Source organism: Tachyglossus aculeatus, chromosome 15 (genome assembly GCF_015852505.1).
Source record: "Tachyglossus aculeatus isolate mTacAcu1 chromosome 15, mTacAcu1.pri, whole genome shotgun sequence".
NCBI lineage: Eukaryota > Metazoa > Chordata > Mammalia > Monotremata > Tachyglossidae > Tachyglossus > Tachyglossus aculeatus.
Window position 1 is genome coordinate 17,984,896 of NC_052080.1, and position 243,793 is coordinate 18,228,688.

Genomic DNA, 243,793 nt, shown 5'->3' on the forward strand with positions numbered 1-243,793 from the left:
AATTGTTTACCCAAAGTCCGTTCCCAGCTCCAGCAAGGGCAGGGGACTCCTTCTTCCCTGCATCCTGCCTGTCACCTCTTGCGCTGAAGGACGGGGCCACCTCTGCTGCTCCCGTGGCCTGCTTTCCGTGGGCTTTGCTTTGGGCACCTGAGGGGTGGCACGTATCCCAGGCTGACTTCCCTCACTGCTCCCCATGGGTACTAATCCCAGTTCTGCCACTGGCTTGCTGTGTGACCTTGGGCAGGGCACTCATCTGTGCCTCAGTTTCCCCTCCTATAAAATGGGGATAAAACACTCTCCCTTCTTCTTAGAGTTTGAGTCCCCTATGGGGCACGTTCTCTGATCTGGTTATCTGATATCTATGCAGGCACATAATAATAATCATGGTATTTGTTAAGTGCTTAGTATGTGCCAGGCACTGTACTAAACGCTGGGGTGGATGGAAGCAAATTGGATTGGACACAGTCCTTTGTCCCACGTGGGGCTAACAGCCTCAATCCCCATTTTACAAATGAGGTAACTGAGACCCAGAGAAGTTAAGTGACTTGCCCAAGGTCACACAGCAGACAAGTGGCAGAGCCAGAATTAGAATCCATGACCTTCTGACTCCTAGACCCATGCTCTGTCCACTAGGCCACACTGCTTCTCCCAATTGCTTCTCCCAATCGTAATAATAATAATAATAACAATTATTATTATTATAGTTTGGGCAGGTGCAGAGAAGAGTTTTCATGAAGTAGAGATGGAGGGAAAGGCCTTCTGAATCAAAAGATCCTTTGAAAGGTTGGGAAGGGTGCAGAAGGTATTATTGGTATTTGTGAGCACTTACTATGTACCAAGCGCTGTACTAAGTGCTGGATGACAGACAAGATAATTGAATCGATCACAGCCCCTGTCCCACCTGAGGCTCACAGTCTCGGTAGGAGGGAGAACAAGTTTTGAATCCCCATTTCACAGTTGAGGAAATTGAGGCCTAGTGAAGTGACTTGCCCAAAATCACCCAGCAGACCAGTGGTGGAGTCCGGATTAGAACTCCAGGCCCAGGCTCTTTCCACTAACCCACACTGCTTCCTCATCCAGGCCCCTCTCTTCTGCCTCGATTTCTGAACATGGTGTGACCTTGCTCTGTGCCTTGGCTTCCTTTTCTGTAAATCGGGGAGAATTACCTAGATTCACCCCAGAGGACAACTAGCAGAAGGATCGCCCAACAAGATAAAGTAACACGTAATCTACAGCTGTATTAAACATATGAAGGGAAAGATCTATATCTCTCTACCTGTTGTTACTTCGGAGCTGTTCTTTATCCTGACTGCAGCCGCCGCTAATGCACAACCCTTTATTTGATGAACTGCGGTATAAGTGCTCAGTAATATTCACACTGTGCAACACCTCAGTGCCTTGGCTGGGGGATGGGGGCTCTAGATAAAGCACTGGCAGATATAGATGAGCGGGCAGAGGGGAAAGACCCCAGAGGCCCCGGAAACCTGTTTCCTTGCTGCTACTTGGGTCTAATGGATGGGTGCAATAAGACCACTTCGTTACCGCAAGGGGATTGAGGCTACACAATTGATTAAGGCAGGCTCAGTAGCTCGAAGGCAGTGGATGCGTTGGGTGGTGGTGATGAGGGGTCCGGTGGGAAGGGGAAGCTAAGCTGGGTGGGGGGCTCTCTAGAGCGGAAGGAGGTCACTGAGATTGGTGGGGGGTAACTGCCCAAGCTGGCCCTGAGAGGCTAGGAGTCCAGTAGATGTTGGGGAGAAGCTGGAAATTCAGTAGCTGGGGAAAAGGGCTAGGACTTCAGTAGGTGAGGGAAAGAGGCTTGGAGTTCGGTGGCTCATGGGAAAGGAGGCTAGGGGTCCAGTAGCTTGGGGAGAGAGGCTAGGAGCCTAGTTGCTGGTGGGGAAAGGCTAGGAATCCAATAATTGGTGGGGAGAGAGAGGCTAGGAATTCAGTAGATGGGACAGAGAAGGACTAGGAGTCCAGTATTCATTCATTCATTCAATTTTATTTATTGAGCACTTAACTGTGTGCAGAGCACTGTACTAAGCGTTTGGGAAGTACAAGCTGGCAACATATAGAGACGGTCCCTACCCAACAACGGGCTCACAGTCTAGAAGGGGGAGACAGACAACAAAACATGTGGACAGGTGTCAAGTTGTCAGAATAAATAGAATTAAAGCTAGATGCACATCATTAAAATAAATAGAATGGCAAATATGTAGAATTAAAATAGAGTAATAAATCTGTACAAATATATATACAAGTGCTGTGGGGAGGGGAAGGAGGTAGGGCTGGGGGGTGGGGAGGAGGAGAGGAAAAGGGGGCTCAGTCTGGGAGCTTGGGGAGAGAGGCTAGGAGCCCAGTAGATTGGAGAGTGAGGCTAGGGAGTCCATTAGCTGGTGGGGAGAAGCTGAAAGTTCAGTAACTGGGGGAGAGGGGTTAGGATCCAGAAACTGGAAGAGAGTCTAGGAGTCTGGAATCTGGAAGAGGGAGGCTAGCTGTCCAGTAGCCGGTTGGGAGAGGCTAGGAATACAGAAACTGATGGGGAGAGAGTATAGGATTCCAGTAGCTACTGGGAAGGTGCTGGAAGTTTGGTAGCTGGGGAGAGAGGCTAAGAGTCCAGTAGCTGATGGGGAGAGAGGTTAGGAGTCCAGTAGCTGTGGGGGAGGCTAAGAGACCAGCCTATGTTCTAGCCTCCAGGGCTGAAAAGCCACTGGGATAAAGACCCCACCCTCCACCCCTTCCAAGATCAGGTGTCTCTGCCTGGGTATGTCGACCCCCGCCCAAGGCTCCCTGGAACCAAGGGGGATGGATACCCCAGCCCAAATCTCTGACTTCCTGCCCCATCACCCCGGAGAACGTCCTATATTGCTCTATTGTCCTCTCCCAAGCTCAGTGGTCTGCACCTAGTAAGTGCTCTATCGATATGACTGATCGAATGACCTGCTGAAGATGGGGGGCACAGACAATCCGCAGCCCGGCCTCCCGCCTGTTTGTTATTCCTGGAAGGAAAAAACCCAACTCGATTCTCTTTTCTGCAGCAGCTGCCTGGATTGACGCTTTGACAGAATGATGGATGGGGCCGGGGTGTGTTTTCCGTCGCCTCCCCTTGCACTGCCGCCTCCTTTATCTGGAGCAGGCCCGCCAGAAGGCAGCAAATAAGGCCTCCCGTCCCCCGGATCCCAGCCCCAAATTCCATCACGGGCCCCGGAGACGGGGTCGATCGGATTGAATCTCGTGGAGAAGTGAGGGGCAGGCTGGGAAGGCAGGCGGGCCACTGGGGAAATTTTCCATAGCTCGGCCCCAGTGGCGGGAATACCACATAAGTCACCACGTATAATGGGGCAGGCCAAAACCGTTCCGACACACGATTGTCTTTTCCGGCGGAGGAGTTCTTCGACGTGACAGCAATGATAATAGTCGTGCTGTTTGTTAAGGGTTGCTATGCCCTCCAAGCACTGTACTAAGCTCGGGGTAGAGACAGGATAATCAGGACCCACATGGGGCTCACATTCTATGTAAGGGGGAGCACGGATATTGAATCCTCATTTTAATAATAATGATCATAATAATAATGATGGTATTTGTTAAGCACTTACTATATGCCAATCACTGTACTAAGCGCTGGGGTGGATGCAGGCAAATCGAGTGGGACACAGTCCCTGCCCCACGTGGGGCTCACTGTCTCAATACCCATTTTGCACATGAGGGAATGGAGGCACAGAGAAGTGAAGTGACTTGCCCAAGGTCACACAGCAAGTAGTGGTGGACTGGGGACTAGAAACCAGGTCCTCCAACTCCCAGGCCTGTGCTCTACCCATTAGGCCATGCTGCCTCCCTAAGGGGATGAAGGGGCTTGGAGTCCAAGAGTGGTGATGGCCAGCAGGGAGATGTCGGGGCTGGCATAGCCTAGTGGCTAGAGCACGGGCCTGGGAGATGGAGGGACCTGGATTCTAATCCCTCCTCCACCACTTGTCTGCTGCGTGGCCTTGGGCGAGTCACTTCACTTCCCTGGGCCTCAGTTCCCTCATCTGTAAAATGGGGATTGAGCCTGTGAGCCCCATGTGGGACACAGGGGACTGCATCCAACCCGATTAGCTTGTATTCACCCCAGCGATTAGAACGGTGCCTGGCACATAGTAAGCACTCTGCAACTACCCCAGTTATTATTATTATTATTATTATTATTACCATTATGCTGTATTTTGAGGCAGGATCTTGACCCCGCTTGAGATCACCAGAGGTGGTACTAATTGGACAGTTTGATTTATCATAGCAACTGAGTCAGATGCATCAAAAAACATCCTATAATCCTCTAGACTGGAATTTCGTCCTCTGTACTGGAAGCTCGTTGTGAGCAGGTATTATCTCCACCAACCCTGTTGCATTGTCGCCTTCCGAGTATTTAATACAATAATAATAATAATAATAATAATGATGGTATTTGTTAAGCGCTTACTATCTGCAAAGCACTGTTCTAAGTGCTGGGGAGGTTACAAGGTGATCGGGATGTCCCACATGGGGCTCACAGTTTTAATCCCCATTTTCCAGATGAGGGAACTGAGGCACAGAGAAGTTAACTGACATGCCCAAAGTCACACAGCTGACAGTTGGTGGAGTCGGGATTTGAACCCATGACCTCTGATTCCAAAGCCCGGGCTCTTTCCACGGAGCCACACTGTAATACAATGTTCTGTACATGGTAAGCACTCAATAAATATCACTGATTGTCATTCATTTAATCATATTTATTGAGCGCTTACTGTGTGCAGAGCACTGTACTAGGCGCTTGGGAAGTACAAGTCATTGATTGATATAATTGTAAATCTGGAATTCAGTCCATCGGGAGCATTTACTGAGTGCCTACTGTGGATGGAACATTGTACTAAGCGCTTGGGGGAGCAGAGTAGAAGAATCAGTCAGTCAGTGCATTGTGTAGTAGACACAGCACGGGCCTGGGAGTTGGAAGGTCATGGGTTCTAATTCTGACTCTGCCACTTGTCTGCTGTGTGACCTTGGGCAAGCCTTCTCTGTGCCTCAGTTCCCTCCCCTGTGAAATGAGGATTGAGACTGTGAGCCCCACGTGGGATAGGAACTTGGTCCAACCCAAATTGCTCGTATCTACCCCAGCGCTTAGTACAGTGCCTGGCACATAGAAAGTGCTTAACAAATACGATGATTATTATTATTATTTGCCGAGGATTTATTGGATGGAGAGCACCGCACAAAGTGTTCGGGAGAGCACAGAAGAGGAATAAATCAATCTCAATCAATCAGTGGTATTTTCTGCGTGCATGCCATGTGCAGAGCACTGTACTGAGCACTTGGGAGAGCTGAGTAGAGTAATCAATCAACCAGTGGTATTTATTGAGTACTTACTGTGTACAGAGCACAGTCCTTAGCACTTGGGAGAGTCCAATCCAACAGAAGTGGTAGACATAATCCCTGCCCACAAGGAGTTTATAATCTAGGGGGGAAGACAGACAGAAAATAAAATACAGGTAGTGGGAAACAGCAGAATATAAGAGTGTTTGCCAAGGTTCTTTTAATCCTCGTCTGTCTCTGGGTGATTTAATCCAGCGCAGAGAATCCATTTTTGCGATAGGGAGGAAGGGGAAGAGGAAGTTGCCAGCTTCATTGTTTACTTTGGATAACTGGAGAGCCCTTTGATGGGAAGGGATTGCGGTCAGGTCTGATTTTCTGCTTTTCCCCTTAAATGTTGTTTTAATTTTTCACCCGGGATCAGTCACAGGGAGGGCCATGGTGAAGATCCAGAGTGGCTCAGCCAGACAGCAGCAGCCAGAACAATAATGTCTGTCTCCCCCTTCTAGGCTGTGAGCCCATTGTTGGGTAGGGACTGTCTCTATATGTTGCCAACTTGTACTTCCCAAGCGCTTAGTACAGTGCTCTGCACACAGTAAGCGCTCAATAAATACGATTGATGATGATGACTGTCTCTATATGTTCCCAACTTGTACTTCCCAAGCACTTAAAACAGTGCTCTGCACACAGTAAGCGGTCAATAAATATGATTGAATGAATGAATAACCAGTCATTGATGGTATTTACTGAGCGCTTACTTACTGTGTACAAGAGCACTGTTCTAAGCACTTGGGAGAATCCAATGGACACCCTCACTGCCCTTGAGGAGTTTACAGTCCAGCGAGGGAGATGGTCAGTAAAATCAGTGAGAAGTTGGGGAAGCAACTGAGCATAAGCAACTGAGAAGCAGCATGTCCCAGTGGATAGAGCATGGGCCTGGGAGCCAGAAGGACCTGGGTTCTAATCCTGGCTCTGCCATCTGTCTGCTGTGTGACCCTGGGCAAGTCACTTCACTTCTCTAGGCCTCAGTTATCTCATCTGTAAAATAGGGATTAAGACTATAATTCCTATGTGTGACCAGGACTGTGTCCAACCGATTTGTTTGTCTCCTCCCCAGTGCTTAGTATAGGGCTTGGCACATAGTAAGTGCTTAACAAGTACCGTAGTTATTATTGTTATTATTATTATTATATCTCTTCCAAGAGGCCTCCTCTGATGAAGCTCTCTTTTCCTCCAGCTCCCTCACCCTTCCGCATCACTTATGCCCTTGGATCTGTGACCTTTGGACATTTGATATTTGCCCCACCCGCAGCCTTACAGCATTTAGGTACATATCTTTAAATGATACACTATGAATTATTTATTTATATTAATGTATGTCTCTCCCTCTAAATTGTAAGCTCCTTGAAAGCAGGGAACGTGTCTTCTAGACTGTGAGCCCACTGTTGGGTAGGGACCGTCTCTATATGTTGCCAACTTGTACTTCCCAAGTGCTTAGTACAGTGCTCTGCACACAGTAAGCGCTCAATAAATACGATTGAATGAATGAATGCTAATTCTGTTTTATTGTCCCCTCCCAAACATTTAGTACAGTGTAGTAAGAGCTCAGTAGTAGACCAGGGAGAATAATAAATGCATTGACTGAGCAATCAGTCATGCGTACATAAATAAATGCTGAGGGAGGGAATCAGTGGGAGGACAAGATGAAAGAAAATAAGCAAACATGAAGCTAGAGATGGCTTACCTTGTTTGTAGCATGATCCAGTGAACCCCCATAAGCTGGTTAGGGTCAGAGAACATGTCTGCTAATTCTGTTGTGTTGTCGTTACCCAAGCGCTTAGTACAGTATACTAGGTGCTCAATAAATACCATTGATTGACTGAATGATTGACTGGAAGTTTCCAACCAGGCTTCCCTCAGGTCTGGAGAGGATGGAGCTGGCAGGCCCAGCTTCCATGGCAGCAGAGGAGAGTTTAGTTGGGCTTGGAAGAGAACATGTTGACAGGCAAGGTGACAAAATACTAGACTGGGCTACTTAGGGATCTCAGGGCTAGAGCCAGGGCCAGGAGTTCAGTAGCCTCAGGCCAGTCATCATTCTGCGGTGGAAGGGGAGGGTGGAGAAGGAACCTGGACCTGGTGAGCTAGTTCCATCCTTCAAACCTCCCCAGATGGGGCCCAGGCACACTCGGTCCCCCACTGCTCCAAGCTCAAGCTGAGAAGGGTCACTTTACTCAGCAGAACTAAGGCACAGACCCTGCTTATCCTCCACCCCTCTCCCTCTGCCCCTCATCCCTCCAACAGACACACATTCTCTCTCTCTCTCTCTCTCTCTCTCTCTCTCTCTCTCTCTCTCTCTCTCTCTCTCTCTCTCTCTCTCCCTCTCCCTCTCCCTCTCCCTCTCCCTCTCTCTCTCTCCTGTTTGCCCAAGGCCACTGAAGGCTTACTGATAATATAATAATACTAATGGTATGTGTTAAGGGCTTACTATGTTCCAGGCACTGTTCTAAGCACTGGGGTAGATACAAGCTAATTGGGTTGGACACAGTCCCTGTCCCACATGGGGCTCACAATCTTATTCCCCATTTTGTGGATGAAGGAAATGAGGCACAGAGAAGTGAAGTGACTTGACCAAGGTTTGTTATTTTTTGTTTTTATGGTGTTTGCTAAGCACTTGCTATGAGACAGGCACTGTACTAAGCTCTGGGATAGATACAAGCTAATTAGGCTGGACACAGTCCCTGTTCCATATGGGGCTCACTGTCTAAATCCCTATTCTATGGATGAGGGAATTGAGGCACAGAGAATTTAAGTGACTTGCACAAAGTCACACAGCAGACAAGTGGCAGAGGTAGGATTAGAACCCAAGTCCTTCTGAGTCTCACTACTAAGCCATGCTGTTTCCCCCCACAGAATTGGAGAGGGAAGCAAAGGAGAGCCTCTTTGAGTCTTGGCCACTTGTGGGAAAGGGTCGGGCCTGGAGCCAGCAGAGGAGGCCTGCCTGCTTCTCAATCAATCAATCAATTGTATTTACTGAGCACTTACTGTGTACAAAGCACTGTACTAAGCATTCAGGAAAGTAGAATATAATACATTCCCTGCCCACAACATTCTCCTACTCCAAAACCTGCCTTCAGTTGGTGTAGTTTCTGTCTCCCTTGAGCCCCATGTGGGACAGTTACAGAGCCCTATTGAATCAGATTGTATCTATCCCAGCACCTAACACAGTGCTTGGCATACAATAAGCACTGATCAAACACCATAATGAGGAGTTGTGGTATTATCAGAGGAGGTGAAACTCTATCCGAATGGCATGTGTAATGTCTCTGAAAATTAAGCTAGGCGATGCAGATTTTATAGAACAGTGAGGAGCTAGTTTGCAGACACATTTTAAACTATTCATTCAAAGGTATTTCAATCGTATTTATTGAGAACTACTACCCATGCTGGGCAGCAGCGGTATGGGAAAGAGTTGAGGGAGGAGATTGGAGTTTACTGCGCGGAAGACGGCAATGGTAAACCAATTCCAGATTTTTACCAAGAAAACTCTCTGGATACACTACCAGAATGATTGCAGATGGAGGTGGGGCGTTCTGGGAGAGTTGTGTCTGTGATGTCGCTATGGGTCGGAAATGACTCGACGGCATAAGACAAGACTATGTGCAGAGCACTGTACTAAGCGTGTCAAGGCAGTTTATGCTCCATGCTCTCTGACTGGGGCTCCAGGAGTCCCTGTCCACGGCTGCTGGTGGAACCTGACAGTCCTTTAAGCGAACGCCTCACGATTGCAAAGGATGGCCTTGGCTTTCGAGTGCCTGGAGGGAGGTATCTGATCCAGATTAAAAGCATGACCCAGGGACTACTACCACCTATCTGGAAGCCGCGGTCTACTCTGATCTGCTGTCCGAAGTTCATTTCTCACCTTTGAAGGGAAATACCTCACTTCAGCAGTGGAGATGGCAGGTGGGAGTTATTGGTGTATTGAAAACCTGCTCCAAAGAGAGCAAGACCATTTTCTCTGGGCCAGATCGGGGGGTGAAATGGAAAGGAAAAATGACCTACTGCCTCTGTGACCTGGAATTGGATGTAATAATAATCATGGTATTTGTTAAGCGCTTACTGTATGCCAGACCCTGTACTAAGTGCTAGGGTGGATAATCATGATCATTGTGGTATTGATGAAGTGCTTATTCTGTGCCAAGCACTGGGATAGATACAGGATAATCCGATGAATCACAGTTCCTGTTGCCTATGGGGCTCATGGTCTAAGGAGGAGGGAGATTGGGTAACTCACCCCCCTTTTACAGATGAGGAAACTGAGTCCCAGAGAAGGGCAGTGACTTGCCTAGGGTGTCACAGCTAGCAAGTGGTGGAGGCAGGTTGAGCGCTGAGCTCTAGTGTCATGATGTGAATCTCAGGGTCATCAGTGAAGAAGAGGTGGCCAAGGCCCCAAGCGGGTTGGAGAACTCAGGACGTGTTGATTCTGCAGGATGCACAAGGTGGGGATGGAAAGCACAGGGAGGGAGTCGAGGAGGGAGGGAGAGGAGGTGGGGAGCCGTGGGGGACATGGGCTGGACTTGGGCCCATCCTGAAGTGAGGGATAGGGGAGGGGAAGGGGAGGTGGAGTGCAGGGAGGGGTGATTTAGTGTGAGTGAGGCCCAGGTGGGCCTGAAAGCCTAAACTAGGTGGAACCAGATGCAGTAAAAAATGATAGATGAGGAGGGATAGGAAGGGTGAAAGAAGGATAAACAGATCGAATGCAGAGGACCCAGGGAGAAGGAAGGAGGAGGCAGTCCTGGATAGAAAGACGGGGAAAAGAAGGAGAGAGTCAGGGGCAGGATTGTAGGGACAAATGGAGACATCGGGAGTTAATCTATCATATTGAGCGCTTACTGTGTGCAGAGCACTGCACTAAGTACTTGGAAAGGTACAGTAGACCAATATAACAGACACATTCCCTGTCTGCAATGAACTTACAGTCTAGAGCAGAGAGGGAGGGAAGGAAGGAAAGGAGGGAGGGGGAAAGGGAAGGAAGGAAGAGTCTGTGTGAATCAAGGTCGTTGGAATTACTCTTCTCTTTAAGGGAGGTGGTTACTTTATGGGTAATAAGAGAAGCAGTGGACAGGGAGTCCAGAGGTGGGTGCTAGGTATTTATTCCCTTGCCCAGAGGCAGGGGCTGGCCCCGATGACTTCTTCAGGGACCCTCTCAGCTCTGTGCTGCCATGAAACCAATGAAAGGAGAGGGAGGAGATGGAGGAGTGAGATTTTCTCAAGAAGAGAAAGTCAGGAAGGTCTGAACCACTGGCAGAGCTGGGGGTAGATGGGGTTGGGGGAGATAGGGGGGTGAAATGGCTCCCATCTCCTCCAGACACCCACCACTTAAGCCCCTTTCTGTCTCCATGCCCCCTGGAAGAGTCTCTTGGCTCTTTATCACCAGCAATACTTTGGTAATAAGCTTTCTGAAGCAGCAAGGGGACGAATCCATCTTTCTTTTGCACACACACAACTTCTTTCTCCAAACAGTAGCTCTCCCAAAGCTGTTTCCCAATCTCTCATCTGGCTCGGGTTAATATTTATAGCTCTGTGGGTGGAACGGAATAGACGGGCCACTGGAGCTTTCTTCCAAAGACCTTTTATTTAAAAATCACCCCTTGCCTTATTTCTCTTCCCACTAACCCTGGGGGGAGGTGGGAAGGGGCAGAGGTCTTTCCCTCCATTTTACAGAGGCCCAGAGAGGCTAAGTGACTTCCCTAAGGTCACCCAGCAAATTGGCAATGGTGCTGGGCCCAAGGTTTACAGCAAGGAACCCAGGGGTAGCAGGCGCAAAGAATAAGCATCCATCTGGGCCTGGGATTCATAGGACCTGGGTTCTAATCTCCACTCTGCCCCTTTCCTTCTGTGGGACCTTGGACAAGTCACTTTGCTTCTCTATGCCTAGAGAAGCAGAGAAGCTCCTAGAGAAGCAGCATAGCTCAGTGGAAAGAGCCTGGGCTTTGGAGTCAGAGGTCACGAGTTCAAATCCCAGCTCTGCCAATTGTCAGCTGTGTGACTTTGGGCAAGTCACTTCACTTCTCTGGTCCTCAGTTCCCTCATCTGTAAAATGGGGATTAGGACTGTGAGCCCCCCATGGGACAACCTGAACACCTTGTAACCTCCCCAGTGCTTAGAACAGTGCTTTGCACATAGTAAGCACTTAAATGCCACCATTATTATTATTATGCCTCAGTTTCCTCAACTGTAAAATGGGGATTCAGTGCCTGTTCTCCCCGCTCTTAGAATCTGAGCACCAGGTGGGACAGAGACTATGTCCCACCGGATTACTTTCTAATTACCCCAGAGCTTTGAACAGACATATTAACATAAATGAATGAATTACAGATATGTACACAAATACTGTGGGGCTGGAAGGGGTGATAAGTAAAGGGAGCATATAATACATATGAACATTTTACATTTATCTGTGCTTTTAATACATTTATGTGGGCATGCAGTGTGTACATATAATATGAAAATGTCTATACATATGTTTGCAGATTTATGTAATATGCCTGTGTGTCTGTCAGCATGCATATGGGTGTTTGTTCCCTGGGAATTTTATCCTAAGATGCAAACAGAACTGAGAGGTCTTACATGCTCTCCCTAACCCCTCTGTGCTGGGCCTATTGAAAGACTGTCATCTGTTGCATTTCCTCTTTGCTGCCCCTGGCCCAGTTCTAGATTCTTTCTCTCTGCATCCCAGTGTTTCCAAAGCTTCTGCAGAAAGAAAGCCGCCGTCTTGGGCTTGTCACATCCCAGACAGGTGCACCTGTCTCTGCTACTCCAGCTGTTCACTGTCTTGTCACAAGGTTTGGGGCTCAGTCTCACTTTCTCTCTCTCACTCCCTCTCCCTGACTCTCCTCTATCTCTCACCTCCTCTCTCTCCCCCCTTTCTCTCTCTCTCTAAGATATACAAACACACAAACACTCCTCCCAACGCAGCCCGACTCTAACCTTCCAGGTGTCCTCCGAGAGCCCTCCTGATTATTTCTCTTCCTTCCCCCACTTCCTTGCCCCCCTTCCTTGCCTCCTCCCACATCTCCGTGGCTCAGTGGATAGAGCCGGTGCCTGGGAGTTCTAATCCCAGCTCCACCACTTGTCTCCTGTGTGACCTTGGACAAGTCACTTAACTTCTCTGTGCTTCAGTTACTTCATCGGTAAACTAGGGATTAAGACTCTGAGCATCATGTGGGACAGGGACTGTGTCCAACCTGATTATCTTGTATCTACCCCAGTGCTTAGAACAATGTCTGGCACATAGTAAGTGCTTAACAAATACCATAAAAGAATCTCATCCGGGGAAGGTCCAGAGGGCCACATTGCTGCAGCAGTGCCCAATCCGCCTTGACCCAGATCAATGCAGGCAGCAAGCACGGGTGAAGTGTGTGCCAACAGGAGCAGCCAACCTGACCTCTTCCTACTGTTCATTGGGTTGGAATCCACTTCCCACCTACATACCAGAAAGTGGATTTTGCACATCAGTGGAGAAGTCAACTGATGACATTTACTGGGCACTTACTGTGTGCAGAACACTGTACTAAGTGCTTGGGAGAGTACAGTATAGTAGAATTGGTGGACACGATCTCTGCCCACAAGGAGCTGAATTCAGTCTAGAGAGGGAGACAGGAGTTGGGTCGGGACCACCCTTATATATTGCCGACTTGTACTTCCCAAGGGCTTAGTACAGTGCTCTGCATACAGTAAGCGCTCAATAAATATGATTGAATGAATGAATGAAGTTCTGTGGAGCTGAGGGAGGGGCAAACGAAGGGCACAAATTCAAGTGCTAGGGTGACACAGAAGGGAGAGGGAGTAGGGGAAATGAGGGCTTAGTCAGGGAAAGTGTCTTGGAGATGTGATTATAGTAAGGCTTTGAAGGTGGGGAGAGTGATAGTCTGTCGGATATTAAGAAGGCCAGAGGGAGGATGTGGGCGAGAGATCGGCCATGAGATAGATGAGATCGAGGTCCAGTAAAACTTTTCCTATACTCTTCGTGTTAACACACTTCATCTCCCTGTTTTCCTCTCTTTTTCCTCCTGGGTGTTGGCACCCATCCCTTGCAGAAAACTGTAATCAGTCGACTGTAATTATTGAGTGTTTACTATGTGCAGAGAACTGTACGAAGTGTTTGGGAGAGTACCATGTAACAGAACTAGCAGTCGCATTCCCTGCCCATAATAAGCTTCCAATCTTGGGGCAAGGGGGCGACAGACTAATATGAATAAATAAATAATTTATAAGATTTAAAGATATGGACGTAAGTTCTCTGGGGTTGGTGGGGGGGGGTGGCGGTGAATAGCAAATTTCCCAAAGGTCAGAGATCCAAGTGCATAAAAGACATAGAGGGAGATGGAGCCGAGAAAAAGAGAAACAGTGTGATGTAGTGGATAGAGCATGGGCTTGGAAGACAGAGGTCATGGGTTCAAATCCCAGCTCCGCCAATTGTCAGCTGTGTGACTATGAGCAGGTCACTTAACTTCTCTGGGCCTCAGTTACCTCATCTGTAAAATGGGGATTAAGACTGTGAGCCCCACGTGGGACAACCTGATCATCCTGTAAACTCCCCAGTGCTTAGAACAGTGCTTTGCACATAGTAAGCGCTTAATAAATGCTGTTATTATTATTATTATTACATTATTATCATTATTCTAATCCCGGCTCTGCCAGTTGTCTGCTGTGGGACCTTGGGGAAGTCATCTCACTTCTCTGGGCCTCATTTACTTCATTTGTAAAATGGGGATCGAGACTGTGAGCCCCATGTGGGAAAGGGACTGTGTCCAACCTAGCTTACTTGTATCTACCCTAGTGCTTAGTAGAGTGTCTGGCACATAGTAAGTGCTTAACAAAGACCAAAAAATAAATAAAATCAAAAAGCTCATGTTGTTGAGAAGCAGCATGGCTTAGTGGAAAGAGCACGGGCCTGGGAGTCTGAGGACATGTGTTCTAATTCCAGCTCCATCCCGTGCCTGCTGGGTGACCTTGGGCAAGTAACTTTGCTTCTCTGGGCCTCAGTTCCCTCATCTGTAAAATGAGGATTCAATAATTCCTGTCCTCCCGCCTTCTTAGACTATAAGCCCTATGTGGATCAGGGTCTGTGTCTGATCATCCTGTATGTTTCCCAGTGCTTAGAACAGTGTTGACATGTAGTAAGCACTTAAAAATTCCACTATTATTATAGTTATTAATAATATTAATAACTCAGCCTTCCCAGAGCCCCAGGGTGAGTTTTCCATCACTCGGACCGTTCAAGCCCCACTTGTGCTCTTTGGCGGGCTGTGATCTCCAGGCTTCCCAGTGCAGTTCCTGACACCGTCCCCCTTCTTCTGGCTTCTGAGACTCCTTGGCTTGGCCCTCCCCTGGCACCGTGGGCTCCAGCAGTGCCAGCCTCAGGCATGGCACAGGGCCAGCGGACAAGGCCAGGATCCACACGCCCTGCCAACTCCACCTTGGCAGAGGCAGAACGGGGAAGGGGCCTGAGGAGTCGGGAGAGTCCAGAGGACTTAGGAGGAGCCAATAGGATGTTGAAGGAGGCAGAGGGAAAGGGTTGGGGGAGCAGAAATAGGTGGAGGTGGGTTGGAGGGGCTGATGGAGGTCGGGGCAGGGGTTGAACTGTGGCCATGAAAAGAGATTTTTTCAGTCATTGCTTGGGCTGGCCCCACACTCCAGCCCCTTCAGCTGCCAGGTCTGGGCTGTGCCTAGAAATTCTGGGGGGTCCAGAGGGGGTGGAGGAGGTGTTTGGGGTACCTCAGATACGATAGGCAGGGGATGAGTTCTCCACTCCCCTCCCCAATCATATTCTCTCTCTCTCTCTCTCTCTCTCTCTCTCTCCCTCTCCCTCTCCCTCTCCCTCTCCCTCTCCCTCTCCCTCTCCCTCTCTCCCTCCCTCCTCCCATTACGAAGCAAGAGGGTCACTTCCAGGGGGCAGTAATAAGAGCAAAGGGCCCAGGAGGTTGCCCCTTACCCACCCACCTCTGCCCGGTGGTGTGGGCAGTCAGAGCAGTCAATGAACTGCTCCGGCCTGAGGGAGACTGGTCACAACCCAGTGGGTCAACTCTATCTATGTGGATACTTGCCTGAGGACCAGAGGTGAGGGAAGTGACAGAGAGAGAGAGAGAGAGAGAGAGAGAGAGAGAAAGAGAGGGAGAGAGAGAGGGAAGAAAATGCACAGCTATAGTAGACATTTATCCTGAGTTCTTTAGGAGAGAGAGTGTGTGTGTGAGTGAGGGGTGTGTGAGTGTGTAGTAGTATGCAGGAATGCAGTCCGGGGAGGGGACAGGAGAGCAACACACGCACGCACGCACACACACACACACACACACACACACACACACACACACACACACACACACACTCTTTAATACCTCCACAACCAGGCATACAACACCTAGACTCAGCTTACTGCCTCCAAGCACAGATACCTGAGGAAGGGCCAGAGCAGTTTGGGAAGGAGAGAGTACGTGGGAGGCTGTCCTGATGGACGATTCAGGGTTCTGGAAGAGCCTTTTAATCAATCAATCAATCAGTCAGTCAATCGATGGTGCAGTGCTCTGCATGCAGAGCACTGTAGTAAGCGCTTGGGAGAGTACAATATAACAATGAATGGATACTTTCCCTGCCACATAATGTGAGTTGGTAGACACGTTCCCTTCCCACAACGAGCCTACAGTCTAGACAGAAGCAATCTAGAAGGCAGTATAGACCAGAACACCCCGGTTCGGTTTTCTAGACTCCCTCCCATCCTCCAGGCCCGTGCGGGCCCGCAGACTCATGGGGGATAAGGCCTCAGAGTTGGCTCTGACCACTCGGCGCTAACCCAGATTAATTCCTCTGCCAAGTGCCCCTGAGCACAGTAGAAATAATTGTGTCATGGTTTAAGCGCTCTTTCCATGCCAGGAACTATTACTATGTGCTGGGGTAGATACAAAATAATACAGTGGGACGCAGTCTCTGTCTCACATGGGGTTCACAGTCTAAGTAGGGGGAAAACAGGGACTGAACCTCCATTTGACAGATGAGGTAACTGAGGCCCAGAGAAGTGAAGTGACTTGCTCAAGGTCCCACAGGAGACAAGTGGTGGAGTCAGGATTAGAACCCACATTCTCTGACTCCCAAGCTGGGGCTCTTTCCACTAGGTCACCCTAGAACTTTGTTGGATAATAATAATGTTGGTATTCGTTAAGCCTTACTATGTGCCAAGCACTGTTTTAAGCACTGGGGTAGATATGAGGTAATCAGGTTGTCTCCCTGGGGGCTCACAGTCTTCATCCCCATTTTACAGATGAGGTAGCTGAGGCATAGAGAAGTGAAGTGATTTGCCCAAGGTCACACAGCTGATGAGTGGCAGAGCCGGGATTAGAACCCACGTCCTCTGACTCCCAAGCCCAGGCTCTTTCCACTAAGCCACGCTGCGTCCCCGATGAATGATAACATCATCTCCTCTCACTCCCAGAATGTCCAGCTGCCTGGCTTCTGGAAAGAAGGAGGGATCAGAACAGCAGAACAGGTTTGCCCTCGGAATTGTGGGACTCTTCCATCTCAGAAGCAGCATGGCCTACTGGAGAGAGCACGGGCCTGGGTGTCAGAAGGACCTGAGTTCTAATCCTGACTCTGCCAATTGTCTACTGTGTGACCTTAGTCAAGTCACTTAACTTCTCAGTTTTTTCAACTGTAAAATGAGGATACCTGTTCTCCCTCCTGTGAGCCCCAGGTGGGACAGAGACTGTGTCCGACCTAATCAGCTTGTACTTACCCCGGTGCTTCACAGCATTTGATGCACAGTAAGCACTTAACAAATGCCATTAAAAAAATGTCACTCTGGAGGGTTGGGGGACAGTGTGGGGCTGGGATTTGTCTTCCAGCTCCTTGACCCCCAAGGCAGATGCTTTGCTGTGGGATGGGGCCCCCGGAGAGAGAGGGATCTCTGGGTCTGTGAGGGTCTTTCCCTGCTCTCTGAAGCAGCAGATGTTTCTGACACATTGTCCTGAAGACTTCCAGATGTGCTCCTTCCCCGGACTGAAATCCCATCCTGGATTAAAGATGAGAGGCCCCCAGATGTACCAACCTCTGTTCCCCAGTGGTCCCCCTCCCCCATTTCTTCCCCTCAAGGGATTCTGTCTCCTACTCTCCTCCCCAGACTGGCAGATGTCACCATTTCTGGATACTGAGGAAAAGCCCTGGAGGTGGGATGGCCTTAACTTGGAGATGCCCCAGGTGGAAGCAGGGTGGGCTAATGGAAAGATTCTGGACCTGGGAGTCTGAAGTCCTGGGTTCTAGTCCTGCCTCTTCTCCCTTGTCTGCTGTGTGACTGTGGGGAAATCGCTTCACTTTTCTGGGCCTCGATTTCCTCATCTGTAAAATAGGGATAGAATAAATGAGCCCAAAGCCCCAGCCTGAGGAGTTACCACTTGTTGTGTCATCTGCCAAAGTCAGGATTGGAGCTTTCAGGGCCTCTCAGCTCATCTGGCTGGATGTGGTGGTGGTATTTGTTAAGTGCTTATGGTGTGCCAGGCACTGTACTAAGCTCTGGGTTGGAAACAAGCAAATTGGGTTGGACACAGTCCCGGTCCCACATGGGGCTCACAGTCTTTATCCCCATTTTACAGATGAGGGAACTGAGGCCCAGAGAAGTGAAGTGACTTCTATCCACTAGGTCAGGTTGCTTCTCCCACCTGCTTTTGTCTAGTCCCTAACCCCCATTTAACTCAAACCCCAACCTGAACCCTCACCCAAATTAACCCCAGCTCCAACCCTAGCCCAAACCCTAATCTTAATCTCAATTTGACCCCAATTGGACCCCTAACCTCAACCTGAAACCTAGCCTCGCCTCTGCATGGAGTGTTTCTCTTCTCACTTCCTCATGTATGGTAGAGACTCCCTCTACCTCCAGCCCCCCACCTCCCTGAATTGAATAATACTTGTAACAGTTGTTAACATTTCCTAGGGGCCAAGCTAAGTGCTGGGGTAGATATAAAACAATCTCCTCTAGCATGTAAACTCGTTGTGGGCAGGGAATCTGTCTGTTTATTGTTCTATTGTACGCTCCCAACTGCTCAGTACAGTGCTCTGCAAGCAGGAAGTGCTCAATAAATATAATTGAATGAATTATTGGTTGACTGATGGATTGATATTCCAGCTTGATTCTCTCAACACCAGTAGGGGTGAGGCGGATCTTCTTGAGGGGGGCCAAATACTACATTTGGCCGGAATCTGTTCAGACCGTCTCAGGCCTTGATAAGCTCCTTGAGGGCAGGGATCACGTGTAACAATGATAATAACAATAATAATGTAATTAAGTGCTTACTCTGTGCCAAGCACTGTGCTAAGTGCTGGGGTAGAGCCAAGATAATCAGGTCCCACATGGGGCTCACCCCTCTCAGGATGGCACCTGGAGATTTTCCAGTCCTCTACCAGTCTTGGCTACGGGAGGGAGAGTCAAGCGGAGGCCTACCCACTCTATTCTTAGCTTGGGCAGTGGCTAGCGAGTGGCAGGCAATCTGCTACAAGTCAAAACTCACCTGTGCTGGGCAGCAGCAGCATGGGAGATAGTTGAGAGTGGAGACTCAAGTGGACTGTGTGGAAGAAGGCAATTGTAAATCACTTCTGTATTTTTACCAAGAAAACTCTATGGATAAACTACTAGAATGATTGCAGGTGGAGGTGGGGATGTTCTGGGAGAGATGTGTCCATGGAGTCACTTTGGGTTGGAGGCCACTCAACAACTTACGACAAGACATGAGGCTCACAGGATGGAGGGAGAACAGGCATTGAATCCCCATTTTGCAGATGAGGGAACTGAGGCCCAGAGAAGCTAAGTGACTTGCCCAAGATGACCCACAGACAAGCTGGAGCTGGGATTAGAACCTCTGACCTTCTGGCTCCCAGGCCTGTGCTCTATCCACTAAGCCACACTACAGTACAACCAAGTTGGACATGTTTCCTACCCACAACGATCTTGCAGGCTAGAGTCCAAAACAACCAGCCCTGTTCCTCCCCTGCCTTCTGCATCCCCCTTCCCCGACTCCTATACTAGGTCTACAGGGCTGACTTTCAACCCACTTCTGCCATCTCAATATACACTCACTCCCTTGGTGACCTCATTCGCTCCCACGGCTTCAACTATCATCTCTACGCTGATGACACCCAGATCTACATCTCTGCCCCTGCTCTCTCCCCCTCCCTCCAGGCTCGCATCTCCTCCTGCCTTCAGGACATCTCCATCTGGATGTCCGCCCGCCACCTAAAGCTCAACATGTCGAAGACTGAGCTCCTTGTCTTCCCTCCCAAACCTTGTCCTCTCCCTGACTTTCCCATCTCTGTTGACGGCATTACCATCCTTCCCGTCTCACAAGCCCGCAACCTTGGTGTCATCCTCGACTCCGCTCTCTCATTCACCCCTCACATCCAAGCCGTCACCAAAACCTGCCGGTCTCAGCTCCGCAACATTGCCAAGATCCGCCCTTTCCTCTCCATCCAAACCACTACCCTGCTCATTCAAGCTCTCATCCTATCCCGTCTGGACTACTGCACTAGCCTTCTCTCTGATCTCCCATCCTCGTGTCTCTCTCCACTTCAATCCATACTTCATGCTGCTGCCCGGATTATCTTTGTCCAGAAACGCTCTGGACATATTACTCCCCTCCTCAAAAAACTTCAATGGCTACCGATCAATCTGCGCATCAAGCAGAAACTCCTCACCCTGGGCTTCAAGGCTGTCCATCACCTCGCCCCCTCCTACCTCACCTCCCTTCTCTCCTTCTACTGCCCAGCCCGCACCCTCCGCTCCTCCACCACTAATCTCCTCACTGTACCTCGCTCTCGCCTGTCCCGCCATCGACCCCCGGCCCACGTCATCCCCCGGGCCTGGAATGCCCTCCCTCTGCCCATCCGCCAAGCTAGCTCTCTTCCTCCCTTCAAGGCCCTGCTGAGAGCTCACCTCCTCCAGGAGGCCTTCCCAGACTGAGCCCCTTCTTTCCTCTCCCCCTCGTCCCCCTCTCCATCCCCCGTCTTACCTCCTTCCCTTCCCCACAGCACCTGTATATATGTATATATGGTTGTACATATTTATTACTCTATTTATTTATTTATTTATTTTACTTGTACATTTCTATCCTACTTATTTTATTTTGTTGGTATATTTGGTTCTGTTCTCTGTCTCCCCCTTTTAGACTGTGAGCCCACTGTTGGGTAGGGACTGTCTCTATGTGATGCCAATTTGTACTTCCCAAGCGCTTAGTACAGTGCTCTGCACATAGTAAGCGCTCAATAAATACAATTGATTGATTGATTGATCTGGCCTCCCAGGCATTTCTAGGTCTAGTCAGTCAGTCAGTGGTATTTATTGAGCTCTTACTGTGTGCAGAGTGCTGTATTAAGCACTGGGGAGAGTATAATATCATCATCATCATCATCAATCGTATTTATTGAGCGCTTACTGTGTGCAGAGCACTGTACTTAGCGCTTGGGAAGTACAAGTTGGCAACATATAGAGACAGTCCCTACCCGACAGTGGGCTCACAGTCTAAAAGGGGGAGACAGAGAACAAAACCAAACATACTAACAAAATAAAATAACTAGAATAGATATGTACAAGTAAAATAAATAAATAAATAGAGATTTATTTATCTCAATAATCAGATTGAGTACAGTCCCTGTCCCGCAAGGGGCTCACAATATCAGTATAACAGACATATTCCCTGTCCACAATGAGCTTACAGTTTAGAGGGGAAAGAGCAGTGTGGGAAAAAACATAGCCTAGTGGATAGAACACTGACTTGGGAGTCAGGAGGACCTGGGTTCGAAACCCGGCTAAGCCTCTTCTCTATGTGACCTTGAGCAAGTGACTTCTCTTCAGTGCCTCAGTTATCTCATCTGTAAAATGATAATTAAAACTGTGGAGCCCCATGTAGGACGGGGGCTGAGTCCAACCCAACCACCATATATCTACCCCAGGGCATAGTACAATGCCTGGCACAGAATAAGTGCTGAACTAATACCACAATTAGGACTCTGCCACTTGCCTACTGTGCGACCTTGGGCAAGTCATTTCAGTTTGTGCCTCAGTCTCTTCACCTGTAAAAATGGGGATGATACCTACTCTTTCTAATACTATGTGGGGCATGTGGGCAGGAACTATGTCTAACCTGATTATTTTGTACCTAATCCAGCCCTCTGTACAGTGATTGGCATGAAGTTCGTACTTAATGATCATTGCAATAATCATTATTATTCTTAGCGCTTCTTGAATGCCTATTGTGTGCTGAGCATGAACATCACAGGAATAAGAACATGAATGTCAGAAATAAACATTCTGTGTTGAGAATGTTCTTCAAAGCCCTACTGAGAGTTCACCTCCTCCAGGAGGCCTTCCCAGACTGAGCCCCCTCCTTCCCCTCTGCATCCCCTCCGCCCTACCTCCTTTCCCTCCCCACAGCACCTGTATATATGTTTGTACGTATTTATTACTCTATTTTACTTGTACATATATACTATTCTATTTATTTTATTTATACGTTTTGTTTTGTTGTCTGTCTCCCCCTTCAAGACTGTGAGCCCGCCGTTGGGTAGGGACCGTCTCTATATGTCACCAACTTGTACTTCCCAAGTGCTTAGTACAGTGCTCTGCACACAGTAAGCACTCAATAAATATGATTGAATGAATGAATGTTGAGATAACTATAAAGTCTGGAGGCTGCTGGAGTGATTTGACATAGGGCTATTGCAGGTTTTTTTCTTTTTTTAATGGTATTTGTTAAGTACTTACTATGTGCCAGGCACTGTACTAAACACAGGAGTAGATACAAGCTAATCAGGTTGGACTCAGTCCATGTCCCACATGGGGCTCACAGCTTGAATCCCCATTATACAGGTGAGACAACTGAGGCACAGAGAAGTTAAGTGATTCTCCCAAGGTCTCATGGCAGAAAAGTGGCGGAGCTAGGATTAGAACTCCGATCCTTCTGACTTTCAGGCCTGTGCTCTATCCACTGGGCCACACTGTCTCTCAAGAGGTGATGCTCATGAAAGCTTTGTGGAGTCGAAGAGCTTTTGAAAAGCTCTGTAAGGGGGAAAGGGTGTGGGCTTGTTGCAGGAGAAGGGGGAGGCTATTCCAGAGAACCGGAATAATGCATCCATGGAGACCAGACAGTCGAATGGAACTGTGGGCAGATGAACTCAGCGGATGTGGGAAGAGTGAGCTGGGCATTGCTGGTGGATAGGAACAGGTGGTAATAATAATAGTAATAATTATAATTGTGGTATGTATTAAGCGTTTGCTATTTGCCAAGCATAATAAGGGAAGCATCATGTCCTAATGGAAAGAACGTGGTCCTGAGAGACCTAGCTCCTAATTTGGACTCTGCCATTTGTCTGCTGTTTGACCTTGGGCAGGTCCCTTAACTTCTCTGCGTCTCATCTGTAAAATGGGAATTAAGGCTGTGAGCCCCGTCGGGGACACAGACCGTGTAACCTGGTTAGCTTGGGTCTACGTTAGCGCCTAGTACAGTGCCTGACACATAGTAAGCACTTAGCAAATACCACAATTATTATTAAGGGTGTCGGGCCACCCCTCTCAGGGCCTGGTTCCTACAAAAAAGGTCGCCCAGCCCCGGGAGATGGTTCTGAGAGTGACGGAAGGCGACAGGCTCCACCACACATTCATATGACTCATAAAGATGTATTTTTACCCCTTTCAAATGGCGATGTTCCTGTAATAAAGGATTTAATAACCCGCTGTGCCCGCGCGGAGAGAAAACTCATTTGTTTAATAGGCAGCAGTTTGGCTTTGTCATGTTCATTTAGTTTTTAATGACACACAGTTGTGCCAATATTGATTTTAGCTTATAGAGACTCAAAAAATTTACTACCCAGAATGATCTGAAATGCAACCATTTCAGCTGCTGTCCAGAAAAGTCTGGCCCCCAAGAGGCTCTGCTGAGGGGCCTGGGAGCAGAGCCTGTGAATGAATGGCTCAGGCCACCAGGGCCTCTCCCACCTCCATCTTCCTCACCCATCTCCCCACACCCCTCCTCGCCCTTGCCCTTCTCCCCTCCTCTCCCTCACCCCTTTTCCCCTTGCCCTTCTCACTTCCTCTCTGTCACCCTTCTCCCTTGTCATCCTCTCCACCTCCCTTGCTCTTCTCCCTTCCTCTCCCTCACCCTTCCCCATTTTGGCCTTCTCCCCTCCTCTTCCTCACCCTTCTCCCCCTTTTCCCTTACCATTCTTTTCTCTCCCTCATCCTCTTCCCCTCTTCCTTTCCCTTCTCCCCTCCTCTCCTTCACCCTTCTCCCTTCCTCTCCCCTACTTGGCCTTCTCCCCTCCTTTCCCTCACTTCTCTCCCCTCCTCTCCCTCACTTCTCTCCCCTCCTCTCCCTCACTTCTCTCCCCTCCTCTCCCTCACTTCTCTCCCCTCTTCTCCCTCACCCTTCTTCCCTCCCCTCCTCCCCCTCACCTCCTCTTCCCTCCCCTCCTCTCCTTCACCCCCTCCCCTTCTCTCCCTTGCCCCTCTTCCTTCATCTCCCTTACCCTTCTTCTTTCCTCTCCCTCACCCTTCTCCCCCTTTCTCCCTCTCCTTTCTCCCCACCCTCATCCCTGTTCTCTCTTGTCCTCCCCTCCTCTCCTTTGCCCTTCTCCTTTCCTCTCCCTCCCTCTCTCCCTCACCTCTCTTCCCTCCTCTCCCCCCCTCCTCTGTTTTGCCCTTCTCCCCTTCCTCCTTTCCTTCCCACCCTGCTCATGTCAGAGAGGCCGCCGCCCAGGGCAGTCGGGGTGCTGTTCATCTTGCAAACCGGAATGGGATTCTGTCAAGGAAAAGGAAGTCAATTTTCTGAGCTCTCTTCGCGGCAGTGATTATTATAAATTTTGTGTGCGTGTACGTGTGTGTATGTGTGTTCCCGTGCCTGTGTGTGTGTGTGTTTGTGTTTCCATATTGAAGCACCCGCAGCACTGATCCAGAAAATAACTGAAACCCTGACTGTGTAAATCATCTCTCTCTTTATACCTGAAAGCTGTGGAATCTGAGGAAATTTACAAGAGGGTTGACGCCCCTCTGGGAGGGCTTAAACGTGACCCCTGCCTAGAGGCAGGGAGATGCATGAAGTGACCTCCTCTAGTCCTGTCCAGCCTAGGAATCCTTAGGAGAGCAGAAGTAGAAATAAGAATGTCCCTGGGAAGAAAGGTCTTCTAAGGATCTCATCCTATTCAGCTAGAGACAAACCTTCAGTGAGCACAGGGCAGTGAATTCTGTGTCTCACATGCAATCGCCACAGGTTGCAGTCACTTCAGCATCTCCTTGCTAGGAAGATCAGACTTACCCTATGAATCCTTGCCTTTTCCCATTTGCCTCAGTCCTCAGAAAGGAGGAGGCAGGAGAGGAATGGACAGTCCAGATTTCCGAGCCATCCTTGAAGCAGTTTTTTTTAATGGTATTTATAAAGCGCTTACTGTATGCCAGGCACTGTTCTAAGTACTGAGGGAACTACAAAATAATCGGGTTGAACATAGTCCCTGTACCACATGGGGCTCACAGTCTTAATCCCCATTTTACAGATGAGAGAACTGAGGCACAGAGAAGTGAAGTAATAGTGCTGGAGCTGGGATTAGGACCCAGGCCTTTCTGATTCCCAGGCCCGTTCTCTATCCACTATGCTACCTTACTTCATTTCAGCCACCACCACCATCATCATTGTGGGCAGGAAATGTGTCTGTTTAGTGTCCCCCAAGGGCTTAGTACAGTGTTCTGTACACAGTAGGTGCTCAATAAATATGATTGAATGAATGAATCATCATCATCATCATCAGTAAACATTTATTAAACTTCCTTCTGACAAGGTGCTGTTAAGTGAGGGCATAAAGAGAATGTTAAACAGCCATGACACCTGACCCCTGCAATTCCCAGTTTAAAACAATCCTGATACAGACAACACACATATAAGGGATATAAGGTATATTCGGGCAACTGGTAGTAACAACAACAGCAGTTGTAGTAGTAAATGAGAGTAGTAGTAGATGAGAGTGAGATCAAGTCTCTGACCCTCCACGGGTTCAGAGTCTGAGGATCAATTGGGAAGGAGTTCGATGACAGACATGACAAGCCCCATGTGGGACAGGACTGTATCCAAGCTGATATGCGCGTATCCAACCCAGTACTTAGTATAGCACAGTAAATGCTTAACAAATACAATTATTATTATTATTATTATTATAATTTTCTGGACCTCTGTTACCTCATCTGTAAAATGAGGATTAAGACTGTGAGCCCCATCTGGGAAGTGGACTGTGTCCAACTTGATTAGCTTGTCTCCACCCCAGCACTTAGTACAGGGCTTGGCACTTAACAAACACCATTAGAAAAAAAGACACCTGGCTCCATGGTGGACCCTAGGAGGGATTGGGTACCATCCATCTTCTGTCTGGCCTTATTACAGGGATGATCATCATTATTTATTGTTATTTGCTCAGCGTTGACGGGACTTCTGGCTCAGTACAAGTCATAAAAAAGATGAAGTCCGTCCCCTCAGGGTTTGCCACCTAATGCAGATGACAGCTCCAAAACCAACTGTTTTCTTTTTGTTCTTGTTTTTTTTTTTTCATGGTATTTGTTAAGTGCTTACTGTGTGCCAGGTACTGTACCTAAGCGCTGGGGTAAATACAAGCTAATCAGGTTGGACACAGTCCATGTCCCACAATGGGGCTCACAATCTTAATCCCCATTTTGCAGATGAGGTAATTGAGGCACAGAGAAGTGAAGTGACTTGTCCAAGTGTACAGAGCAGGCAACTGCTAAAGCCGGGATTAGGACCCAGGCCCGGGTTCTTTCCACTAGGTCAAGTTGCTTCTCTGTAAAATGGGGATTAAATGTCCATTCTCCCTCCTGCCTAGACTGTGAGCCCCAGGAGGGACCGGAACTTTGTCTGGACTGTTTGTATGTTATCTATACCAGGGCTTAGTACATTTTCAGTGCTTAACAAAATCCACGATTACTATTACTTTTTAGGAAATGGAGTTAAATTGAAACAGGAGAAATTCCTGAGGCAGTTCACCAGGGAACAGTCCCTCGTGGGAGTTGATAAACAGGGGAGGCTGTAGGTTCTCATTTCCTAGCGATCTTTTGGCAATCAATCAATCAAACAATCAGTGTCATCTATTGGGCACTTACCATGTGCAGAGCACTGAGCTAAATAGTTGGGGGAGTAGAGCCAATCAATAAAGTTGGTAGACACAATCCCTGCCCTTAAAGAGTTTATAGTCTAGCTGTGAGACACTGTTGGGAATTACAGATATGGAGAGCATGAATATATGAGGTAAGGACCGAAGGGTGGAGGGAGTAGAGATGGGGAAATATCACAGTGCTTAGAGAAGTGCTTAGTAACAGAGTGATGTGAGAAGCAGTGTGGCTTAGTGGATAAAGCACGGGCATGGCAGTCAGAAGGACCTGGGTTCTAATGCTGGCTTCACCACTTGCCTGCTGTTTGACGTTGGGAAAGTCGCTTATCTTCCTTGTGCCTCAGTTCCCTCATCTGTAAAATGGGGATTAAGAGTGTGAGCCCCATGTGGGACAGTGACTGCCTCCAATCTGATTAACTTGTATCTACCCCAGTGCTTAGAACAGTGCTTGGCATATAGTAAGTGCTGAATAAGTATCATCATTATTATTAGAAGTTACAGACCCAAATGTATAGATGATGCCAGAGAGAGGGAGAATAGGATGGGGAGATGAGAGGTTAGTCTGGGAAGGCTTCCTGGAGGAGATGCAATTTTAATAGGGCTTTGAAGTTGGGGGAGAGCGGTGGTCTTTCAGATGGAAGAGGGAGGGCATTTCATGCAGGATGGAGAGCCTGAGCCAAGGGTCACTGGCGAGAGGGCTGAGACTGAGGCTCAGGCAGTAGGTTGGACTTAAGAGGAGTGAAGTATGTGGGCTGGGTTGTAGTAAGAAAAGAGGGAAGATAGTTAACTGGGGAGAGATTGAGATCCTTAATGCTGATGGTGATGAGTTTCCTCCTGTTGTGGGGATGGGTGGGCAATCATTGGAGGTTTCTGAGACATGAGGAGTCTTGGGCAGATCATTGTTTTTAGAAAAATGATCCAGGCAGCAGAGAAAAGCTGAAGAGGGGAGAGGCTGGAGGCAGGGAGGTCAGCCAGGAGACTGATGCAGTTAGTTAAGGCAGGATATGACAAGTGCTTGAATCGGCCTGACCTCTTGAAGAAGTAGCATAGCCTAGTGGCTACCACATAAGGCCTGGGATTCAGAAGGTCCTGGCTTGGAATCCTGGTTCGGCCACTTGTCTCCTCTGTGTCTTTGGGCAAGGCACTTAGCTTCCCTGTGCCTCAGTTACCTCCTCTGGAAAATGGGGTTTAAGACTGTGAGCTCTATGCGGGACAGGGACTGTGTCCAACCTGATTATCTTGTATCAATTCAGCACTCAGTACAGTGTCTGCAACATAGGAAGTGCTTAACAAATACCATTTTTTAAAAAAGTGTTCTTTAAACAGTCCTCATACCACTAACACCCCCCAAACAGCCTATAAGAGCATCCTAATTCCCACCTTTTGAACCAATATTATTATAATAAGAATAATGATAGCATTTATTAAGTGCTTACTATGTGCAAAGCACTGTTCTAAGCGCTGGCGAGGTTAACAGGGTGATCAGGTTGTCCCACGGGGGGCTCACAGTCCTCATCCCCATTTGACAGATGAGGTAACTGAGGCCCAGAGAAGTTAAGTGACTTGCCCAAAGTCACACAGCTAAGTGGTAGAGCCAGGATTTGAACCCATGACCTCTGACTCCAAAGCCTGGGCTCTTTCCACTGAGCCACGCTGCTTCTCTTATTATTGAGGACTCAAGTCCACCCACCCCCAATCCCAAATTCCCCAACAAAACAAGGATCCAGAAAATGAAGCTCCCAAAACTTTTTAATAGAAAACAAGCACTGAAGGAAAAGGGAGTTATGTGTGTGTTTTCATGTTTATGTGTGTGTGGACATTACAGTGTAGTGGTAGTACTAATAGTAGTATTTACTGAGCAGCCCCTTATGCAATGCACTGTACTAAGTGCTTGGGAAATGCTGAATCACGAATTAACCTGTTCCCTACCCACAAGAAGCTCCCACTTGAATGGGGTAGTCAAAGGGGAAAATACTTACATCTCCAGCGGCCAAAATAAATACTTGAAGCTACATCTTTTCCAAAGAGCTGGGGAGGCTGTACATGAGTTCATAAATGCTAGAGTAGCTGAAGGAATGATACAGCTCAGGGGGCTGGGAGATGAAGTGGGGAAAGTTGGTTGGAGGATTTACTCATATTAATGTCTGTCTCCCCCTCTAGACTGAAAGCTTGTCATGGGGAAGGAACGCATCTGCTAATTTTGTTGTATTGTACTCTCCCAAGAGCTTGGTAGAGTGTGCTGCACTTGGTAAGCGCTCAATAAATACCACTGACTGATTGAGGAGGTGGGATTTTAGAGGGGGCTTTGAAGATGGGGAGAGCTGTGGCCTGTCTGAGATGGGGAGAGACTTGCAAGCCAGGGGAACAGCGGGTGTGTGTGTAATACAGATTTTTCCTGCTGGGCAAACCTATATAATACTGTGGGTGAGACTAAAACTGAGCAAACGAGGCTGTTAATCCCCAGCCTATGCACTGAGGGCATTTTCAAGCTGCAATTTTGTACTGAACAGAAGAGAAGAGAGAAAGCCGCATTGTGTTCACAGCCTTCCTTTTGTAACCCCCTGTTTCTCCAAAGTACAAAAATAGGACGTGAGATCGAGACGGCTCAGATTCCCGGCTCAGACAATCGCAGACTGGGAGAGAGTGGGGAATAAAAGAGAAAAGGGGACAAAACAAAGCAAAACAAAACAAAACAAAAAAATTCAGCTACTTAAGGTCAAAACAGGGAGAATAACAAAAATGCTGCCAGCTGAGTGAGAGAAAGACTTCAACGAGGTTGGAAATGTGACAGTATTGCTATTACTGCATTCATTTTAATGGCTCCAGCCTGGGGTCTTTCCTGATATGCAGAATAATGGGCTTGGGTGGGGAATGGGAGGAGACTAGGGTATGGCAGGTGAAAACTCACTATGTGCAGGGAATGTGTCTTCCACCTCTGTTGAATTGTACTCACCCAAGCACTCAGTAAGTGCTCAGTAAATACCATTGATAAATTGCTTGAAAGGTCCTTAATCTATCAGTTGTATTTATTGAGTGCTTACTGTGTGCAGAGCACTGTACTAAGTGCTTGGGAGAGTAGAGAAGCAGCGTGGCTTATTAGTAAGAGCCCAGGCTTGGGAGTCAGAGGTCATGAGTTCTAATCCCAGCTCCCTCACATGTCAGCTGTGTGACTTTGGGCAAGTCACTTAATTTCTCTGTGCCTCAGTCCCTTCATCTGTAAAATGGAGATTAATACTGTGAGCCCCACGTGGGGCAACTTGATTACCTTGTATTTACCCTAGTGCTTAGAACAGTGCTTGGCACATAGCGCTTAACAAATACCAACATTATTATTATTATTACAATATAACAGAGTTGATAGACACCTTCCCTGCCCAGGAGGCACCTGTAGTCTAGAGGGGGAGATAGACCTTAATATAAGTAAATAAATTTAAGATAAGGACAAAGGTGCTGTGGGGTTGGGAGGGGTGATGAATAAAGGGAGTAAATTAGGGCAATGAAGAAGGGAGTGGGAGAAGAAGAAAGGAGGGCTTGGTCAGGGAAAGCCTCTTGGAGATGTGTCTTCAATAAGGCTTTGAAGGTGGAGAGAATAATTGTCTGTCCAGTATGAAGAGGGAGGGAGTTCCAGGCCAGAGGCACAACTTGGGCGAGAGTTTGGCGGTGAGATAGTCAAGATCGAGGTACAGTGATTACATTAGAGGAGTGAAGTTTATGGGCTGGGTTGCAGTAGGAGAGTAGTGAGTCGAGGTAGGAGGGGGCAAGGGGATTGGGTGTTTAAAGCTGATGCTGAGGAGTTTCAGTTTGATGTGGAGACGGATGGGCTGCCACTGGAGGTTCTTGAAGTGTGGGGAAACAATGACTGACTATTTCTGTAGAAAAATGATCCAGGCAGCAAAGTGAAGTATGGACTGGGGTGGGGAGAGACAGGAGGCAGGGAGGTCAACGAGGAGGCTGATGTAGTAATCAAGGTGAGATAGGTTAAATGCTTGGATCATTCATTCATTCAATCATATTTATTGAGCACTTACTGTGTGCAGAGCACTGTACTAAGTGCTTGGGAAGTACAAGTTGGCAACATATAGAGACGGTCCCTACCTAACAGTGGGCTCACAGTCTAGATCAAAGTGGTAGCAGGTTGGATGGTGACGAAAGGGTGGATTTTAGCGATGCTGTGAAGGTTGAACCAATAGGATTTAGTGATAGATTCTGATGGTATTGACACCTATCTACTTGTTTTGTTGTCTGTTTCCCCCTTGTAGACTGTGAGCCCGTTGTTGGGTAGGGACCGTCTCTATATGTTGCAAATTTGTATTTCCCAAGCGCTTAGTACTGTGCTCTGCACACAGTAAGCACTCAGTAAATACGATTGAATGAATGGATTGAATATGTGACTGAACGGGACAGAGGAGTTGAGATTAATGCCATAGTTATGGGTTTGCAAGACAGAAAGGATGGTGATGCCATTAACAGTGACAGGAAAATCCCGGGGAGGACAGGGTTTGGGTGGGAAGATGAGGAGTTTTGTTTTGAACATGTTAAGTTTGAGGTGACAGCAGGGCATCCGAATAAAATGTCTTGAAGGCAGGATTTATGACTGTGGAGGGCTTGGGTGAAAATTAAACAGGTCCCAGGAAAAGTATATAAAGACCATGTTGTTGGCCCTTGTGAGGACAGATGACTTAGGTTTCATTTTTCATCTCAAACGGTTGATTTTTACACCATTTGTTATGTGCTTATAACAGGCCAGGCACTATACTAAGCACTGAGGTAGATCCAACTAATCAGATCGGACACAGTCTGCTTCCGATATGGGACTCACAGTCTCAATCCCCATTTTACAGATGAAGTAACTGAGGAGCAGAAAAGTGAAGTGACTTCCCAAGGTCACAGAGCAGAGAAGTGATGGAGCCAGGATTAGAACCCTGGTCCTCTGATTCCCAGGCTCGGGCTCTTTCCCCCAGGCCACGAACGATCTCCCTGAAGTCCTTGAAGGGCCAAGTCTGGTGTCTGAATTAAATAAACTCTCACTCATCCACATCAAGAAGTAGCGTGGCATGTTCCCTGCTGACAAGGACCTTACAGTCTTGAGCGGGAGGTAATTTGAATGAGGGAGAAAGGGAAGACCCGAAAATTAATCAATTACATCCATCAATAGTATTTAATGAATGCCTTCTGTGAGTCAAGCAGTGTACTAAACGTTTTGGAAAATTCAATAGAATTAGTAATCTAGAACTCTAACCTCAAGGAGTTTACAATCTAGTCAGGAAGGCAGGGACTAAACAAATTTAAATATAGGAGGAAAAAGAAAAGAGGGTTCTGCTCTTGAGTTATTGCAAGGAAGGGGAAGGAGGAAGAGAGAGAAATGATTTTTGAGAGCAAATCAATTAATCAATAGCATTTCTTGAGTGCTTAGTGTGTGCAGAGCACTGTAATAAGTGCTTGGGAGTGTACAATACAACCGAGTTGGTAGACACATTCCCTGCCCAAAATGAGTTTTCAGCATAGAAGGGAGACAGACATTAAAATCAACAATGAATATGGACAGGGAGAGTGAGGGGAGAAAGAGATTAGATGAGCGTGGCTGAAAGTCTTCACTGTAAACTTGTATGGGTAAGGAACGTGTCTACCAACTTTGTTGTATTGTACACTCCCAAGTGCTTAGGACAGTGCTCTGCACAGGGTAACTGCTCAATAAATACCAAATACAATTGACTGATTGAAAGGAAAGTTGAGAGAAGAGTGGCTGAGAATAATAATAATAATAATAACGATGGCATTTGTAAAGTGCTTACTATGTGCCAAGCACTTTCTAAGCGCTGGAGCAGTGTGACCTCGCGGAGAGAGGACGAGGGTTCTAATCCCAGCTCTGCCACATGTCAGCTATGTGACCTTGGGTAAGTCACTTAACTTCTCTATGTCTCAGTTCCCTTATCCATAAAAAGGGGATTAAGACTGTGAGCCCCATGTGGAACATGGACCGTGTCCAACTTGATTAACTTGGACCTACCCCAGCGCTTAGTACAGTGTCTGGCGCATAGTAAGCGCTTAACAAATACCATAAAAAAAGACAAGGTAGAGAGGCAAAGGAGTGAGGAGAAGAGACTGGAGAGTAATTAGAAAATAACCAAATCTCTTCAGTGCCTCGAATTTCTCAAAGGCTGTTTATCACCTCCCTTATTTGAGAGTAAATTGTAAACTCCTTGAGAGCAAGGATTACCTTCCTTTAGAACACCCAAGCCACAAAGGAGTATCAAGAGACACCTTCTCCCATCCCGATAGCCCCCTTCCCTAGCAACAGCACATTTCCAGAAGTTGTATCTTTTTGAAGACTTGGTCCTCTCTTCCTCTTCTCCCTCCACCTCCACTCCTTCAACCGCAGCCCCCACGCCCACCCCAACCCCTCTAATTACAGGATAAAGCCTTAGAACAGAAAGCCATTTTGGTAAGATTTATTAGGTCTCTCTCTCTGCAGTAGTGCTTCATTTGTTTCTCCGGGTATTTGCCCGCTATCCTGGCAAGGCTGATAATGGCCTGTTTTAGAGGCTGCATTTCTACCAGGCTCTCTGTGAGGCCAGCGGGGGTAGCTTGGTTTTTGAATTTGTGAGTTTAGTACCCTTTTAATTACACTGTGTGAATGGATCTAGAGCTCCTGGTGAGGCGAGAATGGTGGATAAATATTTATCAGTATTGTTAGTATTTTTATTAATAATAATCCTTGTAAATGAGGAGCAGTAATCCTGCAGATTTGTTGGGCTAATTGAAAAAAGAACATCAGGCTTATAGAGGATGAACAGCAATGGAGCAGGAGAGAAGGGGAGAATTGAAGGCAGAAGGTGCTTATAACAGGGTCCCCTCTGCTTCTTGGGCTCCCCCAAAGATCAATTAATCATTTTTGTTATTAATATTAATAATAATAATAATAATAATAATAATGGTATTTGTTAAACACTTATGTGCCAAGCTCTGGGGTAGATACAAGGTAATCAGGCTGTCCCACATGGGGCTCACAGCCTTAATCCCCATTTTACAGATGAGGTAACTGAGGCACAGAGAAGTGAAGTGTCTTTCCCCAGGTCACACAGCAGACAAGTGGCAGAGCCAGGATTAGAACTCAAGACCTTCTGTCTCCCAGGCCCATGCTCTATCCACCAGACCATGCTGTTTCTCTAATCCCCAGGAATGCCCAAGCCGCAGCTCCGAGTTGGCAGGCTCCCTTTCCAGGTTGGCATAGCAACAGTTAATATTCACGTTCGTAGGTGACACATTTAAATTAACAAAGAGAAAAGGAGAAAGCAGGAGGCATAGAGAGATGAAGAAACAGAAGGACAGGCAGGGGGAGACTCAGAGAGAAGTAAAGAGAGAGAGGTGAAAGGGCAGGAGTAATAATAATAATAATAGTGGTATTTGTTAAGCACTTATTATGTGTGAGACACTTTACTAAGCATTGGGGAAGATACAAGCTAATCAGGTTGGACACAGTCCCTGTCCTACATGGGGCTCGCAGTCTTAATCCCGATTTTACTGAGAGCTCACCTCCTCCAGGAGGCCTTCCCAGACTGAGCCCCCTCTTTCCTCTCCCCCTCCCCATCCCTCCCGTCCTACCTCCTTCCCCTCCCCACAGCACCTGTATATACGTTTGTACAGATTTATTACTCTATTTATTTTACTTGTACATATTTACCATTCTATTTATTTTGTTAATGATGTGCATCTAGCTTTACTTCTATTTATTCGGATGACTTGACACCTGTCCACATGTTTTGTTTTGTTGTCTGTCTCCCCCTTCTAGACTGTGAGCCCATTGTTGGGTAGGGACCGTCTCTATATGTTGCCAACTTGTACTTCCCAAGCGCTTAGTACAGTGCTCTGTACACAGTAAGTGCTCAATAAATATGATTGAATGAATGAATGAATTTTACAGATGAGGGAACTGAGGCAAAGAGAAGTGAAGGAATTTGTCCAAGTTTACACAGCAGACAAGTGGCAGATCCGGGATTAGAACCCAGGTTCTTCTGACTTCAAGACCTGGGCTCTAACCACTAGACGACACTGCACTAATCTCTGTTAAAGGGTGTTTCTGTCCAGAGCCCTTCTGAAGTGACTTTTATCTGGCTGAGGGCCTGGTAGATATAAGATGTCTATCCACAGATGTCTATCCACTGTTGACTTGCTCCCCTGGCCTCCATGCCATTGGCTTCTGAGCTACTTCATCGCTCTGAATAAAATTGGGAATCAGTCTGAAGGGAAATTCAGTGGTATTTGTTGAGCACCTACTGAGGGCAGAGCGCTGAACTGAACTCTCGAGAGAGTAAAATAGTGTTAGTAGACAGGATCCCTGCCCTCAAGGAAATTACAGTGTGGGGCAGGAGACAGACACTAAAATAAATTCCAGATAGTAGGAAATAAGAAAGTATGAAGATACCTGTTAAGAAGTGGAAGTATGGAAGTGGCACTATTTTTTGTTTGGTTTTTATTTTTATGGTATTTATTAAGCACTTACTATACGTCAGGCACTATACTAAGCACTGGGGTAGATACAAGCTAAGCAGGTTGGACACAGTCTATATCCCATATAGGGCTCAGGTCTCAATCCCCATTTAACGGAGGAGGTAACTGAAGCACAGAGAAGTCAAGTGACTTGCTCGAAGTCACACAACAGACAAGTGGCAGAGCAGGGTTTAGAACTCAGGTCCCTCCTCCCAGGCCTATGCTTTTTCCAATAGGCCACACGGGAGCTTGAGAAATTAATTGGGAAGGTCTCCTGGAAGAGAGGTGATTCCGGAAGGCTTTTGGAAAAAGGGAGAGTGGTGGTGGGGCCGGGGGAGTTCCAGGGTGTCAGTAAGAAATCAGTGATGGGAGAGGTGAGGGAAAGCCACAGGAAGTAGGTGGACTTGAGAGGAACAATTGGGCAGGAAAATCTCCAAGAGGCAGGAATCAAGACTGTCATTGTGCAGTCTTCCCCAGGTGGGAAGAAGACACCTCCAGCATCAGCAGGGGGATTTGGCACAGTGCAAAGAATGAAGGGCTAGGAGTCAGGAGACCCAGGTTCTAATGCTGGTTCCAACCTCTGCCTGCCGTGTGGCCTTGGACAACGCACTCCAGTTCTCCATGCCTCCATCACCACATCTGCAAAATGGGAATTCACTATCGACTGGTAGATATAAGAGTATCAGGTTGGACACAGTCCCTGTCCTACTTGGAGCTCACAGCCTAAGGGGGAAGAACAGGCACCCTATCCCCATTTTAGAAGTGAGGGAATTGAGGCAGAGAAGGTAAGTGCTGTACCCAAAGTCACAGAACAGGGAGGTGGTGGAGCAGGTATTAGAACCCAGGTCCTCTGATTCCCAAGACCGGGACTCTTTCTACTCTTGGGCATTTCCTTTTCTGTTCTTGTTCTGGAGCCTCTGTCCTCCATCTATCTTCCATCTTATTCTGTGTTTTGCTTTTTCTATTCTCTCTCCTCTTCCTTCCCACCTTTGTGCCTTTTCTCTTTCCTGCTCCAACTTTCATTTCTCTCTCTTCCCTTCTTCTCATTCCTCCCCCAAACCTTTTCCCTCCCTTTTTGTATCTCCTTTCTCTTTTCCCTCTCATCTGCCCTATGTTTCTCATCCAGGTGGTGTGGAGTAAAGTATGGAGTCGAGCAGGGAAGGGATGGAAAGAGTAGAACAAGGAGGGAATGGAGGACAGAATCAATCTATCAGTCAGTCACTAAACCCTGTCAGTTCAACATCACAACAGCCAAAATCCTCCCTTTCCTCTCCATCCAGACCGCTACCCCGTTAATCCAAGCACTTATCCTATCCCACCTTGATGACTGTATCAGCCTCCTTGCTAACCTCTCTTCTTCCTGTCTCTCCCCACTCCATTCCATACTTCACTCTGCTGCCCAGATCATTTTTCTACAAAAAACGTTTGGTCCAATCTCCCCTTTCCTCTAGAACCTCCAGTGGTTGCCCATCCACCTCCGCATCAACTGGCTTAAAAGTACTCCATTACCCTGCCCCCTCCTACCCCATCTTACTACTCTTCTACTACAACCCAGCCCACAGACTTCGCTCCTCTAATGCTAACCTACTCTCTGATCCTCCATCTCCTCTATCTCACCACCGACCTCTTGCCTACATCCTGCCTCTGGCCTGGAACGCCCTCCCTCTTCATATCTGACAGACAATTGCTCTCTCCCACACAAAGCCTTACTGAAGGTACATCTCCTCCAAGAGGAATTCCCTGACTAGCTCTCTATTCTTTTTCTTCAGCTCCTTTTTGCGTCACCTTGATTTGCTTTCTGTATTCATCCCCCTTCCCAGCCCCAAAGCACTTATGTACCTATCCATAATTTATTTATATAGATGTATGTCTTCCTCTCTTTGTTGTCTTTTATATCATTACAGTGAACATTCCCAAGTGTTCAGTACAGTGCTCTGTAGATAGTATGTGCTCAATAAACACAGTTGATTAATTGAGAAGGGAAAAGAGCCTGTCAGGGCTGGTGCCACCCTTGACTCTCCCTGACCCCTTCCTCCACCCCTTATGGTAGCTAGGCAGGTCACTGTGCCACCCTAAAACCCGGGACCCAAAGCTCCAAGAACGTTGAACACTAACACACTGGTCACTGAAGTTTAGCAACACTGAACCCTGAAACACTTTGAGCACTGGAGCTTGGAAACCCTGAACCCTGGAGTTTAGAAACACTGGATCTTAGAAACCCTGAGCACTGGAATTTAAAAATACTGAACCCCATAAAACTGAGCACTAGAGCTTAGGAACACTGAAATACTGAATTATGGAGTTTAGAAAAACTGAACGCTGATACACTCGAGCTTAAAAACCTTGGGCACTGGAGTTTGGAAACCCTGAACACTGAAACCCTGAGCACTAGAGCTTAGCTTCCTCTCCTGTGAATCAATGCCTTATTGTGGCAGGAGAGTTTGTGTATACTGACGAAGCTTAGAACTATGCCATATAGGGCTACCCAGAATGGAAAGGTCTAAGCTGAAGCGGCAAAGTCGATTCACCTGTGCTGGGTGGCAGCAGCATGGGAAAGAATCCAAGGTGGATGATCGAGAGATCAAAACATGGATCAAAACCAACAGCAGAGTCTCAAGTTTTTACTGTGCGGAAGAAAGCAGTGGTAAATCGCTTCTGTATCTCTCCCAAGAAAACTCCATGGATGCACATACCAGAATGGCTTTATGACAGAAGATGAGATGTTCCGAAGAGGGTGTATCCACGGAGTCCCTGTGGGACGGAAACGACTCCACAGAATTTGAAGAAGAAGAGAGCTTAGGAACATTGAAATATTGAGCCTTGCAGTTTAGAAACGCTGAGCCCTGAAACACTGGAGCTTAGAAACCCTGAGCCCTGGGAGTTTAGAAACTCTGAATGTTAAAACACTGAGCACTGGAGCTTAGGAAGACTGAAATACTGAATTCTGGAGTTTAGAAACACTGGACCTCAGAAATCCTGAGCACTGGGGCTTAGAAACACTGAACACTGGAGCTTAGAGACACCTAACTCTGGAATTTAGAAATACGGAACCCTGTAACGTTAGTCATGGAGTTTAGAACCCCTGAGCATTGAGCACTGGAGCCCTGAAACACCCCTGAGCACTGGGCCCACTTCGACAGGGGATGTGGCTTTGTACCAGGAATCCTGCAGTACTCTAAAAGACCTTGGGCAGCGGCACCCCCTGCTCCCTGTTTCCAGTGATCAAGGCGAGGGGTGAGGGGGTGACTATTCAGTCACAGACCCCAACCAACAATCCCTGGCACCCAAGCTGTTCGGTCTCAGTGGATGCTGGGCGATTTGCACTGGAACAATCAGATATGGGGAGAAAATAAAGATTTCAGCGTACGTGAATTCTGTAATAAACAAGCTTTTAAGATCCCAAAATATGTTCCTTTTGCAGAGGGTTCAGAATCACTTTGTACAAACAAGACATTTATATAAAGTGTTATTGTGGGTTTCACTGTAAATGATACACCAGTGAGCATGTGCAGAGAGAGACTCAGGCATTAGATCTAAAGGTCTTGGAGGGCCGTTTCGCTTTTCTGTTCTCTCTGGGTTAAGCTTTGAGAGGATTTTGCCTGAATTAACCAGATAATTGATTTGATTCACAGTTTCGTCTTGACCATGGGCCTGAGGCACACCAATGTTTGAATCTTGCCCAGGGCTGATGTCTGACTTGAATTTAGTCTGGTTCAACCTCCGAGTCATGATGGGGAACCCGGGAGTCCTGACCCTTTCCCCTTCCCCAGCTCAACACTCTTCCCCCATGACCAGAGGAGGAAGGTGGTGGGGCCCAGTGCAATGAGCAGGAACCTGGGCATCAGAGGATCTGGGTTTTAATCCAAGCCCAACAGGTGCCAGCTGTGTGACCTTGGGCAAGTCACTTGATTTCTCTGGGCCTCAGTTTCCTTATCTGTAATATGGGAATAAAATATCTATTTTCCCTTCTAGACTGTGAGCCCTGTATGAGACAGAAACTGTGTCTGACCTGATCATCTTTTATCTACCCCATGTTAAGTGCTGAAAAATACCTCTACTGTTATTATTATTGGTACTATTCCCCCTGATGGTCTAAGGTATCGTATTTCCTCACTAATTAACCTTTTCTTTTTTATTAATAGTATTTGTTAAGTACTTACAAAGTGCCAGGCACCCTAGTGAGTCTAGGCATAGATACAAGTTCATCAGGTTGGACACAGTCCCCGTTCCACATGGGGTTCAGAGTCAATCTCCATTTTACAGATGAGATCACTGAAGCACCGAGAAGTGAAGTGATTTGTCCAAGTTCACACAGCAGACAAATGGCAGAGTGGGGATTAGAACCCAGGTTCTCCGACTCCCAGGCTCCCTCAATCCAAAAACAGGAGAGGAGCTATTACGATATTACTAGGGGGATTAAGTCTAACACTAAGAGGAACAGAAGAAGAAATTAGAGGGGAAAAGAGAGAGGAAGCAGCCCAGTGTAGCCTGTAGAGTCAGAAGGTCATGTGTTCAAGTCCCCGCTCCACCACCTGTAGCCTGTGTGACCTTGGGCAAGTCACTTCACTTCCCTGGGCCTCAGTTACCTCGTCTGTAAAATGGGGATAGGGACTGCCCCCAGCGTTTAGGACAGTGCCTGGCACATTGTATGTGCTTAAAAAATACCACAGTTATTATTATTATGACTTGAGACTGCCTCTCTTCCTTTGTATGCAGTCTCCCAAGTACTGTGCGTACTTTAGTGAATTAAGCCCCCTATCCACTTTTTCCCTTGTCTGCTAGTCATTGCAGCCTTAGTGAGTTGATCACCTCCACCTGCTTTGTTGGGTTCTGACTCATCTCCTCGGGCAGTCTTAATGAAATCACTACTCCAAGCTGCTTTGTCCTGAGCTCATCCTCCTCTGGCCCGTGGCAATCTTAATGAATTAACTACCCCCACCTGCATTGTAAGCTCTTCCCCTTCTCTTCTGCCCCTCCACCCCCATCTTAATAAATTAACTACCCCCTTCTGCTCCTCCTCTCCCCTCCCCACTAGATAATCTTAATGAATTAACTACCCCCCATTGCTTTGTCCCACTATCACCCTTCGCCTCCCGGCACCACTGTGACTGCTTATAATTATGTGGTACAAAATAAAAATTATATTTTATTTCTACCTCAAAAATCAGGTAGAGGTAATTATGTAAAGTAAACAGAGCTCCCATTAATTGGAAACTTCAGACTTTGTTCCAAAGTTCCAGCACAGCCACCCCTGGCCTCCACCCTGACATCAGTTTAAAAGGGTTGCTTAGTCCTGAGCACATGTGCTGTGGATTGAGAGCAATTCTGGGCCAACTGTCTGTCCCGCCTCCTCCTACTCATCCTCCCTTCTTCCTCTTCCCTCCCTGTTCCTACCTCTTAGAGGACCAGAAACAAGTTTGAATTTGCTTTCTGGATGGGCAGCTACCTTCAGTGAGGCAATTCACCTTGTCTGATACCCAGGGGCAAGAAAGAAAGATGACAGAACTTCAGAATCCAGAAGTGCTCAGCTTCCATTTCCCATCGCTGAAGTTCTGGTGAGTTATCAATTTTGTCATCTTCCTAGTGTATGTGTCGAGGGAGGGTGGGGTGAAAGGGAGTAGGGGGTGTCTGCCTTGTTGTATTTGTTCTCTTTGGAAGGGAAACTGAAGCTCCATGGTCTGGGATGGTTTCACAATTGGATGGTTTGGGCTGGAGCCAGGGGGATGGAGCAGATCATCTCCAGGCCCCTTCCTCTCCAATCGGTTGACAGATGGGCATTGCTAGCAGGCTTTGGAGGGTATCGCGAACCAGCTGAATTTGTAATCTGAGGGCCAGGTTTGGCTTTTTCCTGCTACCTTAGTCACCAATGGATCAATCATTGAGAAGCAGCGTGGCTCAGTGGAAAGAGCATTGGCTTTGGAGTCACAGGTCATGGGTTCAAACCCCGGCTCTGCCAGTTGTCAGCTGTGTGACTTTGGGCAAGTCACTTCACTTCGCTGTGCCTCAGTTACCTCATCTGTAAAATGGGGATTAAGACTGTGAGCCCCCCAAGGGACAACCTGATCACCTTGTAACCTCCCCAGTGCTTAGAACAGTGATTTGCACACAGTAAGCACTTAATAAATGCCATTATTATTATTTGGGAGTGTCTGGACCCTGCTCAGAATGACCTCCTTGGGTGGTGCTGGGGCTGTCCACCCCAGGATGGGAAGTGAGGGGCGGGGGCCGAAGAATCTGTGAAAAAGTGCTCAAGCTAACCTTGGGATGGTGATGCCTTGTTGAACAGCCGACAGCTCCCTGTTCTGTCTTCTCAGAATCTGAACTCCCATTTTCTGGGTCTGTCAGACTCGGGATTCCTAACACCCTGTGGTTCATTGTGCACCATGCTGCTTCTCTATGACAGTGCTTTTCCCCCAGTAAGCACTCAATACATGACTTAGTGGATAGAGCATGGGCTTGGGAGACTAGAAGACCTAACTCCGTCTCTGCCACATGTCTGCTGTGTGACCCTGGGCAAGCAACTTCATTTCTCCGTGCCTCAGTCTCCTCATCTGCAAAATGGGGATTGAGTGTGAGTCCCATGTGGGATATGGACTCTGTACAACATAATTAACTTGTGTTAACTGATTAACTTCTACCCCAGTGCTTAAAACAGTGCATTGCATAAATACAGTAGCGTGAATGAATGAATGTTTATTGAGCGCTGACTGAGCCCCCTTTTTCCTCTCCTCCTCCCCACAGCAGTGCTTTACACGTAGTACAGACTTCATTTTGTACAAATCTATTTATTTATTTTACTTGTACATATTTACTATTCTGTTTATTTTGTTAATATTCATTGTTTTGTTGTCCATCTCCCCCTTCTAGACTGTGAGCCCACTGTTGGATAGGGACTGTCTCTAAATGTTACCGACTTGTACTTCCCAAGTGCTTAGTACAGTGCTCTGCACACAGTATGTGCTTAATAAATACGATCAAATGAATGAATATAAGTGCTTAACAAATATGATAATTATTATTACCTCCCCAAATTGCTCAAGACCCTCTATCCCTCCCGTCACACCCCATTTCCCCCTGAATCCAGGGGCAGCTTCTGACCTGTAAAAAGTGGATGGTAGGAACTAGGCAGAGTCTGGGGCCTCAAAATAGAAAGAAAGGCATCAGTCTCCGTACTCGACAGTGGCCAGACCCGCAGCAAGCTGGGCTGACTGGTTTGAAATGAGGTCACTAAAGTGGGAAGAGTCATCCTGGAGAGGTCATCCTCTCTGGTCACTGGCATATGTCTCCACAGAACAGCAGGCACTTAATTTTTTTTTAAAGAGCTGATTCTCGGACATTATCGGTGGGTATCCCATTGTAAGCAGGAAACAATGAGGTCTGTAGGTGACCCTTCTCCTAGCAATTGCTGCAGCTGGGCTGTTGGAGAAAGGAATGTAAGGTCAGAGGTCATGTGGGGAGGTCAGGGTTCATGTTTTCTGATGGGCGGTCTCCCTTGGTGAGGGGTTGGAACTTGGGGTGATTATCTGGCCAACAGGGCTTCCCCCATATGGGATGGGCTCTGTTGGTGAAGCGCTTTTTTAGTGGGTGGCTGGAATTGTAAAGGAACCATTTATTGTGAAAAGCGGCTTTCTGTTTCCCATTCCAATGGGATTCATATTGCAACACTGGAACATTGAATAATTGATGCCTTTAATGGGTTGCTATCCGAGAGACATGCAGGTCCTCCAGCGCGAGATAGCGGGCTGTGTTTAATTATGATTCATCCTCATTTTCCTGCCTGAGGTGGCCCGAGTGAGCCATCTTGGAAGGGCTCAGCCCATCTTTCCGTTGAGTTTATTTTTTTTAATTGCATTTAAGCGCTCACTATGTGCCAGGCACCGTTCTCAGCACTGGGTTAGTTACAAGGTCATCAGGTTGGACACAGTCCCTGCCCCATGTGGGGGCTCATGGTCTTAATCCTCATTTTACAGATGAGGGAGCTGAGGCCCAGATAAGTGAAGTGAGTTGCCCAAGGTCACACGGCAGACAAGTGGCGGAGCTGGGACTAGAACCCATGCTGTTCTTATGCTGCTTCTGACAGGATCTGATTTTCTTGGGGCGCTCCCAAGCTTGGTCAGAGAAGTACACCTTTGGGTTTGGCCAGTATGTGTGCAGGTGGGCTAGGAGCCTAGGGCAAGAGGAGAAATTAATGGGGAACAAAAATAGGGCAAAAACTCATCACTTTTGCATCATCAATCAAGGTGATGGCTATAGCTGCCATCTTGGATCCTGGCTTTGGTCCCTTCTATGAGGTATTTACCTGTCATCTCCTCCTGCCCTCCAACTGTTATTTCAGCTCTTCTACATCACCTAAGATATTCACCCCTCACCAGCACTTAATTTGCTTCTTCCTTCTTGTAATTTATTTTAGTGGCCATCTCCCCCTTCCCTAGATTCTAAATTCCTTGAGGGCAGGACCTAGATCTATTAATTCTATTGTGCTCACCCAAGCACTTAATACAGTGCACTGACAGAGTAAGCATTCAATAAATATTATTTATGTGTGAGCTCAAGTCAGTTGCTTGTCTTTTGGGGGCCTCAGTTTCCCCATCTGTCAAATAGGGATTCAATAATCAATCTCATTGAGTGCTATGTGCTGAGTCTGTACTAAGCATTTGGTAGAGCTCAGTATAACAGAATTAACAGACACGTTTGCTGTCCACAATGAATTTCCCCTTAGACTATGATTCCCTGTGTGTCAGAGGGACTATGTCTAATAGCATTGTATCTGCCTCAGCACTTGGCACAGTGCAAGGCAATTAACAAATGCTATGGTTATCATTGTTGTAGTTATCATTTTTATCATTATTGTAGTCATGTGACCTGAGAAACCTGAAAAAAACTCTGGTGCAGATTATATTTTCTTTACAGCATGGCTGACTTTTAAATCTACTTCCATCACTATTCAGAAGTCACTGAGTTTCCCTCCCAAAGAAGCTTCTCAGAGATGGGGTGGGAAGTGAAATATACTTAGCACAGGGTTTGGTAGAGATTAAGTGCTTAATAAATACCACAATCATCATCAGGGTGTAATAGGGCATTTCCTCTTTGTCTCCCCCATCTTTTAGAGAAGCAGTTTGGCCTGGTAGAAAGAGCCTGGGACTTGGGTTCTAATTCCGGTTCTTCTCTTAGCTGACCACAGGCAAGTCACTTCAATTCTCTGTGCCTGTTTCCTCATTTGTAAAATGGCGATTCAATACCTGTTCTCCCTCTAATTGTGAACTTCATGTAGGACAGGGACTGTGGCCTGTTTAACTTGTATCTACCCCAGAGCTTACAACAGTCCTTGGCTCTTAGTAAGTACTGAATAAAAAGCATAATGTTGCCAACTTGTACTTACCAAGCGCTTAGTACAGTGCTCTGCACACAGTAAGCGCTCAATAAATATGATTGATTGATAATGATAATAAAAAGTCTAGACTGTAAACTCATTCTGGGCAGGGAATATGTCTTGCAGTATTGTACTCTCCCAAGCACTCAGTACAGTTCTCTGTACACAGTAAGAGCTCAATAAATATGATTGAATGAATGGAGAGATACTGTGGGGACACCTTCTAGGCTGGGTCCTTGTGACTATTTGGGTTGGGAGTAGCTTGAAGCTTGCTAAACTTGCGAATCAGCAGCTCCAGGGCCTGGAGGTTGGTTTTTAAAGGACAGGCTTGCTCAGCACTGCCTCATGCTTCTGTTTATTGACGCTGAAATATCTGAACAATAAATAGATATCGAAGGCTCCCGAGGTCAATATCAAGATTCATTGAGACAGGCAGCGAATCTGGAGGAAGGCAAATCCAAGGTCACTGTTTACCTAGAGAGACAAAAAAATAAATCTTGATAAGAACCAAAAATAGAAATCAATATGCACATTGTTGTATGTGTTCCATTACCTCTCACAAGCAGAAAGCTATTTAAAGGGCTGGACAGGCTTGTCTGTCTTTGAGGTACAGGTGGAGGGGGGAGGGGAGGGACGCCAGAAGGGCTTAGAGTTAATTTTAAGCTCACCTGTTATCACCCGCTTCTTGAGCCCACCTGGCCCAGCAGACCAGTGACCTGTCCTTGAGGTCGGAGGAGGATGGGAGGGCTTTGTTTCTCTGTCTGGTTTCCTTCCCTTGGAGGTCCCAGAGCAGAGATGTTCAGATGCTTTTAGAGTATCGGTTCTGGCCCTTCAGCGGGAGTGGGAACTGCTGAGAAAAATGCTCCACGATGGAGAACTGAAACAACACAAATAAAGCCCCAGTAAATTGCGGCAGCACATGACCCCATTCTCTTACAGAGGAAGCAGTTAACTTAAGCAGGCACCTTAATCTTCATTCTCTCTTGGTGAAGCCAATATTTCTGAAGTTTATCCTGAATCATCGCGGCAGGGGCAGGGTGACTTAGTGGAAAGAGCGTAGGCTTGGGAGTCAGGAGCCATGGTTTCTAATCCCGGCTCCACCATGAGCGTGCCGTGTGACCTTGTGCAAGTCACTTTATTTCTCTGTGCCTCAGTTTCCTCACTGGTAAAATGGGGATTCACTTCCTGTTCTCCCTCCTATTAAGACTGTGAGCCCCAAATGGGGCAGAAGCAGCATGGCTTGGTGGAAAGAGTACGGGCTTGGGAATCAGAGGACATAGGTTCTAATCCTGGCCCTGCCACTTATCTGCTTTGCAACCTTGGGCAAGCCACTTAACTTCTCTGTGCCTCAGTTACCTCATCTGTAAAATGGGGACTAAGAATGTGAACCCCATGTGGGACAACCTGATCACCTTGTATCTACACCAGAGCTTATAAGAGAGGTTTTGGGTTCTCATCCCGACTCCGCTACATGTCAGCTGTGTAACTTTGGGCAAGTCACTTAAACTCTCTGTGCTTGTTACCTCATCTGTAAAATGGGGATTAAGACTGAGAGCCCCATGTGGGACAACCTGATTACCTTGTATCTACCCCAGAGCTTAGAACAGTGCTTTGCACATAGTAAACGCTTAATAAATGCCATTATTATTATTATGGGTCTTACACTTCCTGCGGCAGCTAGGGCCCTCTTTCTTGCCATCCTTAGCCCATCCAGCTATTGTTTAGACCGAGGTGAATGAGACTGGAATCCGACCTTTCCCCGGCACGTTTCCCTGCGAAGGTTGTGTTAGTTTGCTAAGTGAACCTCCCTCCCCCAACTTCTCCGGGAGCCTTCCTACTTTTAGTTTCTTTGATTGTTAAACCAAAACGTCTCAGGCAGCCTCTTTAACCCCAAACCACTGCAGCGCAGGCATGATGAGGGACCAGAAGATGTTATCATCTCCGCTCCCAGACCCGTGCTTTCTGCCTGATTGTGTCCCTTCTTCCTCCCTCCCCTGGCAGCTCAGACCCACCCTAGCAAGTTCAATGCCTTGCAAATCCGACTCGTTTTGGGGTTGAAAGTCATTCTTAATTGGGAACCAAGCTTGGGGCTGGTGTGCCGGAGGCCAAGTGGAAATTTGACTTTCCAAAACAGTCTTTCTTTCTTTCTTTTTTTTTTTTTTAAAAAAAGCATCAATTATTCAACCTGAAACTGGGTTTGAAGACCATCTACTGCAGGTTATAGTGGAGATGGATTTTGGAGGCTTGCTGCCCAGGGGCATCAGGCTTTGGCAAGCAGGTGTCCAGGCTGCTTGTACACTGATGAAGTCTACTGACCAGTCCAAAGAAAGAGAGAGGAGAGAGAGTGAGAGTGTGTGTGTGTGTGTGTGTGTTTGTGGTGGGGGAGAATGTGTGTGTGTATTTTAATTCTGTAAACATATACTTAAAAAGGCCACTTCAGCTCTAGCTCATCAATCCTGTCAGCTGTTTGTCATTGTTTATGCTTTCTCTCCCTTTCATTTTCACTCTGGATTTAGTTTCATCCAAAACACTGCTTTTGCCTTCCTCCTCCTCCTCCTCCTCTCCCCAACCCTTATTGTTGGCCCACTGGGGCTTAATTACACCTCTCTCCAAGACGGAGAGCCGGATGGTGGGTGAGGAGCAGAGGCCAGAAGTTAAATGTTTGTATCTTGGGGTAATGTTACCCTCTAAAACCCCTCTTGGTTGTCGCTGCCACAAATCCTTGGCTGGTAGCAGATGTGGTCTGTCCATTTTAGCTGAACTAGAGGTTGCAGCTTCTGTTCCATATGCAGAAAGTTAAAAAAAGAATAATGATAAGTGCTGAATTTCATATTTTTCAACTTAACACATCTCCATCATCCCCTTCCCTGCTGCCCCCCGAATCCCAAATCGCTGGTGAGTTTCATCCCGTAGTGCTGTCGTTCTCCTGGGTTGGGATCCTTGGACCATTTTGAGGGGCCTCTTATGTTATCCAGGGTCCCAAGTGACTTGGTCCAGGGAAGGAGACGAGGGGGCCATGCTGTCAGATTATGGGAAATATCCCGGTGGCTTTTCCAATAGGGGCATTCTTCTATGCTCACCTGGCCAGACACGGTGTCAGCCCTAGAGCTGTTGGCAGTTGGGTCCAGCTCACCCCCTCTGTGAGGACCAGTGGGATGGAGAGGAGGAATAAAAGTAGCTTGTGGAGGCAGGGAGGGGAGGAGGAAGGGCATGAGAAGCATCATGACCTAGTGAATAGGGCATGGGAGTCAGAAGCACCTGGGTTCTAATCCTGACTCCACCACATATCTTCTGGGTGACCTTGGACAAGTCACTTCACTTCTTTGGGCCTCAGTTTCCTCATCTGTAAAATGAGGGTTAAGACTTTGAGCCCCATGTGGAACATGGACAGTGTCCAACCTGATTAGTGTGTGTCTACCCCAGTACTTAGTACAGTGCCTGGCACATACTGAGTGTTTAACAAATATCATTGCAAAAAGAAAAACCCACTGATTCATGATTAGGCTGGAGTGGCAGCCAGGATTGAAGGGGCTTGATGGAATGGTCACCTTCTTGACATTAGCTACTCCCCAGTGGTCCCTCAGTGACTCCTGACCAGGATGTCCGGCCCCTGCTGACTGATCCGGGCCCCTGACCAGAATGCCCACCTCCTGCTGGCCAGTTCAGGCTCTAATTTAGCCTGTAAGAGCAGCCACTGTGGGCACTGGTAGCCATCTCTCTTGTCAAGGGGCCTGTGATATCTTGTTAGAGCAGGACATAGCACCATGTGACAGTGCTGACCGTGCAGTTTTGTGGGCATTCAGAATATTTCTTAGGGAAACCCCTGATCTCTTCCTCCCTCCCCCTGGCTCTAGAACCGTTAGGTGCCCTTCTCACATGTGGGCATCGCTTCTGAGCCTCGGAACTTGGTGGCAGGAACCAAGGCAAGATGAGCTGGGCAGTTGAAAATAAAAATACAAGATGCCATAAGTCCAGACTTGTACCCATCAGCTGGATACCAGGCTGTTCAATTAAGAGCCAACCTGGAGATGGGGGGATAGATGGTATGGGGAATGGCGACCATTGGACCAAGGGGCCAGGACCCTGCCCAGGGAATTCCTCCTGGACAAGCTGGGAAGGGGAAACAGGGAGGGGGCTAGAGGATCTGGTGAGTTAATTCATTTATTGAGCGTTTACTGTGTGCAGAGCAATGTATTAAGCACCTGGGAGAGTACAATGCAACAAAAAAGTGACATTCCCTGCCCACAGTGAGCTTACAGCCTGGAGAGGGGAGACATACATCAACACGAATAAAATGACAGATATGCACGTAAGTTGTGTGGGGCTGGGAGGGGGAAGAGAAAGGAAGCGAGTCAGGGTGATGCAGAAGATGAGGAAAAGTGAGGCTTAGTTTAGGAAGGCTTCTTGGAGGAGATGTGCTTTCAATAAGGCTTTGAAGGGGAGAGGGGTAATTGTCGAATTTGAGGAGGGAGAGTGTTCCAGGCCCGAGGCAGGATATGGGCCAGGGGTCAGCAGCGAGACAGGCAAGATTGAGGCACAGTGAGAAGTTTAACACTAGAGTAGTGAAGTGAGTGAAGTGAGTGAAGGAGTGAGCAGGTGGGGTTGTAGAAGGAGAGAAGTGAGGTGAGGTAGGAGGGGGCAAGGTGGTGGGCTGCTTTAAAGCCAATGGTGAGGAGTTTTTGTTGGATGTGAGTTCGGGGCTCACCCCACAGTCAAACTGTCACCTCAGGGTGAAGTTCCCAAAGGATTGTGGGGCCCTGGCTCAGAACCCAGCCAATATTCCTTCCAAGCCCAGACCCCTCATGGGGAATAATACTAATGATATTTATTAAGCACTTACTATGTGCAAAGCACTGTTCTAAGCGCTGGGGAGGTTACAAGGTGATTAGGTTGTCCCACAGGGGACTCACAGTCTTCATCCCCATTTTACAGATGAGGTAACTGAGGCAGAGATAAGTGACTTGCCCAAAGTCACACAGCTGACAATTGGTGGAGCTGGGATTTGAACCCATGACCTCTGACTCCCAAGCCCCTGCTCTTTCCACTGAGCCATGCTGCTTCCCAGTGGAGTCTGGGGAAGGGGGAATCTGGTTCCTTTTAGTGGCAGGAAGCCTTGGGGTTGGGTGGTTGCGGGCTAAAATCCAATGGGGACCCTGAGCCCCCCTGAGAGAGAGAGTGTGTGTGTATCTGTGAATTGGAACCTAGGCATCCTACAGCTTCCACCCTCTGGTAATGGACTGAACCCCTGGGGTCAGGGCGGAGCTGAGGAGGGGAGGCAATCACGGCAGGATTCATAAAGTCTTATTTATTGAGCCATACTCTGTGCAAAGCACTGTGCTAAGTGCTTGGGAGAGCACATTATAACAGTAAGCAGACACATTCCCTGCCAACTGGGAGCTACCCGCCTGTCAGAGAGTCCCCCACCTCCCCTTATTCATTCATTCATTCAATCTTATTTATTGAGCCCATACTGTGTGCAGAGCACTCAACTAAGCGCTTGGGAAGTACAAGTCGGGAACATATAGAGATGGTCCCTACCCAACAACGGGCTCACAGTCTAGAAGGGGGAGACAGACAACAAAACAAAACATGTGGACAGGTGTCAAGTCGTCAGGACAAATAGAAATAAAGCTAGATGCACATCATTAACAAAATAAATAGAATAGTAAATATGTACAAGTAAAATAGAGGCCTTCCCAGACTGAGCCCCTTCTTTCCTCTCCTCCTCGTCCCCCTCTCCATTCCCCCGTCTTACTTCCTTCCCTTCCCCACAGCACCTGTATATATGTATATATGGTTGTACATATTTATTACTCTATTTATTCATTTATTTATTTTACTTGTACATTTCTATCCTACTTATTTTATTTTGTTGGTGTGTTTGGTTCTGTTCTCTGTCTCCCCCTTTTAGACTGTGAGCCCACTGTTGGGTAGGGACTGTCTCTATGTGATGCCAATTTGTACTTCCCAAGCACTTAGTACAGTGCTCTGCACATAGTAAGCGCTCAATAAATACGATTGATTGATTGATTGATTAATAAATCTGTACAAACATACAGGTTCTGAGGGGTGGGGAATAAGGTAGGGCGGGGGGATGGGAAGGAGGAGAGGAAAAAGGGGTCTCAGTCTGGGAAGGCCTCTTGGAGGAGGTGAGTTCTCAGTAGGGCTTTGAAGGGAGGAAGAGAGCTAGCTTGGCAGATGTGTGGAGGGAGGGCATTCGGGCCAGGAGGATGACGTGGGCCGGGGGTCGACGGTGGGACAGGTGAGAACGAGGTACAGGGAGGAGGTTAGCAGCAGAGGAGTGGAGGGTGCAGGCTGGGCTGTAGAAGGAGAGAAGGGAGGTGAGGTAGGAGGGGGCGAGGTGATGGAGAGCCTTTGAAGCCGAGAGTGAGGAGTTTTTTAAGTGCTTACTATGGGCACAGCACTGTTCTAAGCACTGGGGAGGTTACAAGGTGATCTGGTTGTCCCACAGGGGCCTCACAGTTTTAATCCCCATTTTACAGATGAGGTAACTGAGGCACAGAGAAGTTAAATAACTTGCCCAAAGTCACAAGGTGACATTTGGTGGAGTCGGAATTTGAACCCATAACCTCCGACACCAAAGCCCTGGCTCTTTCCACTGAGCCATTTAATGAGGCCGAGGCCAAGCCAGGCGCGTTTCCAGTCTCTTTAGGAAAATGCAGGCAGTTCTGAGAAGGGTGGGGGAAGACTACGAAAGTAATAAAATGTTCTGGATGGAGATGAACTTGCCTTTTGTTTGCAATCAGAAGGAAAGCCTCTGGTCAGGGATGGGGGAGGGAGAAAGGGGGAGCAATTAACCTTTCCAGTGCCGTGCCTGGACCGCCCGCACGGTGCAAAGGCTTGGGAGGGTCCCAGGCATTTCGGGTCCCCCAACATTGCCTCGGGGTCACTAGGGAAGCAGCGTGGCTCAGTGGAACGAGCCCGGGCTTGCGAGTCAGAGGTCGTGGGTTCTAATCCCGCCTCCGCCACTTGTCAGCTGGGTGACTTTGGGCAAGTCACTTCATTTCTCTGTGCCCCAGTTCCCTCATCTGTAAAATGGGGGTTAAGACTGTGCTTAGAACACAGCGCTTAGAACGGTGTTTGGCACATAGTAAGCGCTTAACAAATGCCAACATTATTATTAGGGAAGTCAGATGGCCGCCTCTGCAGGTCTACCCTCCCCCCTTCCCAGCGGGAGGGGTGCCTCTCATACCCGCCCCCCCACCAACCCAGGCATCCCACCCAGCCTGCCCAGTCCGTTTACCGACTGGGAAAGGGCAGTGCCCCCCGGTTTGGGCTGTCGCAGATGAGGAGCGGGAACACCAGGCAGGGGGCGAAACGCCCCTGTCCTTGGGCTTGACGCGTCTGCTGACGGTCTGGATCCAGCCCCCTGAAGACGGGAGAGGGCCAGGGGTGGGCTTCCTTCCGCGCAGCCATCCTCCCCTCCCCGTGCGCCCTGGACTCCGGGCCTCTTCCCTAATGTGGGCTCAGAGCTGCTGTCTCCCACCTTCTCTCCCATCCCCAGGTGCCTAGAGGACTCTCCTCCCCTCTCTTATCTTCTCCCATCTCCCCTCTCCCCTCCACGTGCGCCCTGGGATCCGGTCCTGTCCCCAAATGTGGGCTCAGGGTTGCTGTCCCTCACCTCCCTTTCCCTCCCCACGTGCCTAGCGTGTTCTCCTTCCCTCGCCCCTCTTCTCTCCCCCTTCTCTCCCCTCTTCTCTCCCCTCTCCCCCTTCCAACCTCTCCCTCTTCTCTCCCCTCTCCCTCTTCCAACCTCTCCCTCCTCGAGCGCCCTGTGGCCCGGTCCTCTTCCCAAATGTGGGCACAGGGCTGCTGTCTCCCACCTCCCTTCCCCTGATGCCTAGAAGACTCTCCTCCCTTCTTCTCTCCCCTTTTCCCTCTTCTTTCCCTCTCCCACCCTCTCCTTGCGCCCTGGGATCCGGTCTTATCTCCAAATGTGGGCGCAGGGCTGCTGACCGCCACCTCTCCTCTCCTCCCCAGGTGCCTAGGGGGCTCTCCTCCTCTCTCAGCTCGCCCCTCTCCTCTCCCCTCTCCTCTCCCCTCTTCCCGCTCTTCTCTCTCCTACCTTCTTCCCTTCTCCCCTCCCCGTGCGCCCTGAGATCCTGTCCTGTTCCCAAATGTAGGCTCAGGACTGCTGACCCCCACCTCTCCTCTCCCCTCGCCCCCTTCGCTTCCCTTCTCTCTCTTTTCTCCCTTCTTCCCTCCCCGTGCGCCCTAGGATACGGTCCTGTCCCCAAATGTGGGCACAGGGCTGCTGTCCCTCACCTCCCCAGGTGCCTAGCGGACTCTCCTCCCCTCTCCCCTCTCCCCTCTCCCCTCTCCCCTCTCCCCTCTCCCCTCTCCCCTCCCCTCTCTTACCTTCTCCCCTCCCCGTGCGCCCTGGGATCCGTTTCTGTCCCCAGTTGTGGGCGCTAGGGTGCTGTCCCTCCTGTTCCCTCCCCAGGTGCCTAGCGGACTCTCTTCCCCTCTCCGCTTCTCCTCTCCCCTTCACCTCCCCTTTCTTACCTTCTCCTATCTCCCCTCCCTCTCCCCTCCCCGTGCGCCCTGGGATCCGTTTCTGTCCCTAATTGTGGGCTCAGGCAGGGCTGCTGTCCCTCCCCTCCCCAGGTGCCTAGCGGACTCTCCTCCCCTCGCCCCCTCCCCTTTCCCGTCTCTTACCTTCTCCCCTCCCCGTGCGCCCTGGAATTCGGTCCTCTCCCCAATTGTGGGCACAAGGCTGCTGTCCCTCCCCAGGTGCCTAACGGACTTCCCTCCCCCTCCTCTCCCCTCGCCCCTCCTCTCTTCCCTTGCCCCCTCCTCTCCTATCTCCCCTCTCTTACCTTCTCCCCTCTCCCCTCCCCGTGCGCCCTGGGATCCGGTCCTCTTCCCAATTGTGGGCACAAGGCTGCAGTCCCTCCCCTGTCCTCCCCTCCCTTCCCCTCCCCTCCCTCCCCAGGTGCCTAGCGGACTCTCCTCCCCTCTCCCCTCCCCTGCCCTCGCCCCTTCCCTTCTCCCCTCTCCGTGCATCCTGGGATCCGGTCCTCTCCCCAAATGTGGGAGCAGGGCTGCCGACCCCCACCTCTCCTCTCCGCCCCAGGTGTCTAGAGGACTCTCCTTCCCTCTCCCCTCCCCGTGCGCCCTGGGAGCCGGTCCTGTCCCCATTCGTGGGCACAAGGTTGCCGTCCCTCCCCTCCCCCCCCCCCACAGGTGCCTAGCGGACTCTCCTCCCCTCTCCCCTCCCCTGCCCTGGCCCCCTCCCCTGTCTTACCTTCTCCCCTCTCCCCTGTGCCGCCCCCGTGAGCGCCGGGCTCCTCTCCAAGCGTGGCCACAGGGTAGCGCTCGGGTCCTCTCCGGTTTTCCCGGTCTGTCCGGCTGCCCCTTTCCCGGCCTTCCCGGCTGCTCATCCCTGCGCGGCTGGATCCGTCGGCGAAGGAGAAGGGGGGAAGAGTCCGAGCAGCCCCCCTTGACCTCCCTCCCTCCCGGCCGGAGGGGCGCCCCAGGCCGGGGGACCCTGGCGCCCGCCCTCCCAGCCCCGGGCCGGAGCTTGGGACGAGGTCCAGGACCGACTCCCCGAGGCCACCAAAGTTTGCAGCTGGAGGGGAGCTGGGGGAGCGCCCCGGGATCAGGCCTGACAGCGAGGGGCGACTTTTCGGGGGGGAAAGGACGGGTTTCTCTCGGAAACAGCGCGAGGCTGTGGAAGGGGAGGGGGCGGAGAGGGGGGTGGTCTCCTCTGCCAAGTTGCAGAAGAAAACTTGGGCTCCGGGCCCCCCCGGGTGGCCGTGCCCACTGACCCACCGCCCCCCTCCCCGCGACCACCGGACCTCTCCGCCGCCCCTCGAGAGCCCGGGAACCGGGGAGGGGCGGAGGCGTGGCGAGCTGGGGAGGGGGGCGGGGGCCGGGCAACGTGGCCGGAGAGGGAAGTTTCCCGGAGTGTCCCGGTTTTCCCGGAGTCCAGCCCGGGCCCGGAAAGGAGCGTCCTGGGGGGCGCGGCAGGGTTGAACGTGGGCAGGGGGCGAGCCTCGCCAACCAACCCCTTGTTGCGCTTCGCCCGGTCGGAGGGGCATCGCTCCTGCCCGCCTGGAGCTGCCGGGCAAGGCGGAGACCCCCGGCCCGGAGGAGGAGGAGGAGGAGGTGGGGGGCTCCGGACCCTCCCAGGATTATAAAGCCCAAAGCCTCTGCCAGCCGCCGGACAGCATGCGGACCCTCGCCCTCTGGTCCTTTTTGGTCCTGCAGAGGATCTCCGGAGCCCAAGGTAATGAGGTGGGGGATGGGGGCGACGGCATCCTCTGGGGGGGCCGGGAGGGCCGTCTGCCCCCGCCGCCAGCTGAGCCCCCGGACCCTAGAGATGGGTAGGTGGGGGGCAGAAGGGGCTCTCCCCAGTCCACCCGGTCACCCCTCTCTCCTCGCTTCTTTCCGCTCGGGGAGAAGCCCCCAGACCCTAGAGACGCGAGAGTGGGGAGGGAGCTCTCCCCTATCCTCCTGGAGGGGAGTAGGGAGGGGGCTCTCCCCTGTCCTCCTGGTAAGGGGTGTGGAGGGGGCTCTCCTCAGTCCTCCCGGTCACCCCTCTCTCCTGGTTTCTTTCCCCTCGGGTCTTCTGCCCCAGACCACGGCTCGGGTTCCCGATCTTCTGTTTCCCCCCAGACCCCTCACCCCCCAACTGGACCCGCGCCCAGGGCTATATCGGGGCTCCCCTGGTTTGTCCCCCGACCCTGAGACGCTAAGAGCAGGGCCGTGGGTGGGGCAGCCTCGACCTCGGTGGGAGAGGTGGACTCTGGATGTGGACGTCCTGGGCAAAGTAGGGGGTCAGCGCCCTCTCCCTTCCCCCTACTTCCCCCCTTGGCTCCATCTCGGACCCTGGAAGCCCCTTCCCCTCCAAGGGGAGGAGCGGGGGGAGCTAGACTCCTTCCCAGCCCTCCGCCCTCGGTATTCCCCGAGACACGCTCTTGGGGTCCCCCATCCCCCCGAGACTTTTCAGACTTCTCTCCCCTTCCCCCTCTGGCTCCGCATTGGACCCTTTCTCCCCAACAACCCCCAGTTGGAGAAGACCCTTAGTACAGTCCCTGCCACTTATTAAGAATGTGAGCCCCAAATGGAACAGCGACTTGATTAGCTCGTATCTACCCCAGCGCTTAGAACAATGCTTGGCACATAGTAAGCGCCTAACAAATGCCGTCATCATTATTATAGTCAGCACTTACCAAATGCCATGGTCATTAAGACCTGAGTGGCTAGGCGAGTAGGGGAGATGGAGATGCCCCCGTCCCTTCGGAATGAATGGACAGGCAACGTGAGGGTTAAACGGGAAAGGGGGGGCGCGATTCTTCCCCTCCCCTTCGCCACGTTAGACCGGCCTCGAGTTGGGTGCCCACGTGCCAGGGGAGGCGGGAAAGAGGGAGAGTCAGGGCGCCTCCCGCCGGGAAGGTGCGGAACTCTGAGCGTGGCCCGTGGCCTCACTGTGGGTCTGGGGGTGACCAGGGAAGCGATGATCATCCGACTGCTGGTTTCCAGGGCCCTCCTACCACCAGGGGTGGACCCCCCGGGCAGCCGGGGCAGCCCCACTCCTTAAACAACTGCTGCCACCATCCATCATCAAAACCCCAGCTGTGCCCGGCGGTGGGCATGGTTTGAGCCTCAGGGTTAAGTTCCGCAGCTGCCATCACCGCCTCAAGACCCTTGGCAGGGTTAAAAGGGGATCGCGGAGGACCAGGACCTGGGGACCTCTCCCTCAGCACACCCACCCCCGCCCGCCAGTACTGTGCTGTACCCCAGGGGTACAGGAGGCCGAGGCGAGCGTTATTGTAAGGAGACCAGTTTGGGGCCCCAGTTCCAGGGCAGCCACTTTCAGGAGTCGGGATACTTTTGGGGGGTGCACTGGGCCGGGTTGGGGGGTGGGGGTGTGTGTGTGTGTGCATATCTGTGTCTCTCCCAACCCATCCAGGAGGCTGGGAATTTTGTGCTTAATGAGAGGCTTTTCTCACCAGCAGGGAAAGATCAGAGACCTCCCCCCCACACATAAATGTTACAAATAGCATCGGGGTGAGAATTGCTACACCAGGGTGGATAGCAGGACATCCCATCCAGAATTTAAAGTCCTTCCCAGCTCAAGGTCTGATTTCGGTTTAGAGTCACCCTACTTTTTCCAGACTCTGAGCTGTCAATATTCTGCTTGAGTTATTAGTATGGCTAGGGCTGGGGCTACTTCTTTCTGCCACCTAGCTTGAGAGGACCACATCCAGGGAGAAGCCGAGTCAGGAGGACCTGGGTTCTAATCCCAGCTCTGGGGCTTGCCTGCTGTGGGACCTTGGGCGAGTCACTTAACTTCTCTGTGCCTCCTCTGTAGACTGGGGATTAATAATAATAATAATGGCATTTATTAAGCGCTTACTATGTGCAAAGCACTGTTCTAAGTGCTGGGGAGGGTACAAGGTGATCAGGTTGTTCTGTGGGGGATTCACAGTCTTTATCCCCATTTTACAGATGAGGTAACTGAGGCACAGAGAAGTGAAGTGACTTGCCCAAAGTCACACAGCTGACAATTGGCTGAGCCAGGATTTGAACCCATGAACTCTGACTCCAAAGCCCGTGCTCTTTCCACTGAGCCACACTGCTAGCCCCATGCGGGACATGGACTGTATCCAACCTGATTACCTGTATCTACCCCAGCACTTAGTACAGTGCCTGGCATATAGTAAGCACTTAACAAATACTACAGGAAAAAAATTCTCCCTCTGAGCCTGGTGGCTCAGGGATTGGGTCCAACTTTCACCCTTGTACTTTTTTTCCGGCGCTTAGTACAGTGCTCTTCAAGCAACGAGCACCTGATGAATACCGTTGCTACTGCTACCATTAGTCCCTCGACTAGGGGGCCTCAACCTCCCACACCGTCCAGCAGAGGCTCGGCCCCAAGGAGAGGAGCCAGTTGGGGAGGTGGAGAGAGAGGGAGGAAGTGTTCAGGTCTCATTGATTGAGCCAGTGAGGGACTCGGATCAATATGGAGGTAGAGCAAGGTAGGAAAGGGATTAAAAACCCAGAAGAGGAAAAAAGAGGGTGTGCGAGGGTGGCTGGCATGAGCAGGCCTGCAGGGGGTTGATTCTTGGTGGGAGGTGGGCAAAATGATACACGAATGAGGGGGTGAAAGTTACAAATTACATGGTGTGCCTAAGATGCAATTCTTAATTACCGACGGCAAAAAATAACATCGATTAGGGCGTCTCGCTAATTACCAAATGGGCTGCCTTCGTCGGACTCCGCAGCTGATAGTTAATAGACCCCCACACACACACCCCTAGCCGGGGCTGGGGACCCCTCAGATGGAGGCATCATCCCTCCGGCCTCCCCAATGTGGGGAGGGACGGGCAAACCGACCTTGGCCCATGGCCTTGAGATTGGGCTGGTAACGGGAGTCAGCCCAGAGTGGGAGAGAGACCTCTCCAGAGATGAGGCCGGGTGGAAGGAGCTGGCTGGGATCCTGGGCCGGGGAGGAGTGGGGATGAATCGTGCTAGTGTTACACAGGTCAACTACCAAGGAGCGCCCAAGCCGTTGATTCAAAACGGACAGGGCCGGGTTTGTGTCTCTGCTTGCCGTGTGCATGTTTTTTCCATTCCAGGTTGAAGGCGCCGTAGGGTGGGATGGAGGAGGGAGGGACCGGAGGTGCCCTGGCCAGGAGGGGTGGGGGGCCCTGGGGACGGACCTCCCCCACCCCACATGCATGGCTGGATCGTCAGTCCCTCCATCACCCTCGCCAGAGGCCCAGAGGATGGGACTGGGATCCAGCAGGGGCGAGGGGAGAGAGGGGCATTCTAACTGAACGGCCCAGGAATGGCCTGGAGTGGTAGGAATTAGTCATCGTAATTTGGGGGCTTGGGATGCCAACAGCAACAAATACACCAACTGCCCGCATCGCCCGGTAATGGAAACAGAACTCCACCCAGGCCCTGACACATCGTGGTGTGGATCGCCCCGCTGCAACCCACCTCCGGCAGGCCTGGCCCCCCAAGAGTGGCGGATGATGGGAGAGGGGTGCCCCATCTCAAGAAGGCAGATCTCACCACAGCCCACTCATCCCAGTGTGGAACCCCACCTGCCCCCCTGAGACCATGCCCCCCAAGAAGCAGCGTGGCCTAGAGGATAGAGTCCGGGCCTGAGAGTAAGAAGGACCCGAGTTCTAATCCTGACTCTGCCCCTTGTCTGCTGAATGACCTTGGTCAAGTCATATCACTTCTCTGGGCCTCAGTTCCCTCATCTGTAAAAGGGGGATGAAGACTGTGAACCCCGTGTGGGACAGGGACTGTGTCCATTCTGATTAGCTTGTATCTGCTCCAGTGCGTAGCATGGTGCCTGGCACATAGTAAGCGTCTAACAAATACTGGGGGGAGGGAAGGAGGGCGGCTTTTCAGAGAAGGTCTGGAGTCCATTGCTTGATGGAAAGTGGTTGAAAGACTTTCCCAGCCCCATGCGTGATGGGTAGGGTTAGGGTCCTATTTATTGAGTGCTTACTGGGTGCAAAACACTGTATTAAACACTTGGGAGAGTACGGTGTAACAATATAACAGACCTGCTACCCACCCACAGCTAGCTTACAGTGTAGAGGGGAGACAGACTTTAAGTAACTAAAAAAAATTACCCCTGTGGACATAAGTGCTTTGGGGCTGAGAGGGGTTCCTGCTTTCCCCTGCATGTTGCTGAGAAATTAGGATTTTAGTTCGGGTCGGCTGGTTGCGTTAGCGACTGGGCTACCACAGACCTGGCAGTGAGAGCTGCTTTTAAGATCACTAGGGGCAGGGAGGGACGGAGGGAAATTAAAATTTGATGCTGCCTAAGAAGCCATCAGTGCCCTGGCCAGGGGATGAAATGCTGATGATGTCCTAATCACAGGGGGAAGGAAATAATGCCCACCATCACCCATCCTGTTAAGGAAGCTCAGACCCCATGAGGGAGCACAGGTGGGTGAGGGGGTGCCCTCCTCCAAGAAAGTCTGTTGCGAGGGGTGGTCTTAATAACAATAATAATAATAATAATAATAATGGTATTTGTTGAGTGTTTACTATGTGCCAGGCAATGGACTAAACCCTGGAATGGATACAAGCAAATCAAGTTGGATACAGTCCCTGTCCCACATGGGGCTCACAGTCTCAATCCCCATTTTGCAGATGAGGTGACTGAGGCCTAATGAAGTGACTTGCCAAGGTCTACATCAGACAAGTGCCCTTACTATGTTCCAGGCAGTCTGTACTAAGTGCTGGGGTGGATACCAGCAAAACAGGTTGGACAGGGATTAGAACCCATGACCATCTGACTCTCAAGTCGGTGCGCTATCCACTACGCCACACTATTTCTCCTTTTTGTTGTTTGGGGATGTAGGCCCCTGGCTTTGAGTAGCTAAGACTCTGACTTGGGGGTGGAGTCAGGATACTCTAGTTCTACTTTTTCTTTTTTTTTCCTGTGTTAAGTGCTTACTATGTGCTGGACACTGTACTAAGCACTGGGGTAGGTACAAGTTCACCAGGTTGGGCACAGTCCATGTCCCACATGGGGCTCAAAGTTTCAATCCGCATCATACACATGAGGTAACCGAGGCCCAGAGAAGTGAAGTGACTCTCCCAAGGTCACACAACAGACAAATGGTGGAGACGGGATTAGAACCCAGGTCTTTCAGACTCCCAGGCCCAAGCTCTATCCACTAGGCCCCACTGCTTCTCTGTTCTGCATTTATCACTGCCTGGCTGGGTGAGATTGGGCTTCGGTGATTCGATCTGTAGGATGGAATAGCGAAGATCGCAGAGATGATTGGTGTGACAGTGTGGGACTTAGAGGGTCTCCTGTTTTGCCTCACTTCTTTCATGGCAGTGACCCTGGTAGCTTCTCTGGAGGGCTTTCCTAGAGACCATACCCTCCGCACCCCTTTGGGAAAGTAGCCTGGTGGATAAAGCTTGGGCCTGCTAGTCAGAAGGAACTGGTTTCTAATCCCGGCTCCACCACTTTTCTGCTGTGTGACCTTGAGCAAGTCACCTCACTTCTGTACCTCAGTTCCCTCCTATGTAAAATGGGGTTTAAGACTGTGAACTCCATGCGGGACAGGGACTGTGTCCTACCTGATTAGCTTGTATCTCCCCCAGTACTTAGTACAGTGTCTGGCCCACAGTAAGCTGTTAACGAATACAATTTTCAAACAAAAAAAAAAGGGGGTATGATTGGCCCGGGGAAGCCACTAAATAGAACCACGTATTTGGCACAGATCATCAGCCCTGAAGTTGCAGGTCTAAGATTTCGGTCATTGATGTCAAGGGGACTTGTCTCCCCATCTAGACTGTAAGCTTGTTGAGTTCGGGGAGCGTGTCTACCAACTCTGTTGTAATTGTACTCTCTCAAGTGCTTAGTACAGTGGTCTGCACATAGTAAGTGCTCAACAATTATGATTGATGGACTGACAGGCTAACTAGCGTCCTTGTGGATTTGTGTAACTTTGGGCTTGGACCTCCTCTCTCCCGATGGGTAGCTTACTCACCCCCCTCAAAGCTCTGGGCACCAGGGGGAGGGGAGAGGGCAGGGAGCCTCTGGAGGGGACTCAACGGAGCTCCTCATTAGCTCTCCTCCAAGCTCATTATCGAGCTGCGCATCGCCAGGTGACAAATGGAGGGCGTCAGGATGGTAATAAATATGCCGCTGTCAACATTGATGTGATCGCGCTAATGAAGAGAAATCCAGCCCGGCAAGGAGAGCCGCTTTAGGGGAGCTGGTGCCCCCTCCCCCCTCCCCTCCTGCATCAGTGTTTTCTAATCCTTTGGCCCCTTGGCTGCTGAGGGAAGGAGAGTGGCGGCCATGGGGAGGGATGGTGGGAGAAGGGACTGCCTCTGTTGCTGAATTGTACTTTCCAAATGCTTAGTACAGTGCTCTGCACACAGTAAGTGCTCCATAAATACGATTGAATTGAATTGAGTCAGTCCGTCATATTTATGGAGTGTTTACTATGTGCAGAGCACTGTACTAAGTCCTTGGGAGAGTACACTCTAACAGTAAACAGACGCATTCCCAGCCCACAGCGAGCTTGCAGTTTAGAGGGGGAGCTAGACAATATAAATAAATAAGACAGATATTGGCGTAAGTGGTGTGGGGCTGGGAGGGGGTTGAAGAAAGGGAGCAAGTCAGGGCGACGCAGAAGGGAGTGGGAGAAGAGGAAAGGAGGGCTTAGTCGAGGAAGGCCTCTAGGAGGAGATGGGAAGCAGAATGGCCTAGTGGATAGAGCATGGGCCTGGGCAGCAGAAGGTCATAGGCTGTAATCCCAGTTCTGTCACTTGCCTGCTGTGGGAACTTGGGCAAGTCCGTTTAGTTCTCTGTGCCTGTTAATTCATTTATAAAATAGGGCTGTGAGCATCATGTGGGACAGGTATTGTGTCCAACCCCATTTGTTTGTATCCACCCCAGCGCTTAGTACAGTGCCTGGTACACAGTAAGCACTTAACAAATACCACATTTATTATTATTAGGAGACATGCCTTCAATAAGACTTGGAAGGGTGAGGGGGGATGCCTGGGGAGAGGGCCAGGGGCAACGTTTCAGCCGTGCTGCCACCTCTCCAGAAGTGTTTCTCCAAGCCAAGCGTGAGGACCCCACGTGGGAGCGGACACAGGCCCCATTCTCCGCTCCCACGGCCTGCGATGTTAGAGCTCATTGTACTGCGGGGACCAGGAATGTCCGGCCGGCCGGGCCCAGCCCCCTCCTCAGGCCAGGATCCGGGGAACAGACCCGGAGGCAAGAAGGTGGGGGGGCTCCTCGGGATGTCGGGACCATCCCCAGATTCTGCTAGCTTGGACACCTCGTACCAGGGATGCGGGAATGCAAGTGATCCTGGAAGGGGGTGCAGTGAAGTAACCAGGGTGGAGAATGGAGACATCTCTCCTTCCGATCTGGGGGGCATGGGACCGCCACAGGAGAGTGGCAAGTTCCTTGAGGACAGGGTCATGTCCTGTAGACTCTAAGCAGCGTGGCTCAATGGAAAGAGCTTTGGAGTCAGAGGTCATGGGTTCAAATCCCAGCTCCGCCAACTGTCAGCTGTGTGACTTTGGGCAAGTCACTTAACTTCTCTGTGCCTCAGTTACCTCATCTGTAAAATGGGGATTAAAGCTGTGAGCCCCGCCATGGGACAACCTGATCACCTTGTAAACTCCCCAGTGCTTAGAACAGTACTTTGCACATAGTAAGTGCTTAACAAATACCATCATTATTATTCATTCATTCATTCAATCGTATTTATTGAGTGCTTACTGTGTGCAGAGCACTGTACTAAGCGCTTGGGAAGTACAAGTTGGCAACATATAGAGACGGTCCCTACCCAACAGTGGGCTCACAGTCTAGAAGGGGGAGACAGAAAACAAAACAAACCATATTAACAGAATAAAATAAATAGAATAAATATGTACAAGTAAAATAAATAAATAAATAGAGTAATAATAATAATTATTATTATTAAGTTCCTTAGGGACAGGAGTTGCACTCTGTTAGGGTCTTGTACTTTCCCAAGTGTTTAGTATGGTGCTCTGTAGTACAGTGTTTAGAGTTGTACTCTCCAAAGCATTTACTACAGTGCTCTGCACCCTGTAGATTGTAACCTCCTTGAGGAAAGGGATGGGGACTACTAACTCTATTGTACTCTTCCAAATGCTCATTCCAGTCCTCCACATAAAGGACTTGATTGGAGTGGGGCCACCAGGAAGGGTAAGGCCAGGTCCTCTCTCCATCCATTCTCCTGATGCTCTCCAATAATAATAACAGTAATTATGGCATTTATTAAGCCCTTATTATGTGCTGAGCACTGTATTAAGTGCTGGGGTAGGTAGATAGTACGCACTGCCTCTGGGGCTCACAGTCTGAGGAAGGAAGAAAAGTTATTTCATTTGATAGTATTTATTGAGCACAACAGCTGTTTCATTTGATCGTATTAAGTGCTTATTGTACTAAGCACTTGGGAGAGTACAAAATAACACTAAACAGACATGTTCAGTGCCCACGATGAGTTTACAGCTATTTAATCCCCCATTTTACAGATGAGGAAACAGGCCCAGAGAAATAAAGTGACATGTCAGAGGTCTCCCGGCAAACAAGTGGCAGAGTTAGGATTAGAACCCAGGTCTTCTGACTCCTAGGCCCATGCTCTACCCACTAGGCCTTACAGCTATCACCCCTCACCTTCCTGCTGTTCTGGGGGATGCCGAGATCAATCAATCGTATTTATTGAGCACTTACTGTGTGCAGAGCACTGTACTAGGAGGAGGAAATGAGAAATGGAGGCAGGTCTTTTCTGCTTCCAGCCTCATTTCTGTCTGGGAGTGAGTTCTGGGACTTTCTTCTCTCTCCCTTTCAAATTTTCCAGCTGGTTTCTGTGTTGGTAATTAAGCTGGGAGCCCCCTTGCCATTCGCTCTACCCCCACTGCTGAATCAGCGGTGACCCAAAGGCCCCACAGAAGTCTGAGCCAAAAGAGGGGTAAAGGACTAGTCCCTGGCATAGTCCCACTAGGTTCAGAGGGGTTCTTATTATTTTTTATTTTTGTATTTAAATGCATACTGTGTGTTAAACGTTCATTCATTCATTCATTCAGTCGTATTTATTGAGCGCTCACTGTGTGCAGAGCACTGTACTAAGCGCTTGGGAAGTACAAGTTGGCAACACATAGAGACGGTCCCTACCCAACAGTGGGCGCTCACACTGTTCTAAACACTGGAGTAGATACAAGTTAATTAGGTCTGACACAGTCCCTGTCCTGGGTGGGGCTCACAGACTAAATAGGAAGGAGAACAGGTATTGAACCCCCATTTTAGAGTTGAGGAAACTGAGGCACTAAGACGTGAGAGTGACTTGCCCAAATCCCACAGCAGACAAGTGGTAGAGCCAAGAATAATCCCAGGTCCTCTGAGGCCACTGTTGGGTAGGGACTGTCTCTATGTATTGCCAACTTGTACTTCCCAAGCACTTAGTACAGTGCTCTGCACACAGTAAGTGCTCAATAAATACAATTGATTGATTGATTGATTGACTCCAAGGCCCGTGCTCTTTCCAGTAGGCCACACTGTGTCATGCTTGTGGCCTTGACCTCTCTGCCTGCCTTGTGGGCCCCGTCCTGCCCTGGTGTTCCCAGGGGAAGGAGAGACGACCCCCAGAGACAACACACGGCCCCCCTGGGAACTGGGGGCATCGTTAGTCCAGTGGTCAGGGCCCAGTCCCTGCTGACCTCTCCCTTCCAAACTGGCTCCTTGGAAGGAGCCCAGTCTTGGAGAGAACATGTGCAGGAGATGTGCCTTCAGTGAGACTTTGAACCGAAGGAGAGTTATTGTCTTTTGGATTTGAGGAGGGAGGGCATTTCAGGACAGAGGGAGGATGTGGGCCAGGGGTCAAGGGCCAGATAGGTGAGATGGAGGCACAGTGAAAAGGTTAGCAGTAAAGGAGTGAAGCCTGCCTGTTGGATTGGAAGAGTAGTGAGGCGAGGTAGGAAGGGGCAAGGCGGTGGACTACTTAACAGTGAGGAGTTTCTGTTTGATGCAGAGGTAGATGGGCAACCACTGGAGTTTTGTGAGGAGTGGAATGACACATTTTGAACATTGTGGTAGAAAAGTGATCTGGGCAGCAGAGAGAAGTATGGGTTGGAGAGGGGAGAGACGGGAGGCTGGGAGGTCAGCAAGGAGGCTGATAAAGTAATCAAGGAGGGAGAAGATAAATGATTAGCAGCCGGCCTCCGGGTCCGCAGGGCATCGGTCCACAGAAAGGAATTGCTTCCCTGCCTGCCTAGGCTCCCTCCTCTTAGAGACCCTTATGGGTAGGGGGCCTGGGAAAGAGGAATGTCTGGCTGGGGTTGCTTGGGAACCAAGAAATTTGATCCCCAGGGTTGAGAGGGGGAGGGGGCATCTGTGGGAGGGAGGGAAGGTCTCTGGCCCCATCTTCCTCCTCCCCCGGGCCCCACTCCCATCCATCTCTCGGAGCAGAGCATGGTGAAGTCTCTGGCTGCCACAGCTGACGATCCGAAGGACGACGGGCTGGAATGGATTGTGGAGCTGGTGGTTTGGGCAGTGCGACCCCTTCTCTCTCTTTTCCATCCTGTTCCCATGTGTCAGGAGCACTGGAGCATCCTGGGAGAGAGAGAGAAAATGAGAATATAAATGGTGGACAGCTTCCCCTTCTTCTTCTGGAGGCTTTATATCCAATCAATCAATCATTTGTATTTAATGAGCACTTACTATATGTGCAGAGCACATTTCCACCCTGGACTGATGCTGAAAGTTAAATGACCAGGCTGGGCAGCTAAGGAGGGGAAATTTAGCGGTTGCCATGGACCAACTTGCTCTTGGCATTGGAGGCCTGTCTCCCTGCCCATCTCCTGCCCGTTTCCATGCTCGTCTCCCTGCCACTTCCCACTTCTAGCCTTGCTCTAGTGCTGCTGGGTCCTTCCCTCTCAACACCTGGACCCCAGTGTGGATCAGGAGATAGTCATAAATGTGGAATTCATTAAGTGCTAACTATATGCTAAGCACAGTCAGGTCAAACAGTGTCCCTGTCACACATGAGGCTCAAGGTCTAAGTAGAAGTATCGAATCCCTATTTGACCAGTGAAGAAACCGAGGCCCAAAGAAGGTCATTGAGTTGCCCAAGGTCACAGAGCAAGCAAGTGACTGAACTAGGATTAGAACCCAGATTTCCTGACTCTTAGCTCTGTGCTATTTTCACTAGGCCACAGTGCAACTCCCAGACCAACTCCATAGTGGCCCCTGTCCATGGTCATCTTGTCCAGTCCCCTGTCTCTGGACAGGCCTCACACCATCCCAGATGGGTTTTTAATCAATCCGATCAATTATCAATCAGTCATATTTACTGAGTGCTTACTGTGTGCGGAGCACTGTACTAAGCACTTGGGAGAGTACAATAGAACAATATAGAGCAGTTGGGAGACACATTCCCTGCCCACAGTGAGCATTTGGTTACTTAGCCTTTCTCTTATTCACCAAGTTCTTCCTCTCATGGTCAGACCTAAATCCCTCTTTCTCCTCTTCTGTCCAAGCGCTTAATACAGTGTTCTGCACACACTGAGTGATTGATTGTCTACGACCCCACTGATGTCTGCTGCTTCTGTGCCTCAATTACCTCACTTGTAAAATGGGGATTAAGACTGTGAGCCCCACATGGGACAACCTGATTACCTTGTATCTACCCCAGTGCTTAGAACAGTGTTTGGCATATAGTAAGTTCTTAACAAATGCCATTATTATTATCGGCCACCTTTAAAGCCCTGTAAGCTCATTTTGGGCAGGGATTGCTATGGTTACATTGTTGTAGCGTACTCTCCCAAGTGCTCTGCACAAGGTAGGGGCTCAGTAATTACATTTGACTGACTGAATCACTCAATCATCCAAAGCCTTCTCTAAGGGCAGGATTTGGGCATCCCCCTGGAACCAGGCCACTGCCCCAGGAGAATACCACTGATTGATTGAGTCCCTTAGCCTGTGCCCAGGCCCTGGTAGGGAGAGGAAGGCGAGAGGATTGGAAAAGTTAAGGTGGGAGTGGGAGGGGGAGGTTTGGAGAGGGATGGGAAAGGTATTTCTAAATCTTCCTTTGTTCTGCGAGATCAGAGAGGTTGCCAAAGGCAAGGAAAGCTGAGGAGCTTGAGGGAGGATTAGTGGCCATAAATCCAGGCCTCTGGTCCTGCTTGCAGAGGCCTGTCTGGGACTGTCTGCCCTCTCCCTCCTCCCCCTCCCCAGATGGAAGCAGTCCCCTGTTGTGTGGAAATTCAGACTCCCATCCAGGAGCTCTAACTTCCCTGTGGTTGGAATCAGGGGTACCATTCAGGGGGCACTACCCACTAGGGTCCTCACTCTCCCAAGAAAGGCTCAGGAAACCGGCTTCAAGAGCAAGCCCCCATAGAGAGCCTGCAGGGCTGGGGCTGGGAGCGAGGCACACCAATCAATCAATCAATCAATCGTATTTATTGAGCGCTTACTGTGTGCAGAGCACTGTACTAAGCACTTGGGAAGTACAAGTTGGCAACATAACACACCACCGAGCCACCCTGAGCTGTCTTGATCATCATCATCATCAATCGTATTTATTAAGCGCTTACTATGTGCAGAGCACTGTACTAAGCGCTTGGGAAGTACAAATTGGCAACATATAGAGACAGTCCCTACCCAGCAGTGGGCTCACAGTCTGCCACAGAGCTGGTGTCTGGTGGGTAGAGCCATGTCTGCTGGGTGACCTTGGGCAAGTCGCTTTACTTCCCTGGACCTCAGTTACCTCTTCTGGAAAATGGGGGCTGAGACTGCGAAACCCATGTGGGACAGAGACTGTCCAACCCGACTTGTTTCTGCAGGAGAGGAGAAGATGTGGACTCCCTCTGCCCTCTCATGTTTGGGGGTGACCCTTCACTGAGCCAGGTGGCCGTCGGGGGAGGCGGGGGGCACTCAGCCTTGTAGTAGCCGCTTGGGTTTCAGGTAAACTTCACCTGGAAAGGCAAAAGTCTGGGACATGAAGGAACTTGTGGAGAAATGAGGGAGTCAAGACCGACAGACAGACATACCAGCATCATATAGGGAATGCGCTTTTTTGTTCTCCAAGCAGGAGGAGGAGAAAGAAGGGAAGGAGAGCCTGGGCCAGAGGAGTGGGAGAGCAAGCAGAATAATAACGATAAAAATAATGGTACATGCTAAGCACTTACTACGTGTTAAGCATTTTTCTAAGCGCTGGGAAAGATACAAGTAGTCAGTAAACCTGTCCCACATGGGCTCGCAGTTCAAGTTTGAGGGGGCCAAGATTTAATCCCCATTTTACAGATGAGGAAGCTGAGGCCCAGAGAAGTGAAGTGATTTGCCCAAGGTCACGCAGTATGTATGTGATAGAGTCAGGATTAGAACCCAGGTCTTCTGGCTCCCAGGCCCGTGTTCTTTCCACTGGGGCACTCTGCTTCTCCAAGGGACTTCTCCAAGCATCTTAAGGGAGTTGGGGTGGAGGGGCAGTTCTCAAGAAATAAGGAGCTGGAGGTAGGACTCTGAACTGAGGACTCCTTTCAAGAATATGTGGGACAGGGACTTTGTGTTATCCGATTGGATTGACTTTAGCACAGCACTCAGCACATAATACATGTGCAATGAATCCCACTACTGTCGCTGTAATTATTAAGACAGTGTGAAGCACCGTGACCTAGTGGATAGAGCGTGGGTTCTAATCCCGGCTCCCTCACTTGTCTGCCGTGTGACCTTGGGCAAGTCACTTCACCTCTCAGGGCCTCGGTTCCCTCATCTGGAAAATGAGGGTGAACCCTGTGAGCTCCCTGTGGGATGTGGACTGTATCCAACCTGATTAGCTTGTATTCATTCATTCATTCAATTGTATTTATTGAGCACTTACTGTGTGCAGAGCACTGTACTAAGCGCTTGGGAAGTACAAGTTGGCAACATATCGAGATGGTCCCTACCCAACAGTGGGCTCACAGTCTAGAAGGGGGAGACAGAAAATATGTTTTGTTTTAAAACATATTAACAAAATAAAATAATTAGAATAAATATGTACAAATAAAATAATTCATTTGTGTTTATTGAGTGCTTACCTTGTGCAGAGCACTGTACTAAGCTCTTGGGAAGTAGAAATAGGCAACATATAGAGTCGGTCCCTACCCAACAACGGGCTCACAGTCTAGAAGACTTAGTACAGTGCCTGGCACGTAGTAAGCGCTTAACAAATATCACAATTATTATTAAGATGGGCGAGGCTTCCTCCAGGTGGGGTGGGGTGGGGTGGGACCCCTCTAGGTGAGTGGAGAGGGAGGGAAGACATGAGCCGCTATTGGGGAGGAGAGGTCATTCATTCGGTCGTATTTATTGAGCTCTTAATGTATGCAAAACACTGTTCTAAGCATTTGGGAGAGTACAATAGAATAGTGAACAGATACATCCCCTGACCACAATGAATCTCCTCCTCCCATCTTCTGTTCTGCCCTATGGCAGTGTTCCCACAGTGCTTCTGATTCTGGTCCAGGCAAATCCCTCATCCTGACTGCCACAGTCCTGCTCTGTGAGGCTGGGCTGGTCTTTCTGGGGGAAGTGTGGCGGAGGCCGGCCAGCTGGACCTCTCCTCAGGGCCGGCTTGGCCCCAGCTGGCCTGGGGGCTGATCTCCAAGAATCCCAGGGGAAAAAGGAAGTCACCCAGGCCGTGGCTCTCTGCCCTCTGGCCAACAGCCCAGAGGGGTTCAGGGGGAAAGGAGCATCCTGTGGGGGGTAGGAGGAGCTGGACGGTAGCCAGGTGGACCCGAGGAGGTGTCCACTGGCTACTGAGAGGGGAGTTGGGGGCTCAGAGGGGTTCCCAGGGTGGGTGAGGCTGAACTCCCGCAACCCATTTCCTCCTGGGCTCTGTCTTTTCGGGCCAACTCTGGCGCTCTGCCCTCGCGGGCACCCTGCCCAAAGAGCTCGCCAACCCCGCCGGCCGCCGACAGCTGAGATCCCGCTGCCAGGGTGTCCAGCTTTGAGACCCAGCTGTCTCATGGGGCCGGGGGCCACGGCAGCTGGGAGCCACGGCCTTGGGATTGGCACGTTGAGACCGAGGTGGCTGCGAAGGGGGTCACAGGACCCCGGGAGGAGGGGTGCCTCTCTCCCTCCATCTCCCCAGCCCTCTGGCCAAGATGGCAGGGAAAACAGCAGGCTGCTGGGGATTGACTTGGCAGGCTGGTGAACTCCCGGCCGGGAATTTCTTCCTGGCGCGGGCTCAACCCTGGAGGGCTCAATCATTCTCCTCCTGCCAACCACCGACATAGGGAATGGGAGGATGGAGATGAGTTGTGGGGAATCCCGTTGCCGAGAACCCGAGGGGAGGCCTGTCAGAGCCCTTTGGGGAGACCAGCCCCAGTGGCCTGTGGGGAAGCCAGCCCCTTGGGGAGGTCAGTCCGGCCCTGTGCCCATGAGGTACCCAGAGACGTTCAGCGACAAGGCTGACAAAACTGCTGTTAATTCCCTTTCCCAGGCCCAGTGGGTGGTGGGGAATCCCACCTCCCAGGCCCCTAATGAAGCTACAGGACTATTTTTAGACTCCTAATTTACTGCACATGTGTGTGTGCATGCCCACACACACATTGAAGCCATTCCTGGTTCCTAAGGAACATGCTTCCAAGGGGCACTTCCCAGGAAGGGGAATGGGGGTGGAGGAGGATTGGAGGTGTGACTAGCCAGAGACAGGAGCCATTTTGGCAACAGGCTGGAGCCCTGACTTTCAGTATTGCAGTACGCAATTGGAAAGCTAATTAAGAGGGACACGTGCTATGTGTTGGGGCTGTCTCTCCTCACAAATAAAAGGGTTTCATCTAGTCAAGTCCCATTCCCTGTTCCACAAGTGAGCAGGCCTGTTTATCAGTTCTGGAACCCTTCCATTTGCTTCTGATTTAAATGAATCACCTCTCTTCACCTCTCTCTTCATCCTGCACCCTGGCCTCTCGCCTCCTCATCTGGGGTACTGATTTGCTTGTATCCACCCCAACGCTTAATACAGTGTACACTTTAGTGCACATAGTCGGTGCTTAACAAATACCACAATTAATAGTATTATTTGTAGTTTTCCGGCTCTGTAAAAATGGGGAGGGAAAGTGCTTAGTCCTCTAACCTGTAAGCTACTTATGGGCAGGAAACATGACTGCCATGAAGTCAATCAGTCATTGTTTTTTATTGAATGCTTACTGTGCGCGGCGCATGGCTCAGCGGAAAGAGAACGGGCTTTGGAGTCAGAGGTCATGGTTCGAATCCCAGCTCTGCCAATTGTCAGCTGTGTGACTCTGGGCAAGTCATTTCACTTCTCTGTGCCTCAGTTCCCTCATCTGTAAAATGGGGATGAAGACTGTGAGCCCCCCGGGGGACAACCTAATCACCTTGTAACCTCCCCAGCGCTTAGAACAGTGCTTTGCACATAGTAAGTGCTTAATAAATGCCATTATTATTATTATTATTACTAAGCCCTTGGGAGAGTCTTGTCTTTTGCTTTTGAGTTGTCTCCAACCCATAGTGAGTCCATGGACCCATCTCTCCCAGGACACCCTACCCCCATCTGCAATCATTCTGATAGTGTGTCCGTCGAGTTTTCTCGGTCAAAATCCGGAAGTGGTTTACCATTGCCTTCTCCGATGCAGTCTACTTGAGTCTCCACCCTCGACTCTCTCCCGTGCCATTGATGCCCAACACAGGTGAGTTTTGACTTGTAGCAGATTGCCTGCCACTGCCCAAGCCAGGAATGGAATGGGTATTTCCTCTGCCCGACTCTCCCTCCAGTAGCTGAGACTGGTAGAGTACTGGAAACTCTCCAAGTGCAATCCTGAGAAGGGCTTAGGATAGTTCGATATAATAATAAAGACACATTCCCTGCCCACAACAAGCATACTATACTGCTCTCTCCCAAGTGCTTAGTACAGTGCTCTGCACACAGTAAGCACTCAGTAAATACCATTGATTGATTGATTGATTGGTACAGTATTCTGCTTAGAGTATGCACTCCGGAACTAATACCGATTGATTGGAACCCCATGAATAATGGCAAGCAGGTGAAGGCTCTGCCACTTGTTTGCTGTGTGACCTTGGGCAAGTCACTTCACTTCTCCGGGCCTCAGTTACCTCATCTGTAAATGGGGACTGAGACTGTGAGCCCCACGTGGGACAAGGACTGCATCTAACCTGATCTGTTAGCGTCCACCCCAGTGCTTAGTACAGTGCCTGGCACATAGTTAAGCACTTAACAAATACCATGATTATTATTATTATTATTTGGGCTGGATCTCCCTGGGATCCTCCAGGTCTTAGATAAGCAGTAAGGCCTAGTGTATAGAGCACAGGCCTGCAAGTCAGAGGATCTGGGTTCTAATGTCGTCTCTGCCGCTTACCTGTGGTGTCAGTTCCCTTTGCTTCTCTTTACCTCAGTTTTCTTATCTTTATAATGGGGATTCAGTCCCCCTTCTCCCTCCTACTTCAACTGTGAGCCCCATGTGGGTCCTGATTATTTTGCATCTAGACCAGCACTTAGTATAGTGCTTGGCCATAAGTGCTTAACTAACACCACAATTATGGATGATGTGTTGTATTCCAGGGTAGAGGCTCAGTGTGAATGCCTTAGTTAATGGGCACCAAGTGCTTTGAAAACACTAAATGTTAAGTGGTGTTGGGGCCCCCGGGGGTCACTAATTATTCATGATTTCCCAAGTTAATTCTCCGGGAACAGGGAGCTTTGCCCGTGGTTGAAATTAATGATTTAGGTGAATGTAAACGCAAAGCCCTGTTCCTTCCACTCACTGCAGTGTGGCCTAGTGGAAAAAGCCTGGGCTGGAAGTCGGAGGACCTGGGTTCTAATCCCAGCTCCGCAACTTGCCGCCTATGTGACCTCAGGCAAGTCCCAAGCCCCACAGCAGTTATTATACATACCCATAGTTTATATTAATGTCTATCTCCCCCTTCTAGACTGTAAGGTTGTTGTGAGCAGGGAATGTGTCTGTTTATTTTTGCATTGTACTCTCCCAAGTGTTTAGTACAGTGCTTTGAACACAGTAAGGGCTAAATAAATATGAATGAATGAATGAACTTAATTTCTCAGTGCCTGTTACCTGATCGGTAAAATGGGGATTAAGACTGTGAGTCCTACGTGGGACATGGAATGGGTCCAATGTGATTAGTTTGTATCTACTCCAGTGCTTAGAACAGTGCCTGGCACATAGTAAGTGCTTAACAAATGTCATAAAAAAAAATAATGGTCCCTTAGAGTTGTGCTGTGTGATCTGGTCAAGAAGACCAGCCTCTCTGATCATGCCCTGGGCACATGACTTTTCCGCATTTCCTGGCGCCGCACATCAGGGGCCATTCCCTCCCTTCCCTCCCAAGAGGGCGGATTCCAAATCCCTCAAGTGGAAGGAAGGCTTGAGAGGTCATCTTGCCCATTCCTCTGCCTCCAAGAAAGACCTCATCGGATCCAACTCTTAACCATCGGAGAAGGAGAAGCAGTGTGGCTCAGTGGAAAGAGCCCGGGCTTTGGAGTCGGAGGTCATGGGTTCAAATCCCGGCTCTGCTACTCGTCAGCTGTGAGACTTTGGGCAAGTCACTTCACTTCTCTGGGCCTCAGTTACCTCATCTGTAAAATGGGGATTAAGACTGTGAGCCCCCCGTGGGACAACCTCATCACATTGTAACCTCCCCTGAGCTTAGAACAGTGCTTTACACATAGTAAGCACTTAATAAACGCCATTATTATTATTATTATTATTATTAAGGAGGCCTTCAATCGCAAGTATCTGCTGGCTTGTCTCCGATGCAGGGATTAGAGAGGGGAGGCTGAGTTTTTTGCGGGGTGGGGAGCAGGGGAGAGGCCAGGAGGCGTTGGCTGACCACCTGGCTGGCTATTTTGGTCACAGGCAGTCTTTCCTCTGAAACAGGTCCTCCTTCCCTGAAGCCTCCACAGCTGTGTCCCAACTCCCCAAGGCCCCCCACTTGATTAAAACCCAGATTCCAGCCCAAGTCCCCCAGGCCTCTTGCCTCTCCCTGCCCACTCCTTCATTCTCAGCTGCTCCCGAATCCCCCCACCCCTCTCCCAGCCACGAGGCAGACCTCTGAAGAAGGTGTTCAATTTCACATCTAAGTGAACGTTTCCTTTCCCTTTGATTCTGAATCAGTCACTCTCTCTCTCTCTCTCTCTTTCCCCAGGCCAGGAATGCTTATCATCCCTCCCCCGCCCAGACCTAGGTGTTGATTTCTAATCAGTTTCCATTGTCCTCTTCCTTTCTTCCTTTCTGTCTTCTTCTGAGGGCTTGTGGTTCTGTGGAACTGTTCTGTCAGATAAGGCACCATAACAGAGTCATGGAAATAACTGGCCTCGTCCCCTGGGCTGAAAATAAACCAGCGGATTATTGGAAGGCAGAGAGGGTTTTCTTGGAAAAAAGCAGCGTGGTCTAGTGGATAGATCATGGTCCTGGGAGTCAGGAGATTATTATTATTATTAAGTGCCGTCGAATTGTTTCCGATTCATAATGACTCCATGGATATATTTTCTCCAGAACGTCCTGTCCTCTGCCATAATCTGCAATCTTTCCAACAGTTCTTCCTTTATCATTGTTATGGTCTCTATCTATCTAATGGCTGGTCTGCCTCTTCCGTATTTTCCCTGGGCTTTTCCTAACATTAGTGTTGAGTCTGAAGAACCTGGGTTCTAATCCGTGGTCCTCCATGTGACCTGGGGGCAAGTCACTTCACTTCTTGGGGCCTCGGTTACCTCATCTGTCAAATGGTGATTAAGACTGTGGAATCAATCAATCAATCGTATTTATTGAGCGCTTACTGTGTGCAGAGCACTGTACTAAGCGCTTGGGAAGTACAAGTTGGCAACACATAGAGACAGTCCCTACCCAACAGCGGGCTCACAGTCTTGAAGGGGGAGACAGAGAACAAAACCAAACATACTAACAAAATAAAATAAATAGAATAGATATGTACAAGTAAGATAAATAGAGTAATAAATATGTACAAACATATATACTTATATACAGATGCTGTGGGGAAGGGAAGGAGGTAAGATGGGGGGATGGAGAGGGGGACGAGGGGGAGAGGGGGAGAAGGGAGAGTGGAACATGGACTGTGTCCAACCCAATTAGCCTGTAAGCACCCCAGTGCTTAGTACAATGACTGGCAAATAGTAAGCACTTAACAAATACCATTAAAAAAAAATTCGGCCCCTCTAAACTTGAGCCACTGTTCATTCTTAAGGATTATCCCTCTAGACTGTAAGATCCTTATTTCATTCATTCATTCAATCGCATTTATTGAGCGCTTACTGTGTGCAGAGCACTGTACTAAGCACGTGGGAAGTACAAGTTGGCAACATATAGAGACGGTCCCTACCCAACAGTGGACTCACAGTCTAGAAGGGGGAGACAGAGAACAAAACAAAACATATTAGCAAAATAAGATAAATAAATAGAATAGACAGGGAACGTATCTACCAACTCGGTTGTATTGTACTCTCCCAAGAGCTTAGTACAGTGCCTCGGACACAGTAAGCGGCCAATAAATATGATTGAATGATTGAAAAGGCTTCTCAGGCTCCTGTGTTTCTGTTGGGAGTGGTTCTGGGGGTCGGAACCAGTACCCTGACTAGAGGGAAAAGAGTAGGGTGTTGATACCTGCCCCACACAGAACAGGAAGGGATCCAGAAAGGGTGTTGGGTATGATCTTGTCTTGTCTTATGCCATCGAGTCGCTTCTGACCCAAAACGGCACCATGGACACGTCTCTCCCAGAACGCCCCGCTCTCCATCTGCAATCGTTCTGGTAAGGTATACATAGAGTTTTCTTGGTAAAAATATGGAAGTGGATTATCATTGCCTCCTTCTGCGCAGTAAACTCTAGTCTCCGCCCTCAACTCTGCTGCCCAGCACAAGTGAGTGTTGACTTGTAGCAGATTGCCTTGCACTCGCTAGCCACTGGCCAAGCTAGGAATAATAATAATAATAATAATAATAATGATAATAATAATAATAATAATAATGGCATTTGTTAAGCGCTTACTATGTGCAAAGCACCGCAGGCCTCTGCTTGACTCTCCCTCCTGTAGCCGAGACTGGTAGAGCACTGGAAGCTCTCCAGGTGCCACCCTGAGAGGGAACGGGTGTGATCCAAGTAATATTAATTGTGGTATTTGTGGAGCACTTACTGGATGTCAAGTCCTGTGGTAAGTGCTGGGATATGTCTAGAAGCAAACTGGGCACAGTCCCTGGTCTATATGGGCTTCACAGTCAAAGGGGAAGGGGGAGCAGCTGTTGAATCCCCATTCTTTTTGATGGGGTAACCGAGGCACAGAACAGTTAAGTGACTTGCCCAAGGTCACCCAGAAGGAAAATGGTGGAGCGGAGATATTAAAACCTGTGTCCAGACCCTTTCTACATATCCACGGTTGTCACTCATGGTTCACGTCAGCTCCATCTGTCAGGCTGGGGTTCTAACCGCTAATCTTCCCTGTCTTTTCTCATTCACTCATTCATTCATTCAGTTGTATTTATTAAACACTTACTGTGAGCAGAGCACTGTACTAAGCGCTTGAGAGAGTACAATACAATCATAAGCAGATTCATTCCCTTCCCACAACGAGTCTCCATGGGCATGCCCACCAGTGAGCTCCTTCCAGGACAGGGAGAAGTGTGAGAGCGTCTTGGGGTAAGACAGGGTTAAAACAGGTGAGTCCCCCATGAACCACTGTGTGCCCACTGTGTGCAGAGCATTGTGTTAAGTGCATGGGAGAGTACAGTAGAGTCAGTAGACAATATCCCCACTTTCCAATGCTTCCCTCTCTGGACTCTCTGAATCATGGCTCTTGTATCTACCAAGCATGCTTAGCAGCAAGCCTTCTGATGCCTGCCAGGAGGCTGCCAGGCACTCCTAGGTAGAGCCAACGCTTGGTTTTGGGGGGTTTTTTAGGGGTATTTGTTAAGTACTTACTGTGTACCAGACACTGTAGCACTGGGGTAGATGCAAGCTAATCAGGTTGGACACAATCCCTGTCCCACATAAGGCTTTTAGTCTTAATCCCCGCTTTACAGATGAGGGAACTGAGGTACGGAGAAGTTAAGTAACTGGCCCAAGGTTACACAGCAGACATGTGGCAAAACCGGGATTGGAACACAGGTCTTTCCAGAGAAGCAACATGGCTCAGTGGAAAGAGCATGGGCTTGGGAGTCAGAGGTCATGGGTTCTAATCCTAGCTCCACCACATGTCTGCTGTGTGACCTTGGGCAAGTCACTTAACTTCTCTGAGCCTCAGTTACCTCATCTGTAAAACGGGGATTAAGACGGAGCCCCATGTGGGACAACCTGATCACCTTGTATCCCCCCCAGAGCTTAGAACAGTGCTTTGCACATAGTAAGTGCTTAACAAATGCCATCATTATTTATTTATTTTTGACTCCCAAGCCTGTACTCTATCCGCCAGGCTTCACTGCATTTCCCAGACTCCCCTGGTGCCACTCAGCGGGACCCAGTTGGAGAGGGAGGGAATGCATCTACCAACTCTGTCATATTATACTTTCCCAAGTGCATAACACAGTGCTGTACACACAGTAAGAGTTCAATACACGCCACTGATCGATTGAGAAGTGAGCCCAGGGGAAGGGCCAGGGTTTGCCACCTTGGCTGACATCTGAGATGTTCGTCTCTCTCTCATTTGGGCCTTTCAAGCAATCATTTGACCCACGGTATTTATAAAGCACTTTGTGCAGCGCTTGGGAAAGATTAATACAGTAGAGTTGGTAGACACGATCTCTGCCTTCAAGTAACAGACAATCTAGTGGAAGAGTGGCAGGATTGTGTGGCTCTGTTCTGGGGTGGTCATGGGTGGCAGGGTGGGTTTGGGGCTCCTTTTGGTCAGGGGCAGCTGAATCGGGATACATTTGTTTCCCAGATGATCCGAGACCTCTCCCTCCCCCAGCCAAGGATTCCAAAGCTGCTTTTGGCCTCCGGCCGGAAACAGAAAGACCAGGTGGGGGGTGGAGGCGGGGTTGGCTGGCAGGCAAAAGGGGTGGAATTGCAAAGAGTCAAGGCTGGTGTGATGGATGGGTGACCCAAGTTTGGCCAGAGAGGAGGAGGTGGCGGGTTGGGGGAGGGAACCTACACAATAGCTCAAATTTCAGAAATTCCCAATTCCAACGACTGGAAACAGCTGAGGGCTTTGAAAGAGGGATAAAATAGGATTAGGGCCTGCTTTCTAAAAAGAGACGGCACAATGCAGTCAGTGTGCCATTGGCTGCCTTCCTGGTTAATTCACCACCAGGGAACTGAGGCCTGGGGTAGGGCAGGATTGGGGGGCGCTGGGGAAGTGGTAGAGGAAAAGCAGGGCCCCGGAGGGAGAAGCTGAGGAACTATTTAAAACTGGGGAAACACCCCCGCTCAACGGAATCTCCCCGTAGGCCGAGCTATGATGACGGCATTTAGTAAGCGCTTACTATGTGCAAAGCACTGTTCTAGGGTCATGAGATCCAGCCCCCTGTTTCCTAATCCAGCCAAGCAGATGGATCCCTATCATGCTTTAAAATCTTTCCCTGAAAGGAGATTCCACCGCCTCCCCTATAACCCATCCCTCTGTCACATAATTCTCTCTGGCAGGAAGGCCTGCCGTCCCTCTGTCCCATAAGCCTCTCCGGCAGAAAGGTCTTCCTTCTGGAGAAGGAGGGCGACTTAGTGGATGGAGTATGGGCCTGGGAATCAGAAGGACCTGGGTTTTAAAGCTGTCTCTGCCACTTGTCTGCTATATGACTTTGGACAAGTCACTTCACTTCTATGGGCCTCAGTTCCCTCATCTGTAAAAAGGGGATTGACACTGTGAACCCCACATGGGACAGGGACCGTGTCCAACCTGATTAGCGTGTATCTATCCCAGCGCTTGGGACAGTGTCTAGCACAGAGTAAGTGCTTAACAAATACCAATAAAAAAGAAAAGCTTCACTTCTTGGTGCCTCAGTTTCCTCATCTGTAAAAAGGGGATTCAGCACCTGTCCTCCCGTCCTCTTAGAGTGTGAACTCCATGAGGGACAGGAACTGGAACTGACCTGATTAGCTGGTATCTACATCAGCGCTTAGCACAGTGCTTGGCCTATAGTTTGCACTTAATAAATGCAACCATTGTTCAGCCTTTCCAATTTATCCACTAAGGTAGGATAGGTATAGATGTACATTACTGTAATTTATATTAATGTCTGTCTCTTCCTCTAGACTGTAAGCTCGTCATGGGCAGGGAATGTGTCTTTCTATGGTTATTTTGTACTCTCCCAAGAGCTTAGTACAAGTGCTTTGCTCACAGTAAGGACTCAATAAATGTGATTGAATGAATGAAGGAAGGAAGGAGCATACTTTGCTCCTCTAGTGCTGACTTTCTCAGTGTGCCTTGATCTCGCCTGTCTCGCCCCCGACCCCTCGCCCACTTCCTGCCTCTGGCCTGGAATGCCGTCCCTCCTCAAATCCGACCGACAATTCCTCTCCCCCCTTTTCAAAGCCTTACTGAAGGCCCATCTCCTTCAAGAGGGCTTCCCAGACTAAGCCCCATTTTTCCTCATGTCCCACTCCCTTCTGCATCACCCTGATTTGCTCCCTTTGCTCTGCATCATCAATCGTATTTATTGAGCGCTTACTGTGTGCAGAGCACTGTACTAAGCGCTTAAATACGATTAAAAAAGAAAAGCTTCACTTCTTGGTGCCTCAGTTTCCTCATCTGTAAAAAGGGGATTCAGCACCTGTCCTCCTGTCCTCTTAGAGTGTGAACTCCATAAGGGACAGGGACTGGAACTGATCTGATTAGCTGGTATCTACATCAGCGCCTCCCAGCCTTCCTCGGCCTCCCAGTCCCACGGCACTTAAATATGTATCTGTAATTTTATTTATTTGTTATTGATGTCTGTCTCCCCTCCTGACTGTGACTCGTTGAGGGCAGGGAATGTCACTGTTTATTGTTGTATTGTACTCCCCCAAGCACTTAGTACAGTGCTCTGCACACAGAAGGGGCTTAGTTAATATGATTGAACGAATGAAAGGAGCCAGTAAGCAGCTGTGCAGACCCCTTCCACACCAGGTCTTTGTGGGAGGGTCCAAAGGGTCAGCTTTGTTCATCTGCTCTGAAAATGCTGTGGGCATGGATATGTTGACTTTTCTTTTTTTTTTCCTTTTTTCTGGCTTGCTTTTCTGAAGTGTCTCTGCTGCAGCAGTGAAAGGAATTGATGTTTATTTTGATAACGAGTTCTCAATGCGTTTGCAAACTAATAAAATCAACTCATTAGGCTCCATGTTTAATTCACAACTGTACTGTTGGGAGACTCCCCTGGTGGTTGATGGGTAATATTAGTTCCCTCCTGAGACAGGGGAGAGGGAGAGAGGGAAAGAGGGAGAGAGATATTAGTGTGAGGTGTGCTTAGGCACAGAATTCCCTTCAACCTGAGTTTCCTTTCGTGACCCCTTCATGCCCCAAATTCACAATCCATCATATTTATTGAGTGCTTACTGGATGTAGAGCACTGTACTAAGCACTTGGGAGAGTAGAGAAGCAGCGTTGCCTAGTGGATAGAGCAAGGACCTTGGTTCTAATCCCTGGTCTGCCAGTTGTCTGCTCTGTGACCTTGGGCAAGTTTCACTTCATTTCTCCGTGCCTCAGTTATCTCATCTGGAAAATGGGGATTAAGACGGTGACCTTCAGGTGGGACAGGGACCATGTCCACCCTGATTATCTTGAATCTACCCGAGAGCTTAGAACAGGGCGTGACACATAATAAGCACTTAACAAATGTCATTGTCAAGCCAGTTGGCATGGTGGGCTTTGAGGCATTACTGCGGAGTCTGGGTGACATGGGAAGGGGTCCCACAGACAATTACTCTCCCCTCTTTCAAAGTCTTACTGAAGGCACATCTCCTCCAAGAGACATTCCCATACTAAGCCTCTCCTTTCTTCTCCCACTCCCTTCTGAATTCCCCTGACTTGCTCGCTTTGTTCACCCCCCCCCACCCTTTTCAGTGAACCCACTGTTGGGTAAGGACTGTCTCTATATGTTGCCAACTTGTACTTTCCAAGCACTTAGTACAGTGCTCTGCACACAGTAAGCGCTCAATAAATACGATTGAATGAATGAATGAACAGCACTTATGTCCATATCTATAATTTACTGTTTGTATTGATGCCTGTCTCCCCACTCTAGACTGTGAGCTTGTTGTGGGCGAGGAATGTGTCTGCTTATTATTGTATTGTACTCTCCCGAGTGCTTAGTCTGCACAAGGTAAGCGTTCAATAAATATAACGGAAGAATGACTGAGTGGGAGTGAGCCGGGGAAACACAGAGGGTGTGCTGGGGAAAGTTGGACTGGGCGGGGGGGGTCGGGGGGTCCCTGTTGGGGTGTTTCTGTATCAGTGCAGACTGGGATCTGGGTGCAAGGAGTTGTCAGGCAGTGTTGCGTGTGACTCTGCTCATCTCACCTCTTCTTAGCGAGACCCTCCACGAGGTGGGTGTAAGGGGGCAGAGGGACCACCCTGAGTCTGGCTTCCAGTGAGACCCAGAGCAGGATGCTGCTGAGCAGTGGCCTTCCAAGATGGTCAGGGAGGCTTAGGGGACAGGTGGTCTTTAGCCCAAACCCTGAATCACCGGGCCCTGAAATCACAATCCAGTCCTCTTTGGGGCCAGAACCCATCCAGTACAGTGTTCCTCACATAGTAAGAATTCAACAAATGGGGAAGCAGTGTGGCTCAGTGTAAAGAGCACGGGTTTGGGAGTCAGAGGTCATGGGTTCTAATCCTGGCTCTGCCACTTGTCAGGTGTGGGGCTTTGGACAAGTCACTTAACTTCTCTGTGCCTCAGTTACCTCATCTGTAAAATGGGGATTAAGACTATGAGCTCCATGTGGGACAACCTGATAACCTTGTACCCGCCCCCCAGTGCTTAGAACAGTGCTTGACACATTGTAAGTGTTTAACAAATGCTGTTATTATTATTGTTATTAAATACCACAGATTGATCTTCTGGACTCTGTCTGAATCCCCCACCTGGGACCACCAAATCCCCCCTCCCCTCACCCTCCTGGAGCATCCCTGACCGTGATAGTTTAGAAGGTTGGGACAGCTCAAGAAGATGAATTGGTCAACCAAACATGACTCGCTCTATTTTCAGATTATAATGAACACACAAATTGGTGCTCTAGTACCAATTTTAAATGTTTTTCCTTTCTTTTTAAACTATCTTAGCAGACTAAGTTGGGTAGAGACTCCACCTCAGAATAGCCATTCTTTGACTGCCCTTACGGAGAAAGTAAAATCGCAAATTTGGGCACTGAAGAAGGGAATGTGAAATAAACCTAGAGTTCATTTTTAATGAAAATTTTATTCCATTACAAAGTAGCAGGGAATGGTCCGGATAAGCCTGTGTTTAGAAAAGCATGCAAACACCCTAGTTCGGGAAAGATAGCTCATTAAGGTCAGGGAATGTGTCTGCAAATTCTGTTGTTCTATTTTACTCTCCCAAGCCCTGAGTGCAATGCTCTGCACCTAGTAAGCGTGCAATAACCGTGATTGTTCGATCGGTTGTATGGGACTTTCCCAGTGCTTAGTCCAGTGCTCTGCACTTAGTAAGCACTCAATAGATACGATTAAAGGAGTGAATGGTTTGAATTGCAGTTGAGGTGGGGGGTTCCCCCAGCGAGGCCCCCCGGAATTCCCCCTCGGCCTAGTCTCCCAATACTCCTCTCCCTCCAGCCCAGATCTCCCGGCCTGAGGTGAGAGGAGAGACTGGAGTAAGGGGGACCACTTTTGGGGCGGGGCTCTCACTATGGCAACCTCTGTTCTCAGGGGGGCAAGGGGAGGCCCTCCCCCATCCTTCTTGTGGCCGGATTAGAGAGGGCCATGGGGCGGGGGCGGGCCCGGCTGGGGCAGACGGCTTCCGGCCTCTGCTTGGCCGCTTATGTCAAACGAGCCTGCCGGCTGAATGGGGCTCTGTTCTGGGCGAGGGCGGAGGCCCCGGCCACGAGGGATGGAGCTGGCCAAGTAGGAGGAGGATGAAGGGGCCAACTTTCCAGAACCTGTCTGGAGAGTGCTTTGCCCACCTCATTTGGGAAAGAGCTTTCTCCTGGCCGGGAGAGGAGGGCGGGACGGACCCTGCCCGCGTGCCACAGGGCACTCACACTGGCACCTAATAATGAGCCCCTTGTTGGGTAGGGATTGTCTCTATCTGTTGCTGAATTGTACTTTCCAAGCGCTTAGTACAGTGCTCTGCACACGGCAAGTGCTCAATAAATATGATTGAAGGAATGGTATTAAGCACTTACTACGTGCCAGGCACTGTACTAAGCACTAGAATAATAATTATGGCACTTGTTAAACGTGTTCTAAGCACTGGGGTAGATGCAACTTAATCAGGTTGGGCACAGTCCCTGTCCCACATGGGACTTACAGTCCTAATCCCCATTTGGGCTTCGGAGTCAGAGGTTCTAGGTTCTAATCCCGGCTCCGCCACTTACCAGCTGTGTGACTTTGGGCAAGTCACTTAACTTCTCTGTGCCTCAGTTCCCTCATCTGTAAAGTGGGGATTAAGACTGTAAACCCCACGTGGGACAACCTGATTACCTTGTATTTACCCCAGTGCTTAGAACAGTGCTTGGCACCTAGTAAGTGCTTAACAGATACCAACACTATGATTTTACAGATGAGGGAACTGACGCCCGGAGAAGTTTGGTGAAGTTAGGTATTTAGTGAGCACTCATTGGTGCAGAGGGCTGAGCTAAGTAGACAGGATCACTGAACCTCAACCAATCAGTGGTATTTATTGAGCATTTAGTGTACTGTACTGTGCACCTAGGGCCTAAAATCGAGTAAGTAGACATGATCTCTGCCTTCTGTCAATCATTGGTATTCATTGAGAGCATACTGTGTGCAGAGCACTGTACTGTGCCTACAATAGAGTAAGTAGACATAATCCCTGCCTTCGATCAGTGGTATTTGTTGAGTGCTTACTGAGCGCAGAGCACTGTACTAAGCACTTGAGAGGGTACAGTTCAGCTGGAATTATAACGGAACAAGTCTGGGCCTGGAGTCAGAAGATCTGGGGTTCTAATCCTCCCTCCACCATGTGCCTGTTGTGTGATGTGCATATAGCTATAATTCTATTTATTCTGATGGTTTTGACACATGTCTATTTGTTTTGTTCTGTTATATGTCTCCCCCTTCTTGACCGTGAGCCTGTTGTTGGGTAGGGACCATCTCTGTATGTTGCCGACTTGTACTTCCCAAGAGCTTAGTACAGTGCTCTGCACACAGTAAGCGCTCAATAAATACGACTGAATGATCTTGGGCAAGTCACTTTACATCTGTAAAATGGGGATTTAGACTGTGAGCCCCACGTGGGTCAGAGACTACAGCCAACCTGACGATCTTGTATCTACCCCAGGTTTAGTTCAGAGCCTGGCACAGAGTAAGCGCTACACAGACACCATTAAAACCAACCAAAATCCATCTCCAAGAACGGGGGCAACCCGGGAGTGCTGGGGTCAATCAATCAATCAATCAATCAATCGTATTTATTGAGCACTTACTGTGTGCAGAGCACTGTACTAAGCGCTTGGGAAGTACAAGTTGGCAACATATAGAGACAGTCCCTACCCAACAGTGGGCTCTGAAGCAGGGGGACAGGGGGTCCGGGCCTGCCTGGTGGCGGGAGGGGAGAGGGCACAGTTTCTCCCACTCCAAGCCCCTCCCCAATCCCCTCTGCTCACTCCAGCTTGGTCACTTTACAGGAGGGCCGAGTTGGCAGAGGGTCCAGATGAGCCGGTGGTTTTCATCCAAAGCAGAGCGGGGTCCTGGAGCGGGGACCAGAGACTTCTGCCGGGGGAGCTGGGCAATGAGGTTGTCGCGGGGTGGGAGCCGTCTGTGTTGGGGATTTGATCCTGCAATAAAGAGGACAGCAGCAGCTTGAGCCCAAGGCCACAGCCAGCTGGCCGGCAGAGCCGGCCCAGCCTAAGCATCAACCGGCATTGTGCTGTCCACCGCCCCTCCCTCCCTCTCCCCCACACAGTCCGGTGGCCCCCCATGGACAGAAGGCAAACTTGGGGTAGGCAGGACGGGTGGGCAGCGGAAAACTCCGGCTCAAATGGTGTTGGGATCACCCTGCATGTGCCTGCTGCCAAGCTGTCCTGAAGAGCAGAAGTGCCCGCCTCTGGTTGGGTCAGGGGCCGTGGGCCTCCACTGGGGCCAGAGGGCTAGTTGGGCATCCTTTCCTTTGCTCCCTCTCCCTTCTGTCTCACCCTGACTTGCTTCTTTTATTCATCTCCCCTCCCAGTCCCACTTGCTTCCTTTATTCATCTCCCCTCCCAGCCCCACAGCACTTACGTCCGTATCCGTCATTTATTTATATTAATGTGCTGTGAGCTTGTTGTGGGCAGGGAATGTGTCTGTTCTATTGTACTCTCCCAGGCGCTTAGTACAGTGCTCTGCACACAGTAAGCACTCAATAAGTACTATTGAATGAATGAATGAATGGGGTGATTGGTAGGCAGGGAACCCTAACTGAGCCATCTTGAGTCTGGAGTATATTAATATTGTATTATCATGAGAAGCAGTATGGCCTAGTGGATAGAGCCCACCAGGCCTGGGAGTCAGAAAGACCTGGGTTCTAAGTCTGACTCCACCACTTGATCTACTGTGGGACCTTGGGTGAGACACTTCAGGGAAGCAGAGTGGCTTAGTGGAAAGAGCCTGGGCTTGGGAGTCAGAGGTTGTGAGTTCTAATCTGGACTCCGCCATTTGTCAGCTGTATGACTTTGGGCAAGTCACTTCACTTCTCTGTGCCTCAGTTACCTCATCTATAAAATGGGAATGAAGATTGTAAGCCCCATGTGGGACAACCTGATTACCTTGTATCTCCCCCAGAGTTTAGAACAGTGCTTGGCACAAAGTAAACACTTAACAAATGCTATCATTACTATTATTATTATTATTACTTCACTTCGCTGAGCCTGTTACCTCATCTGTTAAATCGGGATTAAGACTGTGAGCCCCATGTGGGACAGGGACTGTGTTGAGCCTGATTACCTTCTATCTGCCTCAGTGCTCACAACAGTGCTTAGCGCATAGGGTTCCCTGTCTCCATTCAAGGGGGGATGTTGCGGAGAGAAGCAGGTTGGGAATGGGGTGGGAGTGGGGGAACCCTGCCTGGGTTCTTGGTATTCAGGAGTGGGCAGAAACAGGAAAAGAGGAGGGCTTCATCTCTGAGTTCCAATGAAGCAGCAAGACATAATAGATAGAGCACAGGTCCAGGATTCAGAAGGTCATGGGTTCTAATTCTGCCTCCACCATTTGTCTGCTGTTTGGGACGGAGACTGTATCCAACCTGATCAACTTGTATCTACCCCAGTGCTTAGAACAGTGCTTGGCACATAGTAAACACTTAACAAGTATCATAATTATTAGTAGTAGTAATCAAAAACGCACAGATAAGGGGTAGCGGGACAGTGTGGGTGTGTTGTACAAGCCTGGCCGAATTGTTCAGAGAACGGAGATTCTGTCCCTAAATTAGGGGGCTAAAGGTGGGGTGATTCCCCTCCGTAACCTGAGCCACTTGGCGAAGCCTACTCAAGCGTCGGAAATTAAATTTCACGGCCCGGCGCTCAGAGATTCCGCCGTGCATGTTTGGCTTGAGGAAGAGATAAGATTTGATTAAGGAGACCGCTATTAATTTATGGCAAGTGCACTCACACTCACAGAGAGGCCGCTTTTAATTAATCGCCAGAAGGAATTTAAGCTCTCAGTCCCAGGGGGAGCCTTGTGGAGGGGGAAAGTGTTGGAAAAGGAGCCGGAAGATGGACAGTCTGTTTTCGTGGCTCAGAAAGAGGCGAGGGAAGGCAGAGGGAAGGGAATGGGTTTTCAGTTGCTTTGGGGAGGCGCTGCAGGATGGAAAGGGAGGAAGAACAGTGTGGCCTAATGTAAAGATCACTGGCCTGAGAGTCAGAAGACCTGGGTTCTAATCTTGGCTCTGCTGCCTTTCTGCCATGTGACCTTGGTCAAGTCCTTTAACTCCTCTGGGCCTCAGTTTCCTCATCTGTCAAATGGGGATTCTATACCTGTTCTCTCTCCCTTTAGACTGTGAACCCCAGGTTGGGAAGGAACTGTGTCCAACCTGATTATCTTGCATCTACCCTGGTGCTTAGTTCCCTGCTTGACACATAGTAAGCACTTAAGCGCTTAGTACAGTGCTCTGCACATAGCACTCAGTAAATACCATTGATTGAGTACCATATAAACAAGGGAGAGGGAAGGGCATGAGGAGAGCTTTGAGCTTTCCTCAGGGGAGGCAGTGACAGAGTAATGATATGGTACTTGTTAAGCGCTTACTATGGGGCAAGCACTGTTCTAAACACTGGATACATCTCTTACCTTCAGGGATGGGCATACCAAGCTGTGGCCTGGACAGATGTGGTACCCGGAATTGGATGATGCCCAGGGAGAGGAGAGAGGGAGGTAGGGAAACTGTGGAGGTCAGAGGAAAACAAGGAACCTGACCTCATCTGGTTGGTGACCCCAGAGAGGAAGCAGACCCCTGCCCCTCCCTCCCAGCCACCCAGCCCACTGAGATCTAGGAGCCAGAAGGGTTCTCCCACCTGGGCAATGCCCAAAACAGTGGGTTTTCCAGGCTGAGTCAGTTCACTAAGAGGGCACATCAATCAATCAGTAGTGTTTATTGAGCGCTTACTCTGTGCGGAGCACTCTACTAAGAGCTTGGGAGAGTACAGTACAACAGAATTAGAAGACAGGTTGGTAAACCTATGTCCAACCCGATTTGTTTGTATCCACCCCAGCTCTTAGTACAGTGCCTGGAATATAGTAAGCACTCAACAAATACCATAATTGTTAAACAAATTAAGAGGAAATAGAGCAGAAGCAGGAGAAATTTCTGGACCTTTCGGTCCCAAGCACATAAAGTCATCATCTAGACTGTAAGCTCATCGTGGGCAGGGAATGTATGTGTTATACTGTTGTTTGTACTCTCTCAAGCACTTAATACAGTGCCTTGCACACAGTAAGCTCTCAGTAAATAAGATCGATCGCCGTACTTCCATTGCAGTCTCCTGTTTGCCCTGCTTCCTTGAAACAGAAGTGTCTCTTTGCCCACCCCCCTTTTCCCCTTCCCCTCGGCTAAATAACCAGTCCTTTTGCGCCTCACTCCAGAAAGGTCTTCCCTGATTAAAACAAAGAATCTGTATTTAAATAAGGAAGCTCCCGGCAGCAAGATGCTGGATAGTTGAGAACTCATCTTCCTTTCCCCAGTCCCACTCCATCCCGACATTCCTGCCTTTAAGGCACAGGATCCCTATGCAGGTCGGAGTCTTTTCCTCAGTCCTCCTGGGCCTAACTGGGCCTCTGCCAGGCCAAATCGAAGCTTCCAGACCCATCGTCACAGCCCAGGTTTGGCATTCAGCAACTGGAAATGCCCATTCACTCTGGTGACCCCAGAAACCCCTTGTGGACTTTGGACAATAGTCTGTGGATTCCCCCAATATAACCAGCTTGCAGTTGCCTCCAAAAGACTCTCCTTGGAGTCTCTTTTAAGAGGAAATGGGGAGGGGCAGCTCTGAGGGGATGCTGGTTACTTACCTCCAATTTCCCCCTCATCACCAACCTCAGACATGCCAAGGGAGCTGGGCACTGCCTTGGCCACTCTGGGGTTTAAAGGGAGCAAGGAAAAGGCTGCCCCTACCCTCAAAGAGTTGTACCCTCTCATAGCGGGAAGCAGCATTGCCTATCATCATCATCATCATCAATCGTATTTATTGAGCGCTTACTGTGTGCAGAGCACTGTACTAAGCGCTTGGGAAGTCCAAGTTGGCAGCAGAGAGACAAAGTCCCTACCCAACAGTGGGCTCACAGTCTAAAAGGGGGAGACAGAGAACAAAACCAAACATACTAACAAAATAAAATAAAATTGCCTAGTGGCTACAGCCTGGACCTGGGCACCAGTAGGACCTGGGTTCTAATCCTGGCTCCACCACTTGTCTGCTGTGTGACCCTGGGCAAGTCACTTCCCTTTTCGGAGCCTCAGTTCCCTCGTATGTAAAATGAGGGATTAAGACTGTGAGCCCAACGTGGGGCAGGGAGTGATTAGCTTGTATCTACCCCAGCGCTGAGTACTGTGTCTGGCACGTTGTAAGCCCTTAACAAATGCCTCAATTAATATGGGGGCAAAACACAGGTGTATTATAAATCCAGGCAAGGATGAATAAGTTGCTCATAGGCAACCCATCAAAATAGGTGAACAGAAGTGGGGCTAAGAAAACAGCATGGCTGGTGTAAATGGACCTGGGACTCAGGAGACTTGAGTTCTAATTCCAGCATCACCACCGTCCCATTGTGTGACCTTGGGTGAATCACTTCTCTGGACCTCAGTTTTCTCATCTATTAAATAGGGACTCAGCACCTGTTTTCCCTCGCCTTTAGACTGCAAACCCCATTTGGGACAGTGACGGTGTCTGACGTGATTACCTTGTATCTACCCTAGTGCTTAGTACAGTGCTGGGCACATAGTCAGCGCTTAAACCCATGCTACAGTGATGATGATGAGTATTATGGCAGCTGCGGTGAAAGGACAGAGGGCAGAGTTGGGTGAAGAAGAGCAGAAGAACTTAAAGCTAAGTTCCCTGGGCTGGGAGGACAGGGTAAATGGATCGGGCCGGAGAGAAATGGGGGCTTTTTCCCCCAACCCGGTGGGGGGCCAGTGTAGGTGGGCTCCACGTCGATGTCTTCATACCAGAGGAAGTCCTGTCCTGTCCTCATAGCTCTGCCTGTGTCACACTTTACTTTCTGAATAGGCAGCTGGTATTGTCGCTGCATTATTAATGTCGACACATAGTAAACATTTTGATAATTGGAACAGCCTCTGGCTGCAAATCTGACACCAGCTGTTGCCAATGCTAAAAATGACACACACACACACACGCTCACACACACACACACGCATGCACACATACACACCACCTCTGCACCCCCATCCTTACATGGCTCATCCTTGCTTCTTCTCTATCGACCCACTGAGATCTCCTAGAGAGGACGGAAGTGCTACTGCTTGGACCCCTTTGGAGCCGACCGGGCTTTTGGACCACAAAGGGCAGTGACCTTCCGGCGTTCTAATCCTGCCTCCGCCATATCCCTGCTGGGTGACCATGGGCATCTCACTTCTGGGACTCAGTTTCCTCATTTGTAAAATGGGTACTAAATTCAATCGCATTTATTGAGTGCTTACTGTGTGCAGAGCACTGTACTAAGCACTTGGGAAGTACAAGTTGGCAACATATAGAGACAGTTCTTACCAAACAACAGGCTCACAGTCTAGAAGGGGGACTGTTCTAAGCAATGGGGGGGTACAAGGTGATCAGGTTGTCCCACATAAATGCCTGTTCTCCCTCCCTCTTCGATTGTGATGGGGACCTTATCCAACCTGGTGGTCTTGGGTCAACCCCAGCGTTTAGCACAGGGTTTGGGACCAGTCCTCTAGGCTGTAAGTGCATTGTGGGCAGGGATTGTGTCTATTTTATCATTATTTGGTACTCTCCCAAGTGCTTAGTACAGTGTGCTGCACACAATAGGCACTCAATAAATATGATTGACTGACAAATAAGAGCTAAACAAATACTGCAATTCTGATCTTCATCATTAGCATTATGGGAGGGTATGTTCAGACTCCAGGATCCTCACTATTGGGGAGGTGGTATGTAGCAGGTGTGGGCCAGCTGATTCTGCCTTCCGGATTTGAGGGGGCGGTGGCCTGCAGGGTGGGCATGGTGTCAGGCTAGCCCTCTCCCTGCCCTCCCTCAGATAGAAACTTTTCAGATCACTTCAGCTTCCCTGCTTATACATCATCATCATCAGTGGTATTTATTGAGTGCTTCCTCTGTGTAGAACACTGTACCAAGTCCTTGGGAAAATACAGCCCAGTGGAGTTGGTAGACATGTTCCCTGCCCACAACGAATTTGCAGTGTAGACCCCTACTCTCTTCTGAATCACTTCTCTGACTTGGATTTGCTCGCATTATCAGCCCCACAGTCAGGCCCACAGCACTTATGTCCATATAGGTCATTTATTTACATTAATGTCTGTCTCCCCCTCTAGACTGTAAACTCAGTGTGGGCAGGGAATGTGTCTGTTCATTGTTATATTCTACTCTCCCAAGTGCTTAGTACAGTGCTCTGCACACAGACTACGACTGAGTGACTGACTCTAAGTCCTAGACTCTGCCCCTGGGGCCTCTAAACTCTAACGTCAGGTCATTCTGGGTCAAACTCCAGACCTCTGGTTGGGACGCGTGTCTCTTGTACAGGTAGTTCAGACTTGCCGTAATCGCCCCACGGACCAGAACGTCTCTGGGCAGTGCTTCTGGGCCACTGGACTGCTTGGCAATGTGAGGGAGTGTGGGCAGAGCAGGAGTGCTGGAGGCCACCCCTGCCACAGGAAGCAGTTTGGTGTAGTGGACAGAGGACGGGCCTGAGAGTCAGAGGATATGTCTCTGCCACTTGTCTGCTGGGTGACCTTGGGTGAGTCACTTCATTTCTCTGGGCCTCAGTTTCCTCATCGGCAAAATGGGGATTAACGAGCCCTTTGTGGGACAGGGACTGCGTCCAACCCGATTGTCTTGTATCCACCCCACCGCTTAGTACAGTGCCTGGCACATAGTAAGCACTTAAAAAATATCTTGATTATTTTTATTAAGGGGCAGGGAGGGGAGTGCCCCCTTAGGGGAAGAGTGGCATGCTGGGAAACCTGACTTCCAGTAAGTACAAACCAGTCCGCCCCCCCGACCTCCAGCCCCCACCATCAGCAAAAAAAGGCCTTCATAGTTACTCAGCTGGGGTATAATGAGTGGCTGCTAGTGGACCAGCCGGCCCCGCCTGCAGCTAAGTGAGGAGGAATGGATTTCGGTGGTCTCTCCCGAGAGGCCGGAAGGAGTGCCCAGCGGCTCAGGCCGGCAGCGGGGGCTGCCCAAGAGCTCCACGGGGAGCCAGCCAGATCGATAATCCAGAGAAAAAACTCAGCTTGCGCCGGCCTGGGATTCATCGAGGAAGATAACGTCTGCAGAGGCTCAAAATAGCCGCCCTCTGCCCGGAACTGCAGACTCGCTGCCGCCGCCACCATGGGGGATACTGAGGGAGAGACGTCAGTTTGGCTCGGTCCTCTCAAAGGCCTCTGGGACCTGGACTCTCCCACCGCTGCCGTGGGGGGACTGCGGGGGAGACGTCAATTTGGCTTGCTCCTCCCAAAGTCTTGTGGGACCTGGACTCTCAGTGGAAAGGGGAGCGGGACTTGGGTCTCATTAGGTTGGACATGGTCCCTTGTCCCACATGGGGCTCACAGTCTTCATCCCCATTTTACAGATAAGGGAACGGAGGCTTAGAAAAGTGACTCACCCAAGGTCACACAGCAGACGTGGCAGAATTGAAATTAGGACCCAGGTCCTCTGATTCCCAGGCCGGTGCTCTTTCCATTAGGCCACGCTGCTTCTCCAGGCACTTACTGTGTGCCGGGGACTGTTCTAAGCACTGAGGTAGATATAAGGTAATCAGGTGAGACTCAGGCCCTGTCCCACGTGGGGCTCACAGTTTTAATCCCCATTTTACGGAAGAGGTAACTGAGGCCCAGAGAAGTCAAGTGACTCACCCAAGGTCACACCGCAGAGATGTGGCAGAGCCAGGATTAGAAGCCAGGTCCTTCTAATTCCTAGGCCCGGGCTCTGACCAATCAATCAACCAATCAATCAATCAATCGTATTTATTGAGCGCTTACTGTGTGCAGAACACTGTACTAAGCGCTTGGGAAGTACAAGTTGGCAACAGAGACAGTCCCTACCCAACAGTGGGCTCACAGTCTAGATCACTAGATCACCACTAGATCACCCTGCTTCTCAGTCAGTCAGTCAATCTGACTTTAAGTACAAACCAGTCCCCGCTACTCCCAACCTGCACTGCCAGCCAAAAACGGCCTTCGTAGTTACCCAGCTCGGGTATAATGAGCAGCTTCTGGTGGACCAGCCGGCCCGGCCTGCAATTAAGTGAGTGTTTTATCGAGCGCTTACTGTGTGCAGAGCACTGTACTAAGCATCTGGGAGAGTACAATTTAACAGAAACATTCTCTTCCCACAGTGAGCTTGCAGTCTAAGCTCAGGAGGGGTGGGGTGGCAGAACCCTGCCTGAATTAGGGTTGGTCTGAAGGTGGGTAGTGCCAGGCTTGCCACAAGGCCAGGGCTAGCTTGGATTGGGCAGGGGTCCAAGCAGTGTGCTCTGATGCCACTCTGGGGTTTAACGGAGGGAAGATGATCCCAAGAAGCTCCAACCCATAATGCTCCCCAAGGAGGCCATTACCACAGGAGTCACCTCCCCAGTGTGTCATCCTCAGGCCTTGGCTTCACCTGGAATGGGAGGCCCGGTTGGTCAGGAAACTACCTCCATTTTGACTGACAAGACACAAGCGAGGGCGCCTTTTAATCCACAGGAAACCGGAGAGGAGCGCTTGGCCTCAAGGTCAGGCTATTTTGATGGGTAGGGACTGTCTCTATATGTTGCCAACTTGTACTTCCCAAGCGCTTAGTACAGTGCTCTGCACACAGTAAGCACTCAATAAATACGATTGATGATGATGATGTCCCCGGATCACAGTCCAATTCATACCCCATCTAATTGGTGGCCAGAGCCTTGCCTGCCCACTGCCATCCTGGTTTGGCGCCGGGGCGAAGGGGGCCCCGGGGCCGGTGTGGGTGTGTGTTTGTGGGGAGGGGGCGGCCAGCCGCTGGGGAGCCGGGAAGGGGCAGGAAGGGAGTCACATCTGAGCTGGCGCAGACCCTGTCATTGTCCCACCACGCTGACCACTCCGGCCTAAAGATAGCCCCTCCGTGCCCATCCTTTGGCCTGCCCATGTGGGCTGGGTAATGTGGGGTGTGACTGGCAGCGTAGGAGCCTGGCACTCTTTTTGTTCTGTAGCAGGGGGTGCCCACCAATCTTAAGTGCTGAGCCCAGGATTCCCAGCAGGCCATGGTTAACTCTCTCCTGCCAGCCCCTGGCACAAGTGTGTCTACTGTTGCATTGTACTTTCTCAAGTGCTCACAGGACTGCACACGCTAAGCACTTGAATGAATGAATGAATGAGAACTGTGGGAATTATTGAGCACTTTCAAGAAGTAGCGTGGCTTAGTGGGTAGAGCATAGGCCTGGGAGTCAGAAGAGCCTGGGTTCTAATCCTGACTCCTCCACAAGTCTGCTTTGTGGCCTTGGGCAAGTCACTTCACTTCTCTGTGCCTCAGCTGCCTCATCTGTAAAATGGGGATAAATGTGTGAGCCTCATGTAGGACAGGGACTGTGTCCAGCCTGATTAACTTGTATCTACCCCAGCTCTTAGAACAGTGCTTGGCACATAGTAAGCGCTTAACAAGTACCATAACTATTAATTATTATTATTATTATTCTATGCACCATGCACTTGGGATAGATACAAGATAATCAGGTAAGGCACAGTCCCTGCCCAACACGGAGCTCACACTGTGAATAAGAGGGAGAACAGGTATGGAATACCCATTTTACAGATGAAGAAAATGGGGCACAGAAATGTGAAGTGACTTGGCCAAGGTCACACAACAGGTACATGGCAGAACTGGGATTAAAACCCAGTAAATGCTCAATAAATACAGTTGATTGACTGAAGTGCCTAGCAGGGAACAAGCAGTTCTCTAGAATGGCAAGGAACAAGTCTACTAACTTTGTTGTATTGTACTCTCCCAAGCACTTAATACAGTCTCTGCCCACAGTAAGCACTCAATAAATACCATTGATTGATTGATTGCTTCCTAGCTTCTATCCTGCTATCTCTCTGTTGTTTGAGAACTTAGGACTCAAGGCTTCTGGCCTCCTCATCTCCCTTTTCCTCCTCCTCTCCTTGTCTCTTCCTCTTCTCTCCTCCTCTTCTCCTTCTCTCCTCCTCTCTTCCTCCTCTCTTCCTTCTCTTCTTCTCCTCCTCTCCTCCTCTTTGTTTCTCCTCTCCTTCTCTCCTCCTCTTTGTTTCTCCTCTCCTTCTCCTCTCCTCCTCTTTCCTCCTCCTCCTCATCTCTCTTACTCTTACTCCTCTCCTCCTTTCCTCCTCCTCCTTCTCCTCCTCCTCTCTTCCTCTTCCTGTTTCCTCCTCCTCTCCCCCTCCTCCTCTCTCTTCCTCCTCCACCTTCTCTCCTCCTTCCTCTTCTCCTGCTCCTCCTCTCCTCCTTCTCTTCCTCTTCTCCTGCTCCTCTTCTCCTCCTTCTCTTCCTCTCCTCCTCCTCTCCTCCTCCTCTACACCTCCTCTTTCTTCTCCTCCTCTCCTCCTTTCCTCCTCCTCCTCCTCTACTCCTCCTCTTCCTTCTCCTCCTCTCCTTCTCCTCTTCCTCCTCTCCTCTCCTCCTCCTCTCCTCTCCTCCTCCTCTTCCTTCTCTTCTTTCCTCCTCCTCTCCTCCTCCTCCTCTACCTCCTCCTCCTTTCTCCTCATCCCCTCCTCCTGCTCCTGCTCCTCATCCTCCTCTTATCCCCTCCATCTCCTCACCCCCCACTTCCTCTCTCCTCCCCCGACTCCCCAGCCCCGGCAGTATGCACCGGCCGACTGAGGTGGGGAAGCTCATCGGTCCATTGATTCTGCCCCAGCCGAGCAGTGAGCCAAAGGAAATCCAGCAGCAGGGCAAAGGGCTTCAATCCAAATCTCCCCAGGTGTTTGGAGTGCACAGCTTTTCAATTCTATGTTTGCTTTTTATTAAAGAGAAGCAATCCCATTTGCTCCTCAGTCCTGGCTCTACCGCAGATGTGGCTCCCGTGAGTGACGCTCAGTCCCTTACCCTGGGAGCCCCACGTGGGACGGAAACTGTGTCTGACCCAACTAGTTTCTATGTACCCCAGTGCTCAGTACAGTTTATGGCACAAAAGCAGCCTGGACTAGTGGATAGAGCCTGGGCCTGGGAATCAGAAGGACCTGGATTTTAATTCCAGCTCCGCCACCTGTCTGCCAATTAACTTTTCTGTGCTCTCAAATGTAAAATGGGGATTAAGACTGTGAGCCCCATGTGGGACATGGACTGGGTCCAACCTGATTAGCTTGTATCTACCCCATTTCTTAGAACAATGCCTGGCACATAGTAAGCACTTAACAAATAACATAAAAAGTGCTATTATTTTTCATTATTATTAGGAGGACAGCTGTCTAAATGGTCTTGTAGGAAGTTCACCGTTGCCTGGAGGAAACACCAGTAACTCCAGGCAAGGCCTCCTTCCTTCTCAAATCGCTCGAGGTTCTGGCATTGGCTTAGTGCTAGCCACCCCTGCCCCACCCCCTGCTCACTGCTGAGCCAGGCCCTGGCCTCACTACCAGAGATGACCAGGAGCCCTCCTGCTGCAGCGCCCACCCTCAGGAGGGAAAGACAGATCACGTGGACCAGATTCCCCCTTAGTTCCCTGTAGACTAAGCAGACCAGGTCACGTTCCCTTAACTTCTCTGCGAGAAGTGGAAACCAAGGGCTGGTAGGCCTCAGTCCCCACGGGCCTGGCGTCCTTCTCTCCCCTGTGCCCTTCAGGGACTCTGGGCTCTCCCCATCCCGCTGTCTCCATGGAAGCAGCATAGCCTAGTGGAAAGAGCCAGGCAGTCGGAGGACATGGGTTTTAATAATAATAATAATAACAATTATTATTACTATTATGGTATTTAAGCACTTACTATGTGTCGAGCACTGTTCTAAGTGCTGGGGTACATAAAGGTAATCAGGTTGGACACAGTCCCTGTCCTACGTGGGGCTCACAGTCTTAATTCCCATATTGCAGATGTGGTAACTGAGACCCAGAGAAGTGAAGTGACTTGCCCAAGATCACACAGCAGACAAGCTGCAGAGCTGGGATGAGAACCCATTTGAATCCTGGCTCCACCACTTCCCTTCTGCAGGACCTTGGACAAGTCACTTCCGTCAGTCAATCGTATTTATTGAGCACTTACTGTGTGCAGAGCACTGTACAAAGCGCTTGGGAGCTTCACTTCTCTGTGCCTCAGTTTCCTCATCTGGAAAATGGGGATTCAATTCCTGTCCTCCTTTCCTACTTAGACTGTGAGCTCATGTGGGATGGGACTGTGTCCGTACAATCTGATTGTCTTTTATCTACCCTGTACTTGGTGCAATGCTTGACATATAGTGAGCACTTAACAGATATTATTATTATCATTACTATTATTAGCCTTCCCCATCCCAATAGGCAGGCAAGGGTTAACCCCTTTTTCCCCTTTTGTGTTTCTTCTGCTCTTATGTTTGGTGTGAGACTTTAATCCAGATCTCCCCAGGTGACTGGGGTGCACAGAGTTTCAATTCCATGTTTGCTTTATATTAAAGGAAAGCAACCCCGTCTGCGGAATATTAAGTGGCTTTGGGAAGCAGCCCGGCTAATCCGTGGACATCTGCTGCTTATGCGATCTTGGCACCTGCCATTCCCCTTCCCCATCAGACCCCTCCCCCGATGGAGCAGACAGAGAGATGGGGACAGGGGCGGAACCCTCCTGCAGTGTAGGGGTAGTGACCCGCCAGGAATGGATCGGCTGGAAGGAAGCAGTGTGGCCTAGTGGAAAGAGCCCAGGCCTGGGCGTCAGATGACGTGGGTTCTGATCCCAGCTCTGCTACATATTAATAATGACATTTATTAAGCGCTTACTATGGGCAAAGCACTGTTCTAAGCGCTGGGGTAGAAACAAGGTAATCAGGTTGTCCCACGTGGGGCTCACAGACTTAATCCCCATTTTCCAGATGAGGTAACTGAGGCCCAGAGAAGTGAAGTGACTTGCCCAAAGTCACATAGCTGACAAAGGGCAGAGCCGGGATTCGAACCCATGACCTCTGACTCCAAAGCCCGTGCGCTTTCCACTGAGCCATGCTACATATCTTCTGCTCTGTCACCTTGGGCAAGTCACTTCACTTCTCTGGGCCTGAGTTACCTCATCTGTAAAATGGGGATTAAGAGTGTGAGCCCCATGTGGGACAGGGGCTGTGTCCAATCTGATTAGCTTGTATCCACCCCAGTGATTAGAACCCAGTTCTTTCTATCTACTAGACCACGCTGCTTCTCTAAGTACAATTCAATCCTGCCCTCAAGGAGCCTGTGGTCTAGAGGGAACCAAGGCTGGTCTCCATTGCATCCACATCTTAAACCTGTTAGCAGGCTCTCCCCACCCCCAGACCCTGGGTTTCATCTTGAAAATAGCCTCAGGATCTAGGTCTCACCCATTGGATTAACATGCCCTCCCCACTCTAGCCTTTATAGCCAAAAAGGAGCAATCCTCTGACGCCAATCCTGAGGGAAAGTGGTTAAATAACTCTTTGAACGCCTACCAATCAATCTTATCTATTGAGCACTTACTGTGTGCTGAATACTTGGGAGGGTACAATATACCAATATAAGAGACACATTCCCTTTCCCCAGTGAACTTACAGTCTAGCAGGGGAGACAGACATTAATATAAATCAATAAATTATGGATATGTATGTAAGTGCTGTGGGGCTGGGTGGGAGGGTGATGAATGAAGGGAGCAAGTCAGGACAATGCAAAAAGGAGTGGGAGGAGAGGAGGGCTTAGTCAGGGAAGGCATCTTGGAGGAGAAGGGCCTTCAATAAGGCTTTGAAGGTGGGGAGAGTCATTGTTTGTTGGCTAGGAGGAGGGAAGGGCACACCAGGCCAGAGACAGGTCAAGGATGAGAGATTGGTGGTGAGATAGTCAAGATGCAGATAGAGTGAGGAGTGAAGTGTGCTAGTTGGGTTGAACTAGGAGAACAGGGAGGTAGGGTGGAAGGGGGCAAGGTGATTGACAACTTTAAAACCAGTTGTAGGGAGTTTTAATTGGGGGTGGACCACCCCACAGCTCATCTTTCTGGCTCCCACATCCCCTTATTCTGCTCCTTCAGCCAGTGTGTGAGCCAGCAATCTACTGAACATAAAATGTTTCATTCTCTGGACTTCAGAACCCCTTCACCTGCTCCCAAACTTTGGCATTTCCCTTCCGGGTCAGCGTGAAGTCCGGTACAGAGACCATTGGGGCAGGGAATGTGTCGGTTCACTGTTACATGGTACTGTCTCAAATGCTTTGTACAGTGCTCTGCATACAGCAAGGGCTCAGTAAATATTGACTGACTGACTGACTGAGAGGCCAAACCATGGAACCTGGCCCTCCAAATCCAGATGTGAGAACATCTGTCACTGTATTGAACCCTGTCTGCGGCTGCTGAAAGCCAGACTAGCCTTGTAGGAAACCAGATGTGCATGTGGCCACACTAATGCCCTTTGTGTGCCACCCTGACTTGCTTCTTTTATTCAGCCCCCCTCCCAGCTCCACAGCACTTATATTCATGTCATTTATTTTATATTCATGTCTGCCTTCCCCTCTAGACTCTAAGCTTGTTGTGGGCAGGGAATGTGGCTGTTATACTGTTCGGTCGTTTTCTCCCAAGTGCTTAGTATAGTGCTCTGTACCCAGTAAACCCTCAATAAATAATATTGACTGTCTGACTGATATGGAAACTGGGAACAGGAGCTTGGACAGGGTGGCAATGGTGGGGAAAGTTGGAGAGTTGAGGAGAGAGATTTCTGAGCCTTTTTCTGTCAGACTGGGCAGCATGGCTTAGTGGAAAGAGCCTTGGAGTCAGAGGTTGTGGGTTCTAATCCTAGCTCTGCCACTCATCAGCTGTGTGACTTTGGGCAGGTCACTTAACTTCTCTGTGCCTCAGTTACCTTATCTGTCAAATGGGGATTAAGATTGTGAGCCCCACGTGGGACAACCTAATTACCTTGTATCTACCCCAGTACTTCAAACAGTGCTTGGCACATAGTAAGCGCTTAACAAATGCCATCATCATCTTCCCTGTGGGCAGGGAATATGTCTACCAACCCAAGTGCTTCATACAGTGTTCTGCACACAGTAAGTGTTTTGTAAATGCCACTGATTGATAAAGTGACTTGGGGCTTTGGCCAGTTTCAAAACATGAAACGTACATGGGGAGAGAGCTCTTTTTTATGGTATTTGTTAAGCACTTACTATGTGTCAGTGTCCTAAGCAATGGAGTAGATACAAGGTAAGTAGGTTGGGCAGAATCCCTGTTCTGCATGGGGCTCACAGTCTGAGTAGGAGGGAGAACAGATAATGAATCCTCATTTTATAGTTGAGGGAACTGAGGCACAGAGAAGTGAAGTGACTTGCTAAGGTCACACAGCAGACAAGTGGTGGAACCAGGACTAGAACCCAGCTCCTTCTGACTCACAGGCCACACTGCTTCTCTACCTCTTGAAATCAGAGTGCTCACGTTAGAGATGCCATGATGATTTCAAGGTAAACAGAGCAGGAGCCACGGTTTGAAATGGTCCCTGTCTTGCCTGACTGAGAAGAGATCTGAAGCAGCGTGGCCTAGTGGATAGAGCCCGGGCCTGGGAGTTTGATGGACATGGATTTTCATCCCGGCTCTGCCGCTTGTCTACTGGGTGACTTTGGGCAAGTCACTTCACTTCTCTGTCCCTCAGTTCCCTCAGATGTAAAATGGGGATGAAGACTGTGAGCCCCACGTGGAACAGGGACTGTGTCTTCACTGATTAGCTTGTAACTACTTCAGCACTTAGTGTAGTGCCTGGCACATAGTAAGTGCATAACAAATACCACTTTAAAAAAAAAATCTCTGATAGAGTGCCTGAATCCAGCAATGGAAAAGGGAGGGAAGACATAATTTGTGGTAAGAAGGAAAGCATAGAGACTTGTAAAGGCCGGGGTCCAGGGGCTGGAGCTGGGGCCAGGGGATGCAGTGGACAAAGATCATCATAATAATAACAACAACAATAATAATGGTGATATTTATTAAGTGCTTACTATGTGCCAAGCACTGTACTAAGCACTGTGGTAGATAAAAGATAATTAGATCCCACTGTCTAAGAAGGAGGGAGAACAGGTCTTGAATCCCTGTTTTGAAGATGAGGGAACCGAGGCAGATCAGATCTGATGAAAGATTCCTCTCTCCTGACAGAGCCCAGACTTGAATCCAGCTGTGCAAGGGAGAGAGTTTGTAACAAAAGAGGATATAATGTTACTGAACTAATGATAATAATGATTAAAATTATGATAGTGGTATTTGTTCCGTGCTTGCTATGTGCCTAGCTCTATGCTGAGCACTGGGGTAGATACAGGATAATTAGATCGGTAGTATAATTCAGTGGTATTTCACATTATTGTCATTGTTGTTATTTCCTCTCCAAGTGCATTTGGGTAGTGGGCGAATATACACCACTCCCAGCTCCTCTTTCCGGTTCCCACATCCCATCCCTTCCCTCTACTCCCTCAGCCCACTTTCTTCTGCCAGGGTATGTGCCAGCAATCCTCAAAGCCACCAGAACACTGGGGAATTCCATCTCAAATATGTTGCACAAATGAATAATAAAAACAAAAGAAAATTACCCTCCTTATTGAAACTCATTTTATGAATAAAACAATTATTCTGGTAATTGAAAAAATGTGTCGTTAAATTAAATGCAGCGGTTCCTATTAAAATTTTAGTGCGTTTCTGCCGCTGCCGGCTTAGGGGCTGGTAATTATAGTCAAGAGTTTTGCTTTCTCTTTATTGTTTTTTAATCTCTCTGGGCTGCTGCTCTCTGACGATATTTTATGTCAAGGAGATTTAGAGCCACGCTCTGGGTTGGGGGCGGGGGAGGAGTTGGGCTGATGGGGTGGGATGGTGGGGGCCGAGGGAGGGAACGTGGCAGCAATACCTGCTTCTGCCATTTAGTTAGTGGATGCCCCGCCACCCTACAGGATTGGCCCCCTCTCCGGCCTGTTAAGCGGACACGAGGCAATTGCAATCCTCGAAATCCACTGGGTCCTTCAGTTCATTCATTCAATTCAATCGTATTTATCGAGCACTTACTGTGTGCAGAGCACTGTACTAAGCGCTTCGGTTCCACCTTTCTCTCTTGGATCCATTCTCTACCTGAACAGAGAATAGAGCCCCCCCCACACCTTTTTTGCTCCCACTTATTTGAGAAGCAGCACGGCATAATGGAAAGAGCACAGGCTTGGGAGTCAGAGGTTGAGGGGTTCTAATCCCAGCTCCGCCACTTGTGTCAGCCACTTAACTTCTCTGTGCCTGTTACCTCATCTGTAAAATGGGGATTAGGACTGTGAGCCCCACGTGGGACAACCTGATTACCTCATATCTACCCCAGTGCTTAGAACAGTGCTTGGCACATAATAAGTGCTTACCAAATACCATCTGTTATTATTTCCTCCTAGTCCACCAGTGTCTCTGTGAAAGAGAGGGGTGAGGGTCCCCCAGGACTGACCTGGCCCCCAACCTAGTCCCTGTTGTCCCACTACCCCGAGTAAATGAGCTTGAACTGCAGCAAGAGGGATTCAGGTTAGAACTTTGAGCAAACTTCCTGATCTTTTAGTTTCTGAGACGCTGCAGGTGCGATTGAGGTGTCTCTTCCTGAGAGATGGTAGAAACTGAAAACCCTCCCCTTCCAGCCTAGAGGCAAGAGAATGACTGAGATCCCATGATCATTACCAACATTTATCCAGCTCTTTCAGCAGGTAAAGCACAGTATGGAGTGCTGGGGTAATTACAAGAGAATTAATTCAGTCACAGTACCTGGACCACTGTTCGGGCTGGGAAAGCCAGTCAGTAGGAAGGAAAATCCCAGCAGCAATGAAGGAGAGTTTAAATCAATCAATAATAATCAATCAATCATATTTATTGAGGTCTTACTCTGTGCATAACATTGCACTAAGCTCTTGGAAGAGTACAATATAACAATAAACAGACCACGACAAGCTTACAGTCTAGAAGGGGAGTCAGTAATACAAACAAATAAATTACAGATATGTATATAAGTGCTTGGGGCGCTGAGGGTGGGGGATAAATAAAGGGAGCAAATCAGGGTGATGCAGAAGGGAGAGGGAGAATAGGAAATGAGGGCTTAGTCAGGGAAGGCCTCTTGGAGGAGATGGGCCTTCAGTAAAGCTTTGAAAGTGGGGGAGAGGAATTGTCCGTCAGATATGAAGAGGGAAGAGTGTTCTAGGCCAGAGACAGGACATAGGTGAGGGGTTGGTGGTGAGATAGGCGATATGGAGGTACAGTGAGAGAGATTAGCATTAGAGGAGTAAGTGTAGGGTGGGTCTTAGTAGGAGAATAGTGAGGTGTGAGGTAAGAGGGGGCAAGGTGATTGAGTGTCTTAAAGCCGATGGTAGGGAGTTTTTGTTGATGTGGAGGTGGATGGGAAAATACTGGAGGTTCTTGAGGAGAGGGGATACATGTTTTGAACATTCTAGTAGAAAAATGATCTGGGCAGCAGAGGGAAGTATGAACTGGAGTGGAGAGAGATAGGAGATGGGGAGGTCAGCAAAGAGGCTGATAAAGTAATCAAGGAGGGAGAGGATAAGTGCATGGATTAATGTGGTAGAAATAATAGTAATGGTACTTGGTAAGCACTTACTATATGCCAAGCACTGTTCTATGTATTGGGGTAGATACAAGTTAATCGGGCATAGTCTCTGAGCATGTACTATATGCAGAGCAGTGTACTAAGCGCTTGGGAGTGTACAGCAGAGTTGCCAGTCAAGTTCCCTTCCCAAAATGAGCTTTCAGTCTAGAGGACTCCCTCCTACTTAGGCTGTGAGCCCCTTGTGGGACAGGGACTGGGTCCTACCTGATTAATTTGTATCTAGCCCAATGCTTAGTAAAGTGCCTGGCACACAATAAGCGCTTAACAAATACACTAATTAGAATAAAATAGGGATTCAATACCTGTTTTCCCTCCCCGTTGGTCTGTGAGACCATGTGGGACAAGGACTGTGTCCTACCCGATGATCTTGTATCTCTCCCAGCTCTTAGAAGGGTGCTCGGCACATAATAAGTGCAAAATAAATACCACAATTATTATTATTATTATGCTCTGGGAGGTGGGCAGGTGGTCCTTTCTAAAGCAGATTTGCAAGATGTTTCAGTGGCCTCTGAACAGCTGCTGTTCTGTTGGGCTCTGAGGACCACAGTCTAGAGGAAAGTTTTGAGCAGAGGAGCGGCTTGTAGATGGCACTTTATTAAACCCATTCGGGCCATGACGATTTCTGTACATCTGGACACCACGCACACCGCATGGCAATTCAGGGAAAAGTGCTTGTTCGGTCAACTCTGGATGCGAACAATCGCGTGAGGATCTATGACCTGTCAGCTCGCTGATGATGATGGTGGTGGTATTAGTAAAGCACTACTATGTGTCAAGCACTGTTCTAAGCGCTGGGGTAGATACAAGGTTGTCAGGTTGTCCCACGTGGGACTCACTGTCTTAATTCCCATTTTACAGATGAGGTTACTAAGTAGTAAGAATAGTAGTTAGAATAGTAAGCACTTACTATCTATTATTATTATTATTATTATTTCCTCAGAGTCCACCGGTGTCTCTGTAAAAGATAGGGGTGAGGGTCCCCCAGAAAGTTGTGACTTGCCCAAAGTCACACAGCTGACAAGTGGCTGAGCTGGGATTGGAATCCACCACCTCTGCCTCCCAAGACCATGTCCTTTCCACAAAGCCATGCTGCTTCTCTTTATGGGCAGGGAACGTGTCTGCTGACTCGGTTTGTATTGTACTCTCCCAGGTGCTTAGTTAAGTGCTCTGCACATAGTAAGTGCGCAATCAATACCATCAATCGATTGAGCCCGGCCAGGACATAGTTCCCCTAAGGATCTCATCCTGTTCCAGCTGCCCAGGCCCGAGGCATAAGGTTAGAGAAGCCCCCGTCCTGGCCAGGTTCGGAGCCCCTCCAGGCAGCCTGGACAGCCTGTTGGGATTTACCCACAGTCCCCTCCGTGGCTCTCCGCCGGCCCGGATGCTCCAGCCCCTGCTCATTTTCTCTTTCTGCTCCTCCTCTCACTGTAATTGAGTCGTTATCCATCAGGGTGAAGGGTTAATGGGGGTGGAGGGGCTTTTCTCCTCCCCACAGTGGCACCAGTCAGGCTGGGACGTGCCCTCCTCGCCAACCCCCGAACTGGCACTTGGCCGAAGGAGTAAATTCTCGCCCTCTGACCCCGGGGGGAAGACTTGACCTGGAGCCACCAGGCGCCAGCCGTGCCCCTCTCCCGCCCTCTTCCCCGCCAGGCATTCAGTCAAGGTCAGGCTTGGCTACTGAGGCAGAACAAAAAACATTTCTCCTTTCCAGGCTGAGCCAGGCCAATCCGGGAGGGCCTGAGAAGCAGTGTGGCTTAGTGGCTAGAGCACAGGCCTGGGAGTCAGAAGGACCTGGGTTCTAATCCCGGCTCTGCCGCTTGTCTGCCGTGTGATCTAGGGCAAGTCACTTCGCTTCTTTGGGCCTCACTTCCTTCATCTGTAAAATGGGAATTAAGATGGTGAGTCCCACATGGGACAGGCACTGGGTCCAACCTGATTACCTTGTATCTATCCTAGCGCTTAGTACAGTGCCTGGCACATATCCAACAGACAATTACTTTCCCTGCCTTCAAAGCCTTATCGAAGGCACATCTCCTCCAAGAGGCCTTCCCTGACTAAGCCCTCCTTTCCTCTTCTCCCACTCCCTTCTGCATCGCCCTGACTTGCTCCCTTTATTCATCCCCCTGCCCAGCTCTACAGCACTTATGTCCCTATCTGTAATTTATTTATATTAATGTCTCTCCCCTCTAGACTGTAAGCTTGTTGTGGTCAGGGAATGTGTCTGTTATTGTTATATTGTACTCTCCCAACTGCTTGGTATACTGTTCTGCACACAGTAAGCACTCCGTAAATACAATTGAATGAATGAACATAGTAGGTCTTTTACAAATATAATTTTTTTTAAAAAAGGGGGTGGGGGGAAACAGGTGGTGAGACACGGTTGAGAAGCCCATGACAATCACCTAAATCAATAGCGATGATAAACTCTGAGCCCCATGTGGGAAGTGGACTGGATCCAACCTGATTAGCTTGTGTCTATCCCAGTGCTTAGAACAGTGCCTGATGCATAGTAAGCGCTGAACAAATGCCGCGATTATTATCATTACTGGAGCGAATCTGCCCATGAAGCCGCCACTGGCGACTGGTGTTGGTCGTTCTCCTCAGGGTTGCCCATGCCAGGGGCATTTTGCTGCCTCCACTCTGAGGGCCAGGTGACACCGAGTCTGAGAGATGGGTCACGTGCCCTCCCGGGCTTCCCTCCAACCCAAGGAGTCGATGAAATGGATTTAAACCGCAGGAACGGTCTGGGTCAAACCTCCTGACTGTCAGCAGGGACGAAGGGGGGTGGGGGGGAAGAAGAGGAGAGGCATAGGGGACGGGGAGGGACAACACCTGAGTTTGGAGAGATTTAGACCCCTGCCTGGAGAGGGGGGTCCCGGGGCTAGTGGACTGGGGGAGCAGTTTCCTCTGGAGCCCCCTTAGAGCTAGAAGGTTTTGTGACCTCAGAGGTCATTATGAGCAGGGAATGTGTCTGCTAATTCTGTCGTATTGTACTTTCCCAGGTGCTTACTACAGTGCTCTGCACATACATGCCATTGATTGATTGATGAATGACCCCTTCATGACCCTGAGTAGGCTTTTCTGGGCCCCCATCTCCCCCCAGTCCCTCATTCTTCCTATGATCCCTTGCTTCTCTGTAGCCAAGCAGCCAAGACTCAGCAGGCCCCTTCTCCACTTCCTGCACTGGTTTTGCTGCTTCCCTTCCCGCTGACAGGGATTGGGGAGGGGGGTATCAGGGGGTGCTGGGGAGTTGATTACACCCCCTGAGGCCCTTTTCCCCTTAATTAATGTATGCAGCACTATCCTGGCTCGAGCCCGGGGCAGGGGAACCAGGGAGAATCCAGCCCATCCTCCTTCCCCAATCAGGCAGCAAGATTCCCAGGCGAAGAAGCGGGTAGGAAGAAATTAAGCCTTCAGCCCCCAGCTGATTGCCACCATGGTGGTGGCAGTGGCAGCGGCAGGGGTGAGTGATTAACACCAACCCAGCCTGGCCCACTGGTTCCCCTCCAGCTGCGTCCTTGCCATTTTTTGGGCCTGGGAGTCAGAGAACTTAATGATAATAATAATTATTGTAGCATCAAGTGCTTAGTGTGTACCAGGCACTGTACTGAGCGCTGGGGTGGATACAAGCGCTTAGAACAGTGCTTTGCACACAGTAAGTGCTTAATAAATGCCATTATTATTATACAAGCAAATCGGGTTGGACACTGTCCCTGTCCCATGTGGGGACCACAGTCTCAGTCCTCATTTTACTGGTGAGGTAACTGAGGCACAGAGAAGTGATGTGACTGGCCCAAGATCACACAGCTGACAAGTGGCAGACTGGGGATTAAAATCTCTGACCTTCTGACTCCCAGAAGGTCCACCACTAGCCTGCTGGTCGAACTTGCTCACCCCTGTCTCCCGTCCCATCCCATCAGTCCCACCTTGACTCCCAAACCGTGGAGAGGTCTAAGCGGCCTCCGGTGGGCAGGTGGAGGGCTGTGCCTCTGGCTGCCAACCATGGAGGCCCCCAGGAGGTGGGCAGAAGTGGAGCCCACCTCGCCTCCGGGCCCTGGTTCTGAGAGTGATGGCCCTGTCCCCGCTGCAGACACAGGTCAACTCTGGCCCATGCTGGCTGTGGGCAGCTGGGGGAAGCCAGCATGGCCTAGTGGATAAAGCACAGGCCTGAGAGTCAGAAGGACCTGGGTTCTCATCCCAGCTCCACCACTCGGCTGCTGTGTGACCATGGGCAAGTCACTTCACTTCTCTGTGCCTCAGTTTCCTTACCTGGAAAATGGGGATTAAGGCTGTGAGCCCTGTGTGGGACAGAGACTGTGTCCTACCTGATTATCTTGTATCTATTCCAGCACTTAGAACAGTGCCTGGCACATAGTAAGTGCTAAACAAATATCACAATTATTAATATTATTATCCCTGAACCCATAATGCCTCCATCGATCAGGGGAAAGTTCCAGGACAGGACCCAGGCTCCCCAAGTTCATCTTGTGAAATGGCCCTAGTAGATTCTAGGTTAACAGTGGGCAGGGGATGATTCCTTTTTTCTCTTTTAAATAGTATTTACTAAGCACTTACTATGTGCCAAGAACTGTTCCAAGTACTGGGGTAGCCGCAACATAATTAGATTGGACACAGCCCCTCTCCCACTTGAGCCTCATAGTCTAAATAGGAGGGAAAATAGAGATTGAACACTCATTTTACAGATGAGAAAGCTGGGGTTTAGAGAAGCGAAGCGACTTGCCCAGGGTCACGCAGCAGATAATAATAATAATAACAACGATGGCATTTATTACGTGTTTACTCTGTGCAAAGCACTGTTCTTAGTGCTGGGGAGGTTACAAGGTGATCAGGTTGTCCCACGGGGGGCTCACAATCTTAATCCCCATTTTACAGATGAGGGAACTGAGGCACAGAGAAGTTAAGTGACTTGCCCAAAATCACACAGCTGACAATTGGCGGAGCCGGGATTCGAACTTATGAACTCTGACTCCAAAACCCATGCTCTTTCCACTGAGCCAAGCTGCTTCCCCCAGATGAGTGGCAGAGTCAGAATTAGAACCCAAGTCCTTTGACTTCTGGGCTTGGGCTATTTCCATATGGCCCCATTGCTTCCCTCAACCCTTCCATGCTGGTTGGTAGGGGGTGAGCAGGTAGCACCTTCAGGCCCAAAATGAGCACATAGCCCCTCAGGATGGGGAATAATGAGGCCGGCAGGAAAAAGTGACTTGCCCAGGGTCACTCAGTGGGCACGGGACAGAACTAGGGTTAGAACCCATGTCCTTGAACTCCTGGGCCCAGGCTCTATCCACTAGACAACACTGCTTCCCCACTCTGCAGAACCTCTGTATTGGAGCATTCGTGGAGGGAAGGAGGGGTCTTGGAGCTTTGGGAGAGAGCAAATATTCTGCTCCTCTTTAAGGATGGCTGAAAACGAAATCAATCAATTGTGCAATGATATTTTTTGAGCACTTACTATGTGCAGAGCACTGTACTCCCTGCTTAGATGAGTACAATACAATAGAGTTGGTAGTCACCATCCCTGCCCTGAAGGAGCATCCAGACTAATGGGAAAGACTAGCACGCTAACCCTAGATACCTGGGGAAAAAAAAACTAAAGCAAGTGAACGAAAGTCAATTAGCCGTCTTCCGGAAGTGTGTAAGGCAACTGGAAGCAGCCAGTATGGCTTAGTGAAGAGCAAATTGTGCCAGACAAATTCCTTCTCCTTGTAGAAGGGTGACACGCCACGTAGACGGGAGCAATGAGAGATGCAAACTCTCTCACCTTGAGAACGACACCGGATTCCCGACGTCCTCTTTGATGTGGGGAAAACCTGGGCTTGACCTGGGTCCCCACAACTGGCGTGACTCCCGGAGACTACTTGTGGGTCACCCCGGGGGAAACTTTCAGGTGGTGTCTCACAAGGTCAGGCACCCAAATCTAGCTCTCTGGGACTTTTACGGGTGAACTCGATGGGGGAATTCAGAGGGTGTTCTGCAAAAACTAAATGGAATCTGGAAAGGACAAGCTAACTCTCCCAAAGATGTAAGTCAAGCAAGGTGAGGTAAGACAGATCAGACAAGTCCTACCGAACAAAACATCGGGGTCAACGTTAACCAATCCATCAGTAGTGTTTACTGAGGGCTTGCTGTGTGCAGGGCACTGTACTAAGCCCTGGGGAGAGGATAGTATCATTAGGAGCCACAATCCCTGACTTCGAGGATCTTACAATCTAGCAAGAAGCAGGATTCAGAGAGTAGTCAGCAGTATAGCATCATTATTTCAAAAGCCAACAGGGTTCTGATCCCTGCACCTTGCCTGCTGTGTTACCTGGGACAAGTCACAACTTCTCTGTGCTTCAGTTTCCTAATCTGTAAAATGGGGAGCCGATACCTGAGAAGTAGCGTGGTTTAGTGAAAGGAGCCTGGGCTTGGAAGTCAGAGGTCGTGGGTTCTAATCCCAGCTCCACCACTTGTCAGCTGTGTGATTTTGGGCAAGTCATTTCACTTCTCTGTGTCTCAGTTACCTCATCTGTAAAATGGGGATTTACTGTGAGCCCTATGTGAGACAACCTAATTACCTGATATCTACCTCAATGCTTAGAACAGTGCTTGGAACATAGCAAGCGCTTAACAAATATCATTATTATTATTATTACCTACTCTCTCTTAGACTGTGAGTCTACATACGACAGGGATGGTGTCCGTTCTGATTGACTAGATCAGATAGTCTAGAATGTAAGCTCACTGAGGGCAGGGAATGTTAAGGCACATTCTCCCAAGCATTTACTACAGTGCTCTGAACACAAGAAGTGCTCAATAAATATGATTGAATGAATTGTCTTCTAGCTACCCAGCACAATGCTTGGCATGCAGTAATCAGTTAAATACCACCATTATTGTTATTATTATTATTATTATTATTATTATTATTATTATTATCACTGGTGTGTGGGGAAGGAACGTGTCTACCTAATCAGATATATTGTACTCTCCCAAGCACTTAGTTCAGGGCTCTGCACAAGGTAAGCTCTCAATAAATACTATTGATTGATTTATTGATAGTCCAACAGGACTGAGCCCTGTCCCGACTGCAGCTTATCTCCTCAACCGATCAATGATAGCTTTTGAGCATTCACTTTGTGCTGGGCACTGTACCTAGCACTTGGGAGAGAGTCGATAGGAGCGCTCCCTGCCTTCAAGAAGCTTCCAGTCTAGAAGGGAGTCCTACCAGGTCCTTAGTTGATCCTTCCTTGGGCACTGTTTGGGTTCCATCTCTGGTCACCACACTTTAAAAAGGCTGTAGAGAAACTGGCAAGAGTCCAGAGAAGAGCGACAAAAATGATTTAAGGGTGGGAAGATAGAGCCTGGGAGGAAAAATGAAAGGAGTGGAGGTTGTTTAGACTGGAAAAGACGGTGAAGGGATGATTTAATAACCGTCTTCAAGTATTTAAACGTTTTTTAATGGGTAGGAGGCCGGTCTGTTGTTCTTCACGTCCGCCGTGACTAGAGCAGGGGGAAATGGGTTTAAATTGCAGCAGAAGAGATTTCTGGTGGGAAGCAATGTGGCCCAGTAGATAAAGTGTACAAGCCTAGGAGTCAGAAGGATCTGGGTTCTAATCCCGGCTCCCTCACTTGTCTGCTGGGTGACCTTGGGCGAGTCACTTTAGTTCTCAGTTCCCTTACATGTAGAATGGCGATTAAGGCTGTGAACCCTATGTGAGAAAAGGATTGTGTCCAAACTGATCAACTTGCATCTGCCCCAGTGCTTAGTAGAGTGCCTGGCACATTGTAAGTGCTTAACAAATACTATTAAAAAAATCATCCTCATCAATGGCATTTATTGAGCACCAACTCTGAGCAGAACACTGTGCTAGGCATTTGGGAATGTACAATAGAAGTTAAAGGCCTGGACCCTGCCTTCAGGGAGTTTATATGCTGATCCTCTAGACTGTAAGCTTTTTATGCGCAGGGTACCTGTCTGCTTATTCTGTTGTATCGTAGTCTCCTAAGAGCTTAGTACAGCGCTCTGTACTAAGTAAGCCCTCAATAAATACCACTAAGGGGTTGATGATCTTGTCTTTCTTCTGCTTCTCAGACTGCTTCTGCTTCTTAGACTGTGAGCTTTTAGACTGTGAGCCCACTGTTGGGTAGGGACTGTCTCTATGTGTTGCCAATCTGTACTTCCCAAGCGCTTAGTACAGTGCTCTGCACATAGTAAGCGCTCAATAAATACGATTGATTGATTGATTGATTGATTGATTGATTCTCATTACATACTTTGCCAGTTCTTTGCGGGTGGGCAAGGTGTGTTTTGCTTCTGTGGCTTTCCCCCAAGCATTTAGAGTATTGTGTAGCACTAAGGAGGCATCCAAGAAATACCATGAGTACTCATTGGGCCCTCAGGCTCTGGGGTGTTTCTCTACAAACTAATTCTCGTTTTAGAACTCCCAAGAAATTTCTAGGTAGGAAGGAAGTTATGCAATGGGAGTGGGCTTCCTTTTTGTAATTGCAGCAGGCAGGATTGAGGTCGGAAGCAAAGAACATCTTCCCATCAGCCTCTGGAACAGAGGATCGATGAAGCTATTGAAGCCACCTGTCCGTCTTCTCATTCCTTTTCAAAGGCTTCTGGGATGCCATCAGCTCTCGTTTCGCCCGGGACGGGTTTGGGTCAAGAACACTGAGGTTGGAATTGAGGGATCAAGGAGGAAGAAGGCATCTTCTCCTATACAGAAAGCTCACCTTTATGTAATGCCCATGGTATTTGGTAAGCATTTGCTATGTACCAAGCACTGTATCAAGCCCTGGGGTAGATACAAGATAGTCAGGCTGGTCACAGCATCTGTCCCACATGGGGCTCATAGTCTTAATCCCTCATTTTACAGAAGAGGTTACTGAGGCACAGAGAAGTTATGTGAAGCAGCATGGCTCAGTGGAAAAGAGCCTGGGCTTTGGAGTCAGAGATCATGGGTTCAAATCCCGGCTCCGCCAATTGTCAGCTGTGTGACTTTGGGCCAGTCACTTAACTTCTCTGAGCCTCAGTTACCTCATCTGTAAAATGGGGATAAAGACTGTGAGCCCCCCGAGGGACAACCTGATCACCTTGTAACCTCCCCAGTGCTTAGAACAGTGCTTTGCACATAGTAAGCGCTTAATAAATGCTATTATTATTATTATTATTATTATTATAATGTGATTGGTCCAAGGTCACACAGCGGACAAGTGGCAGAGTCAGAATTAGAACCCAGGTCCTTCTAAGACTTCTAGGCTCATGCTCTATCCAGCAGGCCACACTCCTCTGTTATCAGTAATCTACTCATTTACCTGAAAGGGAAACTGAGGCTGGCATGTCAAGGACAAGGACAAATTCCAACCTCAGTGTTCTTGACCCAAACCCCTCCTGTGCAAAACGAGAGCTAATGGCATCCCAGAAGCCTTCGCAAAGGAATGAGAAGACGGACAGGTGGCTTCATAGTCATTCTACATCCCCCCCTCTCCCATTACCCCATCATTCTCTGCTCTACTCAGGGACACCAGAGAGAGGTTGAGTGTTTAATCTCTCCCCATTTCCAGCTGACCTCTGGCCCCATCTGCCTGAGGCTGGCTCCACAAGAATTCATGTCTCTTTGATGGCAAACAAATGATTTTTCTCTCCGTTTGCTTTATCCTTTAAGGGTCTCTGTTGCCCTGCCCTGGGTGGGTCGCTTCCAAATGAAGTTGAGTAGCAAAGAACCGTCTCAGATAGTTCAAAGGATGCTGGGTGAATGGAATACTCCCTGCCCTTTGGGTTGTGGAGGGGAAAAAGGGAAGAGAAGGCTGAGGGAGGAGGAGGAGGAGGGGGAAGAGGAAGCTGAGAAAGGAGGGGGAAGAAGAAGGAGATGGAAGAATGGGAGGAAGAGGAGGAGGAAGAGGAGGGAAGAAGGAAAAATAAGGAGGAGAAATGGAGGGAGGAGGAGAAACAGAGGGAGGAGGAGAAGGAGGAGGGGGGAAGAAGGAAAGATAAGAGGAGGAGGAGGTAGAGGAAAGGGGAGGACTCCTCCCCTTAAGACACCAGAGTCCCCCCTTTCAGTCGACCGCTGGTATTGATGTAGCACCTGCCGTGTGCAGAGCACTGTACTAAGCATGGGGGAGAGCACGGTAGAGTTAGCAACAGCTGTGCTAGGCGGCCAGACGCTGGAGAGAACCTGGGAGCGGCAGTCTCTCCTGCCAGCACAAACGGCCCCCATCCATCATCCTGACGGTGACAAATTGCAGCTCTCTGGACCTCTGGGCCACTGCTCCCCTTTCACCAGCTCCCCTCCCATCCCTGTGGCTCCACATCTGAGGAGATTCCTGGGGGTAGGCCCCCCACCAGCCTGCCCCCCTCCCCAGGCTGCCCCTGCACCCAAAGATTGGCCTCTGAGCTCCCCTTTCTCCCACTCCCACCCCATCCCCATGGTTCGACACCTGAGGAGATTCCTCAGGCTCTGCCCCCCTCCCCAAGGCACCCCCATCCCAGGCCTGGCCTTTCAAAGGAGCCCAGTGGGCCCTGGGAGCAGGTGGGAAGTGAGGTGAATGACTCCTGCCAAGCCCTCAGTATCAGCTCCTTCCTACGCTCCTCATCCCCTCCGGGGTTGTTATTTCAGGGTCGGGGAGCCCTGCCTGATCCCCTCTTTCCAGCTCGGGTCATGCTAGTGGTCACTGGCGGGCAGAGACAGGACCCCAGGAGGACCCTTCCTCTCTCACACCCAACCCTGGGAAGTGACTTACTCAAGGTCACAAAGGGAGGCCAGGGGCAGAGCCAGGAGAAGCAGCTTTGCCTAGTCTGTAAAGCACAGGCCTGGGAGTCAAAGGACCTGGATTCTAATTCTGGCTCTGCTACTTGTCTGCTGTGTGACCTTGGGCAAGTCGCTTCACTTCTCTGTGCCTCAGTTTCCTCAACTGTAAAATAGGGATTCAACCTTACTCCCTCCTAATTAGACTTTGAGTCCCATGTGGGACAGGGGCTGTGTCCAAACAGATAAACTTGGGTTTATCCCAGATCTTAGAAAAGTTCTTGACACATAAGTAAGCCCTTAACAAACACCCTTAAAAGAAGAAGAAGAAGAACCCAGGTTCCCAGGACCATGCACTGGTTCTCCTTTCACTCTAAATCACCCTCCTGTCTCTCCCCCTCCCTCCCGGACTGCCTCCTCCCAACCACCCGGACACCCACCCCTATCAAATATCCAGGGAGATAAGAGGAGGGGCCTGGCTTGTCTGGTCAATAGATCCATTTGGGGAGATAAAAAAAAGCATTGGAAGAGGGGAGAGGGGTGAACCACAGAGTTGGGAGGAAGGCGGGGTGGGCGGGGAAGTGAGGAAGCGCAGGTTGGGTAGGGCACAAAGTAAAATCGACAGATTTAAAATCTCCTTTGATTCCTTCCCGTTTAGCTCCCTCGTTAACAGCCTTGACTGGTTGGCAGTGGTTGGGAGAGGGAGGGGAGGAGGGCATGCCAGAGTTTCAGGTTGGATTTCTTGGGGCTTAAAGCTCCCTGTCACTTTGCATAAAAAGGGATTAATATATATGTATGCGTGGGTATATATGTGTGTGTGTGTGTACCTGCACATGTATATCACCTAGACCCAAGGACACTCACAGTTTGATCCGCACTGTAGCTGACCAGAGATTGGCGAGACTTTAGATCCATTACTTTGCCGTCTAAGAAATCCCCAGTCCGGTGACCAGGCGAGCGACGTCTCCTGTCCCGGACCTGAGCCGTTCTGACCCCCTCCTCCACACAAACACACACACACACCCCAGGAGCTGTTTAAGACAAAGTCTTCTGATGCCAGTTATGTAAATAAAGTGCAGCAGCAAAGATTTTTATCCCATTAGGCAGGATTAGTCACTTAGGAGGCTGAGGGATTAAAATGTCAGCAGAAATGGAACAGGGGGAGAGTGGGTGAGAGAGCCTCCTCCCTGCCCCACCGTGATTCCTGCTTTAGAAAAGCTGGGCCTCCCTGGGGGTCCTGGGCCTGGGTGGATCGGGGTGGAGGAGAGAGGGGGGAGTGGTTTGCAAGTGGGGAGATTAGGTGGGACCCAGGAGTGGCAGGAAAAAGCTGGGGGCAGGGGGAGGGGGGAGATCCAGAAATACAAAGGGGAGATCAAAGCTTTACACTTTGATTTTCGCCCCCGTCTGCCTCATGCACCAGGTTAACAAGATGCACTCCTCTTAGCCAGATGAGAAAAGCCCAGAAACCTCTGCCTCTCTCAGCTGATGCCCACTTTGTCCCTGCTTTGGGGGCTGCCACAACTTTGCAACGAAAGGCTGTGGGAGACCTCCCTGCCCTTTGTCCCACCCCACCCCACTCAACCAGGGGGAATGAATAATGGGAGCAAGTTAGGGTGACACAGAAAGGAGTGGGAGAAGAGCAAAGGGGGGCTTAGTCAGGGAAAGCCTCTTGGAGGAGATGTACTTTCAATAAGGCTTTCAAGGTGGGGGGAGAGTAATTGTCTGTAGGATTTGAGGAGAGAGGGCATTCCAGGCCAGAAGGAGGATGTGGGCGAGGGCTCAGCACCGAGATAGACGAGATGGAGGTACAGAGAGAAGGTTGGCACCAGAGGAGCAAAATGTGCGGGCCGGGTGGAAGTAGGAGAGTAGGGAGGTGAGGTAAAGCCAATGGTGAGATTTTGTTGGACACTGAGGAGGATGGGAAACTGCCGGAGCTTCCTGAGTAGTGGGTAAAAATATCCTGAGCATTTCTGTAGAAAAATGATCCGGGCAGCAGAGTGAAATATGGACTGGAGTGGGGAGAGACAGGAGGCTGGAAGGTCAGCAAGGAGGCTGGTAGAGTAATCAAGGTGGGAGAGGATAAGTGATTGAATTAACTTGGTAGCAGTTTGGATGGATCATGTCTACTAACTCTATGATACTCAACCAGCTATTTGTACGGTACTCTGCACCCGGTAGACTGTCAGCATCTCAAGGAAAGGGATCATGCTGACTAACTCTCCTTGGAGCCATCACGCAAATACATGGTTTCGACTCCCAGAAAGCCCAGCCCGGAACGCTTGCCCAAGACATATTTTGCCCTTCTAGGCCCTGGCATTTCCCCTGCCTGGTCTTCCTCCTGTCCTCCCTTCCCCTCCTGAACTTGCAGGGGACAGAACCCGGGGTGCAGCTGCTTCACACTTGGACCCAGGCTGATGCCACCCTCAAACCCAGGTGTGCCACCCTGCCATTCCCCAACTCCCTCAGAGTCTGAGTCTGAGAGGAGGAGCCAGCTCCCTGGCCAAGGGTAGCCAGACTAGCCCGAAGGTGGCTATCTCCCCTCAGCCCTGGAGGGGTTGTGGATAGTGTACAGCTTTTGCCTGCACTCTGATTTGGAAAGTGATGTGTTTTAGCACTAGCTAATTAGTCTCTAATTAGGAAGTACAGTGTAAACAATCACAACAGATGGGAAGGGGGAGACTCACCATAATGACCCTTCTTCTGGGGCAAAGTCACAAACCAGGTGACTTTCTTGAAAGAGCTGGAGGGGGTGGAGGGAGTTAGTTCATTGGTTTGTTGTGTGGGCTCTGGTGTGGGAGGGCTTGGAGGGGGGGTTTAAGGGCTTCCTGGATCTGGTCCTCAGGTTGGTGGGTCTTTGGGTCCTAGGCAGAGACCAGCCTCTTGGTGCCAGCAGCCCCTGTCCTGATTCAACCCACAATCTACAGTGCTGAGGGCCTTTTGGGCTTGAGATGTGAATTTTGAGCTGGAGCCGAGACTGGCTCCAGCTGTCCAGCTATCTGTCTTCCCCTTTCTAGACTGAAAGCTTTGTATGGGCAGGGATCATCTCTATTGCTGAATTGTACTTTCCAAGCACTTAGAACAGTGCTCTGCACACACTAAGCACTCAATAAATATGATCGAATGAATGAATGCTTGTAGTAGTCCCAGAAATAACAATAATAATGGCATTTATTAAGTGCTTACTATGTGCAAAGCATTGTCCTAAGCACTGGGGAGGTTACAAGTGATCAGGTTGTCCCACAGGGGCTCACAGGCTTAATCCCCATTTTATAGATGAGGTAACTAAGGCACAGAGAAGTTAAGTGACTTGCCCAAAGTCACACAGCTGACAATTGGCAGAGCCGGGATTTTATCAGGAGAAGCAGAATGGCTTAATGGAAAGAGCCCAGCCCTGGCTGTCTGAGGATCTGGGTTCTAATCCCAGCTCAGTCAGTTGTCTGCTGTGTGGCCTTGGGCAAGTCACTTCATTTCCCTGAGCCTCAGTTCCCTCAGCTGTAAAATGGGGTTTAAGACTGTGAGCCCCATGTGGGACAGGGACTGTATCCAACACAATAACCTTGTATCCACCCCAGAGCGTAAAACGGTACCTGGCCCGTAGTAAGCGCTTAACAAATACCGCCATTATTATTGTTGTTGTTATTATTATTATTCCCCACTCAGGAGGCTTATGATCCCGCCTCCCCTGCCCATGTCCACCAGAGCCCTCATTCCTTGGCTCAGTTGGCTCATCCACACAGCAGTAAGTGTTTTTAAGAAGGGTAATTTCATCATCTGGCACTGTTATCGAGGCTCTGGCGACTCGTTAACTAAATTGGTTTCATCCGCTCAGCCTCCCAGATCAGCGTGGGCTGCTCCCCAAGGGACAGGGGCGCGGTGCTCCTCTGGCAGCCGGCCCCCCCCAGTTTCCTCCTCCCCTTCCCTCTCCTCCTGGCCCCTCTGCCTCCAAGGAAGGCGCTGCTGCCAAGGAAAAGGTCTGGAGAGCCGCTGACCTTTGCCCTGGGCTCCCTGGGGGAAGGAAGTGGTGAGGAGGAGGAGGAGGAGCAGGAAGAAAGAAGCGATGCTGCCTTTGGGTACCTCCCCCATCCCTTCCCTACCAAGGCGATCCCAGAACCGTCCTCCTTGAACACCTTAGAAGGGGAAACTGAGGCAGAAACACACCTAGCTTATACATCTATGTGCCCATCTACTGCCAGGCTAGAATTCCAGCCCAAATGTGAGGACAGAGAGGAGGAGGCTGCCCAAGGCTATAGAGCGTTTTCTGCCAGCTCCTTTGGTGTTTTTTTTTTATGATGTTTGTTCAATCTATCCATCAATCAACTAATTAGGAAACAGCATGGTCTAATGGATAGAGCACGGACCTGGCAGTCAAAAGGACCTGGTTTTTTTCATTTTTTAAACGGTATTTGTTAAGTGCTCACTCTGTTCCAGGCACTGTGCTAAGCACGGCGGGCGGGGGGGGGGAGAGAGACAAGCTAATTAGGTTGGACACTAATCCAGGCTCTGCTACTTGTCTGTAATGCGACCTTGGGCAAGTCACTGCACTTTTCTGTGCCTCAGTTCCCTCATCTGTAAAATGGGGATTAAGACCGTGAGTCCCATATGGGACAGGGACTGCGTCCAACCTGGTTAGCTTGTATTTATGCCAGTGCTTAGAACAGTGCTTGACACATAGAAAGCACGTAACAAATGCCATCATTATTATTATTGTTTATTCATTCAATCGTATTTATTGAGCACTTACTGTGTGCAGAGCACTGTACTAAGTGCTTGGGAAGTACAAATTGGCAACACATAGAGACAGTCCCTACGCAACAACGGGTTCATAGTCTAGAAGGGGGAGACAGACAACAAAACAAAACATATTAACAAAACAAAATAAATAGAATAGTAAATATGTACAAGTAAAATAGAGTAATAAATCTGTACAAATATATATATACAGGTGCTGTGGGGAGGGGAAGGAGGTGGGGGGGATAGGGAGAGGGAGAGGAAGGAGGGGGCTCAGTCTGGGAAGGCCTCCTGGAGGAGGTGAGCTCTCAGTAGGGCTTTGAAGGGAGGAAGAGAGCTAGCTTGGCGGATGTGCGGAGGGAGGGCATTCCAGGCCAGGAGGAGGATGTTATCATTATCAATTATCAATAATTATCAATATTAGTATTAACTTCTCTGTGCTTTGGTTACCTCATCTGTAAAATGGAGATTTTGTACCTATTCAGAAAGTCAGTCAATTGTATATATTGAAGGTTTACCATGTGCACAGTACTGTACAAAGTGTTCAGGAAAGTACAATTCAACAGAGTTGGTAGGCATGTCCCTTGCCCACAGGGATCTTACAGTCTACAGGGAGAGACAGACATTAGTATAAATAAATACATTATAGATATGGACATAAGTTCTGTGGGGCGGAAGGTTGTGTGAATATCACTTGCTGAAAAGGTACATGGAACCAAGTGTATTGTCAGTGTAGAAGGGAGAGGGACTTGGGGGGAAAGGGAGTTAAATGGGGAAAGTCTCTTGGAAGAGATGTGACCTTGAGGCTTTGAAGGTAGGGAGAGTAGGGGTCTGTTGGATGTGAAGGGGGAGGGGTCTCCAGGCCTGAGGGAGGATAGCAGCAGCAAGAGAAGCAGCGTGGCTCAGTGGAAAGAGCCCGGGCTTTGGAGTTGGAGGTCATGGGTTCAAATCCCGGCTCCGCCAATTGTCAGCTGTGTGACTTTGGGCAATCCACTTCACTTCTCTGTGCCTCAGTACCTCATCTGTAAAATGGGGATGAAGACTGTGAGCCCCCTGTGGGACAACCTGATCACCTTGTAACCTCCCCAGCACTTAGAACAGTGCTTTGCACATAGTAGCCCTTGATAAATGCCATCATCATTATTATTATTATATGGGTGAGAGGTCAGCAGCAGGATAGACAAGATGGAGGCACAGTGAGAAAGTTGGCAATAGAGGAGCGAAGTGTGCAGACTGGGTTGGAGTGAGAGAGCAATGGGGTGAAGTAGGAGGGAGAAGATGATTGAATGTTTTAAAGCCAACGGTAAGGAGTTTCTGTTTGATATTTGCCTCAATTAGACTGTAAGGCCCATGTGGGACAAGGATCAAGTCTGACCTGATTGCCTTGTATTACTTGCTGTGCTTAGCACCTAGAAAAGACCTATCAAATACAGTCATCCTCTTGAGGAGAAGGGACTGAGTAATTTTAACGAAGAGGGTTATATTAATCCAGACTTTTGAGGAGAGGGTGTTTACGATTTTCCTAACTCCTGACCATGCTGGATAGCCAGTTCTACCTTCCCCACATCCAAGGAACTAACTCTAATGATAATTGTAGTATTTGTTAAACCCATTCCCCATGCTAAGTGCTGTGGAAAATGTAATGCAATCATATTAGACATGGTGCCTGTCCCATATGGAGCTCATCGTCTAAGGGAAGAGAAACTGGGCATTGAAGCTCTGTTTGATAGATGAGGGAACTGAGGAACAGAGATGTGAAGTGACTTGCTCAAGGTCACACAGCAGGGAAGTGTCCAAGTCTCCAATGCTGAGCTCTTGCCTTCGGCCTTCACCAGCATGGCTCCTCATTAGTATGAGTTTTGACTCTTCTCAAGGGGGTGACGGGGCCGGGGGTTGGGGGGGCATGGGGATGGGTTGGTGGAAACTGCAGGGGATGAGGGAGGAGAGATGAACTCTAGCAGAGGTGCCCTCGACCTGCTCGGAGTGGATTACCATCAGAGGGATCAATAACAGCCTCAGATAAGCATCATCGTCTTCTCCTCTGGGCTGTTGTTCTCCTCGGATGCATCACAGATGGGCTGGGGCCTTCCAAAGCCGCAGACACAAAGAAGGACAGAGCAAGCGGCTTCTGCCGAAACCAAGGGCAGTGAAGACAGACATCCACCTTCTCCCCACTCCCCCACTGCCAGTGATGTTGGGGGGCCGCCCAGGCCAGGCTCTGCTACTCGCCTCCAGGGACCACCCCCTCGCCCACATCACCCTCTAGACTGTAAGCTCCTTGTGGGCAGGGCATGTGTCTGATTGCTGTATTGTCCTCTCCCCAGTGCTTAGTACCTTGCACTGCACATGATAATAATAATTAATAATTATTAATTGAGAGCTTACTGGGTGTAAAGCACTGTACCAAGCACTGGGGAGGGGACAATGTAACATCAGACAAATTCCCTGCCCAGAACAAGCTCACATCTAGCACTTAATAAATATGATTGACCGACTGACTCCAGGCCAGTGGTTCCCAGCTGGGCCCAGGACACCGGGTGATTCCTTTAGGCAACAGCAGTAACTCCTTGAAGATAATAATATTCATTCAATCATATTTATTGAGCGCTTACTGTGTGCAGAGCACTGTACTAAGCGCTTGCACTGATTGCATTAATAATATAATAATAATGACAATTTTGGTCATTGTTAAGCCCTGAGTATGTGCCAAACATTGTCCTGTGCCCTGGGGGCGATACAAGATAATCAATTCAGGAGCAGTCCCTGTCCCATATGGGGCTCACAGAGTATAGGGGAGAGAGGACAGGCATTGAATTCCCATTTCAAGATGAGGGAGCTGAGGCCCAGAAAAGTGAAATGACTTGTCCAAGTCACCCAACAGGTAAATGGCAGATCAGGGATTAGAATCCTGGGTTTGTGATCCTGGTTCAGGCCTCTATAAACAGCAGGTTTCCCTGGCTCTCAGGGAGGACAGGAGCTGGACTGGCTTAGGACAATGTCAGCTGGGCGTTGGGGTGCATTTTAGCTGGGAGGATGATAGAATGGCAGGGAGCCTGATCAAAGCTTGGGAGTAAGAACCCCAGACTCAGCCCTTTGAAACTTCATTCATTCACTCAATCGTATTTATTGACTGCTTACTAAATGCTAGGGAGAGTCCAATATAACAATAAGAGACTCATTCCCTGCCCACATTGAGTTTACAGTCTAGAGGGGGAGGGAGATGTTAATATAAATAAATGTTATTTATACTGTGGGCCTAGTCTGCAGTTGAAGCGGGAGCAGAGAGAGCGATTGGGATCCAGAGCTAAGTGGGGTGGATGTTTGCTGGAAACTAAAAGATCACAGTCTGCCTCCTGGGGATCCCCCAAATAAGAATAGGAGCTGGGGGTACTCAGGAAACCCAGGCTGTAAATCTCTTTTGGGCAGGGCTCATGTCAACCAACTTTTTTATATCATAGTCACCCAAGCACTTAGAACAGTGCTGTGCACACTCAACACTTACTAGATTGATCGATTGCCCTAGCTCACCCTTCTGAGACCCAGGCCTATGCTGGGTTCTAATCCCGGCTCTGCCACTTGTCTGTCAAATGACCTTGGGCGAGTCACTTCGTTCCGCATTCCTCATTTACCTCATCTGTAAAATGGGGATTAAGACGGTGAGCCTCATGTGGAACGTGGACTGGGTCCAAGCTAAGTCGTATCTACCCCTGTGCTTAGAAAAGTGCCTGGCGCGTAGTGAGTGCTTAACAAATACCATTAAAATCATCATCATAGCAGCTGTGAGCAGAATGGAACCACACTGTCTGTGTGACATTCTGGGCCCTGAGGAAAGGACTCCATCTCAGCCTCCCGCACCTGCTATCCAACTGTAAACTCGTGGGCAGGGAATGTGTCCATTATATTGTTATATTGTCCTCTCCCAAGCGCTTAGTACAGTATTCTGCACACAGTAAGTGCTCAATAAATACCACTGAATGACTAAGTGAAACTGGGGCCCCCATGTACTGACCAATTCACCCAGACCCAGTAAGACTGTAGCCCCTAGGTCCCGGCTGATGTTTACCCTTCAGTTTAGCAGGTCGACTCTAGAGGCAAGTGCTCCCTAATCAGATTAAATATTTATTCAAACAAATTGATGATCATTCCATTAAATGCTTTTCAAACATGTTTTTCCAGCATCAGAGGCAGTGGGAGGATGGGGGGGGGGGGCAGGGAAAAGGGAGGCATAATTGATTGCTGAGCCCCCCCCAATCTCCCAGGGTGGGGAGAGGGGTGGCTCTCTCTGAAGGTCACTGCAGAGGATTCAATGAAAACAGATGAGAGAGTCCTTTCCCGATCACCAAGCTCTCTGTGGGTGAGCACTGCCCTGGGCCAGGTGGTCTGGGAACCGGGCTGAGCACCTGCTGTTGGGTTCAGGGAGCACCAGGCATAGATGAGCACTGCTCTGTGGACATCAAAACAACAACACAGTGGGAGGGGAGCCCAAAAGGACACTGAGGACAGCCTTTGATTATTCAATCACATTTATGTAGCATTTATTCTGTGCAGATCACTCGACTAAGCACTTGTGAAAGTACAGTAGAACAATAAACAGACACATTCCCTGCCCACAACCAGCTTACAGCCTAGAGGGGGAGACAGACATTAATGCAAATAATAAATTATAGATATGGACATATGAGCTGTGGGGCTGGAAGAGGGGGTGAATAAAGGGAGCAAGTCACAGCAACACAGAAGGTTTTGGGAGAAGGGGAAAGGAGGGCTTAGTCAGGGAAGGCCTCTTGGAGGAGATGGGCCTTCAGTAAGGCTCTTAAGGGGACAAGAGTCATTGCTGGATATGAGGAGGGAGGGCATTCAAGGACAGAGACAGAATGTGCGCAAGAGATCGGCGGCGAGATAGATGTGATCAGGTACGGTTTCGGCCAGGTCAGGGACCAGCGCTGCTTCTGCCTCCAGGCCGGACTCTGAAGGACCAAGCTCAGACTTCAGACTGAATGCTTAGCACAGTGCACTATGCTATATCCACTAGGCCACGTTCCTTCTCCCAGAGCAGCTAAGTGACTTGTCGGATGCCACCCGCAGACAAGAGGCAAAGCCGGGATCAGAGCCCAGGTCTCCCAGGCCTGAGCCCTATCCACCAGGCTGCATTGCCTCTCCGGGGTCCATCTTTTGTTCGTGTATTCGGTCATCTTTATTGAGCATTTACTGTGTGTGGAGCACCATACTAAGCGCTTGGGAGAGTACAGTATAACAATAAACAGACACATTCCCTGACCACAACGAATTCACGGTCAGTCATAGGGGGCCAGAGGTCCTTAGGGATGTGTCTGAGGGCTGCGGGGATCCCTTTACCCCAGCTGACCTCCCCTGTGCTCTTCACAGATGACGTCCCGCCATATTTCAAGACGGAGCCAGTCCGGACCCAGGTCCACCTCGAGGGGAATCGCTTGGTGTTGACATGCATGGCCGAAGGCAGCTGGCCCCTGGAATTCAAGTGGCTCCACAACAGCCAGGAGCTGACCAAATTCTCCCTGGAATACAGGTGAGTCCTTCCCACTCGGCCATTCCGTCTACCTGCCTGTCCCCTCCCTTGGTAGTCACTTTTCCATCTCCTTCCCCATCATTCCTTATTCATTCTTTCACTTTAATTCTATTTGTTCTGACGATTTTGACACCTGCCTACGTGTTTAGTTTTGTTGTCTGTCTCCCCCTTCTAGACTGTGAGCCCGTTGTTGGGTAGGGACCGTCTCTATATGTTGCCGACTTGTACTTCCCAAGCGCTTAGTACAGTGGTCTGCACACAGTAAGCGCTCAATAAATACAATTCAATGAATGAATGAATTTTATATTCAATTGAGCGCTGTAATAATAATGATGGTATTTGTTAAGCGCTTACGATGTGCTAAGCATTGTTCTAAGCAATGGGGTAGATACAAAGTGATCAAGTTGGACACAGTCCCTGTCTGACACGGGGTTCACAGTCTTAATCCCCATTTTACAGATGAGGTACAGAGAATGGAACTGACTTGCCCAAGGCCACACAGCAGACAAGTGGTGGAGCCGGGATTAGAACCCATGACCTCGTGAATCCCAAGCCCGTGCTCTATCTACTAAACCATGATGTACTAAGCGCTAGGAGAGTATTGTAGAACAATAAACGGACAGATTCCCTGACCACAATGAGCTAATGGTCTAGAGGGGGAGACAGACATTAATATAAATAAATAAATTACAGATATGTACCTAAATGCTGTGGGGCTGGGAAGTGGGGTGAATAAAGGGATAAAACAGGGCAGTGCAGAAGGGAGTGGGAGAAGAGGAATGGAGGGGTTAGTCAGGGAAGGTCATGTGTCAATTAGGCCAATTGTCAGCTGTGTGACTTTGGGCAAGTCACAACTTCTCTGTGCCTCAGTTACCTCATCTGTAAAATGGGGATTAAGACTGTGAGACTCCTGTGGAACAACCTGATCACCTTGTAATCTCCCCAGCACTTAGAACAGTGCTTTGCACATAGTAAGCGCTTAATAAATGCCATCATTATTATCATAATTATTATATGTGAGCCCCATGCAGGGCAGGGACAGTGTCCAAACCAATTAGGTTGTATCTACCTCAGCACTTAGTAGAGTGCCTGGCATATGGTAAGCACCTAACCAATACCATCCAAAAATAACATCATTTCACACCCAGGATTCCCGTTGGAGAACGAGAGTGTGAGATTTTTTTGCTGCTCCAGCCCAAGATGACTTGCCTGTGCTCCCGCCCTCCCGACCCTTTGGAGATTCAAAACCCCAGAGAGTTTGGATGTCTCGTCTGAAAAATTGAAGGGTGGTGGTGGGAAAGATGGAGTGGCGGAATCAGTTTTGATGGACATAAATTGAATTTTAATAGAGATGTTCGTGGCATGGTGCCAGTGTACTCGGGCAGAGGGAAGGTGTAATTAAAAGTTAACGAGTTCAGAAACGTAGTAATCCTTGGGGAGCTATGAGAGGAGCAGAGGATGGGGGGTATCGGAGGTGCCCCCATTCAAGCGTGAGAAGCAGTGTGGCCTAGTGGATAAACCAAGGGCCTGAGAGTCAGAAGGACCTGGGTTCTAATTCCCGCTCTGCCATTTGCCTGCTGGGTGACCTTGGGCAAGTCACTTCACTTCTCTGTGTCTCACTTCCGTCTTCTGTAAAATGGGGATTAAGAGTGTGAGCCCCGTTTGGGACAGGAACTATGTTCAGTTTTGACTAACATAGCTACCCAGCGATTAAAACAATGCTTGCCACACAGTAAGCCCTTAATAAGTACCATTATTCTTATCTCATCTCCTCCTCTAGACTGGAAGCTCCTGCTGGGCAGGTAGCGTATCTTGCTACTCTGTTGTATTGTACTCTCCCAAGTGCTTAGCACAGTGCTCTGCACACAATGAGCACTCAATGAATACCATTGATAGATCAATTGATTGATCTGTTCCATAGCAGCGTGGCCTAATGGTGGAAAGAGCTCGGATCTGGGAATTGAAGGACTTGGGTTCGAATCCCGGCTCTGTGTGATCTTGGGAGAGTCACTTTACTTCTCTGGGCCTCAGTTTCCTCATCCATAAAGTGGGGATTCAGTACCTGTTCTCCCCCCCTACTTGGGCGGTGAGCTCCATTTGGGACAGGGACTGTGTCCAACCTGATTGTGTTATATCAACCCCAGCAATTAGTACAATGCTTGATCCATAGGAAGTTTTTAACAGACTTCACAGTCATTATTATTACTAGCTATATCCATAGGTGGGCAAAACCAGGTGCAAGGAAGCCGGCTCAGTTGCCCATTTGGAGTTTCCGGCTAGGGGCCTGGGAGATGGATGGCCCTTTCCGGCTCGGATCTGGGAGCCCCAGGAAAGCTCGGCAGTGGGAACTTTGGACCATGGCAGCCTTGTGTCACGTGACAGTCATGTTGAGCAGGGAAGCAGCGTGGCCTAATGGATAGAGCACAGACCCGGCTGTCAGTAGGACCTGGGTTCTAATCCCAGCTCCGCCCCTTGTCTGCTGTGTGACCTTGTACGAGTCACTTCACGGCACCTCAGTTACCTCATCTGAAAAATGGGGATTAAGACTGGGAGCCCCATGTGGGACATGGACTGTATCCAGCTTGGTTTATCAACCCTAGCCTTTAGTGCAGTGCCTGGAACGTAGTAAATGCTTAACAAATACCATAAAAAAAGGAGAGAGAGAGAAATAAGAGGGAAGAAGGAGAGGTTTCATGGTAGAAGAGGCTCAAAAGGCAGTGGAAAGCGTCACCGTTTCTCTTATCCCGTTGGGGTGGCAGCCATTATATCATTAAGATGAATAAGTTCAAAATTTAAGGGGGACGAGGAAAAAAGTCCCTACCATTAGCGGGCTCCGTTTCCTTGGCAACCACATTTCTCTCCTGGCAAGGAGTGGGAATCTCAGCTGGCTGAAGAGGGAGCAATGGCAGAGTTCCCCGGGAGCCTGGGATCAGGGAGAAGATGAGGGCAGGGGAAGGAAAACTGGGCACCCCAACGAAGGGCCTGACTGAGTATTTTTCGAGGCCAGGCCCCCCCCCCACCCCCAAGCCTGGTAAAGTGGGGACCTGGGAAGAGATGAAGCACTTATGTATGTATCTGTAATTTTTTTATATTATACTATGATGATGATTATGGTATTTGTTAAGCGCTTACTATGTGCCAAGCACTGTTCTAAGCACTGGGTGGAGGGGATACAAAGTCATCACAGTCTTCATCCCCATTTGACAGGTGAGGGAACTGAGGCCCAGAGAAGTGAAGTGACTTGCCCAAAGTCACACAGCTGGTAAGTGGCGGAGTCGGGATTAGAACCCACGACCTCTGACTCCCAAGCCCGGGCTCTTTCCTCTAAGCCACGCTGCTTCTCCGCTATACTATGCTATACTACATTATATTATACTATTGTATGAATGAATAAACGTCACGAGACAGAAGGACCCAGACAGAGGCGGCTGGCTTTTGTTGGTCTTGGGGTCGAGCATATACCAATGGTGCATATCCACGTCTGGTACACGGAAGCATGTACACACCGTGTGTACATGTGTGGTGTCAGGAAGCCTCCGTTTCGAGCAGGTGTGTTGTTAGAGACTAATCTCGGAGACCCAGGAGACACCCCCTGCTCCAGGAATCGCACTGTGCAAGTGTTCTGCAGTGAAGAACAGGGGAAGGCGCTTCTCTGATTAATTGAGAATGAGTTATTTGCCTCACCAGGTATTCACCATGCAAATTAGGAAGATTTGTTCATGCAGGACACAAAATGGTATTTCCTGGCTCAGGATCTGGGGGGTCACGGTGGTTCCAGGACATAGGTAGGCTCGTGCCTGATTATGAGTTTGTGTGTATGTATGTATAAATCCGGGTGCCCTTGAACCGATCCTCTCTCTATGGGTTTGGGTGCTTTAAGCTTACGTGAATGACTGATTTGGAGTATCTGTGCATATGTTACCATATTTTAAACTTTCAGAGAGATATAAATCCAGGCTCTCTGGCGTCGCTTCCTACAGCTGGGCCAGAGGTCCCTGGCCACCTACAGGATTTGAGCACCTCAGCTGGGAGGCAGAGATAGAGGAACTAATTAGATCTTTTTTCCCCCAGATGCGAGCTTCGATAAATGAATGGCTCAGAAAAAGGGGAGCGACCCTGAGGTTTCTGGGGCAGACTTCTGCTTGCCTCTTCATCAACACACACACCCACACCCCTCCCTTCCTCCCTTCTTCCTCCTCATCCTTCTCACAGGCACTCTTTAGCCAAAAGTTCCAAATAGAGTTGTATTATTCCAGGGGTCTGCTGGGCATTTTCCCTGCAGTGCCCACTTTTCTAAAGTTTGGGAAGAAGGGGCAGAGGTGATTCATTCCCTGGTTCTCATTCCTGCCCCTCTCCCCCACACCGTTTCATGGTATTTGTTAAATGCTTACTATGTGTCAAGTGCTCTTCTAGATTATGAGATTGCTGTCTTTATTGCTGAATTCTACTTTCCAAGTGCTTAGCAATAAACACTGCCCACAGTAAGCTTTCAGTCTAGAGGGAGATACAGCTCTGGGCTTTGAGGGATTGCCCCCACATCAGGTCAAGGAACTGAGGCTTTCCTTTTTTATGATATCTGTTAAGTGCTTACTTGGTGTCAAGCACTGTACTAAGCGCTGGGGTAGATAAGAGGTAATCAGGTCGGATACAACATGGCCTAGTGGATAGAGCACGGGCTTGGGAGTCAGAAGGACCTGGGTTCTAATCCTAGCTCCGCCACTTGCCTGATGTGGGACCTTGGGCCAGTCACTTCATTTCTCTTTCAGTTCCCTCATCTGTAAAATGGGATTGAGTGCTTGAGTCCCATGTGGTACAGGGACTGTGTCCAACTTGATTAGCTTCTAACTACCCCAGTGCTTAGAAGAGTGCTTGACACCTATAACCGCTTAACAAATGCCATCATCACCATCATTATCATCAGCATCCCTGTCCCACATAGGGCTCACAATCAAGTAGGAGAGAGAACAAGTATTGAATCCCCATCTTGTAGTTGAGGTAACTGAGGTCTAGAGAAGCAAAGTGACTTGCCCAAGGGCACAGAGCAGTCAAGTGGCAGAACTGGGATTAGAATCCAGGCCTTCTGGCTTCCGGGCCCAGGCTTTCTCCTCTAGGTCATGCTGAATCGCTCTTAGCTGGGAGGGATCAGGGCGGCGTAATTTGGCTTGCTGTTTCTTGCTTCCGTCAGCAAAAAAGCCAGACGGAGGCTGTGAGGAGACAGACACTGGCAGCGCTTGGTCCTCGAGGCTCAAAACACCGGCCGTTACAGTCATTGCTGGATGCCTAGCGCAGCATCCCATGGGCGCTGAGCACTGCATGCCGGAATTAGCCTAGGGTCGCTTGTCATGTTGGCTGCTACAGACATTGCTGGGCGTCTACTGCAGCATCCCACGGGTGTCGAGCATGCATTCTGGGAGTTAGCCTAGGGTCCCTTGTTGTGTTGGCAGACATTGTCGGCCACCTATTGCAGCATCCCGCGGGCGCTGAACAATGCATGCCGGGAGTTAGTCTAGGGTCGCTCATTGTGTTGGCTTTTACAGGCATCACTGGTCTCCTACTGCAGCATCCCACAGGCACTGAGCAGTGCAGGCAGGGAGTTAGCCCAGGTTCGCTTGTTGTGTTAGCTGTTACAGACATTGCCGATTTCCTGATGCAGCATCCCATGGGCGCTGAGCAACACCTACCCTAGTGGTTAGAGCACAGACTTGGGAGTCAGAAAGACCTGGGTTCTCATCCCAGCTGCATCACTGGTCTGTTAGGTGACTTTGGCAAAGTCCCTTCACTTCTCTGGGCCTCAGTTCCCTCATCTGTAAAGTGGGGAATAAGAGTGTGAGCCCCATGAGGGACATGGACTGCATCCAACCTGATTAGCTTGTGTCTACCCCCATGCTTAGTACAGTGCCTGGGATGCATTAAGTGTATAACAGATGCCATAAAGCAAAGCAAGCAGTGCATGCTAGGGGCTTGCCTAGGGTCGCTGGTTGTGTTGGCTGGTTATGGGGACCATCACCTGCACCTCGTGGGCTACAGTTTTCCAGAATGCCTGTGGTTAGTGCTGTCTGCCTTGGTATTTTAGGACCACTTCAGAGATGAGGGGAGCGGCAGTGCGGTGATCTCAAGGGATCCACAATATTTCACGACCAGAGGAAATTTTTACTTTTTTTAATGGTATTTGTTAAGCACTTGCTATGTGTCATGCACTGTTCTAAGCACTGGCGTAGATCAATCACAGGTAGGTATTGAGCGCTTATTACGTGTAGAGCACTGTATTGAGCCCTTGGATGAATACAACAGAATTAGCAGACACGTTCCCTGCCCGTAATGAATTTAGAGGCTAGAGTGGAGGGAATTTAGATATAAATTTCTCTGATTGGACACAGTCCCTGTTCTTTGGACATATTTTCTCCATATCTGTAGTGGTTCTGGTATGTATATCTGTAGAGTTTTCTTGGGTAAAAATTTACGGAAGTGCTTTACCATTGCCTTCTTCCACACGGTAAAAACTTATGTCTCTGCCGTTGTCTCTGATCAACATTTTGATCACTCTTTCCCATGCCGCTTCTGCCCAGCACAGATGAATCAACTCTGTCTGACGCTTCGGCTTAGACCTCCCCATTACCGGTAACTCTGATGAGAGAGTACTTCTCAATGGCACAGCTCTAAGCTTCGCTAGCGTATGCAAGCTCTCCTGCCACGCTGAGGCATTGATTCATAGGCGACCAGATGCTTCCTCTGAAAAGCAGTGTGGCCCAGTGGAAAGAGCACAGGTCCAGGGGGTGAGGAGGCCTGGGTTCTAATCCCATTTTGGCCACTTGCCTGATATGTGACCGTGGGTAAAGTCAATTAGCCTTTCTGTGCCACAATTCCCCTATCTGTAAAATGGTGATTAAATGTCTCTTCTCCCTTGTCCTCGGATGGTGAGTCCCATGTGGGATGGGAATGGTGTCCGATCTGATTGTATTGTATCAATCAGTGGCATTTATTGAGCACTTGCTATGTGCTAAGCACTTTACTGAGTGCTGGGATAGATACAAGATAATTAAATAGGACTCAATCCTAGTCCCACATGGCCCCTGTGGTCTAAGTGGGAGGCAAATCATATATTTAGCCCCCATTTTACAGGTGAGAAAACTAAGGCCCAGTGAAGCGACAAGCCCAAGGTCACACAGCAGACATGTGTGTAGCAACTCTGTTATGCTATACTCTCCGAAGTACTTAGAACAGTGCTCTGCACACAGTAGGTGCTCAATAAATATGATTGACTGAATGATTGGTTTGTTTAATGTTATTTTGTACTCTCCCAGATGCTTACCACAGTGCTCTGCACACAGTAAGTGCTCAATAAATACAATCGAATGAGTGATTGATTGGTTTATTGTTATTTTGTACTGTCCTAAGCATTTAGGACAGTGCTCTGAACTTAATAAGTGCTCAATAAATACAATCGAATGGATGAATGATTGAGGTTGGATTAGAACTCCCAACTCCCAGTCCTGTGCTCCTTCCATTAGGACACACTGCTTCTCCAGTGCTTAAGCACAATGTTTGGAACATAGCATGCAAATATCACCAGAGCTACTAACAAGAAGCAAAAATTGACTGAATTAGGCCTCCCCTCCCTCCACCAGCCAGGAGGCGAGGAGGAAGGTGCGGGAGACAACCTGGGAGCAAGTCGGGAGAGGAGGCAGCCAGCTGGAAAATCACAAATCGGCCCTTGGGCGACACCCGAGGAGAGACCGACCAGCTTTTGGAGAGAAACAAAGTCTCCGGAAAGAGTGTAGGGCATCAGGGCAGTGGTGGAGGGAGATTGACCTTGATGGAGAAATGTCTCGTCACTTTTCACCTCTGCCACGCTGCCCCTCTGTCTCCGGCGAGGGTAGAGGGGAAATGCCCACCCAGCTGTCGAGAAAGGGTTGGACGGTGATGGTAGGCCCTGTGAGGACACTTCCTTGGCCTGTCCAAGACAACCCCACTGACCAGGTCCCCAGCTCCGGGGTCACAGCCGAATAATCAGCAATCCAGGAACATCTGGCAGGGCTCAGTAACCAGCTGCCCAGGAGCTCGGAGCCAGGCCTGAGCCCTGCCAGGGAAGTTGATGATTATCTGCCCATTAAAACCCTTTTAGTGTCTTTTGAATACTCCCGTGGTACTTCCGCATCTCCAGATTACCCTCCAAAATCACCTCTCCCTCACCCTCGGTATTAATTAGTTCTTATGCTAAATGGTAATCGAGGGGGCAAGAATCAAAGATGCTTCAATCCCAATTTCACCCACCTGTCCATGGCTTCCGTTCTAGCCTTGAGGGAAAGTGACACGTCCTAGAATTCTGAAGTTTTGCTATATTACCAGAGCTCTTTTTTTTTTCTTTTAATGGTATCTGTTAAGCGCTTACTCTGTGCCAGGCACTGTAATACGTGCTGGGGTAGATACAAGCTAATCAGTTTGGACCAAGTCCGTGTCCCACATGGAGTTCACAGTCTTAATCTCCATTTTACAGATGAGGTAACTGAGGCCCATAGAAGTGAAGTGATTCGTCCAAGGTCACACAGCAGAGAAGTGGCTACCTGGTTTCATGGATGAAGCATGGGCCTACTACTACTACTATTACTACTGATAATAATAATCATAGTTGTGGTATTTCTTAAGCATTTACTATGTTCCAGGCACTAAGAGCTGGGGTGGATATTCATTCAGTTTAATCATATTTATTGAGTGCTTACTGTGTGCAGAGCACTGTACTAAGAGCTTAGACACAGTCCCTGTCACATGTGGGGCTCACAGTCTCAATCCCCATTTTACAGGTGAGGTAACTGGGGAACAGAGAAATAAATTGACTTTCCCATGGCCACACAGCCGACAAGTGGTGGAGCTGGGATTAGAACCCATGACCTTCTGACGCCCAGGCCCAGGCTCTATCCACTGCAACCTGGGTTCTAATCCTGGTTCCTCCACCTTTCTGCTATTTAATAGTAATAATAATAATAATGGCATTTATTAAGCACTTACTATGTGCAAAGCACTGTTTTAAGTGCTGGGGAGGTCACAAGGTGATCAGGTTGTCCCACGGGGCTCACAGTCTTAATCCCCATTTTACAGTTGAACTTGACTTGGGGCATGTCACTTCACTTCCCTGTGCCTCAGTTACCACATCTGTAAAACAAGGAGCCCCACGTGGGACAGGGACTTTGTCCAACCTGATTAGCCTATATCTATCCAGCACTTAGTACAGTGCCTGGTGCATAGTAAGCAATCAATAAATACCATCATTATTAGTCATTATTTTTCTCTGGGCCTCAGTTCCCTCATCTGTCAAATGGGGATTAAGACTGTGAGCCCCATGGGGGACAGGGACTGTGTCCAACCTGATTTGCTTGTCTCCACCTCAGTGTGTAGTACCGTGCCTGGCAAATAGTAAGCACTTAACAGATACCATTATTATTATTATTATTTTTAAAAAGGGAGGGCAGAGCCAGGATTAGAACCCGGGTCCTCCGATTCCCAGGCCTATGCTGTTTCCACTAGGCCATGCTGCTTCTGGATCCTGGTTCCGTCCTCCGTGTCCTGGGAGACTTCCATTCCCAGCAACCTCACTCCCTGATCCCAGCTCCTATCATCCCGCATTAGTCCCAAGGTCAGTGAGATTGAAGCCGGATGGAGTCCTTGAGGTGGGGACTTGTTGAACCCGTGATCTTTTGGGCTTTGCAGCTGGGCCGGCGGGCGGTGAGCATGGATGGGACTTAATTAAGCCCTCTCGACTGTAAGCTAACTGCAGGCAGGGAATGTATCTGCTTATTGTTCTATTACACCTCTCCCAAGTGCTTAGTACAGTGCTGTGCACACAGTAAGTACTTAGTAAATACGATTGAATGAATCAGCTGAGCACCTCCCACAGCTCCTAATAATACTAATAATGATGGTATTTGTTAAGCGCTTACTATGTGCCAAGCACTGTTCTAAGCACTGGGGTAGATACAAGGTCATCAGGTTGTCCCTCATGGCGCTCACAGTCTTCATCCCCATTTTACAGATGAGGTGACTGGGGCACAGAGAAGTTAAGTGACTGGCCCAAAGTCACACAGCTGACAAATGGCAGAGCCGGGTTTAGAACTCACGACCTCTGACTCCCAAGCCCGGGTTCTTTCCACTGAGCCAACCTGCTCATTGTGGGCAGGGCACGTGTCCGCTAATTCTGTTGGAGTGGACTCTCCCAAGCGTTTAGTACAGGGCTCTTCACATAGCGCTTGATAAATACCATTGATAAGTTGAATCCAGTGGAGAAATAGCATGACATAGTGGATAGAGCATGGGACTGAGAGTCAGAAAGTCACGGGTCTAATTCCGGTTCCACCACTTGTCTGCTGTGTGAGCTTGGACAAGTCACTTGACTTCTCTGTGTCTCTGTTCTCTCATCTGTAAAATGGGGATTGAGGCTGTGAGCCCCACGTGGGACGGGAACTGTGTCCAATGCAATTTGCTTGTCTCCACCCCAGCACTTAGTACAGTGCCTGGCACATAGTAAGCATTTAACAAATACCACAATTATTATTATCAGTGGCAGTCTAGGGATTAGAACCTAGGTCTTCTGACTCTCAGGCTCACGCCCTTTTTTTAATGGCATTTATTAAGCACTTACTATGTGCAAAGCACTGTTCTAAACTCTGGGGAGGTTACAAGGTGATCAGGTTGTCCCACGGGGGGGCTCACAGCCTTAATCCCCATTTTACAGATGAGGTAACTAAGGCACAGAGAAGTTAAGTGACTTGCCCAAAATCACACAGTTGACAATTGGCAGAGTTGGGATTTGAACCCGTGACCTCTGACTCCAAAGCCTCTTTCCACTGAGCCACGCTGCTTCCCTGAGAAGAAGGCAGCTTATACAAGGGGAAAAGGGCAGAGGGAGAAGAGGAAGCAAACACAAGAGTGTGGTGTGCATGGGAACGCACACACCTAGCAGGGAAGGAGTAGAGATAGAAAAGGAAGCAGTGTGACTTGGAAAGAGCATGGGCTTGGGAATCACAGATCATGGGTTCACATCCCGGCTCTGCCGCTTGTCAGCTGTGTGACTTTGGGCAAGTCACCGAACTTTTCTGTGCCTGTTACGTCGTATGTAAAATGGGGATTAAGATTGTGAGCCCCATGTGGGACGAGTTGATTAGCTTGTATCTACCCCAGTGCTTGGCACATAGTAAGCGCTTAACAAATACTATTACATATATATAAAGCATGCACAAGAGTGTGGTGTGCATGGGAACGCACAGACACCCACAGACACACACTCCTGTAGCAGGGAAGGAGTAGAGAAAGAAGAGGAAACAACCACAAGCGCGTGATATGCACGGGAACACACACACACCTGGCTACTCATTTGCCTTACAGTTATCTTGGAATTTTCCTTCCCCCGGCTCCATTCTCTCCCCCCATAATTATTCATTTCCCACTCTGCTGTCCAGACCTAGCGCCCACCACGGCTCGTTCGCCTCAGGTGCCCGGGACACTGCAGAAAATCGTTCCGATCCTTTGAGTGCCGTGGCAGATCGGAGCGGGAACCAAATTAAAACAAACCACTAAAAGCCTCCACAGAAATCAAGGCTCAGGGAACAAAGCCTCTTCCCTGATTCGCTTCATCACTGCCGGGCAAGGCCGTGCCGAGGAATTGATTGGCTTTTTCTTCCGGGCAATTTTCTCCCTCTCTGAGTGTGGGGGGCTGGACCAGGAGGGAAGGGAGGCTAGTTTAGTGACCTTTAGTTAGACGAGCTGGAAGAAGCAGCTATTTAATTGGTCCTCCTGGGGGGACATCCATAACAATCCTGAAGAGTCAGGGAGGTGGAGATAGCTTGGGCCGGGGTGTCCCCTGAGAGGATTGGGGGGGCTTCCCCATGCATGACACCAGATCCCACTATGGGTGTCCATAGGATTCCAGTACCCCTTTTCTTAGGACCAAAGCACTTACTACAGTGCTTTGCACACAAGAAGTGCTCAATAAATACAATCGAATGCATTTTCTGTCCTGATGCTAATGGTGTAAGAGAGTGGGTTGGGGAGGAGGCCATATACAAAGTGCAAATAATAATAAGCAGTTACTCTGTGTCAAGCACCGTTTTAAGCGCTGGGGAAGATGCAAGTTAGGTCAGACACAGTCCCTGGCCCACATGAGTCACATTGTAAGTAGGAGAGAAGCAGTGGGGCCTAGTAACGGTAATAATAATATTGGCATTTGTTAATCGCTTACTATATGCCAAGCACTGTTCTAAGTGCTGAGCACTGTTCTAAGTAGATAGAGCATGGGCCTGGGAGACAGAAGGACCTGGGTTGTAATTCCAGCTCCACCACTTGTCTGTTGTGCGACCTTGGGCAAGTCACCCCTGGACCTCAGTAACTTCATCTGGAAAATGGGGGTGAAGATTGTGAGCCCCACATGGGACAGAGACTGTGTCCAACTGATTACACTGTATTTACCCCAGTGGTTAGAACAGGGCCTGGCACATAATGATGAACAAATACCATGAAAAGGGAGGGAGAAAGAGTATTTTACCAAGGCACAGAGAAGTGAAGTGATTCGCCGAAGGTCACACAGCAGGCAAGCGGCAGAGTCAGGATTAGAACCCAGGTCCTTCTGACTCCTGGGCCTGTGCTCTCTCCACTAGGCCACGCTGCTTCCCATGCCAGTCGTGTCTGAGGGAGAGTTTCAGAGGATGCGTGTAAGTGTCCCACAGACGCCTCACTGTGTGAACACCACTATACGTGCTTCTCTGCTCCCGTGATTTATTAGCGAGGACAATGCAAGGAGAGTCTGCCCATTATTTCTTCTGTCCGCATCAGCTCCTGACAGCTTAGTGGAATTGAAATATCTTATTTAATGCGAGTAAGAATCATTTTAAATATCAGCTGTGACATTCAAGGACTAGGACCCAAAAAAGCCATTTGTGTTTTTCCCTGTGTGAGTGTGAAGATGCCACATTTGTTAGCTTAGTTTTCTCCCCGATCTCCTCTCATCTTTGGACATCCAATTGTCTGGCTCTTCTCCCTGCCTTCCTTCTCCCTCCCTCCTCACCAGGCCCACTTCTCACCCCCAAGGCAAGTAGATCTGACCCGGCAGGGGCCTGTATGGATAAAGGTAGGAAAATGGGGATGAAGATTGTGAACCCCCAATGGTACAGACACTGTGTCCAACTGATTACACTGTTTTTACCGCAGTGGTTAGAACAGTGCCTGGCACATAGTGATGAACAAATACCATAAAAAAGGAGGGAGAAAGGGTATTTTACCGAGGCACAGAGAAGTGAAGTGATTCGCCCAAGGTCACACAACAGGCAAGTGGCAGAGTCAGGATTAGAACCCAGGTCCTTCTGACTCTGGCAGGGGGTGGGGGTTGAAGCAGGGAGAAGGGTCTGGGATGGGGCTGTTTTCTCCATTTCCCCCCTTCCTCTCCACCCAATGCATGACTGGAGCCAGGGGGCCAAAAGCACTGGGCTGAAGTGTCTGCTTCTTAATAATAATAATTATAATTGTGGTATTTGTTAAGTGCTTACTATGTGCCAGGCACTGTACTAAGAGCTGGAGTGGATACAAGCAAATCATGTTGGACACAGGCCCTGTCTCATGTGGAGCTCACAGCCTCAATCCCCATTTTACAGATGAGGTAACTGACACTTAAAGAAGTGAAGTGACTTGCCCAAGGTCACGCAGCAGATCAGTGGTGAAGCCGGGATTAGAACCCATATCCTTCTAACTCCCAGGCCTGTGCTCTGTTCACTGCACCATGCTACTTCTCGCCATCGCTCCCTCAGCCTGCTCCTTCTGACTGGCTTCATGCAGTCAGTTAGTTGTATTTATTGAGCGCTTCCTGTATGCGGAGCACTGTATTAAGCGTATGGGAGGGTACAGTATAACAATGAAACAGATACATTCCCTGCCCATTCCAAAGGAGCCCAGAGTTTAGCAGGGTTCGCTGAAGCTGGGTCAATCAATCAATCAAGGGCAGTTATTGAGCACCTACTGTGTGCAGAGCACTGTTCTAATAATGATGATGATAATAATATAATAATGATAATAATAATAATGGCATTTATTAAGCGCTTACTATGTGCAAAGCACTGTTCTAAGCGCTGGGGAAGTTACAAGGTGATCAGGTTGTCCCATGGGGGCACACAGTCTTAATCCCCATTTTACAGATGAGGGAACTGAGGCACAGAGAAGTTAAGTGACTTGCCCAAAGTCACACAGCTGACAAGCGGTGGAGTCGGGGTTTGAACCCATGACCTCTGACTCCAAAGCCCGGGCTCTTTGCCCTGAGCCACGCTGCTTCTCATGATAGCATTTATTAAGCACTTACTGTGTGCAAAGCACTGTTCTAAGCGCTGGGGAGGTTACAAGGTGATCAGGTTGTCCCATGGGGTGGGGGGGCTCACAGTCTTCATCCCCATTTTACAGATGAGGGAACTGAGGCCCAGAGAAGTGAAGTGAGTTGCCCAAAGTCACACAGCTGGCGCTTAGCAGAGAACAATGCAACAGAACTGGCAGGTGAATGGCTAATGCTCCTATAGTAGTAGCAGTAGTATAGTGATGTATTTATTTAGTGCCTATTAAGTGCTTGGAAGCACAATGGAAGCCTAAGATATTTCCCCGGCATACAAGTAGGGAACTTACCTTCTACCTTTCTTCCTTCTCCACCTTTCTCTCTCTTTTCTCCCACCTCCATCATCAATTTCCACACCTCCTCCCCAGTCCACTGACTTCCTGCTTTCCCCTCTCATCCGCTACCAGCCCCTCAGACCAGAGGCAAGTGAGCATGTGGCCCGCAAGAGCAGAGGTTTCTGAAAAAGAGCTGGGGAGATGCAAAGAGCCCAGGAGGGATGGGTGTGGGGGTGGCCATCAGTTTACTCCCCACTCTTGTCTTCGTTTAGAAGCAGGATTCGGGGAATCCCTCAGCAGACCAACGGATTGGTTGGAGGGGCCCACGGGGTGGGGTGTCTCAGTGGGTCCCCTGGATTGGGAGAACAATCGGTTTCTCTCTCCGTTGCTCTCATCGTGCCAGATGAAAACCCGGCTTCATCAGAGCCAGCCCTCCCTCCCCTGAATTGCAATTCGGGTTGAGTGCTACGGCTTGGCAGTGAAAGGGAGGCAGGAGATGGACCTGTGACTTGAAATAACTTTGCCTATGGAGCCATAAATAGGCCACGGAGACAGCGGAAAGGGGAGAGGGGGAGTCGGGCCCAGAGAGAGGAGCGAGCCAGAGAGGAGAAAACAGGAAACGGAGGAGAGGTAGGATCCTCCCATGACCCCACATCTGCGGACCAAGGCCCTCTAGACTGTAAGCTTGTTGTGGGCAGGGGAATGTGTCTGTTTATTGTTGTATTGTACTATCCTAAGTGCTTAGTACAGTGCTCTGCGCTCAGTAAGAGCTCAGTAAATTGGCTGATTGAAGGCTGAGGGGAGAAAAGGAACAGATAGAGAAGGATGAGGAGAAGGAGTGTGGCCTAGTAAAGGGAGAATGGAACTGGGTTGTAATCCCACTGTTGCCACTTGCCTGCTGTGTGTCCCTGGGCAAGTCATTTCATTTTACTGGCCCTCGGTTTCCTCATCTGTAAAATAAGGATTCACAATCTTAAGTAGGAGGGAGAACAGGGATTGAATCCCCCATTTTACAGTTGAGGAAACTGAGGCACAGGCAGAGAGATCACGCAGCTGTGAGCCCATTGTTGGGTAGGGACCGTCTCTATATGTTGCCAACTTGTACTTCCCAAGAGCTTAGTACAGTGGTCTGCACACAGTAGGCGCTCAATAAATACGATTGAACGAATGAATGAAGTGGTAGAGCCGGGATTAGAACCCAGACACCTCTGGTTCCCAGACCCGTGCTTTATCCACTAGGCCAAACTGCTTCTCAATAATAATAATAACTGTGGTATTTGTTAAGTACTTACTATGTAGATACAAGATGATCAGTGTAGTTAAAAGATGATCAAGTCCCTCCTGGGGCTCATAGTCTAGAGAGGAAGTACAATAGGTACTGAATCCCCATTTTGCAGATGAGGGAACTGAAGCCCAGAGAAGTGAAGCGACTCACCCAAGGTCACACAGCAGTCCAGTAGCAGAGCAGGGATTAGAACCCAGGTCCTTCTGACTCCCGGGCCCAGACTCTTTCCACAAGGCCACGTTGTGAATATGATAGCTAATCTGGGTTATCATTATTACTCTCGCCCCTCAGTTGCCCCTGTCCCAGCATGCCCAGAATCGTGGCATCAACTTACTCTTCTGCCATTTTATCCCCCCTCAGGTACATGATCACTTCCCTGGACCGCACCCACGCCGGCTTCTACCGCTGCATCGTACGGAACCGGATGGGGACCCTACTGCAACGTCAGACTGAGGTCCAGGTGGCCTGTAAGTAGATGCCCAGAATCCAGGAAAGGGGACTGGAGAGGTCTACTCATCCATCCCCATGACTCTGGTGAAATTTAAGCCATTCTAGTCTGACACCTCTCAATATGAGCCTAGGACCTGGGTTCTAATTCTGCCACTTACCTGCTGTGTAATCTTGGGCAAGTAATAATGATGTTGATAATAGTAATAATAATAATGGTATTTGCTAAGCGCTTACTATGTGTCAAGCACTGTTCTAAGCATGGGGTAGATACAAGCTAATCCGGTTGGACACAGTCCCTGTCCCACATGGGGCTCAGTCTTAATCCCCATTTTAAAGTTGAGATAACCGAGGCTCAGAGAAGTGAAATGACTTGCCCAAGGTTGCACAGCAGACAAGTGGAAGAGCTGGGCTGAGAATCCAGGTCCTTCTCACTCCCAGGCCCATGCTGTAGCCATTAATCACTTCACTTCTCCGTGTCTCAGTTTCCTCATCTGCAAAGTGGGGTTTCAGTCCTTGTTCTTCCTCCTCCTAAGACTGTGAGCCTCATGTGGGACCTGGTTATCTTGTATCTACCCCTTTGCTTAGTACAGTACCTGGCACAGAGTGAGACCTGAACAAATACCACAATTATTATTGTTATTGTTATTAGTATCATTACATTTTCTTAACCCGCCTCCCCACGGAGGACACTTTTCCAACTTTCTGTGTCATGCATTCCAGTTTCTAATGAGCTTCCTTGTAAGGAAGTTTTCCTACTGTCTCCTACAGTTCAAATTCATTTCCTCAGTGGACCTAGAACAGCTGGTGACTATCAATAAATCAATCAGTGGTAGTTATTGAGCACTTGCAGAGTGCAGAACACTGTACTAAGCATTTGTGAGTGTCCAGTATAACCTTCCTCTACTTCCTCTGCCCAGACTTGGAGATGAGTTTTCCACATCCTACTGCCTCCTAGTCTTCCCTCCTCCAGGATGCAAAATCCCAAATCCTATAGTCTGTCCTTTTAGGGTCCCCCTCCTCCCCTCTCCCTTTGTCCCTGAGTCTCCCAGTGTGGCCAAGGCCACCACCTGCACCCAGAATCTTCTCTGCTTCACTATCCAGCTAAGCAACATCCTAAAACCTATGGGTGTATGGTGCTGGCAGATTCTGGGGATTTAGCAAGGCAAGGAAGATCCAGTGCAGTGGAGAAGAAGGGGCCTGCCCACTTGGGAATAATAATAAATAATAATAATTATTATTATTATTATTATTATTGTCATGTTTTTAAGTGCTTACTATGCGTCAAACACTCTACTAAACACTGGGGTAGATACAAGCTAATCAGATTGAAAACAGTCCCTGTCCCACATGGGACTCACAGACTTAATCCCCATTTTACAGATGAGGGAATTGAGGCATACGGGTCAAGTGACTTGCCCCAGGTCACACAGCAGACATGTGGAGGAGCTGCGATTAAAACCCAGGTTTTTCTGACTCCGAGGCCCGAAGAAAAACTGGGGGAGACAGAGGGCAAGGGGAGGAGAGGAGATGAAGAAAGGAGGTTAGCAGCAACTTTGTCATTCATGGAGATTTCTTCATATTTACTGAAAAGCACTTTTCAGGATGGATTAGGAAAGGAATGGTGGCTCTGGGACAGGGCAGCGAGCGCTATCTGAACTGGGGCAGGGAGGTGAACACTGTCTGAACCGGAGCAGAACAGTGAGCTCTGGCTGAACCGAGGCAGAGAGGCGAGCACTGTCTGAACAGCGGCAGGGAGGCGAACATTGTCTGAACCCGGGCAGGGTGGTGAGCATTGTCTTAATTATCTGCAGGGGGTCCAAACTCTCATAGTTGTTCTCTGCCCTTTCCTCTCCCCAGACCAAAAACTTGCCTGGAATATCAACAAGAGAGCGGAAGCTTCCCTTTGAGGAAAAAAAGAGCTAGACAAATCCCAAATAAGGCAAACAGTGTTTATAATAATTACAGAAAACAACTGTAGTCATAAACGGAGGGTGGCTTCTATGCCATCAATCGGCTCTGAAGGCAAAGCGAGTCTTCTTCCAGGCTGGGAAAAGCCCAGAATTAACGTGATGGATCCCACTCTGATGTCAGACTCGGTTGGTTCCTGCCAAGCCAAGCTGAGACGCATCTAATGAGTGGAGATCGCCTGGCAGGGAGATGGGAAAGTTGAGGAGGGAGAGGCTGAAGAGAGAGACAGAAGGAAAGGGAGACAGAGAGAGAAAGGAGAGAAGAAAGATGGGAGAGAGAGGAGAGAGAGACAATGAGGAAGAGAGGGAGGGAGAGAGAGTAGCAGCGTGACTCAGTGAAAAGAGCACGGGCTGGGGAGCCAGAGGTCATGGGTTCAAATCCCAGCTCCGCCACTTGTCAGCTGTGTAACTTTGGGCAAGTCACTTAACATCTCTGTGCCTCAGTTACCTCATCTGTAAAAAATAGGGATTAAGATTGTGAGCCCCACATGGGACAACCTGATCACCTTGTATCCTCTCCAGCACTTAGAACAGTGCTTTGCACATAGTAAGCACTTAACAGATACCAAAATTATTATTATTATTATTATTATTCGCAGCCCTGAATCCCCTCCTCTATTGGCTCCCCCCACCACAAAGACTACTGGGAGAAATTCAGGCACCAGGATGAATTTGGCCACTCCAAATTCATCCTCCATCAATCAGTGGATTTACTGAGCACTTATAGCGTGCAGAGCGCTGTACTAAGTGCTTGGGAGAGTCCAATACACCAGAGTTCATAGATGGTGACCCAGCTGCTCCCCCTCTCCTCAACAACACCCCATCTCGCCCGGCATTGACTCCACAACCACTTGGCCTCCGTGGCGAAGGAGGAAGAAAGCAGTCAGCTTCCAGGCCCGGTGCCACCGGCCTGTGGCTGGCTCTGACGGGGACCACATTTGTCAGCGTGCAGTGTGGAGCAGAGCCCGTGTCATTCCCCGAGAATAGCTGAAACCATTTCCACAAGCTGTTTCCAATGCCATTACAAAGCTAGGTGCTTGAGGCTCCTGAGAAGAGAAGAAGGAGGTGGAGGAGAAGGGAGATGAGAAGGGGGAAAAGAGGAAAGAGAAGAAGGAGAAAAAGAAGGAGAGGTAGGACAATTAGGAGGAACGTCAACCTTGAGGGAGAAAACCTTCTAGACCCTAAGCTCATTGTAGGCAGGGATTGCGTCTACCAATTCTGCTGGATTGGACTCCCCCAAGCGCCTAGTACAGTGCTCCACACACAATAAGTGCTCAATAAATACCAATGACTGATTGGTGGATGGATTGATTGACCTCTGTGAGTAAGAGCAGTCAGCATGCCACCACAAAGAGCCACCTTGGCCCTGGCATTAACCCATTCCCACCATCAGCAGCCGGCCCTCCCTCAGAGTGGCTGATAATAATAATAATAATAGTGATGATATTTCTTAAGTGCTTACTATGTGCAAAACACTGTTCTAAGCACTGGGGAGGTTACAAGGTGATCAGGTTGTCCCACGGGGGGGCTCACAGTTTTAATCCCCATTATACAGATGAGGTTAACTGAGGCCCAGAGAAGTTAAGTGACTTGCCCAAAGTCATACAGCTGACAGTTGGTGGAGCTGGGATTGAACCCATAACCTCTGACTCCAAAGCCCGGGCTCTTTCCACTGAGCCTGATCTGCTGGTGTTTCTGGCTGGCCTGATACCGAGAGAGTTGGACAGGCTTTCAGTAGTCTTTCCTGGCGCACAATTAAAATGTCTACGGCCACGGCATTTGTTAAAAAAAAACACAAAACTATCTCAAGCCTATATATGGCATCGTCAGAGATGCTGGGAGTTTGTGAGAGTGGAGAATGAGCCCCTACAGCTGTGGAGAAAGCCAATTCATCCTAACAAATGAAGATTTTCGAACCACTGTCTTCAGGCTAATAACAGGAAGCCCCCCGGGGCTGGAGGGCAGAACACCTAAGTCCCCGCCCCAAATCATCAGGGGCAACCATAGAAGAGCCTTACCACTGGCTCCTTGACTCAGTTTCCCCTTTCCAGAAGTGTCTTCTCTCCAACCCCCTGCCAGATCAGTTCAACTATTTGGGCTTTGTATCTCTGTATCTGTGGCAATGGTGTTTATTGTGTGCGTGCCGTGAAGACAGCACCATACTAGGTGCTTACTTTGGACAGAGCACTAAGTAGGCAGAGCACTGTGTTGGGTAGGTACTGTGGGCAGAGCACTGAACGAGGTCTTCAGGGGAATAAAAAGGACAGAGAAATAAGAATAATAATAATAACTATGGTACTTTTTAAGCACTTACTATGTGTCAAGCACTGTTCTAAGCGCTGGGGTAGAAACAAGTTAATCCCATTGGACATAGTCTGTGTCCCACATGGGACTCACACTCTTAAACTCTTAATCCCCATTTTGCAGATGAGGTAGCTGAGGCACAGAGAAGTGAAGTGATTTGTCCAAGGTCATACAGCAGACAAGTGGCAGAGCCAGGATTAGAACCCAGGTCCTGCTGATTCATGTTTTGGATATTTGACCCAGGGAGAATGGAGGTAGCTAAAAGGAGCTAATTCCTCCCTAGGAATAATTAGAGTCAATCAATCAATCGGATTTATTGAGCACGTATTGTGTGCAGGACACTGTACTAAGCACTTGGGAGAGTACAACACAACAATATAAAAGACACATTTCCTGCCCACAACAAGTTTACTGTCTAGAACTGGCAGCATGGCCTAGTGCAAACACCCAAGGGTCAGGAGACCTGGGTTCCCCTGCCACTTGCCTGCTGGGTGACCTTGGACAAGTCACTTCACTTCCCTGGGCCTCCATGTCCTCATCTATAAAATGCGGCTTTTTCCTGGATCTTAGATCATGTGTGGGACAGGGACCGTGTGACCTGTTTATTTTCTGGTTAGTGCAGTGCTTGCTTGGCACCTAGTAAAGCTTTAATTATCGTAACTCCGATTAGGGTCTCTCCCAGGACAGTGTGAGATGCTTCTCCCCGTGTTTGGTGTAGTAACAAGGTCATGGAGTGCACATGGAGAGGGGGCCTGGCCTAGTGGAGATTATTAATCATATTTACTGAGCACTTACTTTGTGCAAAGCACTGTACTAAGTGCTTGGTTAGAACACAGACCTGGGAATCAGAAGGATTGTCTTCTGACCTTAGGCCAGTCACTTAACATTTCTACGCCTCAGGTCCTTCATCTGACAGAGAAGCAGCATGGCTCAGTGAAAAGAGCCCGGGCTTGGGAGTCAGAGGTCATGGGTTTGAATCCCGGCTCTGCAACTTGTCAGTTGTGTGGTCTTGGGAAAGCCACTTAACATCTCTGGGCCTCAGTTACCTCATATGTAAAATGGGGATTAAGACTGTGAGCCCCACGTGGGACAACCTGATCACCTTGTAACCCCCCCAGCGCTTAGAACAGTGCTTCGCACATAGTAAGTGCTTAAAAAATGCCATAAAAAAATGGGTATTAAGACTGTGAATCCTATGTGAGACAAGGACTGTGTCTGACCTAATTAACTTGTATCTACTCCAGCATGCAATAAGCACTTAACAAAGACCATAAAAAGAAAGAAAAAAAAATGTCCTCATCTATAAAATGGAGTTCTTTCCCTGTAAGTTCTGTGTGGGACAGGGATTATGTGACCCAATTATTTTCCGCTTAGTGCAGTGCTTGCCTGGCACCTAGTAAAGCTTTAATAATCGTAACTCTGATTAGCATCCCTCCAAGGACAGTGTGAGATTCTTCATCCCGGGTTTGGTGTAGAGCAACCTGGTTCTTTGCCACTTTTCTCGACTACATGAAGCTTCAAACTCCTTGAGAAAGAGTTGTATTTGTTTATTAAGATCTCTGTGTCCTGGACCAAGGCCAGCTGATACTTTTTTGCAACAATAGTAAAGGTCCTTGAAAAATTGAAACCCTGGGACCTCGGAGAGATGAATTCTTCCCACCCCCGTCTGAGGGGATGTGGGATTGTTTGTGATGGGCAGCCCTGGAGGTCTGTGGGGAACAGGTTGTGGGAGAGAAGGAGGAGCCAAGCTAGGGGGCCGTGGCATGTGCTCTCAATAATAATAATAATGATGATGCTTCATTCAATCATATTTATTGAGCGCTTACTGTGTGCAGAGCACTGTACTAAGCGCTTGAGAAGTACAAGTTGGCAAAATAGAGATGGTCCCTACCCAACAATGGGCTTTGTATTATCATTATCACTATATTATGGTATTCGTTAAACACTTACTTTGTGCCAGGCACTGTATTAAACACTGCAGTGGATATCAGTAAATCAGGTTGGACACAGTCTCTGGCCCTCATGGGGCTCACAGTCTTAATCCTCATTTGACAGATGAGGTAATTGAGACACAGAGAAACAAAGTGACTTGCCCAAGGTAATAGTAATAATAATGATATTTGTTAAGCGATTTCTATGTGTCAAGCACTTTTCTAAGCGATGAGGCAGAGACAAAATAATCAGGTTGGACACGGTCCCTGGCCTACATGGGGCTCACAGTCTAACTAGGAGAGAGAACAGGTATGGAATCCCTATTTTTCAGGTGAAGAAACTGAGGCAGACAGAAGTGAAAGGAGTTGCCCAAGGTCCCACAGCAGGCAAGTGTCAGAGCCAGTCAGTCAGTTGTATTTTTGAGCACTTACTGTTTGCAGAACACTGTCTTAAGTGCTTGGGAGGGTACAATTCAACAATATAACAGACACATTCCCTGCCCATAACGAGCTTACAATCTAGAGGGGGAGACAGACATTAATAGAAATGAATAAAGTGACAGATCTGTACATAAGTGCTGTGGGGCTGGGGCTGGGGGTGAATAGAGGGAGCAAGTCAGGGCAGTGCAGAAGGGAGTGGGAGAAGAAAAAAGGAGGGTTTAGTCAGGGAAGGGCCTTCAGTAAGTCTTTGAAGAGGGGGAGAGGAATTGTCTGTCAGATATGAGGAGGCAGAGCATTCCAGGACAAAGGCAGGAGGGAACTGAGGCTCAGAGAAGTGAAGTGACCTGCCCAAGGTCACACAGCAGATGAGTGGCAGAGTCACCGTTGGAATCCAGGCTTAGAACCCCAAAACCAGGCTTCTGGGGAGCATAGCCTCCCTCCCGGTAGGCATCCCCCGCCCCACTACCCGATGAGTGATAGCCAATCAAGACTCTAATGAGAAATTAATAAGGCAGCTGTGCTAACAACTAATGATAATGGCAAAGTCGTTAAAAAAAGATTCTTTACATGTTTTTAATTACAGCAATTAAGGGAAGTCAATAAAACATCTCCCCCTCCCCACCACCAGCCCCCAAACTCCACCCGGCTCATTTTAAGTTGGTCGGGTGGGATTGCATGGCGGATCAGTTGTGGACTTAGCTGAGAATCCAGCCTCTTCCCTGCCACTCTCCCACCTCCAGGCGGTGGTTTCCCCATCCCACCCTCCTCTCCCCACCCCCCATCGGACCTCCTGAAACGTGGGTTGGGCAGGGGCCTTCCCATTGGGGTGGGACTTTTGGGGAGCTTCCCCTCTCCCGTTTCCAGAATGGGCCTCCTCAGGGTGGTGGTCCTGGCAAGGGTCTTAAACCTGAGTCTTCCTCCCCCAGCCGTCTACCTGTGTGGCTCCCTGGGCAGGGCTTGGGTGGAGAACGAGGCCCAGCTGTTCACAGAGCCATTTCAGCCTGGCATCTGCCCATGCCCCTTCCCGCCTCACAGGAAGCCACCCTGATGGTCACCCCCGAATGCAGGGCTTCTTGGCGTCTAGTCCCCCGACTGCTCATCATACCAGATGCCAGGCTTTCTCCCCCCCGAATGCCCACCGTTTGTTGTGCCAGGCTCCCCTCTGCCATCCCCTCCTGCCCCCGACCCCGGTCCCACATGCAGTTTTCCCCTTCAGACATGGGCAGCTTTGAGGACAGCGAGAAGCATCAGAGCGTGTCTCACGGAGAAGCCGCCGTGATCCGCGCCCCCCGCATCGCCAGTTTCCCCCGCCCGCAGGTCACCTGGTTCCGTGATGGTCGCAAGATTCCACCCAGCAGCCGCATGTGAGTACTGGACCACGGGCCGCGGAGGGGCCTCCGGGAGCCAGCAGGTATTCCATGGGCGAGGCCCAGTTGGCAGAGGGTAGACACGGGGCCTGACCTCTCTTGGCAAGGCCCTGCCCAACCCCGATCTGTGCAGAAGCGGGCACCATCAAGCGGGAGTGGAAAAAACTCCAGGACAACAAAGGGGATGGGAAGCGGAAACCAATCCAGTATTTATTGAGTTCTTATTGTGTGCAGAACACTGTACTGAGCGCCCAGGAGAGTACCATATGACAGAGTTTGTAGACACAATCCCTGCCCACAAGGAACTTTCAGTCTAAATCCATTCGGAGAAGCTGAGGGAAGCTGTCTGTCCTGAGAGGAATCTAGAGCAGAGATGAGCAAAGAGAAGCAGCATGGCACAATGGAAAGAGCGGGCTTTGGAGTCAGAGGTCATGGGTTCAAATCCCGGCTCCACCAATTGTCAGCTGTGTGACTTTGGGCAAGCCACTTCACTTCTCTGGGCCTCAGTTACCGCATCTGTAAAATGGGGATTAAGACTGTGAGCCCCCCCCGTGGGACAACCTGATCACGTTGTAACCTCCCCAGCGCTTAGTGCAGTGCTTTGCACATCGTATGTGCTTAATAAATACCATCATTATTATATCACTGTCCCCTAGAGGAGCTTAAATGGCAATCGGCTGGGGCTACCCGGGTGGTGAGGATGTGTTCCCGTGTGTGCTGGGAGCCCAGGGGCTGCAGAGGATGTCCAACCTCCGGGGAGAAGGGGCCGGAAGAGTGGGGCATGGAGGTGAGACATGAGAGCGACGAGGGTGAGGAAAGCTGGAAAATTCATTGCCTTGTGCACTGGCGTTGTCTGTAGAAGCAGTGGAAGTAGTAGAAGCAGCGTGAGCTAGTAGATAGAACACAGTTCTGAAAGTCAGAAGGACCTGAGTTCTAATCCCGCCTTGCCTCTGTATGACCTTGAGCAAGTCGCTTCACTTCTCCGTGCCTCAGTTGCCTCATCTGTAAAAGACTGTGAGCCCCATGTGGGACAGGGTTTGTGTCTAAAGTGATTAACTTGAATCTACACTACCGCTTAGAGTAATGCGTGGCATATAGTAAGTGTTTAACAAGTACTATTACTATTGCCATGTATTTTGTGTGTGTGTGTGTAAGCTTACTGTGGGCAGGGAATGTGTCTATTTATTCTACATTGTACTCTCTCAAGTGCTTAATACAGTGCTCTGTTCATGGTAAGCACTCGAGAAATGAATGAAAGAAGGAATGTGGGTACAGGCATGTGTTGTGTTTTTTAACAGGTAGAGGTGGGGTTTCAGACGGGAATGTTGGTATGCAGGTGACTAAAATTCACTAGCCATGGGGCTGCATATCTGTGTATTTGTCAGGCAGATGTGTGTAAGGGCAAGTTTTGTGGGGGGTTTTTTTAATGGTATTTGTTAAGCACTTATTATGTGCCAGGCTCTGTATTAAGCACAGGGAGAGGTACGAGATTAGCAGATTGGGCATAGCCCCTGTCCCATATAGGGCTCACAGTCTTAACCTCCATTTTACCAGTGAGAGAACTGAGGCACAGAAGAATTAAGTGACTTGCCCAGTCACCCAGTAGAAAAGTGGCAGAGCCCAGATTAACACCCAGGTCCTTCTGACTCCTAGATCTGTACTCTTTCCATTAGACCACACTGCTTCCCTGTGTTTGTGGGCACTTGAACATGTTCCCAGATATTCATGTAGCAGTTAGGATTCCTGGTTTTCCCGGGTTCAACTCTCGGTATGGGAACGATTGATTCATAGAGAAGCAGCATTGCCTAGTGGACAGAACACAGACCTGGGATTCAGAAGGTCATGGGTTTGCATCCCGGCTCTGTCACTTGTCTGCTGTGGGACCTTGGGCAAGTCACTTCACTTCTCTGTGCCTCAATTCCGTCAGCTGTAAAATGGGGATTAAAACTGTGAGCCCCATATGGGACAGGGACTGTGTCCAACCTAATTATCTTATAATTACGCCAGTGCTTAGAACAGTTCCTGGTACATAATAGTACATAGTAAGCACTTAACAAATACTATTATTTTTATTATCATTATTATTATTATGTGTAGCAGCACGGGGGAGGGAGGGAAAGAGGAAGGGTGTATGGTGTGAGAGTGGGGAGTTTACCAAGCTGACCAGGACTACTGCAGGTCACTTTTGTGTCCTCTCCCCGGCCCACTCCAGCCTCTCTCATCCCCCTGCTTCCTCACCCTCGGCTGGCCCACCCTAGCTTCATTCTCCTGCCCTGCTGCATCCCCCTCCAGCCCCCCACCCCAATCCAACTGGATCCTCATCCCGGATCGGCCCAGACCCATCCCGCCGATGGGGTCAGTCGGGGTCAGCAGCAGTGGGACCTAGTGAAGAGAACAAGGATCCGAGACACGGGAGCCCTGGATCCCTGACCCAGGTTTGCCACTAGCTGCAGGATGAGTTACTTTATTATTAATAATAATAATGATTGGGATATTTAAGTGCTTACTGTGTGCCAGGCACTGTACTAAGCGCTGGAGCGGATACAAGTAAATCGGGTTGGACACAATCCGCGTCCCACATGATGTTCACAGCAGCGTGCCTCAGTGGAAAGAGCACGGGCTTTGGAGTCGGAGGTCATGGGTTCAAGTCCCAGCTCCGCCAATTTTCAGCTGTGTGACTTTGGGCAAGTCACTTCACTTCTCTGTGGCTCAGTTACCTCAACTGTAAAATGGGATTGACTGTGAGCCCCCCGTGGGACAACCTGATCACCTTGTAACCTCCCCAGTGCTTAGAACAGTGCTTTGCACATAGTAAGCACTTAATAAATGCCAAAAAAATCCCCATTGTACAAATGAGACAACTACAGCACAGAGAAGTGATGTGACTCACCCCAGGTCACACAGCTGACAAGTGGTGGATTAGAACCCATGACCTTCTGACTCCCAGCCCCGTGCTCTAGCCACTCCACCATGCTGCTTCTCACCACACCAGGCTCTCTGGGCCTCAGTTCGTCTGTCTGCAAAATGGGGCCAGCAGCGCTTGCCTCTCCCTAGAGATGCCAGGAAGAGAATGTGAGATTCATTCATTCAATCATATTTATTGAGCGCTTACTGTGGGCAGAGTGCTTGGGAAGTACAAGTTGGCAACATATAGAGACGGTCCCTGCCCAACAACGGGCTCACAGTCTAGAAGGGGGAGATGGCCGATGGGAAAGCGCTCCGTCGGTTAAAATGATGGTTACTATCATTATAATTCTTCTCTCAGGGTCCAGCGTGCCCTGAGAGGTGGGGCTGAGATTCTGGCCTCAGTCATCCCCTCCAGAGCCCTGAAGAGACTCCAACCATAGTTGCTTCCCCCGGTGCTCCCTGGTTCCCTCCCACAGGCCTGGCCTTCCTTCCCAAGCTCTCCACCAAGCTTCCGCTTCCGAGGGCCATCTCGCTGCTGTGATCTGAGCAGTTACGGAGGATTAATATTCCGAGCAGAGCGGGAAGGTCCCTGGGAGGCAATTCTCGGGTGTCTGTGCACTCGAGATAAATATCTGATGAGCGGTGGGAGCCTGGGGAAGCCGGGGAACGGAAGGGAAGCTCTCTCCCAGATTTAGGGGCTGGGGGCTGGAGTTGCTTGGTATATGGAGATTAGCCATGCCTCCTCCCGCCTCGATTCTGTGTAACCAGCACCGAGACAATCCACTGATCAATTGTACTTACTGTGTGCCGAGTACTGTACTAAGTGCTTGGGAGAGAACGACGCAACAAATAACTGACACATTCCCGGCCCATAATGAGCTTACAGTCCAGAGTGGGAGGCAGACGGTAATATAAATACATGACAGATATGTCCATAAGTGCTGTGGGGCTGGGATGGGGGATGAATAAAGGGAGCAAGTCAGGGAGAGGCAGAAGGGAATGGGAGAAGAGGAACCGAGGGCTTGGTCAGGGAAGGCCTCTTGAAGGAATGAGCTTCCATCTGAACTTTTTTGGCCCTCAAATACCCCTGCAGATAAGAAATCTTTGTCACGTCTGACCTGAACCTCACTTATACTCCTTAGCCTAGCCCCAGGTGGCAGAAGATCTGGGTTCTGATCCTGGCTCTGTCACCTACCTGCTGTGTGACCTTGGGAAAATCAGTTCACTTCTCCATGCCTCAGTTTCCTAATTGGCAAAGTAACAATAATCATGGTATTTGTAAAATGCTCACTATATGCCGAGCACTGCACTGAACACTGCAATAGGTGTAAGATAATCAGGTTCCAGATGGAGCTCACAGTCTGAGTATGAGGGGGAACAGGCATTGAATCCCCAGTTTGCAGATGAGGGAACCGAGACCCAGAGAAGTAAAGTGACTCGCCCAAGGTCACACAGCAGGCAAGTGACAGAGCTGGGATTAGAACCCAGGTCCGTAACTCCCAGGCCCTTGCTCTTTCCACTAGGCCACACTGCTCCCCAAGGAATGTGTGTGAACTCTCCCAGGTCGGGGTTAGAGGGCAAGGGAGAAAGGCACCAGCAGAGATGCTTATTTGTGAGGCCAAACATTCACCTAATGGGAAAATTTGAAGAGAATTCAACTGGATTTGTTCTTGTTAAACCAACATTAAGGATGTTTAACAGCTGTCTCAGGCACATCACATTAAAATCCGGAGATAGACTTGACAAACTAATGGTTTTGTTTGTCATCAGGAAAGTGAATAGAAGAGGGAGGCAGAAAGGGTAAGAAAGGGAGATTATTTTTGTTGGGTTGGTTGTCCCTCTCCTCCCTTCCTCGGCCCCCAAACCACCCCAGTTTTCAGGCCTGGATTGGAGGTGCATAGCCTGGCTGCCTCCCCTAGCAGAGAGGGGCCTTCAGGGAGGTGGAAACCCTGGGTGTTGGGTGGAAAGTCCTCTAGGCGGTAAGCTCGTTGGAGTGTGTCTTTTTATTGTTGTATTGTACTCTCCCAAGCGCTTAGTACAGTGCTCTGCACACTCTAAGTGCTCAGTAAATACAACTGAATGAATGAATATCAGAAACCGAGGGATTGAATCATGAGCCCCCCAGCCCCCTGTAAAATCCCCCTTCCAAAGCCCGAGCTGACAGTGTTTCTCAATCAGTCAGTCAATCGATCAGTGGTATTTGTTGAGCTTAACTGTGCGCAGAGCACTAAGTGCTTGCTGTGTGACCTGGGGCATGTCGGGTAGCAGCATGGTGTAGTGGATAAAGCATGGCCTGGGAGTTGGAAAAGCATCTAATCCCAGCTCTTCCACTTGTCTGCTCTGTGACCTTGGGCAAGTCACTTAACTTCTCTATGCCTCAGTTACCTCATCTGTAAAATGGGGATTGAGACCGTAAGCCCCACATGGGAAAGAGATTGTGTCCAATCTGATTTGCTTGCTTCCCCGGCCCCCCCCACCCCCAGCACTTAGTACAGTGCCTGGCACATATAGCAAGTAGCAAGCCCTTAGCAAATACCGCAATTATTATTATTATTCTCTGTGCCTCAATTTTCCTATTCTCCCTTCTAGTTAGATTATGAGCCCCATATGGGACAGGGACTGTGTCCAACTTAATTTTTATCTACCCCAGCACTTAGAACAGTGTTTGTCATATAGTAAGTGCTTAACAATGCTTAAAGTGCTGGGACAGTACAATAGAGTTAGTAGACACTATTATTATTATTATTATTGTATTTAAGGGCTACTAATAAATGATTATCATTAATAGTAATGACACTATCCCTGCCTTTAAGGAGCTCACAATCTACTGTGCTGCACAGAGCACTGTACTTAGCACTTGGGAGAGGGCCACCGTTAGTTGACAGGATCGATCAGTCAAGACAATCTATCAATTAATGGTATTAATTGAGTGCTTACCATGGGTTGACCACTGTACTAAGCACTTGGGAGAGTACAATAGGACAGAATTAGCAGACAGGATCCCTGCCTATAACGAGCTTACAGTCTTTCATTCCAGCGTATTTATTTATTGAGCTCTTACTGTGTGCAGAGCAGTCTACTAAGCGCTTGGGAAGTACAAGTTGGCAACGTATAGAGATGGTCCTTACCCAACAGTGGCTCACAGTCTAGAAGGGGGAGACAGAGAACAAAACAAAACATATTAACAAAATAAAATAAGTAGAGTAAATATGTACAAGTAAAATAAATAAATAAATAAATAGAGTAATAAATACGTACAAACATATATACATATGTACAGGTGCTGTGGGGAAGGGAAGGAGGTAAAGCGGGGGGGATTGAGGGGGGAGGAGGGGAGCACTTAATAAATAAGATTGAATGAATGAATGAATGAGATCATTTCACAGTCCAAGTGGCTCACAACATAAGGGAAGAGACATATAAGGAAAGAGGAATCAAAAATATAATCAATCAGTCAATGATGCTTGTTGAGCACTTACTATGTGCTCAAGAGATTGGGACAGTTAAATAGAGTTGGTTAGATGCATTCCCATCCATAAGGAATAAAATACAAAGATGATGATGAACAGGAGAGAAGCAGCTGAATTTTAGGCTTCTCATAGTTCAGACCAGCTGCCCGAGAAGTCAAAGCAGCTGTCATGCTTGGGTCATCTTGAAAGTTCTTGAAGCTGAGGAGTCCGCTGACTGAGGCCTTTCCCGAGCCGAAGCAGGAGCTGATGGGAGTCCCAGTGGCCAAGGGACGGGGCAGTGGTGGCTTGCAGGTCAGGAGTCAAGGAATTGGTGGACGGGCCTCTGAGAAGCAGTGAAGTCCAGTAGGTAGAACACAAGCAAGGGAGTCAGAAGGACCTGGGTTCTAATCCCAGCTCTGCCACTTGTCTGCTGGGTGACCTTAGGAAGTCACTTCACTTCTTTATGCCTCACTTCCCTAATCCCTAAAATGAGGATTTAGACCGTGTGCACTTTGTGGAACAGGGACCCAATTCTCTTGTATCTGCCCCAGAGTTTAGAACAGCGCCTGGCACATAGTAAGCGCTTAATGAATACCGCAATTATTATTATTGTTGGCTGCTGCTACTGGAATCCTAGCTCATAAGCGATCAACCAATCCATGAATGGTATTTTTTGAGCTCTTACTGTGTACAGAGCACTGTACTAAACACTTGGGAGAGAACAATCAATCAATCAATCAATCGTATTTATTGAGCGCTTACTGTGTGCAGAGTACTGTACTAAGCGCTTGGGAAGTACAAGTTGGCAACACATAGAGACAGTCCCTACCCAACAGTAAAATGGAATTGGTAGTTCTGTTCCCCGTACTCAGTAAATTTAGAGTCTAGATTGAGAGAGATGTGACGGATAGGTCCTTGTCTAAATCCCACCAGTGTACTCTTTCCCGGCGCTTAGTACATGTTCTGCACAAAGCAAGCCCTTAACAAATACTAATTACTACTACTAGAGAAGCCGGTGGAGGGGGGGGTGGGAATTAGAAGAACAGAAAGGTCAAGTGACCTGCCCACAGTCACACAGCTACTCGGGGAAGTGTCGGGAGCAGAACTAATGAATCCCTTGCTCCCCAAACCCAGAGTAACAGACCAGCCTCGTGAATACATTCCCACTTGCTGGTCTGAGCAAATGGGAATTGCTCAGAATTGAAATTCACAGAATTGTCCAGGAACTCATTTGTTCATTTGTTTCGGTCTCCCTGGGATCTTACCAAGAGTTGTCCATGGCAGGCTGAGTTGCTATAGGTAGAAATAGTATTTATTAAGTGCTTACTGTATGCAGAACCCCGTTCTAAGCACTGGAGAGGAATACCTAGGTGGGAATTAATCACGGCCTCTGGTCCATCTCCTCTGCCTACCCTGTGGTGGAGGGTTCCATGGGAGGTGAAAGGGAGCAAAGGCTCAAAGGGAAAGAGTGCATCTACAGTATTTTTGACCCAATATAAGGAATCAGTGTATACTCTAATAAAGGTATTTGTTATTTCCTCGGTATTTGTGTGCTAATGAGAAGCAGCGTGGCCTAATGGATAGAGTTCGGACCTGGGATCCGAAGGACGTAAGCTCTAATCCCGGCTCCGCCACTTGTCTGCTGTGTGACCTTGAGCAAGTCTCTTAACTTCTCTGTGCCTCAGTTATCTCATCTGTAAAATGTGGCTATCACCCCCAAGGAACGACCTCCACCATCCTCTGCCCCATTCCTGGAGACAGAAGAGCCAAGCCAGATTCCCTAACTCCTCTTTCATCTCCTCTTCCCTCCCTAGCGCCATTACGCTGGAGAACACCCTCGTCATTCTCTCGTCAGTGGCCCCGGACACGGGCCGCTACTACGTGCAGGCCGTTAATGACAAGAACGGGGATAACAAGACGAGCCAGCCCATCACTCTCACCGTGGAAAGTAAGCCGAGGGCTGGGGACCGATAACAGAACGGCTCGTTAAATCTCCAGGAATTGGGCTCGGGGGGGATCGTCAGGGAGTTTGTGCGCTGCGAGGAAGTGAATCCATCTGGAGAGGGAAAAGTAGGTGAAATGAGCCCTCCGAAGGAGCTTCCTGGAGCCGGGACGGAGACGGGGAGAGGGAGGAGAGGGGTCAGGGATTGTTAAGCGGTTCGCAGTGGGGTATGGTTATTCACAGGCCGCGGAGGGTGTGGGGAGGGGGCCCAGTGGGCATCTAGCTGGACCGGCGGGCTCTGTGGCTGTGACGGGCGTAGAGGGGGGTCTTGTTTTCCAAGAAATATCTTGGCCCAACATGCTTGTAAAGCAAGCCTGCTGGCCCCGCGGAGCCTGCCACATCTGGCTTGATCCAGCTCAGAAAGTGCTGCATCTGAGGTGGCTGAGGCCATAGCCTCTCCCCCCTCTTCCCTCCCAATACCCACCAGTATGTCCCACTGCCCACCACTCACAGCTGGGAGTCTGGCAGGGGTCGGAGGACGGGGCAGAGAAATGTTATTGTGTGCATGGTCTAGTGAGTAGAGCACGGGCCTGGGATTCAGAGGGCCTCGGTTCTAATCCCTGCTCTGCCATGTGTCTGCCGGGTGACCTTGGGTAAGTTACGTCACTTCTGTGTGCCTCAGATTCTTCATCTGTAAAATAGAATTAATTTCAGGGAGCCTTATGTTTGGGATAGGGAATGTGTCCAGAGCGGCGTAACTCAGTGGAAAGAGCACGGGCTTGGGAGTCAGAGGTCATGGGTTCTAATCCTGCCTCTGCCACTTGTCAGCTGTGTGACTTTTGGGCAAGCCACTTAACTTCTGTATGCCTTAGTTACCTCATCTGTAAAATGGGGATAAAGAGTGTGAGCCCCATGTGGGACAACCTGATTACCTGTTATCCCCCCACCACCACTTAGAATAGTGCTTGGCACATAGTAAGCACTTAACAAATGCCATCATCATCATTATTATTATTATTATTAGACCCTGTCTACTTAGAATAGTGACTGCTTAACAAATACTATTATGATTATCATCATTATTACTATTATGTTCCATGCATGTATTAAGTGCTGGGGTAGATAAAAGATGGTAATAATTATGGTATTTATACAGTGCTGGGCACCGTTCTAAGGACTGGGAAGGTACAAGCAAATTGGGTTTGAAACAGTCCCTGTCCCCTATGGGGCTCACAGTCTCAATCCCCATTTTACAGATGAGATAACTGAGGCACTCAGGCCCTTCTCTCCCTCCTCTGCCCCCACCTTGAGGAGTTGATATCTGCTTTGAGGGGGCATCCCATCGGAAGTTTTCATCCGGGAGCTATAACTCCCCTCCCCACAACCCTTCCCCACCACCCGGTATTTTCTCAGCACTGGGGCAGGTACAGTATTAGCCATTCAGACACGTTGCCTGACTCCTAAAGGGCCCAAAATCAAAAGGGGTGGGAGCATAGGTTTTAAATCCCCATTTTACAGGTGGAGGAAACTGAAATACAGAGAATAGTAAATAATAACAATAACTGTGGAATTTAAGCACTTATTATGTGCCAGACACTGTACTAAGTGCTGGGGTGGATATAAGTAAACTGAGTTGGACACAGTCCCTGTCCCACATGGAGTTCTAAGTGCTGATCTCCATTTTACAGATGTGCCTCAGTTCCCTCATCTATAAAATAGAGATTAAGATTGTGAGCCCCATGCGGGACAGGAACTGTGTCCAACCCGATTGGCTCATATCCACCCCAGAGCTTAGTGCACTGTCTGGCACATAGTAAGCACTTAACAAATAGCAGTAGCATCACTGTTCCAAGAGCTGGAATAGATACAAGTTTATCATGTTAAGCACAGTCCCTATCCCACAGGGAGGTCACAGTCCAAGATGGAAGTAAATCTGCTACAGTGAGAGACCGACCTCAAAGCCCTGACGATTTTGTTTCTGAGGCCAAGCCAGTTTCCACCTTGTGCTGGCTACCTGCCCCTCTGCTCCCAGACGTGCCCCCAGGGGACACTCACCGACTGATTCCTCTCTGCCCCCCAGGAATCCACGCTCTACACCACCTGCTCGCCTTGGCCAGTAATAAACAACTTGGAGTGGGCATTTATGGATCCCGTTCTATCAACGGCTTTCAAACCCATCCCTTTTTACAGCAACAACATGAGGTTTTTTATGGTGGCAATTACTTTAGTTTATATTCTTTCTTTCATTCAAGTTCCCTTTTATTTCATTTCTCTTGTCTTTCCCTTTCTTCTTGGAATCCAGGAGGGCAAGGTGTTGTGAGGGAAGGACGGAGTGGGTTAGGGGGTCGAGATTTCAGGTGATGCGAGGCTGGCAGGCCACCAGTCTTGGAATTAATCATGTCTTGGAATTTGGAGGTATCTGTATCTTCCCCTGGACTTCTTGGGGGATTTAAGCAGCATGGCCTAGTGGATAGAGCATAAGCCTGGGAGTCAAGAGACCTGCATTCCAATCCTGCCTCCGCCAACTACCTGCTGTGTGACAGTGGGCAAGTCACTTAGCCTCTCTGCGTCTGTTTCCTCCTTTATCCAATTAAGATAAAAGAACCATTCTCTTTCCCTCTTATACTATGAATACCCTGAGAGACAGGGACTGTGTCTGTCTTGGGTGTATTGTGTATCCCAGCACTTGGCCCATAGTCAGTCAATTGTATTTATTGAACACTTCCTGTCCTGCTGTGTGACAGTGGGCAAGTCACTTAGCCTCTCTGCGTCTAAGTTTCCTCCTTTATCCAATTAGGACAAAAGATCCATTCTCTTTCCCTCTTATACAATGAGTACCCTGAGAGACAGGGACTCTGTCTGTCTTGGGTATATTGTGTATCCCAGCACTTGGCCCATAGTCACTCAGTTGTATTTATTGAGCGCTTCCTGTGTGCAGAACACTCTACAAAGCACTTGGGAGAGCCCACTGTAACAATAGAACAGGCACATTCCCTGCCCTCAGCAAGCTTACAGTCTAATGGGCTTAATAAATACTGATATTATTATTAATATTATTATTATCCTGCTTATGAAGCTGTTGTTGGAGGAAGCAGGCTGTTCAGGCCATCAAACATGAGTAGCATTTAGGGTGTCCTGAGTCTCACTGAGCCCAGGAGGCCGGACCGGGGCAAAGGAGATGGCAGAGTCAGATCAGACTGTCTGTCCATCTGTCCATCTGTCTGTTTACTTTCAGAGGAGTAGAGGAGCTGGAGTAAGAGGTGGGGAGTGAGCTGAGCAGCTCCAAGTAGCTTGGTGGTCCCCTCCCCAGGTCTGCTGAGCTCCCGTTTCCTCCTGACAACAGAAACAGCAAGAAGTCAGGACACTGAACATCGGCTGACCGTTGCTTGTTCCAATTTTTAGAAAGCCTCCGGGGTAGGGGAGTGGAGGCCAGCCAGTTTCCTGGTTTCTGGGTTTTCCAGGATGAGGAGATCAGTGCCCAGAAAATATCCACTAGATCAGCGGACCAGAAATTTTTAGCGGCAGCCAAAGGGGCTAGCAGAGGCCTAGTTTCCAGGGCCCTCCAGAGGTCATCTGATCTAGTCCCCTGCCTCTAGCCGGGGCTGCACTCAAACGCTCCCCAGAGGATGAGGGTTCTTCTAGCCCTTGGAGGAGATTCCTTTAGCTCAAAAGAAGCTGGGGCAGTCAGAAAGTTCTCCCTTCTGTCTAGCCTTAATCCCCAAGAGCTGGGCCTTGCGTTGGATCAGGGAGATGGGCGGGGAGGTGAGGAGTGGAGATTTGTCCCAATCCCATGAGACTCTGTAATCAGCCTGGGGCTGCTGGAGTTCTGCAGGTCCAGGGGAGCAGATGACTGTGATTTAGGGGGGCTGTCTCCCCCATGGTGGGCCCCCCAATACCGGCTGTGTCTAGACTCCTCTCAGGAGGCACTGTGGTTCACCCTGGGCCGCCGATGTCCTCCGCCTCCAGGAAGCAAGGGGAGAGGAAAGCAGTGGATCGCCCCTCTGTCCTGACATGCAGCAGCGTGGCCTACTGGCTAGAGCATGAGCTCGGGAGTCAAAAGGTCATGGGTTCTAATCCCAGCTCTGCCACTTGTCTGGTGTGTGACCCTGGGCAAGTCACTCGGCTTCTCTGTGCTTCATTTCCCTCATCTGTAAAATGAGGATTGGTAATACGAGCCCCATGTGGGACAGGGACTGTTCCAACCCGATTTACTCATATCCACCCCAGCACTTACTACAGCGCCTGGAACATAGTCAGTGCTTAACGAATACCACAGTGACTATTACGTGACCTTTGATCTCTCCCCAGATGTCGGAGGCCCGGCTGACCCCATCGCCCCCACCATTGTCATCCCACCCAAGAACACCAGCGTCGTGTCCGGAACCTCGGAGGTGACCATGGAGTGTGTGGCCAACGCCAGGTGAGGGGCGTCCAGTCCAGCCTGAGGCCCGGAAATGAGTCCTCTCCGCCACCAAAGTCCAAGGGGCCAGAAGCCAGGGAGACCCTGCTGGGGTCAGGCCATCCGTGGCCAAATCAGTCAGTCATTCAATCATATTTGCTGAGCACTTACTGTGTGCAGGGCACTGTACTAAGCACTTGGGAGAATAAGTGCTTGGGACTGTAAATTTGTTGTGGGAAAGAATGTGTCTGTTTATTGTTGTATCATTATATTAGACTCTCCCAAGCACTTAATACAGTGCTCTGCACACAGTAGGCACCCAATAAATATGATAGAATGAATGAATGAATTCGATATAACAATATAACAAATACATTGCCTGCCCGCAGTGAGTTTACAGTCTAGAGAGAAACTGAAGGTGACCCAGGCCATGGCTTGAGGTGGGCGGGCCCCGGTGGGCTCTGGAAATAGCCGGCAGACATGGGCGTCTAACACGTGTGCAAGATGATAGATCTGCAGCACAGACCCCGTGGTAAAACGCTTCACAACCAGCTGATCCCCACCCACTTACTCCCTTTTGCACCGTGGCTCTGTGAAAAGAGCCTGGGCTTTGGAGTCAGAGGTCATGGGTTCAAATCCTGGCTCTGCCAATTGTCAGCTGTGTGACTTTGGGCAAGTCCCTTCACTTCTCTGTGCCTCAGTTCCCTCATCTGTAAAATGGGGATGAAGACTGTGAGCCCCACATGGGACAACCCGATCACCTTGTATCCCCCCAGTGCTTAGAACAGTGCTTTGCACAGAGTAAGCGCTTAACAAATACCATCGTTATTATTAGTATTTTGCCCCCCACTATCCCAGTGAGAGCAAGGGGTGGTAAGGAAGAGAGAGGGCAATTGGCATTTGACAAGCCAATTGTCAAGTACTAGACAAGAGCTGTCCGGTGCCACTGTCCATGCCCGGGGATGTGGCCGATTTGGGTAGCCCACCCCCTCACGTCCATGGGCCCGCCCCTCCCCACCCCCCGCCAGGCCTCTGATTAAGCTGCACATCATCTGGAAGAAGAACGGGGTGCCGCTCCTCGGGGGGCTGAGCGACCACAACCGGCGCCTCACCATTCCACATCCCACCGGGAGCGACGCCGGCTACTACGAGTGCGAAGCCGTCCTGCGCAGCAGCAGTGCCCCCTCCGCCACCCGGGGGGCCGTGCTGTCCGTGCTGGGTGAGCTCCGTGGGGGTTGCGGGGGCCGAACGGGAAGGGGGAGGGTCTGCAGGGCCCCTTTGCCGTCTGGGGGGCCTGTGCTGTCTATGCTGGACAATCCCTGGCCATTCAGATTCATTCATTCATTCAATCATCTTTATTGAGCGCTTACTATGAGCAGAGCACTGTACTAAGTGCTTGGGAAGCACTAATTGGATGTGAGGGAAAAGAGTATGCGACCCCTGTGAGCCCGCTGTTGGGTAGGGACTGTCTCTATATGTTGCCAACTTGTACTTCCCAAGCGCTTAGTACAGTGTTCTGCACACAGTAAGTGCTCAATAAATACGACTGAATGAATGAATGCCACCTGGGGGGTTGGGATACCCATGCCATTGAGCCCCAGGGGGCACACAGGGAGCAGGGAGGGTTTTCAGTGCTCCCTCTGCCATGCTGTCCGGGCTGGGTGAGCCCTGGATGACCGCCCGGAGGGCCTTGTTATCAGTGCTGCGTGATCCCCAAGGGTCCAGGCGGGAAGGGGGAGCGTCTGCAGGACCCACTCTGCCATCCAGCAGAGCAGCATGGCCTAGTGGCTAGAGCACGGGCCCGGGAGTCAGAAGGTCATGAGTTCTAATCCCGGCTCTGCCACTTGTCTGCTGGGTGGCCTTAGGCAAAGTTACTTTACTATTATTATCGTCCTGGAGGCCATACTGTCCTTGCTGGGTGAGCCCTGGGGGGAGGGGGGCAGTCAGGAGGGAGGGGAAAGGGTCTGCAGTGCCCTCTGTGCCACCTGGGAGGCCATGCTGTCCATGTAGGTGAGCTCCAGAGGGTCACTAGTTGTCGGGGGGATCTGCAGAGTCCCCCCTCTGCCACCCAGGGGACCGTGATCTGAGTGAGCCCTGTGTGGGCGGCATGGGGAGGGGGGAAGTCTCCAGCACCCCCTCTGCCACCCAGGGGTCCATGCTATAGCAAAGCAGCGTGGCTAAGTGGAAAGAGCCCTGGCTCGGGAGTCGGAGGTCGTGGGTTCTAATCCCGGCTCCGCCACTTGGCAGCTGTATGACTTTGGACAAGTCACTTAACTTCTCTGGGCCTCAGTTACCTCATCTGTAAAATGGGGATTAAGACTGTGAACCCCACGTGGGACAACCTGATTACCGTGTATCTACCCCAGTGTTTAGAACAGTGGTTGGCACATGGTAAGCGCTTATCAAATACCATTATTATTATTATTAATTATTATTGTTAGTATTATTATTATCCATGCTGGGTGAGCCCCAGGAGGCCACAGGGGGAGGGGAGAGGGACTACAGTGGCCGCTCTGCCACCCGGGGGGGTAAGATGTCCATGCTGGGTGAGCCCCGGGGGGCTCCTTGGGGAGGAGGAAAGGGAGTTGGATGGAGGGAGGAGAGGGAGGGTCTGAGGCAAAGCCCTCATCTTCTCTCCTTGGACCTGAGACGGGGCAAGGCCTGGGAGAGTCGTGACCTCTTTTGTCACTGGCTGATCTCAGGGAGCCCCCAAGGGCTTCAGCCTCTCCCTTCTCTCTCTCTCTTCCCCCTCCCACCCCCAGAGCCACCCCAGTTTATCAAGGAGCCAGAGAGACACATCACAGCAGAGATGGAGAAGGTATTGGACATCCCTTGCCAAGCCAAAGGTAGGCTGGGAGAGCGCCGGGGGAGCTGGGAAGGATTCAAACTTCCCCGGGCCATCTCTACCCACCCTGGTCGCTCGGTCAGAGACTTGGGCCCAGCATTGCCCGGCTCAGAGTGCCCAGGGGACGCCCGGACCCTCATCCCAGCCCGGCGCCGAGACCGAGGCCGGAAACTAAATGATTCCAAATGGAGAAATGAACGGGCCCAGATCACCGTAACGTTAGGGCTATAAATGAGCCAAATCACCATAATTGCACTGTTATAGATGGAGTAAAAATCATAGCCGTTTCAGGGTTACAAATGAACCTAAATGACGGGAATGTCAGCCCTGCCCCAGATGGATTAGGGTGGGATAGCAGTGTTTTATATGTTCTTGAGTTAAGCACTTTATGCCAATCCCTGTGCTGCACACTGGGTATCAGTCCATGATAATCAAGCCAGACATGATCCTTGTGCGGAAAAGCAACGTGTATCTGTGCAAAGAGAGTCAGAATATTTGTCTGGGAGTCAGAGGACCTGGGTTCTCATCCCAGATCCACCACTTGTCTGCTGTGTGACCTTGGGCAAGTCACTTCTCGTCTCTCCACCTCAGTTTGCTCATCAGTAGAAAGGGGATTGGGATTCTGAGTCCCATGAGATTCACAGACAGTATCCAACCTAATTAGCTTGTACCTACCCCAGTGTTCAGTCTGGTGTCTGTAACATAGTAAGGGCTTAACAAATCCCATTTTTAAATTCTGCATTCAGCTCCTCAGCTCTGGTACCCATATTAAGAAATAGAAATGGTCCCCGTCCTCAGGGAAGTTCAGTCTATATCAGGGAAGTGAAGACATAAGCAGCATTTATATGTGCATTTTAGTATGGTGATAGCCAGAAAATGAGGAGGAGGAAGAGGAGGACTAGGTCTATCTGAACCAAACAAGAACAGCAGAGAAAATAAATGCAGCCAGGTGTTAGCATAGCCCTGAAGACCAAACCTCCCCTCCCAACTACTTGGTCTGGGTCTGGAGAGGAGGAGGAGAATGGGGGAGGGCACCCTCCCCACCCCAAGAATCCATTTAGGCCCAATGCCCCGAGAGATCAGCGGTGAGGACTCAGTGGGACCAGGTGGGTTTCGGAGGGCCCCCCACTCCAGGGCCAAGCGGAGAGAGACGGGAAGAAGGAAGTGTCCGCCTGGGACCTCGGAACTGTGTGGCTGTTGTTCTGAGCACGTCTGCCGCCACCCACGCCATCTTGCTCGCAGGCCTCCCGCCGCCCGTCATGGCCTGGTACAAGGACGCGGCCCTCATCGAGGTGGAGAAGCTGCCCCGTTTCCGCCTACGCGGGGACGGGAGCCTGCAAATCAGCGGCCTGGTACCGGATGACACCGGGATGTTTCAGTGCTTCGCCCGCAATGCCGCCGGAGAGGTGCAGACATCCACCTACCTCGCCGTCACCAGTAAGTCTCCCGGCCTGGCAGCCCCACGTCACCTATTAGGTCACGTTGGTGCTCCCAGCGGGCTTACCTGGGGGGCAGCTGTCAGCAGTGCACTGTGAAATCCAGCGGCAAACGGAGCGTCTGACCATCTGGGTGTCAGATACTCTAGGGCTGAAGGCCTCAGGGAGAGCTAAATAAAGCAGCGGTGGAACTTGGGGGGTGGCCGGCTGGACGAGCTCCCCAGAGGCCCCACATGCACTCTGTAAGGGCCCCATTCTCCTCTCCTCAGGCATCGCCCCCAACATCACCAGGGGCCCCTCAGACAGCACTGTCATCGACGGCATGACCGTTGTGCTGACCTGCGAGACCTCGGGGGCCCCCCGCCCCGCCATCACCTGGCAAAAAGGTACTATTCGGGGTCAGGGAATGGGGCGGGAGGGGAGGAGAGAGGGCCCAGTCAGGGAGCTGAGGGCCCTGAATCGACCGGGCCACTTCCGTTGGGTCATCAGGCTTCCTGGACCTTCCTCTAGGTGAACGGATCCTGGCCAGTGGCTCCATCCAGCTGCCTCGGTTTACCCTGCTGGAGTCAGGCAGCTTGCTCATCAGCCCCAGCCGCATCTCGGACGCCGGCAACTATGTCTGCGTGGCGACCAACTCAAGGGGGGTGGACGAAGCGTCTGCGGATCTGATTGTGTGGGGTGAGTCTGAGCCCCCCACCAGGGGAATGCTCCTGCACCCAGGGATGCACATGCACATGGCTGACCAGTAATAATAATAATAATGGCATTTATTAAGCACTTACTATGTGCAAATCATTGTTCTAAGCTCTGGGGAGGTTACAAGGTGATCAGGTTGTCCCACAGGGGGCTCACAGTATTAATCCCCATTTTACAGATGAGGCAACTGAGGCACAGTAAAATGACTTGCCCAAAGTCACACAGCTGGCAATTGGCAGAGCCGGAATTTGAACCCATGACCTCTGACTCCAAAGCCCGTGCTTTTTCCACTGAGCCACGCTGCTTCTCTACACACAGCCACATCTGCTCAATAATTTGTATGCACCCATTTAGGCCTAGGCTTTGCACACATACAGAACTCAATATAGGCTGGCTGACTGACTCCATTCATTCTTTCAATCAAATTTATTAAGTGCTTACCGTGTGCAGAGCACTGTATTAAGTGCTTGGGGAAGACCAATACAACAGTGAACAGCGACGATCCCAGCCCACAACGAGCTCACAGTCTAGAGTCGGGGAGACAGACATAAAGACAAATAAATACATTTACAAATACACACATAAGTGCTGTGGGGCTGGGGGTGGGGAGGGAAGAGCAAAGGGAGCAAGTTAGGGAGACACAGAAGGGAGTAGGAAATGAGGAAAAGTAGGGCTTAGTCAGGGAAGGCCTCTTGGAGGAGAAATGCCTTCAATAATGCTTTGAAGGGGGGTGAGAGGGCATTGTCTGTCAGATTTGAGGAGGGAGGGTGTTTCAGGCCAGAGGCGGGACGTGGGCCGGGGGTGGCAGTGAGACAAGCGAAATTGAGGCATAGTGAGAAGGTTAGCACCAGAGGAGCCAAGTGTGTGGGCTGGGTTGGAGAAGGAGAGAAGCAAGGTGAGGTAAAGGGGGCAAGGAGATGGAGAGCTATAAAGCCAATGGTGAGGGGTTTTTGTTTGATACAGAGGTGGATAGGCAACCACTGGAGATTTCTGAAGACGGGGGTGACATGTCCTGAATGATTTTGTAGAAGGATGATCCAGGCAGCAGAGTGAAGTATGGTCTGGAGTGGGGAGAGACAGGAGAGACAGACTCACTCGCTGACCGACTCTTGGCTCACTGACTTACTGACCGACTCGCCGATTCACTGGCTGACTCCTGGCTCACTGAATGCCTGACTCCTCTAGACTGTGAGCTCACTGTGGTCAGGGAACATGCCTACCAACTCTTGGGTCGTACACTCCCAAGTGCTTACTACGGTGCTTGGCACAATGGTAATAAATACCATTGCTGATGAGGATGATGACTGACTCATTGACAAGCAGTTACACAAGCAGATTTCACCTCTCTCTGCCCCGGGCACACCCCCACCAGGTAACAAGAACCCCAGTTAGCCCCACACACAGTGCCCAGAGCTCATCTCCCCTCGGTCACCTTCCCCGGTCTCAGCCGCTCCCCGCCCACCTTCTGACTGTCCACCCTCACGGGTGTGTTACAGCCCGAACGCGGATCACCACCGGACCCCAGGACCAGAGTGTCATCAAAGGCACCAAAGCCTCCATGACCTGCGGTGTCACCCATGACCCCAGTGTGACTGTCAGGTACCTGCTACCGGGCCTAGCCTCCGGCCTCTCCTCAGGCCTTACCTCATGCCTAGCCTTGGTCCTTTGGAGGGATGGTGGCGGAAGGGGACCAAAGTTTTGTCCAGAGCTCACCCTCTGGGGGCCCCAGCAGCCCTAGAGGAAAACACTTGTGGAACCAGTCAGGGGAGAGGAGCAAATAATAATAATAGTGATATTTGTTAAGTGCTTACTATGTGCCAGGCACTTTACTAAGCGCTGGGGTGGATACAAGCAAATTGGGTGGGACAGAGTCCCTGTCCAACGTGGGGCTCACAGGAGCTGACCCCCAGGGTAGGCTGGGAACTGAGTTAAGGTCAGGCTGACCCGGGTTAAAGGTCACCTCTTGACAACAGAATCTTGTGAAGTTATGTAGGAAGAAACTGCTCTGACCCACTTCCAGTCAGGATCCAGAGACGCTGGGAAGGGGACGGAGGGGGAGAGGAGACAGTGGGCAACAGCATTGGCTAACGATGGGATCCAGAGCCCGGGCCTTTGGCCCCTTGAGCCGACAGTAAATAAGGCAGTGATATAAAGCCTCCCAGCACCGGGGCCGGCGGCTCATCACCAAGACACAAATCTCTCTCCATGTCTAGCTCTCCACCCCCGTGAACTTGGTAAAAAATTTAGCACAGCTCTTAAAAATTAATATTCCCTAACTTGCTCCACGCTGAATATTTTATGGGGTAATATTCAGGCAACCGTGAGCCGCTGGCCTGACGGGGGTGTTCCTGGAGCGGGCTGGGGAGGCCCAAACCGCCACTCTGTGGGGAAACCGTCATCGCTCCCCAAAAATGCTTTGGCAGAAGGGGTGGGAGAGAGAAGGTGGGGGGAAATGAGAGGGTGAGAGAGCAGTGGGCATAGAGTGACACCTGGTGGCTTGTAGACTAGAGAAGCCGGGCCAGGGCGGGAGGGATACTGATCCTCAGTTCAGACTGAGAGACCCCTCCCCACCTCTGGAGATGAAATCTGGGCAGGCCAGGGGCAGACTGAGGAAGCCTGATTTACTCTGGAGTGCCCTAACCCAACCAGAAATTTCAACTGGGCCCCCAGACTGACATAGTCTTAGTACAGTGCAAGCGCTTAGTACAGTGCTCTGCACACAGTAAGCGCTCAATAAATACTATTGAATGAATAGTCTTGGACCAAGGGTGCCCCAGGGGCCACCCGGACCAGAGTCGATGCCCTCTCCAACCTGGGCCCGTTTCCACGGGAGCAGCAGGAAATTGGCCTGGTGCCTGGAGGTGAGCAGGGGGAGGTGGGGAAGGAAGGCCCCTGTTAATTGGATAACCAGATTCCTGCCAGGGTTGTTGGCCCAGCCAACTGTCGGGGCGGAGGGCGGTGGCAGGGAGGGTACGGGGGTACCAGACCCTGGGGCAGAGGGAGCCGACTCACAGGACTAACATCGGGAGAATGAACTACCCCGCTGGCCCTCCTCACGGGAGAACCCACGGTCTACCCGGGATGGAGATCAAGGGAAGACCCTCTGGATCCCAAGAGGAGCTGAACCCCCCCGCCTTTTGTGGGCCTTGGCTTCAGAGTCAGGACTCTACACCCTACTGGGGGGAGGGGACACAGTACTCGGGGGTTCCCAGAGTGAGGAAACAGACCCCACTGAACCAGGAGAGTGAGGGGTGGCTCCAGGAGGGGTTTTTGGGGTGCCCACCATGATCACCGGCTGGCCCTAGGCACATCTGGGAGAAGGACGGCGTGTTACTGAGCCTCGACGGTGCCCCCCGCCTGCGGCTGGGCCAGGACGGATCCCTGCACATCTCCCAGACCTGGTCGGGAGACATTGGCACCTACACCTGCCGGGTGCTGTCCGTGGGAGGGAACGACTCGCGCAGTGCCCACCTCCGCGTCCGGTAAGAGCCCTGTTCCCTTCCCTCCCACCCTCCCCACCCTTGACTCCTGACCCAAGAGCGGCTAGAGCAGTCCCGAGAGGCCTCTGAGCAAATATTTACCATCTGCCTCAGCCCCTGCCCCCCCAGAAGCAAAAGCCAGTTGGACCCTTTGCCCTTTAGCGGAACAGCGAGAGGCAGGAATTGGAGTTCTTCAATTACAGTGATCAGGGAGGCATTTGTTAATCATGTACCATGTACCAAGCACTGTGCTGAGCACTGGTATAGAGACAGGATCATACAAGAAGATCATTGGTCCTAGGTACAAGCTCATTTCCCGGATGGGCAGGTCCAGGCTGACCGGAGTGTTGGCTAGCGGGGCAGAAGGTGTCAGAGAAGCCTCGGGGTTGGAGCTGAGACCCTGAGTTGGGGGGTGGGATGCTGACCGTGCCACAGGAGAGACCAATCATGCCTTCCAGTGGGAAGGTCGGGTGTTGACTGGCCAGCTTCAGGATGGACAAGGCCCTGGGCCTGCCGGGTGATGGTCAGAAGCCCTAGCTGGGATGGCCCCCCCCCGATGCCCCGGTGTGACCCAGGCCGTGACCAGACCAGCGGGCACAGAAAGGGCAGGGGGGCCGCGTCACAGCTCCCCTGGTTGTGCCAGGATTGGGCCTACCTCAGAGATTCACCAGCCCCTAAAAAGTCTCTCAGGAGGGAAAACTGACCCCTACCACCACCGGAGAGACTCAGAGTCCTCAGCGCCCAAGAGCGAATGATTCCTTCATCTCTCCCGTCACCTGAGCCCCCTGTGCCCCCATCTCCCCCTCAACCCACCTCCCCCAGGCAACTGCCCCATGCTCCTGAGCACCCCATGGCTACCCTGAGCACCACAGAGCGACGCGCCATCAACCTGACCTGGCCCAAGCCCTTTGATGGCAACAGCCCGCTCATCCGCTTCATCGTGGAGGTCTCCGAGAACAGTAAGTTCCCATCTTCTCCCTTCCCCTCCCCACCCCATCATGTCCTTCCCCTCCCCCTCACGCCCCCTCTCCGCCTCCTCACGCCCATCCTGTACCTCCCTCCATCCCCTCCTGACCCCCCCTACCCCCATACCCCCCTCTGTCCTCTACTGCCCCTTTCCATTTCCTCTGCCCCTCCCCACCCCCTCATCTCATCCCCTCCTGACCTAACCCCTATCCCCACTGCCTCAGAGAGAGACTTCCTACCCCTGCGGATTTGAATCCCATAATCATAGAACCAGAAGGGTCCCAACCACCCAGGATGTTGATGCATACACGAAGTGCGGATAGACGTATAATTTGCATATATTTCCTCGGCCAAAAGGCTGTGCCCAAATTCCCCACCAGCCTTTGTTCTTTTCCTACAGTGCTCCTCTGCCCGACTGGACTGAGCCAGCCTAGATGACCCCTGTCCGGGGGCTTTCTTGAGGCTGGTGTCTGGGAGGGTAGGGTTAGGTTAGGAAGGAACCCCTCCTCGATCGCCACAGGCCAGGGAGAGGTGGGGAGGGGGCTCCCTGTCCTCTCTCCCCACTTCCCCTCCCCTTGCTGCCTCATAGATGCCCCCTGGACGGTGCTTCTGGCCAACGTGGACCCCGAGGCCACATCCGTGGTGGTCAAGGACCTGGTGCCCGCCCGCTCCTACCAGTTCCGCCTCTGTGCCGTGAACGACGTGGGCAGGGGCCAGTTCAGCGAGGACACCGAGAGGTAACCGGAAACCGAGGCCTGCGGTCGTGCTGGTGTGGGTGAGGAAAGAGGACTGGCATATGGAGCCCATGTGGGCTTTCTGAAGCGATTACCTCCCATTGTCTTCTCGACATCCCTACTTGGGCGGGGGGAGAACCATGCCTGGATTACAACCCCAAGGCCAGTTGCAGCATGGCCTGGCGGCTAGAGCACAGGCCCGGGAGTCAGAAGGACCTGGGTTCTAATCCTAGCTCTGCCACGTGTCTGCTGTGTAACCTTGGTCAAGTCACTTCATGTCTCTGTACCTCATTTACCTCATCTGTAAAGTGGGGGTTGAGACTGTGAGCCCCAGGAGGGACAGGGTCTGTGTCCAACCCAATTTGCTTATATCCACTCCAGCACTTAGTACAGTGCCTGTCATATAGTAAACGCTTAACAAATACTAAAATTGTTGTTACTAGCCTGTGCTGGATGGTCAGAGACTGCCCTGACTTCCATGTGTGTGTGTATAAAACACTCATTATATTGTAGTCATTCATTCATTCTTTCATTCAATTGTATTTATTGAGCACTTACTGTGTGCAGAGCACTGTACTAAGCGCTTGTCCCCCAAGTGCTTAGTACAGTCAGTCATATTGAGTGCTTATAGGGTGCAGAGCACTGTACTAAACACTTGGAAGACTACAATATAACAATAAATGGACACATTCCCTGCCCACAATGAGCTAGCAGTACAGTGCTGTGCATATAGTAAATGCTCAATAAATACCATTGATTTTTTTTGTGTGTGTGTGTGTGTGTATGCACACACATGCACATAATAACAATAATAACAGTAACTATGATGATATTTGTTAAGCACTTACTATGTGCCAAGCACTGTTCTAAGAACTGGGGGAGATGCAAGGTAACCAGGTTGTCCCACGTGGGGATCACAGTCTTAATCCCCATTTTACAGATGAGGTTACTGAGGCCCAGAGAAGTGAAGTGACTTGCCTCAAGTCACACAGCTGATAAGTGACGGAGCAGGGATTAAAACCCATAACCTCTGACTCCCAAGCCCGGGCTCTTTCCACTAAGCCACGCTGCTTCACATGTGTGCTCATGCTGATTAGTCCTCATTTCTGGGAGCAGTTGGTCCTTGCAATGACTCCAGTGAGGACTTCAGGGTACATGCCAGGCTTTCCTGCATGCATCCTGTGGTGGGCTCTTAAAGCAGGGATCCCACCCCCACCACCCAAGTTCAGGTCTGGGCAGCAGGGTTGGGGCAGGTAACATCTCCATTTCTCAGGTGGGGACACTGAGGCTTGCCTATGATCAGACAAACAGCCTCTAGACTGTGAGCTTGTCCTCTAGACTGTCAACTCGTTGTGGGCAGGGAAGGTGACTGTTTATCATTATGTTGTACTCTCCCAAGCACTCAGCACAATGCTCTGCACACAGAAAGCACTCAATAAATACTACTGACTGACTGACCACCTCCCGGGACAGTGTCTAGGTGTCCTGACTTTGTCCAGGGACTCTTCCCCACTCCTTGTCAGGGAAAAGGGGGAGGAAACCCAGCGTCTCAGCTCTCCCCCTCTACTGCCAGGGTCTCCCTCCCAGAAGAGCCCCCAACGGCGCCTCCTCAGAATGTCATCGCCAGCGGACGCACCAACCAGTCGATCATGATCCAGTGGCAGCCTCCTCCCGAGAGCCACCAAAATGGCATCCTCAAGGGCTACGTCATCAGGTGGGCTGGGCCGGCAGGGGAGGGGCAGGAAACTAGGGGGGTAGGGAGACCCTCCGCCTGAGGACACCATGGGCTGATAATGGTCGGAAGCCCAGGAAGGACAGCCATGTGCCAGGGAGAGCCCTCCTTCTCTGTCACCCTCACTGAGTTCGCAGCCTCAACCTGCAACAGGAAGGATTGCTGCTAGACCTAATGTGGCCTAGTGGAAATAGCACGGGCAGGTCTACCCAGCTCTGCCACTTGTCTGCTCTGTGACCTTGGGCAAGTCGCTTCACTTCTCTGGGCCTCAGTTCCCTCCTCTGTAAAATGGGGATTAAGTCTGTAAGCCCCTGGTGGGACAGGGACCATGTCCAACCTGATTAACTTGCATCTACCCCAGTGCTTAGTACAGTGCCTGGTACATAGTGAGCACTTAACAAATACAATGAAAATAATAATGATAACAACTTCCCAGTAGAGCAGCGTCCTGGACACCGGAAGGGAAGATGGGGGGGAAAGAGGTGTCTTCTTTCCTGATGGACTTTAGGAAAAGGGGAAACGCGCACCTGGCTGATTTGAGTCAGTCCCGCGTGGAGGCCAGGGAGGGATGGGATAAACTTCAGACGGAGGCTGGACCTTTCCGGAACCAGGCCGGACGGCAGGTGGCCCAGATCCAATCTGTGTCTCGGTCTCCCACCTCCCAGGTTCTGTCTGGCCGGCCTGCCCGTCGGCTATCAGTTCAAGAACATCACCAATGCCGACGTCAACAACCTGCTCCTGGAAGACCTCATCATCTGGACCAACTACGAGATCGAGGTGGCGGCCTACAACAGTGCTGGCCTGGGCGTCTACAGCAGCAAAGTGACTGAGTGGACCCTTCAAGGAGGTAGGGGGTCATCCCCGGGGGGGGGGTGGGGGGGCGGCCCGTGACACTTCCAAGCCCCCCGCTTCGGGATTTCTGATGCTCTGAGTCACTGGGCCCAGCAGTAGCAGATGCCAGAGAGCCAGCCCCCAGTGGAAAGAAAATGGAGCAGAGGCCCGGAGGAGCAAAGCAGCATATAGAGCATTCCGCGTCATAATAATAAGTGTGATGTTTGTTAGGTGCTTACTATGTGCCAGACACTGTACTAAGCGCTGGGGCACTGTATCCCAGCCCCGCAGCACTTACGTCCACATCTGTAATTTTATTTATTTTTATTAATGTCTGTCTCCCCATCTAGATCATAAGCTCACTGCGGGGAGGGGATGCGTCTGTTGCCTTTTTGTATCATCCTCTCCCGAACACTTAGTACTGTGCTCCACACACAGCAAGTGTTTAATAAATGAGATTGACTGACCGACTGACTGTCTCACGACAGTTCCCACAGTCCCCCCGGGGAACGTGCATGCTGAGGCCACCAACTCCACCACGATACGCTTCACCTGGGTCGCCCCCAGCCCCCAGTTCATCAACGGCATCAATCAGGGCTACAAGGTAAGAGCAAGGTGGCAGGGTGGGCAGGGGCGGTGGGCCCTCCGGGCTTCTGCAAGTCCCCCAGATCTGGGAGGAAGCGCTGGGATGCTCAGGAGAGAGCCAATTCCATCGGCTCATCACTGCTCATCGTTGGCTAAAACAAGAGAGAGAGAAGTAGTAGACATTGTAGTAGTAATAATTCTAGACTGTGAGCCCGTTGTGGGCAGGGATTGTCTTTCTTTGTGGCTAAATTGTACTTTCCAGACACTTAGTACAGTGCTCTGCCCTCAGTAAATGCTCAATAAATATGATAGAATGAGTGAATGACTAGTAGTAATAGTAATTGTAGTCATAGTAGTAGTAATAATCATGGTAATGGTAGTAATACACATAGCAATAATAGCAGTTGTGGTTGTAGTAGTAGTAATAATAATAATAATAATAATAATAATAATAATAATAATGGTATTTGTTAAGCTCTTACTATGTGCCAAGAACTGTTCTAAGCACTGGCGTAGATACAAGGTCATCAGGTTGTCCCACCTGGGGCTCACAGTCTTAATCCCCATTTTACAGATGAGGTAGCAGAGGCCCAGAGAAGTGAAGTGACTCGCCCCAAGTCACACAGCAGACAAGTGGTGGAGCTGGGATTAGAGCCCATGACCTCTGACTCCCAAGCCCGGGATCTTTCCACCAAGTCATGCTGCCCATGCTCTATCCACTGCACCATGCTGCGCCTCTTCTGGTGTTTATACTATCAAAAGGATAGTTATGCTTGAAATACTTAAGTTTCTCTCCCTAAGACTTTCCTCAGGGATCCTTTAAAATTCTTGTTAAAGTGATAAGTGAGAAGTGGTGTAAGCAGTGGAGAAATCCATGAAGAAACTGATGTCAGTAGTACCAAAAAAAAAAAAAACCCAATAGTAATAAAAATGGGGGTATTTATAGCAGTAACAGACAGTTGTAGTAATAGTAATAGAACGGTAGTAGTAGATTAGAGGAGTTGTAGTAGTAATAGTAGTAGAGAAGCAGTGTTGCTCAGTGGAAAGAGCCCAGGTTTGGGAGTCAGAGGATGTGGGTTCTAATCCCGGCTCCTCCACTTGTCAGCCGTTTGACTTTGGGCCAGTCACTTAACTTCTCTGGGCCTCAGTTACCTCATCTGTCAAATGATGATAATGATGGTATTTAAGCACTTACTATATGCAAAGCATTATTCTAAGCGCTGGGGGGATTCAAGGTGATCAGGTTGTCCCACGGTGGGGGGCTCACAGTCTTCATCCCCATTTTGCAGATGAAGGAACTGAGGCCAAGAGAAGTTAGGTGAGTTGCCCAAAGTCACACAGCTGACCGGGGCGGAGCCGGGATTTGAACCCATGACCTCTGACTCCAAAGCCCGTGATCTTTCCACTGAGCTGTGAGCCCAACGTGGGACAACCTGATTACCTTGTATCTACCCCAGCACTTAGAACAGTGCTTGGCACATAGTAAGTGCTTAACAAATACCATCACTGTTAATAGTCCCAGTAGTGGTAGTAGTCATAGTAGTAGCAGCAGGGGTAAGAGTCACAGTTCTGGTAATAGTCCTAGTAATAGAAAGAGCCCAGGCTTTGGAGTCAGAGGTCGTGGGTTCAAATCCCGGCTCCGCCACTTGTCAGCTGTGTGACTTTGGGCAAGTCCCTTAACTTCTCCGGGCCTCAGTTCCCTCATCTGTAAAATGGGGATGAAGACTGTGAGCCCTACGTGGGACAACCTGATTACCTTGTATCCACCCCAGCGCTTAGAACAGTGCTTGGCACATTGTAAGCACTTAACAAATACCAACGTTATTATTATTAATAGTGCTAGTAGTTATAGTTGTCACTGTAGTAGTCATAAAAGTAGTAGTAACTGACCCCACGGCTCCTTCTAGTTATCGCATCCCGTCTCCTTCCTAACATTCCTCTCCAAACTCCCTGAGCGAATTTTCTATACCCACTGCTTCCACTTCCTCTCCTCCATTTGTCTCCTCGACCCCTTCCAATCTGACTTCCACTCCTTCACTCCACTGAAACTGCCCTCTCAAAGGTCACCAGTGATCTCCTCCTTACCAAATCCAACGGCCTCTACTCCATCGTAATCCTCCTCAACCTCTCGGCTGCCTTTGACACTGTCGACCACCCCCTTCTGGGAACATTATCCAACCTTGGCTTTCCTGACTCTGTCCTCTCCTGGTTTTCCTCCTGTCTCTCTGGCCTTTCATTCTCAGTCTCTTTTGGGGGCTCCTCCTTTGCCTCCCACCTGCTAACTGTGGGGGTCCCTCAAGGTTCAGTTCTGGGTCCCCTTCTATTCTCCATCTACACCCACCCCCTTGGAGAACTCATTCGTTCCCACAGCTTCATCTCTATGTTAATGATTCCCAAATCTACCTTTCCAGCCCTCAACTTTCTACTTCTTTGCAGTCTCACATTTCCTCTGACTTTAGGACATCTCTACTTGGATGTCCCGCTGAGACCTCCAACTTGACATGTCCAAAACGGAACTCCTCATCTTTCCACCCAAACCCTGTCCCTTGTTGACACCACTACCCTCTCTCTTAGAAACCCCTATCTTTGGCATCTAGACTGTGAGCCCACTGTTGGGTAGGGACCGTCACTATATGTTGCCGACTTGTACTTCCCAACCACTTAGTACAGTGCTCTGCACACAGTAAGCGCTCAATAAATACGATTGAATGAATGAATGAATGAATGTTCCTTGATTCATCTCTTTCATTCAAACCCACATGTTCATTCTGCCACCAAATCCTATTGGTCCTATCTTCACCATCGCTAAAATCCGCCCTTTCCGCTCCATCCTAACTGCTGCTACACTGATCCAAGGACTTATCCTCTTCCACCTTGATTAGCGTACCAACCTCCTCCCTGGCCCTTCTGCCTCCTTTCTCTCCCCACTTCAATCCATATTTCACTCTGCTGTCTGGTTCATTTTCCTAAAATAAAGTTCAGATCACATTTCCCCACTTCTCAAGGATCTCCAGTGATTGCCCATCCACCTCTGCATCAGATAGAAACTCCTTGGCATCAGGCTTAAAGAACTCAATCAGCTACTGTACGTCACTGATTTCCTATCACAGCCTGTGGATTTTGCTGCTGTAATGTTAACCTGCTCTCTGTCCCTCGGTCTCATCTATTCCATCGCCGACCCTTCACCCACATCCTGCCTCTGGTCTGGACTCCCTCCCCCTTCATATCTGACAGACCGCTACTCTCCCCGCCTTCAAAGTCTCATTAAAATCACATCTCTTCAAAGAGGGATTCCCCTATTAAGCTGTCTTTTCACCTACTCCCTCTCCCTTCTTTGTTACCTATGCTCTTAGATCTCTACCCTTTATTCATCCCGCCCTCAGCACTTATATAAGTATCCATAATTTATTTTAATGTTTGTCTCCCCCTCTAAGCTTGTGGTGGGCAAGGAACGTGTCTGCCAACTCATATTTCTCGTACTCTGCCAACGCATACTTCTCCAAGTGCTTAGTTCAGTGCTTTGCACACAGTAAGCGCTCAATAAATACCAATAGTTGATTGATAGTAGTAGTGGCCATAGACGTGGTCATAGCAGTCATAGTAGTATTAGCAGTACGTCCCCAATGCACTTATGTACAGAGCCATAATGTGTTATACATATTAACATCTGTTTCCCACTCGAGGGTAAACTCCTTGTGGGCAGGAAACTTGTCTTCCAATTTTATTGTACTATCCTCTCCCAAGTGCTTAGTACAGAGCTCTGCACCCTGTAGGTGCTCAGGAAATACCACTGATTAATAGTAGTAGTCAGCCAGGCCTAGTAGATAGAGCACGGGACTGGCCGTCAATAGCACCTGGGTTCTAATTCCGGCTCCGCCACTTGTCTGCTGTGGGACCTCGGGCAAGTCACTTCACTTCTCTGGGCCTCAGTTATCTCATCTGTAAATGGGGATTGAGGCTGTGAGCCCCCACATCGGACAGGGACTTTGTTCAACCTTGTATCTACCCCAGCACTTAGAGCAATGCCTGAAACATAGTATGTGCTTACTAAACTATTGTTATTATTATTTGCATCACAGTAGTAATCAGAATAGTTGAGGAGGAGGAGTAACCATTGTATTCAGAAGAGTCGTAGCAGTAGTAAGGGTGGTATTTGTTAAGCGCTTACTATGTGCCAAGCACTGTTCTAAGTGCTGGGTTAGATACAAGGTAATCAGGGTGTCCCATGTGGGGCTCACAGTCATAATCTTAGAGAATCTTAGAGAAGCTCAGTAGAAAGAGCCCGGGCTTTGGAGTCAGAGGTCATGGGTTCGAATCCTGGCTCCGCCACGTCTGCTGTGTGACCTTGGGCAAGTCACTTAACTTCTCTGAGCCTCAGTTACCTCATCTGGAAAATGGGGATTAAGACTGTGAGCCCCACGTGGGACAACTTGATCACCTTGTATCCCCCCAGCACTTAGAACAGTGCTTTGCACATAGTAAGCGCTTAACAAATGCCATTATTATTATTATTATAATCCCCATTTTACAGATGAGGTAACTGAGGCACAGAGAAGGTGAGCTGGGATTAGAACTCAGAACCTCTGACTCCCAAGCCCAGGCTCTTTCCACTAATCCACGCCGCTTCTCCAGCAGTAGTAATAGCAGTAGGGTTCTGAATCACCCTCTAGGTGCTGCAGAGCACTGAACAAACTGCTGGGAAAGAGGAACACGGGTGGGAATTAAACCCAATCACTGTCCCTCAAGAGACTCATGGTCCAAGAATTCAAAGGGGAAGGAGGATTGCAAACAAACACATAAGGAAAGATGATGGAGTCAGAACCCAGTAGTGGTCTTTGAGAAGCAGCGTGGCTCAGTGGCAAGAGCCCCGGCTTGGGAGTCAGAGGTTGTGGGTTCTAATCCCGGCTCCGCCACTTGTCTGCTGTGTGACCTTGGGCAAGTTACTTCACTTCTCTGGGCCTCAGTTCCCTTATCTGTCAAATGGGGATGAAGACTGTGAGCCCCACATGGGACAACCTGATCATCTTGTATCCCCCCCAGCGCTTAGAACAGTGCTTCGCACATAATAAGTGCCTAACAAATGCCATCATCATTATTATTATTACAAGGATGGGGCTAAATAACTAACAGAGTATCATGGCAACGCTGCAGTCTCCTCGTGGCTGAGTCCAACAGTAGGCATAGGAGCATTATGAATGGCAGAATTTACTGAGTGCCCCCTCGGTGCTGGGCACTGTGGCCTTGTAAGCTCATTGTGGGCAGGGAATGTGTCTGTTTATTGTTGTATTGTACTGTCCCAAGCAGTGCTCCACACGCAATAAGCGCTTAATAAATACGATTGAATGAATGAATACTAGGCACTTTGGAAGTGCGGAATAACAAAATGGTATGTTCTCTCCTCTCGAGGAGCTTGCTACCATAAACTGCTGCTTCTACATCAACCCACTTATTGTGGGCAGGGAACGGGTCTGTTATATTGTTATACTGTACTCTCCCAAGTGCTCACTACAGTGCTCCGCACACAGGAAGCACTCAATAAATACAACTGGCTGAAAAAATACAATTGATTGACTGCCCCTGCCTCTTCCCAGGCACACAGAGACACAAGGGAGGGAGATTCCCCAAGCTGGTCACCCCTCTCTGTGCCACACTCCTGCCCAAGGAGTTCTTTTCACTCTAACCTAAGTCTTTCCTGTTGCAACGGCAATATTATGGCCTAGTCGAGGAGCCCAAGGCCCGGGCAGACCGACATAAAAATACGGATAATGAGAGGGGCTGAAAATAAATAAAGCAGACGTGTACCTATGTGAGTGCTAAGGAGATTGTAAATAAGTCCTTAGGTTCTCAAGAGGGCCGAAAGGAATGATAATGGCTCAGGGTTCTGGGAAATGAATCGGGGAAAGCTTGCTGGGAGGCGAGCAATTTTAAAGAGGGGTTTGAATGTGGAGAGAGATGTGATCTGTCGGATGGAGTGGAGATGTTCAAGCCAGAGGGGAGAGCGTGAGTGAAGAGACGAAGGAGGGAGAGGCAGATAGGGAATGGCTTGGGAGAGAGTGGGAGATAATGGTAATAGTGATTATGGTATTTGTTAAGGGCCTACTATGTGCCAGGCACTTTAGTAAGCACTGGGGTGGATACAAGCAAGTCAGGCTGGACACAGTCCATGTCCCACGTGGGGCTCACAGTCTCAGTCCCCTTTGAGTGAGGGCTAACGTCCCGCTGCTTTGAGCCCCAAGGACATCAGGATAGAAGTCACAAAGCAGGGTAGATGGGGGAAGACAAGAATATCCATTCACCCCAAATTACTTCAGCCACCCCCTGCACAAAAGGGTCGGTTCTCACTGTCTGAGAGGTCGTCCTCAAGCCCAAGAGATGGGTACCAGTTTTTCCATTTACTTATTCACTTTTCCGGGTACTTTTGTGGTTGCCTGTCCTGTATTTTGGTTGCCCCCTTGATCCCAAGCCATGTAAACAATCCGTGTCTGTCGGCATCCTCCAATGGACTGTATGCTCCAAGGCAGGGAGCAAGTCTTTGACTTGGATAGCGGGAGAAGCAGCTAATTTAGTGACTAGAGCACAGACCTGGGATTAACAAAGGGCCTGGGTTCTAATCCCCACTCCGCCACATGTCTGTTGGGTGAAATTGGGCCAGTCACTTCACTTCTCTGGGCCTCAGTTCCCTCATCTGTAAAAGGGGGATCAAGACTGTGATGAAGGCTGTTGGACTGGGTCCAACATGATTAACTTGTAACTATCCCAGTGCTTAGAACAGTGCTTGGCCCGTAGTAAATGCTTTACAAGTACCATGCTTCTATGGGCCTAGTCTACTGCTAACGATAATCAAAATCACTGTGGTATTTGTGGTATTTGGTAAGCCTTTACTATGTGCTAAGCGCTACCCCAGCACCACAAGAGCATCAGCTCAGACGGTCTCTGCCCTACATTGGGCTCACAGTCTAAAGGGGAGGGAGAACAGGTATTGAATACCCATTTTGCAGGTGAGGGAACTGAGGTTCAGAGAAGCTTAAGTGTCTTGCTCAAGGTCACCCGGACAAGTGGCAGAGCTGGGATTGGAACCCAGGTCTCCTGAGTTCTAATGCTCAATAATAATAATGATTATGGTACTTGTTAGGTGCTTACTATGCACCAGGCACTGTACTAGAGAAGCAGCGTGGCTCAGTGGAAAGAGCACGGGCTTTGGAGTCAGAGGTCATGGGTTCAAATCCTGGCTCTGCCAATTGTCAGCTGTGTGACTTTGGGCAAGTCACTTAACTTCTCTGGGCCTCAGTTACCTCATCTGTAAAATGGGGATTAAGACTGTGAGCCCCCTGTGGGACAACCTGATCACCTTGTAACCTCCCCAGCACTTAGAACAGTGCTTTTGCACGTAGTAAGCGCTTAATAAATGCCATTATTATTGTTATTATTACTAAGTACTGGGGTAGATACAAGTAAATCAGGTTGGACACAGTCCCTTTCCCATGTGGGGCTCACGGTCTCAATCCCCATTTTACAGATGAGGAAACTGAGGCACAGAGAAGTTAAGTGACTTGCCCAAGGTCACACTGTAGAAAAGTGGTGGAGCCAGCATTAGAACCCATGACCTTCTGGCTCCCATGATGATGATGATGATGATGATGATACAATACCTTGCCAGGAGCTAATATGAGCTGGGGGCCTTATCCCCCCTTTCAGCCAGGGTGGGGAGACCACGGTGCCTCAGTGTACCTAGCTGTACAATGGGATAGCAAGTCAGCCAGGCAAGACATCCATGGAGCATCACTTCCCATCCCTAAGAACTTTCCCATCCATAAATGCACACACAACCGGGCCGGCATCTTGGGCTTTAAGCTGGAAGCCGCAAGAAACAAGTCAGTGTTGCTCCTACTTACAATCCCATCACCTTAAACATTTTGCATTTGTTTCTGGATCTGGTTGGCTGGAGAAATCAGAAAATGCATTTATAAGGCCCATTTTCCTCTGCTTTCTGTTTGAAAGAGTAGTTATTCTAATTGGACCAAGTCAAAGAAAATAATATTTACTCAGATTTAACACGTACGCAAGGAGCTAAGCTGTAGCCCCTCTCTAATTAATTCTAAATTGTAATTAATTTAAATGTTCATTAATTAAAGTGAATTAAAACATTAAACTTGTTTTTTAATCTACTCAGAAGAAGTTCAGGAATGTAATTGCCCCAGAACGCGAGCACCAGAAGAAGGAGGATATTTAACATACTTATTAAATGCCACTTAGTATTTCTGATTAGTATTTTTAGAGTCTAATTAGAATCTAATTAACTCGCTATAGGCTATCTCGCACAATGCCAATTAAATACCAAAGCATCCTCTATAAACATAGGACCATAAATGGGAGTCCATTAAGTATTGTTTCAAGGGTAAGTTAATCAGGAATCACTGCCTTGCTATTGTTTCATCCCTACAAATATCCATGCCTATTAAAATTCAAGGGTTGATGTTTCCCATTACGGTCACTGATATTTAACCAACAGCGAATGGAAGCGGAGCGATCTCATCAGCGTCTGACATTGTTGATGATGGATAAGACTTGGGAGGGGCAGAAGCAGATGGGAAGGAGACAAGGGAGCGGGACATTAGTTCAACAGAGGGATTTGGGATTGACCAGGGCGGGGACGTTGTTGGGAAGAGGGGTACCGCCGAAACTACAACCGGGATTCCCCCTCTTAAAGTGGCATCTGCGGACAGCTGGCACATCCCGGAAGGAACCCAGGATCTAGCTCCCACCCAAACGGGTATTAATAATTACTGTACTTTCTTAATAAGCAAGTACACTTGCTTAATAAGTGTACTTGCTGTACACTTACTGTGTGCCAAGCACTGCTCTGAGCGTGGGGTAGATGTCAGTTCATCAGGTTGGATACGGTCCCTGTCCCACATGGGGCTCACAGTCTTAATCCCCATTTTAAGAGGAGGAAACTGAGGCCCAGAGAATTCATTCAATCGTATTTATTGAGCGCTTACTGTGTGCAGGGAAGAGGGTGGATGGGTAGTGGGAAGGGAGCTGATTGTGCCCTAAAGCCAGTGGCCAGGAGTCTCTGCTTGATGTGGAGAGGAGCGGGCAACCTTGCCAATGACGTGCCAAGCGATAGGTCTCTTCTTTCTGTGAGTTTACGGGTCTGGGACTTGATCTCAGGGGGCTGGCTGAGGGCAGAGGCTGCTGACCAAATTCGTTTTAATACAAACCGGGACGACGGAGGCGGAGATGGGAGGAGGGACAGTGTGAGGTCAAAGGTCCCCATGACCTAGGATGTTCACACTACAAGTCCAGAAGATTGTGGGGAAGATTCTGGTCACAATTATCAATGCTTAGAACAGTGCTTGGCACATAGTAAGTGCTTAAATACCATCATCATCATCATCAATTACTCACCCCCCTTTCAAAGCCTCATTGATGGCACATCTCCTCCAGGAAGGCTTCTCTGACTAAGCTCCCCCTTTCCTCTTCTCTCACCCGCTTCTGCGTTGCACTGGCTTGCTCCCTTTGTTCTCCCCCCCCCCCCCCATCCCCCATCCCCACTACACTTACATATATATCTGTAATTTATTTATTTATATTAATGTCTGTCTCCCCCTTTTTAGACTGTAAGCTCACTGTGGACCAGAAATGTGTCTGTTTATTGTTGTATTGTACTCTCCCAAACGCTTAGTCCAGTGCTCTGCACACAGCAAGGGCTCAGTAAATATGATTGAATGAAAAATACTGAGAGTGTCCCAGCCCAGATGTGGAAGTACGGGACACTAGAAGTGAGCAAAGTTGATACTTTGTCAGCAGACCCATTTAGCTGAAACAGGCCCCATTCCACAAGCTCTGTACATTTTCCTGGGAGACGACGGAGCCTGGAGGAAAGAGCACCGGGGAATTGGGACACCCAGGTTCTAATCCCGACTCTGCCACTTAGTACCTTGTGACCTTGAGCAAATCACTTCTCTGTCCCTCAGAAAAATGGGGAATCAATACCAGTTCTCCCTCCTACTTAGCCCTATATGGGATTTGATGATCCTGTATCTACCCTAGTGCTTACTACAGTGCTTGGCACATTGTAAGAGCTTAACAAATGTCTCTTATTGTTATCTTAATTATTATTATCATAATAATATGTGCCTGGCAAATAGTAAACTCTTAACAAATACCAGAATAATAATAATTAGCATTATTATTAAGGGGTTGAAAAACTTGCCCTCCCTTCCTCTTGAGCTATGGTCCCTTGTAGGACATGGACTCTGGCCAACCTGCTTTCCTGATATCTCCCCAAGCCCATAGCAAAGATCTCGAACCCTAGTACTTTAGTACTATAGTACTTTGGTACTATAGTAAATAGTTTTTAAATATCGTCACTACTAACAGTCACCGACCACAGATTCAGAGTTCTTCAAGTGCCAGTGTCACTGCAGCGACCCCCTAGTTGGGCATACTGAGAAGCAGCATGGCCTAGTGGATAGAGCACGGGCCTGAGAGTCCGAGGGACCTGGGTTCTAATCCCTGCTCCGCCACTTGTCCGCCATGTGACCTTAGGCAAGTCACTTTATTTCTCTGGGCTTCAGTTGCCTCATCATTAAAATGGGGATAAGAGTGTGAGCCCCATGTAAGACAGGGACCGTGTCCAACCTGATGACCTTGTCTCTACCCCGGTGCTTAGAACAGTGCTGGGCACATAGTAAGTGCTTAACAAATACCCTCATTATAATCTAGTTGGGCCCAGCCCCAGCGTTTAGGGCAGTGCCTCGGCCCATTGGGGATGCTTAATAAAACTCATCATATTTAGAATGGTCCGGGACTGCCCCGGCAACCTCAAGATGCATGGTCACCATGGCGGGAGGAAGAGAGAGACACTGACAAGCACCCTTTGTTTCCCCAGCTGATTGCCTGGGAGCCAGAGCAGGAAGAGGAGGTTACCATGGTGACAGTGAGGCCCAACTTCCAGGATAGCATCCACGTGGGTTTCATCTCAGGCCTGAAGAAGTTCACGGAGTACTTCACGTCGGTGCTGTGCTTCACCACTCCCGGGGACGGACCTCAAAGCTCCAGGCATTTGGTCCGCACCCACGAAGATGGTATGTCTCCCCACCCTCGCCTTGCCGAGATTTCAGGGCCCACTGGGGTGGTGGAGGTGGGCCGGAGGGGCTCTGCAGCCTCGTTGCTGGGGCGATCCTCCGCTCCAGTGAGGATCTGTCACTGCCGAGAGAGCTGGGAGCCGCTCTCGTTGGCTCTAACTTTCCTCGGGGGATTTGGGGGTTTTCGGGGGGTAGTGCCTGGCCCCGTGGGACACCTCAGCTTCAGTGATATCCTGGACACCTCCCTGAAGGTCAGCTGGCAAGAGCCCGTGGAGAAGAACGGGATCCTCACAGGTAAGTGCTGAGCTTCTTCGAGGTTCAGAAGTCACAATAATAATAATAATAATAATAAAAATGAAGGTATTTGTTAAGCACTTACTATGCGCCAGGAACTTTATTAAGCACTGGGGTAGGTAGAACTTAATCAGGTCGGACACAGTCCCTGACCCACATGAGGCTCACACTCTTCATCCTCATTTTCAAATGAGGGAACTGAGGCATAGAGAAGTTAAACGACTTGTCCAGGGTCACACAGCAGACAAGTGGCGGAGCCGGGATCTAACTCCCAAGCCCGTGCTCTTTCCAGTAGGCCAGGCGGCTTGAGCACTCACGGTGTATACTGCACTGTACTAGGCGTTGGGAAGAGGATGATACAGTAAAGTTGGTAGACATAATAATCATTATAATAATAATAGCATTTATTAAGCGCTTATTATGTGCAAAGCACTGTCTAAGCACTGGGGAGGTTACAAGGTGATCAGGTTGTCCCACGGGGGGCTCACAGTCTTAATCCCCATTTTACAGATGAGGTAACTGGGGCACAGAGAAGTTAAATGACTTGCCCAAAGTCATTTAACAGCTGACAAGCGGCAGAGCCGGGATTAGAACCCATGACTTCTGACCCCAAAGCCCGGGGTCTTTCCATTGAGCCACGCTGCTAGACATGATCCCTGCCCTCAAGGAGTGGAGGAAACAGGCACTGAAATGAATTGCAGGGAGGGGGAAGCAGTGGAGGATGGAGATGCCTGCTTAAGGACTTGGGGGATGGGGCAGGGTGAGCCCCAAATGCTTAGGGGGTGAAGGACGCAGGTGCCTTGATACTGCAGCAGCTGGGATGGCAGGGAAGCAGCACAGCCTAGTGGGTAGAGCCCGGGCCTGTGAATCAGAAGGACCTGGGTTCTAATCTCTGCTCCACCACTTATCCGCTGGGTGATCTTGGGCAAGTCACTTTACTTCTCTGGGCCTCAGTTTCCTCATATGTAAAATGGGGATTAAGACTGCAAGCCCAGTCTCTGCTCCACCACTTATCTGCTTGGTGATCTTGGGCAAGACACTTTACTTCTCTGGGCCTCAGTTTCCTCATCTATAAAATGTGGATTAGGACTGCGAGCCCAGTGTGGAACAGGGACTGTGTCCGACCCGATTACCTTGTATCCAGTACAGTGCCTGGCACATAGTAAGCGCTTAACAAATACCACAATCATCATCATCAGGAGAGCTGAGTCAGGAAGGCACCCCTGATCCATAGAATCCCAATATCGTGCCCCTCGCCCACCGTGGAGTCCACCAGCGCCGTGAGCTACCCCCTTCTCGTACCCCTATGGGTAGGAGGCCAGTCAGGGCTCTTCCATTGGTCACTCTCTGTCAGGGCCATTTTCCCCTCAGCCCAGCCCGGCCCAAGGTGCCCGGGTGGATGAGCACCGCATCCGGGGATGGGGAGGTCAAGGAGCCCGGCCAGCCTCTGGCACCATCCAGGCTGGGGTGAGAGGCAGAATGGGAGTTCCCAGGCAGTGGCGGACACGCTCTCACGCTCCCCGCAGGATACCGCATCTCCTGGGAGGAATACAACCGCACCAACACGCGGGTGACGCACTACCTGCCCAACGTCACGCTGGACTATCGGGTCACCGGCCTCACCGCCCTCACCACCTACACCATCGAAGTGGCATCTATGACCTCCAAGGGGCAGGGACAGGTGTCCTCCTCCACCATCTCCTCCGGGGTGCCCCCAGGTGAGGACCCCCGCCTCTCGCGACTGGTGGCCCCCAGAACCCTAGGGGAAGCAGCAGGGGAAGAGTAAGACCCAGCTCTGCCCCATAATAATAATGATGACAGTTGTTAAAAGCACTTACTATGTGCAAAGCACTGTACTAAGCACTGGGGGGAGGGATACAAGGTGATCAGGTTGTCCCACGTGGGGCTCACAGTCTTAATCCCCATTTTACGATGAGGTAACTGAGGCTCAGATAATTTAAGTGACTTGCCCAGGGTCACACAGCAGACATGTGGCGGAGCCGGGATTCGAACCCATGACCTCTGACTCCAAAGCCCAGGCTTTTTCCACTGTGCCATGCTGCTTCTCTACCCCATCCTAGATCTGGACCCCCATAGAGGCAGCTCAGAGGGACGTAGAGGGAGACGTAAGGGTCAGAGGGCTTCTGCAGTCAGCGAAAGTGGGGAGGATCAATCTGGGAAGCCTTCCTGGAGGGGGAGGTGATTTGCTGATGCAGACTGACAGCATTGGACCAAGGAGAGGAGTCAGATTACCTGCCGTCCACTCTTGAGGTCTACTTCTGTGATCAGTCGGTGGTATTTATTGAGCGCTTATGCAGAGCAGTGGACTAAGCTCTTGGAGGGGTTGAGTATCCTTCAGACCCTGAAGTTGATTGATAGACACAATCCCTGACCACAAGGTTCAGTCAATCAATCAATGGTATTTATTAAGCACTTGATGTGTGCAGTGCCCTGTACTGAGCACTTGGGAGAGCGCAAGACAACAGGGTTGGTAGATACATACATTCCCTGTCTACAACAAGCTTACAGTCTAGAAGGATCTTACAGTCTAGTGGGGAAGACCGACATTAACAAAAAATTGCAGGTAAGGGAAGCTATGGAGAATCAGGATATGTACATAAGGGCTTTGGGGCTGGGGTCGGGGAGAGTATCAAAGAGCTTAGGCAGTAAAGACCCAACTGCATAGAAGACACAGAAGGGAGGGAGAATAACGTGGATTGATAAGAGGTTAATCAGGGAAGGCTTCCTGTAGGAGAAATGATTTTAGTAGGGTTTGTAGATGGGGACAGTGGAGGTGAAGTTGGAGGGCTTTACAAGTAGGATGTAGGGTGTGAGCAAAGGGGGTGATGGAGAAAGATGAGATCCAGGCACAGAAATTATGTTGGCATCAGAGGGACAAACTGTGCGGGCTGGGTTGAAGAGGGAGAAGAGCGATGTTAGGTATGATTGACAGTCTTGAAGCCAATGGCATGGAGTGTCTGTTCGATGTGGAGGTTTGGAGGTGTTTAAAGAGACGTGGGAGGAATTATTATGTATGAAAATGATCTGGGAACTAGAGTTCAGTACGGACTGGAGCCGGGAGGGAGTTCCGTGAGGAGGCTGATGCAGTTGTCGCGGTGGGATAGTAGTGGCAGTAATCACATAAGTGTTTTTTGTGTGCAGGGCACTGTACTAAGCACCGGAAAAAGGTACATTCCTGGAAAGTAGTTTGAATCCCTGGCCCTCAAAGGGCTCACAAATGAAGTGGGGAAGAGGGTGTGAAACAATATAACCTTTTAAAAAAAGAAAAAAACATGGACAAATATGGAAAATAAAAGCAAGAATCAGTAGTAAAATTACAGCTGACTCCAGCGTCTGACAGTCTCAGGGATTCATTTACCTGGAATCGATCAATCAGTCAATCAACCACTTGTATTTATTGAGTGCTTACTGTGTGCAGAAAACTGTGCTAAGAGCTAGGGAGGGAAGAGTGAATAAAGGGTGCGAAATCCAAGTGTAAGTGCGACACAGAAGGGAGTGGGAGAAGAGGGAAGGAGGGTTTAGTTGGGGAAGGCCTCTTGGAGGAGATGTGCCTTCAGTAAGGCTTTGAAGGTGGGCAGAATGATCGTCAGTCAGGTATGAGGAGGAAGGGCATTCCAGGCCAGGGAAAGGATGTGGGCAAGTAGTCAGAGGCGAGATAGACGAGATCGAGAAAGGGGGCTGCTGGGGAGGGAAGTGGCCACTGGAAGGCCAGGATGTCTGGCCCTTGGCTCTTCCCAAAGCAACCAGGAAAGCCTCCAAAGTCTGAACTTGAAAATCCCCTGGTGAATGCAATGCCCCCAACCCCCTAACCTCTGGTTCCTCCACTGCCCAAGTGCCAGCCCCGGCTGTTCCCTGGACTGTGACTACCATCTCCCTGCCCCACCAGGGGCTCTTGGTCACTGCTGGTGCAGGGTGGGGGGGTCCCTTCAGATCAATCAGTCCATGGTAGTTATTGAACATTACTGTGTGCAGAGCCCTGTGATAAGCGCTTGGGAGAGGACAGAATAACAAAGTTGGTAGACATGTTCCCTGCCCACAATGAGCTTATGGTCCAGCCTAGAAGATGGAGGAGGAGGAGGCCAAACTCTCGTACTGTCTGTCCCAAAGTAGGATGTTCCACCTGGGATGGTTTTTGGACACTCCTGTACCTGATCAGTCAATCCGTGGTATTGACTGAGTGCTTATTATTCATTCAATTGTATTTATTGAGCACGTACTGTGTGCAGAGCACTGTACTGAACGATTGGGAAAGTACAATACAACAATAAATGGTGAAATTCCCTGCACACACCAAGCTTACTATGTGCAGAGCACGGGACTGAACGATTGGGAAAGTACAATACAACAATAAATGGTGAAATTCCTGCACACACCAAGCTTACTATGTGCAGAGCACGGGACTAAGCGCTTGAGAGAGTACAATACGCCATTTTAGCAGGCACGTTCCCTGCCCATAATGAACTTCCAGTCTAGAGAGGACCTGCTGGCATTCCTTTTCCCCCTATGGGACTGACATCCTAAGACCAAAGCCCAATATAAGGTGGGCTTCCCCAGGACCCCCCAATAGCAGGGATCTCAGAGACGCCTCAGTCCCAGGTGTCTCAACTTAAACTCTGCCACTGCCACCCACCCCCCAACTCAGGACCCAGGGATATGGAAACTCGGGAGTTTCCCTTCCTCTCTGGGTGTTGGCACCACCCCCAACTTCCACCTTCCTTGGCTTTCTCCTTCCAGAGCTTCCAGGGGCTCCCACCAACCTGGGCATCTCTAATATCGGGCCCCGCTCCGTGACCCTCCAGTTCCGGCCCGGATACGATGGGAAAACATCCATCTCCCAGTGGCAGGTAGAGGCCCAGGTAATAATAGTGAATAATTATGGTGTTTGTTAGGTGTTTGCTATGTGCCAGGCACTGTACTAAGCACAGGTAAGAGCTGGCCCAGACCTCCCCAGAGGGTCCAGTCCAGTTCTCCTTCGGCTGAGACAGGCCCTGCGACCCAAGTCTGAGAGGTGTTCACTGTTGTGACTCGTGTCGTTGGGTCTGGCCAATGGGTCCCTATGCCTTTTCCCTCACTGACTCCAACCCCCCATTTTTTAGAAAAAAAATGATATCTGTTAAGGGCTTACTTATGTGCCAGGCACTGTAATACGCACTAGGAATCAGGTTGGACCCAGTCCCTGTCCCATGTGGGACTCACATGCTTCATCCCCATTTTAGAGATGAGGTAACTGAGGCCCAAAAATCGAAGCGACTTGCCCAGACGAGGGGCAGAGCTGGGATTAGAATCCAGGTCCTTCTGATTCCACTTGCCCAGGCGAGGGGCAGAGTTGGGATTAGAATCCAGGTCCTTCTGATTCCGGGGGCTGTGCTCTATCCTCTAGACTACATTGCTTCTCATAATCCCTACCCCTCCATTTTGGCTGCAGATTCCTGGAAGATTTCCACAAACGTAAAAAGTGGTATCTGTGCCTTAGTCATCTGCATAATTTGCATGATTGTAGTATTTATTAGGCACATGCTATGTGTCAAGGACTATTCTAAGCACTGGGGCAAATACGAGTTAATCAGATCAGACACAATCCCTGCTCCACATGGGGATCACGTAGGAGAGACGACAGGTATTGAATCCCCATTTTACAGATGAGGAAATTGAGGCACAGAGAAGTTCCATCATTCATTCAGTTATATTTATTAAGCGCTTACTGTGTGCACAGCACTGTATTAAACACTTGGGAAAGGATGATACAACAATAAACAGTGACATTCCCTGCCCACAGTGCGTTCAAAGTCTAGAGGCAAGGAGACAGACATCAATACAAATAAATAAAATTACAGATATATGCATAAGTAGTGACTCCTCCGTGGTTCCGCAGCAGACGAGTGGCAGAGAGGGATTAAAACCCAAGTCCTTCTGACTGCCAGGCCCGTGGTCTAACCATTATGCCATGCTGCTTCCCCCTTTCTCCCAAAACCCGGTATCTGCTGGGTCGGAAGAGGTCATCCCAACCTGGAAGACCATCTTGTTGGGCTCCCCTGGAACACAGGCACCCCGACAATGGCGATTTGTGGTACTGCCACACTGCAGAAACTGTATTGAATCGTCTTTATGGAGCACTTACTGTGTGCAGAGCACTGTGGTAAGCGCTTGGGAGACTACAATACAACAATAGAGAGACACATTCCCTGCCCATAATGAGCCTACAGTCTAGAGAAAAGCTGTTTCATGGTTGTTTCTTTTTATAATGGCATTTATTAAGTGCTTACTATGTGCAAAGCACTGTTCTAAGCGCCAAGGAGGTTGCAAGGTGATCAGGTTGTCCCACAGGGGGCTCACGGTCTTCATCCCCATTTTACAGATGAGGGAACTGAGGCCCAGAGAAGTTGTGACTTGCCCAAAGTCACACAGCTGACACTTGGCGGGGCCGGGATTTGAACCCATGACCTCTGACTCCAAAGCCCGTGCTCTTTCCACTGAGCCACGCTGCTTCTCTGTGTCACTGTGAGGAGCCCCACACAGTCTATAACCATGGTGGTAGGGAGAGGTAGGATCATAGCTCAGAAGTTGTTTTCTGCCCAGCTCTGCCCCGTGACCGTGGCACAGAGAAGTTGTGAGGCCTAGTGGGAAAGGTCCCGGGCCAGAGAATCAGAAGACCTGAGTTCTTATCCCGGCTCTGCCACTCGTTTTTCTTTTTATGGTATTTGTGAAGTACTTACCATGTGCAGGGTACTGTTCTAAATCCTGGGGTAGAAGGTAATCAGGTTGGACCCAATCCCTGTCCCAGACGGGACTCACAGTCTTAATCCCCATTTTACAGATGAGGGAACTGAGCCCCAGAGAACTGCGGTGACTCGCCCAAGGTCACCCAGCTCACAAGTGGTGGAACTGGGTTTAGAACCCAGGTCCTTCTGACTCCCTAAGCTCTAACCACTAGCAGTCGGTTGCTGGGTGGCTTTGGGCAAGTGGCTTCACCTTTCTGGGCCTCGGTTTCCTCATCTGCAAATGGGGGTTCAGTACCCCTTCTCCTTCCTCCTTTGACTGTGAGCCCCACGAGGGACAGGGACTGAGTCCAACCTGTTCACCCTGTATCTCCCCCAGCATTTAGCACAGCGCTTTGTACATACCACAATTTTCAGCCCAGGGCTCGTTCTCGGGCTCCGGACAGACACGGGCTCGGGGGCGGCCCCAGGAGAGGGGGTTTCCCCCTTGCCCACCGCCACCCCCCCCACCATCCGACCTCATGGACTCTCCCCTTGCCCACAGGTGGGAGTGACCGGCGAGGGGGAAGAGTGGGCGCTGGTCCACCACGTCAGCAACCGACCCGACGCCCGCTCCCTGGAGGTGCCCGACCTCAACCCCTACACCCACTACAGGTCAGAGCAGGGGGCCCAGCGGGTGGGGCCTGCCCAGGGTTTCCCCCAGACCTCGCCCCGGGTGAGCCCTAGTCATCCCCACCCTCCAGGAAGCGCTCTGTATCTCTGTGTCTCTTTGGTGTCTGGGCTCCTCCGCCGGGCTCCTCAGCTTCCGCATGCGGCAGGTGAACATCGTGGGCAGCAGCCCGCCCAGCCTGCCCTCCCGCCGCATCCAGACCCTCCAGGCGGCCCCAGATGTGGCACCCACCAACGTCACCCTGCGTACAGCCAGCGAGACCAGCCTGTGGCTACGCTGGATGGTAAAGCCGGGCCCCAGGGGGCTGAAGCGGGGAGGGCCTGGGATCAGAGGGCCAGGGGATGGCCAGGCCAGAAACCAGGGGGGGCCAGAGCAAGGAATCATCACCGGGGGGAGTGCCACGTACCACTCGGGACCCCCGCCCTATCGCCAGTTTCCTCTCCCCCTTTGTCCATTTGGATTGCAGGCCCCTGGGAAATCAGGATCTGTGGCCAATTCCCACCGTATAGCACTTCCCGGCGCTTAGTACCGTGCTCTGCACACTGAAAGCGCTTAACAAATGCCATTATTATTACCACTCTTCCCTGACTCAGCCAGAACCCAGAGCCAATCAAGCAACGGTATTTATTGAGCACATACTACAGTGGTCTGCACACAATAGAAGCTTGAAAGAAGACAGTACAATACAGTTGATTCCTGTCCTCTGACAGCTGACTTCTCTCTGGCCTCCTGGGATCATAACAGCCTCTCTGTCTGCCAGGGACCTTCCCCTCCCGGCAGACCAATGAATAATCAATCAATCAATCTTATTTATTGAGTGCTTTACTGTGCAGAGCACTGCACTGAGTGTTTGGGAGAATACAATATAGCAGTATAACAGACACATCCCCAACCCACAACAAGCTTACAGGACTACAGTCAGTCAGTTGATCTTATTTATTGAGCACTTACTGTGTGCAGAGCACTGTGCTAAGCACTTTGGAGAGTACAATATAACAGACACATTTCCTGACCACAACAAGCTTACAGTCTACAGGAGCCTGGTACCTCCAGACCAGATAACAGGGTTACCAGCTGCCCCACCAAACAAGCATCTCATTGGCCCTGGGCTCTCAACCTTACTCCCAGTGCCTTTTTGTGTCTGGTATTGTTGAAGCACTTTCTAATAATAATAATAATAATAATAACTGTGGTATTTGCTAAGTGCTTACTATGCATCAAGCATCACACTATGCATTGGGGTAGGTATTAAAGATAATAAGGTCCTACAAGGGGCTCACAGACTAGGTAAGAGTGAGAACAGGGGTTGAATCCCCAGTTTGCAGCGAGGAAACTGAGACACAGAGAACTTAAGTGACTTGTCCAAGGTTACACGCAGCAGGCAGATGGCAGAGCCAAGATTAAAACCCAGGTCTTCTGACTCCTAGGGCCCAGACTCTTTCCATTAGACCAAGAAACTTCCTATTTAAATTAATGTCTGTCACCCCCTCTAGCCTGTAAGATCACTGTGGGCAGGGAACGTGTTGGTTTATTGTTGTACTGTGCTCTCCCAAGGAGTTAGTACAATGCTCTGCACAGAATAAGCGTTCAATAAATACGAGTGACTGACATGTTAAGCACTGTGCTCAGCCCCGGGGTAAATGCAGGATAATCCCATCGGAAACATTCTGTGCCCAAAACGGAGCTCAAGGTATGATTCCCCCCGCCCACCGACCTCTTCCCCATCCCTGTTGCTAGCTCCCTTTCTATAATAGTGGCATTTATTAAGCGCTTACTATGTGCAAAGCACTGTCCCTGCCCCCTTGAAAGACCACCTGGACCCCCTCCCCTTTAGGGGAGTTGGACGTTTAACAGGAACAAAAATACTATTAACTGCGGTATTTGTAAAGCGCTTACTGCATGCCAGGCACCGTTCTAAGCCCTGGGCTAGCTATAAGATTATCGGGTTGGACATAGTCCCTGTCCCACATGGGTTCACCATTTTACAGATGAGGGAACCGAGGCACAGAGAACTTTAAGTGACTTGTTCCAGGTCACACAGCAGACAAGTGGCTGAGCCAGGATTAGAACTCAGGTCCTTCTGACTCCCAGGGCCTTGCTCTATCCACTAAGCCCTGCTGTTTCTTGATTCAGGGATCCGGGAGGGGAGCCAGGTCGGGGCTGTGGAGCTGGATCGGAGGAAATAAGGAGTCACCAAATGACCCTAGGGAGATCTCAGCTCCACTTCATGGTACCCGACTCCCTCCCTTCCCCAGCAGCTAAGAGAGTGTGAAAATAAAATTCCTTTTATATCTGGGCAATCCCAGAGCTTGTCCTCTTAATGGGCTCTGGTCCATTTCCCTTAGTATCTTCCTAAGTGGAGGGAAGGGAGGTAGTGGGGAGGAGGGAAGAGAGAGAGGTTCTCTCAGGGCTTTGATTCGGAGACCCAGGCCCACACTCTGACCCGTTGCCCCCGCATCCCCTCCCCACCCTCCAACCCAACTCACGTCCTCACGGAACTCACCTTAAACAGGGGACCGAAGGCAAGAGCAGAAGGGGAAGTTAAGTGACTTACCCTAAGTCACACAGCAGACAAGTGGTGGAGCCGGGATTAGAACCCACGACCTCTGACTCCCAAGCCCAGACTCTTTCCGCTAAGCCACGCTGTTTCCGAGACTAGAATCTAGGTCTCCCATCTTCCCCATGACCTGCGCAGCAACCGGCGGGGATCCGTCAGATGCCTCAGCCGCATCCCTTCTTCCCCACAGCCCCTTCCAGAGGCCGAGTACAACGGCAGCCCGGAGACGGTGGGCTACAGGATCAAGTGCACTCGAGCCGACGGGACGGGCAAGGCTGTGGCCCACATGATCCCTGACCGGGCAGAGCGGGAATACACCCTCGAGGACCTGGAGGAGTGGACCGAATATCGCGTCCAGGTCCAGGCCTTCAACGCCATCGGCCCCGGGCCCTGGAGTCAGGTGGTCGTCGGACGCACCAGGGAATCAGGTAGCCGCCCCCCCGCCTTTCCCCCACGTATGCACCCCCAGGACCCAGGACCGTTTGGCCTGCGGGGAGGGGCCAGTGCACCAAGAATTGCAGCTGGTTGGTTGAAAAGTTCAACCCGGCCCTCCCTGGATTGAGCGATGGTAATACTGGGGGCAATGAGGAAGAGCACCCAGTAGGTCTCATCCCAGTGGCTTCCGGGCCTGGTCATCCCCGAGGCTGGCTAAGGCCGCCCCTCAGGACCCCTTCTATGTCCGGCTGGGCTGCCGTGCCCACCCTGCTCAGGGCACAACTGGCCCATGAGTTCATTCATTCAACCCTATTTTTTGAGTGCTTACTGTCAGTCATATTGATTGAGTGCTCAGTGTTTTCCGAGCACTATACTAAGCTCTTGGGAGAGGGCAATATAACAGGTACATTCCCTGCCCACAACGAGCTTATGGTCTACAAGGGGAGACAGACATTAATATAAATAAATTACAGATACATGCAAAAGTGCTGTGGGTCTGGGAGCGGGGAATGAATGAAGGGAGTAAGTCAGGGTGATGCAGAAGGGAGCGGGAGAAGAGGGAAAGAGAGTTTAGCCAGGAAAGGCCTCTTGGAGGAGATTTGCCTTCAATAAAGCTTTGAATAAAGCTTTTGTCTGTCAGATTTGAGGAGACAGAGCGACCCAGGACAAAGATAAGATGTGGGCGCGAGGTCGACTCGACTCTGAGATTGATGACATCGGGATACAGTGGGTAGGTTGGGATTAGAATACAGCAGTATGAAGGCTGAGTTGTAGTAGGAGAGTAGCGAGGTGAGGACAGAGGGGTCAAGGCGATCGAGTGCTTTAAGGAGTGCTCGGAGATCCCAGGGCCAGGCTGCTCGGACCCCTTGTGGCTAACTCACGCTGTCGCTATGGTGACCGGCCTCAGCGCCCCTTCGCCCCGCTTTCCGATGCCCAGACCTCACCCCTCGGGCCTGTGTGCTTCCGGCCCCGCTGCCCATGAATGGGACCCGAGGAATGCTAGCCCACTTTGCAGTTGGTACATTATCGGTTCAATGGCAACAGCCGAGCCACCGCTCCCAGCGCCCCCGGCCACTGGCCCGCAGACTCGGGTGACCAGTTTGGACTTGTCCAGCCTGCCCTCCACGGGGCCTCCAGCTTGCTCCGAAGTGGCAGAGCAGCATGGCCTAATGGCTAGAGCACAGGCCCGGGAGTCAGAAGGGCCTCAGTTCTAAACCCAGCTCTACTACGTGTCTGCTGTGCGACCTTGGGCAAATCACTTCACTTCTCTGGGCCTCAGTTTCCTCACCTGGAAAGTCAGGAGTAAGACTGTGAGCCCCACGAGGGACAGGGAGTATGTCCAACACGATTATATTCAATCTTCCCCAGCACTACGTGCCCAGAACAGTGCCGGGCACGTAGTAAGCGCTTAACAAATGCCACATTTATTATTATTGTTATTATTAGAATGCCAGTCCCACATGAGGAGCCTGGGAAGGCTGATCTCAGGCAGCAGGACCACGGGATGGGGCTGGTTCTCTGGGAGCCCCCATAGCCAGAGGGGAGTGCTCCAGGCCACCCCGCGGGGTCACTCCCGTCCTGGTTCGGGTCTCTGGGTCCTGACCCGTCCTCTCCGTCCCCAACCCGGCGCCCACCAGTGCCCTCATCCGGCCCCACCAACGTCTCCGTGCTGGCCACCACCTCGAGCAGCATGCTGGTCCGCTGGAACGAGATCCCCGAGGCCGATCGCAATGGACTCGTGCTGGGCTACAAGGTGAGTCCCGTGGGGGCCTGCCGTGAGTGGGTGGGGAGGGGGTGGGGATATTCATACTCCTCCCTGTTTTGAGTTGCGGGGGTGGTTAATGGTATTTGTTAAATATTTGCTACGCGCGTACTATGTGTCAAACTCTCTTTTAAGCAGCATGGCGTGGTGTATAGAGCTTGGGCCTGGGAGTGAGAAGGTCGTAGATTCTAATCCTGGCTTTGCCACTTGTCTATTGTGTGACGTTGGGCAAGTCACTTCTCTGTGCCTCAGTTACCTCATCTGTAAAATGGGGAATGAGACTATGAGCCCAATGCGGGGCAGGGACTATGTCCAACCCGATTTGCTTGTATCCGCCCCAGCACTTAGTAGAGTGACTGGCACATAGAAAGCGCTTAACAAATACCATAATTATCATTATTATCATCAATTGTATTTATTGAGCGCTTTCTGTGTGCAGAGCACTGTACTAAGCGCTTATTATTATTATTATTATTATTATTATTATTGTTGTTATTATTATTATTAAGCACTGTGGTAGATACAAGTGAATTAGTTTGGACACAGTCCCTGTCCCACCTGGGGCTCGGAGTCTAAGTAGGAGCTTAGAACAGTGCTTTGCACATCGTAAGCGCTTAATAAAGGCCATCATTATTATTATTAGGAGGGAGAACCGGAGAATTGAGGCTTGTAGAAGTGAAGTGGTCGGCTCAAGTTCACACAGCAAGCATTTGGCAGAGTTGAGATTAGAACCTAGATCCTCTCAGTCAGTCAGTCTTTATTGAGTGCTTAAGAAAGCACAACATAACAATAAAAGAGACACATTCGCGGCCCACAATGAGCTTACAATCTAGAGTCAGGATTAGAACTCATGTCCTCTCACTCCCAGGACCATGTTCTTTCCATGTTCTTTCCTCCCTGTTTGTGTTCCCTGCCTGGCCCCTCCTGGCCTGCTGGTTTCCTGAGTCCAGATTCCTAAAGTTAGGGACCTTGAGGAGAAGAGAGAAGGAGGCTGTGGACCCCTAGTGGAAAGGAAGGCAGAGGACCAATAAATCATTTATTTATTTATCTCAATGTCTGTATCCCCCTCTAGACAGTAAGCTCACTTTGGGCAGGGAGATGTGTCAGTTTTATATTGTTATATTGTACTTGTTTTGTATATTGCAGGCAAGTGGCAGAGCCAGGATTAGAACCCAGGTCCTCTGACTCCCAGGCCTGTGTTTTACCCACACACTGCCTCTCAGTCTAGGGGACTTACACCCCAGAATGAGTAAGCCTTCCTGGAAAAGTGTGGCTGGCTAGGGGGTGAGGGGTCAGGAGCCCTGGAATCCCAGTTCCCACAACATAAAGGAGGTGCTGTGTGACCATGGGCCAAGCAGAGCCCCTCTCTGGCCCAGTGTCCCCTCGGGGGAGCAAGAGGGCAGATCCTTGGCCCCGGTCCTTCCTTCAGGAAAGGAATATCTATCTGTCTCCCCCTCTAGACTGTAAGCTTGTTGTGGGCAGGGAATGTGCCTGCTTTTGTTCTCTGTCTCCCCCTCTTAGACTGTGAGCCCACTGTTGGGTAGGGACTGTCTCTATATGTTGCCGACTTGTACTTCCCAAGCGCTTACTACAGTGCTCTGCACACAGTAAGTGCTCAATAAATATGATTGATTGATTAGTGTTATAGTGTACTCTCCCAAAAGCTTTGTACAGTGCTCTGATGATGATGATGATGACGGCATGTGTTAAGCACTTACTATGTGCCAGCACTGTTCTAAGCACTGGGGAGGATACAAGGTGATCAGGTTGCCCCGAGTGGGGCTCACGGTCTTACTCCCCATTTTCCAGATGAGGTAACTGAGGCACAGAGAAGTGAAGCGACTTGCCCAAAGTCACACAGCTGACAATTGGTGGAGCTGGGATTTGAACCCATGACCTCTGACTCCCAAGCCCATAGTAGGCACTCAGTAAATACGACTGACTGACTGGATGACAGGAGAAGACCCAGGCGGGACCCTAGCCAGGAGCAGGAGTCCAGAGATGCCTAGGCTGGGCCGCAGACCCGGGGCCCGGCTGCTGACCACCCCACCATGCCCTGCGGCCACCAGGTGCTGTTCAAGGAGAAGGACTCGGACGGCCAGACGCAGTTCTGGCCGGTGGAAGGGAACACGTCCCGAAGCGTCCAGCTCACGGGCCTGGCCAAGTACGTGCTGTACGAGATTCGGGTGCTGGCCTTCACGCGTGTCGGGGACGGTGCACCCAGTACCCCACCCGTCCTGGAGCGGACCCTCGATGACGGTGAGTGGGAAAGCAGCAGCACCCCCCCCGCCCCCCTGAGTCCCTGCCCGAGGACCGGAGACCTAGAGACCCCCATGTGACCCTGTGTCCCTTCACTACCCTGGTGTCCTGCACCGAGTAAGCCCGCCCGCATCAGATACTTGCCCCTTCTTCACACCAGGCCCTAGGGATCGGGGTCCCATCCCCGGCCCACCCCCTCTGGCCCTCTCCCCCCACCCGAAGCCACCCCCGTGCGATTCATTCCAGTGCCTGGACCCCCGGTGGGTATCCTCTTCCCGGAAGTGAGAACCACCTCGGTCCGCTTGATCTGGCAGCCGCCGGCAGCCCCCAATGGCATCATCCTGGGTAAGTCTGCCCCCATCCCTCTGACCAGGGCTGCCAGCCTGCAGCTGGCAAAGTCCCCGGAGGGCTCCGTTTCCTTCTCGGCAACACTGCTGTCCCCTGGAAGCCAGAAGTGGAGTCCGACCCGGGCACCCTCCACGGCTCCAAGTCCCGTGGGGCTTCCTGACCTCCCGGCGGATCAAAGCAGGCAGGCTGATGCCCTGGCCACAGAGTCCCTGGCACGGCTCTCCCCTTACGTGCCCTGAGGTCCCGTGTGGGAAGTGGGACGCCGGCCTCGGTCTCTGTCCCCGGACTCCCCACACGTGTGTAGGGATCAGAGGGCTCTGTGCTTGTGGGCCCAGAGCGTGGCCAACTCCCAGCCTGCCCCGCTGTCAGCCTTGCCCCAAATGAGGGAATGTGTGGCTGCTCAAGGCCAGATTAACTCTTCTGGGGGCCTTGGGCTGGGTGATTTTGCGAGGCCCTCTGTAAACAAATAAAGGAGCAGTTGTAGAAAAACCATGGTTTAGTGGATAACGCATGGGCCTGGGATTCAGAAGGACCTGGGTACTAATCCCGGATCTACCGGTGGTCTGCTCTGTGACCTTGGGTGAGTCACTTCACTTCTCTGGTCCTCAGTTTCCTCATCTGTAAAATGGGCAGAGACTGTGTCCAACCCAATTTGCTTGCAACCGTCTCAGTGAGAGTCAGAGGACCCGGGGTCTAATCCTGGTCCCCTCTTCCCCCTCCTTCTGCATCGGCCCCTGGCAACTCATTCCCATCTATCCCCTCCCCCCTCCTCACGCTATCCCCTCACCCAGGGTCCCCCTTCCCCCAGCCTCAGCCAAGTGTGCCCTGTGCAACCCCTGCTCCGTCATGGGGAAGTTCCCCTTCATCCTTGACCTGTTCCTGACCCAATCCCACCTCCTCCTCGCCATCCCTGAAACCTGGCTCTTCCCAGATGACTCAGTCTCCCCTGCCGCTCTGTCCAGCAGGGGCCTCTTCTTCTCCCACTCCCCCAGGCTCACTGAGAAAGGGGAAGGTGTTGGCTTCCTTCTCCCACCCCAATGATGCTTTCACACCATTCTACCTCCCCCATCCCTTTCTTTCCCTTCCTTCAAAATCCATATCATCCGCCTCTACCACCCACTCCAGATTCTAGGAAATTTTCGAACCATATTGATCCCTTCTCGCATTCCTTCTCTTTGTCCATCTCTACATTGATCCTTGGGGACTTCAATATCCACATAGATGTTCCTGATGACCCTCTCACCGACTGCCTTCTGTCATTCCTCATCTCCATTGACTTCTTACTCCAAGGCCCCTGGTGGATAGAGCCCAGGCCTGGGAGTCAGAAGGACCTGAGTTCTAATCCTAACTCCACCACCTGTCTGCTGTGTGACCTTGGGCAAGTCGCTTAACTTCCTTGTGCCTCAGTCCCCTCATCTGTAAAATGGGGATTAAGACTGCGAGGCCCCTGTGGAACAGGGACCATATCCACCCTGATTAGCTTGCATCTACCCCAGTGCTTAAAACAGTGTTTGATACATAATCATAATAATGGTGGTATTTGTTAAGCGACATTGGGCTCACACTCTAGAAGGGGGAGACAGACAACAAAAAAAAACATATTAACAAAATAAAATAAATAGAATAAATATGTACGAATAAAATAAATAAATAAATAGAGTAATAAATACGTACAAACATATATACATATATACAGGTGCTGTGGGGAGGGGAAGGAGGTAAGGTTGGGGGGATGGGGATGGGGGGAAGGTCCTTCTGAATCCCGGGCTTCTGCTCTATCCACTAGACCATGCTGCTTCATAGTAAGCGTTTAACAAAATACCATCATCATCATAAGCTCAAGGCCCTGGGAAGTGGCTCCTAAATCCCCTGGATTAATAATAACAATAATAATGGCATTTATTAAGCACTTACTATGTGCAAAGCACTGTTCTAAGCACTGGAGAGGTTACAAGGTGATCAGGTTGTCCCACAGGAGGCTCACAGTCTTAATCCCCATTTTACAGATGAGGGAACTGAGGCCCAGAGAAGTGAAGTGACTTGCCCAAGGTCACACAGCTGTCCCCGCCTCTACTACTACCGGCAAACTGGAGCTGATGGGATCCCTCCCAGAAAGCTCAGCTCCTCTGTAGGACTGGCACCGGGGAGGATTTCTGGTCAGGGGATGGCGGGGCTGGGGCCAACGGAGAGCCATCTCCGGTTTCCCCCGACAGCTTACCAGATCACCCACCGGCTGAATGCTTCCGCCCCCCACACCGCCGCCGTGGAGGTGCTGACCCCCAGCGCCCGACAGTTCACCGCCACTGGCCTCAAGCCCGAGTCCGTCTACCTCTTCCGCATCACCGCCCAGACCCGCAAGGGCTGGGGGGAGGCGGCTGAGGTTCTGGTGGTCACCACGGAGAAGAGAGGTGATGGCCCATCCCGGGATAGGGGCCGGGAGCGGGGGCAGGGGACGGTGCCCCTTCATTCATTCAAGCGCTTACTGTGTGCAGAGCACTGTCCTGAGCACTTGGGAGAGTACAGTAGAATAATAAGTAGACATATTCCTTACCTAAATGAGCCTATGGTCTAGAGGGGGAAATGGACATTAATAGAACTAAATTTACAGATGTGTTCATAAGGTCTGTGGGGATGGGAGGGGTGATGCAGAAGGGAGTGGGAGAAGAGGAAAGGAGGGTTTAGTCAGAGAAGGCCTCTTGGAGGAGACGGGACTTTGAAGGGAGGGGAGAATCATGGTCTGTGGGATTTGAGGAGGGAGGGGGTTCCAGGACAGAGCAAGGATGTGGAGAGGTTGGCGACAAGATAGACCAGACTGAAGTACGGCAAGAAGGTTGGCAATAAGGGAGCGAAATGTATAGGCTGGGTTGGAATAGGAGACTAGCAAGGTGTGGTGGAAGGGGGCAAGGGAATTGAGTGGCTCCCACACACCCACCCATCCCGAGTCTGCCCACCTGTCCTGGAGAAGCCTTCAGGGGAAGAAATGAAGGAGGAGGGGGGAGGAGGAGGAAGAGAGGGAAAGTGGGAGGGATTGAATAGAGAAGGAAGGATTGCAGAAGTAGAAAGAAAGGGAGAGGAAAGAAGGGAGGTTTAGTGATTTCTCAAGACCCGTTTGGGTACCTGGATCCTTAAAGAACTACCCCTCAACTGCTAGACCCAACTGGAGCTCTTCCCATCCACCCCCCCCCCCAACCCCTGTGTCCCCCTCCCCACACCCCGTGTCTCCCCCAGACCGTCCTCAGCCTCCCAGCAAGCCGGTGGTACAGCAGGAGGACGTAGAGGCACGGAGCGTGCTGCTGGGTTGGGAGGCGGGCAGCGACGGGCTCTCCCCGATCCGTTACTACACCGTCCAGGCCCGGGAGCTGCCCGGAGGCCGCTGGACCCTGCACTCCGCTGCCGTCACTCACAACGCCTCTGCCTTCCTGGTGGACAGGTGAGGATGCCTGGTTTCCTTCCGGGGAAGCCGGTGCCACTTTGGTTTGCTCACATCAGGTGGGCTTGGGGTTTTTTTGTGTGGTATTTGTTGAGCGCTTACTATAGGCCAGTTACTGACCTTGGGCAAGTCACTTCATTTCTCTGGGTCTGGGAATGTAGTTAGAGTGTTAGATCTGAGTCGGATCATGGGAATCCTTCCTGTAGGCTGTGCACACGCCTCTGTGCTCTCGCTCACGGATACTCAGACACACATGGGTACACGGGTACAGCCCCAAACTCCACCAGCCAGCCACACATGCAAATACACTTATCCAGACACAATGATCTCTGCCCATCAGCTTCCTGTCACCACGCAGACCCAGAGGGAGTAGCCCATTGAACACCTGGCTCTGTCTTTATCATCATCATCATCATCAATGGCATTTATTGAGTGCGTACTATACTAAGCACTTGGGAGAGTACAATACAACAGAGTTGGTCGACACGGTCCCTGCCCACAGCAAGCTTGCAGTCTAGAGGGTGAGACAGTCATTAATATAAATAATTTGCAATATGTACTTTATAGATATGTACATAAGTGCTGTGGGGTTGAGGGTGGGCAAATGTCAAATGCCCAAATGTCACAGAGCCAAGTTCCTGAGTGGCTATGGGTGACCAGTTCGGGTAAGCCCTCCCCTGACCCCCAAACTTTCTAAACCTTGGTTTCTTCATCTGCAAAATGGGGGTGATGACCCCCGTCAGTCCATCCCACTCTGGGCCAAGAAAATGATACCCCAGGTTGGGGGAGGGCAGGGCTCTTTGGGTCCGTTGCCTCCGTAACAACTCCGATTGTTGTCATCCCTGCAGGCTCAAGCCCTTCACATCCTACAAGTTTCGCGTGAAGGCGACCAACGACATCGGAGACAGCGAGTACAGTGAGGAGTCGGAATCACTGACCACATTGCAAGCAGGTCAGTCCTGGCCCCGGCCGGCACCCCTGGCCCGAATCCATGAAATTCCCAGATCCCCAGCATTTCTCTTCCAAGGGACTGCCACTTCTGCCCTCCCCCTCTGCCTGCCTTCCCAGCCCTAAGGTTAGAAAGACTGAACGGCAAGCGAGGAGACAGGTGACTCTGTCCGGCTTTGGCCTGACACCAAGGAATTAAGGGACTGTCCCCAGGCTTGGTTTCGATTTTCATCCGTATCCTCCATCTTGCTTTCTCTGTCAGTCTCTGAACTGTCCACCAGGGTCCCATTCCCTTTCCTTCCTCTTGCGCCTGGGAAAACCCAGAGCCACACAATGGTGGTCCTGCCCACTGGAATCCTAGTCTTTGAATGTGGAAGTCTGAGGAGCTGGGATGGATGTGAAGAACCTTGTTCTACGAGGACCGGGCCTTTGGGAGCCTGATTTTTCCAAATGGTGGAGTGGTTCTCCAGTTCTAGCAGGGAAGAGTGGGGAACAATAATAATAATAATAACAATAATAATGATGCAGAGTGGGCTAGCAAAAAAAGCACACGCCTGGGGGTCAGAAGAGCTAGGTTCTAATCCTAGCTCTTCTACTTTCTGCTGGGTGAATTTGGGCAAGTCACTTCACTTCTCTGGGCCTCAGTTTCCTGCTCTATAAAATGGTGGCGCAGTCCCTATTTTCCCTTCCACTTAGACTGTGAGTCCCTTGTGGTCCAGGGATTGTGTCCAGCCCGATTATCTTGTATGTACCAAAGCTTATTGCAGCGCTTGGAACAGAGTAAGCGCTTAATGAATGCCGTCATCTTCATTATTATTCGGAGTAGCTGGGGTGGTCCACTAAAACGCCTTCTCTCCCCAGCCCCGGACGAAGCACCCACCATCCTCTCCGTGACCCCTCACACCACCACCTCGGTACTGATCCGCTGGCAGGTAGGCTCCCCAGGCCGGGCAAGGCCTCCGCCCCCCCCAGAACCCAGGGCCCCTTTCAGAACGGAAAAGCCGCATATCTGGATAAAGAAAAAGAATAAGAACCTGAGCGACGTCAACCAGGGGATGCTCAGATTGCCTGGCCGTTGGCTATCTCCCGGTGCCTTCTGGGTAGCCCAGCCTTTATGGGTTCTTCAGCCCTCAACCTACATGTCTGTGTAGATTTTTTTGAGGCATGGGGTGAGGAGGCAAGGAGTGACATCCTCCCAGAATGTAGCGAGCAGGAGGCAGGGGACAGAATGAACCTTGACCCCACCTTTCTCCCCGGGAAAACCAGGAAGGGGAAGGGATGCAGGATAGGTGAGAAGGTTGTGGGGAAAGTGCCATTCCTGTGCACTTTGCTCCTCTAATGCCAATCTTCTCACTCTATCTCAATCTCCCATGTCGCCACCGACCTCTCACCCACTTCCTGCCTCTGGCCTGACCATGACTGACAATGACTCCCCCCCCAATTCAAAGTCTTACTGAAGGCCCATCTCCTCCAAGGGGCCTTCCCTGACCAAGCTCTCCTCTCCTCTTCTCCCACACCCTTCTGAATCATCCTGACTTGCTCTCTTTATTCATCCTCACCCCAACCCCCTACCACTTATATCCATATCCATAATTTATATTAATTATGGATTAATATATACTGTTAATTGTGGATTTATAAATAAATCCATTATTTATATTCATATCTGCCTCGTCCTCTAGACTGTAAGTTTGTTATGGGTGGATAATGTGTCCGTTATATTGTACTCTCCCAAGGGTGTAGTTCAGTACTCTGCACACAGTAAGTGTTGAATAAATACAATAGACTGATGGGAAGAGGAGGAGCAGAGGGTCTGGGCGCTTGGGCCGTCTGAGGTGGGGAGGAAGTGGAACGGAGGGGGCAGCGAGTCAGAGCTTGACCCAGCAGAGATTCCCTCCCTCTCCAGCCCCCTGCTGAGGACAAAGTCAACGGGATCCTTCTGGGCTTCCGGATCCGCTACCGGGAGCTGGTGTATGACGACGGGCTGAGGGGCTTCACCTTGAGGCCCATCGCTAATCCCCAGGCCAGATGGGCAGAGCTGACACGTGAGTGGCCACTCCTGCCAGAGGGAGGGGTGGAGGGACCGAAAGGGACTGTCCCCACCCTCCAAAAAGCTCAACCCCAACCCAGCAAGACTCTGTGGCTTCCGTTGTTATTGTCCGCTGTCCCGGCTCCCAGCTTCAGCTCCCCATCTGAACCCTATTTGTTGGTTTCCTGCTACCACTGTTGACCAAGGTGCCCTCCCCTCAGACTTTGGCTTCTCTCCGTGCTCCCTCTGCAACCTCTAAGCCCCCACAGTACCTCTAGGAGCCTGTCACTTTGGGCAGGAGCAGGGCAAGGAATAGGGGAGGGCCGGGGAGAGACGGGCCATAGAGGGTCATCGGGCATTGGTCTAGGACATCGGGTGCCCCCGTTGATGGATGGTCAACTCTCTGGGGGGTTGCCTTGGTCTGACTGACTCCTCTCCCCTTGTTCGGTCGACTCAGAGCTCTACTAAGAGCCCCCCACTTTCTCGTCTAAAGCCAGACCCCGGCCCAGCTCTGGGTGGCCCTGAGACAGCCCCTTCCTTCTCAGAGTCACCATCGTAGTGACCAGGAGATTATGCTTGGAGGTGGCCCCCAGTGTAGTAACTCTGGGTTATCCCCATGGGTACAGTTGCCAGGAGATGATATTGGATTGGATAATCACCAACTGTGTGCACGCCAAGTCCAGATTTAATTGCTGCATATTAGAAATTGTAGACTGTGGGCCCGTTGTTGGGTAGGGACCGTCTCTATATGTTGCCAGCTTGTACTTTCCAAGCACTTAGAACAGTGCTCTGCACACAGTAAGTGCTCAATAAATACGATTGAATGAATGAATGAATGTGCCAAGCACTGTACTAAGCACTGGAATTGATACAAAATGAGCAGGTTTGGCCCAGTCCTCCTTTTTTTTTTATATTTGTTAAGTGCGTACTATGTGCCGGGTACTGTCTGAGCTCTGGGGTAGATACAAATTTATTAGGTTGGACACAGTCCCTGTCCCACACGGGGCTCACAGTCTTAATCCCATTTTTCAGATGAGGGGACTGAGATAGAGAGAGGTGAAATGACTTGCCCGTAGTCATGAAGCAGACAAGTGGTGGAGCCGGGCTCAGAACCCAGGTCCTTCAGACTCCCAGGCCCGGGCTCTAGCCACTAGGCCACACTGCCTCTCCCTGTCCCACATGGGCTCACAGAATAAGGGGGAAGGGGAACAGGCATTGAATCCCCATTTTACAGATGAGGAAACTGAGGCTCAGAAAAGTGAAACGACTTGTCCAGGGTCAGACAGCAGGCAAATAGCGGAGCTGGGACTAGAACCTGGTCTGCATGAATTCGAGTCCCCTGCTCTCATTCATTCGATCATAGTCACTCAATTGTCTCAGCACTGGGTGACCAGTGGGACTCCTGGTGGGCCAGAGGGAGGTGGGAGAAGAATATGGTGAGCCTCTCAGCAGCCCTACCCTAGCACTCCCTGCAGACAGGGATGGCAGCTTCCCGGGCAGGGCAGGAGGGCCATGCGACGGGGACGTCCCAGAAGGCTCCGGGACCACGTCTCCAAAGCCCCGAGTGCCAAGGCCTTGTGGGGCCCAGTCCAGAGGCTGCGGAGGCCGGCAGCCTGACCTCGAGAAGCTTCTGCTTCTCCCTCAGGCCCTCAGCGAGAGCCGCCAGCTGGGTTGGCCCCAGCTCTGCTCTGAGGGACTCCCTGCCCTGCTCTTTGCCTCAGCAGTGTTGATGTGCCTGCTTGTCCTGTGGACCGTAATGGTGTGTACTAACCTTTACTGACTGCTTTTCCCTTCCTCCTTCTCTTTCTCTTCTTCTTCCCCCTTTTCTCCTTCTCCTCTTTCTCCTTCCTTTCTCTTCCCCTTCCTCCTCCTCCCCTCCACCTCCTCTTTTGTCTCCTTCTTCCCCTCCTTTCCCCTCTTCCACCTCCTCCTTTCCTTGTCCTCCTTTTTATCCTCCTTGTTCCTCTCCCTCCTCCTCCTCTATCTTCCTTCACCTGATCTCCTTCCTCATCCTCCTTTCTCCTCCTTCCCCACATCCTGCATCCTCGGTCCCCTCCCCCAGCCACGTATGCCGTGCAGAACCTGAGCCGTCCTAGCCTCACCCAGTACGAGCTGGACAGTAAGTCTCTACCCTTCTCAACTCGGACGTCCTCCATCCCGACCTCCGCTTCTCAGGGTTCCTGGACAGCCGCTTCCCAGAGGCCTGCTGCTTAGGGGCAACAGCGCTGACCGTGGGCAGTGCCCAGGCATGGCGGTGCTGACCCCAGCAGTACGGGGGCAGGGAGGGGACCATGGGTCACTGCCCAATCCATCTGGCTGGAACCCACCAGCTCCGGGGTGGCAGAGGGATGGCAGCTGGGGTGGCTATGCCCCACTGGGGTCTGGCCCAGTGTGATTTGGCCCTGGCCGGGCCTTGGGCTGGGAACTGTGATCAGCAAGGGCCCAGACTGTAAGCTCGTTGTGGGCAGGGAATGTGTCTGCCGTGCTCTTATATTGTACTCTCCCAAGTGCTTAGTACAGAGCTCTGCACACAGTCAGCGCTCAATAAATATGACTGAATGAATTAACTCTCCCAAGTGCTCGTACAGTGCTCTGCACACAGTCAGCTCCCAGTAGATATAGTTGACTGACTGACTGATCTAGAGCTGTCCTGGGGAAGCTGGGGTATGTCTGGGGGGCGTTGAAATCCTCCTGATTCTGGGCCCCCACAAAAACCTGGTAACCACTCACAGAGAGCAGGATGGGCCCCCAAAAGGGCAGGGTCACCCTACCCCTAAAAAAGGACTGGTTCTTCTATCCTCCTCTCTCCCAGGCAAAGTGGTGAAACTCTGAAAGCACAGGGGGTCATCCCCCCACAACCCAACCCCTAGGCCCTTCTGCCACACCAAAGACCACTTCCCAGGCCCTGGACTGACACCCCCCTGCTTGAGAGCAGAAACTCTCCCCTTTACCGAAGTCCCCCTGCCCTCCCCTCACTACCCCTTCCCAAGGAAACAGGGATGACTTTTGGGAGAGGGGGGCTGGGGAGGGAGCTGATCAGCTGTGGCGTGGCTGATTTTCTGAGTGGGCGTCCGGGGTGACCCCAGCTGTGAATTGATCCCACGTGGGAGACGGAACTCGGAGTGGCCCCAACCCAGATGGAGCGGCAGGAAAGGGGCAGAGGAGAGGGTGGATATTGGTCAGGCAGTCAATTGTATTTATTGAGCACTTACTGTGTGCAGAGCCCTATTCTAAGCATTGGGGAGAGTATAATATAACAATAAACAGACATTCCCAGACTGAGCCCCCTCCTTCTGCTCCCCAGGCCGGGAACCGGGGGAGAGGAGCTGGGGGGAAAGCACTGCCTGGGTGGGGGCTTCATTCAGTCAGTCAGTCATATTGATTGAGTGCATACTTAGAGAAGCAGCGTGTCTCAGTGGAAACCCAGGCTTTGGAGTCACAGGTCATGGGTTCAAACCCTGGCTCCGCCAATTGTCAGCTGTGTGGGCAAGTCACTTAACTTCTCTGTGCTTCAGTGACCTTATCTGTAAAATGGGGATGAAGACTGTGAGCCCCCCATAGGACAACCTGATCACCTTGTCAACTCCCTAGTGCCTAGAACAGTGCTTTGCACATAGTGCTTAATAAATGTCATTATTATTATTATTATTATTATTATTATTATCCCCCCACCCTACCTCTTTCCCCTCCCCACAGCACCTGTATATATGTTTGTGCAGATTTATTACTTTATTTTACTTGTACATATTTACTATTCTATTTTATTTTGTTAATATGTTTTGTTTTGTTGTCTGTCTCCCCCTTCTCGACTGTGAGCCCGTTGTTGGGTAGGGACCGTCTCTATATGTTGCCAACTTGTACTTCCCAAGCGCTTAGTAAGTGCTCTGCGCACAGTAAGCGCTCATTAAATACAATTGAATGAATTCCCTGCCCACAAGGAGCTTAAATAAAACAAAATGACAGAGGTGTAATATCTGCCATCAGACTGAGAAGGGAGGACTCATGGGCCCTCCCACCAGCCAGCCCCGTCCCTTACTACCCTCTTCTACCTCCCATCTGGGGGTGGAGGGGAGGGGGTCTGTGGATGACAGAACCACAGGCCTGGGGAGCATGAATGGGGAAGAGATTGGGACTGGGGGTTGAAGCCTATCCGGCGAGGAGTACGGTGGAGGGGTTGACAAGGTCCACGGCGGGAGCTCTCTCGACACCGGAACGGGCCCGAGGGGGATGTCAAGGCTGGGGTGCTCATAACTCTGGAGGTTCACCCCCTTCCTGGCCCCCGGAGCTCCCCCAGAACCGAGCTGCCCCTTCCTCTCCCCCGCTCCCCGGCCCCTGGGCTGAATCCCCCCAGCCCTCCCTCTGATCCACCCCCACCACCCTTCCCCTGACAGACCTGAGCAAGCATAAGCGCTATGAGATCCGGATGAGCATCTACAACGCCGTCGGGGAGGGTCCCCCCAGCCCACCTCAGGAGGTGTTTGTCGGGGAAGCAGGTGAGTCCAATGAGTCCCATCCACCCCAGATGTCCATCAGCCCTCTGGGCTCTTCCCTCTCTCCCCATCCCTTCCTCCTCCTCATCTCCCCGGGGGCAAACACTAGGCCAGATTCCCCTGGCCCCCCACCCCTCTTCCTCGAGACTTGGGGTCCACCGCACCAGCCTGCCCTCCTCCTCTCCTCCAGTGCCAACCGCAGCCCCCTGCAATGTGGCTGTCCAGGGCACTACGGCCACACAGCTGGACGTGACTTGGGAGCCTCCACCACCGGAGGCTCAGAATGGAGATATCCAAGGCTACAAGGTACGGGACCCCTAAAGGGGAGGAAGGGGAGGGAAATAGGGGTCAGAGGCAACCGAAGGAAGAAGCCCATGTAGTGGGGGCTCCGCTGAGAGACATCTCCTGGGTTCTTCCTCCTCTGGGTCGTCCTGATGCTCCGTGCCTCAGGTTACCCAGAGGCTCCGCCAATTGTCAGCTGTGTGACTTTGGGCAAGTCACGTAACTTCTCTGGGCCTCAGTTCCCTCATCTGTAAAATGGGGATGAAGACTGTGAGCCCCCCGTGGGACAACCTGATCACCTTGTAACCTCCCCAGCGCTTAGAACAGTGCTTTGCACATAGTAAGCGCTTAATAAAATGCCATTATTATTATTGAAGGCAGAGGGGAGTCGTTGTCTGTCGGATTTGAGGAAGGAGGGTGGTCCAGGCCAGAGGGAGGACGTGGGCAAGGGCGAGATAAGTTAGAAGGATGGCATTAGAGGAGTGAAGTGTGCGGGCTGGGTTGGAGTAGGAGAGTAGCCAGGTGAGCGCTTAGTACAGTGTCTGGCACATAGTAAGCGCTTAACAAATACCATTATTATTAGGGGGATTGACTGCTTTAAAGCCAGTGGAGTCCGACCCTTGAGGTTTCCTTATGGAGCCAGAAGATGGCGGTGGATAACCACTCTCTGGCTTCTCCATCTGCCCAGCCCAATCAATCCCTGCTATTTGTGGAGCGCCTATTAATCGGTCAATCAATCGCATTTAGGGAGAACCTATCAATCAGTCAATCAATCCCTGTTCCCAGCCCAGTCAATCCATGGTATTTGTGGAGCGCCTATTGATCAGTCAATCAGTCGCATTTATGGAGTGCCTATCAATCGGTCAATCAATCCCTATTCCCAGCCCAGTCAATCAATCAATCAATCAATCGTAGGTGAGCCCACTGTTGGGTAGGGACTGTCTCTATATGTTGCCAACTTGTACTTCCCCAGTGCTTAGTACAGTGCTCTGCACACAGTAAGCACTCAATAAATACGATTGATTGATTGAGCGCTTACTGTGTGCAGAGCACTGTACTAAGTGCTTGGGAAGTACAAGTTGGCAACATATAGAGACAGTCCCTACCCAACAGTGGGCTCACAGTGTAGAAGGGGGAGACAGAGAACAAAACCAAACGTATTAGCAAAATAAAATCCATGGTACTTGTGGAGCACCTATTGATCAGTCAATCAATCACATTTATGGAGTGCCTATCAATCAATCAATCCCTGTTCCCAGCCCAATCAATCCATGGTATTTGTGTATTTATTAAGCACATACTACAATAATAATAATAATTGTGGTATCTATTAAGCGCTCACTATGTGCCAAGCACAGTTCTAACCACTGGAGTAGATACAAGTAATCAGGTTGGACACAGTCCCTGGCCCACACAGGGCTCACAGTCTTCATCCCCATTTTACAGATTAGGGAACTGAGACCCAGAGAAGTAAAGTGACTTGTCCAAAGTCACCCAGCAGATAAGTGGTAGAGCCGGGATTAGAACCCATGTACTCTAACTCCCAGGCCCATGCTCTTTCCAGTAGGCCATTAATTAATTAATTAATTAATTCATTCATTCATTCAATCGTATTTATTGAGCGCTTACTGTGTGCAGAGCACTGTACTAAGCGCTTGGGAAGTACAAGTTGGCAACATGTAGAGACGGTCCCTACCCAACAGCGAGCTCACAGTCTAGAAGGGGGAGACAGACAACAAAACAAAACATATTAACAAAATAAAATAGAATAAATATGTACAAGTAAAATAAATATAGTAATAAATCCGTACAAACATATATACATATATACAGGTGCTGTGGGGAGGGGAAGGAGGTAAGGCGGGGGGGATGGGGATGGGGAGGAGGGGGAGAGGAAGGAGGGGGCTCAGTCTGTGTCAACCTCTGTATTAAACACTAGGGTAGACTGTAAGCTCCTTGTGGGCAGAGAACTTGTCAACCAACTCTGTTGTACTCTCCCAGATGCTTAATACAGTGCTCTGCATACTGTAAGTGCTCAATAAATACCATTGATTGATAGGCATTTGTTAAGCACTTAATATGAGCCAAGCACTGTACTAAGAGCTGAGGAAGATACAAGATCTATCCCAGTGCTTAGAACAGTGCTTGGTACATAGTAAATGAGCCCATTGTTGGGTAGGGCTTGTCTCTATTTGTTGCCAAATTGTACTTTCCAAGCACTTAGTACAGTGCTCTGCACACAATAAGTGCTCAATTAAAACAAATGAACAAATGAATAGTAAGCACTTAACAAATACCATAAATATTATTATCATTATTAAAATCATCAAATCAAACCCAGTCCCTTTCCCCATAGGGTTCTCTGTCCAAGGGGGAGAGAGAACAGGAATTTCATTTTTTGTTTGTTTTTACAGTATTTGTTAAGCATTTACTATGTGCCAGTTACTCTGCTAAGCACTGGGGTAGGTACAAGATAATCAGGATGGATACAGCCCATGTCGTTCAGTCGGTTAGTCGCTTGTATTTATTGAGCACTCATTGTGCGCAGAGCCCTGTACTAAGCGCTAGGGAGAGTACAATATGACAGTATAACAGACACAGTCCCTGCCCACAACAAGCTGGCAGTAGAGGAACTCGGTCACATCCCACAAAGGGCTCACAATCTTAATCCATTTTATAGATGAGGAAACTGAGGCACAGAGAAGTGAAGTGACTTACCTATGTTCACCCAGCATATGTGGCACAGCAGAATTAGAACCCAAGTCCTCCGACTCCCAGGCCCAGGCTCTTTCCACTAGACCACGCAAAGATTTTAATAATATAATAATAATAATATTGGTATTTGTTAAGCACTTACTATGTGCCAAGCACTGTTCTAAGTGCTAGGGTAAATACAAGGTAATCGGGTTGTCCCACGGGGGCCTCACAGTCTTCATCCCCATTTTGCAGATGAGGTAACTGAGGTGTAGAGAAGTTAAGTGACTTGCCCAAAGTCACCCAGCTGATAAGTGGCAGAGGCGGGATTAGAACCCATGACCTCTGACTCCCAAGCCCGGGCTCTTACTGCTAAGCCACGCTGCTTCTCTCTAAGCATTTAAAGTCCAGCAGGAGCAATTCCTCTGCCAGGAGGGTCAAAGGAGTCACTGCACAGAGTAAGCGCTCAATCAATCAATCAATCAATCAGTCGTATTTATTGAGTGCTTACTGTGTGCAGAGCACCGTACTAAGTGCTTGGGAAGTACAAGTTGGCAACATATAGAGACAGTCCCTACCCAACAGTGGGCTCACAGTCTAAAAGTCTAAATACGATCGAATGGTGGTTTGTGGGCCCAGGTTCAGGAGGCAGAGCCAGGGGAGACTGCTCTGAGTTTCCCCCAGCTCCCTCCCGCTGCCCCTGCACGCAGATCTATTTTTGGGAGGCCCTGAGACGGAACGACACGGAGCGCGTGAAGACCCTCTTCCTGCCCGAGAACGGCGTCAAGCTCAAGAACCTGACCGGCTACACGGCCTATCTGGTCAGCGTGCTGGCCTTCAACGCGGCCGGGGACGGCCCCCGCAGCAGCCCCGCCCGGGGACGGACCCAGCAAGCAGGTGGGCAAGGATGGGAGGGGGCTCCGGGCCAGGACGGGGACTCCTGGTTACCAGCCCCGTTGGCAGAGGCGGGGGGCACGGAGCCCTGTTCTGTGCCAAGTGTGTTGGGAAGGGGCAACAGGGAGTCCCAGTCTGTACCAGGCATGATGGAGAGGGGCAGCTAGAAGCCCCACTTTGTGCCGGACGAGTCGTGGAGGGGCAGCAAGGAGCCCCGCTCTGTGCCAGGGGTGTTGGGAAGGGACAACAGAGAGCCCCATTCTGTGCCTGGCATGATGGTGGGGCAGCGAGGAGCCCTACTCTGTGCCAGGTGTCTTAGGAAGGGGCAGTAAGGAGCCCCACTCCATACCAGCCATGTTGAGAAGGGGCAACAAGGAGCCCCGCTCAGTGCCAGGCATGTCGGGAAGGGACAGTAAGGAGCCCCACTCCATACCAGCCATGTTGAGAAGGGGCAACAAGGAGCCCCGCTCAGTGCCAGGCATGTCGGGAAGGGACAGTAAGGAGCCCCAGGTCTGTGCCAGGTGTGTTGGGAAGGGGCAACGGGGAACCCCATTCTGTGCCAGGGATGATGGGGAGAGGCAGCGAGGAGCCCCGTTCTGTACCAAGTGTGTCGGAAGGGGACATCCAATAGCCCCGCTCCATGCTGGGCCAGGCCACTGGTGCTCCCGGCAGACCCACCTGAGTGGGGGATCCTCAGAGGACAAGAGAGAGAGAGCTTGTTTGGAGGTTTGGGAGAAAACAGCAAAGGAACAGGTAACCCCCGCTCCCTCTTTTCTTTCCTCACCGCAAACTTAATGCCCATTTTCCAGATGAGGAACCTGGGGAACAGAAAAAAATGAAGTGACTTACCCGAGGTCACCCGGGAGAGAAGTGGTGGAGCCAGGATTCAAACCCAGGTCCTTCTGATGACCAGACCCATGCTCTATCCACTAGGCCATGCTGAGTGCTTGCTGTGAGCAGAGCACTGTACTAAGCGCTCGGTAGACATGAGCCCGACCCTCAAGGAGCTTCCAGGCTAGTGTCCTGACCAGCCCCTCCGTGATGGATTCGTGATGGAAATGGTCTGTCCAGCAGAGCCCCTCTGATAATAATAATTATAATTATAAATAACAGTCATTATTATTGCGGTATCTGTTAAGTGCTTACTTTGCATCAACCACTGTTCTAAGTGCTGGGGTAGATACAAATTAATCGGGTTGCTTACAGTCTAAGTTGCTTACATGGAGCTCACAGTTTAAGTAGGAGGGAGATCCAGTATTGAATCCCCATGTTACAGAGGAGGAAACGGAGGTCCCTAGAAGTGAAGTGACTTGTCCAGGGTCACTCAGCAGGCACGTGGTGGAGCCAGGATTGGAATCCGGGTCCTCCGACTCCCAGGCCCGCGCTTTTTCAATCAATCGTATTTATTGAGCGCTTACTGTGTGCAGAGCATTGGACTAAGCGCTTGGGAAGTACAAGTTGGTAACATATAGAGACGGTCCCTACCCAACAATGGGCTCACAGTCTAGAAGGGGGCGACAGAGAACAAAACAAAACGTATTAACAAAATAAAATAAATAGAATAGATATGTACAAGTGAAATAAATAGAGTAATAAATACGTACAAGCATATATACATATATACAGGTGCTGTGGGGAAGGGAAGGAGGGAAGGCGGAGGAGATGGAGAGGGGAAGGAGGGGGAGAGGAAGGAGGGGGCTCGGTCTGGGAAGGCCTCCTGGAGGAGGTGAGCTCTCAGTAGGGCCTTGAAGGGAGGAAGAGAGCTCTCCACTAGCTCTCCACTAGCACTAGCACTAGTGTGGTCCACTAGACCACACTGCTCCTCCTATTCCCTGGTTTCCTGTCCCCAGACAGACCGGCCAGCCCAGCCCCTGCCGAACCCCTAGGGACCCCTAATCCCGGGCTCGAGGCCCGGGACAAAGGAATTATCAAATGGTGTGTCTCTTGGTCCTTCCTGAAAGGAAAAGGAGGCCCCGTCCTGTGTTCGACTCCCCGTCAGCAGCGGACCAAGGCGGGCGGACCTGAAGCCTGGCTCTGAAGGCCTCTTGGCAGCCCCCGCCGCTCACCCGGGGTTGGAGACGGAAAACGGTCCCCGGGATTAGCCTCCGGCCCAGCGGGAAGGAGGAGCCGGACAATAATAGCCCCAGTGATCCGGCCCGGAACAGCTTGGGACCACCCCGAGTTGCGGGCTCTCTCTCTTTCGCTCCCTCTCAATCCGGCCCTGACCCCAAACTGCTTACGTTAGCTGAGACTCCGGGTGGCCCGGATCAGGGGGTTTAGAAAACACAGCTCTGGGAGCATGCCCAGATGTCCAGTAGAACTCTGGACACAGCGATCCTCCCAGAGGGTCCCAGAGTCCGAGGCCACAAAGAGAGGCGTGATTGCTGCTCTAGTAATAATGATAATAATAGTATTTCTTAAGTGCTTACTATGTGCCAGGCACTTAATAGTAATAATAATAATTAGGATTGTAGGATTTGTTAAGCACTTACTACGTGCCAGGTACTATACTAAACTCTGGGGTGGATACAAACAAATTGGGTCGGACACAGTCCCTGTCCCACATGGGACTCACTGTCTTAATCCCCATTTTCCAGGTTAAGTAACTGAGGCCCAGAAAAGTGAAATGACTCGCCCAAGGTCACACAGCAGACATGTGGTAGAGCCAGGATTAGAACCCAGGACCTTCTGACTTCCAAGCCTGTGCTCTATCCACTAAGCCACGCTGCTTCTCTGAGCTCCGTGAGCTTCCCCTTTCTCCTTTCCCAACCCACCCCTTGTTCTCCTCTTGGATTCCCAAACACCACTCTCTCGGTGGGGTCTCCTCCTCTGAGGGATGAATCTGGAAAGACCTAGGAAGTCTGCCCCCAGGATGGCCGGGGTAGGATGTTGGTGGAGGGAGTTGGAATTTTCTTCCGATTCCTTGGCCAGGAGCCTGGAGCTGAGCAGGACCGGTTCTGGAGGAACCTCGGAGGGCTAAGTCTCTCCGATCCCTACACTCCTGATGCTCCCTGTGGGGGAGCCGTGGGTGGCCGGGATCACAAAGTCGGCCACCACATCTTCCAGGGATGAGGGGACGGAACCAGGGCAGGGAGGTGAGATGGGGGCCTGAGTCGGAGGATTCTGGGATTTGCTGCAGGCTAGGGGCCTGAGAAGGAGAAGGGGCATCCAAAAAATGCCTTGTGTGTTCTCAGCGATGAGTCCACCCCATTTCCTTCTCCATCCCTGGACATCCCGGGCGGGCGGGAGACAGGGGAAGGGACTCATCAGCATTCTGGCAACCCAAGTTTCTGCCCTCTCCAGCACTGAAGACCTTGGGCATTCCTGTCCTAAGTGGTTGACGCCTTCATTTTGGGCCTCACCCACGCCAGGCCGGGATCACCCAACCACCCCCACCTCCGGACTCTTCCGGATCTCAGGTCCAGGTTGTCTGGGCGGCTGGGGCTGACCTGCCTTGGGAAGGGGGATAGAAGAGAAGTCCCGGAAGGCAGCTCGTGGGCGGGAAATATGTCTGTTTATTGTCACTCTGTCCTCTCCCAAGCACTTAGGGCAGTGCTCTGCACTGTACTAAGCACTCAATAAGTACGAATGACTGAATGAATGAATTCTCACACAGCCCCGAGCGCTCCCAGCTCCGTCAGGTTCAGTGAGTTGACCACCACGTCGGTGAATGTGTCCTGGGAGGCGCCTCTGTTCCCCAACGGTGTCCTGGAAGGCTACAGGCTGGTGTACGAACCCTGCACCCCCGTTGACGGTAAGTGCCCCCCGACCTCGGCACACTCCCTTCTTCCTCCAAGCTCCTCGCCTCTAAGGGGCGAAGGAGCAGCGGTGGGCAGAGATGACTCTCCCCAGTGTACAGAGTGGGAAACTGAGGCCCAGAAGAGTTCCGGAATGTTCTCCAGGTCTCAGGCAAATCCCTGTCCAAGTCAGAGCTAGAACTTGAGCTCTCTGTTATCTTCTCCAAGCACTTTGTGCAGTGCAGGATATTGTTGTTATTATTATAATATAATATTATCATATTATATATATTATTACTATGGTATTTGTTAAGTGTTTACTCTGTTCCAACCATTGTACTAAACACTGGGGCAGAAGTGCTTTCTATGTGCCAAGCATTGTAATAGGCACTGGGGCAGATTTAGTCCCTGCCCCACATTGGGGTCACAGTCATAAGTAGGAGAGAATCCTCCACTGAGGCACAGAGAAGTTAATTGACTTGCCCAAGGTTACACGGCAAATAAGTGGCAGAGGTGGGATTAGAATCCACGTCCCTTGACTGCCAGGCCTGTGCTCTATCCACTAGATCTCCCTGTTTATCCCTGCTTGGTTACTGGGCGCTCAGAAAGTACCCCTATTGCTATTTGGCTCCCCTTGTCCTAGTCCAGTGCTCTGTCCCTGGTATTTCCCGGCTTTTCAGCATGGGAACCCGCAGATACCTGCTGCTTCTCAAGTCCTGCCACAAAAACTCTCCCTCCTACCCCTCACCCTCTGCCAACACTCAAGGGATGCAGTATGGCCTAGTGGACAGAGCAGAGGACCTGGGTTCTAATCCCGTTCTGCCACGTGCCCGCTGGGTGACTTTGGGCAAATCATTTCTCTTCTCTGTGCCTCAGTTACCTTCTCTGTAAAATGGGGACTAGGCCTTTGAGCCCCATGTGGGACATGGATGGTGTCCCACCTGATCATCTAGTGTCTACCCCAGCGTTTAGTGCCCGGCACATAGGAAGCACTTAACCGAAGGGCATTTTTTTATAAAAAGGGGGTTGAGGAAAAGGACAATTAATCAGTTGTATTTATTAAGGGCTTACTATGTGGAGAGCCCTGTACTAAGTGCTTGGGAGAGTACACTGCAACAGAATTAGTGGACATGTCCATGCCCACCATGAGCTTATGGTTCAGAGTGGGGGAGGACATTAATATGAATAAATACATACTTTATAATATATAATTTAAAGATATGTACATGAGGGTAAGGTTTGTTGCCATGAACAGGACTCATAGTCAATCAACTATTAATGCTACTAATTATTATTATTATAGTGTTTGTTGTTTTATTGTTGTTATTGTTTTTGTTAAGTGCCTACTGTGTGCCAAGCACTGTAAAATCCCTGGGGTAGATGCAAGACAACCAGGTAGGACACAGACCCTGTCCCACAGTCTAAGTAGGAAGAACAGGTAGGTCATCCCTCATTTTACAGATGAGGAAACCAAAGAATAGAGAAGTTGGGTGTCTTGCCCTAGGCCACGCAGCCACAAGTCAAGTGCCTCACCCAAGGCCCCACAGCAGGCAAGTGGCCGAGCCAGGATGAGAATGCAGATCTCCAGACTGCCAGCTCCTTGAGATTTCCACTAAGCCGCACTGCCTCTCTTCGCCTGGGCATTCCCAAGAAGTCACAGGACAGTTATTAATAATAATAATAGCTATGGTATTAGCTAAGCACTCACTAGGTGTCAGGCACTGTACTAAGCACTGGGATGGATACAAGCAAATCGGGTTGGACACGGTCCCTGTCCCACATGGGGCTCACAGTCTCGATCCCCATTTTACAGATGAGGGAATTGAGTCACAGAGAAGTGAAATGACTTGCCCAAGGCCACACAGCAGACAAGTGGAGGAGCAGGGATGAGAAAGCATGACCTTCTGACTCTCAGGCCCATGCTCTATCCATTAGGCCATGCTGCTTCTCCGTCCAACGAGTAGAGATGCCAAGACCCCTGGGCTCGTCCCCTCCCCTGATTGGGAACAAAAGGAAATTAGGCGCTCTTATTCTTTCTTGGGTCCCTTCCTTATTTCACTGAGACACTTAACTCCAGCCGACATCACTTTCCTCCGTCGCCTCAGACCGGCTGGTATGGTTGGGTCGCGCCGGGGCGGAATCCAGGTCCCACCCTGGAGGTGTTGAGTGGCAGGGTGGCGGAGGGGGGGAGCAAGCCAAGCTGAGCTCCCAACCTGGAAATCCCTTGTTGTTCTTGGATTGATAATCTTATTAGGAGGGGAAAGGGGGAGAGAGGAGGAGGTCATCTTGGGCTCCGCTTCCAGGGTCAGATTCCTGTGAACCGTGGCCCTGTCTGGGTGGATGGGCTCTCCCAGGAGGAGTCCCCACCCCCACCTTGGCCCTCCCCCAGCCCTTCCTGAGAGGAAATTCAGACTGGCACCCTAGGTAGGCCGCGGGAACCAGAGTCGCCAGTCTGTCTCGGTCAGCCAGAGGCCCCCAGCCACACGGACAATGGTTTCAGTCTTCCCGGCCGTCACCCGCTCACCTGCAGGTTCCCAAAGCTGCGCTGGGAGCCAACGAGGCCTCTGGCTCGATAAGGGAGGCCGGGGAGGGGGCGGTGAGAAGAGCCATGAAGGTGGGGCAGGAAACCAGGAGGGCTTCTGGAGACCAAAAGGCTCAGAGCCTAGCTGGGAACAATGTCTTAGTGCTGAACAGTTTTGCCATCCCCGTCAACAACACCCCCAGATCTAGAGGTAGTGAAGTGACTCGCCCAAGATAACCCAGCAAGCAGTTGACCTAGCCAGGATTGGATTCCCAGGGCCTCTCATTCCCCGGCCCGTGCTTTATTCATTCGATCGTATTTATTGAGCGCTTACTGTGTGCAGAGCACTGTACTAAGCACTTGGGGAGTACAGGTTGGCATCCACTAGACATGCTGCTTCTTACAGAAACAGTTATTATTATGATATTCCTTCATGAAAGTTTTTATTTTCATATAGACTGCATAAAAAATGTGGTAGGTAAGACCTGGCCTGTTATATTGTACTCTTCCAAGCATTTAGTACAGTAAACACTGAATAAATATGAATAAATGAATGCTATGCCAGTCCTGCTGGGTAGAGAGCCAGACCACAGCATGCCAAAGGGATTTTTGGCTAGCGAAGAGAACCAGTTCTAGTCCCAGCCTAGTCCCAGCTAGTCCCAGCCCTGCCACTTGCCTAGTGGAGGACGTTCGGGAGGATACTGCTGTGTGCCTCCGTTTTCCAATCTATAAACTGGGGATAAAACGCCTGTTCTCCCTGCTTTCTCCTGTGAGCCCTTTTTCGGGGAAGAGATCGAGTCTGACTTTTTTTTAATGTCATTTATTAAGCACTTACAATATGCCGAGCACTATACTAAGCGCTGGGGTAGATACAAGATTGAACACAGTCCATATTCCACATGGGGCTCACAACTTGATTACCTATCCCAGGGCTTGCTATATAGGAAGCAGTTACTAAATATTATTAGTACCAAAACTGCTCTCTTCTAACGGGAATTGGACATCGGGCTTGGAGGGATTTTTCTCAGGATCATTGAGGGTATTAGAGAGAGAGGGGAAGCTCTTTCTAGGAAGGGAACGTGGCTTTTTTTATGGTATTTGTTAAGCACTTACTCTGTGTTCTAAGCACTAGAATCCCCATTTTAAAGATGGGAAAACTGAGGGTTAGAGAAGTGAAGCGACTTGTCCAAGATCACACAACAGGCAAGTGAGAAGCAGCATGGCCTAATGAATAGAGCGTGGACCTGGAAATCAGAAAGACTTGGGTTCAAATCCCCATTCCTGTAAAACCTTGGGCAAATAACTTCTCCGTGCCTCAGTTACCTCATCTGTAAAATGGAGATTAAGACTGTGAGCCCCATGTGGGACATGGACCACGTCCAACCTGATTAGCTCGTATCTACTCCAGTGTTTAGTGCAGTGCCTGGCCCATAGTGCTTAATGAATGCCATTTTTTAAAAATGTGGCGTATAAGGCTACGGACCTGAGCGCTGTGAGTAACTCTGTGCTTCGGGATTGGGGGGTGGGGGTCTCCTTGCCTCCTGGCTTGTGTCCTCAGGGGTCAGTAAGATTGTGACGGTCGACGTCAAGGGTGGCAGCCCCCTGTGGTTAAAGGTGAAGGACCTTGCAGAGGGAATAACCTATCGCTTCCGAATCCGGGCCAAAACCTTCACCTACGGGCCAGAGGTTGAAGCCAACATCACCACCGGCCCCGGAGAAGGTAGGTCACTGACCGCAAGCTTGTCGGGGCCCCCCCTGTTTTGTTTTGTTGTCTGTCTCCCCTTCTAGACTATGAGCTTATTGTTGGGTAGGGACCGTCTCTATATGTTGCCAACTTGGACTTCACAAGCCCTTAGTACAGTGCTCTGCACACAGTAAGCACTCAATTAATATGATTGAATGAATGAATGAATCAGTCTTGTTTATTGAGTGCTAACTCTGTGCCGAGCACTGCACAGAGCACTTGGTGAAGCACACTAAAATAGAGTTGGCAGACACGTTCGGTCAATCGATCAATAAAGGGTATTTGCTGAGGGCTAACTGTGTGCAGAGCACTATACTAAGCACTTGGGAGAGGACATTACAACAGAGTTGGAAGACACATTGTCAGGCAACCCGTGGTAGTTATTGAGTGCTTACTGTGGGTGGAGTACTGTACTAAGCGCTTGGGAAAGTACACTACAACAGAGTTGGAAGATATGTTCAGTCTATCAGTCGATGGGATCGAATGCTTACTGTGTGCCGAGCACTGTACTAAGTGCTAGGGCAAGTACACTACAACGGAGTTGGAAGACACGGTAGGTCAATCAATCGATGGTATTTATTGAATGATAACTGTGCAGAGCACTGTACTAAGCACTTGGAAGAGGACACTACAACAGAGTTGGCAGACATTCAGTCAATCAATCAGTGGTATTTATTGAGCATTTACTGTGTGCGGAGCACTGTACTAAGCACTCGGGAGAGGGCAACACAGCAATATAACAGACACGTTCCCTGCCGACAATGAGCTTACAATGTAGAATGCCTTCGTCCACAATTGCCCACTGGAGGCCAGACGGGAGCCCCCTTAGAGACCAGAATCAGGAAGTGGCCCCCACCACCACAACTTGCCACTCCCAATATATGATCCCAAAAGATTGATTTCCTTGAGAAAATTCCAACCTCCCCCCCGCCAAGACTCACACACACCCCAACTTTGTCATCTCCCCCAAGCTGTTCACACAAGATTAGGGTTAGTGTGTTTTCCTCTCTTGGCCTTCTGCACAGGCTGTGATGTCCCCGCAGAGCCCCTCTCACCTGGCCCAAGTTCCCTTGGACACAAAAGGAGGAAGAGAGGGGCGGCCGGAGGGCCAGGGCTGGGGACGGCTGGCAGGAAGGGGTGGATCCTGGCCCTCTCTGGAACAGTACGTCCCGGGCTGGGCTCCCCTCCAGGTTGGCCGCTGTGGAGAGCTTCCTGGGAGAGGGAGATGGTCCCCGAGGAAGAGCTGGAGTTCAGGACAAAAGTGACAGCAGATCACCTGGGAGCAGCAGAAGAGTTGGGGCTGGTGGGGCAGGAATGTGGTGGGGGGCAAGCTGCCATCTGGCCTTTCCCTCTTTGCCTCAGGGGGAACAGCTGGGATGTCAGCCCTGGCCACCCCAAGCCTGAAAGGAAAGGGAGGTTGAGGTCCGTCTGCTCTCCCAATCCCAGGGTGCCTCCCTCTCCACGGGCCCCGCTTTCTCAGCCGCTCCTCTAGTCGCTCTTTCCCGCCACTCAGCCCGGAGGCCAGAGAGGGGGCGAGGGGGGCGAGGGGAGGGACAGAAGCCGGCCTTCCACTGCCCAGCGTCCTGCACTTCATGGTTGGATTATACTCTCCCCAGGGCTTAGTACAGTGCTCTGCACACAGTTAGTGCTCAATAAATACGACCGACTGACGTATTGACTGCAAATAGTGGGCAAAGGGTAACACAGGAGTCTGACGTTCAAAACCCCCAGCCCGGAGCAGCCAAGTCAAGATGATGCCTGGCTCCGGATGTCTTCCTTCTCCAGAGGGCTCCTCTCCCAAGTCCTGTTTGTTTGCGGACCTCCCCCTCCTCTTTCACCGGACCTCTCCCCTGACCTGCACCTGTGTGCCCTTCCCAGGAGCCCCCGGTCCCCCCGGGACCCCCATCATTGTCAGATACAGCTCGGCCATCGCCATCCACTGGTCCAGCGGAGACTCTGGGAAAGGACCGATCACCCGCTACGTCATCGAGGCCCGGTCGTCAGGTACCTCCCGCCCCGGGGGACTTTGCTCCTTGAAGAAGAACCACGGGGTTTCTATGTGCTTGGCACATAGTATGTGCTTAACAAGTCTTGTCTTATGCTGTCAAGCGATGCCATGGACATATCTCCCCCAGAATGCCCCACCTCCATCTCCAATTGTTCTGGCAGTGTATCATAATTAGAGAAGCAGTGTGGCTCAGTAGAAAGAGCCCGGGCTTTGGAGTCAAAGGTCATGGGTTCAAATCCTGGCTCTGCCAATTGTCAGCTATGTGGCTTTGGGCAAGTCACTTCACTTCTCTGTGCCTCAGTTCCCTCATCTATAAAATGGGGATTAAGACTGGGAGCCCCCTGTGGGACAACCTGATCACCTTGTAACCTCCCCAGCACTTAGAACAGTGCTTTGCACATAGTAAGCACTTAATAAATGCCATTATTATTATTATTATTATTATTATTGGTGGTGGTGGTGGTGGTTCTCTACTAGGAGCCACAGGTATATGGATTGTAGGAAAAGTATCAGAGGGTCTTTGACCCAATATAGGGGAAGAACTAGATAAAAAAGCTAAAGTAATCAGACAAATGCAAGGGGAAGTGGTAAGGAGCTGATCAGGATATCTGCACTCCTCCATCCCCGCCACATTGCACACTCCCCCGGTCTGGGCTGTGGCCCCTTGGAAACCCGAACCACGTCAGCCGAGCAGAGGCCACCTCTATTTTCACCGTGGCTCTCATTGCTCCACGGTGCCTTGGTCCTTTTCTCAGTTAAACTCTTTCTAAGACACAGGCTCTGCCAGCCCCTACGGCTAACCTAGTCAGTCAGTCGTATTTATTGAGTGCTTACTTTGTGCAGAGCACTGTACTAAGCGCTTTTGAGAGTATAATTGAACCATAGACACATTCCCTGCCCGCAGTGGGCTTACAGTCTAGAGGATTGCAGTTTAAACGGAGAGAATGATGATGATGATGGTATTTGTTAAGCGCTTACTATGTGCAAAGCACTGTTCTAAGCACTGGGGGGATACAAGGTGATCAGGCTGTCCCACGTGGGGCTCACAGTCTTAATCCCCATTTTCCAGATGAGGGAACTGAGGCACAGAGAAGTGAAGTGACTTGCCCAAAGTCACACAGCTGACAATTGGCAGAGTCGGGATTTGAACCCATGACCTCTGACTCCAAAGCCCGTGCTCTTTCCACTGAGCCACGCTGAGAATGTGTACTTTCCAAAATGTGAGAGTGATAGGGAGAGGTTTAAGAATAATAATAATAATTGCGGTATTTGTTAAGCACTTTCTATGAACCAGGCACTGTACTAAGCACTGGGGTGGGGACAAGCAAATCGAATTGAACACAATCCCTGTCCCACATGGGAATTCCAGTCTCAATCCCCATTTTACAAATGAGGTAATTAAGGCCCAGAGAAGTGAAGTGACTGGCTCGAGTTCACAGAGCAAACAAGTAGCTGAGACAGGATTAGAACCCATGACCTTCTGATGCCCAAGCCAGTGCCCATCCACTATGCCACACTGCTTAGCCAGGACACACACACACGCACAGACACACAGCCACCCAGAAACAGCACCACCCCTGTGGACTCAGTGGTTGGAGTCTTTGTCCGATTTGGATTTCAGCCTTTTTGAGACCTGGGCTTTCTCTCTCTCCCAAGCCAGGCTCCATCTTCCACCTCAGTGTGGGCAGGGCACTCCAAACTGACCAGCGACTGGGCGGCCCCAGCAAACTCCAGTCCGAGCAAACCCTGGTGTCCGTTTCCCAAATCGCGGAACTCGGCCAGCCCAGGGAAGCGGGACGTAAAAGCGTCCGGTGCTGGAACCGGAGCGGGGAAAGGCCAGCCGGAAACTGAAGGCCTGGTCTCCCCTCCTCACTGGCCTGGGCGTCTCTTGCAGATGAGGGGCTGTGGGACATCCTGATCAAAGACATCCCCAAGGAGGTGACCTCCTACACCTTCAGTATGGACATCCTGAAGCAGGGAGTCAGCTACGACTTCCGGGTCATCGCTGTGAACGACTACGGCTTTGGCACGCCCAGCGCTCCCTCCCAGTCTGTCCCAGGTACCTCCCGCCCCCCGGCCCCTACTCGTTTGGGGAGGGGCGTGGATAGGGGTGAAGTTGGCCATGGGGAGCAGGCCCTGAGTTGGGGAGAGAGAAAGGGGAGTGGGTTGTGGAGGACCCCAGAGTGGATCCAGGAGGTGACAGGTGTGTCCCCAACACATCCGGCTTTATCAAGGGCCGCGACCTCTTGCCAGAAACCACCGTTGATCAGATGCCCGGCTCCTTCCCTGCCTTTTTCTGCTGCCCATGACCAATGTGGGAGTTGTGGAGAGGTGAAGAGTGCGGGGGCATCTGGGAGTTGTGGGGGGCCACAGATACAGGGAGATGGGCACCCCACGGCAGACCTCGGGGCTTCCAGGAAAACCGGAGCACACTGATTAGTCCATGGCTCATGGGAGCAGAGGTTCACCATCCGCATCTTGGGCTGTCCCACTATTCTCATTCCCCCCTCCCTCCCTGCTCCAGGATGTCCCACCTTTCATTCCTTCATGCAGTCGTATTTATTGAGGGCTTACTGTGTGCAGAGCACTGTAATAAGTGCTTGGGAGAGTATGATACAACAATACATGGACGCATTCCCTGCTCACAACGAGCTTACAGTCTAGAGACATTCCCAGGACAGGATAGAGTGGTCTCTCCTCCAGCAGAGTTCAAGATATCGGAGGAGTGGAAGAGGACTGAGGGGAGCAGAAGAGAAGTCAAGAAAGTGTTTCTCTCAGGAGACAGGAGCCCCAACCGCCCCCAGCTAGAGGATGCTATGTGTGGGATAATGCTGGGGGTGGGGGCAGATCAGGATCCAGGACTGGGCCTGGATCCTGATCCGTAATGGGAGGCACCCTGAGAGACCGGTCCAGGGCAGGGAAATACCGTGAGCTGCCCAGAGGAATCGGTTTAGGTTGGGGCCACCACCTCCTGGGCTGCCTGCCCCAGAACTCTGCCTTTCGTTCATTCATACAATCATATTTATTGAGGGCTTATTGTGTGCAGAGCACTGTACCAAGTGCTTGGGAGAGTACAATAGAATAATAAACAGACACATTCCCTGCCCACAGTGAGCTTACAGTCTAGAGGAGATCTGCCTCAGACTTCCAGAACTGACCCAAGCTTGTCCCAGACCAGGAGGTTAGGGGTAGAGGAGGAGTAGGATGAAGAGGAGAAGGGGTGGAGGAGAATGACGAGTGGAGGAGGAGGAGGAGAAGGAGAGGTGGAGGAAGAAATGAATGGGGTGGAGGAGCAGGATGAGGGGTGGAGAAGGAGGAGGAGAGGAGGAGGAGGAGGAGGATGGGGCTAGAGCCGGAGGAAGAGGATGCAGGGTGGAGGAGGAGGAGGAAGGATGAGGAGGAGAGGTAGAGGAAGAAATGAATGGGGTGGAGGAGCAGATGGAGGGGTGGAGAAGGAGGAGTCGAGGAGGAGGATGGGGCTGGAGCAGGAGGAAGAGGGTGCCAGGTGGAGGAAGAGGAGGGATGAGGAGGAGAAGGAAGAGGAAGAGGGGAGGAGGAGGAGGGATGGAGGAGGAGAAAGAAGAGGAGGAAGGGGAGGAGGAGGAGAGGGTCCCAGCTTGACAAGCCAAGATCCGAGCCAGAAAGAGGGATAGAGAGAGCCCGGTGGGCAGGCAGGAGGCCAAGGTGGGGGCAGAGCGCTCAACTTGATGCCTTCCCATCCCTGCCCACATTCCAGCCCAGAAAGCCAATCCCTTCTATGAAGAGTGGTGGTTCCTCGTGGTTATCGCTCTGGTAGGCCTCATCTTCATCCTGCTACTCGTCTTCATCCTCATCATCAGAGGCCAGAGCAAAAAGTACGCCAAGAAGTCAGACTCGGGTGAGTTTTTGGGTTTTTTTTTTTCTGGGGGGGTGCTTGGTTTTATGGTACTTGTTGAGGGTTTACTATGTGCCAGGCACTACGCTAAGAGCTGGGGTGGATACAAGCTAATCAGGTTGAACACAGTCCCTGTCCCACACAGGGCTCACTATCCCCATTTTCCAGATGAGGTAACTGAGGCATAAAGAAGCCAAATGACTTGCCCAAGGTCAGTCAGTAGACAAATGGCAGAGCAGGGATTAGAACCCAGGTTCTTCTGACTCCCAGCCCCATGCTCTATCCATTAAGAACACTGTGACTCTAGTTTTGGGGGGTTTTTTAAGGTATTTGTAAAGTGCTTACTATGTGCCAGGCACCGTACTAAGTACGGGGATAGATTCAAACTCATCAGGCTGGAACCAAGTTTTCATCCCACATGGGGCTTAATCCCCATTTTCCAGATGAGGTAACTGAGGCACAGACAAGTGAAATGAGTTGCCCAAGGTCACACAGCAGAGGAGTGGAGGAGCTGGGATTAGAATCTCGGTCCTTCAGACTCCCAGGCCTGGGCTCTAACCACTAAGCAACACTAAGAGAAGCAGCGGGGCTCAGTGGAAAGAGCCCGGGCTTTGGAGTCAGAGTTCATGGGTTCAAATCCCGGCTCCGCCAATTGTCAGCTGTGTGACTTTGGGCAAGTCACTTCACTTCTCTGTGCCTCAGTTACCTCATCTGGAAAATGGGGGTTAAGATTGTGAGCCCCCCATGGGACAACCTGATCACTTTGTAACTTCCCCAGCGCTTAGAACAGTGCTATGCACATAGTAAGCGCTTAATAAATGCCATTATTATTATTATTATTATTATTATTATCAAAAGCCATTGCTCGGGGAACCAGGATTCTTGGGCTTCTTTTGTTTTGTTTGGTTTTTGGGGGTAGCGGCGCGAGGTTTCCCTCCCTGTCCTCTCATTCTACCCCACTGTAACCAGCCCCCCACCCAGGACATTTCCACTCTTCTGGACCCAGATGAGAATCTAGGGGGAACCCAGCAGGGGAAAATCAGTCGACCAGTCAGTCATCCAATCACGCAATCAGAGGGACTCATTGATCGCTTACTGTGTGCAGAGCACTAGACTGAACGCTTGGGAGGGGATGATTCAGTCAGTAGATATGAACCACCTCTCAAAGAGCTGACAGTCTAGCGGGGGAGGTAGAGCAGAGAAAGGAGGGTTGGGGATGTGGAGAACATGGCTGTGGGGTCCCCCCTCAGGGAGCAACTCCAAGTCGAACGTCCTAAGCCACGGTGAGATGGTGAGTCTGGACGAGAGTAGCTTCCCGGCCCTGGAGCTCAACAACCGGCGACTTTCGGTCAAGAGCTCCTTCTGCAGAAAAAACGGCATCTACACCAGGTAACTGGGCAGGGGGCGGTCCTTGGACTTGGGTGCAAGTTTGGGCACAGTCCTGGGCTTCGGAGAGCCCCAAAACCAAGCAAACTTACCCCTAGTCATACCCATGCTACAGCCAGCTACAAGGAGATCCATTTTAACAAAGAGGCTGGGGACAGTCGGGGTCAATCAATCAATAAGTCGTATTTATTGAGCACTTACTATGTACAGAACACTGGATTAAGTACTTGGGAGAGTACACCAGAACAACATAACAGATACATTCCCTGCCCACAGCAACTTAAAGTCTAGACTGATCAATCAGTCAATCAGCGGAATTGAGTGAGCGCTTACTCTGCACTGAGCACTGTACTGAGCGTTCGGGAGAGTGCAACAGAGTTGATAGACAAGTTCCTGCTTTCAAAGAGCTTACAGTCGAGCGGGAGGGACAGATGCTAAAGTAAATGGCAGATAAAGAAAGCCACAGATGTAGCCCCCCTTTTCCTCAGCGACCCCCCCCAACCATCGCCCCGACTCACTCCCTTTGCTCTTCCCCCCCCTCCACCCCACAGCACTTGTGTATATATAAACATATCTATAATTCTATTTATTTATATTAATGCCTGTTTACTTGTTTTGATGTGTGTTTATATCTATAGTTCTGTTTATTTTTACTGGTGCTACTGATGCCTGTTTACTTGTTTTGATGTCTGTCTCCCCGCTTCTAGACTGTGAGCCTGTTTTGGGCAGGGATTGTCTCTATTGCTGCATTGTACTTTTCAAGCATTTAGTACAGTGCTCTGCACACAGTAAGTGCTCAATAAATATGATTGAATGAATGAATGAATATAAGGATTTAAGCATTAGGGCTATAGGAAGCAGGGCTCATGATTACGTTAGTTGGACTAGTTGACGCGCAGGCACTGAAAGGGCAGTTGTGTGGAGAGGGGTTAGAAAGTGTGGAGATGTGAAATCATCCGATCAGATTAGTAATCAAATCCTCAGCCATGGCCCGGGACTGTAGAGTACTGTTTGAGGAGCAGGAACCCAGAGGAGAGACCCAGCAGCTCCGGGCCCAACATCTGGCCCCGCAGCCTGATTTCTCTGAAAGTCCCGTGGGTGTCTATCAGTGCAACATCCCCAGGCGCTGTGGCCTTGAACCGGGTCCACTGGGAAATGGGCCAGTTATTCCATAGCACCTGGGCACGGCCCCTCTTCTGGAGTCCCTCCTCCCCTCCATTTCACCCACCCACCAACCACTCTTCACGCCCCATTCCCTCACCTGAATACGACTCGGTCATTTCTGTTTCTCGCTGGCAGGGAGGGGGGCGGTTTCCAGCACCTCTTTCTGCGTTCCCATTTAGCATTCCTGTCTCATTCGGACAGGGCTGAGTCAGGCTGGTCCCAGGCCGGAATGACAATGGTCCCTCTGTTTAGGCCCACTGGAAGACGAGTGTGTGTGTGTGTGTGTGTGTGTGTGTGTGCGTGTGTGTGTGTGTGTGTGTGTGTGTGTGTGTGTGTGTGTGTTGGGAGCAGGACAGGGGCGGGGGGCGGGGGAGATGGGGAGAGGGTTAGCGGACCGGAGAAGGCAGGCGGCCATCCAAGCCAAACCCTGGGCCTTCCCAAAGAAGAGCTTGTTTGAGGCCCAGGGAGCAGACCGCAGAGGCATCGGAGGCCCCAGCCCCATCGCCAGGCTGGCTCCCCGGGCCGGCCACAGAGCAACAAGGGGGTCCTTCACCCAGGCCCTCTCCCCTCCATCCCCGGCAGCCCCCCTCCCTCAACAATGTCCACAGACACTGTGAGCCCGCACACCCACTGTGTACACACCAGGCCCCCACCCTCCTCCTTCTCCTCCTCCTCCTCCTCCCCTCCTCCTCCTCCTCCTCCTCGGGGCTGGGCTCAGAGCCCAGTTCCCCCTCTCTTCCCCTCCACCCTCCAGGACACTGCTCCTCAGTCAGGTCTGCGGAGGGCAGGTGTCCACTCTGCCAGAGTGGATCCAAACTCATGGTGCAGTGCTCTGCACACAGTAAGCGCTCAATGAATACGATTGAATGAACGAATGAATGTTTGTACGTATTTATTACTCTATTTTACTTGTACATGTTTATTCTATTTATTTTGTTTTGTTAATGTGTTTTGTTATGTTGTCTGTCTCCCCCTTCTAAACTGTGAGCCTGCTGTTGGGTAGGGACCGTCTCTATACGTTGCTAACTTGTACTTCCCAAGTGCTTAGTGCAGTGCTCTGCACACAGTAAGCGCTCAATAAATACGATTGAATGAATGAATGAACACCGTGGATAGGCCACGGGCCTGGAAGTCAGAGGACCTGAGTTCTAATCCCGGCTCTGCCGCTTGTCTGCCGTAAATGACCTTGGGCCAGGCACTTCACTTCTCTGGGCCTCAATTCCCTCATTGATAAAATAGGGATTAAGACTGTGAGCCCCACGTGGGACAACCTCATTACCTCCTATCTATCTCAACCCTTGAAACAGTGCTTGGCACATAGTAAACACTTAACATATACCATAATTTTTTAATGGCATTTATTAAGCACTTTCTATGTGCAAAGCATTAAAATGGGGATTAAGACTGTGAGCTCCATATGGGATTAGCTCATATCCACCCCAGCTCTTCAAACAGTGCTGGGCACATAGTAAGCGCTTAACAAATGTCATTATTACTATTATTATTACCCTGTCCTTTCCTCTTGCCTATCCTCTAGACCATCCTCTAGACCTTCAACTTGTTGTGGGCAGGGAATGTGTCCGTTATACTGCACTCTCCTGTGAGCATAGTACAGTGCTCTGCACACAGTAAGTGGTCAATAAATATGATTGACTGACTGACTCAGCCTCATTTCCAGCACATGCAGGACAGTACTGCTTTGATCTGTGGCCTCACAGTGTGTGTGACAAACTGTGATAAACTCAATTACCTTGCATCCAGCTCAGCACTTAGTACAGTGCTTAGTAAGCACTTAACGAATACCTTTAAAAAAATCAAATGCACTGAGCTCTAACTGTGTGCAGAGCACGGAACTAAGTACTTGGGAGAGTACAATGTAACAGTATAACAGACACTTTCCCAGCTTCCAACCTCCAACTTCCAACCATTAATTTCCAGCCAACCTCCAACTTCCAACCTCTAATCTCCAGCCAACTTCTTACTTCCAACTTCCAACCTCCAATATCCCGCCAACCTCCAACATCCATCCTCCAATTTCCAGCCACCCTCCCATTGCTCAAGTTGATCCAAGGCTCAGGAGAAAGCATCAGAAGACAGGGACCACTAGAGTGGAAGCTCCTTTCGGGCAGGGATCGTGCCTCGGGTATTGCTGAGCTTCCCCAAGAACTCAGACCAGTGCTTCACACTCAGTGGGTATTCAGACAACACCATTACCACCAGGGGCCTGAGAAGAGATGAAAGCCCTTTCTCGAGGAAAAGGATCTCAGGTCCAGCCCACCGCCCACCTCTCTCTCTCTCTCTTTCTCTCTCTTTTTTTCTCTCTCTCTCTCCAGGTCCCCTCCCCGGCCCAGTCCTGGCAGCCTCCACTACTCCGATGAGGACGTGACCAAGTACAATGACCTGATCCCGGCGGAGAGCGGCAGCCTCACAGAGAAGCCCTCCGAGATCTCCGACTCCCAGGTGAGTGGAGGAGGAGAGGAGGAAGAAGAGACAAGGTTAACGGTAGGAAGCAAGAAGGAGGGAGCAGGGTGGGGTGGGGAATGGAACCCAGCCAAGAACTAGGCTGCCTCCAGCTCTGTCTCTGATTGATTGATTGATTGATTAAGGTATTTGTTAAGTGCTTGCTAAGTGGCTGACACTGTTCTAAGCGCTGGGGAAGGTACAAGTTAATTAAGGTCTCTTAATTCCATCTCTTCTGAAGCTTCGAATGTCAGAGGCCCACTCCAAAACCAGTCCATTTAAAGTCACTCTGTGAAGGCATGGTTGCTCTTTTTTTGTTTTTGTTTTTTATGGTATCTGTTAAGCACATACAATGAGCCAGGCACTGTGCTAAGTGCTGGGGTAGATACGAGCTAATCATGTTGGACCCAGTCCCTATCTCACATGGGGCTCACAGTCTTAATCCCCATTTTGCAGATGAGGTAACTGAGTCATCCCCAGCCGATATTCATTGTCCAAGAGTGGTGGTTATTAATAATAATGATAGTTATGGTACTTGTTAAGCACTTATTATTTGCCAAGCACTGTTCTAAGCACTGGGGTAGCTACAAGCTAATCAGTCCCTGTCTCAAATGAGCCTCATGCCCTTAATCCCCCCATTTTACAAATAAGGTACCTGAGCCCTTGAGAAGTTAAATGACTTAACGAAGGTCACACAGGAGAGGTGGCAGAGCCGAGATTAGAACCCAGGTCCTTCTGACTCTCAGGCCCGTGCCCTGACCGTCCTACCACCTTGTGGTCCCCGGACCTTTCCTGGCAGGGTCTCCCCAGGCCTCTTGCCGTAGACAGTTATTGTGTGGGTTGGTCAGAGCGAGCCCAGTGTCCACCTCAGAGGCGACTTGCCCCCAAGCTCCCCATCTTTTCTGGCTCCATTCGCCACTGGAGAGGAAGAGTTGAGTGAGGGGAAGGGGGAGGCAGTGCCAGTTGGTGATAGATAGAAAGAGGACCTGGAAGTTCAGGATAGAGTGGCAAGTGGTCAAGTGGTCCCACATGCTGTTAGCTGATCCTGCCCTGATTGACCCTGTGCCAAATACAGATGGATAATAATAATAATAATGGCATTTATTAAGAGCGTACTCTGTGCAAAGCACTGTTGTAAGTGCTGGGGAGGTTACAAGGTGATCAGGTTGTCCCACGGGGGGCTCACAGTCTTAATCCCCATTTTACAGATGAGGTAACTGAGGCACAGAGAAGTTAAGTGACTTGCCCAAAGTCACACAGCTAACAAGTGGCGGAGCCATAATTTGAACCCATGACCTCTGACTCCAAAGCCCGTGCTCTTTCCACTGAGCCACACTGCTTCTCTTCTCCAGTGAGGGATGGAGATAGAGCAAGAGAGGGTGAGAGACAGGCAGAGAGGAATGGAGAAAGAAGAAGAGAGAGATAGAGAAAGGAAGATAAAGAGGCAGCGAGACAGGCAGAGAAACAGAGATAAAGAGAAAGGGAGATAGAGAAAGATGGAGTGAGGTAGACAGAGAAACAGAAAGATGAGAGACAAAGATGGAAACAGAAAGAAGAGAGAGGTAGAGAGAAACAGAAGAGAGACAGAAAGAGGAGAGAAGCAGACCGAGAGAAACAGAAAGAAGAAGAGAGACAGAGGGAGAAAGAAAGAGGAGAGAAACAGAAGGATGAGAGACAAAGAGGGAGACAGAAAGAGGAGAGAAACAGAAAGATGAGAGACAAAGAGGGAGATAGAACGAGGAGAGTGGCAGACAGAGAGAAACAGAAAGAAGAAGAGAGACAGTAGGAGACAGAAAGAGGAGAGTGGTGGAAAGAGAGAAACAGAGAAGAGAGACAAAGAGGGAGACAGAGTGGCAGAGAGAAACTGAAAGGAGAGACAAAGAGGGAGAGAAACAGAGAGAAAAACAGAGAAAGAAGAGACATAAAGAGGGAGAGAGAGACAGGGAGGAGAGAAATGGGAGGGGAGAGAGGGAGAGAGAAAGGAGTCACAGACAAGGAGATGGGGAGAGAGGCAGAGAGAACAATGATGTTAATCTGAGTCTTTTGGGAAACTGTTAATCTCCTCCCTTTTCCTGTTCCCAGGCTGGACAGTGGTAGCTGGTTTAACCAGTAGTGTTATTCTGTGACACCCAGGAAGAATGATCAAAGGTCAAGTCACTCCCTTGGGCAGAATGGATCCTAGCCTGTGAACTCCCTGGTGAACCGTGAAGGCCCTGCTTGTTCCATTTAGCCAGGGTGACTAACGGCACCAACAGCCCCCAGATTGGAGCAGGCCGGGCACTGCCCGTTCTGCCCCGAGGAATCATTCCATCCGGTGTTTGTCCAGGGAGAGGGTCATCGAAATCTGTGAGAAAAATGCCCAGCACCTGCCTCCATACTGGCCCCTCACTGGCCCCACAGCCAAGGCCATCACAGGCCATACATGTGAGCTGAGAGGGAGGGTCCCAGGCCTCTCCCCAGCCAAGTCCTCCCGCCTCTTCTGTGACCTAAATACTACCTGGGGTATTTGCTAAGACTCAGTATATGCCAAACCTTGTGCTGAGAACTAGGGAAGGTGCAAGATAATCTGGTCAGACACAATTCCTGTTTTGCGTGGGGCTCACAGGTAGGATGGAGAATGGGTATTGAATCCCCATTTGACAGAAGAGGAAACTGAAACCCAAAGATGTAAGTGACTAGCCCAAGCTCACTTAGCTGGCAAGTAGCAGACATGGGATTAGAACTCAGGTCCTCCCAGGCTCGAGCTCTTTCCACTAGGCCACGCTGCTTCTCTAATTCAGACTTCGATTCATTTGATTTAGAGGACACTTCAAGGCTGCAGAGATGGAGTTAAATTCATTCATTAATTCAATTGTATTTATTGAGCGTTTACCGTGTGCTGAGCACTGTACTAAGAGCTTGGGAGGGGACAATATAATAATAAACAGATACATTCCCTGCTGCGACGAGCTACCCAACACCACTAAGACACATGTCTGAAATGAGCTTTGGAGGTGGGGGAGGTGGGAAGAAGTGACGAGGGAAGGGGAGAGGAAGGGGGGATGAGAGAGAAGAAATGGAGGGGTTAATTTTGTTCTGAATCGGGCCAACAGGATGACCCATTTTAGAAAGGCTCCCCCGTTGAAACGCCGCATTGGGGGGAGGATGGTTGAAGTGGATAGGCGCGGTGATGAATGAGCCAGTCCAGTGACTCTCTGGGCTTCTGAGAGCCCTGCATTCCACCTCAGGGCAAACCCCAGGCCCACCCTGGACTTGGCAACTAGCCAGAGCTTGCCTGAGCCAAGCAGGAGCATAGAGGCCCCTGGCCAGCTGCCAGACGCCCACCGGCCAGCCCGTCCCCTGAGGCCACTGCCCGGGCAGCAGGGAGGAAAACAGTGTCCTCTGATCCATCCCAGGGCACGGACTGGGCTCACCACTCAATGGGCATTGTGGGGCAGGAAGGGGAGAACCCCGCTTCAGAGGCTAAAGCCTAAGAGGTTCCCGAGCTCTGATTCTGAGCCCCCAGCCCTGATTTTGGATTCTGAATTCCCAGCTCGGATTCCGAATTCCCAGCTCTGAGTCTGAGCTCTGAGATGCTAAATTTCCCAGCTCGGTTTACAAATTGGGATTCTGTGGTTTGGATTTGCCCTGTGGGCTTCTCCTTGTCAGGGTGGGGGGGGGCCCCCAGAATGGAGAAACTGTGAGTGGCAGGAGACAGTGACGGCAGTGAAGCAGTGAGGTCTAGTAGAGAGAGCACAGGCTGGGGAGGCGGAAGACCTGGGTTCTAATTCTGGCTCTGCCTGTTGCTTGCCGTGGGACCTTGGGCCAGTCCCTTCATTTCTCTGGGCCTCAGTTTCCTCAACTGTAAAATGGGGGTTCAACCCCTTTTCTCCCTCCTACTTACACTGTGAGCCCCAGGCGGGACAAGGACTGTGTCCGACCTAAGTAACTGGTACCTACCCCAGAGCTTAGAACAGTGTTGGATATATTGTAAGCACTTAACAAAAAGAGAGGGAGTGGAAGGCTGAGGAATCAGTCCCCAGCTAGGGGGGCTGGGGGAACGCTCCAAGCTTTCTCCCGGGCAGCCCAGAGTGGATTCCGTTGTTCATTTTGTTCCGGTGTCCCCGTAGCTTCCCCACTGCCCGGCTCCAGGCCGTCTCCAGAGTCGCTGGATGAGTGGCTTTGAGGAGCAGTTCTGGGTGAAGGGGATGGGAGCTGTCCTGGATCGCTGCCCAGAGAGGCCCAAGATCGGCCCTCAAAGACGAGCACTGTGCCGGCTTGGAGGAGCAGTTCAGGGTGAAGGGGATGAGAGCTGTCCTGGATTGCTGCCTGGAGAGGCCCGAGACCGATCCTCAAGGGGAGCCACCGAGTGGTCCCATGCCACTTCCTACTCTTCCCTGTCTCCCTCCTCCCCACCCCCTCCCCGAAATGAAGCAGATGTGCAGCCCCCATCCCCCTCGGCGCCCTACACGCCCCTTCAGGGTTTGCTTTGGGCTCATCGGAGTGGAAGGAACTAGAGATCTGAAAAGGAAATCTGTGTTTGCTCCCCCTTCCCCCTCATCCCTACCCCATCCCCCACCCTTTTCCTCTGAAGCATTCCCCCCCAAACCCACTCCCCACCCCACCCCTGCTGGGGGACCTTCCTCCATATCCTCCAAAGCAGGGAAGGGGGGAAGGAGGGAGGGGGGTAGGAAGCTAGGTCCCTTCTTCCTTCATCTCAGCTGCTCACCAGGTTTCTCCCCTCATCTCCAGATACATGTACGTACATACACACACACACGCACGCATGCAAGCGCGCACGCCCTGCCCACCCCAGCCCCCTCTTAATAATCCTTGTAGTACTTATTAAGTGCTTACTATGAACCAAGGCCTAGACTAAGTGCTAGGGAAATTACATTACAGATCGGACATCATCCCACATCATCAGTGGTATTTATTGACTGCTTACAGTGTGCAGGGCACTGTACTAAGCACTTGGAGAGTACAATACAATGGAGTTGACAAACATCCTGTTCCTCATGGGGCTCACAGTCTAAGTAGGAGGGAGAACAGGCACTAATAATAATAATAATAAATAATAATGGCATTTATTAGGCACTTACTATGTGCAAAGCCCTGTTCTAAGCACTGGGGAGCATACAGGTTGATCAGGTTGTCTCACAAGGGGCTCACAGTTTTAATCCCCATTTTACAGATGAGGTAACTGAGGCACAGAGAAGTTAAGTGACTTGCCCAGAGTCACACAGCTGACAAGCGGCGGAGCAGGGATTTGAACCCATGACCTCTGACTCCAAAGCCCGTGTTCTTTCCACTGGGCCATGCTGATTTGAAACCCCATTGTATAGATGAGGGAACTGAGGCCCAGAGAAGCGAAGTGACTTGCCCTAGGTCAGACAGCAGGCGAGTGGCTGATCCCAGAGTAGAACCCAAGTCCTCTGCCTCTCAGGCCCGCGCTCTTTCCACGAGGCCACACTGCTTTTCAGCTTTCAGCTCCCATCAACTCATCTCTGGGGTTTTTCCGAGGTGGGTGAACCCACCCAGGCTGATGGTCCTTTCTGCTCAGCCCGCTTCCGTGCCCTGTCTGGTTCTGCCCTCCCCTCGGGCAGGTTCACTGGACCGGATGGAAATCCTAGCCGGGGGCCGTTCTAATGCCCTCGAGTCCCCCTCTGCCAAGATCTCTCGGGCCAGGGGTGAACTATGGTTCTCCCCGGGGGCCCTGGACTGACCTTTGGCCAGACTAGGAAGTACAGGCCCTGTCAGGGGCCACGATGGCCTCTGAGGGGCCAGGAGAGCCTCTGAGGGACAAGGACAGCCTCTGCTGGACCAGGGTGGCCTCTGAGGAGCTAGGATGGCTTCTGAGGGACCGGGGTAGCCTCTGAGGGGCCAGAGCCACCTCTGTGGGGCCGAGGCCCGCTGCCATCTGCCTGGGCATCGACCCGCCCTCTCGGTCTGCCCCTCCGTAGGTCCAGGCCGGTCCCGGGCCCCTCTGGCCTTCGGTCCAAGAGAGCCGTTGCCCTTGTCAGCGCCGCCCCTCTCCCCATCCCCGGCCCCTCTCTCCGAGCCCGGCCTGGGCCTCCCAGCTTTGTTCCCTCGCTCCAGTCCCGGCAGCTGTGCCGCACGCTGAGAAAGCCGGTTGTATTGTGCCAAATTGCATCACGGAGGACGGAGCGGGGACGGAGCCTAGCGGTGGGGGGAAGGGAGGGAGAAGCGGAAAGGGGAGTGTTCCTTTGTCTGGGGTGACGTGGTGGCATGGGGCCCAAAGGAGCGAGGCTGGGCAAGCCGTGGGGGGCAGGGCTCCCGCTCCTCATGGGCCGGATGGACACACGGAGCGAGCTTCTGCCACCCAGACCAACTCACGCCGCCGACCAGACCCCCCTTTGGAGCAGCGTGGCCTAGTGCATAGAGCACGGGCCTGGGAGTGAGGAGGACCTGGGTTCTAATCCCGGCTCCTCCACTCATCTGCTAGGCGACCTTTTGCAAGTCTCCTCACCGCTGTGTGCCTCAGGTCCCTCATCTGGAAAATGGGGATTAAGGCTATGAACCCCATAAGGGACAGGGACCGTGTCCAAACTGATGATATATCTTCTCCCTTCTGCACCAATCTGACTTGTTCCCTTTGTCCTTCCCCATTCCCAGCCCCACAGCACTTATGTACATATCTGTCATTTATTTATTTATGTTACTGGGGAAGCAACATGGCTCAATGGAAAGAGCCCGGGCTTTGGAGTCAGAGGTCATGGGTTCAAATCCCAACTCCACCACTTGTCAGCTGTGTGACTTTAGGCAAGTTACTTACTTAACTTCTCTGGGCCTCAGTTACCTCATCTGTAAAAATGGGGATGAAGACTGTGAGCCCCCCGTGGGACAACCTGATCACCATGTAACCTCCCCAGCACTTAGAACAGTGCTTTGCACATAGTAAGCACTTAATAAATGCCATGATGATGATGATGATGATGATTACCGTCTGTCTCCCCCGTCCTAGACTGTAAGCTCAGGGTGATGCAAAAGGGAATGGGAGAAGAGGAAAGGAGGGCTTAGCCAGGGAAAGCCTCCCTCTTGGAGGAGGTGCGTCTTCAATAGACCCGTCTTCCCTAACTCTCTGTCCTGTTCCCCTAGGGCAGCGACAGCGAGTACGAGGTGGACCCCAATCCTCAAGGGGCCCACTCCTTCGTCAATCACTACATCAGCGACCCCACCTATTACAACTCCTGGCGCCGGCAACAGAAGGGGATCTCGAGGGCCCAGGCCTACAGCTACACCGAGAGCGACTCCGGGGACCCCGACCACGGCCCCGGCGGCCCCGGCCCCCAGCAGGGCAGCCTATTCCGGCCCAAAACCAGCCGGACTCCAACGCCCCAGAACCCCACTCACCCCCCGAGCCAGCAGACCACCCTTTACCGGCCCCCGAGCAGCCTGGGCCCCGGCTCACGGGCGCCCATAGCCGGATTCTCATCGTTCGTCTGACGGCCAGAAGAGACCGGGACGTGGTAAAACACCTCCCTGCCCTCCCTCCCCTCCCCTGCTAAGCCGGGTCCACCAGCCCATCTGCCGCATTCGTTTTAGCCGAGACCCCCGGGGCAAAAACGCTCTGCCCGAAAGGATCGGAGGAGAGAGGCGTGGGGAGAGAGAGAGAGCGTGAGTGCACACTTGTGGAAGACAATCACCCTAGTTGTTCCCTGCTAATATTTGCTGCTGCAGTGTCATCCCGGATGGCCCCACCCCCTCCCACTGCAGCCCCCCCAGACCACCCGGCCAGGAACGTGAGGAGTGGGGAAGCCGTGGGGTGACCCATAGCGAGGCTGAGGCAACAGTGGGGACAAAGAGGGAGGCCGTGACCTCTCCAAGCTGGGCACTGTAGGACCGTGAGCCTCACTGAACCCACATGGCACCACCCCTCCGTTCACCCTGGCTGCTGGGCCACTGGGCTCAGCCCAGGGATGCCAAAGCACACAGAGAGTTGGCCAGTCGAGAGCCACTCTGTAACTGGCCCGTGGTCCCTGTGGCAAGGGCAGCAGCGAGGGTAGTTGTGCCTTGATTCTCTCCCTGCCAAGACAGGTGCAGGGAGTGGGATGGTTGTATCTGACCTAGAAGCTGGCCTCTAGCCCCTCCCTTGGCGGCGGGGGGTGGGCAGAGAAGCACAGGACTCAGGTTACCCCCCGACCCCGATGATGATCAGAGCCCAGGTTTCCCCCAGCCCAGGGGGAGTTTTGCCCAAACTCAGCTTCTCCTGCTTCCTCTGCCCGTTTTGGGGCTCTGTCTGGCTGCTTCTCTCTTTCCTTTTTGGAGAGAACAAAAGTGGAAAGAGGAGGCTGATTCCCTGGTTTGTTTTTTGCCACACTAGAGGGTGTTGGGGAAGGGGCAGGTGTGGGATGAAGGAAGAGAGAGAAGTAGAGAGAACTGGGGGCTGCCTCTTGCCATCACTTGACTTGTTTGCCTTTCGGAGAAGTGTCCGGATGAAGCTGGGATCCAGACTGTAGGAACAAACCAAGTGGGTGGGCATGGGAAATGGGACAATTTCAACCTGGCCAGAGGGTGGGTAGGGTGGGAAAGTGGTGAAGACTTTAATTCCAGTGGCTTCTGTCCATCCCCCTTCCCTTCCGGTGGCCTGTATCTGCACAGGGTCCCAGCTGGGGTGGGGCATGTGGATAGGAAAGCTCCTTAAAGAAAGAAACTAACTTGGTTTATGAAAACGCTCAGACCCAGGAGCTATAAACGGGAGAAAGGGGGTGAGGGAAGGGTGTGGAGGGATGGGGAGAGAAAGGGCAGGAACCTCTGGAGGGAGAACTATTGCACAACACACACAGGAGTCAACCTGATTCCCCCGGCTCTTCCCCTCCCGCCCCTCAAAAAAGATAAGAAGCATCCTCCTGGTACCCAGAGAAACCAAGGCTTAAGTTGTCTTCCCTCCTGTGATTGCAGTTTGTGTGACAACAACACACACACACCCCTGAACACCCAGGCACAGACTCACATGACACAATGCCCGCAGGGCTAGTGGAGCTTCAACCACTGAAGTCCTGGAGTGGAGAGTCAGGCCAAGGACGCATCTCCTTAGGATCAGATCCTTCCAGGAGAGCTTCACAGGACCAGACTGCTGCCCTGGGTTCCTCATCCTGTCCCCCGACACGTACCTACCCTCAGGCCATTCACCCACCCTCCCTGGAGTCCAGGGTCAAAAGAACCAAAGAAAAATCTTCCCATGAGCCCAAC

At 50.4% G+C, this 243,793-nt stretch overlaps 1 protein-coding gene and 1 long non-coding RNA gene across 2 annotated transcripts; one reads left to right on the plus strand and one right to left on the minus strand.

Annotated features, from left to right (window-relative positions):
- Nucleotides 1–44,713: 44,713 nt before the first annotated feature.
- On the minus strand, nt 44,714–54,099 carry LOC119937859. Its single transcript, XR_005454237.1, has 3 exons — nt 53,634–54,099; nt 45,034–45,242; nt 44,714–44,839 (listed from the first exon to the last, which is right to left on the minus strand). It is a non-coding gene; the product is annotated as an uncharacterized LOC119937859 (long non-coding RNA).
- Nucleotides 54,100–54,549: 450 nt separating this feature from the next.
- On the plus strand, nt 54,550–243,099 carry SDK2 (sidekick cell adhesion molecule 2). Its single transcript, XM_038757461.1, has 45 exons — nt 54,550–54,617; nt 124,255–124,414; nt 140,688–140,794; nt 148,637–148,784; nt 156,958–157,091; nt 161,394–161,505; nt 162,513–162,703; nt 164,247–164,330; nt 165,572–165,766; nt 166,035–166,151; nt 166,276–166,443; nt 167,958–168,060; nt 169,767–169,943; nt 170,763–170,899; nt 171,496–171,643; nt 173,214–173,354; nt 174,038–174,219; nt 174,692–174,807; nt 185,683–185,878; nt 186,074–186,172; nt 187,699–187,890; nt 190,928–191,049; nt 193,454–193,563; nt 193,712–193,862; nt 196,327–196,564; nt 198,209–198,324; nt 200,403–200,592; nt 200,839–200,937; nt 203,154–203,348; nt 204,169–204,370; nt 205,219–205,322; nt 206,180–206,250; nt 207,225–207,363; nt 209,410–209,466; nt 211,739–211,840; nt 212,028–212,143; nt 215,524–215,710; nt 219,324–219,461; nt 223,524–223,685; nt 225,588–225,713; nt 227,612–227,776; nt 229,454–229,594; nt 230,842–230,980; nt 234,475–234,601; nt 241,700–243,099. Exons 1-45 carry the CDS (start codon nt 54,560–54,562, stop codon nt 242,045–242,047), a joined length of 6,510 nt encoding a protein of 2,169 aa, XP_038613389.1. The 5' UTR covers nt 54,550–54,559; the 3' UTR covers nt 242,048–243,099.
- The last annotated feature ends 694 nt before the right edge of the window (nt 243,100–243,793 follow it).

What these genes read in the sequence shown, in the direction of transcription:
- SDK2 (XM_038757461.1), top strand. Translation starts at nt 54,560, where the DNA reads ATGCGGACCCTCGCCCTCTGGTCCTTTTTGGTCCTGCAGAGGATCTCC. An exon ending in CACCTACCTCGCCGTCACCA is followed by an intron (nt 165,767 to 166,034) that starts GTAAGTCTCCCG and finishes TCCTCTCCTCAG; the next exon opens with GCATCGCCCCCAACATCACC. An exon ending in GGGACGGACCCAGCAAGCAG is followed by an intron (nt 215,711 to 219,323) that starts GTGGGCAAGGAT and finishes ATTCTCACACAG; the next exon opens with CCCCGAGCGCTCCCAGCTCC.